Raw genomic sequence first — 288358 nt, 5'->3', positions numbered from 1 at the left:
CGTTGACCCACATACACGTTACGGCTCACCACAACAGGCCTGTGTGTTTTACTCCGGGCACACTCCTTGGTTTCCTCTCTCTGCTAACAGGCCTGGGGCACGGTGTAATATAGAAGCTGTTTAGCACCTTCCCCTGCTATTAAGCTAAGGGCATGTTTTGCTCCAGTACCTCTGTCTGTTGGTTTAGGCACACATGCTTTCGCGGCTACCGCCTTTTCCTTCCTAATGTACCGTTGGAAGGCGGACCACTGCCAAGAGCAACCTTAGCCATTACCGCCTCTCCAAGATGGATTATATACACAAAATATACATTTCCTCGCCAGAAAATGATTCATTAGTTACTCGGCTTAGAAGATAGACGACTGCGAAGTGTCTGAATGCACACAGGTGTTGATTTAATAATCCTCTCTGATCCACACTGCCTTTGTCCTACAGATTATTGATGTGAAACCCCCCTCCGTCAGATACCTTCCCCAGGGGACCCGGATCGCAGCCTACTGGAGCCAGCAGTACCGTTGCCTCTACCCTGGCACGGTCGTCAGAGGTACGGCTTTCCTGTTCCGCTTAATTGAGCGCCTTTCACTGGCTATTACGGACTATTAACCAATGCGTTTTACTGCGTCTACGTTTCTCAAATGGAAAAATATGCACAAATGTCCACTGTCCTCCGCTCAGAGACATAGTAAGAGAACCTTTCAGGGTTGTTTCATTTCCTTTAATCTAAATCTTTTAGCCAAACCCATAAGCGCTGCCAGATAAACCAAGCCGGGGAATGAAGGATGGTGTGGTTAGCTACATGCAGAGCTCTGCTCTATTATTATTTATTTTCCCTCCCGCCGAGGAAGGAGGGAGCTGGAGACTTGTCAAGAAACTCTTAAAGGGAGGTCGCTGCTACTGCTGCTGTCAGCCAATGAGAATGAAAAGGCCCTGTATGAATCCCTGCAGCCGCTGCCGCACCGCTGAGAAATATGCGGTCGCTCTTTTCGCGCAGCAGTGTTTGCTGTTTCACTCAGAGGAAACGTAAATTGAGGTGATGCGCGTTCTTTTGCGTCAGTCGTCAACCCTGTTACTTGTCCACAGGGAGCCCAGACATGGAAGACGTGGACGATTTGATTACAGTGGAGTTTGACGACGGAGACACCGGACGAATCCCGCTCTCTCACATTCGGCTGCTGCCGGCGGACTACAAGATTCAGTGTAAGTATTCAGAGAAGCAGGGAGTGAAAGCCAAGGCATGAAAGAGCGCATGAAACGGTACCTGAATGTCAAAGTTAGGTAAACATCCCATACGTGCCCTGTTTGATTTGGAGTCCATGCGCCCACTGATTTGTGTTTGGTTTTGCTCTTGAAGCTGATGATGGATTCAGTAAAAGATGTTTTTCCACTAGTTGCCAGGGGGTTGCACATGATTGAGAGCAGGACTGAGAGATTTGAAGGCTTGTGTGTAATATTTAAGAGCACTGAGTAAATATTCATGTGTTTGACTGTGAAAATGTTTGTGTATGATCATTTTGGAAATATATGAAGTTGAGAGGCACATGGAAATACGCCAGTATTTTTGTGTGTGTCAATCACAAATGTCCATATTGGGTCGATTCGTGTTTTCAAAACTGAATTTATCTGAACAGGTGCTGAACCGTCCCCTGCCCTCCTTGTGGCCAGCACCAAAAGGCGAGGAAGGAAGTGCAGTAAGGATGTACCTGATGGCAAAGAGACACCACCTAAAAACGCAGAAGAGTCTGCTCCGAAAAGCAGGGGCCGAGGAAGAAAGCCCAAACCCAAGCCCGGTAATTTCCACTCCTTCATTGACACTTTGGCTGGTGTAGAAGAGACGTGTTTTTTTAAAAGTGGTTATTGCTTTGGTTCAAATTAAACATTAAGAAGTCAGAGCTGGTGTTACTGAAATGAGAAATGCAGTGATCTTACTAAAGTTGACTGGATTGGTGGTTTCATAGATAGTAAATCACTTTCTTTTGCTTGGAAAGAGCTTACTGTCAGAACAGGAACTGCTTTTAGCCTCCCAGCATTTTTATAGAGGTAAGTGTGTTTTTGGTCTGGCATATTAAAACCTTCCCTCCTGTGCTGCTTTCCAGAGCCTGAAGTCGCTCCAAAGGAGCATGAAAAGCCCGACACACCAACCCCGACGCAGGTCCCCGAGAGGCCCCTGTCCAGCCAGAAAAGCGGCCCACGGCCAGGTAGAAAAATTAAGCAAGTCGGCACAGCCAGCCCCTCCATCCCCGTATCTAATGAAAGCCAGAAGAAAACCACAGGAATCAAGCCCCCAGCCAAAGTGCGTTCCCAGCCCCAGTCTGTCTACTCTCCGCCGCTCTATGGAAAAGTTCTGTCTGTGGATCTCTATAATGAGCCCTCCACTTCTCTGGCCTCCTTTATATCCAACAATGAGACTGCGAGTCCCGCGGGGAAAGGAAAGCCGGTCAAACGCTTGCGAAAGCCTGAGGAGGAGGCATCTGGGTTCAGTGTGAAAACACAGCGCAAGCAACCTCAGACTGAGATCCTCATCAAACTGGACCATGAGGGAGTCATGTCACCCAAAACCAAGAAGACCAAAGCCCTCATGATGATGGAGGGGCAAAACCTCTCCAAAAGAGAGAATAAGTCTGTCATGGGTGTCAGCTACACTACGATATCCGCTGCTGACAAAACACTCAAAGCTAAAAACAAGGCAGCTGAGGCAGACCCGCCTACTACCGAGAGCGTGTCCACATACAGCGTTCGCAAGCTCGGCAGCGGCAGCGAGGGTCTGATGAAGGTGAGCAACTCAGGGGAGAAAGACAAGAAAGAACTGGAGTGTCCCAACTGCAGTAGCAGCAGCAGCAGCAGCTCGGAGTCAGACGGAGAAGAGGAACAAGGAGCCTCGCAGGAAAAGAAGCCCAAACAAGACTCGACCAGCTCCAACAGCTCGCGGGCATCGAGTCCCACCTCTTCCAGCTCATCCACAAGCAGTTCCTCATCCTCAGCTGGTTCTCACTCCTCCTCCTCCTCCTCGTCATCCTCCACCACCAGTGATGAAGAATCCTCCTGTAGCTCAGATGAAGAACCAGTTGCCGTTTCTCAAGCATCCCCAGCTGCAGAGCATGCACCATCTCAAGAGGAGGAGGAGGAGGACGACGATGACGAGGACGAGAAGGCCAAGTCAAAAACGGGGCCTGCCGCCAACATCCATAAGCTCCAGAAGCAAGCATCTGCCACGCAGCAGCAACAGCGGCACCAGCAGCAGAAGCCCCAGAAACAACAAAAAGTGAAGCAGGGCGTCGGTCGCCCCAAAAGACGAGAGGGAATCCACCTCCCAACTACTAAGGAGCTGGCAAAAAGACAGAGGCTACCCTCCGTCGAGAACAGGCCCAAGATCTCAGCTTTTCTTCCTGCCAGACAGCTGTGGAAGTGGTTTGGAAAGCCTACTCAGGTAAGCCCAAGGATTTTAGGATTGCATCTTTCTTTAAGTCCCACCAATGCCATTTGTGCATCTCAAGTGATGTATTGCGTTGTGTAAAATCCAAAGTATAATTCAGTTTTGACTGAGGAAATTAGAGCTGCGACAGTAAATTGATGCATCGCAATTCAGAATGCATTGCGATTCTTTTTGGAATTAATTCTAAAGCATGCAGTGCCATCTGCTGTTCAAAACTAAGCTCAGAATCGATTAGAGAGAATGTATTCGGAAAATCTCAGAATCGATACAGAATCATTTCTTGATTCCTGATGCATTGATTTATTTTCTCAGCCCTAGTTTTGACACGAGGGAATACCACTTCAATCCATACTTAATTTGGTAGCGTACGCAAACGCAGGCACTCGACGTGCACTACAAAGATGTATCATTGTCCAGTGTCATTGCTGTTTCTCTTCAGAAGTTATAACCAATTAAAAAAAATGCCTTTGTACTTGTTTAAACTAGAGTTGCATGTATATTTTAAACCTCACAAGCACTTAACATAAGTGTCTGTTGTTGCCATCTCCAGTAGTTTCGTTGTTATTTTCTGTCTCCATGTTTTATGTTTTTACTGTCAAAACAGTGGCCTAGACTAGTGTTGCCACCTTATGGACAAACTAATTAATGCAAGAAATTCAAAATCTGGCTGCACGCAAACAGTATGCAAGCACTGTTGATGATGAAATTTACACTGAACGTGTACTTGAGTGTACACACAAAAAAAAGCATACTTTGGGCGTATTTGGAATGACGAAGATGGAACTTACATTTGTTTTTTTTTTTGGACAAAAAAACAAACGAAACTTGTGATTTTAATAATGCATTAGTAAATGCTAAAATTAACATTAAGATGTAAATGCTGTTGAAATATTGTTCATTGTTATTGTTAACCAGTGTAACTAATTTTAACTGATGAACTTTATTGTAAAGTATTACCGTTTCTTTCTTTCTTTCTTTCATTACATTACGTCATTTTATCTTCATCTTACTGGTAAACAAGTAGACTACTTTTTGACTTTTTATTTTTTTTTTAGTGGCATAAATGTTTGGCGTTATTAAAAAAAGGATGCCACGACTGTGAGAAAATACAAACACCAAACAGTTTTGTTCAAAATATTTTTAAAAATTGCCATAGTTATTTTGGAAAGTTGCCAATTTAAATGAAGACCTGGTTAAAAAGTTTCAAGTTAATTTTAATGTGACCTTCATATAACAAAAGGAAAAAGTTCTGTTAGTTTTAATAAAAATCAACCCCTGGGACATAAAAGTGCCTGAAGAAACATTCTTTTGCTTTTCCTTGAACTTCTGACAGAGGCGAGGAATGAAAGGGAAGGCGAAGAAGCTTTTCTACAAAGCCATAATGCGTGGGAAGGAAATGATCCGTATTGGAGACTGTGCCGTTTTCCTGTCTGCTGGACGACCCAACCTCCCCTTCATTGGACACATCCAGAGCATGTGGGAGTCCTGGGGAAACAACATGGTGGTCCGTGTCAAATGGTTCTATCATCCTGAGGAAACCAACCCTGGAAAGAAACTTCATGACAAAAAGGTTACTTTCATCTCCCGTTGGCTAAACAAGAATAATGGTTTGCGGGCACCGCGTTATGACGTTAGTCCTGGAATGGTACTTGATCTTGCCTTTATCTGGGTTTGTAACTAATCAAATTTTGTTTGGCAGAACTGGGATCAAATGTCTGGCCAAAGTCTTCCTGCTGTTCTGCAGGCTTCCAACCAGAGAAAAGACTTCATGGAGGTAAGAAAAAGCAATCCAGTAAGTGGTTTGATCATCTGCGGTTGGGTGAAAACAGACTTGATGGATGTCTCTGCTTTCTCTTTTCAGCGGGCCCTGTACCAGTCCTCGCACATCGACGAGAATGACGTCCAAACCATTTCTCACAAATGCCTGGTGGTCAGCCTTGAGCAATACGAGCAGATGATTAAAACCAAGAAGTACCAAGACAGCGAAGACCTCTACTACCTGGCCGGCACTTACGAACCCACCACTGGAATGATATTCAACACCGATGGGGTTCCCGTAATCTGCTGAGGATCAACAAATAAGACGCGTGGAACCAAACGAACGAGATACAAGGGCTAGACAGATGTGTTGGCTTTACCCAAAGCCCGACTAATCAGACGAGTACAGAAAACGTCCTGACAAAGACACAAGCATCCGTTGAGGTCAGAGACTACTTTGACAGATGCCAAGTGTGCACATCATTTCAAACACAAAACGGTTTGGTCTGTTAACGGAGCACCTTGCTTCACCATTGTGGATGTTCAGGAATCAGTCGTAGAGTAAAAACCGCATCTCGAAGGTCAACTGCATCTGCACCGCTGAGCCCCGTTTGCCTCAGCCATCACCGGCGCGCCTGGAATGGAGGTGACACCTCTTCTGCGGGTGAGAAGAACCAGCTTCTTTGGCCGTGGGACCAACAACGGAAAGAGTAATTAAAGCCGACAGGCCGTGTCACACTTCAGCCCCGAGAGTCGTCCCCGGCGCACGCGCCGCTGTCCAGTTACTACTGGTAGATCCCTGGCAGAACTTCAAGGGCTGGCTAATGAACTCAGACGGGTAAAACGATAGCAGACGTAAAGCTGCGGCCCATGTGAGAAGCACTTAAAAGAAAGGACAGGACTGTGGTCTGCGAGCCTGCAAGGACTGTTTATTAATAGGAAAGTGTGAGTCACTTTTCCACCGAGCGGCCCAGAAGATCTATCGGAATATTTGCGTACGGTCCTCGCCCCTCGAGAGCAGAAAGGTTTCTTTTTACGAGTCAAGGGCTCTACCGGGATGGAAACGGATGCAGATGACGCCCGTCATCTTGTAAATACATGCATACGAGCTATATGGACGAATATATTTTATTTTCGTGTACCATAGATTTATGTGACGGTAAATTTTTTTAAAGCAGCAAAAGATAAAAAAAAAAGCTTTAATAAACTGTGAATAATGTTAACAAATATCAGGAACTAGTTTTAGAGTACAGATCTTACTGGAATCTCAGACGCCCACTACATTGACGACGTAATGTAATGTAATCTTGATATCGAAACTACTATTACAGGACAAACGGTTTGTGGGATTCGACAGTGTTTTAAAGCCGGTTGTCCCATAATGCAGTTTTATAACAGAAAGCACTTAAATTCTGCCCTCGGTCTTACACGGGACAGACTTCCCTTGACAATCCCCCTGATCAGGTGGACGTGAAGCGCTTTTCGGGAAAACCATTTTAGTTCTCTCATTGCTTCTCAGGGTCAGTGAGAGATGGAGAATGAGAGTTTAAAAGCACCACATAATCAGGCTACGCTTGCTTATCATGTCTATTTTACTCGGCTTTCTCTTTTTTCCAGAATTATCCCCCACAGAAAGCAATTACATCTCATGCATGAAAGCACTTTCTTCGAATAAACAAATAGCAGCAGCGCAGGTGACGTTATCCGTTAGCGCTGAAAGTTGAAAGCTGAGTTGTTTTTTGCCTTTCTCATGTCTGCGTTTATTTTTTATTTGTATTTTTTCTCCATCTCCAAGCCGTTTTCTGGTTCGTTCTTAATAGCCTTAACCTTGGTCCCTAAAAGCTGCCGTGCACCGGCAGAATCAAAGTCTGAATGTTGTCTTTGAAAATAGGTCCTTCTGATTGATATTGCGCTTTGGAGAAAGTGCCATCAGTCATCGGAGGCTGTTTGGACCAGGCTATGTATTCGCTGCTTCTCTAATCAAGACCAGTCAAATGTATTTGATTTATGGCATCCTTGCATGGATGCAGAGACTAGCAAACACCTTATTTGCTTAATTGTAATTGTGGTTTGTATTTGTGCCTCATTTTTATGGTTCAAAGGAGGTATGAATGTCTTTTTGTTTCTTTTGAGGTCGGTCACGTGTTTGATGCTGGAAGGAAACCGTTTATGTGCATCTTTTCTTTTTTTTTTTTTTTTTTTAATAATGAAACGAAACAATTAGATGATCTGTACTGACCTTTTTTGTCTGTAGTTGCCCAGCCAAAATTTTTTTTTTAAACTTTGTAATTCTTTCTACCTCCCACCTTGGTTCAACGTTTCATGTTTTTGTTTGATATTTTCTTTTAGTGGTATTTTTACACTTGTGAAAGAAGTGTCACTGCAGTCCGTTGCCTGTTTTTAATTCTTTCGCCATGGATGATGTTTATCGGATACTACTTCTTGTTTCTTTGTGTTTCGTTTTATTTTTTCCCCCGTTTTTTGAGGGAGAATCGTGAGATCAAGAAGGGTATGGACACTAGAGTACTTCCGGTCTTTGAGATTGGAAAATATTTGGCCTGCTCAGTATTTGGAAAGTTTCTTTATATTATAGAAATGTTGACACTATTGCGTACAGTAGAACCGTCTGAAATGTCTATTTTTTTCGTGTACGTTTCATATTACATTGCCCAGTCTCTCTTAAAGAGATATTATCTTGTTGATATTCAATAGGTTGTATTTCTTAACATGTTTTATCATTGTATGTGTGGTGTGGAGGCTTAAAACGATATTCAGCCTATTCCGGTTTGGACTGTTTTTCTAAGTCACCTAATTTGGTTGAGGATTTTACACATACCCAAAGCTAATTCAAATGCCAAATGATCTTCAAATGCACAGTGAATCTGAAGCAACATTAAGCAAGCTCTTACAATACAGCTCTGTGTTGAGTATTTTTGCCTGTTGTACAATTTAAGTGCCCCTCGAAACAAAAAGTTTACTCGGAGCTTGAGTCAAGCTGTAAAGCACTTTTTAGAGTATTTTTGTCTGCATGTTTTAGAGATCGCATATATGCTTCTAGGAGTACTATTAGAGCAATCAACAAAAGTATATTTTGCTTATTGTGACGTAGTGTAACGTGAACGGAGGTCGGAGTCCATCCCTTCCCCTTGGGTCGCTGCATGAGACAGTGGCCTCTGCTGGTAGCAGTCATACGGGATGAACCGCCGACGTCCTCTGCTACTCGTCCAGGGTCCGTTTGAGTGTATCTTAAGATGTATAAGGTTTAACTGGCTTACTAGAAAACGACGTATAGCCGAGTAGAAGCGTTATAGAGTTCACTGTTTGCATGATTCTGTTCAACCTTTTTCTTTCGTTCTTTCTTTATGACATTCCCCCTCTCGGAACAATCGTCCTCCATGCTTAATGTGCAATACTGCTGAATTTGGATTCTGTGAGGTAGCTGCTAGTGAGGGAAGGAACGTGTTCATGAATGTGGGAGATGAGAGAGAGAAAGTTAGTGTGGACTGGAGGCTGGTCCTTCACTGGTCTTCATCTGCTGTTCCTTCAGCATCGATATGGTCCTGTTACAAAAAAAAATAATAATGAAAATTTAAGAAGCTATAGTTTTGAAATTATTGTTTGAAATTTTAAAGCATCAAGGTTTTGTAAATGATCCTTTATGAGAGGGGGAGATGAGTATGGATATACTTTGTACACACATTTAATCTTGTAAAAAACAAAATTACAAAATAAATTTTTTAAACATTGAAACCGATATTAAAGATTGCTGTTGACTTGTGTGTGAACTTATGGAATTTGATTTTTTTTTTTTTTTGTTTTTTTTTTAACAGACGCAACCAGCATTATCAGTGTTTTTCAATTCTTTTAGTATCTCAGTATTTTCTAGTTCATCAATAAACGTCATGAAATGGAACTGAGTTTGTCTCTTGATTTTCTTTCTTTCTTTCTTTTTTTTCTCAGTAATTAAGTATACAAAACCCTCTGGCTCTGAATTGCATCAATAATCCCAGCCTGGTCTCATTGTTTATACATAGGTATTAGAATGTAACATTTACAAGCAGAAAACATATATTTTTGTACACTTTTATTGATGCTGAAATGTACAGTTTGGACACGCTTCAACTAGCGCTGTCATTCGATTTAAAAAAAAACAAAAAAAAAAAAAAAAATGAATTAATCAGATTAATCCCACCTAACATTAAAATAGTGCTGTGAAACGATTAATCGCATCCAAAATAAAAGTTTTTGTTTACATAATATATGTGTGTATATATATTACGTATATATAAATACACACACATACACCCTGTATTTTGAAAATATTTACATGTATTTACATGCATATATTTATACTTGTATACTTGATATTATACATAAATATTTTTAATATATAAACTCATGCATGTGTGTGTATTTATATATACATAAAAAATACACACAGTACACATATATTATGTAAACAAACTTTTCTTTTGGAATGTGATTAATTGTTTGGCAGCACTACATTAAAGTTTTAAATATACTTTTATATTGCAATAATATTCCCTTCAATCTGCAAATGAATGTAGAAACAACATAAAAACAGTATATTTTTAATATCTGTTAAATGTTTTTTATGACTGAAGGTGGGTATCACTGATACCAATGTTACTAATGTCTCAAGTAAACTCTTTTTTTTCCCCTAATATTTAAGCAATGACTATAGCCATACTTTATACTTTACAGTATAATTGATAGCTATCCATTTTAACACTTATTATTAGACTTTAAGTAACTTTTAATTTAAGTGAATTTAACACAGCCTTTACATGAACACCTTATTTACATGTACTCTTCAGCAAGTAGGAAATGCACAGAACTAAATTAAATACAAAATTAAACGATTGCTTAAAGCTGCAAAAAAGTTGTGAATTTCCTTTTTTCTTAGAAAGTTTAAAAGCTTTCAACATCTGCCGTGAGCAGGGCCAGTGACGCGACGCAACGGATCTCCGCAATACTTGACGTCACTCCATTCAAAGGAAACGAGAGGCGGTTAACGCTGACGCCCCGCGTGAAAGCACCGTAACTGACGCGTGCGTGCGATGAGCACAGTAACGGCTGACAGGACAGGTAAGTTCGTTTTTACTGACATATGGCCTGACAACGTCTCATCCGACCTTAGTTCTGTACTGTTCTACTGAAGCTGTCTTGTTACCTGTAGCTTTTCCGCATCCATTTGACTAACGTTAGCGGCTGGCGCTGAAGTAAAGTTGGAGTGCGTGTCTGAAAAGTCTCCCGTTTGATGCTGTAGTAAAGACTAAGTAAATCTTGTCAAGAAAGCAGCAGTTGTTATTGGGTTGTCCAACTCTTGCCCCGCCCCTGAGCGTTAAATATATTTAAATTAATAGCCTGTTAACATGCTAATTTTGATTGCTAATTTCAATGTTTAAAGCGTAAAAATTGCGACGTATTTTTAGCTAAAAAAGTCAAATATAAGTAAAACGTTCTCATGCAGTGAAAAATACATTGTAGAACAAAGAGGAAAATGACAAAACAATGACAGACAAGACAGAACAGGTTACTTCTGGTGTAAAACAAGGTCTTAGCTTTAAAATGTTTTAGGAAATTGAAACAATAAATACCATTTTGAGACTCTTTAATGTGTCGTGACAAATTGCTGTATTGCCTCATTAGATTAATCGACACCTGAACATACTCAACCGTGGAAAGACATCAAAACACTTTTTTGAGTTCAGGTACACCAAAGTTAATCTACTCTCCTGCCTGATTTGTTTGTCGGACAAAATGGTGGATTCGACCTTTGATTGGTCAGATCTCCTGTCAATCAAGCTGTTGGCGAAGGATCAGTTGAAAACATAATTCCACTGATATGACACTGAATACAGTAATAATAAAATTTATGTTGCGATTTCAATATTCATAAGGATTCATTTGTAAGTCTGTGAAGTTGTTCATGTGTAAATAATTTACATTTTAGGTGTTATCAATACATCAGTATTGTATGTTTAAAGGAGAAGTCCACTTCCAGAACAACAGTTTACAGAAAATGTACTCACCCCCTTGTCATCCAAGATGTTCATGTCTTTCTTTCTTCAGTCGTAAAGAAATTATGGTTTTTGAGGGAAACATTTCAGCATTTTTCTCCATATAATGGACTGATATGGGGCCCTGATTTTGAACTTCTAAAATGCAGTTTAAATGCGGCTTCAAACGATCCCAAATGCGGTTGTAAACGATCCCAGCCGAGGAAGAAGGGTCTTATCTAGCGAAACGATTGGTTATTTTAATAAAAATAATACAATTTATATACTTTTTAATGCCAAACGCTTGTCTTGTCTTACTCTGCCTGAACTGTTTTTGTTCCGGTTCATGACAGTTAGTGTATGTCGAAAATCTCATATCGAATGTTCTCCCTCAACTTCAAAATTGTCCTATATCGCTGTTTTACCTTTTTTGTTAAGGGTGTTTGATCTTCTTTGCATGTTCACTTTGCAAAGACTGGGTCGGTACTTCTGCAGCGATGTAGGATGATTTTGAAATGATTTTGAAGTTGAGGGAGAAAATTCGATTGTAGTTTTTCGACACACCCTAACTGTCTTGAGTCAGAATACACAGAGCTCAGGGAGAGAAAGGCAAGACGAGTGTTTGAGATTACAAGTATTTAAATTATTTTTTTAAAAATGAAAATAACCGATCGTTTCGCTAGATAAGACACTTCTTCCTCAGCTGGGATCATTTACAACCGCATTTGGGATCGTTTGAAGCCACATTTAAACTGCATTTTGGCAGTTCAAACTCAGGGCCCCATATCAGTCCATTATATGGAGAAAAATGCTGAAATGTTTTCCTCAAAAAACAATTTCTTTGCGACTGAAGAAAGAAAGACATGAACATCTTGGATGACAAAGGGGTGAGTACATTATATGTGAATCTTTGTTTGGAAGTGGACTTCTCCTGTAAATGCTGTAAAAACTTAAGTAAATTTACGTATCGTAGAACCACATTTTACATAAAACACATACGAATTATCATGAGATCACGTTGATAATCCATATTACATTTGAAGCTGTAGATGAACAAATGAGTGGATCCAAAACCTTTTGGGAGAACTGTTATTATGACCCGATGAGCTTTTTACAACTCCTGTCATTTGCTGTATCAGTGCTTCTTTAAGATGCCTGTGAGAGCCGAGCAATAAGACTTGTAGTGCAACAATACGGTCTTCCATACGACCACCATCAAACTGAAATTCCATCATGTGACCGCAGGAATGCTGTAAAAAGGATTCACCTTACAACATGGCTGAATTGCATATTCATGTCCACACTGAGGAAAATTAATGTTGTCCTCTGTGAAAATATTGTGGTGCTCCATTGAATGAGTGTTATTTGTGTTATGGTAGTCCTTGAGCCATTTAACGGGCAATGGAATGCCCCCCCCTCCTTTAGAAATCCCATTTCTGAAAGAGTGTTTTTCAGCATGCGTGATGATTCATTGCGCACTTTGGGCTGTTCACAGTGGTGCAATAGATTCAAAAGGTCACCAGGGTGTTTTGTTAGGCAAGAGGTGGTTTCTGAGTCTCCCGCGTGAGCAATCGCATTCATCAGGATACCATTTTAGAGCTTCCTGGAACAATTTACAATTTATCGCAGCTGTTGCATTGAACTCAATCTGAGCTCATTTTGCTAATGCTAGTGCAATGTCTTTAGCGAATACACCACTCGCCAACACAACGAAGCTTGCTTTGAGGGAAAAGGGAAAAAAGTTTCCCAAGCAATTAAAGTTACCAAGGGAGTCAAGTTTGCTGTGTTGTCCATTCATAAATTATTTCTTGAAGTGGAAATGAGCCACCTCCCTGGCAAAAACATGTTTGCATATACTCTGATCTTTAGTCTACCATGGTGAAATGGAGCTAAAGTGCTCTCTTTGGAGGGAACTCCTATTATTAGTGGGCTGGTATGACTGTGACCTCACTGTTTGAAACCATTCGCTGTTCCAGCAGTCTAAATAAGGAAGAGATTGCATTTTAAGTGCTTGTGAAATCGGAAAGAATGCTGGCATTGTGCTGTCACAAATCATGTTGAATTTAAAGCCCTTGGCTTATTTTTTCTCCATCAAAAGCACAACTTCTCAATTTCCATTAACACTGCAGATGAGATTTGAAAATGCGTGTCTTTGATTTCGCTTGTAGTGGCATAAAATTAGCATAATGCAATCTAATGGAAGTGCGCCTTAAATTTTATTACTGACAAAATGCGTCTTGCATATAGAGGCACGCATCATGATTTCTCATACATTTTTTAATGCTCTAAATCAGCAAAAAGAATGTTTATGATTAAAACAAATGGCTGGGAAGTAGGTTTAACGGAAATATTTCACTCTTAAAGTCCTTATGAAATCAAAATTGAAGTTTTTTGGCTTTTATTATGAATATGTCAGCCTGAAGGTTATAAATAGGCCAGTGTGCTCCAATACAATGACAAAATTCGCATTTACAAGATACAAGCATTCAAAACGTATCCTCACCAATATGGATCAACGATTTTGATGACATCACCCTGCACTTCAGCTTCTCATCAAACTTTGTGTCCAATCAAATTCTCTCTAGAATCCGAACGAATCAGACACAATAGCACGGATCGCAAACCACAAACGTATTGCACTCATTTGAATTCTACACAGAATGCTATATTTTATAGCAATATAGAAGAGATTGTGGCTGTCATACGCTGTCAAATACAGCTTTACCAAGCTCAACATCTGTTGTTATATAAGGGTCATTGACATATAAGGATTTTCGACAGGCCAATTTTAAAATACAAAAAATAAATCTGTTGTAATTGTTCAAACATGAAGAATGTTGTGTACACATAAATTCATATTGCAATTTAAAATTAAGTGATTTTATCATTTTTTCATCTCAAAGTGGCCATATTCACAATGCCAAATACGCCATTTTGTCCGACAAACAAACCAGACGAGAGTAGATTAAAGTCAGTGGACTTGAACTTGAAAAATAGTGTGTATTGACATCTTTTCATGGGTGAAACAAGATACCTTCTGATGTTCATGCATGTTTATTTCTTGCTATAACTAGTAAAGATGAAGAGATGATCAGTTCATGTGCCGCTTGAACTGAGGTGCTACAGCGATCTTTCAGGGCACATTAAAGAGCCACAAAACAATATTTGTTGTTTGAATTTGTAAAAAAAAAAAAAAAAAAAGACAAAACTTGAACTCTGAGACTTTGTTTCATACCAAAAGTAACCAGCTCAGTATCCTTTGCTCCATGATGTGTTCACTGCATGAGAATGTGTGATGCATGATGTGTGACATAACTAATAATACTAATAATAACTAATCTTTTTTGAAAAGTTAAATTGGGTCCATACAGAGAGGTACTTCATATATACAGCGTCTTTTAATGCATTTAAACCAATTTTTAACAAAACATGCAATTGGACAGAAAATTTAAGCTTCACGTCACTTACCTATAGCCCATGGCTAGTGTTTGAAAAGGGGGCAGGGCTGCTTAATATGTCCCACACTTTCTTCCTGTTTCAGCTGAAATTACATCAACACAGAATAACACCACGTTTCAAAGCACCTCAGTGGACCTTCAAAGGGATGGATAAGGGAAAAAATGACAAGATTTGCAAAGCCAAAATTGGTAAAGATGATATTTCATTTCACACTGAACTATCCCTCTAACTCCCACTTTTGGGTTTGCTGTATTTCAGCAGGGTTTCGCGATCCTTTCATGGATCACTTTCATAAAGACAAAGGGGTAGCAAATCCCTCCGTATCTCCAGTGTAAAGACATTCACAACCACAGCGTTTGAGGTGCTGCGATCCGTTCAAGCTAAAGATATGTTTGAACCTGCTGCTTTGATGTCAAGTCAACACATCAGAATGCAGGCGGTTTTCATGTCAATCATTTAAGCAGAGGCTTAAATGATTGAGAAAAAAAGTTTTGTGGAGACCTCTGCGTCTCTTTGAGCACAGGGATAACTTGCAATAGCACCCTGTGTAACATTCTTTTGTGAGGGTGGTGAATCCATTCCTATGAGAAATTAGAGACTAATGACTCTCCCAATGCTCTTTCAGCACGAGAGAATACACATGTGACTAAAAAAATATTCAAAGGTGTATCACCTCGGAATTATCATGGAATTTCATTTAAATAAATGAGAGAACAGGAGCTCAGGGGCAAAGGCAGCTTCAACTCAATAATGCACCCTGAGTAATCGCCGGCTCCCGCTGTGTGTGAAAATGACAACAGTCAAAGAGATGCAGTTGCTCAAAGCGAGCATATATTTCTACTCTATGGCTACACGCATTATGACGGCCAAAAAAAACGTCGTGAGGAGTGTTTTTAAGAGCAGAGCTGCAGCCTTGCGGGAGTCAACCACCACTGTCAAAGCTCATAAAAGCAATTAAACCCTCCAATAAACCCACCAAAGGCCACCTTCCTCTCTGTCGACTAGCAATGATCCTCTGTCAGAAGGGGCCACGGCGCAACGCAAAGAATCATTATGCTAATAAGAGCAAAAAAAGCAGAAAGCAGCCATGCAATATTCATACCCTCCATCATGATAAACTATTCAGGAGTCATTTAGCCGGAATGCTCATTTAACGAACTGAGGCGTGGAACAATTAACGCGCGGCGAACGATGGAAGCGTACTGTGATGGAGAGGACGTCCGCAGCTCAATCTCTCACCAGGGATGCCATTTGAAGTTCTACACGCTAATGGTTGACTTTTCCTCTACAATATCCAGAGTCCATTTTGTGTCTTCCATCACCTAGGCCACCGTAAAATGGCCTCCGAATGCAAGCGTGGCTGGTTTTCACTGCTAGCTGCGTTTGAATGAAGATATGATTGAGTATTTGTTTTAGGACTGCATTAAACATTAAGGTCCTCGGAGCAAGGGTCGTCCATATTGCGGGACCATTCTACCATTTATGACCCATTAAAATGATTGCAGTATAAAAACAAACATTTACCGGCAGTCTCAGTCCATCAGTATAAAAGGGAAAGTGGAATAATTCAGAAGTGATTGCTGGGTAGAAAATGGCTTCATTTCAGTGGAGCGCTGCTTTGACCCTCTGGGGTCTGCGGATTGGAAGGAGTCTCAGTCCAGAGCCTCTGCCTTCCTTCATTATGCCGTCTGCTGACAGCAAACAAGCCGGCCGGCATTGCTCGGGGCCACGAGGCCTTCGTCATGGCTCTGAGGCCCAAGACCCGGTCCTGTCATGGCCCATATCATTCTGCCTACCAGATTGCTTCCCCCTCAACAGGAACAGGATTTATGGCAGTATGAAGCGCAGAGATGCATGTCTGACCGCGCTCTTGGCTGTACAAACTGCTTCAGGGAGGGCCCTGTTCATATTATAATCTCCGGGGCATAGCAATCACCGCCTCAGCATTAAGACAAAATGAGAGAACAACACACAGCGCCGAAGCGTGCATGTGTGTGTGTGTGTGTGTGCACCTGTTAGGAATAAAGCAAGAAAATGTGTGCAATGGACCTCGGCTCCTCACAGGAGAGCCATTTGCCTTGTTGTTCCAATATCCTGCTGTGTGGATACATTAGTGGCCGACTCCCCCATTCTGACTGTCACCGAATCTCCAGGCTCCCATTGTGGGGAGAGAGAGACACCCAGAGCCTTGGTAATATCACACTGTCATTTTGCTTGAAATGGTAATCTTTTACAAGAAAAAAGATGAGATTTTTTTTGTAACGGAAAGCAATAAATGACCAGTTGTATTGTGTTTTTCTACATCATAAGCTGTCTTGGAAGGAGCCGGCTGAGATTGCACATGGTTTTTATAGTAAAATTACACAGGGAAATTGCATGATGGAAGTGAATCATAGTATCTGTGGGTTATTCAGTCCTCAGAGTACTGAACTTATTACCAGACTTCATAATGAAATCTGCAGTCAAGCGCTTCCAATTTGTTTCGCAGTACTTCATCGGAGAGGGGCGTTTGTTTAGCTGCGCTGACGTGCGGTGATGTATTTACTCTGATAGCGCCTTTGAGCGCACGTTGGCTATCTAGTGGTGGCATATGCTCCTTGGCAATTTAAGGCCAAATGTAAAATGCAGTTCACAAGCATTCCCGCTTGGTTTTCTATTGGCCAATTTATTGCCGAGTCGTGTATTGTATGATGAAAGTTGCATGCGACTCACGTCGATGATTTCCCAGCATTCAACCGAGTCGCACAAGCTTTGCTATTGATTGCAACAGCATCATCATCAACAACAACATCAGCCATCCTGTTGGCAAAGTTGACTTATGGAGGTGAAAAGCCAAGCTCCAGCTCAGCGTTTTCTTTTTTGTGAGTGAGAACCAGACAACCGGAAATCAAAGTGAGCAAAAGGCGGTTTAGAGGAGAGGGGGGTGATTGCAGTGGTTGGATCAAGAGCCATTATGTTCGACAAAATGGGACCTTCAAACCCCACAGAGCACTTTTCCCAAAGATTGCCAAAGTATGCAGTCTGAGGGGAGGCTGGGTGGGGAAAAAACCCCCAGATCTATCACTGGGAGGATTGCTTTTCCTGCTGCCTTCCCATCAAGTCACCGTTAACAAATTACTGTCGATCTATTCGGGAATTAGCAGTTGGGTCCCTAGAAGTGAAAGGCTGATAGACGGAGGTGCTAATAAAGGCTGCTCACCTCCTCTAGCTGTGACGATTGCAAAAAGAGAGAGGCGAGCAATAATCAGCAAGAGGCCACCTACACCGTTCTTCTGCCTGCAATTCGGCGACCGCGGGATTCGCGTGCGTGCCGCACACACCTGGGATGCCTGTCTTTTGAGGAGGGCCATTTAACAGTAATTCTGGCTCTGTGTTGCAGAGAATGATTTGACATTGGCGGGGGTGAATCCTGCGACGCCCCTTCGCTTTGCTGTTGAGGAGGAGGAAATCGGCTGGAGGAGAATTGTCACCCTCAATAGAGTCTACAAAGCGTGCCGTCAAGGGCTGGTTTCATGGCCCTGGAATTAAGTGTTTTTACACGGAATCACTTCAAATGAAGTTATCTCCAATCAACCCAATGAACATTTTGGCGTTTTGACTATCACCGTTTTAAACAGTGGGACATAATGAAGCTTAGCTCAACTGCCAGTATAAATTGGCTATTGTCCTGAAGAATAACTCACAAAAGCTAGACTGGGATGTTATTACTTTCTGTCGTAAAGCAGTGCCAGGTTTCATTCCGCATCTATTAAATAGTTGGTTTCATCTGGTGATGATTAGTTGATAAACCTTATTTTGCAAAAATCACATTAAAATGACTCATGTAACTCCAAACCCGTAAATTCTTTGTTCATCTTCGGAACACAGATTAAGATATTTTTGATGAAATCCAAGAGCTTTCTGACCCCGCACAGACAGCAACGCAACTGCCACGTTCAAGACCCAGAAAAGGTAGTAGGGTTATTCTATGAAAATGTCCATATTTCTGTCCCTAGCCTTTATTATTGAGTATATATTATACTTTAGGGTTGCCATTTCTTTATATCTTAAAATGAAACAATATGTTATTTGAACAATTACACCTTTTTCAGCCATAAATGTGGCATTATTTGTTTTTTAATTAATTATATTGAATTCCAAGCACCACAAAAACTGCTTGTCCCCACAGCCACGTACAGAGGGAAAATGCTTAATTTTGAGGTCAAAAACAGTTTTTTATACCATTTAAAATACAATAATGTATTCATAACTATCAAATATATGATGTAAATGGCATAAATAAACAAAATGCTCAATAAATATTTTAAAATATATAATGAAAGTAGTGGTCCCCTGGAGTTGCTTCACTGATGTTACCGTTGAACAAAAATAGTTTGTTTTGAAATAAAAATCACACTGATGTCATCACTTTACTTCCTTCTTCCTATTTCCTGAAGATCTATGAAGAAAGGCACATTATAAGTCCACTGACTCTTTTCAGTTATTAGAAATTTTCTCATTTATCTCATGATTTCATTTGAAGCTTTTAGCTAAGTCATTGGTATGACCTGCTTTATTGTTAGGAAATTGTAAAAATGGATTGAACAAATGGATTGAACTACATAATTTAGTGAGTATACCATGACTGACAACACGTGGTTTGATACCTTGCAGCAGTCATTTTATAAAATGCATTTTTCATGAAAATTGTCACTGGCGTTACTGTCACTGGTGTCACCTTCCTTATGAATAAATAACAAAAAAATATATAATTAAGCGGTCATTTATGTGTATTCAAGTCAAAAGGTAATGTAATAATGTGGTCTAAGTTTAAATGTCAGAAAAAGACATTTTAAGACATCTTCCCATGCCAAAGGCGGACATTTCTGTAGAATGACTACATAGTCAAAATAGTTGACATCAGTGGTTTAACTGTAATTTTATGAAGCTACGAGAATACTTTTTGTGTGCAAAAACAAAAATAATGACTTCATTCAACAATTTTAACAATTTCCTTACTACTTTTCTAGGCCTTGAACATTTCAGTTGAATTGCTGTCTTGGAGGGTCAGAAAGCTCTCGGACTTCATCAAAAATATCTTCATTTGTGTTCCGAAGACGACGAAGATCTTATGGGTTTGGAACAACATGAGGGTGAGTAATTAATGGCAGAATTTTCATTTCTGGGTAAACTATCCCTTTAAGTCACATTTAGATTTACTGCAAACAAAATAGGATTGTGTGACCCACTCCATCACTGGAAATCATCTTGATCCAGGAACTCACTTGGTGTTTCATACATTGAATGAAAGTCATTTAAATAGTGAAAAAAATCTAAACAGAATTAGATTTATTCAAGCACACATTTAAATAATTAATATAATATAGTGCATGTATTTGTTATTTTAGTTTTAGCCAAAGCACTTGTAAATTTATTTCTTAAATTTCAGAATAAAAGTGACATAATTTTTTCTTTTTTATCAAAAACAACAAAATAATCAAAATTCAGTGTTTTTGCATAACTTTTTCTCCACAAATGGCCCAGTGACATCCAAATTATTCTGACAGAGCATGTCACGTACAGCATTTCCACCAAGAAACCAAGTATCTGGCTAATTTTCAGACTCTGATAAATGTCTTGTCACAGTAGCTTTATGCAAATTATTAATTAATTAATCTATTTATTTTGTTGCTTGCTGATTTATTGTGCCTGTTTTAGACCAAAAAGGTAGCATATTATTATGGTACCATTAGCCCCTGCTGGTCAATACTGTAACTACACACTCTCTGGGCTGGGTATTTTGACAAGCAACAATATCTCATATTATCCTTAGTATATGTTTCACTTTTTTAAAAAAACATATAATAGACTTTTTGAAATAGATTGTTGTTCCATTATAATTACATATTTTTCAGTGTCATCATTTTTTTTATTCCTGATGGATTTTTCTGCATTTAGCTTTACCATATGCATGTATGTTTAGTTCATGACAAAATTAAATCCTTTTCACTCCACAGCTTAACAGTCTGAATGGGAAATGATGAAAATTGTTTCCACCCTTTTCCATCTAAAGTCTTTTTTTTCTTTCGCTCATTTCCATTATGTGCCTTTTCAAATGTTTTGATTGTGTGAGACATTTTCTTTTTACTACTTCATAATAAAGAAGCGGATAGAAGACTGCTGTGTTCTCAAATGGCTCACTATCTGGTTATTAATCTGACAAAAGCATCTCCACCAAGATCAACTGAAAGTACTCGCAGTGCAGCTCCTTTGCCAGTAATAACAAAGCGTGCTTTTTTAATATGCAGACCGAGAGTGCGAGTGCATAAGCAGTTCGCACTCAGAAAAGTGCCAAGACGGTTTTGAATTTTAATCAAATCTCGACTAATGCTGCTTTGCGTAAAAGAGTGCATGTGAAGTGAATGCTCTGAAACGGCACACTGAGGTTCTGAGCGCTCTCGCTGCATGCTAACATACGATGCATTCATCTGCTCAAAGAGAAGCAGAGGAGGCCATTGATCCGTGTTGCCTGGAGGGGTAAAGGTCTCCTTTCCTGCGGGATCCGGTAGGCCTGCCTCGAATATTCTGACAGGAGTCCCAGATGGAGGCCCCACCACCGAGCTCTCCCATCCCACTGCCGCCGCGCCCCTCTGAAAGGAACAAACAGTGCAGAAAGGGCTGTCAACACCCAAACTGCCTGGAGGTTCTTCACCTTCTTGCATTAGATGGTCCAGTCCACTGTAAACACACCTGAAGCGCTGAGCTTTATCCTGTAAACTGCGTGTTGAAAGCAGAGTTCACTCACCGACGACTGACGCCAGGATGTGAAAAAGTAAACCTCGTTCCTCTTTTCCTTTCAGCTGCCCTGCGGTGCCAGGCCTGCCGAGAGAGTTGGGCGGAAACTGTCTTTCTGCTCCCTGCAGGCAGGTAGACGGCCACTGTGATGTTCAATCAAGCCTTGCACAGCTCTGCGCTTTCTAACTTGAAAAGAATCTAATCCATCATAGTCACCATAGCGTTTTTAGTTTCGCACAGCATTCACAGGCACTGCGCTGAATGTATAACACATCTACCTGTGGTACTAGCAAAGTGCCTTTTCCATACATGCGGAGAACTCCACAATACACAATAACTTCGTCCCTGATTCAACCCTGAGTGAATGAACATGGACTGGCAGAGAGGCTACGAGGTTCAGTGTTCCCTCTGAGCTCATTACTTTCATTCTACACCCAACGTCCTTACAGATTGATTGATGACCTTCATCTGTAGATCACAGCATCTGGAGAGCAGCAGGATAGCTGAGATTGTGCTGCAGCACAGGGTCCATTAAGTGTGGAGTCCAGCTGCTCTCTGTCCCGGGGTTTAGAGTGTGTGTGACTATGGGCGATTGGCGATTTCACCCAGTGTCTGAAACATTTCTGACAGCTTTCAACAGCTTGACAGGGTGAGTCACATAAACAAAGTGCCAGTCTATGTCGCGTCCATTAGCTCAAAAACACATTTAAAGAAAGAGCTCAAGCAAAAGTGAAAGTTCTGTCATCATTTACTTACCCTCACGTCGCTCTAAAATCTTATTCTGTGCAGCTGTTTTGAAGAATGCGTCAATCCAACGCTGCCGAATCTACCGCTGCAGCTGAATCTTTAGCACCACGGTATAAAGTTATAAAATTTTACCTCAGTTTTACAACGAGTACGCCGTCTAAATGGTAAACACTTTATTATGTCGCGGACTGTAGACAAAAACAACATACAAATGCTTCCAGTGAAACTCGATTCATGAATAAATGATAGAAATCAAAATGCTAATTCCCGATGTTAAATCTCTATAAGCCGGTTGTTTTAATGAATTGTTCAGAAAGGCTGGTTTGGATCAGTCTAGTGACTCCTTCACTGAACTAAATCGCTAAAAAAAAGCAGTTATAGAATCAAATAACCATTATTTTTAGTCATGTCCCCTGGTGAAAAAAACAGCATATGCTGGTATGTATGTTTTGATGCTGGGATGCTGGTTGGGTATGTTTTGATGCTGGTTTAAGGGGTCAAGGACCAGCATAAACCAGCAAAGGACCAGGTTAAAGGAGAAGTCCACTTTCAAAACAAAGATTCACATATAATGTACTTACCCCTTGTCATCCAAGATGTTCATGTCTTTCTTTTTTCTGTCGTAAGGAAATTATGTTTTTTGAGGAAAACATTTCTGCATTTTTCTCCATATAGTGGGGCCTAATGGTTGGAGAGTTGGGCTTGTAACCCAAAGGTCGCTGGTTCGATTTCCACACCAGCAGGAATTGAAGGATTGTGAATGAACAGCGCTCTTTCCACCTTCAATACCATGACTAAAGTGCCCTTGAGCAAGGCACTGAACCCCCAATTGCTCCCTGGGCGCTGGAGCAATGGCTGCCCACTGCTCTGGGTGTGTGTTCACAGTGTGTGTGTGTGTGTTCACTTCTCACTGCTGTGTGTGTGCACTCGTGATGGGTTAAATGCAGAGGACCAATTTCGAGTATGGGTCACCATACTTGACAATACGTCATCACTTTCACTTTCTAATGGACTGATATGGTGCCCTGATTTAGAACTTCCAAAATCCAGTTTAAATGTGGCTTCAAATGATCCCAAATGTGGTTGTAAATAATCCCAGCCGAGAAAGAAGGGTCTTATCTAGCGTAACGATCGGTTATTTTAATAAAAATAATACAATTTATATACTTTTTAATGCCAAACACTCGTCTTGTCTTACTCTGCCTGGACTGTTTTTGTTCCGGTTCAAGACAGTTAGGGTTTGTCTTCGCTGGAAGTCCTATATCGCTGATTTACCTTTTTTGTTAAGAGTGTTTGATCTTCTTTGCATGTTCACTTTGTAAAGACTAGGTTGGTACTTCTGCAGCGATGTAGGATGATTTTAAAATGATTTGTGAAGTTGAGGGAGAAAATACGGTCTGACTTTTTCAACATACCCTAACTGTCTTGAGACAGAATACACAGAGTTCAGGCAGAGCAAGACAAGATGAGCGTTTGAGATTAAAACAAATATTTTTTTAATGAAAATAACAGATCGTTTCACTAGATAAGACCCTTCTTCCTCAGCTGGGATCATTTACAACTGCATTTGGGATCGTTTGAAACCGCATTTAAACTAGCAGCATATGTTGTTTTTTTCAGTTTTTTGTCATTAAATGACTGACTGATTGATATATGCTGCTAAAACAAAATTCTATAGAAAACATCTTAGGGAATTCCCTTATGAAAATTAACCATGGTTTTATTATAGTAAAAGTGTAGTAACCATGTTTTTTTGGTTTCATTTGTAGTAAACCATGGTTAATTGGATTTAACCGATTAACTGTCACCCGTCCCCTCAGAAGGATGCCTAAGTTTACTTCACTATATTAGACTACAATTAAATCCTGAAAACTATATATTGTTGTAAAAGTCTAAGACTCCTAAACAGATATTTTACTACAGTTTTTTGTTACAATGTATATGTAACAAAACGTAGGAACAGTTAGAATAATAATTTAAGAGTGCACCTCAAAAATCTACATCATAACAGGAGTTCTGGTCTTTGTCACCAAGTCTTTTTTCGTTGCCTTTTTTACTATCATGTTTTGGAAATTAGCATTAATGATATATCAACTGAAAGTTTAAAACCTTAAAATTCATCCTTTCAAACTCATTTTAAAATCTGACATTGCATTGCCATGGAAATGGTGCTTCAAATTCATATTAGAAAATGCATTTGTTCACAAATTATATCAGTTTCAGTTTGGATAGTGTACTTTCACGTCTATGTACAAAAATGGGCATGACAGTTAAAGGGTTAAGAACTTGAATTTCAGGCTGTTTCTCACAAGTGCTATTTTAGTATTGTCATATATTTCTTATAGTTTTATTAATATTTTGAATGTTATATTTTGCAGTTTTCATTTTAATTTAAGTATTTTTTTAGAAATTGTGTGCTTCTGCCTTTTTCACTTTATACAATATTACTATTTAATTTATTTAGGTTTTATTTTTTTAGCAGGGTAAGATTTTGGTCCTTCAGTATAAATTAAACAAGAAAGATTGCCTTGACTAATTAAATGAAATAAGTTTTTCATCTTAATATTTATATTTTATTTGTGCTTTATTTCAATTAATAAAAGATGTTTTTGCATTATTCAGCAGATGCTTTTATCCAAAGTGACTTACAAATGAGAAATACTACAAGCAATTCATCATAAAGAAGCAAATAAACATGAGAAGTGTCCTTGCTGTACATTTATGTAGATTTTATTGTATATTGCTTCAGAATAATATAAAATATGGAAAAAAGTGCGCTTCCATAATGTACTTCCATAATGCATGGTGTACTTCTTAAGATAAACTTAAGATCCTCTAAGTGTATTAAAATTGGGACACCATGAATATGAACTAAAATGTGCTTTTAACATACTATCTTTTTATTTAAAAATCTATTTCGTTGCACTTCCAGTACACTTGAACCCATCTTTCATAAACTAGTACACTCAAGTGTAGTAACTAAATGCATTTTTTAAATAAGGAGATATTATGTTAAAAGTGCATTTTAGTTCATATTCATGGTCCCAAAATAGCACAATTGAGTACTTTTTTTCCACCTGGGATATGTGTCATTTTTCAAGTGCATTTACTTTAATGCAGTTGTGCCTTTGTAGAAGCCTGAAAGCTTGAGTCCTCATTTATTATAATGGAATGGAGAAGCGTGGAAGAATTGCAGCAGTGCAGTTCTACAGGTGCCACCACTCGAATGCTACGTTGTGACACGCATGCTGAGGTCCATCTTGTGTCCTGGCTGTGATGTGTTAGTTAGCCGTGATGCTGTCCTTGTCAAAAAAAGGACACCCTTATTTGTCTGATAGCTTCTGTTTTGTCATTTTGTCTGTAAATGTCACGCAGCAAGGGAGTGACGAAAAGGCTGACCGCTAAGAAAAAAATAATTCTGCTTTTTTGGGGGTCTGGCTGCCATTTCCTGAGATTTCATCCTCCCCATCTCGTGACTGCACTGTAAATGTCTCCGATGCTGCAGGGATGTCACCTCCAGCTGTGTGAGCTAAAACACAGGGGGGAGATGTATAGATTCGAGGATGAAGTGTGTTTTTTGACAGGTACATTCTAACCATGTGCCCAGAGCGGGACTCTGCACCTGCTGTGCCATCTGGACACCATCTCACGAACCCTTATAACACTGATGCTACTAGGGCTGTTCTATATGACTGACATATTCATACACCATGAATGTATATGTAAATGTCCAACATGGCACTTTTTAGTAAAGGCATCACTTAGCAGCCCTATGTTTAGTGGACGTATATCCATTCAGAGCCGGAGCATGAAGGAAAGCTCCCCTGACAGCACGTGCAAACAGCACAGGAGAGCTGCTGTTACTCACTTGTGTGCACATTACAACTAACACAACGCTGTGTTTAAATGAAGACAGCAGGGTCAATGGGCTGTGAAGAGATGAGTCAGAGGATTAGGGCCTGCAGAGAATCTTCCCACAAGAACATTTAGGTGTCATAATAGCACAAATGTTATAATAAGATAGTTATTAGTGGGAAATATTCATTTTGTCTCAGGACGTAATGATTACTGTTTTGTGTACTGCAAAAGCAATAAGCCACTTAAAGGTACAGTTGCCCTAAAAATGACAACTTGCCCATATATCATTCCAAACCTGTTTGACCTTCTTTCTTCTGTAGAACAAAAAAGGAGAAAGCTGCTGTTTTGTAACAGTGAAAGTAAATGGTGATCAAAAATGACCAAAATGCACCAAAAATGACAAAAATTACAGTGCCTTTCAAAAGTATTCATACCTCTTATTGTTTCATATTTTATGTTGCAGCTTTATGTTGAACTGCTCCATACACCATAATGACAAAGCAAAAAAACAGATTTGTGACAACTTTGCAAATTTATTAAAAATAAAACACTGAAATAAGTACATTGCATAAGTATTCATACCTTTAACTCAGTACTTAGTTGAAGCACCTTTACAGTCCCAAGTCTTTTCGGGCATGATGCGACAAGCTTTGCACATCTGCATTTGGCAATTATCCGCCATTCTTCGCCTCACCTCTTCACCTCTCAAAGTCTGTCAGCTTGGATGGGGGCTAGCAGACATTTTCAGGTTTCTCCAGAAATATCTGATTGTGTTCAAGTCCAGGCTGTGACTGGGCCACTCAAGGACATTCCCAGAGTTGTCTATAAGACACTCGTGCTGTGTGGTTAGGGTCATTGTCCTGTTGGAAGGTTAACCTTATACCCAGTCTGAGTTTTTGAATGCTCTGGACTGGGTTTTCATTAAGTCTATCTCAATATTTTGGTGCACTGAGCTTTCCTTCTTCTCTGACGAGTCCCTCAGTCCCTATCGCTGAAAAACAGCCCCACACTATGAGGCTGCTACCAGCACACTTTACTGTTGGGATGCTACTCTCCAGGTGATGAGCAGTGCCTGGTTTCCTTCAAACATGATGCTTGCAACTGAGGTTCATCAGACCAGAGAATCTTGTTTCTCACAGTCTGAGGGTCCTTTAGGTGCTTTTTTGCAAATTCCAAGTTGGTTTCCATGTGTCTTCGCTGAGGAGAGGATCGAGTTTGGCCACATCGCCATAAAGGCCAGATTGGTGGAGTGTTACAGTGGTGTTTCTCTATCTGTAAGTTTCCCCCATCTGCATATGGAGCTCAACTAGAGTGACCATCAGCTTCTTGGTCACCAGTATAACCGAGCCACTTCTCCATCAGTTGCTCAGTTTGGCCAGGAGGCCAGCTCTAGGAAGAGTCCTAGTTGTATCAAGCGTCTTCCATTATGGATAATGGAGGCTACATGTTTCTGTGAACCTTTAATGCAGCAGAATTTTTTTCTGAACTCTTCCCCAGATCTGTGCCTTGATGCAAGCTTGTTTCTGAGCTCTAAAGGCAGTTATTTTGACTTCAGGGCTTGGTTTTTGCCTTTTTCAGCTGTTAGACCTTTTCTGAGAGGTGTATGACTTTCCAAATCATGCTCATTCAAATGAATTTGCCACAGTTTAACTCCACTCGAAATGTAGTAACATCTACAAGCAATATTAATGCTCCTGAGCTGAATTTCAAATATCCCAGAAAAGGGTATGAATTTTTTTTTAAATTTTTTATTTCTCGGTAGTTGTTACAAACCTGTTTGTGCTTTGTCATTATGGTGTAGATTGATGTTGAAAAAAGTAATTTAAAGCAGCTTAACATAAGGCTGCAACATAAAGCATGAAAAAAATGAAGGGGTATGAATACTTTCACAAGGCACTGTACATTACAGAGTATGACTCGGGTGCATGACAAATGCCATATTATAGCTTAGTGATAGCTTAGTGTGATAAGCTACATTCGTGATATGCGTGATGGTATACATTCAGCAATGATAAAAAACAAACAAAAAAAACACAATTTGTTTATTTTTGAAATATTTAGTTTAATTCAATTCACATTTATTTGTTTAATGTTTTTCACAAAACTTTGTTTCAGATCAGCTTTACATAAAATGCAGGTTTCTATGTTACAATTAAGAGTAATCTGTTTTCAGAGGTCAGTGTGTCAAATTCAGAGTTGTAATAGGTTACAGATTACAAGTTACCCTGTTTAATATGTAATAAGCAGTATAACTATTTCAATTACTTTATTTAAAGTAATGTAACTGATTATGTTTGATTACTTTTCTATTTTTTCAAACATTTAAACCAGGCAGGGTTAACCTTACAGTATAATACTCATCATTGATTACTGTCATATTTTCAAAATCCTTCATCACTTCAATTAACATGATAAAAATGAAATTTTAAAGTACATGCACCACAAAATCTTAACTTTAGCACCTCTTTTTACTTTGAGATCGTTCTGAGGTTAAAATACAGATTTAAAATCACAAGATGTAGTTTAATAGCAATGATACTGTTTTTGAAATCAAATCTTTGCATACCTATGACAGAAAACACTGGCATCTAACAATGCCTTGAAGAAAAAAAAGAGTATATTAAAAAAAAATAAAGCATATACATAAACCCAAATAAGAAATAAAACAGTTATCAAATAAACGTCCTATTCTGTGTCCTAAACTCTTGAAAAATTGGTGTCTCATATTTTAGAGCAGTCAATGCAATTTTGGAAAGAAATCAATTAAATCTGTATTTGTTTGAACATATTCATACGTAACCCCCGTTTGTAATTGTTAACATATTTATAAGTAAGTATAAGTAAGTATGTAAGTAAGTTATAAGTAAGTATAATTTAATTACACATTTTTTTCTGAGTAACTGTAACAGATTAGAGTACATTTATTTTGTAATTTAATTACGTAATTCCTTTACATGTAACTAGCTAATGTCCATAGGGCAGAAATGTACAGTTCTAGGATAATAACATCATGCAGTTAGGTATTTAGGCAGAAATGATGAGCACAAATTAAAGCAATGACTGCATGCTGTGATAATGATAATTGCAATATAAGGAAAATGTAGCTATTTTAGCTGTTGATTTGATTAGCTGGTTTGTGTTAATCTGAAATGCTCACAAAATATATGACATTAATAATAATCAAAATAAACAGTTGTTTTCCGTAAAGCTATATAGTTCATATTTTATTGATTTGTAGCAATTTGGCTAAATTACAGTAGAATTCAGTTGCTGTGTGGTTGTTACAGATGTGATGTAATGTTACTGAAAATATTATGTTAATATTAAATTATTTGATTAATGTTGCTATTAGGGATGTTACAATGCTCAACATAATATCGAACCGTTTGGTACAGCATCCACAGCATCGGAGTGTTTGAAATAACTTCCTTTTGTGATCTGATGTGGATTCTTATCATACAATGAGGCAGACAATATATTCTACAGTGTATGTCGATTAGCAACGGCTTACAAATATACTTAATCATTATGAAAATACCAGAGATGGCTTGAAGAATACAGATAAATATTATTGCAGACAAGTGTTTATTGTCCTCACATTTCATCATTCAAAACGTTTAACATTATATCTTGTTTTTATTCAGTTACAGCAATAGTAATGCCTTTATCCATGTTAGGGATTTCCAGGCTGGAACGTGTGTTATCTCTTTGACATCCATGATGTATTTTGCATAAAAACTGAAAAATAATACCTCTCTCAAAAGAAATATTAAGCAGACATATAATAATCTACGCTTTTCTGGTGTACAGAGGTTTACAGGATTATTTCGTTGTTAATTAGATGCAAAAAGAAAAAAAAAAAAACACTGATGTGGCAAGCTAACTGAAAACCGTTGTTAAAAAACCGAGGTACGTATTGAACTGTGGACTGACTGTATGGTTGCATCCCTAGTTGCTATAGATTTTTTTAATTATTATTGTTATCAGTTATGGTTCTGGCACATTTTATGTTGTTCAGTCAATGCTTACAGCCTTGTCTTTTTAAGAGTGAAACTGCAACAAGCATTAGCATTTCTCAACTGAAAAGGATGTTATGATGATCTTTAATTCATTATGTGGCTTTTCTGTTTTACTCCATGTCATTTTGGTGGTTATTGGTATATTCATGGTACAAAGCAGATTTTAGTTGTGGCTATTGTATTAATATTATTGGTTAATGGAAAACAGGCCTGTGGTCATGAAATGTAGGACAGGCCCCAAAATACGGTGGATATTTTTTCTTTAACGCATGGATAAATAGAGAATCCTTGGTTTGATTCTTTCTAAAGTGGCATGATAGCGTTTGTTGTACAAGTCAAAGAAATGCAGCAGTGATCACAACACCTTGACTTTGTGGAATGACAGTGTAAAGCAACTTCCTGCACATCATTCAGTGGTATACTGAGCCTGTGCAGCGCTGTAATGAAAGCCATGATGAATGTGACATCCAGTGAATAGGGACCTTGTACAGAATCTCTCCGACAGCTCAGAAAGCCTCTAATCCACAAGCAAATTGAACTTGGAATTAAGCATCTATTTATTTGCATGATTTGATTTATTATTCCAAGACTAGAAGATGAAAGATGAGATATTATTTATTAGAATAGCTGAAGATTTGACATCCAGATGGCTTGTCTCACTTTCTTAATGTTTTTTTATTTGAGGCCAGAGTTAAACTGCTCAAAGGACAGTCTGTCTTGCGTTTGGTTCCCCTCGTGGATTATCCATTACTTCAGACAACATCTTTCTCAATTTCCTTGACTGCGGCACATTCCCCATGCTTTTAATGAAATGCTTTAAATTATATTGGAGTTTGGTGACATATCAGATTTGATTTGCAAAAATATTTTTACGTATTTAGAAAGAGAACAGAAAAAGAGTGGTTCACTGTGCATTCGGTGTGCACAAATTATTTTTGTGGCATGCAGTCGTTTCTAAGCTATATTTCATATGAACTGAAACAAAAATGTGGAGTGCAAGAGGAAACAGAAGCATCTAAGTGGCTTCTCATAAGTATTGTAACATATTGCAGAACTGTCTCCTAATGATGAGTTACCTGCCATTATAACTGTCCCTTGGGCTCTGCAGGAAATGGGACTTCTGTACTAAAAGTGGAAGACGCTCTTTTCAAATGAAACTTTACAAGGACACTGTAACCAATCAATTATACTTTACTGTATGATGAAAAGGTTTATTTCTTTAAGTTAGAAAAGGCCTAGATCATCACAGATACTGAACATCTGGAAGCCCAGATATTTATGTAGTCGAAAAGCAGATTATTTCTCCTCTCCCAAGGCTTTGGCTGCAGAATCAGGTTTATTAAAACTAACCATATAATAAACAACCTTTATCACTAAATATATATATATATATATATATATGTGTGTGTGTGTGTATATATATATATATATATATATATATTCATTATTATTCATACAAATGAAACTTTTTTTTTTGTTTCATATTTAAATTTTTATTTTTTATTAAGTTATTTTTTTTTTAATTAAATTTTATTTCAGCTAGTTGCCAACATCTGTCATTTTCATTTACACTCTAAAAAAGTCTGGGCTGTTTCCACCCAATTTACATTATTCAATTAAAATTTACCCAAAATTTGGGTTAAAACAACTCAGCATTTTTTAGAGTGTAGTTTTGTACTAAAGTAACAAAATAATTAATAACAACTATATAGGACAGACTGACTTAAATCAAATAGTTTTGTTTATATTAGGGTTAAGTGACAGCAGATTTCATTTGTTTAAAACAAATTAATTTTTTTAATTATTTTTGTTCCTGAAATAAAACATATTTTAACTCAAATAAACTAAAATATTAAAAAAAAAAAAAAATTATTTAGTTATTTAAATTAGTTGTGAAGACACCAGTTGTCATTTTAATTTAATATAAGATGTTAAACTAAAATAACTAAAACTAAAACTAAAATTATACTAAATGAAATGTGTATAGCACAGACTGGCTTTTAATGAAATATTTCAGTTTATGTTAGCTGACAGCAGATCTAATTTATTCATAAATTGTTCCAGAAAGAAAATACATTCTAAAAATGATAAAATAATTAATAATTCCTAAAAAAGTAAAACATATATATAAAACATATATATATATATACATATATGTATGTATGTATGTATATAAAGAAAATTTTAATAAAATAAATAATATAAATAATAATTTAAAAGCATTTAAAAAAACATATTTGCTTCTTCTTGAAATTAAAATTAGCTTCACCAGAAATTAAATAGAAATAATAATTTAAAAAAGGCTTAAACGTACATTGTTTTAGCTAGTTGCAAAGGCAACATTTCTTATTTTCATATAATAAAAATGATAAAATATGATTAGTCAGTAAGGCATAAAAATATAGAGAGTGAGAGAGAGAGTTTATTTGTAAAAGTTTTTTTTTCACAAATCATGTTTTTTATTATGTTACCATGTTATTATGTTTTTTAGCTGTTTTTTTTTTGTTGTTATTTTTACATAATCAAAATAACTCAACTTCAGATTGACTGAGAATAATTGGAATGCACAATGAAAAAAAAAATGATTTTGAAAATTGTTAAAGACCGAGTTATCAGTATCAGTAAATACAATTAAAAATAAGTATGACAAATTAAACGATAAAATGAATAAATGAAAACAGGAAAAATAAAAAGTTCAAAATATTAAGAAGTATAATAGTATCTTAGTAAGTGAAAAAACACTGGGTAGAAAGGGTCTGTTCTGGAGGTGACACTGCTGTGAGCAGAACCTCCTACACGCTCAGCCGAACCACTGTGAGGCACCGCAAAATTGTTCTGAGACTTCCAGTGCTCATTTGACCACAGCTCTACAGGGGCCCCTGAACACAATGGATCTAATGACACTGGAGCTCGTCCATATCACAGGCACAACACCTCCAGCAGCAGCACCCCTCGCTTCTGTTCATTATAAAATCACAACAAAATTAAAACATCCTTGAGTCTATTTTGCATTAAGCAATCAATCATAAATGCTCATGTCTGTGGGACAGGACTTAAATGAGTCTCTCGAATAATTGCGCAATCAATGACAAATAGCACCCTGAATGCTGATGTCTCCGTCGCCCACTTCTCACTTATTAGTGGCTTGTTCCTCTGTGTAGTAATTATTTCATCATGAATAGAGGGGAACGTTCGTGCGTGGCCTGCATCCCTGCGTGAACACACCGCACCACAGTCAATCGATGCATATGGGCGTTTGCTGAGGCGCAAGTCCCCGTGGGATGCATCAATGTACGTGGGATTCTAAGTTGAAGGGAAGAATGACATTGTGTGCTTGTGTTGGGGGTAGAGAGCGAATTCAGATTAACTTGGCTGATTATGAGATTCACGCGTTTCGTAAATCATTTATGTTTGCTGCTTAATGAATAGAGGGTTTGCACTTATGTCTCAATTTGGTCAGTTACCCAGATGCGCGGCCATATTGGCAACACTCGGATGTAAACAACAGCATGGATTGCATGGTTAATGTACTTGTTCTGCTAATTTTATGCTGTCTAAATCGCGGAAAATATGCGTGGAAGCTGCTAAATCATATAGAAAAGTAGTTAGTAAGTGACAAACTCAAGTTAATAGGTGGTAAAGATACGCACAAGCAGTATTAATTAAGATATTAGCCTAATATTTCACCTACCTGACCGGAAATTATAAGAACAAACACGAATGTTGTCAAGATCCTTGGTCTGGAAATCCTGGTTCGGTTTGGGCAGCCACAAATGACTTTTGTGTGACTTTTGACTGTTTTTTGCACTTTTCTCCTCGATTTGCCAAACTTGCCAATTGATGGCGCGTCGTGAAAACACTCTATATAAGATTAAAGGCCAGCTTTACTTATATAACAATTAAACGACCAGTGCAAATCTAAAGAGAGACTATGCTACTAAGTTAGAAAAATAACAAATATTGATTTTGAGTCAATATATCGAAAGTTACCTTAGCTATTAATAAAGCACAATCTGTATTATGCTGTACACCCGCACAGATGTACACAGCAGGAAAATCTCTTGATCATTTTTCATCAAGTGCTGTCAGACAAGGAGCAGCTTGCAGTAAATCATATGCAACTAGGCCACCCATATTTATAAGTATCTACTACATCAGTAACCAAAAGTTCAAGCACACCAGGATCAACCTAAAAACAGCAGCCACTTATTAGTGCATGTTGTTAGCGCAAATTGGATAGGTGCCACGTTTTGTTTTTCTATTTTGTCACTTTTACTAAAAAAGATTTTGTGGGATTCTTCCCTAGAGAAAACACTCCAGTCTCTTGCACCTTGATTGAGCTACCATTGGTCTCCTCTTGGTTTACTGTGAGTATAGCGCCATCTGCTGTACATTCATATGAAGCACAAAATACAGTGCCATCTGACCGTACACTCTTAAAAAAGGGTGGTGTTTTGCAGTGATGCCATAGTGATGTGTTTTTCACTGAACAGTTCTTAGAAGAACCATTTTGAAGGACATTTTAAAAATCTAAACGAAACCTTTTCTGCATCTGACAGATTCCATGGATGTTCAAGGTTCTTCATGGAACCATCGATGCTGATAAAGAACCTTTATTTCTTTTATAAATGTAGGTCTAAGGCGGCATATAATGCTCTCTCAGGAAGATATGTTCAGACTTCAATATAAAGGAACAATTATGCATTCACAATAGCACCTTTAAACTATAAGAAAGTGATTAATATTAAATAGTTCAGATAAGAATGGAGTCATTTGTTAGCCTTTTGGGTCAGCTACCTATAAAAACTCTTAATTAGAGCTTGGATTATTCTCTAAAGTACTTTATTGCCAGATATGATTTTGGGGCAATTAAATTTCTTGGTAATGTTTATGTCAGCCATGGTGGCAGACATTTCTGACCACTAAGATTTTTAAAATGGTGTCCTTATACAAAACTTTGGTTTGACTTTAATGGAAACTTAATGAAGACTATTCAAAGAGACAGTTCAAAACTTAATTTATGAGAATATTTTGTCTTGAAAACCATGCTGTTTAAGAAATGTGCATTTGGGCAAATGCCTTTTGTATGCTGCTAGTTTAGTCTGAAATTCTCAAAAGATCATTTTAGAGTCGTGTTGTTTTGCATTTATAGACCATTTTGAGGATAAGGCATCAATTTTATGTTTGTTTTATTAAAGTGCTCTGTAATTACGTAATCTAACTGATAAGTGTGAAGGCTCATACAACACAGATAGCAAGACTGCTTTTATTAGAGAGTCTACTAAAAGACCTAAGAGGTAGTTCATTTAGCACAAACACAGGAAGTCACACAGGAGTAGGATGTCTTACACATGTGCACTTTTTATTGGAATTGAATTAGTCAGTGTACAGGTTGGCCCCACCAAATGTCTGGCACCGCCACGTTCCACACAGCTTTTACAATATGCCCAGGGGGAATGGAAACCTTTACATCTTGAATGGTAAAGCTTCGTTTTTTGGAACAAAGGAAAAAAAAAAAAAAAAAAAACAAAAAAAAAAAAAGTAACCCAAGATTAAGGCTGAAAGTACAAAAACCCAGACATTGTTTTGTTACATAATTTACATACAATACTACAATGTTAAGTATGCTCCCAATTACTGGGCAGCCTTCATAGAGGCAAATAAGTTTCGGAACAATGCATTTAACAAACATTTGGAATGACTAAAGAAAAAAAAAAAAAAAAAAAAAAAAAAAAAAAAAAAAAAAAATAGAACATTGAGTCCTCAGATGCATTGTAGAACTTCGGGGATGCTTATTTGCCAAAAAACATTGCCGTCACCTTCACCGTTCCAGTTTTTAGATCCTGAGTCAAGCGCCAAAAATAACAAAAGCCATGCCAATGTTGTCATTTGAAGTTTTTCTCTGCGCAGTTTGAGTCGGCGTGAAGTGGTAACAGTCCGTTTAGAAGCATTTGCGGTGGACGATGGATGGTCCAGACTCATCGTACTCTTGCTTGCTAATCCACATCTGCTGGAAGGTGGACAGGGAGGCCAGGATGGAACCTCCGATCCAGACAGAGTATTTACGCTCAGGTGGGGCAATGATCTGTGGAGAGACGAACCATTAGCCACACTTGTTTAGCTACAGACTGATACGAAACAGAACAGGCAAAGCTCAGAGCACAGCTCACCTTGATTTTCATTGTGCTGGGGGCCAGGGATGTGATCTCCTTCTGCATCCTGTCAGCAATGCCAGGGTACATGGTGGTACCACCAGACAATACAGTGTTGGCATACAGGTCCTTACGGATATCGACGTCACACTTCATGATGGAGTTGAAGGTGGTCTCATGGATACCGCAAGACTCCATACCTGCGATAGGAAGATGAATGGTTAACCCAAGTTCTTTAAAATTGTTCTCAAAGTACATACACAGGCCAGATAATGTTTGTCAGGATACCTACCCAAGAAGGATGGCTGGAACAGGGACTCTGGGCACCTGAACCTCTCATTGCCAATGGTGATGACCTGTCCGTCAGGCAGCTCGTAGCTCTTCTCCAGGGAGGAGGAGGAAGCAGCAGTGCCCATCTCCTGCTCGAAGTCAAGAGCCACATAGCAGAGCTTCTCCTTGATGTCACGGACAATTTCCCTCTCGGCTGTGGTGGTGAAGCTGTAGCCTCTCTCGGTCAGGATCTTCATGAGGTAGTCAGTCAGGTCACGGCCAGCCAAGTCCAGACGGAGGATGGCGTGGGGCAGGGCGTAACCCTCGTAGATGGGCACAGTGTGGGTGACACCATCACCAGAGTCCATCACGATACCAGTGGTACGACCAGAGGCATACAGGGACAGCACAGCCTGGATGGCAACGTACATGGCGGGGGTGTTGAAGGTCTCGAACATGATCTGGAAAGAGAGGGGTTGAGAAGTTAACTCAATGCTCAAAACGGTTGCAGCACACCATCCACACAACCATGCAGAGAGGTTAGTTGGAAATAGAGGAGTGTGGGAGAAAACTGCAAAACAGGCAGGCAAAGTATAGATAACCTGCTGCTTCCAGCAAAAGATGAGAAACTCAGGAGCTCAGAGGACACAAAGCCTGGAGGAAGTGAATGAATGAACAGCAGAACTTAAAAATGAGATAACAGGACAGATGAGACATCCAAGCAGCATTGCTAGCCATAAACAAACCTGTGTCATCTTTTCCCTGTTGGCCTTGGGGTTCAGGGGGGCCTCTGTGAGAAGGACGGGGTGCTCCTCTGGGGCAACACGCAGCTCGTTGTAGAAGGTGTGATGCCAGATCTTCTCCATATCGTCCCAGTTGGTGACAATACCGTGCTCGATGGGGTACTTCAGGGTCAGGATACCTCTCTTGCTCTGAGCCTCATCACCAACGTAGCTGTCCTTCTGTCCCATACCAACCATGACACCCTGTAGAGAGAGAAAATGTGTTAAATTTAGATACAAGTTTAACAAGGAAACTAAAAAGCAAAAAGATAGTAATAATTCTCATTTATTATAAAGCCTCGGTTTCTCACCTGATGTCTGGGGCGACCCACGATGGATGGGAAGACAGCACGGGGAGCATCATCTCCAGCGAATCCGGCTTTGCACATACCGGATCCGTTGTCAACAACCAGTGCGGCAATTTCATCATCCATGGCTGAACTGTAAAAGAAAGAGAAAACGGTTTAGAAGTGCACCGCTGCCACGGAAGAACATGTGACCATGTGGAGTCAACTTCCTGTTTCGTGCTGCATTCTATAGTCTGACCGCTAGTGGGTGCTAGAGTGACAATGCGCGCCTCAGATATGCCAGACAAAGGAAGTCCCTCTGCATTCTCTCATTATTACCATAAAAGGCAATGGTTTGAGCCGCTTTGCGGCTGCCGGCGGTGTGGCACTCAGCCAGAGTCGTAGGGTTCAGTAAAAAGGAACAGATTTCGACATTCATCACGCCAGGGGCCACTCCCTAAATTCTACACAAATGAAGTTTTACATCCTTTTCGATCCTCGCCTGGTATCAATTACACAACCGAATTTCAACGGGTGTCTGCCCGAAATTACTGCGTCACAGATCTGCAGTCACTTCAGTGACTCCTTGTGAGCAGACTTCACACTAAAGCACTTGTGAACCATCTTACTCAGCCCATTCATTTTGCAACACAGCCTTTGAATCAATAAGCTTTAATTATTTATTTTAATTGTTTCATACTACACAATTACCACCATTTAAAATCTATCCAGAAACGTTTCAACAGCTATTAAAATTGACTACCTTAAATTATAACATTTTAATAGTGAATATAAAACACCTTAATAATCTCACTCAGCTTTTAAGACTGAAGGGCTGCACACTGACTTGCGATATAAATCGCAATTTTTCCACTAAAAGTGTCAGACGTGCTGAAAGTGAGCTAGCTAATAGACGTAATCATGTATAAGTCAAATGAAAGAATACTAAAGTTATTTTCATCAGGTTTACAGCAGATGAATGCTGGTTAGCCGGCTAGCTAAACTAGGTCACACCCTGCTGCAGCACTGCCTGCACAAAGAACTTCCCATGCCGGCTATCCATCAAGTGTGCAACATGGCTCACTAATCTTGAAAACTGTACAATCACGTTCATAGCTGTTAAATCACTGTTAACTAGAGAACATCTTGAGGTTAAAAGGACTGAACGCTTATTTCACACCGGCCCATTCAATGTCGTGCCTACAACGATAACCATCACTTCCAACGGTCTCTTCCAATTCATACATTTAGAGTTATGAAGACAAATCAGACATTTATTTAAAAAAAAAAAAACAACCACAATCGCATGTTAATGAAGAATAGCTAGAGTTTTTAAGCCAAGTTTATAACGTCAACTGCAAAAAGACCGGTAACTGAGCCTAATAACTTAATGTAGCTTTATTTGTACTTTTTAATTAAATATTTGAGTTAATATTAACCAATTAAACATGTAATAAAAGGCTTTAAAATCAACTCACCTTAGGTTTGGGGGTTTGTCGACTTAAGAGAATGGGTTACAAGCAGATGATATTCCGCACTAGCTGCGTGTGGAGGAGCTCAAAGTGAAGCTGAAAAGCTGGGCGCGCTCTTTTATACGACGGCATATGCCCGGCTCTAGCCATAAAAGGTAAACTTTCGGAGCTCTGCGTTCTGATTGGTCTAGCGTCACACACCCGGCTGTCGCGTTGCACATTGCTACACTTGCTTCTTGCAACTGGAGAGTGAAAGAAGGGGAAGCTAGATTATTTGAAGAACAAGGCCTAGGCGATTTTGATGAAAATTGCTCTTTTTATTAGCGAAGTTTAACGCACTGTTTTCCGTGTGTACGTATTTTGTTGTGAGAACGCTAACAAGGCACGTTTTAGCCGTTCAAAAAGTCTGTGCAAAGGTTACAAGTGCTAGTATTGGTCATAGTGGTGTTGGACACCTCCTTGATCCTGTGTTGTGTTTACAATCTGCTCTGCATTTACTTTTTATTGTATTCACAATAATACCATTATATTTATGTGTGGTTATTTACCAGGTACTTCTCTATGCAAAATAGGGGTGTTTTTCATTGAAATGAAACAGGAGCAACTAGCTGGTCTGAGTTCATTAGGTGATGTTGTCAAAGAAAGTGCAGTGAAACCTGGAATGAATCAGGCTTGCATTCCTGTAATTGTCAGTTGCCTACGCAAAATTCAGAGGAGTAAAATTTTTACGTGCTTCGGTGTATACGTTACCTGATGATGAGAAAGGGAGTGATAGTAACTTAGATGTTGATGGCTGTAAGTGGGCCTAACCCAGGTTTATATTTGGCATGATGTTAAATGTTAGCATTTAAGTCTAGATCTGATTATTGAAATGTCTTGTAGATATCTGAAGGCAAGTGATTTCTCATTCAAAAATATATTACACCTTATTGATTTATCATCCATACAGGCAAATTAACTTTGACTTATTCGTTGGAGATGTTTATAAAAAACAATAGATCTTGAGAACATGGTTTCTTAGGCGTTCATGGTCAACTGCGTTAAAAATATTTCTTGCATATTTTAGATGTTACCACAGTTTGACCGATAGATAAGGCTGTGCTTGAACAGCAGTGATGTTGCGAAGCTACATGTGACTTTTTAATGTGTAACTTGGGAGTAATGCACATGGCCTTCAATGGCAGTTATAAACAAAAACAGCTGATTATGTCAAAATCTCCTGCTGATATCAAGGATAGTGTGGTTATGAGGCTTATATTAATTTTTTTTTCATCTTCAGTACATTTACAACATATTTAACGGACAGGGAATGTTTACAGTTTTAAGCACTTTTCCTGAAATTTAACCCATAGATATCAAAAGTATAAGTTATGACTCAAACAATGCACAACAAATTTAACTATTTTGTTTTAAAATTTAGCATCAGCAATTAAACTATGCATGGCATTGAAAGATTTATTGAGAAACTAGTTATGTAAGCCCAAAAGTAAGGTTTATATCTACAAGCGTGACATATACTCATCAATAAGGTCTGTTCTTCCCATCCCCCAGCATTTTTTTCAAGGAATGCCAAACGTCTATCCCCCCCTCATAAACATACAAGTTGCTGTAAGATAAGAAAATAGTAACTAGGCACCAAACTGTGATTAATATGATGTGACATGCATCTTCCACTGCAGTCAGTTTTTTAACTTTGAACAACCATGCTTCTCTTTGTAACTTTTGTAGGTTGGACTGGGCTCTTGTTACAGCAGATGTGCTTTTGTGAGTCCAAAGTTCCCCTGAGGACCACCACCCTTCCCTGATAGCAGCTTGCCTCCCCCCACATCAGTGTTCCTATTCATCTCTAAATAAGGTACTATCCTAATGATTTTCAGCTTTGCCCTATGACATAAGATGTCCAGAGCAATAACAATTATGTTGTGGGCCGTCACCGCGATAATGCCATTGTACTTCGGAGTGCTGAAGTTCTTATCTCGTTTCTGATACCAATGCTCTCTTAACACTTGCAACCAGATAAGAAACATAATTATGAAGTTCTTCTCAAAGGACCACTTTCTGGGTGTGCGAAGTTTTTGTGAAATCTGTTGCATTTGGAAGTTTGTCATCTGGGAAGAAACTCACTTCGCTCAGTTCAACAACACACTATCCCAATCACTAAACTATAGTCTTTTCTTTTATTCTTCTGTGCAACAAGCATTGAAGCAGAGCTGAAGGCCTCCAATTGCCCCCAACAAATAGCAGAAGGGCCACCAATTGATTTTAGATTCACTTATACTTGGTGTGTAAAGCCAGATACTCAAGTTAGAACGGAAGTCACATTTATACTGCCAGCTGGCCTCTTAGTCTACAGATTGGATTATCCCCCCTCTTTATGACCCAAATGGCTTCATATGTACTCATCCATCTTCTTATATTCATGTAAACAAATTAGATACTTTTCTGACTCAAGTATTATGCAGTAATGGTTGATTTGAGATGCATCCGTGACCAAATAATATTCTGAAACGACAAACAACTGCAGACAAAGAAATCTTTTGTATCTTCGTTTATGCTCTCAAACCACTTGCAACAGGATTTGATACTGACCAAGAAAAAAAAACACTGTTCCTCATTTGTGTTCCTCTGCATAACAGTTGTGACTGTGTCCTTTCTTACCATACCATAGCTTCACTTCCTCTTTGCTGTGATAATTGGCAAAGTACCACATGTCCCATTTATGGTTGTCTGTATGTATACAGTTGTCAAACATATAGCTTTGCATACCCCTCGAGGCTGGATTTGGCGCCGTTCATTATTTAGAGCAGGAATAGGTCATGGGAAAAAAGAAAATTCTGTTATTATTTACTCTTTATTTCTTTTTTGGAAGATATTTTAAAGAACTGTTTTTGTCCATAAAATGAAAGTTATTAGGGCCATTCTGTGGTCAAAAACAGTTCTTTAAAACATTTAGACAAAAACATTCTTCAGAATGTCTTGTTTTGTTTTCCACAGAAGAAAGAAGGTCATACAGGTTTGGGATTTTTGGGGGATTTTAATGTTGCATATGTTTTGGCACCTTCTTGTAATATTTACATGATGTGCTCTACATAAGAAAGTTCTGCTTATTGCAGTGAAGTGAAAATCGTTCATTTTACTGTCTTGGATCTTTGAATCTTGTTCAGGAAAATAAACAAAACTTTATTTTATCATAGTTAATTTTTTTTCCAATGTCAACATTCCCTGAATATGTCTATCTGCGCAAACTTTAATCATATTCCTGAATAAGAAATCATGATAATGCAGCCATTGAAACAATTAATGACTACTTGACCACTCAACTGCGTCTTTTTTTTCTTTAATCACATGACAGCCACATACACTGTGTACAGTACACAAAATTGATTAGTTCACCTGAGGTGTTTTGTTCATGAATGAACGGATATTGCACATGGGTAGTCACTAAAGATATTAACAATTAAAAATTGTTCATGATTGACACATCACCCCATTTTGACTTCTGCTAACAGGGGCTATTAATGAGATGTGAAATGTTACTGTTTACATGTAGCTGATATATGCATAACTTACATTGATAGAAATTCTCCAGAAGTTTCATAAAATACACATTTTAACCATTTTAAGTCCAGGCATTATCAGTGTGCACTTTTGATCAGTTTGGTCATACTAGAATGTAGGATTAATGCATTTGGTTCTGCTACTGTGTGGCCTGCAATTGTTTTTTCTCCAAATGCATTGGGATTTACCAAAATCTGAGATGGTACTATCGTATCAGTCAGTTTATAGCAATATCTGCTTTTCTACCAGGACCCTAGGCCTGCTAATCTACCCCTCCACCATCTGTCTGCTCGTGAGAGGAGGGCTGAGCAGGGATTGGCCCTGGAATGAGTCAGACGTGCACGTCCACACTCCAGACTCAGTCAGCCTTTAAACCAGCATGGGAGAGATTACTGTGCCAAGCAGCATAGCTTAAGCCTGCTACAGGAAGTTGAGTAACGCTAGCAGGAAAGAGATCCTGCACCATAAGAGAATTTTACATATCAGAGAGCAGTTTCAACATTCATGACCTTTGGTCAAACATACACTTAAGGCAAGATTGAAATGATCCTTGAAGAATATTTGCATATGTCAGTTACAAATCATCATTTCGGACCCTAAATAGCACATACAAAATGTCACAATTAGTGCCACATGCGTACTATTACTCATGTCATTTTTAAAACCTACTAACCCTTCAGCCAATAACTTGTCCTCACAGCTAGTTTTATAGAAATTAAATAATAATGCAGATTGGTGGGGTTGTGTTCTGTTAAATCGGGCAAGTAAAAAGCGTTCTAGCAACCGCTGTTTCAACAAGTTCAGCTCACACTAAAGGTTCTTTATTGGCATAAATGGTTCTGTGAAGAACCTTGAACATCCATAGAATCTTTCAAATGCAGAAAGGTTCTAAAAAGTCGAAAAAGGTTCTTTAGATTTTTAAAATGTTCTTCAAAATGGTTCTTTTAGGAACTGTTCACTGAAAGGTTCTTTGGGGAACCAAAAATGGTTCTTCTATGGCATCACTGCAGAAACACCCGTTTGGAACCTTTATTTTTTAAGAGTGCGTGAAAGCTCTGCCAGGTTTGTGTCTGCAACCGGAACCTTCATCTAAACATTGCAATGAAAGCGTGCTGTCATTTTGTCATTCTATTCATCACACCTTTTATTCTCAAGAGTTTCGTAGTAATGTCTCTTGTGCATGAAATATCTGCCATTCCTGAGTGATGTCTGTGTGAAACTGTTGAGGTGTGGCACTCTCAGCATCACTGGTTAGACTGACTGAGTTGTACCAAGGCCCACCTCCAAAATTAATATTGGCAGAGACCTATGTTTGGGTCATCAGTGCACACAACGTAAACATACATACCATTGGCAGACTAACCAATAGCTGAGCACTTACCTAATAATTAAGTACGAAACAAGTACGTCATTCACCCAGAATTTTCTTAACTTTGAGCTTCAGCAGATCCAGATCCGACCCAGTCAAGTAAATATGTTCATTGAAATATAGCTCCTTCCTTAAAAGATTCAAATTCCACAGCGCGAAAACCAAAGGCCATTGTTAGTTGCCAAATAAGGGAATGACCTACGCATGTCTTACAGGAAGTGATTTTTTAAGGGATGTCATTTCTTCAGCAAGTTTGCACAGGAAATCACATTCAAATATTCTGCTGTGGGAGCAAGCTTTGCCAACTCAGGAATGTACAGCTGAGTAGTACATACTTACTCTTTATCATCGTGCCGTGCAATGCACGCCTTATTCTCACTGATGTGTAAAAGACAACATTACAGCGCTACAAACAGGTGTTTTTTATTACTTTGTAAACAGCTGCCCACCTCATCTGGATGGTTTGTTACTTTAAGCAGAATTGGTCAAGAGCTTATAAAGGTTGTATTTATTTTCAATTCTTTTTTTTTTTTTTTTTCAATTAATTCCCTTTGCCAGAAGGCTTTTTAATTTATATGTTCAGTTGTTTTACATGTACATCTCATTTCATCAGTCATTAATGTAAAGCCGAAAAAACAATCATTTTGTGACTTAACCTAACATAACATTGTGTTTACAATGAGCAATCAAAAGGAAATAACTACTAAGGTTTTCTGATGACTGTTTTGTTTGTAACCTTCTGCCACAAACCCTAAGTCTTTAGTGACTTGAGATGCACTGACTGTGCAGTGCGAAAGAAATAGACAAGTAATTTCTTGTAGAGCAATTTGTGAGCTCTTTTGGCTCAGGTGTGGCGCAAAGCTCAAAATAACACAGGAAAGGGTTTGTATGTTTGTAATGTACACTTATAGTGTTATGTATTATAATTTACATTTCCTTTTTTGTAAAAGTGAAATACTCTCATACACAAGCCTCTCAAAGTATGTATGACATTTGAGTATGATAAAAACCCTTGACATCACCAGATATGTGAAGAATTTACATGCAGAGAGATAAGAATCAATATAACTAGAAATTCAGCTTGGCCTGTGCTGCATTTTTCCTCAAAGTTTGTCCGCAAAAGGATTCTTCATATTTATTTCCTCAAGGGCTTTTACTGTAGACGGTTTGTGCACTTTGGCTGGGTTAGGCCTCGCCCTCTGGTCGATGTAACAGCAACCGCCATAAAAGGAAATCTTTAAGTGTGTCACATGGTAACAATGTCAAGAATTCAAGGCCCTTGTCACAAGGGACTTTCTCATGGAGATCAGATTGAAACTTCTAGGCCTTATGAATGAAGCAGCGCTTGGTCAGAGATGCTGAGTTTTAATTATAGAGAAAGTTTTACTTTTGATTTTCTGCAGTTTCATACAGCACAGTGTGAGTCTCTTTCCTTCACACGTGCTTGCATATTTGAGTATTTTATGTAAATGCAACCTTTACAATATACAGAAACCTTTCTGGTATTTGTTTATAGCATTTCCTTTAGGTTACAGTTGAATTTTTGGTTTGTTTATTTGAGTCAAAGCGACAGTGTTTTTCATTCATTTCTTTAGTGAAAAAAAAAATGAAGGTTTGCCTCCGGTCTGCCTCACTATGAGTAAGAAGGAAGTGGTTTTAAATAATGACAGCGAGGTCATATCCATATATAGTCAGCCTTGGCAGGGCAACGATGACTGATGATGTCTCAACTTTAGATAGCTGATTTCATCTCTCAGTGTTTTGCTATTTCCTATCAACATCATTCGCTCATATTGCACTTTTACACCCTAACGCTTGACACAATCAATTTAAGCCCAGATACACTATCAACAGCCTCTCATTCTTTTTCAAAATCTCTCTCACTTTTACTTTTAATCTACCGCTCCCAAACACGCACACGTTCTCATACTCGCGTTATGCGTGGCCCCTCCTTACACTGTTTAGACAGCAAACAATTACTAGTAGAGAGCCGGTGGGCGGGGCTTCACTTGATCTCCAACTTCTCAGCCTCCATATATGGAGAGGACTAGCAGGTAGTGATTGCCAAACTTAGTCATCAAAGCATGCATCTCATTCATTGCACACTCAGCTTGGGCTCTGAAGACGTGCGACTCTTGCCTTGTAAGCTCTGGCTTCTTTCTGATTTCCCTTTTCCTCCGCAAAATTCCATGACATAATATGCTAATGGATTTTCAGCGGCTGAGGTCTTTAAAGGAGTTTGGGGTCACTTCCTTCAGCTGGATTCACAAGGGGGAATAGCATTGTGCTGTAGCAGAACCATATATCTTCAGAATTGACTTGTGGATGTGGCCACAGCAGCTTTTCCTTTGCTTTACGAGGTGGTAAATTCCTCTCAGCAGATTGTTAGATGTTGATTATTGACTAAGCCAGCGTCACGTTTAAGATTGAGGGACACTAAAGGTTTCCCCTCTCCCTCGGGCTGAGAAAACAAAAGCCAGTGGCCACATTTGTCAATAAAGATTCAGTCTGAATTATGTTTAGGTCTTGGCGTGTTTATTGACCAGTGCCACAACTGTTCTTAAAAGAGGAAAATTACACACTGTGCCCATGACTCCTGACTCAAAAGTTTTGTTAGGGTGGATATGGTTGAGCCCATTTGCATGGTAATCATCAACTTGACATTGTGGGAAGAAACGGTGGTTTTTGTGTGAATGCTCGCGCATGTCAAAGTCTACTTTCACGGAGGCACAGCAAGACGTTCCCCGAGCGCCACTAGAATTACCTGCAGCTCTTATGTAACTAAATCTTATTGGCTCATGGAAAGCTGACCCTGATGACACTGTAATTAAGAGTTAAGCCCCTGTATCAGTCAGTAGCCACTCAAATGTGGATTAACCGTTTAATGCATGTGAGCAAAGTGCAAAAATGTTGAAACATCCTGGAAAATGTATATTTAAACCTTATTAGTATATATATATATAAAAGATGATCCAACAGTAAGATCTCTTTTTTTGAAGCCCCCCAAATGCTGATTAAGGTGACTAAACTGATTTAGAGACTGAAAGTGAGGACTATAGTTCATGACATCCCTTAGTGCGGGCGTTCCCAACATACAGAATGTAGGTCAGGAATAGCATCCCCCGTTCCTCATGTTACATAATGCACGTTTTGTACAGCTGGAAGACCCCGGCCTGTTAACCATGCAATGAGGCAGCAAAGTGAACATAAAGGCTGCTGATATTTAGAAAGCTTTAAAACGTGCAATTCAGGAAGCATGCGTTCATCTTCGCATTTTAAGCCTGCTAATTTGATTCACGTCATTCAGGATTTAATGCTATTAATTATTCGCATGCAGACTTTGTCAAAGCTGAATCTTGCATATTGTGACCTACTTTTTGACTGTAATGCAACCAGTTTTTCACACGCCCTCTCTGGTAAGCATGGGAGCTTTGCTCTTTCTAGTGCATGAACAATTTGAAAAGAGGATAGGCACGCCTGTTTTTTGGGGCTCTGCTGTTTTATGGGGTATTGAAATTGAGATGCTTAGTATTCTGGCTGGCCCTTTGCCTGGCCTCTCTCTCGTTTAGCTCCGCCTTTGCACTGGGAAGCCTCTCCACCCTGATCCCCTCTCTTTCAGCAGCGTTTCATTCTCTCACCCCCTCCCTAAAAACACAGCCCAGCCAACTGCCGCAGGCAATAGAGGGTCAGTCAGAGGCCTTTAAGGGTAGCGTGACTGCAGCAATAATCTTGCCAAGCCATGGAAAAACCCTCTTTTTTCCCTACAGGCCGAGTCTGGAAGGCTCTGTGTTCATACTCTGTGCCCATCCCACTACTACTCTTTATGTCTGACTGACTGGTTGATGCTCTGTTTACTGGATGAGGGCTGACGTCACTTCACCTGCTTTTGAGGCTAAATATTGCTGCCTGTTAGAAGGGAAAAAGGGCACTTCGGAAAACCCTTGTCATGTAGAGTCTGGATGGAGGTGATGAATTTTTAAATGGAATGTTCACTTGCTAGGTCACAACATAATTTGTTTACAAAGAGATGGTTCAATAACTTTGGTTTGATTACAAATCATGTAAACGCAGTGGCAGTCTAGGTCTAAAGGTCCTGGAACAGAAGTGGACAGAGCTATAGTGATATAATTTACAAATAGGCACTGATAGGGCTAAATTTGTCATCATATACACTACCAATCAAAAGGTTTTGAACGGTAAGATTTGTAATGTTTTTCAAAAAAGTCTCTTCTGCTCACCAAGCCTGCATTTATTTGATCCAAAGAACAGTAAAAACAGTAAAATTTTGAAACATTTTTAGTATTTGAAATAACTGTTTTCTATTTAAATATATATTTTAACATGTAATTTATTTCTGTGATCAAAGCTACATTTTCAGCATCATTACTCCAGTCTTTAGTGTCACATGATCCTTCAGAAATCACTTTAACATGCAGTTCAAAAAACATTTTTGATTATTATTGTTATCAGTATTTAAAACAGTTGAGTAAACTTTGGTGAACAGAAAGATCCAAAGATCAGCATTTATCTGAAATAAAAAGCTTTTGTTGCATACTATGCTATTGCTTTAAATTGATAAAAAGTGATGATAAAGACATTTATAATGTTACAAAAGATTTCTATTTTAGATAAATGCTGTTCTTCTGAACTTTCTATTAATCAAGAAACCTGAAAAAAATTATACTGAGCTGTTTTCAACATAATGATTTTTTTAGCAGCAACTCACAATATTAGAATGATTAGAAGGATCTGGTGACTGGAGTAACTATGCTAAGAAGTCAGCTTTAAAATCACCGGAATAAATGACATTTTAAAATGTATTAATATAGAAAACAGTTATATTAAATAGTCAAAATATTTTAAAATGTACTGTTTTTGCTGTACTTTGAATCAACGAATACACTCACTTACTATTCAAAAACTTTTGACTGGTAGTGTGCATAGTTTAAATATTTTTTTTTTGAATAACATTCATGCAAATTTTAAGTAACCACTAACGCAAATGGTGTACTAATTTTAATTTATTTTTTTTTATGTTGTTCTTCAGGAGTTTCTCTTACATTTTGAAGTACTTTGATTTTATATGTGTATTTCATGCATGAAGCCTATTCCTTCTTAGTTACAGAAAGCACATCTAACTGTGTTTCCTTTTAGCCCATTCAACAGTATGGCCATTTACCCCAAAAACTATCATTCCACTTATTTGAGAGTTAAAGGAAAACTGCTGATTTAATCACTTTGGGAAAATCATAATCAAATAATTTTTCTCTGAATGTCTGTGGTACTTTCAGGGACTCACATAATTAAAAAATGATTAAATGTTAGATTAAATGACTTCTAAACCACTTGTTATTGCGCACACTGGCCTCATGGGTCAGGACTATTGGTGCATTCAAGTCCTCCTGGGAACTTCATATTTTATAAGTTGGAATGTATGAATAAATTTGTGCGTCAGATATGTTTTAATTACGAAGATGCTGTAAACGGAATTGTTATACATGGTATTGTAATCGTACATTGTTCAGTGAATTTAGCACACGCAACTAATTAAAAAAATAGTAATTTCATATATTTCAACAAATTTTCCATTAACTACAAATGCTGTATCCTTTGTGTCCATCTTATCTCAGTGATCTCAGAAAGGTCTCGAAGAAAATCCTGAATTTCCTGATCATAATTGTGACATTGTGGTGGAGTTCATGTGTGTTCACCTCATAAATACAATCTTTCTAAAGTGACTTGAATGCACTGTTATTTTGCAGTTCATAGGTGTTTTTTTTTTATAGCTGAGGGGGGGTTTGTTGCTGCAGAAGTCTTCTGATTATGATTCAAGCAGTTTACTATGCCAGTATAGCTAGTTAAATTGAAATCTGTGAAATTGAATCAGAGAAAGCTTTCAGTCTAAATACAGTTCTAAAAATGGAATCAGATATCATGAATTGTAACTGTGTTTGCTAGCAGGCTTCTGACAGAAACAGAGATGACGAAGGAAACAGGGTGATCTGAATAAGAATGGAAGCAAGGGGAATCCAGAGCCTGCTCCAGGTCTGTGACAGCTATGCCCTAAAAAGGAAATCAAGTCTGTGGGCATGACGGGAGGGGCACCCAAGTAACTAGAGAGGAGGCAGAAGCTCAGGCCAGGTAAAGACAGACAGGTCTCCCTCTCAGAGCCGACAGTCCCAGCCAATTAGCTGCCACCTTGTTTTACTTTATGACTGTGTGAATAAATATAGGGGGGAGCCAAAGTCCACTAGACTAATTAGCTGTCCCATTGACCTGTGTGTTTTCTACAGGTAAGCACTACCCCTATCTCACCTTTAATGCATGTTGCAATGCCTAAAAAGGCAACTGAAGGTTGACAGCGGGGATTGGCAAAACACGTCTGGAAATTTTGATCCTGTCTTTCCCTCTGTCTCTCTCTCTCTGTTTTCTCTTTTCACTTTCTCTCTTTCTCTGCTCCTCGTTTCCTCTCGCTCATGCTGTATTTCTGGAGGCTAGAATAAGAAATCTGTCTTCAGATATGATGAAAAATGAGTTTGACCAGCTATAGCCACACATGGCTATGGGTTCCAACATGACATGATATTTCCATAACAGATGGAATATATGGGTCAGGTGGGCAGCTCAAGGGAAGAGCATGTTGAAATAACACATTTAACATATTCAAATATCCGTTCGTGCTTCCAGTGATTAATATCTGTGAGGAACACAGAAGCTATCTAAAATAAAATCTTTACAGGGGGAGCATTTCTTGTGAAGCTAACAAGCTGATTTGCAACAGTCTCAAATGGAGTCGGTGTAATTTCAGAAAACGTTGAACTAATCTCTCAACTCTGTGTAGAAGTTTTTATTTTAGTAGCAACAGATATTTTCTTTAATTTTGTGACGTACTTCGAGTGGTTTGTTGAATAACTAAAAAATGTACGACAAGACTTGGTTCTGTTCATCAGTTGTTGATTTTAACAAGGCAGTTATGAAAGTGAGCTCACGGTCAGTTTTTAGAAAGGACCTGGGTTTAAGCCGACTAAATGATTGGGAAAAAACTGGTATTCGTCACCAGACAAAAGTCTGATGTTTAACTGGAAAATTATGACATTCTGATTAAGGGCAAATCCACCGTTATGGATGTGACTTTTTGCATTATGTGACATATAAATGCTTAGAGAATGTGTGCATTACCAATATACCGAACCATCTTTTTATATTTTAATAAACCCTTGTTGATAGAGTCTAAACATCAGAAAAATATCAGTCTATGCACAAGTTTTCAGTGTTAAAAATGGGAAATAGTCATGCGTTATGGGTGTGACAAAAAAAGGACGTTTTTGAGAGTCTACATACTTTGCAGGACTTCTGCTATTTGAAATGCACAAAACAGACACAATAATACCCAACAAATAGAGAAGCAATAGCTCTTCACAAAACATATAATTGTTACTTTATTTTAATTTTGATCTATTTGTCTATTTATAAGGAATATGTGCTCTTATGGATGTGACCAGCCTTACCAGACTATGGAAAATTATGCACTAAAAATAAAAAATGCTTTAAAAACTTTAAGAGAGACCTCACATGGGTATTTGAACCACCAAATGTTGACATCTGTGCTATCAGTCTAGTAAAAAACCTTTGGTAAAAACTTAAGATTGACATTTGCATGAAATTACACTTAGAAGTTTTCATTAAAAAATAAATAAACGTGTATGAATAAATTGTTCACAATAAGCGCAGTTACATGCATTTAGAAAACAATGTGAATTTCATAGCAACTTTAAATACTTTGCCAAATAGCTCAGTTAATTTTAGTGTAGTAACTATATGAGTCACAACTATTTGTCTTTTACCTAAGCAAATAATACTTTTGCTTAAAACCATCTGTGATGATGGGCAAACCCGAACGGATTTTGGCAAGTTTAATATTAACTGAATTTGGAGCCTTATAAGACACTGAGAAATTAGGTAAATTTTGTGTGGCTTTAGAAAATCTCCCTAGCCTCGTGATATCAGCAATCTAATCTGAAACTAAGAAAAAGGTTTACTTCTTAATTTCAAATGCTTGTGATTTCCAGTTAAAATATGAAGTAGAAACCTTTTTTAGCAAGATGCTTTGTTTTGACACAGTATGCTTAGCATTTTTTATTATTATTATTATCCCTGACAAGATATTGTAACAGGTGAAACCCTATTAATAACACTCCATGTCCCTAGTAAAGCACCTCTGTTTCTCACTTTAGCAGAAAGCTGCAGTCAACTCTGGTAGTAGCGCTTCTCCACAGATAGGTGGCAGAATTTTGTACTTCAGAGCATTTATTCCATGATTCATCCCAAAATGCCTGTTGCTCCAATCACACACACTCACATTTGACCTATATTTCACAAACCATGGAAGGAGACCGGCTGTCCCTGCTCAGGTCTTCCCTTCGACCAAATATTGTTTCTCTGATGGGTTGTGATGAGAACACAAATGGATTGAAGCCAGGTAGATGTGTGCCATGGCAAACAGATTGCTGTTTGACTAATGAATGAGAGAATGTGTGTTGTTGGGAGCTGGACAGATGGGCAGTGGTGAGGCAGGATCTCAGATCACAAAGACTTGGCTCAGCATGAGATGAGAGGGTGGTGCCTGCAGGCCTCTTTCCTCCACCAGCTTCAACCTACAGGCCTACAGCTGGCCTCTGGACACCCCCACTGCTTTCTGATACACGTGGAAAGCATGGGTGGGCTGCACAAAGACACAGTGGGCTGGTTGATAGTTTTGGGCCATTGTGTTGGCTTAAATCATAAGTGTTTTTGACATTTTATTCATATTTTAATGCACATTTTACCTTAGAGTTTAAAAAAGTGCAGAGTTCTGTGTGGATACCAACCATGCACTTTTAAAAATAAAGGTTCTAAAAAAGATTGTTATATGGAACTTTGATGGCATTATTTTTGAAGAGTGTTTTACAGAGAAAGGGATTTTAGAACAGTTTCCACAGTAAACAATCAGCATTCAATAGAGTGTTTGCCAAATGAAACAATGGACATGAACCTTGCAGACTGCACTCTGATATCAATAGCGCATGTGTGTGTTGGGCCATCTGTGCCAGATGTTAACGAAACATCACTCTGAACAGATGCTATGTGTCCCCACATATAAAGGATATGACACTTGATAAGTCTCTGACTGGCATCAATGTCAATGATAATATGTTGTTAAAACATCACAAGTTTGGGGAGACACCTTCAATAATTGAGGCATGTTTTTTTAAAATACCATCTCCATGGAATCTCCTCTTAGGGTGCTATAAACTGGTTCTTAAATATTTAGCTTAATTTAATTTCTCACAACTGGCCCAATATGTGTGGAGAAAGAGAGCAAACAGCTGGTTGTGAATGGTGTAAAGAATTGGCCCCACATGAGAGGAGAAGCTCTTTGTTGGACCAGGGCATATCATTAGCATATAAAATACCTTATTTACCCTGTGGAGACAGAGAGCTGAGAGTGAGGACTGAGGGGGAGGGAAGCCAGCGGAAGTCTCCAGACGAGCGCATGATATGAAAGCTTTCAGTTACACCTCAGATAGCAGATGTGTCATTCACAGTCCTATTTCACAACATGGAGAACAGACACTGTTTTACAGCTTGATATTACGGAATTAACATGCAGTAATAACTTACTGTATGTATATTTTAATTACGGTATGCAAAACAATATATTAGTATGATTATTTAACAATAGTTTCAAAAAGTGTTACGCTGCCGTTCAAAAGTTTGGGATCAGTACGATTTTTAATGTTTCTTAAAGAAGTCTCTTATGCTCAACAAAGCTGCATTTATTTGATCATAAATACGAAGTGATATAAAATGTTATTGCAATTTAAAATAGCAGTTTTCTATTTTAATATATGTTAAAATATAATTTATTTCTGTTATGCAAAGCTGAATTTTCATCAGCCATTACTTCAGTCTTCAGTGTCACATGATTTTTCAGAAATCATTCTAATATGCTGAATTATTTTTAGTGTTGAAACTGTTGTGCTGCTTAATTTTTTTTTTGAAACTGGGAATTTTTTTAGGAATTGTTGATGAATGAAAAATGTGAATGAATGAATGCATTTATTCCAAATAAAAAATCTTTTCTAACAATGTAAGTCTTTACTATCACTTTTTATTAATGTAACACATTCTTGCCGAATAAAAGTATTAATTTCTTTCAAACAAAAAAAGAAAGAAACAATGTGCTGACCCCAGAGTTTGAACAGTAGTGTATATTGCTGCAAAAGATTTCAAATAAATGCTGTTCTTTTTAAAGTTTTATTCAGCATAGGACTGGTGTAATGATGTTGTAAACTCAGCTTTGCATCACTGGAATAAAATCTATTTTAAAATATATTTAAAATAGAAAACCATTATTTTAAATTGCAATAATATTTCACAATATTCCTGTTTTATTTTATTTTATTTATTTATTTATTTTTGTATTTTTAATCAAATAAACACTGCCTTGATGAGCAGAAAATACTTAAAAAAAAAAAAAAACATTTTTACTGTATGTATTTACAAATGTCATCTGAAATAAATGATTCTAAACATTTTCTCAGAACTAACTTCATTTTATTCACAAAATGACTTAATCAACTAGTGTCAATGACGTTTTAGTACAAGTATGAAGCCATTTCCCCTTAAGTTCACACAGATGCCCTATCAGAGTAACCATCGGTTCACATTAATCGTGAACATTCGAAAACCAGGGCGTTTTCAAATCCTTATGTCTTAATTTTGATGAACACAATTGTTTATTCATTTGATATCTAAAAATACATGAAGTTTTTATTATTTTTTATTTTTATTTATTTATATATTTATTTATTTATTTTTTTGCATGAAAGGTGTTTGCGCTTTCATACATTCACTTGTTTGGTATTTTGATGTAACATTTTTACATTTCTATGTGTGACTTAAGTGTCCAGGTTCTTGGGTCCCTTGTATTTAGTCCTGTGGCATTGCAGTAGTTATTTTAAGTGATGCAGTTGCACTAAAGGGTCAGTAGATGGCGCAGCAGAGCCCAAAACAGCCACAAAGTCCACGTAATGCTGCACCCAAAAAGAAACCATGTCAGTGTGACAACTGGTTCAGACATTGTGATTGCACTGTAATTTACCGTCTTAGCCTAATGTGTATATAATTTCTACTTGATGATGACACATCATGCATCAGCTAACTGTTAAAAGTTATTGTTTGTGTTTCACTGCTGGCCTGACCTTGAGCTCTGTCATCTCTATATCAGCAGCTGCAAGGACATGCATTCCAGCTCCTCAGATCCTGTTCCCCACCCATCCGACACACTTTGCACGTGAAGATCAATGGAGCTAAGGGCAGCGTGTAAGGGGATCCAGGGCCAAGGAGAAGAGCAGATTTGTTTTATTTGTTCTGTGGCGCAGCCCCGTTTGATGTGACCCTCTCCTGTTTCATTCATCCGGAAAATCTGCTGCGTGTGAGTGAAAACTGGGGGAGTGGGTCTCACTTGATACTCTGGTTTAATGAGGAAATGCCAGTCATGCTAAAGGGACAGTTCATCCAAAAAATGCAAATTCATCATTTACTCACCCTCATGTCATTGCCATTCGTTCTTTATCTGTGGAACATAAAAAAAGATACATGTATTTTTAGCACATGCAAAGGAAGTCAATGACAACCCGAACTGTTTTGTTACCAGCATTCTTCAGAATATCTAAATAGTTTGTGTTCTGCATAATAACCCTTACGAAAAAAGAAGTTAATTCAAGTGTGCTATTAGTATACTTCTTTTAAACTAAAAATAGAAAAGTATACTTTCAGTCTACTTTTTATGTACTTCTCAGAAATGTGCTTTATATACTTATCAGAAATATACTTAAAATGACATTTAAGTATACTTGACTTAGACTTAGAAAAAATCTAAATATATTTGAGCTGTACTTGTTCTCTGAGAATCTGTGTTTTCATTGTTATACACGAGAGATGCTATTACACATCTTCTGTACAGAATTTCCAAAACACAAGTGAAGAAGAAACCAAAACAGATGCTTTCACACTGTAAAAAATGCAAATACGTATTTTCCATTTTACAAATCATTTTGAGTCTCAAATACTAAAAAATGCTATTTTCTTGAAACTATATAAAACCCTTGTCAGACCAACAGTATTACCCCAAACGTTGACCCAACTAGTCAAACACAGTTGTCTGAGCAAAGAATTTCATATTGCTGAAATTTTAAGGCTTTGTAAGTTCCCAGCATGCATTGCAGCATAAATAAATGATCCAGTTACTGTTATAGGATTATTGTTTTGTTGTTTGCTGACTTCATTTAAACTTTTTTGTTGTTGTTTTGTCATTATTGTTAGTTATTTGTTGTACTGTGACGTAAAGAGCTCATCTTTTTAATATTTGCTATTGCCACCGTTCTTGAGGTTTGTGTGTCTAGTTTTGAGGCCTAGATTCTTTTCAATCACTTACATCCATTTACATCCACTTATTTGTTAGTGGGTAATCTTAATCTTGTAAAATGCTTTACAAACAAAGACAATGTTATTTACATATTAGACTAAGATATTCACAATGCTTTGTATGTTCAGATATTCATATAACAAGATATATACAAATTAATACCTGAATAGAGACATAGTAGTATACTTAAAGTATGATTTAAAGTTTACTTAAAAAAAAAACTTATGAGTGTACTTGCAGTATAAAACTGCTAAACTAGTAGTTTAAAGTATTTAATTAGTAAACTATCAGCATACCTATTAGTTCACTTTTAGTATACTTGCAGTACAACAGATGTAAACTAGCTGTGTGCTCAAAGTTTACTACTGTTATACTTAAAGTATACTTAAAAGTATACTTTTATATACTAGAAAGTGGCCCAATTTAGTCCCAATGAGTATTAAAATAGTACACTTAAAAATATACTACTAGTACACTGATATTTGTATACTTACTACATAAAGTATACTTTAAAAGTATACTTGAACTTTACTTAAGTATACTTAATAAAATAAACGTGAAGTGTACTTCTTTTTGATAAGGGAAAGAAATTCTAGGTTTGCAACGACATGAGGGTGAGTAAATGATGACAGAATTTTTTTGGGTGAACTGTGCCTTTAAGAAATAGCAGTTCACAGCAAATCGCAGTCATTGGAGAAGGAAAAGATAGGAAATGTTGGTATATGTGTGATCTTAATTTCATATATGCATAGACTTCAACTTTATTAGTAATTTTCCCTACTCCAACTCTATGACACTTTTGATTGTTTTTGCCCCTGACACAGCAACTTTGACTATGTGACCTTGGGGCACGACTACCTGTTTCTGCTTTGTGATGTTAATTTTGCATAAATAGCACTGAAATCTAACACTTTCAAAGTTTCTATAGAAATAAACAACTAAATAAAACAGAGGATGCAAAAAGAAAATTAGTTTGGAGGTCCCTGAAAGCATTGTAGTGCATTGCTTGTTTAGACGTGACAGAGATATGACTGTAATCCAGTCTTTTGTAATTAACCTCCGGGCTTTCCTGTGCGCTTCTAATTACTCCGCATAAACAATGTGGGATCAGTGCTAATATGAAAGAGCCCATTCAGAGGCTTTCATGTGGGGTTTCTAACGGCCTCTGCAGGCGGGGGAGTGCCGGCTGATCCGGAGGAGGTGGCGGGGGAGTTTATAGGAGGGAGCCGTTGACTGATCACCCACACCACTGGATTCAGATACCAGGGTTGAGGGCATAAACTCAGCATTACATTAAACAGCCTGGTTCCACTCTGAAGCAGTAACCACCAAACCCACATTATAAATATAGGTCTTGATACACATATGTTATATGTATATACCATCTTGATTAGATTGTATTAGATAACAAGTACAGCCAATTGCAGTTTGCATCCAACTAGAAGTACAAATGTGACCCTGGACCACAAAAGCAGTCATAAGAGTCAGTTTTTTGAAATTGAGATTTATACAAAGCTGAATGAGCTTCTATTGATGTATGGTTTGTTAGGATCGGACAATATTTGGCCAAGATACGACTATTTGAAAATCTGGAATCTGAGAGTGCAAAAAATCAAAATATTGAGAAATTCGTCTTTAAAGTTGTCCAAATGAAGTTCTTAACAATGCATATTACTAGTCAAAAATTATTTTTGATATATTTACAGTAGGAAATTTACAGAATATCTGATGATTTTTGGCATAATAGAAAAATGAATCATTTTGACCCATACAGTGTATTTTGTGCTATTGCTACAAATATACCCGTGCTACTTAAGACTGTATTTGTGGTCCAGGGTCACAAATAGTAGCATATAAAAGATGCAAATGCTGGACATTATAGTGCAAGTGGTCAGTGTAGTGCAGAAGATATGGTATTTAGTACAGAATGTGTAACTGATTGTCTGTGCATTTTGAAAACTTAGGTTTAGATTGGATACAAAGAAACATTATGATGCAAATCAATTAGACTCTAATAATTCGTGAAATTGAACATGCGTTTGTGAGGAAGGTCAGATGTTCTTCCATTAAAGCTCAAGATGAAAAATCATGCAGCACATGGTCATCAGGTATGAGACAAACTTTCATAGGTTCTGCTGTCATGAAAGAAAAAAGTGACAAATTAGAAAAATGCAAAATAGAAGAGGGCCCATATGTTTGAATCTCACTCTATCTTGTAAATGTGTGGTAAAACGACGTACTGCAGACATGGCATTGTTTTCCTCTTCTTCTTTTTATGGTAATGTTCTCGCTGCCAACAGTTGTCTCAGTATGTTTATTTGGACACAGGATGATTACCTTATCTCTCACACCATGAGATCTATTTTATCTTTCTATTATGAGTATGCAATCAGCAGCAAGCCTGAAAGACAGATGAGCTGATAGGACAGTCATTCATTAAATCGTAAGTGGATATATTTGTTTACTTTTTCACATAGTCACCTTTGCCTTTAGAATGTAATGTCAAACGATCTAATTCCTGATTTTATCTTCAGGCCATCTAAGATGTAGATGAGTTTATTTCTTCAGATTTGGGAAAATTTAGCATTACATCACTTTAATGGATCTACTGCAGTGAATGGGTGCCACCAGAATAAGAGTTCAAACGGCTGATAAAAGCATCACAATCTCCAATCTCTACATCTAGGATAGACTGAGGGTGAGTAAATTTTCAACAAATTTTAATTTTTGGGTGAAATGCCAAATTCTGTCATGAAACTCTAGATGGGGCAGGGGTTGTTAATGCAAACTGATGATATTTACAGTGTTAAACTAAGAGTTTACTGCTTTACATTTAAAAAGCTGGTTAGCATTCACTAGAGCATTTCACAGTGTACTTTTAGAGTTTCTTTGAAACCTTCCACCTCCACCTGTATAGATCTGCTACGGGTTGTTATATACAGTAGCATGCAAAAGTTTGGGAGCCCCTTGCAAAATAAGAGAGGTAAAACAAAATGCATGTTATTTTTTATTTAGTACTGTCCTGAGTAAGATCTTTTACATAAAAGATGTTTGCATATAGTCCACAAGACAAACAAATAGCTAAAATTAATAAAATAACCCCCCTTCAAAAGTTTGAGAACCCTTCGTTCTTAATACTGTGTGTGTGGTTGATCTAGATGATCTATGACCGTTTATTGTTTTGTGATGGTTGTTTATGAGACCCTTGTTTGTTCTGAACAGTTAAACTGAGCACTGTTCTTCAGAAAAATCCTCCAGGTCCTGCAGATTCTTCAGTTTTCCAGCATCTTTTGACTGTATGATTTTAAGATCCATTTTTTCACACTGAGGACAACTGAGGGACTCAAACACGACTATTAAAAAAGGTTCAAGCATTCATTGATACTTCAGAAGGAAAAACGATGCATTAAGAGCCAGGGGTGAAAACATTTTGAATTTGAAGATCAAGGTAAATTGTACTTAATTTGTCTTCCGGGAAACATGCAAGTATCTTCTGTTGCTTCTGAAGGAAATTTTAACAAAATAAGAAAAATTTGGACATCTTCATCCTGTTCAAAAGTTTTCACCCCCCGTCTCTTAATGCATCATTTTTCCTTCTAGAGCATCAATGAATGTTTAAATCTTTTTTTAATAGTTGTGTTTGAATCCCTCAGTTGCCCTCAGCATGAAAAGATGGATCTCAAAATCAGACAGTCACAAGAACAGTGCTCAGTTTAACTGTTCAGAACAAACAAGGGACTCATGAGCAATCATCACAAAACAAAAAGCAGTCATAGATTATCCAGGTAACCACACACAGTATTAAGAACCAAGGGTTCCTAAACTTTTGAAGGTGGTTATTTTAATCATTACAGCTATTTGTTTGTCGTGTGGACTATGTGTAAACATCTTTTATGTAAAATATCTTACTAAATAAAAAATAACATGTATTTTGTACAATCTCTCTTATTTTGTTAAAATTATTAACATTTTCACATATTCTGCAAGGGGTTCCCAAACTTTCACATGTCACTGTATGCTGTTTGTGCAACAGCAGTATGTCTTAAATACTCACAGTAGCATATCGGCATATATATTTGACTGGGAAGTAGGAAGTTTCTATACTTGCAATAATCTACAACAACAGCAGTAACCAACACCAGCAGCAATTCAGCAGCATAGCAGATCTATTCCTAAGACCAATTACATTAACACTGTCATATTCATTACCATGCTACAATCTTGTAAGAGTTGTCATGATAGAAATATTTTTTTATATAGTATAATAGTTATAGTATAATATGTGATAATGTGCTACAAATTAGTTTAAACTAACATGATTTTTTTACATTTTCATATCAGAGCGCAGAAAAATAATAAGTGCATTTCCCGTCTGCTGCATCACACACCACACTATCAGAATCCTTGTATAGCTTTATTTGATCAGAGGATGTCAGCACTGTAATCCAACTCTCTTTTTTGTGTGTCATGAAATTTAATTTACTGAACTGGAGCAAGGTCAGTAAAGGCGATTATGATGCTCGACATCATAATGAAATGCCTGTGTGCTGAGTCTTGACATTGAGGAAGATTTGCATCTGCAGGTACAGAAGCCACCTTCCGACTGACTCGTGCATTTACCGGTTCATGCGGTCAGTAGCACACACTGCAGTCTCCCCTCCCCACATGTCTCTGCAGCACGACTGCACCCGCCCCCCCCCTCCTGCCTCGCCACCCTGTCTCAGGGTCTGACTGACCTATATCTGCCTGCTCGGAGCGTAATCTCTCGCACTCTCATGGCGCTCTCTGCTGCCTGCTGTCTCAGCGCTGACGGGCTCAGACTCACTCACGCCACACTCTCAGCCCCTGCTGCAGATGTAGGGCAGCCCCGTCAGTTATTCAGCACTTCGACTGCTGCTGCAGTCCGGGTGGAGGGGCTAACCCGCCGCTGCTGGAGTGATGAATTAAACAGGACACTCACTCCCCGCCTCTCACTTTGGAGAAGCTCGCTTTTTTCCTGCCGGCTTTGCTGCTTTTGGCTCAGGCTGAGCAACCGTTTTCCTGTCGGCATGACAATGGCGGGAGGGAAGGAGGAGGCAAGCGCTCTAGCAGACTTGGGCCTCCACAAAAACAAGCCTGTGACCTTTCACCCCAGCTGCTGGAGGGGTGGAGAGCTCCCCAGTGGTTTCGGGCACGGGCTTTTGTTGAGCAGAGGAGGTTGTGATGAAAGAGCTACAGTTGGGAAGGAGTACATCCAGTTGTGCTGCTCTTCAGAAATAAACAAGCCATTCTTCACTTTTGAATTCTATTCAGATTAGGTGGCATTGTTTTTTGACTGATGTCACATTGTGGATTGTTTACGACTTGGTGTGTTTAAGTGAATGAAGCTAATGCATATAATCAGGGGCATCATGCAGCTGTTTCTGTTGGGAATCCCACAAGTGTGGCTCACTTAGACAAGATAGGCAAGGCATGATAAGACATGATCAAGCAATCATGAGTGTGAGATGTGTTAATTTAGCCAAACTGCTGACACTGAGCATGGAGACCCAGACGGTGACTCAGATCCCAACCCAAATATGTACACGACTGTTCAAAGGTTTCTCACAAAAGAAGTCTTTTATGCTTACAACAATGTTTATTTAAAAATGTGATTTATTCCTGTGATGGCATGAATTTTCAGCAGTCATTGCTTAAGTCTACAGTTTCACATGATCCTTCAGAAATCATTCTAACATGCTGATTTGCTGCTCATGAATCATCCCTTATTGTTAATGTTGAAAACAGTTGCTTCATATTTTTATGGAAAATGTGATGCAATTTTTTTTCAGGATTTTTTGATGAATAGAAATTTCAAAAGAGCAGCATTTATGTAAAATAGAAATCCTTTGTAACATTATATATGACTTTACTGTGACTTTTGGTCAGTTACATGTGTCTTTGCAGAATAAAAGTATTAATTTCCTTAAAAAAAATTACGACCCCAAAATGTTGAATGGTATTGTAATAATAATAAAAAAAAATACACCAAATAAAATTGCATCTGTACTTGTGTGTGTGTGTATGTATGTATAATATATATATATATATATATATATATATATATACAGGGGTTGGACAGTGAAACTGAAACACCTGGGTTTAGACCACAATTAGTATGGTGTTTGGCCTCCTTTTGCAGCCAATACAGCATTATTTCATCTTGGGAATGACAAATACAAGTCCTGCACAGTAGCCAGAAGGATTTTGAGCCATTCCTTTCGCAGAACAGTGGCCAGGTCACTATGTGATGTTGGTGTATGAAAACATTTCCTCGCTCCTCCAAAACACCCCAAAGTGGCTCAATAATATTCAGATCTGGTGACTGTGCAGGCCATGGGAGATGTTTAACTTTACTTTCATGTTCATCAGATCACTCTTATCACCAGTCTTGCTGTGTGTATTGGTGCATTATAATCCTAATACACGGCACCACCTTCAGGGTACAATGTTTGAGCTATTGGGTGCACAAAGTCAACCTTCACACTCTGCTCTTATTGGTGGAATGTGCGATCAGTAAAGACTGGCCACCAGGCTGCATAAATATAGCCATGAAACCTCCAACACTATATTGGCCAGTGTTTCAGTTTCATTGTCCAACCCCTGTATATATATATATATATATATATATATATATATATATATAATAAAGTAGATTTTGGAGGGGCCAGTGAAGGTTACCCTTGTTCTCTCTCTCTGCTCCCCTCACCCTTTCCCTGGACTCCTGCTTTTTCCTGTGCCCAAAACAATGTCATTCCACAGTCTCCAGCATGTGGAAAAGTCATTAGAAAATGGTACAGCAGATGAGATTTACTGCATAATTTAAAACTGCCACTTTTGACATAAATTGAATTCATATTAAACATTTCAGTTTAATTAGCACAGAAACATATTACTGGGGACATGTTCATTATATAGACTTTTTACATGTTTATCTGGAATGCTGGATTTTGATTAATCAATTGCTGCATTTTTTTGTATAATGGCCCATATAACTGCATAGCTGTTGTGTTTGCTGTTCAAAGCTAATGATTTCTTACATAGCTACTTTTATGTCTCTCATATCGCTTTGCTGTCTTCACACATAAAAAAATAATTCCAACTCAAATTAATATTTCACATCTGTTTATTTATTTATTTGGGAATAGCTGTAGAACAAGAAGGATAATACAGTTAAAGTCAAAAGTTTACATACACCTTGCAAAATCTGTAAAATGTTAGTTATTTGACCAAAATAAGAGGGATCATACAAAATGCGTGTTATTTTTTTTGTTTAGTACTGACCTGAATAGGATATTTCACATAAAACATGTTTACATATAGAAAAAAATAATAGTTTAATTAATAAAAATGACCTTAATTCTTAATACTGTCTTGTTACTGTGTGTGTTTCTTTTTGTTTTTTTTTAGTGATAGTTGTTCATGAGTCCCTTGTTTGTCCTGAAAAGTTAAACTGCCTGCTGTTCAGAAAAATACTTCAGGTCCCACAAATTCTTTGTTTTTGTTTTTGTGGGGTTTTTTTTTTTTTTTTTAGCATTTTTGTGTATTTGAACCCTTTCCAACAATGACTGTATGATTTTGAGATTTATCTTTTCACACTGAGGACAACTGAGGGACTCATATGCAACTATTACAGAAGGTTCAAACGCTCACTGATGCTCCAGAATGAAAAACAATGCATTAAGAGCAAGGGGTGTAAACTTTTGAACAGAATGTGCACATATTTTTTTTTTTTTTGCCTAAATATCATATTTGTTTTATTAAGTACAGCCCTTCAGAAACTACAGAAGATACTTACATTCCCGGATATTAAAATTCAAAAGGTTTTCGCCCCCTGGCTCTTAATGCGTTGTGTTTTCTTCTGGAGCATCAGTGAGCGTTTGAATCTTCTGTAATATTTGCATATGAGTCCCTCAGTTGTCCTCAGTGTGAAAAGATGGATCTTAAAATCATACAGTCATTGTTGGAAAGGGTTCAAATACACAAAAATGATGAAAAATCCACTATTATTGTGGACTGTATGTTAATATCTTTTATGTGAAATATCTTATTCAGGTCAGTACTAAATAAAAAATAACATTCTATTTGTATGAACCCTCTTATTTTGGTAAAATAATGAACATTTCGCAAATTCTGCTAGGTGTATGTAAACTTTTGACTTCAACTGTACATGGCCTGCTTTGATATAAATATGTCAGGTCTCTTAAGAATGGAGGAACAATATTAATTTAATTTCCTGTAGCAGTTCTGTAAGAGCATCATTACCCCGGGGGTGAAGTCTGCCTCATTATTAATTTGTTCATAGCACAAATCTGGCCCTCTACACTCTGAAAAAATGCCGGGTTTTGACCCAGCAGTTAGATTAAATGTTTAACCCAACCTTCTGGGTAGTTTTATTTAACTCAACTATTGTTTAAAAGTTACTATATTTCTTGCTTTAAAATAAACTCAAATAGGCTGAAAATGAACATTTATTAATGTTCAGTAAATGAACATTTATTAATAAGATGAATAAATAATAAACATTTTTGTGTGTATCCAAACTGTCTGTACACTGTAAAAAAAAATCTGTAAAATTTACAGTAAAAAAAGGCAACTGTGGTTGCCAGAATTTTACAGTAAAAATATGGTAGCAACATTTTAGGTTTTACAGTTTTAACTTAAATTTACATTTAAATACTGTAATTTCAACAACTGATATAATGTCAATATACCAGGCTGTTGAAGTACTGCAATCTGTTTTGTACTTTTGCAATACACTGACAACCACCAAAAGCAGGTGGTGATGAAAAGGCACATGATGAACCAAAACCCAAGCAGCTTTTAAATATTAACATATATAGAAGGTGCACAGTGTCATTCACACAAACACTAAACACCATCATGGTAACACACCTGAAACTGAAATAATGCAATAAACATTTATTTAACAACATTAGATGTAACATACAACCCTAATGTACACAATTGATAAGAAGAACAAAACTAAGAAGAAACATAGTTATTTCAACAAGAAAATCAAATTTGAAATGTAACACCGGGAAATCTGGGAATGTCAATTTACAGTTATTCACTGTAAATTTTACTTCCTTTTTCACTTCCGAAAATTATATTCTACTGTAAAAATGGCATGCAATGTCCAATACAGTTTTTCACCATGTATAGTAGGGGAATTTTCCATTAATCATTTAACAGGTTTTTACTGTAGCATTTTACAGTCATTTTTTTACAGTGTACCAGATCATCATGTTTTATAGGTGTGAGCCAACTGCATTCGATGCCTAACCCACAAAGAGCATCTCACTGTACTGTATGTAGGTCAGTGAATCAGTTCAAACTTTCCACAGAGAAATGGCTGCTATCAGTTCAGATCTGTGGGAAACAGGACAGTCATTGCTCAGTCAGCTGAGAGGAGGAGCCCAAGAGGTGTGAGAACAGAGAGGAAAAAGTGCTCTTAAGCCGCACATTTGGGTCACTGACCTTCTGATGTGTTTCTGTCTGATTTGCCTGGCTATGTCACCTCAACAGAGTTAAAAGGAAGTGTGGCAGAAACATACGCCCATGCAGGAAATATCCCTTAACATCCTTTTGGATTCTTCCACTGTGGTTTGGTGTCCAAAAATAAGAGCCATTGAGCTAGAGGCTGACGTACACAAAGATCCACAGCACACGTCATGTTTCAGGACAATGTTGCTTTTAACACATGTTAAACGCTTAAGTATTGGTTGACGTAAAAGAGATATACAGTGATCACAGACATATTTGGACATTTTTGGGCACAAATGATAATTTATGAAAGGATTCCAAAATATCAAACCAAGTGGCATTTATTTTATACTAAGCATAGTTCAAGTCTATTAACATATTTACTGACATATTGCTCAAGATTTGCTGATATAAACCTTATTTAGAGTACTACTTGTGCACAATGCACATTTCTAAATATTAAGTCTAAAATATGTTTTATTGTGACAAGTGATGAGGATTGTATGATCTTCAAATGCAAGATATTGAAAGTGTACCTAAAGTATACTTGCAATAGTTTCACTTTAGCAAGGTCAGATGTACTTAAGTATATCTGTAGTTGGACTTCAGCACTATTTCCACACAATTAAAGTGCTTTAAGTACAAAATTAGCTGTTCCAATTTAGGAGACTTTAAATATACCAGTTTAGTATACTAAAAGTACAATTGCTGGGTATTTTTTATTAAGTGCATAATGTGTAAATGTATTTGTAGTATACTTAGCATGAAAGAAATGTATTTAAAATACATTTTAGTATATTTATTTTTCACTAGGGTAAGTAAACCTTGTTAAAAAAAAAAAAAAAAGAAGAAAGTTCAAACAATATAAACAATAAATAATATATTTTAAAGGAATATACATAAACACAAATTAAGTGTAATGTTTTCAGATACTTAATTGTGTGTTAAGTGCAATTAAACTAAATGTATTATAGTTTAACTGTATATTAAATGCAAATAGCTTAAGTTCAGAGAGGTTTTTATCTGAATTAAGTAGGATTTAACAACATATTATCATTATATGTAATAATTTCATAATTACATAATTACTTTGAAATATGGTGTACTGCTGAATATACAAACATTTATGATAACTTAAACTATATTTGAATGTAATTTCTATTGAAACGTGTATGTCATATTTACATATATTTGTAGTATTTGTGCTTAAGTGTGTTAAGAAACATTTAAGTAACACTCAAGTTGCCTTTTGTTTTATTAATATTATATTAAATGCAAATAGAGCACAAGCACACTTTTCAAGCAAAATAAGTCTGTTAGTTTTCAAATGATAAAATACTTTAGATGCCTGTATTTTAGCTGCTGAAAATTAGGACCAACTTGTCTAATGGTTAATGTTGTTGAACTACACCTTAATGTTCAAATGTGTTCAAACTGTGAATCATCCAAACAGCAGATTTGACTAATGTTTCATGTTGTGTTATAAAGGAACATTTGTCCAACACAGAAGTCTTTCGAAGCCCTTGTATGGTGTGTTTACTGTAACATAATCACCACTGTTGTGGATGTATAGGAGCGCATGCAAAGCACAAAGCTGGCGACAGCATTTACACAGTAACAACTGTTTTGCTTATTTTGTCTGCTTGTGAAGTCTCTAGTGCCTGGGAGGTAAATGTGCCGCTGAAATTAGAAAATTACTCATCATGGTGAACACAAAGAAGCTCTGTAATGCAGACTCTGATGGTTTCGCTTCGAGGGAGGGGCTACACGAGGCTGTGTCTGTCAGCAGCTCTGTCCGATTGGCTGGGCTCCAAAGGGGTGTGCGTGTCAAGGATGTGGGCGCTGGAGGAGTCTGCATCTGCTCAGACCGCTGCCAGGTCGCATACTGACGCAGTACTGCAGCATTGCATTAAAAAGCCGGGCACTGCACCTTTTCCTCGTATACTTAAAATGAAAGACAGGCGATACTAAATGTTTCAAAAGTTTTCCACGTGCACATCTGCTGTTTGGAAAGAGAGTGTGGGTGAATGTGATGGAGCGTTCAGTCAGACAAGGGTTTGTGTGCTGTTGCCATGCTGCGTGGCTTCAGGCATTTGCAAAGTCAGCCTCACATCGCCAGCCGCCACCATCTCATGCCCACCCCACTATTTTTCACTCAGCAACACAATCTCAGCACACAAAAGACTCTGTTTGGATCAGACAGAACATTATGCACAGCAGGGCCATAGTAATTGCTTTGAGTTGCTGTGCTTACTTAATATATTTGTTTTTCTCAGTGTGCTTATTGAGGCCCTTAATAAAGGAGTAGTTCACTCAAAATGACAATTTGCTGAAAATGTACTCCCTATCAGGCCATCCAAGATGTATACATGAACAGATTTGGAGAAATTCAACATTACATCACTTGCTCACCAATGGACCTTCTGCAGTGAATGGGTGCCGTCAGAATGAGAGTCCAAACAACTGATAAAAACATCACAGTCCAACTCCAGTCCATCACTTAATGTCTTGTTCAGCAAAAAGCTGCATGTCTGTAAGGGTGCGTTCACACTTGTCATGTTTGGTTCGATTAAAAAGAACTCTGGTGCAATTGCTCTGTTAGTGCGGTTCATTTGAGATTGAACGCTGGTGTGCACCAAGCGGACTGGGCCGCTGAAAAGATGGGTCTCGGTCTCCTAAACGAACTCTGGTGCAGTTCTAATGAAATATGAACGCAACACATACCAAATACTTCTAAACTAACCAAAAACAGGAAGTAATGACAAGATGTGATGCTATGTGACACGATTTCATGAAGGGAACAAGTGGTGTATCCAAAACAAAATGAGCAGAGGGCAAACATGGAGCAATAAGGAGGTGGAGTGCCGTTTATGAGCTCTTTGCGAGTTTGCAGGTGGTGAAAATGAAATCACATGCATGCAACAATGAACACGTTTAGTCCAGCAGACGGCATTTATTCGACTTAAAGCAGCGATGAGCAGACCGATCAGTGAATGTGTACTCTGACTGATGTAATACACCCACAGAGCTGCTTTAATTCGAACACACCTTTTCCGTTTGTTTGGAGTGTTCGGTGAGTTCTGTCACAAAGTATACATTATTCAACCCGACCAATCAGGTTGTGAACATATCACTATGCCTTTAGGTTCGGTATCTTTAGGTTCGTTTTCAAAAGTGGCAGTGTGAAAATTAAGCAGACCAGGACAAAATGTATAATTTTTCTTTTTGGTCCGAACCAAATGAATCAAACGAACTGAACTGAGTCCATAATGCATAAAATGTTAATCTCCTGATGTCCTCTGACACCAAAACCCATCAACAGGATTGTTTTGGACTGTTTTTGCTTGTAAATTGTGTGTTATTTGTGCATATTTGTTTTGGGTTCTCATTCTGACGGCACCCATTCACTGCAATGATGCATTGGTGAGCAAGTGATGTAATGGTAAATTTATCCAAATCTGTTCTGATGAAAAAACAAACTCATTTACATCTTGGATAGTCTGAGGGTGAGTACATTTTGAGCAAATATTCACTTTGGGTGAACTGTTCCTTTAATAAAATCTTTAATAAGTACACTGAGACCATTTTATTTTCTGAGCTTATTGAGGCTTTTATCAAGGTTTAAAATTTCCTCCTTGCCTGTTGATTTCAGAACTTGATAATGTGAACTGCCATTTAAAACACCACATGTGACCCTGGACCACAAAACCAATCATAAGTAGCATGGGTATATTTGTAGTATTATCCAACAACATGTTGTATGAGTCAAAATTATCAATTTTTCTTTTATGCCAAAATCTTTATGATATTAAGTAAAGATCATGTTCCATGAAGATATTTTGTAAGTTTCCTACTGTGAATATATCAAAGCTTAATATTTGATTAGCAATATGCATTGCTAAGAACTTAATTTGGACAACTTTAAAGGTGATTTTTTTAATATTTTGATTTTTCTCTGACAAATATCATCCTATCCTAACAAACCATACATCAATGGAATCATCCAGGGTCACATATGTGCAAGAACCATTTCTGATAGGATGTTTTACCCAAGAAAGTCCTCTTGTGTCCGCTTTGCTGTGATCAGCTTTCATTGTGCTAACGCTGCAGACCTTGGTTTATTTTAGCACAGCAGATTGGATCATCGTCTCCATGGCAACTGCTCTGGCTTCACACTGTTAACAAAGATAGCTTTCACTTAGATATGCAGATAGATTCCCACCCATTCACAATCCAGCACTGTGGGTGTAGCTTTAACCTCTGTATTTTTTGAAGGATTAAGGTGAAATTCTGTGCGGTAGACATGCAGTGATTTACACCTAATCTCTTTAGGCAAACATCAGCCCTAGACAAATGCCACAACTGTCCGGCATTATGCATGAGGATCAAAACGGGAGATGGCTTTGCTAAATGGCCGTTTCCTTTTACATTTGTGTGAAGTAGACGGCCGTTCTTGGCTCGTTAATCACCCCAGATAAGTAATGGAGGCTGAATTGCAGTTGACTGGAAGCTGACGATTTCATCTCTCTAGTTGTGTCCCAAATGACTACACTATATACTGTGCACTTACACTATGCACTATGTACTCAACTGTCTAGTGTATGTTTTATAAGATTATTTTGTCATCCAGCATCAGAACCTGATAGCCTTCCAAAGCTGCACTAGTTGAGTGCGTGATTTTTTTTGGTTAATTATGTGCATTATCCACATTTTTGAATTGCACTAATTCTTTTTCATTTTCAATATGAACACAATCTTTTTTATAGAAATATTTGTTTTCACACAATATACCAAACCACTAGTATGTGTCAGTAATATTATTACAAATAATAACAAGCATTATGCAATAAAACATACACATTTAACACAATATTAATGATCTTTAATAATATTAAGATTTTATTCTGTGGATATATGTTTACAATGGTGAATATGGTAATTAAAGCAGTCATTGGTGTACAATTAATTACATAATAAAGCTGTACTGTACATACCACTCTGAATTCAACGAGGTCTTGTGGTAAAAATGCCACCAAATTCAAGACAAAGGGCACAATTAAACAACGTATTACGGCTGTCGAAATTGAAATGAAATCTGAAAATGAATGAAAAGTGTCAGTTCGCAGGAGACTGCTTTTACACGTTGTTTTGTGCAGTGTTGAGCCTTATAACCAATCAAATGCATTTCTGTTGAATTTAGGAATGCATTGGCCAATCAGAGGCGCTGAAAACAACAGAGCTGTTGCTGATTGCACATGCTAGCGAATTCCCTCATCTTAAACAACACATGCAGATAAGATGTAAATAAAAGAATAATTTCGTAGCTTCAGTGATTATTACAGGAGTTTTTGCATAACTTGCATTAGACTAGACTAATGTCATGGACCACATTGTCTGTGAAGCCAGAATGCGACGTGCTCAAAACGCAGACACAAAACTAAAAACGTTTTTATATTGTGTTTTCTATGTCGGTATTAATAATCATTATTAGACTATAAAGAGCAATAATGTACAATAATGCTTTTTGTCATAACATTGCAGCCCTATGAGCTCCTCCTTTTACATGTATAATTTAGATACAATTTTAAAGTCTGTTATTGACAACAGTTTTTGATTAAAATAATTTGGTAAATTTAAGTATTTGACATTAAAGACAACATAGTATGGTGATTATAAAATTTGCCTTCACGAATATATAAAATTCAAATGCAAATATTGCCCCTTAATAGAAAAATGTTCATTTTATTTTTCCAACTAATATTTTTTCTCACTGACACCATAATTATACTATTGCACTGTTCAGAGATGTCTGTCATATTTTTATACCTTTATTTATATATATATATATATATATATATATACACACATTTATACTTTAAACTTCTCCAGAGATACATAAGCATAAATAATCATGCATATTGTATGCTGTTTTGGAAATTCCCCTTCAAACACCCTTATATTTTTAACAGTGTGCCTGATAAATATCTAATCCAACATGCAAATAAAACCAGTGGCTCATGGACTGATCCAGTTACTCTACACAAATATGTGTTTGTTTCATAGATGATTTTTCAAACAAGCACTAATGTGCTTGTGTGTTTACGCTAAGCCGTTGTGCATAAAACATGCCAATAAAGACATTTCAAGCATGTTTAAGGAATATATGATTGATGAAAGTCATACAAAACAATCATAAGAACTACAAAGACAGACAAACTGTGGAATGTTTGTCCTGCATCATTTTCTCATGCCTGTGTGCTGCTGTTGAAACTGCGCCAGTGGTATTTGGATGAAGCTGCTGTTTATTTGACTAGACCTTCCTGAACCCACTGACCAACATGTGCAGCCTGTGAATATATCTTTGTGCAGAATAAACACTGCATTGTGTTTCCTCATCCTCTCACTGGCCGGCAAAGTGGCAATAGTCCTGAAGTAAAACAACTGCTGAGAGACTCATCATGCAGCATAAACATCATATGTAAATACGTGGTTTATGTAAACCATATACTAAGATCTGTTACTTGATTTGACATCTGGTTTTTTACCCCTTTTTTAACCATACTTACTGCTTTGTAATCATTTTCTCATCTTTATGTCTTTTGTCGCCTGTCTGAACACAAAGGAAGATATTTGAAAGATATTTTGATTTGGACAGGTTTGGAAAAGTTCGACATCTCTCAAACGCGTGAGGATGCTCACGTCTGTTTTACGCAATAGATTGAGCGTATTTGTAAAAGAAGCAATGTGTTAAATTCCTTCAGTAGTGAGAATATTAACCAATTCTGTGTTTCCCAACTCATTTTGGGATGTGTGAGTGCTGAAGGAAGGCGGGACGGCGTGCGTGACATCACTCATCTGTATAAAAGCCACAGCTGTGTCTGTGCACTCGCGCTGTGAGGCTGCAGAGAGAGAGAGAGGCGCGAGAACGCTTGTTCCTTCAAACAAAGAGACCCATCAACATCCTCCACAGTGCACCAGCAGAGCCCATCCCAGCAAGGCCGAGAGGAACCATGACTGCAAACGGAACCAGCGACATGCTCAAGATCCAGTTCGGATTGATCAACTGCGGGAACAAGTACCTCACGGCTGAAACGTTCGGCTTCAAGATCAATGCATCAGCCACCAGCATGAAGAAGAAGCAGATTTGGACCTTGGAGCAGAACGGCGACGACTCGAGCACGTTCTACCTGAAGAGCCATCTGGGGAGATACATCGCAGCTGACAAAGACGGAAACGTCACGGGTGACAGCGAGACCCCGGGCGAGGATTGTCGCTTCGTAATCACTGCACACGATGATGGGCGCTGGTCACTGCAGTCTGAGCCTCACAAGCGCTACCTGGGCGGCACCGAGGACAGAATTACCTGCTTCGCCCAGACCATCTCCATCGCGGAAAAATGGAGCGTGCACATTGCCATGCACCCCCAGGTCAACATCTTCAGCGTCACCAGGAAAAGATACGCGCACCTGAGCGCCGAGCAGAACGAGATCGCCATCGACCGAGACGTGCCCTGGGGCGTCGATTCACTCATCACCTTGGTCTTCCAGGACCAGAGGTACCACATACAGACCTCCGATAACCAGTTCCTGAAGAATGACGGAAGCCTGTCCCCGAACCCTGACAAGAGCACGGGGTACACGCTGGAGTTCAGGTCCGGGAAGGTTGCCTTCAGAGACTGCACTGGGAAGTACCTGGCTCCCTCTGGTCCCAGTGGAACCATGAAGGCCGGCAAGAGCTCGAAGGTTGGCAAAGACGAGCTTTTTGTTCTGGAGCAGAGCCACCCTCAAGTGGTCCTCACCGCTGGCAACGACAGGAATGTGTCCACCAGGCAAGGTAAATGATGCTGCTTTATTGTCAGTAACTAATGTGTACATCAGTCAGGGTTGGGTTCTTATAAATTCTCCATAATTATCCACAGCTCGTTCTTAATTACAGATATTCAGCTCTTTTACTTTTCTTGTGGTTGTGTGGATATGGGCAGAGCCTTGGGGTGGATCAGTGCAAATGTGGGAAAAGGAAAAAAAATCCATATGCTTTACTTTGATGATCCCACAGATGTTTCCTGGAAATGTTTTTTTTTTTTTTTTTTTTAAATATTTAATCTGGTTGTGCATCCAAGCGAGGCTCCATTTTTCTTCCATTTCTCTGTTTGATGACTCTGTGGGTTACAGGACTCTGGTTATTGTCACAATAGAAATCTGTTAGCTGAGAATGAAATCAATACCTCGTCTGCAGTTTTGCACTGTAAATTCCATAACGGCTGTAGTTTGGAGACGCCAGTGTGCTGTAATTAAGTTGAGAGTGAAGGTAATCATTACTGTAAACACCCAGAAGAATTGACCTTAGACTGCCAGATTGAAATAATATATCAAATTATACAACGCAACACGCTGGACTTGTGAAATATTGCGCTTTTCAGCGTAGCTATTACTACTGAAAATGAAATGAGATGTTCTGCTGTATTAATAACTGCAAAATTGAAGAAAAATTGAATTGAGAGATATAAATGGCATCATTAAGAGAGGATGTCTGGGGTTTGCTTTGCAATCCCAGCTCTGGTTTACCAGGACAGTGGCAGTGTGTTGGGCCTGTGCCAGAATGCACGTGGTCTCTGCAGGTCATGATTGGCTTCTCTGTATACCCCTTTGTTTCTTAGTCTTCACTGCTTTTATGTGTGATTCATTTAGCCTTGTGGTAGCGCGAGATTTCATCTATCCTCAAAAAGCAGTTCATGCCATTTGTTTACAGCAGTCTGGATTTAATTATGATTTAGATGCACAAACTCGCTTGTGATTTGTGATTGAGACCTCATGCTTGCCCCGATCAAATATTTGTCTTCATGGATGCAGTCCTTAGAGGAATAAGGCTGAATGTTTGTGTCATGTTCCTTTTGAGAGAATTTGTGAGGGGGCAGAGATTTCAGGCGTGTGCTGAGGGTAGAAGGAGAACAAAGACTGCATGCTCTGGGCCCCAGCTCACCATGCAGCCCAGCTGCTGAGAGTCTTTAGGCAGCCCAGCACGCAGAACAATGGAGCCTCGCTATGCACAACTCTCGTGTACTCTCGCCTAAATGCATCTGTCTTAAAAGATTAGGAGTCTCCCTGCTCGCTCTCCTGCTCTTCCTTCCTTTGTGGCAAGGACGTCGGATGTCTGTCATTCCATAAACGCAAAAATGGTTTCCCAACAGCGTCTGGCGTTAAATTTTGTATTCATTTGAGAATTGTCTGTCTATATGATTGCAGCTGCCTGACCCTGTTGACCAGTGAGCTCATTTGAGTGTTTGGCAATTGTGAAATTGACCAAAATGTATGTCCCTACATTATTCTGATGCCAAGGTTAAAGGCTTTTCATTGGGGAATAGAAGCCCTGCAGTTGTCGTGTGGATGGATCGACCATTCGCAGTCAGGCGTCGAGTGATGGGGGTTGGGGGTGTGTCTGCTGGTGGTTTAAAAGATCCTTTTAAATGCCGGGTGAGGATACATACCTCCCTATAATGATTGAGGGGATTTTTTTTTTCCCCCCTTGTCCTACCCGAGACTGATTTAGAGCAAGGCTCCGAGTGTCTTAGTCATTCTCCTTTGCAGCCATATGTTTCTCATCTTGGCCATTTATTTTCCTTGCTCATTCAGGCACGCATTTTTCTGGGGAAACTCAATCCGCCTTCCAGAGGCCAGGCCGCGGCGGTGCTAATACGCAATTTTGTGTAGATGTATTACGAGCTTGGTGAAACTGGAACATGAAAGCAATCATAGTGAATCCAGATTAAAAATATAGGTGACGTGTTTGACCATGCAGGATTCATTCCCAGAGTAGATGCTAATACAATTACAGCAGTAGCATCATGTCTTAATGCTTTAATATTTCTTATTGTCTTCTGTTTTCCTCCCCAAAGAGGTTTAGACCGTAAATGCAGGATTTATCTGATGACTGTGTGTCTAAATGCACACAATGGAGTTTAATTAGATTTCCTGCAGTAGAAGACTGGTGGTCTGGTCTTTCACAGAGCTCCAATCTAAACTACAATCCGGATGCATTGGCTATTGTTGTCCTGAAGCCTCCCACTAAGCATCCTGGCATATATGACCGTCCAAAATTCTTAAGGAGATTAACTCTGTGTGTGTGAGGAGGCCAAAGCAATTGCCAGAGTGATAGTCCATGGCATTCAACACTCTTTAGTCAAGTAATCTCAAAGATCTCTGCTCACTCAGCATGGCTGATCCAGATCTAAGATATGTTGTTTGGTGGGTTTTATAATGTGGTTTACAGTGTTCTCTGATTTTTGTGTTTGTCAGGCATGGACCTCTCTGCCAACCAGGATGAAGAAGGCGACCAGGAGACTTTCCAGATGGAAATCAGTAAGGACACGAAGAAGTGTGCCTTCAGGACCTGCACTGGCAAATACTGGACTCTCACAGCTAATGGTGGCCTTCAATGCACTGCCTCTACTAAGTAAGTGTGAATCACAGTAATATGCCATAATGAAGAGCACTTTGTGTTGTCAGTGTTTTTTATACGAGCATTTTTAAGATTAATAATTATGAAAGTATATGAATAACTCTGAGTGCTAGTGGGCCCACTTTTTAATATCTTGCGCTAACCATAAAATATTAGTTTTATTAAATTGTAAAAGCCGTCTTGCATGCTTCATGTTGGGATCGAATTTAGTAAATAGAAAAAAAAAGTAAAAAGAAAATCAGTTTAAATAAACCTAAAATCTATAAGCAGTATTCATGTCTCTTATTACTAGTCAGAATTAACAATACATTTACATTTCTAACAAATTATAATGAAAGGCCCTCTGAAAAAATTCAAGTCAGACCACATTCAGTTTTAAACTTCAGTCAACACATGTATACGCATGTTTTTGAAAAACAAATCTTTTCTGCTCTAGTTTTCAGTGTCACATGATCTTTCAGGAATAATTGTAATATGCTGATTTGCTGCTCAAGAAACCTTTATTATCAATGTTGAAATCAGCTTTTTGTGGAAACTGCAATTTCTTTTCTGGGTTGTTTGATGAATAGGACATTCAAAAGAATAGCATTTATTTGAGATCAAAATCTTTTGTAAAAGTATGAATGTCTTTACTGTCGCTTTTTAAGTCTCACTGACCCCAGACTTTTGAAAAGTAGTGCAAGTTTGAATTATTTTGTTATATTTTTCCTGGCATATTTTTACATGGCTTACATGGTGGAAGTTGGCATACTATATATAAATATATAAACCACAAACAAAGCATTAATAAATTACCCAAATCTGTAAATGTAACACAATATAAGCATGCTAGAATATTGTTCCTTCACAAACAGAGTCTGTGATGTGGTAAAACTTCAGTGACTTCATCTTTTGATTGTAGATTGTAGTAGAGCTGTCACAATTCCTTGATTCAATTTAAGTACTCGATTTATAAATAAATAAATAAATAAATAAATAAATAAAAATCCTCAACTGCAATTTGCCCATGTCGAGTAATCGGCTAAATACAGAAAGTGGTGCATTTTACAGAAAAGAATCCATGAAAAGCATTAGACAGTTTTCCACCGCTTCATGATTATAATGCTTTTGTGAATTCACTACGATTTAATTTAATAAATATTTGCAATGCAGATTATATGCCGATATACATGCCTGTAGGTTACACATGAATGGCTTCATTTACAGTAAATACTGCTCCACACAAACTGTTAGCATTTACATGTGTGGAGCGTCTTAAACTCCATCTCTGCATATTACTATGAGTTTGTATTTAGTGTAATGTTCATCTGGGAACTCAACGTGTGCAGTTTCATCACATTTTTAAGGTAAATCATTTATAGTCATAAGCAAACATGGAAGAATTCATCAATATCTTTCTCAATATGCTAACTGTTCATCACCATTTTCAAAGCCACGATTTCCTCAAGCCAGATCTATATATCCGATTAATTGCAAGGTTAATAGACCAATTACTTGATTGCCAAAATAATCGTTAGTGACAGCCCTGGACTTTAATGTATCACCCCCCTCCCTCAGTTTTAAGTTTTTGATAATCATTTTGGTGATGAGAGTATGTTTTGGCAATTTATATTTCATAGTTTTTTTGTATAATCTTTTCGACCAGGTCAGCTAACTGCTACTTTGACATTGAGTGGCGTGGGAAGAAGATAACCCTGCGTGCCAACAATGGAAAATATGTGGCTGCCAAAAAGAACGGACAGCTGGCTGCCACTATTGACTCAGCAGGTGGGGTGTGGTGTTGTACACAATTTCCGCTGTTTCAACTCTTTGTTTGGAAATGCTGCAATGATTTAGTAAACTTGTTGATAGATTGCTCCTCAATTGGTCATGTTAAGTGGAGCACTTCAATAGCACAATCACATTCCTGCTTGACTATTGTGAGTTCTAATTTTGAAAACTGCTTTTTTAGGTGAGACTGAAGAGTTCCTGATGAAGCTCATTAATAGGCCCCTCATCGTGCTGAGAGGAGAGCATGGCTTCATTGGCTGCAGAAAGGTGACCGGTACCTTGGACTCCAACCGCTCATCATATGACGTCTTCGGGTTGGAGTTTAGAGATGGAGCCTATAGCTTGCGAGGTTTGTTTGCACTTTAAAGGGCACCTGTTATGCAAAATCCACTTTTACATGGTGTTTGGACATAAATGTGTCTTGGCAGTGTTTGAACACAAACAGCCTACAATTATAAAAATCCACCCACTCCTTATTTTTTAATCCCCTTAAACCAAACCATTCTCATTAGGCATGCCGTTTTGATTCCCTGAGCAGTGTGACATCACATTGTTTAGGCTCCGCCCACATCCACTGAATGACAGTCCTGCATTGCTATAGTTTCCACCCTCAGCAAGTTGTTTAGTTGAACACTGTCCGTTTTCTCCACGCTTAAGCAGCTGTAACGTCAACAATGTCTCGTAAGCAGTCCCGGTGCTCTGTTTTTGGATGCAAGACTGAACATAAGAGTCTTCACTTTTTCCCAACGTCTGAGCCACTGAGGACACAGTGGATTTCTTTTATTTTTGAATGTAATGTGCCTCAAAATCTACTTAAATGCGTTTATGCGCAAATCATTTCACTCCAGACTGCTTGTGAATGTCATGTCGTTATAGTCCTTAGCTGACTTTTTCACCATATTTGTGTGTATACATTGTTTCGTCCCACTTTTGGCGTGTTTGGCTTCCCATATGTATGGCTGAACACCGGTTCTCTCGCTCTATCACGTTGCTTCTACCGACTGTTTATTGCTGTAGCAGAGATGTATACAGTACGTCCTCTTCTGAAAAAGGGGCGGGAATATGCAACTCATTTGCATTTAAAGTGATGCACACCAAAGCAGCTATTTTTTTAGACGCCTGAGAAAATGACATTTTCCAAATGTTATAATAAATGGTTTGTGGGGTATTTTGAGCTGAAACTTCACAGACACATTCTGAGGACACCCAAGACCAATATTACATCTTGTAAAAAGTAGCGTAAAGGTCCCCTTCAGTAATGTTTGACTTTATCAATATTCTTTTAAACAAGGTTTTAGGACTTTTCTTGATGCCTTGAATCTCTTCTCAGACTGCACAGGAAAATACTGGATGGTGGGCAGTGAGTCAAACGTGCTCAGCAGTAGCGACACCCCGGTGGACTTCTTCCTCGAGTTTTGCGACTACAACAAAGTGGCCATCAAGTCAACCGAGGGGAAATACCTGAAAGGCGATCACGCAGGTGTTCTGAAGGCCAACGCTGACGATCTGGACCCCTCCACTTTGTGGGAGTACTAAAAGCACTTAAGTAACCACTGTGGCTTTTTCTTTCCAGTTTTTCTCCTTTCTGTTACGCATTTTGAATATGGTTTATGAATACGAGTGAGCACACGGTCCAATAGCAGAGAGAAACCCAAAGGTGAAGGGTCTTACTTCTAGTCATGTATACTCGATTCTGTCTAAATACGTCAGCGTTCGTGTGCCACAGCGTTACCGCTGAGTTGTGCGGTTCTCGTTGACGAACTGGGACTTAACTGGCATCCAAATTTGTGTTGTGTGGTTAAGCACATCTAATGTCATCTCCTAATCTATAACAATTGACTCGCATTCAAGATTCAAGTCGGTGGAAGGTCGACTATGCGGGCGCCACAGGATTTTGATGTACCAGATTGTAGCGTGATCCCTCTTCCTAGTCTTTGCACAGTCCTGTATGAGCCTCACTCTCTTAATATTAACACATAGCGAAATATGTTAAAGAAAACCTTGTGACTGTGAGATATTGATGATGTAATGCCTCCCGCTGTATTGCCAGTCATAAGTATCTGCCCTCATGACCCGAGGACTAAGGCAATATTTACAGGTAAATGTATGAATGTTGAGTTTTTATTTTATTTTTCTTTCTATACACTTGACAGAGTTATGAAGGAAGCTCTCGGACCACTGAAACGGGCGATGGGCTAAATTTTGTTTTTGTACGGCAGTGCTTTGATTGTGTGCTGCTTCACTATCTGTGCCATTAGAATTAATTTTAATGTTTCAAGAGGACAAACCAAGAGAACTGGATTTGTACCGTACATCTCAAAATTAGGGTTACGCCTGGAATTGCGAATAAAAAAGGAAATATAGATATTAAAGTGGAAAATGTTTTCTGCAACTCAAAAGTGATCGTTACATTGTGTGAAGATACCGACATGAGGTATGTTGTTGCAGGTTCAACACAGTATTTATGCTAAATTAAACCACTTTTCCCCTCTTAAACCTGACGAATCTCTAAGGAATGGCGGGTCTGCTTTTACAGGACTCGTGCAGTGGTCAAATCTGGAAAAGTCACTGGAAATGTCACCTAACGCTTTTTGTTGTTGTTGTTGTTGTTTTGGAGAAGGCACAGACATTATCATAAACCCTGTACATTTATACACATTACAGAGCATTAACATCTCATTGAAAAAGCCGACACCACACGCAACATTGCTTAAAGATTTAAACCCGAGGTTAAACTGGTGCTTAATTAGATTTCAGGTGTGCATCAAAGCCACTCCGAGCATAACTGCTAATTATTTAAGAATAGAGCTACCATTTCACATGATGATGATGTCCCATTGCTAAGGGTATGATAATGACTGTGCCTTAAAAGGCCATTATGGGGGAGAAAAGACATTCCACATTATACTTTGTAAAGTCTTTACAAATGTCTTTTTATATTGTTTTGATATTATGGTTATGTTTCCTCATGTGCCATGGGTACAAATGAAATCTGGAAATAAATACGGTTTGAATATGAAACTCTGTCAGTGAAATTTGTTTTTGATTCTAAAAATAAAAATTCAAAAATATTACTTGCACAGCGATGATCAACACACTTGGCTTCTAAAGATGCAATACGGCTTAATCTAGTTAATTGTCACTAAGGTAAAGTATGACTGAAGCTCCCTGACTTTGTTTTGAACGCTTACTCTGCTGCAGCAGAATGAGAGAAATTAGTTTTCTCCTGAGACCTCAACTCCATCTTTTTTTTTTTTTTTTTTTTTAAAAAGCTGGCAGCCGCTCCATCAATGAGGCTTTTGTTCGGTGTTATTGCTGGAGCAGCAGTTTGCAAAATGATGTTGATCCCATCTGCTGAGTTATTGGAACAACAAAAAGGTCATTGACTGAAGTTCAAGGAGCCTAAAATTGTAACTGAAGGGACACTGTATACTGTACAATGAAGGAGATTCAGTATCTACAATGCAGATAGAAAAACCGATTGAAAGCATGTGATCTTTGCTGCAAGCTATAAAAAGATTTGAAAACCCCAATACTTCAGATCTTCAGAGAAGCCACTCAATATGAATAGAAAAAAAAAAGAACACAAACACATTTTTCCTTTATCTGGTTCGTTTTATAATTAGGGGGTACATGTAGAATTTGACAATGTGAAGAAAAAGTTCCTGTTTTCCAAAAACCCAAACATGACCTTACATAGCTGCTTTGAAACAACCTATATTGTATAAGTGCTATATAAATAAAGGTGATCTGTAGGAATATGTGCATAAAATACCATCTATGTTTGCTACTGTCCACCATGTTACCTTTACTGGGTAACACAGTTGACATTAGTTGACATTTTTAGTGTTTTGGGCCTATACTCAACATGGAAGCTTTGAACTACTGAGTGTATGATATGTTTAGAAATATATTTTCATAAACAAAACATAAGTTAAATTGTCTTGTTAAAATTTGCAGCAATAATACTAGTGTAACACCGCTGACGGTCAATTAATCCACTCTTGACACAGGTTTGCTAGTTTAACCAATATTAGGGAAAAGAGAGAACATAACTTGTAGTGTTTCATCCATGTGCTTCTAGAGGAAATATCATGTGCAAATTATGTGACAATTGGACAAACCATTCCTTTTTGAGTGGGTACCATTCCTGGTTTCTAGTGGGTAACTTAGTTGACAATGGTTTTTTGGACACAAATAAAAGTTATATCGCAATAAACATTATTTTTGAAGCACATACCCAGCTGTCTTAAACTAATCTAACTGAAGACAAAACTATGAAATTAATTTATATTTGAGGTAATTTTCATGCTTAAATGCAGAGTAGAATGAGCCGCTTTACAAAATGGGACAGCTGAATACCAGGGTTGTATGTGATATGAACATCATTTTTGAACAAATGATATGGCTTTTTTAACATATAGTAGTGTGATTGGGAAAAATATGATTGTGTACTAGAAGATTAAGCATCGGGGCTTGATACTGATGAAAAAATATTAAAAATATACTTCACGGACATGAGCTGTACCCACAATAATAGAATGACCCATATCACAGCTTGGGCCAGATCCGTTGAGCTCGGTAAATCCTCATTTGACAGCATATGACAGCCACAATTGCATCCATATCGCTATAAAATATGTGACCCTGGACCACAAAACCAATCATAAGTGTCAATTTTTCGAAATTGAGCTGAATAAATAAGCTTTCCATCGATGTATGGTTTGTTATGATAGAACAATATTTGGCTGAGATACAACTATTTGAAAATCTGGAATCTGAGGGTGCAAAAAAATCTAAATATTGAGAAAATCACCTTTAAAGTTTTCCAAATTAAGTTCTTTGCAAAGCATATTACTAATCAAAAATTAAGTTTTGATATATTTACAGCAGGAAATTTACAAAATATCTTCATGGAACATTATCTTTACTTAATTTCATAATGATTTTTGGCATAAAAAAAAAAAAATCTATAATTTTGACCCATACAATGTATTTTTGGCTATTGCTACAAATATACCGCAGTGACTTAAGACTAGTTTTGTGGTCCAGGGTCACATATAGTATTTAAGTGTAACATTCAAATGGGTCCGACACGTTTTGTAGTCTACGCTAATTCATGCATATGATCCGCTTCGTGCTATCGGGTCTCTGGACCGGAGCAGACTGAGGTTGGTGGAAGCCAGACTTCTTTCGCCCCAATGGAAAGCATATTTACACTGTCTCAATCGTTCCCTATATAGTGAAAATAGAAAAAACAAACTGTGTGAACACGTGATCAATTTCAGCTGCAGCTTCACTGTCCTTTTCTAGTGTAGGGGGCGGGACGCTTCAGATTCTAGAGAGCATTTGATTGGACAGAAAGTTTGATGAGAAGCTGAAGTGCAGGGTGATGTCATCAAAATCATTGATCCATATTAGCGGAAGTTAGAAACTGTAAGTTTTGAATGCTTATATCTTCTAAATTACAGTTTTATGAATGCATGCTATCTGTTTTATAGATGCATGCTATCTATAGGCTTTTAAATACATATTCATACTAAAAGCCATAAAACTTCAATTTAGATTTCATGGGGACACCAAGGACGATAACTATAAAGATAACAATAAAGATGTAGTTCTTAAAATTCTTCTCAATATCAAAGAGTAGCAGAGTCCACAGCACAGCTATGATAAAGTCACAGAAAAATGATATTGTTGGAATCGGTTACAGAGCAATTTATTTTTCCAGCTGATGAAAAAAAAATTGACAGCCAATCAGAATCAATCCTGCTATCACATGCTTGGCAGATGAGTGCGTTTAGGATAAACAGACGGTATCATTGGCTGGTGTGGACACAAATTATTTCTCCTAAGGCCATTTGTAAATTTTATGGGTCTGGCTTCTGTGTCCAGCAAATTTTAGCTGTACAAAATAGCTCATTTTTCTGCCTGATATTGCAAATTTGTGTGTCTTATATTATTTTGAATGTATAATCTTTATGAACACACTGGTTTGTAGTGCAAACAGTTTTACCGTTTACTGCATGTTGTTATTCTTGTTATTTCCCTATAGTGGATAATGAATGGGAAGTCTCATCCTATAGGCTTATATCCACGTTGAAGAAAAAGATAGTTGTCATTCTTGGTATTTTCTTGTAAAATGTACTCCAATAATCTGACAGCTTTGAAAAATCAGTCCACTGCAGACTGATCCTTTGCAGCATACACACCCATCCCAAAGACAGTGTGCGTCATATTTTTATAAGCTGGGAAATTAGGTTTATTGAACAGGAAGCAGCTCAGACGTTTGTGAGTTCAATAAATACACATGCACCAGATTGATTGCTAGACTAATTGGTCTTCATGAATGTTATATATAATTAGATTACAAATACGGCCTTAATGTGATTGTTGAAGACAACGCTTTGAGCATTTCCATTCAGAAACTAAGAAAAGAGACTGAAGGGGTTAAATAATCTAGTCTGGCTGACACAAGGACCAATGTTTCCATGGTAACTCTGAGCATGTAATTTGAAGGGGCTCTATTGTGGGGGTTGACGGTGGGGCTGGAGCTGCAGCTTTTCAGGTGGGCAGGCAGGGATTTTTTTCTTGTCATCATTTTCATGTGCAGCTCAGATCACAGAAGCTGAATTCAGATCGACGTGTGTACAGAATTTGAATGAACAACAACAGCTTTTACACAGATGTGAAGATAACGTTCGGTGGGAAAAGAACAATGTTTGCACTGTGACAAACGTCAGGACATTTCTATAATTATGCATGTGGTTTTTAAGTTTTCCATGAATTTGCATTTTTGTGATATATGTGGAATGGAACACGACCAACTCACAAGGTACACAGCCTAATATTAAAAAAAAAAAAGTAAAAACGGTAGGCTTCTATCCATGACTAACATTTCAAACAGTAGTAGTTACTTGACCTTATCTTACAAAATTTTACCTTGAAAAATGCGTATTTTGCATTTTGTTTTTATTTTCAATTTTTAACATTCAGTTTTGTGTAAAAATGTCGACATTTAGCATTCTTGTCGAATACAGAGTCAAGAAAGCAAGCAATTAAAATAGTTTCTGTAATTCTCACTCATTCATCACACCTGATATGGTGATAGCTCACCCAAAAATGACAATTCTGTCATCATTTACTCATTTGCTCCAAACCTGTATGAATTTCTTCCGTTGAACATAAAAGAAGATATTTTGAAGAATGTGGGAAATCAAACAGGTCCCCATGACTTCCATAGTATGGGGGTATTTTTTTTTTTTTTTTTTAACATAGTAACATAGTATAATATATATATATATATATATATATATATATATATATATATTTTTTTTTTTTTCATAAAAATTATTATGAAAATCATTAGTGACCAGAAACCTTATGTTCAACAGAGAAAAGCAAATCCATACAGGTTTTGAACAACTTGAGGATGAATGTAAAAAAGTGAAACTGTAAAATAATACCATTTTAAATAACTATTTTCTATTTTAACATGTAAAAATGTAATTTATTCAATATATGTCATTTATGCAAAGCTTTTTTCAGCATTAGGCCTACTCCAGTCTTCAATGTCACATGATCCTTCAGAAATTATTCTTATCTGCTGCTCAAGAAACTTTTTCTGGACAAAAGAAAAAACAAAAAATTCACGTACTTTTTAACCTCAAACGCTTGTCTTGTCTAGCTCTACCATGCGCATACGTCCTCTTTGTAATTCGTCCCTAACTGTAATTTGTAAACTCCCATCTCATTTTCTTCTCCAACTTTAAAATTGTCTTATATCGCTGCTGAAGTACCATCCCAGTGTTTACAAAGTGAACGTGCAAAGAAGGTCAAACGCCCTTTACAAAAAGGTAAAACAGCGCCATAGGACGATTTTGAAGTTGGAGGAGACAATGAGATGGGATTTTTCAACATACCCTAACTGTATTGACCCAGATTACACAGAGAACGCATGTGCATCGCAGAGCTAGACAAGATGAGAATTTGAGGTTAAAAAGTATAAAAGGTATATAAACACTGTCATTTTGTTTTTAGTAAGTAACTGATCGTTTCGCTAGATAAGACCCTTCTTCCTCGGCTGGGATCATTTAGAGTCCTGCAGAAAGAATAACATGAACATCTTGGATGACAACGGGGTGAGTACATACAGTAAATACTAATAGTATGTTTGTGTGCCAAAATTACATTTCCATTAAAGAAGCAAAAGACTGACATATGCAAATTATAGCCAAAATAAATTATACATGTACTATGTAAAAATAGGTTAAACTGATCAGTTAAATGCAAATGAAGCTCACACGCTCAGCAGATGAACAACGGGCACGGGCACGGGCACGGGCACGCTCCAGAACTGGTTTAACACTGAATTCCAAAGATGATTCAGTGGGAAGAACAGCTGAAAAAACACCAGAGACTGCTTCCCAAATGTCGTTCGTGTGTTATAGCTTAGTTATTTTATGTGAATATGAGAGCAACAAGGCCCATTCAAAAACGCCAGTTTTATTCAGAGCTGGTAATTTTGCTACAGTTTTTGCTTGGAAATATTACACTTATCTGATCAATTTTGATCATACATTTTCATGATAGTTTTGCAACTTATAAAGTTTACAAAAAATATAAAATATGATTTTAATTGACATTAAATGTAGTGTAGGAAATTCCAAGTGTAAATTATAATTGAATTTTCATTTTGCACTATAAAAAAAGTTTGGGATCAGTACAATTTTTAATGTTTTTTTATGCTTACATAGGCTGCATTTATTTGATCAAAATAGAGAAATAAACTGTAATATTGTGAAATATTATTACAAGTTAGAAAATAACGTTTTTCTATTTAAATGTACTGTAAAATATAATTTATGTGACGCAAAACTGAATTTTCAAGATCATTACTCTGGTCTTCAGTGTCACATGATCCTTCAGAAATCATTCTAATATGCTGATTTATTATCAATTTTGGAAACAGTTGTGCTGCTTAATATTTTATTTGGAACCTTTGATCAATTTTAAAGGATTTTTAATGAATAAAATGTTAAAAAGAACAGCATTTATTTAAAAGAGAAATCTTTTCTAACAATATCTAGTCTTTGCTATCATTTACCATCAACATTAACACGTCCTTGCTGAATAAAAGCATTAATTTCTTTCAGAAAAATAAAGAAATAAAAATTTACTGACCCCAAACTTTTGAACGCTAGTTGTTACAAAAGATTTATATTTCAAATGCTGCGCTTTTAAACTTTCTATTCACCAAAGAATACTGAAAAAAGTATCTCAGTTTCCAAATTAAAAATAAAAAATTAAAGCAGCACAACTGCTTCCAACATTAAAAATTAATTTAGCATATTAGAATGATTTCTGAAGGATCATGTGAGATTTTAGAGTATATAAAAAAAAAAAAATAGACGACTGTTATTTTAAATTGCAATAACATTTCAGACCATTACTGTATTGTACATTCATCATATTTTCCCCTGCATCTCCTTGTCTCTGTGAGTTTATGATATCATGGACAGCAGCTCCGGCAGTCACATGATCATCACTGACCCCAGGAAATCACTGCTATGTGTGACCACCGCCTAGGGCTTCACAACAGGGGATGATGACACTCTCATGACTGCAAGTCCAGCCCTTCACACCATTAACACCAGCAAACACAAAAGAAGGAAATCTTAATGACTTCCCTTCAAGCTGATTATTAGATACACTGACCATCCCTCTGGAAATCATCTGTACATTAACATTACAATGAGGTGTAATGTTAAAAAGGTGTAAAAATGGTTCTTCTATGGAATCACTGCAAAAACTCCCCTTTTGAAATCTTTATTTTAGTGTTCCAAAAGGGAAATTTTGCAGCAATGCCATAGAGAAACCATTTTTGGTTCGCCAAAAGAACCTTTGAGAAAACAGTTCTTAAAATAACCACTTTTTCTTAATGCAAAGAACATTTTTCACTATAAAGAACGTTTTGTTCAATGGAAAGGTTTCATGGATGTTAAAGGTTCTTCATGGAACCATCAATGCCTAAAAGAACTTTTATTTTTGACTTGAAACATGAGGCAGAAGATTTGAGGCATGGATCCAGTTTCAAGAAGCTCTTAAGCAGTGGGCGCATTGAGCGCAAGCTGCCAGGGTCAACCCTTCACACCTGTAGGCCTACAGGCCCAAAGACTGTCCATCTGCTGACCCATTAGAAGGTTACAATGTCAAACCGAGACACTTTATTTGCCTGCACCGCGTCAGGTGTGGTGCACCAGTGCTCAGATACTCCACCAACAACAGATGGGAGAAGATGAGCAGATTATCCTGATTGTGTTACACCTCAGCACTGATTTAAGGAGCTACTGGTCATGATTGACACGCAATAGCACCGATTTCACCAAAGAAAGGGCTTCTGTAAGAGCCTCGTGCTCTCTGTGAGAATGAGTAATGTGCTTTAAGAGGCACGAGGGCTCTGAATGAAGCCCGGGGCAGAGGGGCTGCTGCCAGCGGGGAGGAGAACTGGAGGTGAGGATCCTGTGGGCTCCATTAGTGAGCAAGAGCTGTGGCTCTTTGTTGGAGCTCTGGGCAAGAGGACGCGACTCTCTGCAGGAGACTCACTGCTCTGCAGTCACGCCAATGGACGAGTCACGCAATACAACACAATAAACAAACCATTTCAACAGGCATCATGGGCCTACGTGCTGAATGACAACAGATTAATATTTGAGAATGCATTGATCTTTGGCACTAACATCTTACATTTTTGAGCAGCTCCATTATGTAAATCAAAAGTAACAGTTCCTGAATGATTCTGTTAGATGTTCTGTGACAGATTAGCAGGTCCACATGGATTACGTGCCTGAGAGAAAACTCTGCAAAAGTGGAACATGCATCATTCGCAAGTTTTGCAGTCATCTTTGCATGTTAATCTATTAAAAAAATCAATTTGATAATGCTTTTACTTTCCAGTAAGACTGTAACACTTCCTGTGTAAAGGTGTGATCACATTTACCTTGCATTCACCTCATTAGGAATCTGCATAATTGGGGATGTTTAGTGAGGTCTGTGTAAAGGCAATTCAGAGAATTGTTCTAAACACATTATAAATGTTAGAAATGTATTGTTGAAAATATGTTACAAAGCATGTGAACTATGTAGTAGTGTAGTACTGTAGTAAACAGTTTTTACCATTTTTGTGATTTTTTTTTGGGCTGAAATCATGTCTCGATGACACACTGGAGCAGCTGAGCTTGGGCACTAACACTATAATAAATAGCACGCATTCCCAAAAAAACAGCTCGCATTAGCATCAGTGGTTCGTCCACTCAGTTACTGTCATTACAGTTAGTTACTAAACAGTAAAAAGAAATAAAATTGGTTCAACTTAAAATAATTTGTTACCCCGCTGCCTTAAATTTTTTAGTTTAGTCAACTAAAATATTCCAGTTGACACTTAAATTATCATCAAGTAACTTAAAATTTCAAGTTGACTAAACAAAAATTTTTAAGTCAGCGGGGTAACAAATTATTTTAAGCTGAAACAACTCTTTGGAATATTTTTTTTTTTTACAGCATACAGCTTACAAGCTAGCTATGGCTTCGTTATATAAATGCATATTACCTGGTTGCGATAATTTACAAAACAGCTCGGTCTCATTATTTGTATTTGACAGTTGAGAGAGGCGGCAGCTTTCCCGTAAGTGGGCGTGGTTTCAGCGCTTATAGTGGACACACCCCCACAGTTTGAGAGCAGAGAATACTGCGTATTTTTTTTACGTTTTTAATACCTTATTTTATTTACTTGGCTTTATTATTATTCAAATTTGGCTGGGTGGTTAATAACACCTTTTTCTGTGGTGCGGCAAACTTAGAACACCTATTAATATTGCTTTATGAAACAGACATATCCGGTCCTTTGGTTGAGCTGTGTTTGAAGCTGTTGCAAAGTACACTACAAACATACATCTTTGTTTACATCTGTGTGTTGCTCAGCAACCATGTTGTTGCAACCACAACTGTTTCTAAGGAACTACATTTTATGGCAGAATAACGTTTTTATTAATGTCATTACATTTTATTTGCTCTGTTTTATTTTGTGAAACCTTACTTACTATGTATATGGAATAACTGTTTTATGAAAGCAACCAGCCCCAAGCAGCTGTGGTTTATAGTGAATTTATAACAGTTAAGAGACGCTTCATGTTGTGCCTAAAAATGTCCCTTAGTTGTTATAAATTCACTGTAAACCACGGCTGCTTGGGGCTTATTGATTCATTATAAAGCAAATGGTTCTGTTCTTTGATTCTGATTGGTTGAGTCGCGTTCTATGCTGTTGTAAATTACACTACAAACACACACCTTTGTTTACGCTTCTGTGTGTTGCTCAGCAACCACTCTGTAGCGACCACAACTGTTTTTAAGGAACTACATTGTTTGGTGGAAGAATAATGTTTTTATTAATATCATTACACTTTATTTGCGCTGCTTTATTTTGTGAAACCTTACTACAAATATGGAATAACCGTTTTATAAAAGCAATAAGCCCCATGAAGCAGTGGTTTACAGTGAATTTATAACAGCTAAGGTACGCTTTGCGTCGTGCCTAACAACACCCCTTAGCGGTTTTAAGTTCACTGTAAACCACGGCTTCTTGGGGCTTATTGTTTTATGACACAACTTCAAACACACAAAATGACCAACATAAAACTGCTTACTTTGAAAATGACCTCTTGAGTAAGTGGTGCTTCATGTATCTTTGCCCATGATATTTTGATAAAGTTTTGCTAATGTGACCACACCATAACCCACTGGATAATGTTTAAATCAATTCAGAATATTAAGATTTCCCCCCATACACTGTAAAAAAAAAAAATAATAATAATAATTTGTTGAGTCAACTTAAAATAATTTGTTACCCTGCAGACTTAAAATTTTAAGTTCAGTCAACTCAAATAAATTAAGTCAACTTGAAATGTTAAGTTTTACTAAGTGAAAAAACTTAGATATTTGAATTGACTAAACAAACAATTTAGTTTGTTAAACTTAAAGGCTGGGCTTGTTACCATCTGCCTTAAAAATTAAGATGAATGAACTCAAATATCTAAGTTGTCACTTAGTACAACTTAGCATTTCAAGCTGACTAAACTATTTTTGAGTTGACTGAAATCAACAAATTGTTTTTGTTACAGTGCAGAAAATGCATTTGGAATATTTCATGTGGTCTTGCTGATGTTTGGTACAAGAATGTGTCTTTTTTTTTGATGTATGAACATGGAAAGCAAAGGACTGTAATTATAAGTTTATAAAAATAACTCAACAGATCTAAATTTAAAAACATCCATCAGAGAGACTGTTAAGCTCACAGTGAGGATGCACCAGAGCAAAGAAATGTCTATAATCTAATTAAATTTGAATATTTTCCACCATCACATTAACATCTGTTTACAGTTCCTCCTTCATTTCCTTTTGTGACGCAAACCAGATAAGATCTTACATGTTACAGCCCAGCTAGGATTGGGCAACAGAGTCAATATTCACAAATTGCGCCAATATAAATTTGTGAATATTGCAGTGATTTTAAGGACTATGACTCACAAACTAATAATGCCTGATCTACACTACCAGTCAAAAGTTTTGGGTCAGTAAAAACAGAAATATTTAGATTTTTTTTTACAATTCATAACTGTTTTCATATTGTAATGAAAATGTTAGCGATTACAAAGGGGGTTACATACGAATATTTTCACACACATACAGATTTGATTGATTTCTTTCCCAAATTGTATTGACTGCTTTAAAATTTGGGAAAATCAATGTTTCAGGAGTTTAAGACACAGAACAGGACACGTTTATTTGGCAACGGTTTTATTTCCTATTTGGGTTTATGTATATGCTTTATTTTATATTTAAAAAAAGCTATGCAAAGATTTGATTTCAAAACAGTATTATAGCTAACAAACTAAATTTTATTCATTTAAATCTGCATTTAACCTCAAAACGATCTCAAAGTAAAAAGAGGTGCTAAAGTCTGATTTTGTGGTGGCTGTGCTTTAAAATTAAATGAAAATAATCTTAATTTAAGTATTTTGAAGGTCCGACAGTGTTGTTGTTGAGTAAGTGTTGTTGAGTAAGACTGTAAGGTTAACCCTGCCTGTTTAAAATGTTTGAAAATGATTAACAGTGGAAATTTTGAAAAGTAATCAAACGTAATCGTTTACATTAATAAAGTAATTGAAACAGTTACACTACTGTAATCTGTAACCTATTACATTTCCAAAGTAACCTTCCCAACCCTGATTATTATCAATATAACAATACAACAATAGTGCTGCCTAATACTTTTGTGAGAACTCATACATTTTTTTAGGATTCTTTGACGAATAGAAAGTTCAAAAGACCAGCATTTATTTGAAATAAAAATCCTTTATAACATCATAAAAGTCTTTACTGTGACTTTCAATCAGTTTAATGCATTCCTGAATAAAAGCATTATTTTCTTAATACTCTTTATGTCTTTCTGATTCCAAACTTTTGAACAGTAGTGTAAACATCAGTAGCAAAACTAGTCCTACAGTTTGATTTACAGATCTGAAATGGCATCAATACCCATCTAAACTAATCTAGGCATTTCCATGAGGAAAGATGTTGAATAAAAAAAACCCTGGATAGAAAAAAAAAAACATTAAAGCAGTTTGCTGACTGCAGTGGATTCTTTTGATGACTTCATGAGGAACATCAGTGGAAATCCCAGCCAAACCAACGTAAATGTTGAATTTTAGAAAGCGGCCCACACTGACTGATTTCACAAACAGTCTGTACATTTCCATCAAGTTCTGGTTTATTGAACTGAAAACTAACAGGCGTTCATATATAATTCACTCTGTATGCTGTTCAAAAAACGCCTTTCAACAAAGAAGCAAATCCAACAGGATCTTAAAACTCTCCAGAAATTCAGTTTGGGTCCCCTTACAAAATACGTAGAAAAAAAAACAGCGAGGGCTAACAGTTAAGACACAGAAGCCTGGATTTTTTTTTTTTTTAGTAGTTCGAATGTGGCGCTTTGTACCATGGAGTCCTCAAAGAGGTCTGAAGAAGCGATGCGGTGGTCCGTAGTGCATAGGCATATTGAAGTCAAAGTTCAGGTTACGTGGGTTGTAATTTACTGGGGGCAAGTTGGGCAATGGGGGAACGTAGGGGGCTGGAATGGGCTGAAGGAAAACACGCTGCGCTGGCCCGGGCAGCATGACCTGGGGGATGAGCAGTGGGGCGCGTACGGCCTGAGGAGCTGCATTAGGGGCCTGCGGTGTAACCCGAGGGCGCTTCGCTGGGATGGGCTCGGGGGGGAGGTCCCACTCTCTTCCCTGTGGTTTCTGAGGAGGAAACATTGCAAAATATCATTAGAAACCACTCGGCTTTAGGCGGCCGACTAAAGTCATCAACTAAGAAATACTGACCTGACTGATTGATCTTCTTATTTAACTCCGCTTCACCTTCTTTCTGAATCTCCTGAATGATTCGCTCATCGTCTTGCTGTGGATTAAAAAAAAAGACAGAAAGTGAAAGGGGGAGAAGAAATGCAAAAGTAGAGGGAACAAAAAAGCCTTTCAAAAAGGCACGCAATTAGGCTCTCCAGTTACTGTTCAATCATGTGAAAAGGCCGACGAAGCCCGCCAGAAACGATCCGATGCCAATGTCCGCGTCAGACCACAGCCTGGATGAAAATGGGACATCAGATGAACTTGGGAGGAGTCCACTTCATCGGTCAAACACAAAACGGCTCAAGTTTACCAGTCAGCCTGGTGCACGGTGCCAGGTGATTAGGCACGGCTCTGAATGGAGGGGTAATTGCAGCCCCCCGGGCAGCCAGCGGGACGGCACCCTGACTGCGCTCTTCACACAGAAACACGATTCAAACGCCTTAATCGGATAATTAGTGGAACTCCTGAATCAACCGGAAAAGGATTTCTCAATCACGCTCACTGCTTAAGGATAGTTTCCCCAAAAAAATGATTTACTCATCCTCAAGTTGTGCCAAACCCAAAATGTATTGTTCCCACAAAACAACAAAGGAAGAGAGTGAGAATAATGTCTGTTCTTTTTGATGGTGACCACACATTCAGGACAAACACTAGCTCCTCATCCTCATTAACGCTGCAATCAAACTTTGCACGTTTCATATATGAAATTTGAACCAATTAAGTTTTTCTTCTCACCCTTTTTTTATGGTGTGGAGAAGGGCTGGGAAAAATGTTATTTTCAATTATGACTTTGGCTTCCAACAAGTATGAAAGCAAGGTAATTGAGCTAAAATTTGGCCGCATTCCATTTCACAAAGATGCTTTTGTTTTGTCTTGTGTTATAAGTCTAGTGTAGCACTTTCCTTTACAGTGGTCTGCTTTTACTCCTCCCTAAAAGCCCAAATATATTATGCACTACCAGTCAACAGTTTTTTTTACTATCATTTTTCATGTTTTTAAAGAAGTCTCTTCTGCTCACCAAGCCTGCTTTTATTTAATCCAAAGTACAGCAAAAACAGTAATATTGTGAAATATTTTTACTATTTAAAATAACTGCTTTCTATTTGAATATATTTAAAATGTAATTTATTCCTGTGAAATATATTTAAATAGAAAGCAGTTATATTAAATAGTAAAAATATTTTAAAAATGTACTGTTTTGGCTGTACTTTTGATCAAATAAATGCAGGCTCGGCGAGCAGAAGAGACTTCTTTTAAATGTGGAGTACTTATGTATACGTTAATTTATAATGCATAAATTAGAAACGTGAATTAGAGTTTAAATCTAGGGTGTAAAAATGGCAACATTCTGCTAGATAACTTCTAAAAATTCATAAAAATAAATCATTAAATTAGTTAAATGAGGATAAGCAGAGGATTCATTCCTCTTAAAGGGATAGTTAATTAGTCGTTCCAAATACGTAAGACCTTCATTCATCTTCAGAACACACGTTAAGATATTTTTGATGAAATCTGAGAGCTTTCTGACCCTGCATAGACAGCAACACAACCGACACATTCAAGTAGCAAAAAAAGTAGCAATGACATTGATAAAATAGTCCATGTGACATCAGTGGTTCAACTGTGATGTTATGAAGCTACAAGAATATTTTTTGTGTGCAAAGAAAACAAAAATAACTTTTTTCAACAATTTATCCTCTTCTCATGTCAGTCTTTGACATGCATTTACGACTGTACCATAACACACAAAGTATTCTCGTAGCTTGTTTCATGCTGTCTATGCAGGGTCAGAAAGCTGTCGGATTTCATCAAAAATATCTTAATTTGTGTTCTGAAGATGAACAAAGGTCTTACAGGTTTGGAACGACATGAGGGTGAGTAATTAATGACAGAATGTTCATTTTTGGGTGAACTATCCCTTTAAAAACAGAATATTTGCGTTATTCGTCCATTTACCAAGAAGCTATCTATAACAACCTTTTATGATTAATAAATGAAAAAATTAACAGCATGCTGTCAATAATGAATGAGCACTTTGCGCTTTAGTCATAGCAAACTGGTGCTAAAGATGTAGACCTCAGCAGTCTATTATATAATATGAGGCTAATGCATGACAGTTGGCTGTGGTAGCTGCTGTGGTAGAGACCTCTCAGCACTACTAATCCATCAACACGCATGAGAAAAAGCATGCTCCACTCAAGTACCTCTCATATGTTAGACTCTCAAATAGTCATGTATACAAAACAAGCACAAAGCCATTACACTATATATCATCTGGTGTTTATCCTAAGACTGACTGATTCTTATAACAAATAATCTATCAATGCATCATATTTAGGGCTGGCCACTTAATGTATTGCATGTTAAAATAATGCAATTAAAATATAAATGTTTTTAATGCATCTGCCTGTTAATTATAAAAAAATCAAAGTAAAAACAAACAGAAATTAATATCAAATAATAAAAATAATTTCAAATCAAAACAGCTCCAAACACACTACAAAAAGAGGGTCAAAAAAGAGCAGAAGCAAGTACCTCATGTAACAGGAGTGTTTAAATGAGCACAAACACCCTTTGGGTAGTGAACAAAAGGCTTACATGTCTTAACGCTAAAGCTGGAGCACTAAACCTGTTGTAATCTGAGTAGATGTATAGAAAGTAAAAGTTGATCACAAGCTAATGTTGAGCATGAAAGGCTGACGCTGAGCCTCTCTCAAAACAAAAGATGGGAAATGTGAAGCGTAGTGTGTCATCCTTTACCGTGGGGTCCGTCCACAGCGAGCACTTCTTGCAGTGTCGGCAGGGGGCACCAGGCGAGCGAGCGTGCTGGCAGAAGTGGTTGTAGCCGTTAATAGGCTCCCGGCAGAGGTAGCACATAAAGGCGCCGCAGCGACACGACATCCGGTTGCAGCCTTCCGACTTCACCAGGCCTGTGGCACACTTGTGGCACTTCCTGACCCGGGCAGCGGTCATCTTCTCCTCACTGGCAATGAAACAAATGACATCTGGGCTCAGTTTACATGTAAGCACTGCTCCAAAACCTACCTAGCCTGCCCACCTAGAGAGTATTTTAAATAGTGGTTAACAGATATAGGTTGTTTGATGGCTAACGCTGATGTCTTGGATAGTCAGGTGGACGATCGCTGGTATAATGTTAATATACACTACTGTTCAAAGGTTTGGGACCTGTAAGATTTTTAATGTTTTTAATGGAGTCTCTTATGCTTATCAAGGCTGCATTTATGATTAAAAATACAGAAAAAAGCTGTAATTTTGTGAAATATTATTGTAATTACATTTTTTTTTTTTAAGTTTTCTATTTGAATACTCTTAAAATATAATTTATTCCTGTGACGCAAAGCTGAATTTTCAGCATCATTACTCAAGTCTTCAGTGTCACACGACCCTTCAGAAAATATTCCAATATGCCAATTTATTATTATCATCAATGTTGGAAATGTTTTTTGGAACCTGTGGTTCTTTTTGCAGGATTCTTGATGAAGAAGTTAAAAAAAACAAAAAAAACAGCATTTATTCAAAATAGAAATTTTTACTATCACTTTTTATCAATTAAACACATCCATGCTGAATTAAAGTATCAATTTCTTAAAAATAAATGAATAAAATAAGGAAGAATAAAAATGTACTGACTCCAAACTTTTACACAGTAGTTTATATTGTTATAAAAGATTTCTATTTTAAATACTTGCTCTTCTTCTGAACTTTTTATTCAAAGAATCCTGAAAGAAGTATCACAGTTTCCAAAAAAGTTTAAGCACCACAACCGTTTCCAACACTGATAATAAATCAGCATATCAGAATGATTTCTGAAGGATCATGTGACACTAACTTCAGTAATGATGCTGAAATTTCATCTTTGAACACAAGGATAAATTCTATTTTAATGTATATTAAAAAATAGAAAACAATTATTTTACATTGCAATAATATTTTAAAATATTACTGCTTTTTCTGTATTTTTGATCAAATAAATACAGCCATGATGAGCATAAAAAACTTCTTTAAAGACTGTTATAAATCTTACTGATCCCAAACGTTTGAATGGCATTGTATATGATTTCACACTATTTAAATATAAATTTGATTTAAAATTGCTGCAATTAAATATTTCTTTGACATAATGTTTACTAAAATAATTTGAATTAAATAATTTTAGTAAGAATCATGTAGACAAAAAAATGTAACTTGATAAAAAAAAATCTGTAAAATAAACAGATTCATACAGATATCAATTTCTTGTTTATTAAAACCATAAATATAGACCACCATGCAGAAGATGTGCATTTTTATAATGCATACAGTACAAACTTCAGAAGATTAATAGCCCTATTAGCAGAAGTTTGTACTGTTTGTGGAATTAAGTGTTTAATGACAAATCACATAAGCCTAAATATTTTCTGAATGTTGACAGTACATTAAAAACAGCATTACAGCCCTTCTATTAATGCACATTTGCCTTAATAGAAAAAAACTGTTAAACAAAGACAGGAAACTAATGAAGACAGAGAATGCTGTCAAAAAAAAAGGCTTCCTTATGATTTTAAAGGGATTCATTTCAGTTTGGATGCTGCCTTGCAGTTCACTAGCTACTGGAACAAAGCCACTATGCTAATTTTAGCATCAGTTATTTAACATATAAAAAGCATACTGGTATTGAGACTGTAGCATATTATCTTGATGTATCATATCAATGTGAAAACACAACCTGCCTTTGTGACACCATTTTTAATTTAATCTCTCAGCCAGGGTCACTTTCCTGTCTCTATAAATGTAGGCAACAAAAAAAGGTTTGGGGTAAACAGGATACACAGTCTTTTGATTCGTGTGTGTATGACAGGAAGGAAGCCAGGCGATCACATCCTGTCCAGTCCAGAGACTGAGCAGCAATGATAGGCTGCTTGCACACTGCATCAGTTTACACAGACACGCACGCTCCAGTGCACTTCCTCATGAACGCCTGCTGCGCACTGCAGGGGCAGCTCTGGATGATGTGTATTTGCAAACATAACACTCAAGGGAATCCATCAAATTCAGCGAGTGTTTTAGCATGCCCTGAGAAAGGCCTGGGGAAACAGCTGACTCAGCATCAGGGATGCTAATGACCTCCCAGGTGGTTCGCTACACTATCGAGTACCCTCAAAAGTGCACGGATGAATTATTAACAAGCTAAGAGTTTAAAAAGTCGGGCACTTACAAGGCCACGCGCAGCCGGATCTCGTCTCTCTCCAGCACCTGCTCGCAGGTCTTTCCCGCGTGCTCCTTCCACACCACATGGCACTTCCTGCAGCTCTCCTAAGGAAGGGGACACAAATAAACAATGTGTTATTGATTACAACTGAAATGCACAGTGGAAAGAGAAACACCTGGACTGTATTTCATTCATCCAGTGGGAGAAAAGGTCAAGTCTCTGTTGCTCAGTCACCTCTGTTTGTGCAATCGGAAGGAGCCGGTGTTCCCGGCATTGTATCAGAGGTGCATATTGCTTCCTAAACCACATAACGCACTAGTATTGTTAGTATGACCCCTATGGAATTAATCACAATGTCAATACACCATATTGGTTACCAGTACTATTGTAAACAATATAACATGCAAATGCAGCATTGCTAGCATGTCAGCTGGTAGAATGTACACATGGCCAAATTTGGACAACTAAAGTATGATTCTCTCTTTATGATGCGATATTGCATGTGGTAGAGTGTTCTAGGTGGTTTTGCTAGGTTTTTGGCAAGGCCTCCGATACGGATACACACCACAAATGTTGCCATGATTTAAACTAGTTTAAAGCCAGATGAAACTGCAGTGGTGTTGCTATGTGTGGTTTTACCTGTGGTTTTTATGATCTAAATGTGTGATACCATGGAAGACCAAATGTGAATTTGGTAACACTTTCTATGAAACCCATATTTATAATACATAAGGGTATTCTTAAGGCATTATAATGAATGCATAACGCATTATAAAAAACCTTATATGTTGCATCATCTTATAAATAATCATAATTATGATTGTACAATTATAATGCTTAAGCATTTGTAGTTATAACTTTTAAGATTAGGATTATTTATAAAATCTGTTAAGTGGTTAAGTGTGGAGTGTTATTTGAGTGTTCCCTGTGATTAATTTTGATGTGAGCTAGACAATTTCAACTGAAAAAATGTTTATATGTTAGGTTACATTTTATTTTGACTGACTATAGTCGACGAAAAGCAACTCTGCAACTACATGTCAGCTAACTCTCAGAGTATTAGTAGGCTTATGTTAAAGGGGTCATCGGATGTTCATTTTCAAGTTGACATGATTCTTTAGGGTCTTAATGAAAAGTCTATAGTATACCTCGGTTAAAAATTCTCAGTGGTAGTGTAACACAACACCCTTTTTACCTTGCCAAAATCAGCTCTGCAAAAATAACCCTGTTCTGGTCGAGGTTGCTTTAAATGTTAATGAGCTCTGCTCGCCCCGCCCCTCTCTTCTCTCTGTGGAGTGACGAGCCTGTTTACTTTAGCCGCACTTAGCTGTGTTTAGCTGCTAAATTTGCTAACTAGCACGTTATTAGGAAAGGTGATCACAAATATTCATAAAAAAACCCCTTATACTCGCTTCTGCTGTAAATGAAGCTGGATCACGAATGATTTGCGCGAACACAGACGGATATATGTAGATCGGGAGGCGCATTCCCTTCACAAACAAACGTAATCTACTGCATCTTCAGCAGCTCAGATTTCAGGAGTAAATGACGACCACCATGTTCATTATTACATCCAGCAACACAACACCTCAATCGCTCAATTCGTGTCTGACTTGCATCCCTGCTCCGGCATCAAAACATGGAGGTTGGAGTGTTACAACTGATCTGAGGTAAGAGCTCATGTCAATCAACTATTGTGGGAGCGGCCTCTGTCAGTGATATTATTTTTACAGATGAATTAAAAACCACTGCATGGATTTTTATCATTATAGGGTAGATTTGTACATACACTGCCAACACACATTAATGTTCAAACAACATGTAAAAGTAAACTTTAAGGTTAGGGTAGGTAGAATGTTGACGTACTTACTGACGTACCATCAACATAAAGTGTTAGCATACATACTACTAATACTCCAATGACTGCTAGTTGGCATGTAGCTGCAGAGTTGGCTACAGGTGACTAAAGGGTACCATCAAAATCAAACTGATATTACAGTAAAAACAGTTAAAAGCAAATGTGTCATATTACACATTCATCTGATCTGATATCTGATCTTATGGCTGTTTGAGAAAAAATATTATTATTATTATTATTATTATTATTATTATATAACTATACTTATAAGTGGTCATTGATTGCTTTAAGTAAAGTAGCATATGAAAGATGGCAAGATATGAGACTTATAATACATTATAACTATGAGAAATATAATCCATTGTAATTTAAGTGGATGCAACATGTTCATTGTGTTATAAATCATCTAATTCTTAAACCATAACCACAAAAAAGTAAAATTATAATACATTGAAACTTTCCTTATGAATATTCATAAGATGATATAACATAAGGTTTTTTATAATGCATTATGCATTCATTATAATGCATTAAGAACACCCTTATAATGTATTACAAATATGGGCTTCATATAAAGTGTTACTGTGAATATGAACAAGATTAGAGATCTACCTCAGTAAGAACATTCAAAATTTTCCCTTTAAAAATGAGGTTATTAAAATTTTTTTACAGATGTTACTGCTCTTAAAAATTTACATATTCATCCCAACACATTACTGCTGGTACCATTGGTCTCATATGTTAGTCAAATGTTATATATATGGATGGATAGATAGGCAGAGAGATAGATACAGATATAGATATATCTGCCATTCAAAAGTTTGGGATCAGTGAGATTTTTAATGTTTTTTTTAAAGAAGTTTCTTATGCTCATCAAGGCTGAAAAAAACAGTAATATTGTGAAATATTATTTCAGTGTAAAATAACTGTTTTCTATGTAAATGTATTTTAAATGTAATTTATTCCTGTGATGCAAAGCTGAATTTTCAGCATCATTATTCCAGTCTTCAGTATCACATGATCCTTCAGAAATCAGTCTAATATACTGATTTACTATCAATGCTGAAAACAGTTATGTTGCTTAATATTTTGTTGGAACATGTGATACTTAGAATATTAGACATTTATTAGTACTAATTAGGCACATATTAATACCTTATTCTACATCCCTAAGCCTACCCAATACCTAAACTTGACAACTACCTTATTAACTATTAATAAGCAGCAAATGAGGAATTTATTGAGGAAAAAGTCATAGTCAATAGTGAATAAGTCTTCCCTATTCTAAAGTGTTACCATACTTTTATTCAGCAAGGATGTTAAACTGATAAAAAGTGATAGCAAAGACTTATATTGTTAGAAAAGATTTCTATTTGGAATAAATGCTGTTCTTTTTAACTTTTTATTTATCGAAGATTCCTGAAAAAAACATCACCGGTTCAAAAAATAAAATATAATAAAATAAATATAATAATAAAAAATAATAATAAATAAAAATAATAAAAGTAATAAATCAGCATATTAAAATTATTTCTGAAGGATCATGTGACACTAAATACTGGAGTAATGAATGATGAACAATTCAGCTTTGCATCACAGGAGTAAAATATTTTTTTAAAATATATTGAAATAGAAAACCATTATTTTAAACTGTAATAATATTTCACAATATTTTTGATCAAGTAAATGCAGCCTTAATGAGAATAAGAGAATTATTTGAAAAAAAAACAAACAAAAAAAAAACACCTTACTGATCTCAAACTTTAAACAGTAGTGTGTGTGTAGTACCCACAACAAAAAGTAAAAAAAAAAAAAAAAAAAAAAAAAAAAAAAAAAAAAAAAATAAATGAATGAACATTTAAATACTACAATACAGTACTATATTGATCAGGAAAAAAATGTAATAGAATAGTTGCTAGAAACTATTTTCCAAATAATATTTACACATTTACAATACTATTTTTTCACTGTATTAATGCTGCTGTTTATGCATGAAAATATATAGTTGCTTTTAAACTTTTTAATAGGAGATCCTCGCAATAGGATGATCATATTTTTGGGTCTGTGGCATCTAAAATATTTATTTTTGGCGTTTTTTTATGCCTTTATTTGGATAGGACAGTGTAAATGAACAAGAAGCAAAGTGAGAAAGAGATAAGGGGAAGGTCCACACAATGGCACTATATGTCGACGCGCTATCAGACGCACTTTCCTCTTTTAATGCTATGTGTTTTTATTTTTTATTTTTGGCCATTTAACTGTCCAAGAGGAGAAACAGTAAGTCTAAATAGTAATTCTGCTTCCTTATCAAACAACATGATTTGAGCAATTAATCACGAGCCTAGAATAAACAGTGCTACACACCTGCAAGTCTAATACTTAAGATTAAACGTTCATTCACATCCCTAAACACAAATATGAGACATAGCTTGCCTCTGCAAACTATACTAATAAAGGAATGACCACCAGGGCCAAAAATATGACCGTCTAGCAAAAGGCTATAGAATAGCTCTAAAAATGATAATAATAAAGTAATTTAAACTGTCAGTCAGAGCTGTTTTCTTTTATAAAACAGCAGAAAGCAGCTAGCGCAGACTGAGGGTGCACAGCTCCCTGCCCTCCACTCTGGATGTGATTCGTCGTCTGTCTGGTTGCCTAGGAACAACATTTTCATCTGTTCCATTTTAGCCATGCCTGCCCACAATGCTTTGCCTTTCAGTTGACTGGAAAGGACATCTGAGTGCAACATGCAGCGAAACCATGTAAACGCCTACGCTTTTCACAGCCAAAGTCCTGGCTATTAAATTAGCATGTGCTGGACACTTCTACATTTGCTGTGGTGCTTCATCACATTTGACAGTCTGTTGAAGACTGCAGCCAAGAAAAACATTTCCATATAGCAGAGTTGCATTTTTTTTTTTAAAGATAAATATTAGCCGTTTTAGAAGATTCAGCAATCTGCAAACCGGAGAAAGAGAGATCCAGTGATGGAGAGGCAGCACATGTGGCCACTATCCACTCTCTAATCCCATAACCCACTGTTGCCTGGTAACAATCCCCATGGTAAACACCATTAGCATAAATAATTAAAGATAAAGCTGAATATTAATGACAGTGACAGATGATAAATGACAACTTAGTGTGATGCAGATGCCCTCAGAACAATTGCTCCTGGCCCCGGGGTGTCATATTAAGTGGGAAACGTACCTACGTGATGAACTACACTAGCAAAGTGGCTTACTCAGAAATATATTTATGAAATCCAGCCTCAGGCTGCATGCTGTAACAACATAAATCATCATTCATCAGTATGCTTGCAAAAGCTGTACCAGAAACTATAGTGGAAATGGTGAATGATGCAAAGATCAGGCCAGACAATAGCCATGAGGCGTGAAGCATGGAGACATGAGGAGGTGTGACTGGCAGTACTACAGTAACGTACTGCCACCTAGTGGAGCACAGCAGCATAGCATGGGAGGGCCCACACCATTAACTGACAAGAGACTTCAAAAAATAATCTTACAGATATCATTCTCAGATTTAAAATAATACATGGTCAGACTTGAGCGATTTTGGGTTGAATACAACTTCGCACTGGGTGAAATAAGGACAAACTTAGCGGTTAAATGTTTAATCCAACCTTCTGGGTTGTTTTATTTTTAACGCAACTATTGTTTAAAAATTACTACATGACTCGGTTAAAATGAACCTGAAATAGGTTGTAAATTAAAAACCAGACACATAATTACTACAGCCGTCAGCAATAATCAAAAGCTAATTTTTTAAGCATTAGCTGTGTTAAATAAAACTACCCAGAAGGCTGGGTAAAATATTTACAAATTGCTTTTAACCCAGCAATTTTTAGAGTGAGACTGCAAAAATACCAATTTGTTATGATTGGCCATAAAATATTTCATTAAATTATTTTCTGAAAACTAGAACAAAAAATGAAGTATATTTAATAATCAATTATTTAAATTAATTATTTAAGCCATGTACCAAAAAACTAAAGTTTTCATTTACTGAAAACTAAAACTAAAAATAAAGTTTAATCAATTAGTTCATTCACTCCTATTTAATAATTAACACTCAAATAAAAACAAGTTGCATATAAATATTTAATTTAAACATGGTAGGTTATATCAACATTTTGATGATATAATTGTTTCTACTTAAAACATAAACATTTAAATGGCGGCTGTATTAAAAATTCTATTCAAATTCAATTCAAATTTATTTGTATAGCGCTTTTCACAATACATATCGTCGCAAAGCAACTTTAAGCAAATTAAAGAAAAAAACTTTAATGATTTATTCAATCATACATAAAAGAAATATATATATACACACAAGTAAATTTTTATTACTGTAGGGTATGAACATAAGAATATATATATATATATATTTATATTTCCCACACATCATTTTGCAGATTATGAATTACTTATGTCACTATTTCAGCTATTTTTAAATGTTAAAAATGGTAACACTTTACAATAAGGTTCATTAGTTAACTACATTAGTTACTGAACTAAGAATGAACAATACTTCTACAGCATTTATTCATCTTAATGTTAATTTCAACATTTACTAATGCATTATTAAAATCTCAAGTTGTCATTTAACATTAACATTAGGTAATGCACTGTGAACTGTGAACTAACATGAACTAACAATGAACGACTATTTTTATTACCTGATATACAAAGAACCAGTGTAATAAATTTGTTGCTCATTGTTCGTTCATATTAGTCAATGCATTAACTAATGTTAACAAATGACACCTTATTGTAGAGTATTACCAAAAAAATTAGAAAGTTTAAAACAAAAATGGCTAAATTCATCTCCTGAATGATCTTTTCTTGATCATTTACAACAGTTTGTGTCACTAAATGGTGTGTTTGCATGTACACATGCAAAAAAGTTAACAGGATTAACAGGAAGTGACTTTGGCTCTGTTTAAGGTGACTCTCACAGTCAGGAGTGTGAACACACACACTGGTACCTGTTTATATACACGACTAAAAATACAGCGGTGACATCACACTGACATCATCACCTTAACAGCGCTTCCTGGTACAAAGTATACCTTGCAAGGCCAGGCTGACACCTCCTGATCAGCAAAGTCTCAAAACGGGGCGGAGTCAGTCTCCGATTCACACAGGTCGTCCCTGTTATGTAACAGTTCTTATCTGTGTTTGCAAACACTGCAGATTCCTTCAAAGCAAGTGTATGATTTATGGAGCTTATGAGCAACCAAAAAATATTTATAGCCCCGTTATCATTACTCTTTCACGATTTCGAAGCTGTCATCTGAACCTTTTAGTAAAGTACTACGGAAATGAACACAAAAAAAGTTTTTTTTGTAGAGAAAGACATTAGACAGGCTGGAGTGCCATGAATCACAGTACTAAGCGTACAGTACGGGTAATCGCGTTTGTAGAAGAAATGTGACTTTTGCAGATGTCATTTATCACTAAAATACTGTTTTACAGGTTCCACAGAAACCTTCTAACCACACAGGATGTATGTAGCGCTAGTCTGCACCCGCGTAAGGGTCTATTTTGTGTAATAAAGACAGAAAATGGTTGACATCTAGCATAGAATCAAAGTACCACAACAAACTGGAAAAACAGCTTGTGTGACAAGAGGAAAACGGCTTTAACGGCAAGTCTTTATCTCGACAAAACAAGCCCAAGTTGATAAACGTGGTCATGCCACATATTCTTGTAACATAAATCTGATTCACCAAAACTAACAACCCCTGTTTCCTTTTAAACGCTGTGTAAATAACTTTCATTTAAGCAGAAACCTTATAACCCGAAACCACAGCTCTAGCTAGTCACGCTAGTTTTATCTTGACTGAACATATTTTTGTGTAAATTCAGTCTATTCATCTGTTGGACTCAGCTTTCACAACCACATCCCATCAGATGGAAAAGCCACCAGCATTTATTGTTTAAGTTTTTGCAGTAGAGAATTGTTGAGAATAGCTGTCCATATGAATGTAATGATAAATCTAAAACAAAATGCTCCCATTATAATCAATACGACGTGAACATGGTAAAAATAAGAGATTTATTCTCCAATCTGGACAGTTTTATTGCTTACAACAAGAGCATCTGTAAACAAATCCCTCACTTGCTCTCATCTACGAGACAAAAAAGATATTTTAAAGGGGACATATCTTGAAAATCTGATTTTTCTGTGTTTAAGTGCTATAATCAGGTCCGCAGTGCATCTATTAACCCAGAAAATGTGAAAAAGGTAACTTTTAACAAGTAACTTTGTTTTGGTAAGCCTTTTTCTGAAAGCACGTGAAAAAACGAGCACATATAACGCTGCTGCCACACGGATCTAATATAAACATGCGATTTCTTTCCCAGTTGTTTACCTTCACAGACATAACCGACATTTATTTTAATATAAACTTGTGTGTGTTCGACTGTTCAAGCGCAATAAGACATGAAAGAGAACTTAGTTTAGTACTCAAATGCCATGTGACAGCCGCTTATGTGCGTGTGCTTCAGATGTGTGCACAGAAAACAGTATACCAGAGGTTTAAACTGATATTGATTTTAGTAGACAGACAAGATAATCAAAACCAAACAGATGTTTTTAGCAGAGTATCTGAGGTACGAGCTGTAAAGGCACAGCACTAATCTGGAAAAGGTTGCGGGGAGCAGCAGCTCATTTGTTTTAAAGAGACATGCACGAAAACAGCGTGCTTCTGCTTCCATTCAAGGCATTTTCCAAATGATATAATAAATGATCTGTGGGGTGGGGGGGATACCTGAGACTTGTATTACATCTGGTAAAAAGGGGCATAATAGGTCTCCTTTAAAAAAAATGTTGGTAACCAAACACTTTTGGTGACTACTGACTTTCTAAAATAAAATAAAAAAGGCATTTCTAAAAAAAACTTTTTTAATGTTCCACACGTGTGAAATTACATGAGGGTAAGTAAATGACGACAAACTTACATTTTAGGGTGAACTATGCCTTTAAAGAAGTCGTCCACTTCCAAGATGTTCATGTCTTTCTTTCATCAGTTGATGAATTATTTTTCTTGAGGAAAACATTCCCAAATTTTTCTCCATATAGTGGACTCAAAAAGTCTGAACTTCCAAAACGCAGTTTAACTGCAGCTTTAAAGGGCACTAAATGATCCCAGCCACGGAAGAAGGGTCCCGTCTAGAAAAACCATCGGTCATTTTCTAAACAAATTGACAATTTATATAATTTTTAACCTAAAATGCTTGTCGAAAAAACTCCCATCTTGTTTTCTTTCCAAACTTCAAAATCATCCTGCATCGCTGCAGATGTACTGACCCAGTGTTTACAAAGTGAACGTGCAAAGAAGATTAAATGCCCTTTACCAAAAAAGGTAAAACAGCGATGTAGGACGATTTTGACGTTGGAGAAGAAAACAAGACGGGGCTTTTTCGACATACCCTAACTGTATTGACCATGATTACACAGACTACGCATGCACATTGCAGAGACGAGAGAAGACAAGCATTTGAGGTTAAAAAGGAAATAAACTGTCAATCTGTTTCAAAAATGACAGATCGTTTCGCTAGATAAGACCCTTTTTCTTTGGCCTGGGATCGTTTAGAGCTATTTGAAGCTGCATTTAAACTGCATTTTGGAAGCTCAAATTTGGGGGCACCACTGAAGTCCACTATTTGGAGAAACAATTTCTTATCGACTGAAGAAAGAAAGACATGAACATCTTGAATGACAAGGGGGGTGAGTAAATTTTCTGTACATTTTTGTTCTGGAAGTGAACTTCTCCTTTAAATGGCTTGCCTCAAATTGACAGTCTGTTAGTTAGTTAAATAAACAAGATTATGATTTCTGTCATAATCATGCAGCTACCATGACATATTCCACTGCATACATGTCTAGTTCTCCAAAATCAAGCAGCATATACCAGTACAAAGTGTCAACTGTTGCAACATCTGTTGAGGCACTCTGTGAAACAGCTTACTGCTTCTCTCCTGAACAGCCGTGCAACAGCATCTGGCCTTATAAGGCAGAAGAGGAGATTTGCTGAGCATCTGATTGGGAGGCTGCTTGTTCTGGAGAAGCACAGGCCTGAATGAGCCTCAGGGAGAGAGCGACACACCCACAGCGTGTGCTAACACACACACAAACATCCCTAAGCAACAGCTACATATCATAAAGCTAGAACACAAAAGTGTTTTTGAAGAAATGCTCAAGATTTTGGGTTTGGCTCATGATACATGCTGTGAGGCAAGGCCGAACAAACACAGTTCCCTATAAACTCATCGACGGTTGAGTATACAGCATGTCTGAACCAGATTGCTTCGATGGAATGCAATCTTAAGTGTAATATACACTACCGTACAGATGTTTGGGATCAGCAGGTTGCCAGCAAGGATGCATTGAATCAAAACTGACATTTATAATGCTGTTATGTTTAAAATGTATCATGGCTACCACAAAAAATATATATAAAGCAGCACAATTGTTTTCATTGATAATGATAAGCAAATCAACATATTAGAATGATTTTTGAATTTTTAGAATTGATCATGTGACACTGAAGACTAAAATAATGCTGCTGAAAATTCAGCTTTATCATCATAGGAATAAATCCTTTTCATTTAAAATAGAAAATGGTTGTTTAAAATTCTAAGCTTTTTTACATTCACGATTAACTGTATTTTTGACCAAAATATATGCAGACTTAGTGAGCTTAAGAAACTTTAAAAACAAATCTTACCTAGCTCAAACTTTTGAATGGCTGGATTTATCTGAAAGTTACAGTATAATATACTTAAACATGGCACTACTGAGAAATCTTGGACTCGCATACTGCAGCTGCTGCTGTCTATCAAGGCAAATCTAAGAAACATGGATACATGGAAAATAAACATTGCAAACAAAATCCACTTAGTTGAGTCAGAAAGTAGGGAACGTTGGCAGATCTGCATGTGAAAACCACAACTAACACATCCAATCGCTGTGAGAAAAACAGCATTTTTTGAAATGTGAAAACCTAAGAAAGAAAAAAAAAAATCTGGGTCAAATATGAATTGTACCACATTTCAAATTTGAAGGATCTGGGTCTGACCAATGAGGGTCCTTGATCCACTACGAGGGGTGGAGCCACAGAGGCAGTGGAGAGGGGAAAGTGTGTCAGTTATACAACTTTCATCTTCACAGAGGGAAAAGAGTGAAGAGAAGGGCAGAGGAGAGGACGTCTACTCATCACGAAAGACAGGAACTTGAGACTTGAGGGCACACATCAACACAGACAAATGGGAAATCAGACATGAAAGAGACAGGAGGGAAAAACTTGTGTGCTTAAACATGAGCACTGAAGTCCTTAATGGGGCACTGGGATTTCCAGAGTTTTCCACAGCTGACTGTTCCTACCATGGACAAATGTGGTTTAGACAGCTGCAAATATCTCCATACACAATGACCAGAAACAGGAAGACGTCACCCTTACTGTTTACAGTAGATGTCCACAATACGGCTTTTTAAAATGGTAGAATTTGTAACAAACATCCTTTAATTTGTCCAGTCATTTTAATAAGAATTCATGTGATGAGGAATTTTTCACAAAGGCAATAGGTTTTCCAAAAACAGGTTTCTTAACGGGTTTAAGTTGATGACACAAATTTGCTGTCTTTTTTAAAAGTACTTTTATAAAAAAACTATCTAAATATTGAGAAAATCGCTAAAAAAAAGTTGTCCAAAAGAAGTTCTTAGCAATGCATATTACCAATCAAAAATTACGTTTTGATATATTTATGGTAGGAAATTTACAAAATATCTTCATGGAACATGATCATTTTGACCCATACCATGTATTTTTGGCCATTACTACAAATATACCTGTGCTTAAGACAAAGGTGTACTTTTTAAGGAGGTACTATCCCAGTCACAGCTTTTGTACCTTTTTTCTGAGAATGAACCAACATACAGCTGTTTGGTTTAAACGTGATTTCGGTGTCTGTTGTGCAAACCCTACTGACAACTCATCTGTACATTTTTCACGGTAATTTCGCTAATAGCAATGACAATCTGCCTCACACAATGATGGAAGTGATGTGAAACTGTCAAAGAAAAACAACAATGACTTTTACTTTAGTGGAAAACAGAAGTGTCTATTTCTACAGAAATGTAATGTGCCGCCACAAGGAGTTCTTGAGAAAATGCAAAACAAAGAAAAATTATGACGGAAAACAAATGATATTTAAGATTATTCACGATTTCTAGGTCACAAATTTTGGACACTGATCATGTGTAAAATTTTGTAAACATATGTACATTTTACCTAGATGTCAAAGACATATCGAACTTATTAAAGCAATAGTTCACCTAAAAATAAAAAATTTACTTCATGATTTACTCACCCTCATACCATGAATACAATGGAAGCTATATTAAAAAAATGTCCTGGCTCTTCCAAGCTTTATAATGGCAGTGAATGGCTGTTAACATTTTAAAGCAAAAAAAGTCTGTCCATCATAAAACGTGCTCCACACAGCTCCAGGGGTTCATAAAGGCCCTTTGAAGCAAACTGATGCGTTTGTATAAGAACAATATCCATATTTAAAACCCTTAACTCCATATTTAAAAATTAGATGAGAAAAGGCTTGGTCGACCAAAATTTTATTAGTTGCTTAGTCGCTGAAGAAAGGAAGTGGTAAACTCACGCAGTCTGTGACAGACAGATTGCTAAATACTCATTTTTGATCATACAGATAAGAGTAATACATCTTTTAAATCTGTAAAGACTCTACGATTATTTGTGTGCACTCACAATAAAAACGTTGCGCTTTTGTAAGATAATTAAAGCAAACAGGGTGCGATTTCTGCCGTCTTGGTCCTTGTGAACTTGAGTGCAAAACCTCTAAACTCTGTGTATACTTCCCTTACAGACATGAAAAATATACAGTATATTACAGTATATAGTATTTATAAAGAGTGAAATGTCTTTTAAATGAACCCATTCAAATAGAAAACAAATATTCTCAGATTATGTAATCTGTATGAAACATGAATACAGGCGCATCACTACTGCGGAGGTGACGAGTCAGTGTTGCCGACTTCATCTTCTAAGATGAAAACGAAGAAAGCACTATTTTATCAATAAATTATTAAAACGTTAATGCAGTCTACTTGCTGTTTTTCCCTGACACATTCATAATTATTACATCTGCCGGTGAGCTGTTTTGCATGCGCTTGAGCACTTAGACAATGTAGGCAATTAAAGGCTCATTATAATGATTTATATGGTTTATTAATAAACATGCGACTAATAGTCAACTAACGCTTAAAAGGAACAACTACCAGTCGACCAGAAAAATCGAATTCCGGCGAACACATAGTTTAAGCTCTGGTGAGATTATGCTAGTCTTGCAAGATCCAAGTTTTGGTTACGGCAAAGAAAAAAACTGTCCTCTTGGCTTATATCAAAATCTTGCAACATTTTTCTTTACAAATCCTCTTTTTCTCCTTTACTTCTAATTCATAACTGGTGTTTTGTTTTGATCCCTCCTCTGCATTTTCACTTTCATCACTTTTCCCGCTACTCCTTCGTGAATGAGTGTACAACAGTTAGAGGAAGCTAGAGTTTACAGTTTATGAAGTTGTAAATGTGGATATTTTTCTTACGCTTCAAAATGCCTTTATTGATCCCCCCGGAGCCATGTGGAGTACTTTTTATGATGGATAGATGCACTTTTTTGGACTTCAAAATCACTGCCATTATAAAGCTTGGAAAAGCCAGGACATTTTTTTAACAACACCGATTGCATTTATCTGAAAGAAGAAAGTCATATACACCTTGGATGGCTTGAGGGCGAGTAAATCATTTTTGGGTGAACTATACCTTTAACTGAAGTGTCTTATTAACGTTTTGTGACAGATGTTTTACTAATCCTTCGAAACCTACATCCTTTCAGTTACCAGCCCAGATGTTTAACCACTAAGCCCCAGCATGCACACATTTTGCTTACTATTATAGACTCTTTAAAAAAAAAAGCTCCTCATTTTATACAGATTATCAATCAAACAAATTTGTTCCCTAGAAGCACAGCTTTGGAAAAGTCCTCACAATCCTGGCCAAGACAAGCACTGCTGTGCATGAGAGCCCAGTTCTCCATCTCGATAGGAATGCCATGCTGAGAGCCAGAAAGAGGAAATGAAAATGGGTCACATTATGAAATCATACCACACAACTGTTCTCAATTTCCCCCCCTTGTCCAGTCCTGTGACTCCACCAGGAGGAAGACGAAGAGGAGGAGAAAATGGAGGTCCTGCCTGATGGCACATTTAAATATATCGGCTGTGCTGAGAGGAAGGCCAAAGACGTGGCCGTTTGAGCGGCTTCCCCTGCCCCCCCTCTCCCGCCCTGCTGTGAGCTGCTGCAGAAGTGTGAGGCGGGGTTTAGCAGTGTAATCAGCAGCAGATGTGTGGCAGAATAAAACTGCACTAGCATCAAAGAACAAGAGCGCCACCCAGAGGACAACTGGTATATGATCGAAAACACAACAGTACTGTTATAGCAGAATATTTAACGGGAAACGCCTACCATCTTCTTCCCTTTCACATCAATAAGACTTGCTCAGACTATAATCAACAACGTTATTTAGAGAATAATTGTTAATAGACCACTGAATGCTTAAAAATTAATCTCCATTATGCACTAATTTTGCAATAATTCAATGGTCCGAGTTCCATTATTACGCTCACATAACATTTACTACATACATATACAAAAAATTACAAACACAATGTTTAACTTCACACTAAAGCAGCGTTTTCAACCAGGGAGCTCTACTTCTATCTTAATTGAAATGCTAAACACACACACAAGCAACTGTTTTCCCGCAGTAACTAAGAAAATGCAGAATATTATGAAATCAAAAAACTAATTGTGTTTATATAAATGTAATACATCAACACTCAACATACTAAATACTCCACTGATTGCAAATACCAAGCTAATTTATGAGAAACCTTTTCTCCTGACACTCAAAGTGATGTGGGAAATGGTCTGCTTCAAACTGACAGGAACTCCAAACATACTTCACATTAAATTACAATGTATGTGTACATACACCTACAGCTTTCATGATGTTTGAAAGGCACTCACGATCACAGCCCTCCCACATGCGTTCATGACTTTAAAAGTGATGGAGGGACAAACAGAGATAAATGGAGCTTGACGGATGAATGGAAAGATAGCCCTGACAAACTGCAGGCGGGCGGCTCTAGCATTCCTCTCAGGCCTGTTGAGAAAGTAGCTGTGAGTTCAGAGTCCTTGACATGTTCCGCCTGCCAGCTGAAATCCACTAACACACAGACCGACTGACAGATCTCTGTGTCCTGGCACTGCCTGATACATTCCTCACAGCCCAACACTGATAAGACTGAAGACAAAACATCAAATGTACTTGTAAGCAGCGTTGGAGAAAACTTGTCAAGCTATAAACTACTAGGGATGTAACAATATCAAAATTAGGGATGCACCAAAATGAAAATTCTGGGTTGAAAATTCTAGAAAAAAAATAATTCAAAAAAAACAAAACCGAAAGTGCTCTGTAATAATTATTTATTATATTATTAAATTATAAAGTAATTTACTAAGACTTTTGAATTTAAATTCATTTTAATAACATTGAATTTAAAACTCCAAGGAAATAAAATAACCACACTTTTATTGAAAATAACAATAAAATTGGACAGAAAATATATTGATATTAAATGTATTGTTTTTATTCAGTTCTGTGCAACAGAATCAGATATAACTGCTTTCTCTCTCTTTTTTTGACTAATTATCCAAATAATATATAGTCCTACAAAGCTATTATTATCAGAGCATGTGAGCAGATTACAGCCGGAGCAGATCAGTGGTTGAGAGGGTAGCACATCATTTTACCAGCGTTGCCCAGTACAGCTGTACTACAGCATGTTACAGCATACTTCATATTTTCATACTTAAGATTTTAGTAAGTTTAATACATTTTCCGCTAAAAAAACATCCCTAATATTCCCATGACAAAGGAAATGCTGGAACAACCCTGACCATTTCCAGGGTTTCTCTAGGCTGACACTTTTGGTAACACTTTAGTATAGGGAATAACTCTCACTATTAACTAGTTATTTATTAGCATGCCTATTATTAACATATTGGCTGATTATTAGTACTTATAAAGCACCTATTCTGCAAGACCATTTTCTATGTCCTTAATCCTACCCAAAACCTGAACTTAACTTCCTTACTAACTATTAATAAACTATTAATTAGTTTATTGAGGCAAGAGCCGTAGTTAATGGATTGTTAATAGCAAGAACTGGACTTTAAAATAAAGTGTGACCACTTTTTATGTTTCATGAAACTTAAACATAAATACAACTAGAAAAACTAGAACGCAAACTAATTTATAAAACAAAGTCAAAACCTTTTAATAAACAGCAATATTTAGTGTATACTATTATGGAGAAACACGGACCAATGAATCATCTAGAAGGTTATTACTGGAAAAGTTTATCATTTTAAAAACAGCTACTATCACACTACTGAAAAATGTCGTTAAGTTATTATCTCCTTTCAGCTGCCACTTGTAACAAACACTTGATACAGTTCAGTCTGTTTTACGAAACCTTGCTTCTTAAAGCACAACAGGTTGAGATTTGTGATTCATATCCTGAAGGTATAAGCGACATTTTCCCTGTTTTCATTTCCAAAACATCATGAGACCGTGATATCCCGGAATACTGATTCATCTAGTTCTGCTGAACTTCTCTGACCCTGGTTAAGCCCTGTTTAGGGTTCGGAGTGCTGAATATTTATAGCAGACATGATGAATGGCTGTCTCTGTTCTTGCCCTGACCTGACTAATTCTAGCAGAGTAAACCCAGCCAATGAAAAAATACCATTAGTTTCACATACTCTATCTAGCAAAGCTCATTATGGGGCGTCAAACTGCAAACCACAGACTCTGTGACCTTTTCCACAGGCCTATGGCGCCACCAAGTGACCACTGTGGGGCTCAGAAGTAGAAGTGGACAGAAGAAGAGAGAACTGATCCAGATCATGATAGTACTTTCATAAAGAGGTCACTGCAATGAGATATGCAACACATACACACTAGTGTATTCAGGTACACAGACTAACCTTTCTGCAGCGTGGGTTTGGGCAACTGAACAGAGAAATGTCTTTATCCAACAGTGCTGGGAAGTTACAAAATGGACACCTTGAAAAGAAAGTGAAGAATAGCATTGTTAGGACTTCATACAATCATTTAAATCTCAAGTTTGTACAATTTTCTATCTGTTTCTCACTCAGTGCTATTGCATGGCTTTCGAAAAGTTGAAATATAAAGCACTATATGCACTACTTATGTGAATTACTTATCAGTTCTAGTTACTACTATCCTTGTATTGAAATGAACAGTCTGGACATTCTACAAATATCGCCTATTGTGTTCCACAGATAAAGAAATGTCATATAGCTGTCTATCAACATGTTTAACTCACCTGACCAGTTCATCAGCACAGGTGGCGGCTACGGCCTCCTCTGCCTGTCGCTCGTAATATTTGCACAGAATGTTTTCAGGTAAAACTTTCTCCAGCTCACTGGTAGGGAAGGAACAGGTGCAGCTCCCATCCATACAACTCAACTCCGACTGGAAACGAACACAATGAATCATTTTTACTTAATCTGAAGCCAAAATACCAAAATACACTGCAACGGTAAAATTCAGTGAGTGCTCGCATTTGGGGGACAGTAAGATGTTTTTTGTTTTAAATGATGCTTAGTTTAAACTGATCAAAAGTCACAATAAAGACAATTAGAATGCTACTAAATATTATTTTAATAAAAATGCTGCTTCTTTCTATTATAAAATTGCATGTTTTTTACAAAATATTAAGCAGCTCAACTGTTTTAAACATTTTGTATCAAAAAATATGATTTCCACAAAAATATCAAGCAACTCAACTATTTTCAACATTTTGTATATAAAAAAAATCATGATTTTCAAAAAAGTATCAAGCAGCTCAACAGTTTTCAACATTTTGAATAAAAAAATGTTTTCCACTAAAATATCAAGCAGCTTAACTATTTTCAACATTTTGCATCCACAAAAAAAAAAAAAAAAAAAAACACCTTTTTTTTTTTTACATTTTGTTTAAAAAAATAAATAAATAAACCATGGTTTTTACAAACATATAAAGTAGCACAACCGTTTTGCACAACATTTTGTATCAAAAAATGTTTTTCCAAAAAATATCAAGCTGCTCAACTGTTTTCAACATTTTGCATAAAAAAATAACAGGATTTACCAAAAATTATAAAGCAATGCAACTGTTTTCAACAATTTGTATCAAAAAAATAAATAAAAATCTCAGGACTTCTAAAGAAATATCAAGCAGCGCAACTTCAACATTTTGTATTATAAATCTGTTTTCCACAAAAATTATCAAGCAGCTCAACTGTTTTAAACATTTTATATCAAAGAATATCATGATTTCCACAAAAATATCAAGCAGTGCAACAGTTTTCAACATTTTGTAATTTTGTATTAAAAACATATTGCTTTCCACAAAACCATCAAGCAGCTCAACTGTTTTTAACACTGATAAAGTGAAAAAAAAAATGATTCTTGAGCTCAGATCAGCATATTATAATGATTTTTAAAGGATCATGTGACACTGAAGACTGGAGTAATGGCTGAAAATTCAGCTTTGCTATTATTGGAATAAATTACATTTTAAATTACATTAAAATAGAAAGCAGTTATTTTCAAACGTAATAGTCTTCTTTTTTTTTTTTTTGTGTATTTTTGTATTTAAAAAAAGCAACCTTGGTGAGCATTTCTTTCAAAAACACTAACCAACATGCTTTTGAATAGTAGTGAATCTGTCTAAACAATGAATGAATTTCACTCCATTAGACATAAAATATTAAACATCTGCAAAGCAATGATGCCAGAGCTTTTCTAAGAACTTATGTGCCATTGTTTATGCAATAATCCAGGTGAAGTTAAACAGTATATCCTTTGTTAATGATTATTAGAATGAAAATGAAACTAAGTTAGGAGATGAACTGGGAAGCACCTATAAAGCACTGAACAAATACGAAACCAAAATACAGGAATTTTAAAAATAAGAGCACAATGCCTGAAAACACTGTGACATAATGCCAGTTGTGACCACTCATAGCGTTTCCAGTAATACATATGATTCAAAAGACAAAAAGGTAACCTTAGAGACTAAACAATCTGAACAGACGACTTACCCGTCCTGAGCCAAACACTGCCTCCTGGGCGTATTTCACCAGACATTCCTTGCAGAATAAATGGCCATCTGTACACTGGGTCATCTCCTCAAAGGCAAACTCCCCACAGCAGCAGCCACACTCAATCAACTGCCCGTCCTGAGTGCACAGGTCAAAAATGTCACATGCTCTCAACACAAAGTGTAGTATTATAATCTACAAAACATTACAAGGCCACACGAGGTCCTTCTAATCTGATTTTAGAGCTGGAACTATCTGTGTTATATAATAATTTACAACTGTGAAAAGGGACAAAATAACTCTCACACTCTAAACTGTTAAGTTTTTTGTTATGATGTGGATTGACGTCATTACAAGAGCATTAAAAGTACATAAACTGGCTTTTCACACCCACCTTTTGATACTGCTCCTCATTCACTTGCAAAGCCAGGAGAAAATCTTCATGCTGAAAGCGGGGGGAAAAAACCCTCGTAATTATTTCAACAATTAACAGCCTGTCAGCTCAGTTCACCACAACCCTATTTCTCTGGGTTATTTCAGGAGGAACCATTAGAAATAAAATGAAGAAGTGAGCCATGTCAAGTACCTCAGCCATTTCCTTGGCTTTCTGCTCGTAGAACTGCAGCTCTTTTACAAGCGACGGATCCAGCGTAGCCTCGTTACCACGACTCCATCTGCGATTCTTCTCCAAAAAGTACATCTTTCTCTCCAGTTTAAAAGAACCTGAGATGAACAAGATGCAATGAGTATTTTACTGTTTATCTGTTTTTTTGAGTTTGAAAGGCAAAAACAAAAACATATGTAATACCCTGCTCAAACTTGAAGTCTATGAAGGCGCGCTCATTTGGCTCTCTCCTTCTCTTCTTCTTCCCTGAGGGGTCAGTGGAGTTCTCTTGCCACTTCTTGAGGGCTTCGAATAAGGCCTTCGAGAGTTACCAGAAAGATTAATGCCACAAAAATGACTAGTGGTCAAACAATATGGGATTTTCAGCAGCTGATGCCAACATCTGGAGAATGACATTTGCAGTTGCTTTGTGAAATTTTTCAGGTGAATGCTACTACACATAAATGATATTAAAGTAATGAAGTAATGACACTGAAATACACGTCCAAAGCTTTTCTGACAAACTAGCAAACTAACCAACCCTAAACGATTCCTTTTAAACAGCCTACATTATGGTGATACATACATGCACAGTGGCATGATGCTTTCCTAGTAGTAGCAGTCTGTCTATGGTTTCTTTTTTAATATTTACTATGTCTACTCATGTTGCCGTATTTGTGTGGAATCCTATTGTCATTTTAATTTTTTTCATGGAAAATGTGTTATTTTTTATTGTTGTAACTGCTGTTTTTATATGTTGCAAACTGAACTGTGTCATAGGCCATGTACACACTGCAGCTAAATTCAGTTGTCAGTTCACCTTTTATTTCTTAACTGCATTCTGTACACATTTCCCCAAAAAGTACGGGAGTGACAACAGCATTCGACAACTGGATTAACTCCCGAAAAATACAGGTAGTGACAATCGCATTGACAGAAATTCTACGCAGTGTACAGAACTGAACTGAACAACTAGTTGTTAATGACGTATTTAAACATGCAACACAAATGTGTCTTCATCTGTATGCGAGACGCAAGATAATAACAGTGAAAGAAGTCTTAACCTTAGCACATTTTGACACGGGGCTACTTACGCTCACGAGCCCTGCAGTAAAGTGTCAGTGTTGCCAGATCTTCATAGAAAAAAAACAACAACAACAAACAAGGACAAGCACAAAAAAACACTAAAACTCCCAAATGCTTTGTTTTATAACACTAAAAAAAACATATTCGCAGCAGACCAATTTATTAACTCCATATAGTGCCTAGCTTTATAAGATAAGATCAAACAATATGCCTAAAAGCTCTTGTAAACATGAGGACATGGCAACACTGCAAGACAGCGCTCTCTCTAAAGCAGCTTCCCAAGCGAAAACAAAATATGGCACGTCAGTGGCAGTTTAGTTGAAATCAACTGACAAAGTGTTTTTAGCCAAAAGGCAGATACCAAACGGTTAAATTCTTATTCACTCCCGCAAGACGCCAAAATGTTGCTAAGGTTACAAATGCTGGAGTGACTGCTGTTCTGTTCACACATGGAACGATAATTTATGGGACTCGCTCCCACATTTAAATGCGGCTGTCAATCCTGAAACTTGCAGTGTATACGTGGCCATGGAGAATTTTGTTGTAACTGTCCACAGGAAGTGGCGAAGTCACACAATCTGTGACAGACAGATCGTTAACGGCTGGTCTATGCGGTAATACATTGGACAGGACATTCAACCACCTCAAATATGGCTTATCATCTGAAATGTGTAAGTAGCAGCAGCTTTTTATATGGCCGCTTAATCTAATATAAACCTAGAAAAATGTGCGCTATTCAAGTGTCTGTGCGGAGTGTGGAAGCTGAATAGTACCGCGCTCACTGCATGTCAGATGGAGGCGCCGGTGCGCTCACTTGCTCTTAAAATATTCTGTCACTTTTGGTCATACATATAAGAGTAATACATCTTTTAAATCTGTAAAAACTCTGCGTTCATTTGTGTGCACTCAGAACAACAATAAAACACTGTTTTGTAAAATAATGAAAGCAAGCAGGATGCGCTTTCTGCCATCTCGGTCTCTGTGCACTTAAGCACATCATTTCGAAACTCTGTGTGTACTTGCCTTACAGACATGACAAATCTATCTATAGAGAGTGAACTACTTTTAAAATAAACCAATTCAAATAGAAAACAAATAGGCCTATTCTCAGACTATGTAATCCGTGTGAAGCATGCATACAGGTGCATCACTACTGCGGAGATGACATGTCAGTGTCGCTGACTTCATCTCTTAAGCCGAAAACAAAGAAAGGGCTAGTTTATCAATAAATTGTTAAAACGTTACTTGCCGTTTTTCCCTGACACATTCATAATTATTATATCTGCCGGCACGCTGTGGCAAGCTTTTTTTGTGCGCTTGAGCACTTATAATGCTATGCAGCCAATTAAAGGCTCATTATTATGATTTGTCTGGTTAAATTTAACATCTGACTAATAATCAACTTATGCTTACAGTGAACGACTACTAGGTGACCAGAAAAAAATCTTTAGTCAAGGTCAGCCCTAGTCATAATACTGCAGTCCCTTGAACTCCTGTTTTTTTTTTTACATGTATAATTTAGATACAATTATAAGCAGTCTATTGTTATTGACAACGGTTTAAAGTATTAACTAAAGTAATTGGGTAAATTTAAGTATTTTATAATAAATAGCTCTGTATGTCTATATATAGGTTTATTTGGGAATAACATTTACGGACAGTTTATTGTGTTTCTGTTATTTAGAATTTTTTTTATATTTATATATTATAATAAGGTTTTAGTGCATTAATCTTGTACTGCAGATGAAAACCACAGTATTTTGTTAATCACAGTCATTTGTAATATTTAAATGTAGCACAAAAACAAAAAAAGTATGTATTATTCATCATTATCACCGAAGCCCTAAAACAGGCAATTAATCTTCATAACTGCAGTTACGTCTTCAACATTTAAACATCAGCCAAAATTTCTATAGCACTTGTGACAGTCCTAGTTGAAAGGAAAGAAATTTTCCATAAAATACACACAACGAAAACATAAAATATTTCTCACCTTTCGGGTGATTGCATAGTGTCCTTTGAGGCAATTCAGGGCCCATTTGATATCCTGACAGCTCAACATTCTGAAGTCACCCATCAGCATGTCTGCAGCTTGAATAACAACCTCTGGGCCAACAGTCTTTAGTTTGAAATAATCAAAATAATTTTCACTTTCCTGCATGACAGAGAGAAAGTAAATGACACCACATTAGTTACCTTTTTATGTGTAACGTACCAAATATAAACTACAGATCTGACAAAAATATTGTGCAAACCTGCGTCTCAGAATCATTCGTCTCGAGGAGAACACTGCTTTGTGTCAAAACCGAGTTTGCTTTCTTCGGATAATCCGGGTTCTCCAACAATATATTGCATATTCTATGACAAAGTACCCAAACAACGTCTCACAACAAAAAAAACAAACATATGTGAACAAAATAGAAAAGAAATGAGCAGAAAAAGGTTTGTGCTTACACATTTAAATCTTTCAGGTCTCCTCTCTCTATCAGTTCTGCTACATATGCATCCTGCACATCGGGGAAAAGGTCCATCTGAAAATGTCAAAACAAATCAAAATAAACCCTAGCTTTAAAGTACAGCCAGATACTGTAACAGAAAGTGCTAATTAGAAGACTCACCACCCCCTTCACCAGCACATCAAGGGCCGTCCGGTCAGGGGCCTGCTGTATTACGGGTTCTCTAGGCGCTGACGGTCCAGGCCTCTCGTTGTCAGCCGGCGCAGGTAATCGCGGAGGAGAGAGAGGCGCCGCCGGCTGCTCGTCTTGTCTGACCTCTACTAGCACAGTCTCCTGTGGCGTCCGAGGCCTTTTTACGGTCCTTTCAGTTCTCGGCCAGACGACCACTTCAATTTTGTTGCCCACGCCTGACTGACCTGATTCAGTGGTGGGTGGAGCTGAAAAAACAGAATTGGCCTGATTCACTGAGTGTGCACTGGTTGAAGGGTCTTTAGGAAGGGGCAGTGAGTCCTTAACAGGCATTGGAGGTCTGTGCAAGGCATTTTCTCTAGACGTCGAGGGTACAGCATTCTGGTCCGTGGTTAAGACACCTATGGCTTGGTTTCCTAATGTAGGATGTGCGGTGACTACAGAAGGATGAGGAGCGTGTGCGCTGGTAGGATGTCTTTTGGATCCAGATGCCTGGCTCGGGAAGGTGCTCGCACCCCACTTGGCAGCAGGTCGGATCAGCTCACGATGAGGTGAGGGCTGTGGCTGTCAGATGGAAAAAGAACGTATGATTAATATTCGAATAGGAACTGCTCATCATGTTTTAGGGCAAATCAATTTTCTGGAAATCTGTCATTTTTAGACATCAATTTTCTGGAAAGAAAGATTATTCTCTCAACCCTTTCTCTGTAGTTGTCACTTTCCTGAGAGAAAAAAAAAAAAAAAAAAAAAAAAAACACAGCTATAACAAATCAGTGCTAATAAGTATTTAGACTTAGGCCCATTCAGTCGAAAACAAATGAAGGTTTTTGAAGTAAACATTCCAGGATTTTTCTTCATATAGTGGACTTCAATGGGGACCTGTCAGGATTCGTCCAATGAAGGCAGGAAGCATGATTTGCATAAACTCAGTTCTTTATAATTATCACATTTTATTTTTAAAACACATGGCCAAACACAAAAAAACAAAACAAAAGAAAAACTGCACAAATGAAGAAAAACTATGGAATTCTGGGGGCACAGATGTGTCGGTCGGGATCCCCTTCCCCAAAACACACCTTGAATAAATACACCCAGCCCTTATATTACCAGGACCATACCATTAATGACAGAGGGGTCATCCACACATAATACATTTACATTACTTAATTACCTAAATTTAGGGTTCCCACACCTTGGCAAACTTCAAATTCAAGGACTTTCGAGGACTTTCCAGGTCCAATACCCTCAAATTCAAGGACTTAATGTGGGGACACATTTCAAGTGAAAGCAAGGTAAGATACATTGTTACAGTTTTTATGTGTCAAATACAAAAAAGGAAAAAACAAAACAAAAAATATTCTACTTGCTGTATTTCTGTTTTGCATAAAACTGAATAATATTCGGCTCTGTACCTGGCCATGTGATGGTCCTTTGGACCTCTGGCAAGCCATTCTTTGTAATCTTAATTATTATAATAAAAAAAAAACACACAAAGTAGCGCAATGACCATATTCCACATCAAAACTCAAAATATTTCATTTCCATACCTAAAACGTATATTTTACAGTTACCCTTGTGCAGATTGATCATAAACACAGCTAAAATGCTTCCTACCAGTGGCCATCACAAAACTTAATATCATGCACAGTTTTATCATACAAGCATTTCAGTCAAAGGTAATTTATGTAATATTTCAAGCATTTAACCTATGAGAGAAAAATCAACCCTTCACAATAGTTTAAAATCAGCCTAATTCAGTGCAAAAAAAAGTGGATTTGGCAACCCTGCATCCAACACAAGATGCAGGAATCAGATTTAACTAACTGTGGGTCAAGACAAGAGTAAGAAGAGATGACTGACAAGTCATGCTGGAGGATTTAATGTGCTCATATCTGATCTTGTAAGATGTGTGCCCTTTATACAGAGTACAGTGATTGTGAAATTGAAAGTGAAAGTGAATAGCTGCTCATACTCCGCATATGATAGCAGCTCCCTAATGTGCACAAATTATATTCAGCATTAGAATGACTGTGTATGCAGGCGAGCATGAGCTTTCCAACATGGTTACGCAATGTGAAGATGAGCACTCCCACCCTCGGCTGGGATTGTGTAGAGCTCTTTGAAGCTGCGTTGAAACTGCTGATCCCCATTGAAGTCCACTATATGGAGAAAATTTCTTGAATGTTTTCCTCAAAAAACTTAATATCTTTACGACAGAACTTCAATGACATGGGGTGAGTAAATAACAAAGAGGTTTTCATTCTGGAAGTGAACTTCTCCTTTGAGGAACACTTAAAAATGATGAATCATGCAATGGAAATTTCTTCATCTCAAACAATGAATAATTTGTCACGCATCCTTGAGCATCAATTACAGCTTGACAACGACGTCTCATGCTGTTCACAAGTCGACTTATTGTCTGCTGAGGCATTGCATTCCCTCCTTTTTAAGGGGCGTCCTCAGGTCATTGAGGTTCTGGGGTGCAGGGTTACGACCCTCTACATGACGACTCAGCTGATCCCACAGGTTTTCTATGGTCTGGAGGAAGTGCAAGCCACTCCATTTGAGGTAATTCAGCCTCCAACAGCCATTCCCTGATGATGGGACATTCATGAGTTGGGGCACTGTCGTCCGTGAAGACGAAATCAGGCTTATGTTGCTCATGCAGAGGCACAATGACTGGATTAATGATGTTGTTCAGGTAGTATTGACTTGTCACAGTACCATTCACAAGGTGTAGGACAGTATTGATTAAACACATGCCCAGACTGTAATGGCCAGGGAGACCTGCATGGGCCAGGAAGCATTTGTGCTGGACGAGGAACCAGTACTGTTCTCTGATGAAAGTCGATTCACATTGAGCAGAAATGATGGCCACCAATGCTGTTGGAGACATCAAGGAGAAAGCTATGTTGCCACCAGATGAGCCTTTGGAGGTGGTGGTGTTACAGTCTAGGCTGGTGTGTTTGGTCAATACAGAACTGCCCTACACCTTAAGAATGGCACTGTGACAAGCCAATACTACCTGAATAACATCACTGATCCAGTCATTGTGCCTCTGCATGAGCAACACAGGCCTGATTTCATCTTCATGGACGACAATGCCCCAGCTCATCGAGGTCGCATAAACAGGGACTCGTTCTGTAGAGGGTCATAACCCTGCACCCCAGAACCTTAATAACCTGAGGGCAGCCCTTCAAGAAGAGAATGCCATGCTTCAGGAGACAATAAGTCAACTTGTGAACAGCATGAGACGTCGGTGTCAAACTGTAATTGATGCTCAAGGACGCATGACAAGTTATTGAGACACTGACAATTTTTGTTGTGGTACAGCCACCACTGTTGTCAGCTTTTGTTTCAATAAATTGTTTAAGATGAAAAAATTACCATTACATGCTTCTACTTAATGATATAATATCACTGTAGCACAAACTTTTTACATTTTCCTTAAATTTGACCCAAAAGTCGAACATCCCTAACTTTTTGTGAGTAGTGTATATTGTTTGTTACCACAGCAGTTGAAAAAAGGCTTAGAGTGAATCAAGAATGATTTTCTCTAGGCAGCTAAATTGAACCCATATTTAATGCTATTCCATTTGTTGACAGTTACTGTTCAGCAAGTTTCATTCAAATAATTTAAATTTAAATTTATCAAAAGTGACTTACAAATGAAGAAAAAATATGCAATTTGTTTAATTATTTATTGATTAAGTAACCATGTAACCACACACATACTGCAGAAAAGAAAACCCCTTTAAGACAATGGGATCGAATAGGCTTCAGGGTTGTGATCACCTTAATATTTTGCTACGATATCATACAGCCATTAGAATACTAAAAAAAAAAAGTATTGTCAGTACTTTTAGGAAAAGGGAGACTGACCACAATTTAGAACAAATGAAGAGTTCATTTGTAAAAACAGACAACTTTTTTTGTTTGTTTGTTTGTTTTAAATCATGTTTTTTCATTGTGCATTACAATTAATCTCAGTCAAAATGCAGTTGGGTTATTTTGATTTGATGTAAAAATAACTAAAAAAAAATACAGCTAACCAACACAAGAAAAACATGATAACATAAAAAAACACGATTTTTGTTATTATGATTTTTGCAGTTATTTCTATTTTACAATATTGTTTCAATTTAGCAGATACTTTTATCCAAAGCAACCAAAAGAGGAGAAAAAGCAATGTCAAATAGCCAACAATATAAATATATATATACATACATACATATATATATATATATATAAATATATTTATATATATATATATATATATATATATATATATATATATATATATGAGTGAGTGAGTGTGTGTGCATCAGTTTATGGGTGGTTAAGTGCTTGTGGAAGAGGTGTGTCTTCAGCTGCTCCTTTTAAAGATGTGATGTCTCACAAAATTCAAATAAAATTCAAACAAAATAGGAATAACATCTGTGCAAACTACCAAAGCCAAATGCAAATACAACCTTTAAACATCTTTTTCAATTTATTCAAGCTTTGAACAACTGTAATGCAAAAATTATTATACCGCTACCTCAATATAGATCTAAAACCATATCATCAGGTCCCTGCTGACTCCCGCCACTAGTATGCTGTATTATCATACTCATGAATTCTACAGATATGCATTGCTAAGTGTGCAGGCAGCAGTGAATACTACACAGGCACCCTGTGAATTGAAACGCATCTCTAGTTACCTCTAAGATGCGCACGTCCTCCTCTTCATCATCCTTGACCACGACAGGAACATTTGGTACAAATCTGACAGGTTCATCATCAGAATCCGACGATGAGGATATTGTTATGTAGGACGTCCTTGTCCTAATTCTTTTAGCTAACAAGAAAAACCCATGAAGCAAAACAAGGGTCAGAACGCCCAGAATACCACTATTACTTCTAATAAGGTTGAAAGTATGCGCCAAAATAACGGCTCAATGTTAGTACCTCGACCACGATGGGTGTTGAAACTAGCCAGGTGGATGACATCATCATCACTGGACCCGTCAGCCATGATAAGACACACAGACTCCCTGAGTCTTCCACCTTCTCCCTCTCACACAAACACCCATGCACACACACAGGAACCTGAAATGAGACAAGCAAACTGTACATTCATGACTCCACATTGTGTTTTCATCATGCTTATGGTATAAATACAGTAAGAGTTTTGTAATGATGCATTTGGATTGCATACATCTGTGCGTGTGCTTATAAGATCTCATTTCCCATTTCCCACGAAATTATGTAGTTTCCAAACATGACTGACATTTTTAAACAGGCTAGTGAGACAGATACATAAGAACATTATATTCATGACAATTACTCAGCTTGAGCTCATGTAACGTTATAACACACACAGAAATTGAAAGAAAAGGTGTCAGAAGAGTTACCGATCTTAAGGAATGAGTGCATTTATATTTAAAATAAGTGCTGTCAATGAGTATCTCATTAAGTGTGCAGACACTTAGTGTGTTTTCTGTTTTGTTTACCTATAATGATTCAAATCAGACGCACCTATGACACCCAAACACGCTGTCTAAGTAGTCTGCTGACTAGGTTTTGAAACACAGCCTGTTAATTCCAGCAGATTGGCAGAACAGACTAGCTGATCTCGAATAGCAGTGCTGAGAAACCCTGTTGATGTTATGATCATTCGCTTTCCCTTCTTTTTTAAAGCATGTGGACTTTGTCAGAGAAGTAAAATACATAGTAGGATAAAAGTAGGATGAAAGAAACAAACAAATCTGTACTCGCTAAAGTCCCTAGCGAGGCTCAGCTAGCTGTTTGGCGTTAACCCTCCGCGCCAGCTGACATCACTTAAAACAAGAGAGATTTTCATTCTCAGCAGGGTATTTTATCCCAAATTAAGGCTGAGAACAAACGAACTCGAGTAAGACTACAACACACGAAGACTGCTTGATAAATTGCACCTACCTCTCAGTCACAATATCCAGCACATCGAAAGCGTTTGATCGCCGGATATCGAAACAAACGGCCAAAACAAGCCAGAGTGTAACGTCAGACGCACCAGCGTCAAGCTGTAGGCGGAACCGCGGAGGGTCATGGGAGTTGTAGTTCTTCTCTGTTGCCTGTTGTTAATTTCTGAATGTCCTCAAGGTGTCTCTGTTTTCCGTCTTAAAGTTTTACAATCACTTTGAGCAAACCTCGATGAACTCGATGAAAATTTACAAACGATTGTCAAAGTGCATATTTTTAACACTTTTTCCCCCCAAAATACAATACACACAAACCTAAGAAAATCTGTTCATTGAAAGTCATCACAACTTTATATCAAATTATTAACATTTTTAAATGCAATTCGCGAATTACATCTGAGATGACTATCTATTCATTTCATTACCCTGGTGAAAAGACCAGCATATGCTGGTAGGTATGTTTTGATGCTGGAATCCTTTGCTGGTTTTTGCTGGTCATGTTGCTGGTCAAGGACCAGCATAAACCAGCAAAAGACCAGCTTAAACCAGCATCAAAACCTACCTAACCAGCATCCCAGCATCAAAACATACCTACCAGCATATGCTGGTTTTTTCACCAGGGTACAATGAACTAACTATCAGTTGAAGTAACTGTTCAAAACGGAAAGTAGCCTGACTGTTGAATTATTTTTAATTCATTGTTTTATGGAAACTGACAGACAATATTATATGTTTAGGCCTAATGAAAGTTTAAGGATAATATTTATGTTTTCAGTTTGAAATAGCTGTATGTATGTCTTTGTAATGTGAACCGTATCCAGATCTACAGGGTTGGTGAAAATATAGAACTGTTATCAGTCCTTCGTCGTGTTTTTTTTTTCTTCTATCATTTTATCCACTTTATTTTTCCCATAAGAGTGGACGAGGCAATTTGTAAATTTAATGTGTTTGGCATCTGGTGTCATGCTTCCAGATATTTTTAAACAGCTGGTTTTGCTGCTTGATATTGCAAACTGTTGTTGCTTTTTTACCATATTATTTAATGTATTTTAATTATGAACACACTGGTTTGTAGTGCAAACAGTTTTACAGTTTACTGCACTTTTTTTCTCGTTATTTTCCTAATCCCTACAGCGGCTAATGAACCGGAAGTCTTGCACATTTACTGAAAACAGCTTATTTCCACGTTGAAAAATTGGGGAACTTGTCTTCCTTTTAATGTTTATGGCGATTTATAGACAGATAGATAGATAGATAGATAGATGTGTTTGGCTTACAGTGTCATTTGGTTCCAGCTATTTTTAGCTGTATAAAACAGCTGATTTTGCCACTTCATATTGCAATCTGGTGTTTTTACCAAATTATTTTAATGTATCTTAATTATGAACAAACTGGTTTGTAATGCTAATAGACCGAAAATCTTGTGCATTTACAGAACATGGCTTATTTAAGCGTTGAAAAAAATTTGGGGACATGTCTTCCTTTTAATGTTTACGGCGATTTATAGACACACAGACAGATAGATAGACAGATAGATAGATAGATAGACAGACAGACAGACAGATAATGTGTTTGGCTTACGGTGTCATTCACGTCCAGCTATTTTTAGCTGTATAAAACAGCTGATTTTGCAGCTTGATATTGCAAACTGGTGTTTTTTTTCCATATTATTTTAATGTATCTTAATTATGAACACACTGGTTTGTATTGCAAAAAGTTTTACCGTTTACTGCACTTTGTTATTCTTCTCGTTACTTTCTTAATCCCAGTGGCTAATGAACCAGAAGTCTCGCACATTCACATTTCAGGCATTTACCCAAAAACCCATTCAAAAACACATTGATTTCAGGCCGATGGAACTGGAAGTGCTAAAATGCTAACTTGTTTCCAGGTTTTGGCATACAAAAATAGGCTATGTCATCCCTGCGGCACTATATATATATATAATTTTTTTTTTTTTAAAGGAGAAGAATTGTCCAGTTTAAATTGAAGGTGACTTTAAAGAGGCACAATTATGCACTTGGTCTTATCCCTTAATGTACTGACCACAAGTTTTGGATCAGCCTCTCTGACAAAGTAGTCTTTATTCTGAGTGGCACAGATCCAAGTCAAACAAAGTGACCGTCCTTAACTTAATTTCATGAAAATGGAAAATATGCCAGCTGTGAGAGAGATGAACAGCAGGCAATTATGCTCAGACTCCCTTAGGATGCAACAGGCTCTCCTACAAGAGGTGATGACAAAAATGATGAAGACATTTCAAAGTAGGTCAGTGTAAGTTGAAAAGCATGCATCGGATGGCAACGACTGGCGCCGTATGGAAGAATAAACTTGAAATCTAAACATGGGATCTTACCAACGTAAACTGCTACCACAGTCGTTACTTCTCCTGTGGGCTTCAACTCATGTGCCATATGCTAAACGGTGTTGTATCATTAAAAAAACATTTTCAGTTCCAGAATGAACGCTTCATCTGTAAATGACTACACAAACATATTAGCTATTCATTAAAATTCTTATAAATGCTGGTTTCACCCAGTAAGTCGTCAGTCAAGTTCAGACATTACAGGCATCGTAGCAGGAGAATCTATTGAAATGTCAATCATTAAAATCACAGCCCTGCAATTATAACTGCCAAGCCACAAAAATGGAAATCAACAGATGTATTAGCTAACGACTGGAATCTTCTAAATCAGGCTTTCTTTAAAATAGGAAATAATGTAGATTTCCAAAATATTGGACATTGTAGATGTCCAAAATATAGAAATAGTTTTAATAATTATATGAGAACACCTCAGATAAATACAACAGTCAATAAATCAGATTGCTACAGAAAACTGCTGTTGTGCAATGATTCAAAAGTGTTAAAAATGTCTTTAGTAAATCTGTTGGTTTGTTAAGAGAATATTTTAGGTCTCATCATAATGATAGTTAAATATGGGATTGCAAAACCTGATTTGAAATCCAAAAGAAAGAAGAAAGAAATTACTATTTTATGCTTTTGTTTGTTAACATGTATATGTTTTTAACTATAACTCCAACAGGATTAAAACAAACGTTATTAAATTTACAGATGTCCTTCTTGCGTTCTATGAAATTGTCATACTTTCATAAAAGGTTTATTATCTTGTTCCCAAAAATGTTTTATACAATGCATAAAAAACTTGCTGTCAGTTTTACCTTTTCCTTCCGCTCCAAATATTACTAAAGTATTTCAGTGGGAAATATATTGCTTGGTATAAAATATAAATTGTTTACAAGAAAGAATAGCTTCCTTGAACAGGACACATGACATTTATTACTCCATTGCACAACTGATGGAGAATCCAAAATAAGTCCAAAAAGCATTGACCAGGATAACAGTAGCCAGATAGATGTTTTCAATTCTGCAACATAAAATAGAGCAGCCGGTACAGCGTGTGCGTGTGAACTAGACAGAATAAGTGCTTGGCTTCAATACCACTGAACCATTTAGATGATTCAAAAAATGATTTGGAAGACCAGCTTAGTAAAGTCCAGTGAGTGTCCAAGAGACTATTGGATGCTTAACAATGTAGCGATGTGTGTTTATGGAAAACAGCCTGAAGTGACACTGTGCATTTGTTTGGTGTTGGTGTGAATGTGTATTAGCCGCTGAAAGTGATTTCACAGCTCACTGCTCAGCACCTAAGCAAAGTTAAATCTGCAGTCAGGCCATGAACACCTCATCCACTCCTATGGAAATTCTTGACCGTGTCGGCAAATTTATTTTCACAAACAAGGAGAAGAATAAACATAAGAGGAACCAATTTTTTAAATAAAATCAGGCTAAAACAAATGTCTGTTGACAGTTTATTAAAGCAGAACATAAAGTATATAAGGATGTTATGCAATGATAATATTCCAGGGATCAGTGCTTTTAAAAAGAAAATTGAGACAATGCCACAATGTGGATATTTTTCCATGCTTTCTCTTGTCCAATAGCATGCAAATGAAAAATCACAACTGGCAATAGCTTTTAAATTGCTATTTTTTACATATTTAATGTGTAAACTATACTTTATATATAACAAAGCACGTATAAATATAATAAAAAACATTGAAGGTCATGTGTGATTTTAAATAAACAGATATTGAAGATAAACCCAAAAACATTATTTATATTGCACATTAATATCTTTATTTATGATTGCACACGTTTCACATAATAATCTAACACCCTGCATGTATTTAATATGGTTCGTAGATTCAGAACCACGTCACCATTGTATTAATATGTACATATTTGGTCAGTGATGTACAACATCTCTCTAAATGCACAAGGTGAAGAAGCACGTGCAAAATATTAACATTCATATTTCTGCTAAAGTGATTAATCTCTACAGAATTATCTATTGCTTGTATAATCTGTCTAGGAAAACTTTAATTGATTTGATTTTATGAAACACCCCAACAAACACATAGCATTTGTGTAATATTAGTATTTGGTTCCTATTTAGCTATTTTGGAGGGGTTATTTTTACAACCATTAAGTAATATTCCCAGAATATTGCAGTTTTTACATGCCCTGATAGTTCTTTTAAAAGTTTTATTTATACAACCACTAAATAACTTATTTTGAGACTATCTAAAAGTAACCTAAAATGTTCCCAAATAATTATTTTAGGGATGATAGATGATAATATTTCTGTTAGGAAAGCTTTCCTGGCCAACCACAATATAAAAATTTTAAAATGTGTGTTTTGGAATGTTCGGAGATCGATTAGGAACTTATTTTTTAGATTCAGATTGTGACCCTGGACCAGTCATAACTTGCACGGGCATATTTGTAGCAATAGCCAAAAATACATTGTATGGATCAAAATGATCAATTTTTCTTTTATGAACAAAAATCATTAGGTTATTAAGTAAAGATCATGTTCCATGAAGATATTTTGTAAATTTCCTACCATAAATATATCAAAACTTAATTTATGATTAGTAATATGCATTGCTAAGAACCTCATTTGGACAACTTTAAAGGCATTTTTCTCAGTATTTTGTTTTTTTTTTTGTACCGTCAGATTCCAGATTTTCAAATAGTTGTATCTCAGCCAAATATTATCCTATCCTAACAAACCATACATCAATGTATAACTCAGTTTCAAAAAAAGACAATTATGACTGGTTTTGAGGTCCATGGTCACATACACGATATTGTTTCACGCTGTAAATCTGTAAACGTTTTTGGGTGCATAAATAAAAGAAGGAAAGACGAGTGGCTCCCTAGCGTCTTTTCTTATACAAATGTGTTAAATGTACGTTAATTATTAATTACACAACTGCCTTGTTTAAGCAACGAAATCAAAGTTTGCTGTAGGTATCCAAAATGCCGTTGCGGTGCGTATTAGTCAAAGTATTACAGAACTGTTGACTAGTCCCCAACGATACAGACCTTTGAGATGACAGTCTTAACCTCCTCTTAAACTCTATGCTTTTTTGTCTGTCCCTCACATATTCCTGATAATTCCTCGTTAATAAAGTGTACAAGAACGGGTTGATACAACTGTTACTGTACGCCAAACAAGTCACAACGAAGTTAATGTACACCACCGTGCTGCTCGACAGCCGTCCGTGCGCGTAATAATAGATACTGAGCAACTGCCACAACCAGAAGGGTAAGAAACACGCCCAATAGGTCAGAACTATACTGAAGATCATATATAACACCTTTTGTTTAGGACACTTCTTCATTTCTCTGGATGGGAATACTGAAGTTTGCGATAGCCAGTAGGTCCGGGCTAATTTCAGGTAGAGATATCCAATGATTAATCCAGGAGCCAAGATGCAGGTGTTGAACAGGATGGTCAGATACACTCTGTACGCGGTCATCTGCCAGGTCGGGTGGCACATGCGCTTCTCTACTCCATTGTGCACGTCTCTCTTCAAGTCAATCATGATCATGGTCGGCAGAGCCAGGATGAAGGAAAAGAGCCACACGAGGCAGGTGACTGCGCGCCTGTAGCGTCGGGACCGACCGAAGGTGTCCAGCGGGTTCACCACAGCCAGATAGCGCTCCGTGCTCATGATGGTCAGGATGAAGATGCTCGCATGCATGGTCACGAAATCCAGGCTGAACAGAACGCGGCATCCGATGTCGCCAAAGTACCAGTCCTTTGCAGAATACGTCCAAACCACGAAAGGGATGGTGGAGAGGTACAGCAGGTCCGCCAGAGCCAAGTTCACAATGTAGACATACATCGATCCACTTACGCGCACAGAGGTGTTCATGATGATCAGCGTGTAAACGTTTCCGATTACTCCTACCAAACACATGATGGTCAAAATTGTGCCGAGTATGGATGTTACTACTAAATCGTATGAAGACGCGGAAGCAAGCTCGTCAGGTCCTGTTATTGTTGGTGAGATGTTGGCAAAAGCAGTCGAGATATTCACCTGACTCCTCACACCAAGTGGATCATCTGATTCCATTTTTACAAAAGCGTCACTTCATTACTTGGTGACTTAAGTAATTCTGTTAGAGGAGCAAAATGTGCGCCAAATTTACCTGAAATGTCCATTATTTAAAATATAGCTATTAACTTAACAACATATACATCACTTCTAATGTATTTCCAGATGACGCTCTAAAAACGTACGTACATTGTAAATAAATGTCCCGCGCAAAAATGTCCCGCGTTCTCACCATCCGCGCGTAAAACTTCCCAGAATGCAGGTCTAGTTGATGTAATAGCTATTGTCGTAGCCCCACGGTCGTGGGTGGGATTTATGAGAATCACTCTGGTCTGGTACGTACTGCATCATGCACATACAGAGCAATAAATGATTTTTGACTCGGTGCGCAACAGCTTCTTGGATGCGCAGTGCGCGCGTTTCACCGAATGCTTCAGTTCCTTCTGTGTTTGTTGTGTCAGCAAGGAATCTTGCACTTATGAATAAAGAAACAAATCAAGTTATGACAGAGTTTCTAAATAAAGTGACAAAAAATACGAATCAGTATTTAAGTTAGTTTTTTTTTAACAATACACTTCATGTTAAAGGTAATTTTAAATTCACAATATAAATTTTAAAACGTTATTAATTTGCACTATAGAAATCGTTTTATTAGCCTATTATAACAATACATTTGTTCAGTCAGTTTAGTAATTGATTTTAAAGTTATTGAAAGTGTGTTATGAACGTTTGGTACCTCTTTGATTTTGCTTAAAAATTTAAGGCAGCCATTAAACTTAAGTTTTCAATCATATTTGTTATTCATTCATTTGTCTGAAATATGTGAATGCAGGAGTCCACTGTAACCTTTAAATGATTTTAAAAGTAAAACTGTAAATATTGACGTCAAAGGTAGAATAATATTTTTAGTAACATTGTGCAGACTGTCTTTATTTGATTTTACAGCTCAGTCCATATTTCAAAGTTTCTCCGTGTGTATATTTGACTGTTGAAGTTTGACAGTACAGAGATCTGGGTTTATCAACAGAACATTTTTGTATATTTTCAGATTTTTAAAAGAGTTTAAATTGGCTTTGCATATGGGAAATGTTAAAGTCCGTATAAAGCAATATTAAATATGGTCTGAGTTTGTCACCACAGAAAAATGTGTAATTAACCACTCAGCCAAACTTGAATGATAAAACCTGTCAAGTAAATAAAAATAAAGTAAAAAAAAGCAGTATTCTCTGCTCTCAAACACTGGAGGCGTGTCCGCTGAAACCACGCCCACTCGCGGGAAAGCTGCCGCGTATCTCAACTGTGGAATACAGTTAAATAGAAATAAGGCAACCGAGCTGTTTTGTAAATTATATCGCAACCAGGTAATATGCATTTACGACGAATGCATAGCTAACTAGCAAACTGTAGGCTGTAGTAACTAACTAGCGATTAAGCGGGTGAACCACTGATGCGGGGTTGCCAGGTTTTCACAACAAAACTCGCCCAATAGCTACTTAAAACTAGCTGGTAAAAATGGCATTCTGGGGGTAAAATATGCTTTTTGGCGGGGTTCCCCTGGCAAAATTTGCATCCCAGTGGCTAATTATCACTTCAACCTGGGGACATGAAAAACAACCTGCGGCACCAGTGTTAAAGTATCCCAATCCCGCAAAGCAAAAAAAAAAAAAAAAAAAAAAAACGCATACTTGGCAACACTGCACTGACTCTAATGCATTCTAGTTATTATAGTGTTAGGGGAGGACCCATGCTCAGCGGTCATCCAGACATGATTTCAAAAATCCTGAACACAAAAACGGTAAAAAAAACAACCAAAAAAACTGTTTGACGGTGCAAATCCATAATTCATAGTTCACAGTCTTTGTAACGTGTTTTCAGTAATACATTTCTAACATTTATAATGTGTTTACAAACAATTCTGAATTGCCTTTTACCAGGACTTTAATAAAAATGTTGATGGATCTCTCAGATAATTATATTTTCATTATAATAAATAGGTTAGTACATATCTGGCTGTGAATATGGTTTGTGCTGGTCTAAATTAGACTCTAGGAACAGCAGATTGAAATGAGCCAGTGTCAGCAGACGGTGAAAAACTCATTGGCCTTGATTCTCACTCCAGTGTCTGTCAATAAGTGTACAGAAATAGCCTGGCGCCATCAGCGTTGAGTGATTACTGGATGAAGACCTGTAATTTCTGCACAATTATCAACTTTTCTGGAGCGCTGACCATCTGAATTCATGTGCATGGATACAAAATTATATCAGCAGGGAGCCGAAGGCTCATTTGTCCATTACGCCAAAAATAAGCACCCGGTGTCCTTTATACCCTTCAGATATCATCTTTCCGCAAAATGCATCCCATCAAGACTCAGAAATAACTTTCTTCAAGATTCATTTTTGTTTTCGATTACATGTGTTGTTTATACATTTTCATTTAATGCTGTTTGGATGCTGAAATAAGAAACGACAGACATTTCATTTACTAACACTCATTGAAATGCAGCTGTGAGGGGTTCAAAGACGCTTCAACACATCATGAAAGCTTTGGATCTTTTCAAATGCAGAAATACACTGCAAGCATTTCATAAGGAGACAAATATGTGCTCTTTGAGTCTATTTGTCAAAGCATTTTTTTTTCTGCACTGAAAGTATTTCAAAGAGACTGCTCTGAGCATTAGGCTACACTTATACAGGAAGCATACTATATCAAATATAAACTATATAGCTGGATTCAAATAAAAGCATTTTCCTGCACTCAGGGTTGTGGAATTATTAGTAACAATAAAGGCAACCAATGTTAAACAGACTCACTACTTTTATCTGGATGAATACATTTTGTTACATTGCGAAAGCTGCATTTTTGTCATAGACTGTATTGATTACTCTGCAGTAGTTATACAGTATCTCTATAATTCACCTTCTGTGTCCTTCGTAGTTCTGGCACAGTGACAGCAACAGAAAGAGACATTTATACTGCTATCCAGACAGGTCTTTACTAAACATTATACTTCTTTGAGACGATATTAAGCACAACAACCAAATCAGTGCCGAATGCCAGTGTTATTAACAAAATTAGAGACATATTGTAAGATAAATCTTAGATGAATTACCCCAGTTTATTTAAGATAAAGATGTACTATTCTTCCTGTAACAGTAGCATTTGTAAAATTTATGGGTCTGGCTTCCAGTCCAGTCTTTACAAAACAGCTCATTTTGCTGCTTGACATTGCAAACTGGTGTGTCTTATCATATTATTTTAACGTATTATCTTAACTATGAGCACACTGACTTGTAGTACAGTTTTACTGTTTACTGCACGTTGTTATTCTTCTTGTTATTTCCCTATACACTCTTAAAAATAAAGATGCTTCAAAAGGTTCTTCACAGCAGTGCCATAGAAGAACCATTTTCGGTTTCACAAAGAACCATTCAGTCAAAGGTTCTTTAAAGAACCATCCCTTTCTTACCTTTTTATAATCTGAGGAACCTTCTTTCGCCTCAAAGAACCTTTTGTGAAACAGAAAGGTTCTTCAGATGTTAAAGGTTCTTTATGGAACCATTTAGACAAAAGAGGTTCTCCTATGGCATCGTGAAGCACCTTTATTTTTAAGACTGTAGCAGCTAATGAACCAGAAGACTTATGTCCACATTGAAGAATTAGCTTAAAGCTAGAGGTTATACAAAATCCATTGCTGATAAATGATTTAAAACATGAGATATAATAGATTTTAAAAAATGCTGACATATAACAGTTCACAAATGATTTCCCTCCCTGCTATTTTAGATCTATTCAAAAAACTTCAACCAAAATGGCCATAATGGTCTTAAATCTATATGAAAATCATATAAAAGTTATCAATTTACAAATAATGCAGAGGATCTTAAAGAGGAATCTTAATATAGTATAATATAACATAATATAATAATAAACCAAAAGTTTGCTTTATTGCTTTTGATTGCTTATTGCTTATTGATTTCTGTTGTTGCACAAGCAATTTATTAAAGAGCATACCAAAATAATATAAATTATGAGATAAAAACATTTATATGGATCTAGACCAAGTACATAAATAAATTATTTATGTAGAAAGTTCTCCAAGAGGTGGGGCTGAGGTTTGACAACAAAAGCCAAGAGAATTTCTTCTGTCTATTATCTATTACTGTGGCGGCTTTTGATCTGTTTGTGCTGAAATGAATCTGAGACTGTATGCCATGCACAAACACCCTATGATGCCAAAACACTGAGGCAAATTTACTGCAACCTTTTCACTGAGAGAAACTGTTTAAAAGAGCGGCAGTATATAACAGATCAAGAACGTAACAACCCAAAGCCCTGGTCTTTGACATTATCCAGACCTGCAGCAGCAGCTCGAAGCTTATCTACCATAAATATGACAGCAGTTAAAGCGACTGACTCCAGGTGCACAAAGCAGAGAAATATGCAGACGTACATCGGTGACAGTTCAGTGTCTGAGCAAGAACGAATCCCTGCCAGGTTACAGACAAATGTCGCATTTACTTCCCTTACAGTCTGAGAACTCTGAATCCTTCATTTGCGCTGTGAAAGGTAACTATCATTGTACGGTTACTGATCAGTATTGGGAAGGTTACTTCGGAAATGTTATAGGTTTCAGATTACATTTAAAATGTAAACAGTGTAACTATTTTTATTACTTTATTTGTTTACTTTTCTAAATTTCTAACATTTTTTTTTCAACTGTTAATTATTTTGAAGTTTTCAAAGTAGGCAGGCTTCTCAAAATCCCTCATCACTTAAATTAATACTATAATAATTTAATTTTAAAGCACAGCCACAACTTTAGCACCTTATTTTGAGATCAGTCTGAGGTTAAATACAGATTTAAAATCACAAGACTTGACAGGAAACACTGGCATCTAACAATGCCTTGAAAAAAAAAACAGCCATTCTTAAAAAATAAAGCATATACATAAATCCAAATAGGAAATAAAGCAGTTATTAAATAAACATGTGTCCTATTCTGTGTCCTAAATTCCTGAAACATTGGTGTCTCATATTTTAGAGCAATGCAGTTTGGGAAAGAACTCAATCAAATCTGTATGTGCATAAAAATATTCAGATGGCCCTTTGTAATTTGTAAATAACTGTAATATAATATAATATACATAAAAGAAAGCCTTGTTACTATTTATTTCAATATTCGCATAAGCAATTTTATTTAAAGATTGTTTATGAGAAAAAATCTTACAAGGGTATAAATCAAAGAGAATTTCTGCAAGCAAGTTCTGCAAATTGTTGATTTTGGGTGAAAGTGACTTAGGTTTTTTTTTTGTTTGTTTGTTTGTTTTTTGCATGTTTTTGCACATATTTTTACAATATTTAAAGTAAATTTAAGTATAAAATTAAGGCAAAACTACTTAACTAGTTAATGTAAAATTAACAAAGAGAATAAGTAAATTTAACTTCAGCAGTTAAGAGTTTGTTGAGTAATTTCTATTTCATCATTTGAGGTTTACTCTGCAACTACTACATTTTACTCAGTCATTGTTTGTAAGCTTTACCCCAACAGTATTTCACTAAAAAAAACATATTATTAAAGTAAACAAGGCAGATAGCTTGTTACACTTTCTAAGATAATATGTCTACACAATAGTTAACAGTTAACCCAAATTAACACAGAGACCAATGCACAATACATTATGAAAATAACAATGAGCAAATAGTGTATGAATGGATCATTCTGAGTAGAAAATGAATCCCATATGTCACAAAACAGCAAGGTAATAAACCTAACAACAAAAGCAAACATTAAACAGTGTAAATACAACTTAAGAACAGTGAAAAATTCAACCTTATTAATTATTCAATGGGAACACAAGTATTGTAAACAAGGCAGATACAGGAATCTACAGTGCAAGCATTTCAGTCGCATTTGTGCGACTATGAAAAAATATTTATGACCCAATTTACTGACCCAATCAGCATACTGTATTTGTGTTTGCGCTGAGGGGAGCTTCAAAGGTTTCTACGTATTTTTGCAACATTGAGTAATGTTTCAGACATATCTCACAAATCCTTTCATAAACAAAATGTAGAGAGAGTGTAAATAACAGATTGATTGTGCAGTGTAGAGAGCTTCGTTGATTATAATGCAACTTTTTTGAGATCGAGATGAACTGACAGCTGACTGACAGCTTTTAATGATTTAAGGGAGTTCGTCAATGAGACATTGATTTAATACAACAGTTAAATAAACAAGAAATGAATATAAAGTGACTTACATTGTCTGACTATAACACTATTGCCTGATTTTGCTCTATTTCTTTGTCAAAAATAGTTTGAAACAAGTCAGAACTGAGCCACTGCACATCTCGTTTATATAAGAATGTGCATTTTAAACGAATCTAGTGAGTCAATGATTCAATTCCCCATTCATAAAGACAGTCACCTGCTTTTTTCCTGAATGAATCAGCCGTTCGAATGAATCAAATGAATGAATGATTGAGTAATTAAATCAGCAACTTGCTGCTACATTCTGGCAGTTTTAATTTCATTTTTAAAGTATCGTTTCAGTTATTTAAAGCATTCAGTATTTCTATATTCAAAATTTTATATTTAAAACATTAATTTCAACATGAATTTATGAATTTGATTGCACTCATGTCACCTCCGAGCCTCATTAAACATATGAAAATACTCCTAAAACCCACTTTCATGTTCTTCTGTGCCACCTCTGTAGTACAAATACATTTTGTTATTCGGTAACTTATTCTACTTGCTGCTATTCTGCTGTTTTAATTAGAAATTTTTTAAAAGCTTATAAAGTATATATATATATATTTTTTTTTTTTTTGACATAAAAGAAGACATGCTTTTAATAAAGTTATACAAATGTCATTACAAAGACAAAAACAAAATTCCCCTGTAACTTTAAAGAGTCAAATTTCACCTTGTAATTCAACCTTATCCAGTGCATGATGGGAACATCAGTATTATACCTTTGATATTTACTCAACAAATCCTTGTAAACATAACAAACAATTCCAACGAGTAAAACATAAGTTAAAACTTTAAATTTCTACAAGCTTGAATTGATATGAAATTTAGTTTTTTAATTCTTGGCTGAACTATATTATTTAATGTAGAAACTACATTTGTTTCTCTATAGTATTTACTTCACCACAAAATCATTATTATCAGCATGGGCCGGTTGCACAAACAGCTTACACTAGTCTTAAAAAGTTAGCCATCTATTCTTTTTTTTTCCCTTCAAGACTGGTCATAACTTTTTTTTTAAAGTCAGCTATAAGGCAGGTCTAATTTGAATTATAAGTGAAATTGAATTTATACATTCTACAAGGTTCAGCTAATTTTTTAAAGCTAGTTTAATGTAATTAAAATCAAAATGACTTAAACAGTTAATTGTACTTAAATTAAGGCAGCAATTTATTTTTTACAGTGTAAGACACATAGTGGCTGTGTTTATGCATCTGGCCACTGGTTAAGAGAACAGAAGCACATTTTGAAACAGATTAAATATGAGACAATGTAAAATGAAACCCAAAGAATCAGTCACAAGGACAGGAAATCTGTGGAAAATGTTTAATGTTTCTTGATCATGATGATTTTTTTCCATTTAACACTCTAATAAAAGGTAACGCTACTGACTCTGAAATGTCAGCAAAAAACAAATATGTGGAAAAAGATTGAATGTATAATTAGATTTGTGGATCATCAGGTTTCAAAGAACATTTCTAACAAAAAAATGAAAAATCACTGCCGTTAGGATCCACATATTTGAACATTTTTCATTGAGCAATACAAAGATCAGTAATTAAAGATGATAAACCTAAGAAATAAATATACCTTGAGAATTCATAGAAAACAAATGAGAGCATTTGTTAAAACAACACTTTTAAGGGTTGAGTTAAAAGTCAATGAGGCATTTTATATTTATTTATATTTGTTGACCGTTACTGCATTTTCCAGTATTCTTGGTTCATTAACAGATATTTCCCCCATAAACCGAGTGAGGCAGAGAAACAGGTGTAGTGCGCAGTAAATATACAGTGTATATTTTCTTACAAAATGTTTTAAGATTAATTGTTGCTGTTAGTCTCAAGAGGGTGTTCTTAACATTACCAAATAATTCTATTATTTCTTCCCCCAAATAAAAAGCAGACAAGGTATCTTCAACGTCCCGTAACAAACCTTTCTCAACAGGAACATCTGGCTTTCTTTAATGTACTTTTTTCATTGCAGATGCATGTTGTGGTTGGCAACTCGAAAATACTTGGCTGATTGTTTGTTGTAATTTTAGCTTACACAACACATGTTTATTGAGCAGTAGATACGATCCTGTAGACGTCTACCGCTCTCTCTCCCTCTCTCTGGGAGTATAAGTATCAGACGCTCTTGGTTAAATATCACATTCCACGAAAGGCAAATAAATGCACTTCTATGGCTCTGTGATGTACGAACGAATATGAAAATATGTCTCTAAAAGTCTTTAAAAGTATGCTGGCGGTTGTCAAAGTCCCACTCCTGCTGTGAACACATCCTATACGAGCAGTAAAAACAGAGCGATAAAATTTCTCTTAAAAAATCAACCCTAAATGAAAACAAGGCTACATTTCATCTCTTTAGGTTTGACATTTTTCAAAACAAACAAGACAGATGAAATAGAAGCGTTAGGTTCGTTGCAAAATACTTGACAATATTTTCCCCCTCGAAATTTACTCAGAGGAACCATCTCATTAAACAGCACACCATAAAGTATTTTTTAATGAAATCCAGCCTGTGTTTCCAGAAATGTGTCCACATACAGTGCTAATTTAATAGCCAGAACATCTCAGCATGAATAAGAAAATATTGAAGATTATTAAAATTAAAACATGTAACAGGATATTGTGCAGTCAGTGCAAAACAGTTACAACAAAACAAAGATATCACCTATTCCAACAGATGTTCTCATTTTATTCGTAATTTATATATTACTGTGGTTCATGAGCTTTACAGCATTTAATCACATATGTAAGATGACCTGTATTGACCTAAATCAATGATTATAAAAAGCATTTTTGGCAAATCCAGGTAATTTACCATAGAAATATGATGTTTTTCAACTTTTATGACTGTTATAGTGCCAGCTGTGGTCCGATCTCCCTAAAACTTTGCATGCTTGTTTAGAATCGCCTGTTGCATGTGCCCTCCAGGTTTTGTGAAGTTTTGAGTTTTCCTTTAGGCTTTATAGGCTTTTGGGTATATTTGGACAGGCCTCTTTTCTAAACGACCACATTACAGCTTCCCAAAGGGTATATTTCAAAATTTTTGAAAAAAAAAAAAAAAAAAAGAGAGTCCAGAGGATTGTACTGCAGTGGTTCGCAAAAGTTTTGAATCTTCGCAATCAATTAACAAACATTTTGATTGACAGCATTGGTTCCAGAGGCAAAATTGTTCGGAATGAGGAGGTCTATTGTATGACGCGAATATCACGCGTATGTGTGGAAAAACTGTGCAATGTGCAATCGTTTCTGCCCTTAAAAAAATGCAATATCGCCCCATAGTGGTTGATTTCTTTCAGATTTCTTACAGACCTAGTCAAACAGGCCCACAGAGTTTTGTTCAGATCTACCTCCATTAACCTTGCTCAAATTCTTGAATTAAGTCATTATTTTATATTTGTTGCACACAAAAAGTATTCTCGTAGCTCCATAAAATCAAGGTTGAAGCACTGATGTCACATGGACTATTTTAATAATGTCCTTACTACCTTTCTGGGCCTTGAACGTATCAGTTGTTGTCTATGCAGGGTCAGAAAACTCGGATTTCATCAGAAATACCTTAATTTGTGTTCTTAATTTGATGGTCTTACGGGGAAATGACACGATGGTGAGTAATTAATGACAGAATTTTCATTCATGGGTGAACTATGCCTTTAAAGCCATAATTCACTAATAATCATGCTTGACAGCTCTGGTCACCATTCACATTCATTGAATGGAGAACAGCTGCATGGATTTCCTGTTATCTTCTTTTGTATTGCAAAAAAGAAAGAATCATAATGGGTTGGAATGACATGATGGTGAGTAAATGATTATATGATTTTCAAAAATTCCTCCCTAAATCCCCCAAGATGTCTGCTAGTAGTGTTTAGCAGGCTCTTTTGTAACCCACAAAGAATGATTTATAGGAAAGTATGACACGCTGCACTAAATTCGATCTTATCTTAACCATCACAACTCATTTCGAAAAAGTGAAAAGGTTAGACTGCATTGAAGATCTCTCATTTTTTTAATGTTGTCTAGACCTCTGACGAAAGACTTCACGGTTCCTACGCCAAACCAAAGATCTGGTCTTCATCATCCTGACAGCTCCAGCACCAATCTTCATTGATCACATTAGAGATGGAGAAGCAACTCATTTTCGTAAAACTGCAGGAGATAATCTGGATGAACACTTACTTCTAGAAGCATCACAATTTTCTGGCTTGAAAATCCTAACTCCCAGGGTAAGGTCACGAGACTTTATGATGTCTCTTTATAAAGTCTTATTACTGTTGCTGGATTGTGGCACCACTGTCGGCTTGGCACTGATCTCCAGTCTGGTAACTTCTCTCCATGGGTATCATTTTCAAAACGGTCTCAGGAAACCGGGCAGGGAAGACCTCCAAGGACATTGCAGTTTTTTTTTGTTTTTTTTTTGGTTGGATTCACAGCTTAAGTCATCAGCTCGCTTCAATTTTCCAGACATTTTAATGGCAGAAACGACACAGCTAACTTCAGCTGAGACAGTGTTGCTTTCCTAATTAAATTTTACTACAGTGTTTGCTCATTTGCACATTTTTTTTCAGCGTTGGGCAATTAATAAAACATACCTGAAGGTAATTATAACCAGTTATTATTATGATTATTACAAGGCAATTATATTTTCCTTGACCGTAAGAGTTTTCCAGTATAAATTTCCTGACAAAATATTGCTCCATCTTTTTTTTATGTAACGTCCACACATTTTGTATTTTGACACTGCTGGACACAGTAAATCTATATAAAAGGCCATAAACTAAAAAAGCCCACATGGGGCCAACTGCTTCGATTCTGTTTATAAAGACAACACTCTGAATGTAATTATAAGCCAGTCCTGCAAACGGCTTGGACACAAGGTACTGCTTGTGCCTGTGCTCACAGCTGCCAAAGGACATTATGTCCTGAGTCACCTGTTCCTTCATTATTTTTCTAGGCAAATAAAACAAAACCATGCATAATTATGAGGGGCAGCTGGCTTATTTTGCTTAAGGGAGTAGTCTACCTGAAAACAAAAATTTACTCACCCTCAGGCCATCCAAGATGCAAAACAGATTTGGAGAAATTTAGCATAAAATCACTTGCTCACCAGTTGCTCCTCTGCAGTGAATGGGTGCCGTCAGTAGAGAGTCCAAACAGCTGATAAAAACATCACAATAATCCATAGGTAATCCACATGAGTCCAGTCCATCAATTGTGAAGTGAAAAGCTTTGTTTGTAAGAAACAAATCCATCAAGACATTTTAACTTCATTGCTGTTGGCTAAATAACAAGTCTTCTATCTATAATATTGCTTTCTCCAGTGCTGAAAAAACAGCTAAAACAAGCCTAAGCTGGTTGGCTGGTCTTAGCTGGTTTAAGAAGGAAGTAGCTGGTTTAAGCTGATCTCCCAGCCTGGTTAGGCTGGTCAAGCTGGTTTTAGCTGGTTGTTCCAGCTGGTCTCCCAGCCTGAGCAGCTAAAGAAGGGGCCAAAATCCCTCTAAAACCAGCCTACTGACCAGCTATCACCAGCAAAGACCAGACTGGATGTTTTTTCACCAGGGGTGAGAGGACAACAGGTGTTAGGGGTTAAAAAAAAACTAATAATTATAATGCCAATTATATTACTAATTATAATGCTTACATTTCTTCAGTTATTTAAACAGCAGCTAACGTTACACAAAACTAGCAAAGAACATTTACGTTAACAAACAACATTATCACTGACTTAAGTCTAGCGCAAGTTTACGCACTTTAAAAACACTCCCGTTATAACCAGTGAAGCTTTATACACTTTATGATAAATAAAGCTCTTATACTTACATCGCATGTACATCTACACTTTGTTGTTTATGAGAGAATTTGCGAGAGAGAGCATAGTTCAGTCACGAGTGCACGTACTGAACATCAAAACTCCAGTGTTTCAGCGATGACTCATCTGAACGCCTCTGATTGGCCATTGGATTCATAAACTCAACGGAATCGTGTGTGATTGGTTATAACGCGCTCCACTGTAAAAACACGGAAAAAGAAATATAATGTAACAAATAAGCAATAATATTAATTATATAAGAATCCTAGCCTCAAAATAATAGTAAAATAACAATAATAACAGAGTGTCTATTTATATTAAGTAAAAATCGTGTGGTTGGGCTCATCAACATTATAAAAAGAAAATTGACCCTTACTAAACAACTTGATTGACAGGCGATCTGACCAATCACAACGCCGATCCGCCAATCTGTCCTACAAACAAATCAAACAGGCAGTGTTGCCAAGTCTGCGGTTTTCATGTGGAATTGGGCTACTTCAACACTGTTGCCACTGGTTGTTTTTTATGTCTGCGGGTTGAAGAGACCTCAATAACGTCATATTTAGCCCCTGAAATACGAATTTACCAGGGGAACCCCGACAAAAAACGTGTATTTTATCCCCCTGAATGCGATTTTTAACGGGGACTAGTTTTGGGCTAGTTTTAAGTAGCAATTGGCGGGGTTTTGTTGTGAAAACCTGGCAACCATGCAGACGGAGAGTACATTAACTTCGGCGGATTTAAACTTTTTAAAAATGTGTATTGACGTCTTTCCGCGGTTGAAATAAATTCCTATGTTCATTCATGTTTTTTACGTACTTTAAGTAAAGAAGGTCGGTCAACGTGTTGATTGATTTAGTGATCTGTCACTACACATTAAAGAGCCACAAAACAGTTTTTATTGTCTGAATTTCTTTTAAAAAAAGACAAAAATTTAAAGACCTTGTTTTATTCCAGAACTAACCTGCTCTGCCTTGTCTGTCAGCGTGTTGTCAAGTTTCCTCTTTGCTCCACTACGTATTTTTTCTTGCGTAAGAACATGATGTGTACTGAGAAAGTGGCGCTGTTTGTCAGAAACAGTATTAAGCAGGGCGCGATGGACTCGAGTTCGAATCCACATTTTGACGAACTTTTTTTTCTCCCTTTTAAACTCTCGTATCACATCAGAATGGCATTTACTTTCAATAAAATTAAGGAAATATTAAGAGAAGCTAAAAATAAAGTATCTGGTAGGGTAGGTGTAGGAAGGGCTTCAAGAAAATGGCATCCATTTAATATTTTGAATTAAAATTATAATTTGCACTCAATACCTTATTGCATACTGTTTTATAATGTACTACAATACTGAGGTGCAGGTGATTGCCACTATTATATGCAATAAGTAGTATGAATAGCAAATAAATTATTTAGCTATTTGCACTTAGTGTAAACAGCATCTATCACTAAGAAAATATGCTATTTTCACTTAGTGCAAATAGCTGCTGCCTAATAATAATTGTCTTGATATTGTCAAAGGCATCAGCCACAGGCAATGTCTCTGATTATTGTCAAAGCACAACCCTACCTGTGAATAATTGTGATGTTTTTAACAGTTGCTAGGACTCTCATTCTGACGGCACCCATTCACTGCAGAGGATTCATTTGTGAAGTGAAGTAATGCTAAACTTCTCCAAATCTGTTCTGATGAACAAACTCATCTACATCTTGGATGGCCTGAGGGTGAGTATTCCTTCAAACATTAATTAGTGAATAAAATGTACAATATAGATGCAAACAAAGATGAAAAAAAAAAAAAAGAGCAAGGAGAAATGGATTGCAATTTAGTTTCTTTAATATAATCTTATTTACACTGAATTTTTTTCAGAAATGTTTAGTACATAGTAAGTTACATTACTCTTGCATCGAATAAACAATGACACTCAGGACCTAATAATTGTACAATGTGATGATACTGGTCACATTACTTGGAAAAAGGTTTTTCTTTAGAGAAATATGAAAACAACTGTAACTTCAGGCAAAGTCCATACTCATCTTCAAGCTCACTAACCATTCCCACAATTACACAACATTAAACGTCACCTCTTTTGTCTTTTATGCAAGTTTAAAAACGGTTCATCACTCTAGGCATTCACGGTCTTTTGGAAAAACAGAGAACTTCATTTTTGCACACTTGTCAAAGACACAAATATCTGACCGATCCGATACACATTAAGTGAGGAAAGAGACATTTTAAGACAGAACCAAGAATATAAAGGTGATGGATTTTATTGCATATATCACAAATATGAACATGACCACCGGGGCCCAGCCTACATCAATTGCCAACTCCATCCAGGTCGAAGGTGGGGCAAACCAGTCCTCTTAACGTCCTGAAGAATCAGCAGCAGGTTTAAATACTTTGATTCATACATAAAATAAAAGAGATTAGTGTACAGCTTTCACAAGAACTCAATCTTCTCTGAAAACTATGGAATAATGGTAATAGCAGCAATACTTAAAAGGACATTACATGGTAATAAATAATTGGTTTAAAAAAAAAAAAAAAAAAAAAAAAAAGAAAGAGAGAGAGAAAAAAGACAAAAGTGGCTGAAGAAACACTATGAGGTTTGCTCATCCTTTACATTTACAAAGAATAATCTGGTGCCATGCACGTCAAGCACTACATAATGAAATTCAAGACACTCCCCTGCTCTTTCACCACACCAAAACCTGGACCAAATCCCACTCCATCAGAGTCTACAGATGTACCGCCACAGCTAAAACCAGCCAAAGGGCATCAGCGTTCATCTACAGGGGAATAAACGCTCCATGACGGGTGATTGTACACGTGCCAGCCAAAGTGCTGAATGTTACTTGAAGCAGTGGTTTCGAGGAAAGAGACGCAAATAACAGTCTAGAATTGATTTCCATGGTACGTTAAGTTATAATGCTAAGTTAATGACTGGATTCATTAAAGAGATTAATGGGGTCCATCAAAATGAAAGACAAAAAGAGCTTCTCCCAAAAATTCGACATCCGTTTTCTTCGCAAAACTACGTTTAGAATCGGTTTAGGTGTGTTGATGGACACAACGGATCAAAATCTGCATATTAAAACACCGTTCATTAAAAATATAGATATTTAGTTGACAACGGAGGAATGCTCACTGGATAAAAAAAAAAAAAAAAAAAAAAAAAAAAAAAGATTTTGTGTGATGAAAATACTGGCTCGTGCAGGAAACCGCGGACTTTGCAAGGGCTTTGGGTCCTTCTCTAGACTGCACATGATTGTTGTGCTTCAGCTGAACAACATTAACACACGCACGGGCACTGTGAGATTCAAAGTTCCCACAAGAGGACTAAGACTCGCCATTCTCAAACTTATACAAAAAAAAAAAAGAACATTTCAATAAAACATTTCAAGCAATCGAGTTATTTCTACAATGAGAACGCTGATGAGGACAGGAAATGGATACCACTGAAATGCCATCCTATAACACAGGACGCGAGGAAATAAACCGAGCATGACGACGCAAACCACCCCTTGTCCTTCAAGATGCTTCAAGATTTGCTGTAGGTAAACTGGTTTAATGGTCGCAGGCTCTGTGCATGTTAAAACACTCCACCTAGACTAAAAACGTGAGCTCTACTTCATGTAGACCACAGGCTCATTGAGGCTCTACGTACTGCCGCACAAACATACTCGCGTTACAGTCAGACGCCATCAACCCACTCTTCAGTGACAAAGACGATACAAACTGGATTTTTGAGAAACTAAAGAAATGTTGATCAGATTTCTCCATAACTTATTGTGGTAATGCGCAGAACAATTCCCGAATCACGCTGTGAGGAATCATTAGTCTGTGTGAGTTTTGCCCTTGGGTGGTCGCTCCCCTCCGCTGCAGTTTCAGGCTGGCGGGTGATGCTAAAGTCTGTCAGGAGACATCAGTCTGTCTGTCCTGGAAAAGGGGAGGGGGGTGAAAAGGATGGCTGGGGCTGTTTGGTGGGTTTGCTGCCATTGCTGGCTGGCTGGACAGGGCGCTCGCTCACTCCACTGCAAAGCCACACGTCTCCTCCACGGCCGTCAGGAGCTTCTCATAGAGCTTCTCATATGACTCGTAAGGCGGGATGTCGATCCGGTTGAAGCTGGAGGAATATGAGAGACGTCAGATGAGTATTTCAGACTATTTCCATACTACTTACAACTGGTTTTGTGGTCCAGGATCACAAATCTGTTTGAAAAGGAGTCTATGCTTATCAAGGCTCCATTTATTTTATCAGAAATATTGTGAAATAATATAATTTTAAAATAACATTTTTTTCAGATTCAATGAATTATTAAAATGTTAATGCGGCCACATTACTGTTTTTTTCCTGACACATTCATAATCATTACTTCTGCCGGTGTGCTGTGACAAGCTTTATGTATGCGCTTGAACGCTTATTGGGCTATTTAGGCAATTATAGGCTCATTATTATGATTTAAATGGTTTATTAATAAACGTGCGATTAGTCGACTAATCGCTTAAAGTGAACTACTACTAGTCGACCAGAAAAACTTCAGTTGAGGGAAGCCCTAGAAATTTGACACCTCATGACATGACCCCTTTTAGATATTTATTTTTAGGATTGACCCCTTTAAAAGACAACTTTAGTGTGTATCTAGATTACTTGAAAATACAGTGGGCCTTCAGAATTTTAGATTAAGCCTAAATCTTACCATGTGTGGGCTTTGGGCAGGTTGTCTGTGTTGGCATCAATTAAATGAATAGTGAAGAGTCTTGGTCCTGCAGAACCTGTAGAACCTTACAAAGATACATTCTAGTTATCACTGTTCTCCAAATCATCACACTCAACAGAAGCAAGCATGAACACAGACTACTTTATAAAGACAACATGAAAGCACATTTACAACTCATTTAGCTCGCATACTGTTAATAGTAAATCATATTATTCAGCAAGATGTAATTGTACAAGGAATGTGTGAAACATGTTAGACCAGTGGTTCTCAACTGCTCTGCACATTTTGTATGTCTCCCTTATTTAACACACCTGATTCAGCTCATCAGCTTGTTAGGAGAAAGATCCATGAACTGAACCGAGTGTGTCAGATTCAGAAACATGCAAAATGTGCCGAGCAGTGGGCCCCGAGAACTGGAGTTGAGAACCACTACAGCTTTATCTGTCTAAAGAAAAATCATTTGGATGATGAAAAAATTAGTTCATAAATCGCATGTTTCAAAACAACATGCACTGATGAATTGCGCAACTGACAAATTGTGGTTTCATGTTGCCTTTAGTCAGGGAGTTTCTCACTAGGATTAAGGCCAATACAAACTAAAAAGTATCAGACCAGGAAGCTTAACATTGACAAACACAATCTGTCGTCTATCAGGTGTATTAAAAGTGCACATGGCTTATCCATTAGCCACCTTGCAGTGCTTTGAAGCCTTGTAGAGGGACGCGTGTGGAGCCTGTGACGAACTGTAGCAGTCTGCCTCTCCTCTCTTCATCAAACGATTCAACCGCTTGCCAGAACCATTTCACTATGTTACTGTCAGCCACACAGTGCTTCAGCCGTGTGTTGGCCTTCCAGTCGTTCAGATCGATCTTGCCCAAACCACCGATGATCAGCTACAATGCAGAGAGAAACACAAATCATTTCTGACCTTTTTGGGTCATGTATCGACAATCAGGAGAGTAGAAAATGATAAAGAGAGGCAGAGAACAGCTTTTGATGGAGTTTGATGGAGACACTACTCCTCCAGTGTGGGGGCAGTAAGATTTTTTTTTATTTTTTAATAAAAATACTACTATAATTTAATACATTTTTGCTAAATAAATAAAAAAAATGACAGTAAATACATTTATAATGTTATGAAAGTTTTCTATTTCAAATAAATCCTGTTCTTTTAAACTTTAAAAACAAGTAATTTTTAATCCGAACAATCACAGGGATAAATTATATTTTAGAATATATTCAAAAAAAAAAAAAAAAAAAAAAAAAAAAAAAAACTTATAAGCTTTAAAAATATTTCACAATATTACCGTTTTTTTTTTTTTTTACCATGTTCTTAATAAAACAAAGGCCTTAGCATAGGAATTTTCAAAAACAGTGAAAAAAAAACCATGACCCCAAATTTTTGAAAGGAGGTGTATGAAATTAAAAACGCAATAAGCATCATAATACTTTAAACAGAGCAATAAATAAATAAAAAATAGCAGCAATAAAAGTATGTTTTAACAAAAAGTCTGAATAATAATAAAATATAGATATAAATAATTAATTAAAAAAATTATATATATACATATATATACACACACACACGCACGTCTGGTTTATTATCTTTGTGGGGACTCTCCATAGGCGCAATGGTTTGTATACTGTCCACACTGTATTTTCTATCCCCTTACCCTAACCCTACCCCTAAACCTAACCCTTACAGAAAACTTTCTGCATTTTTACTTTCTCAAAAAATCTCATTCTGTATGATTTATAAGCTTTTGTACCCATGGGGACCACAAGTCGGTCCCCACAATGTCAAAAATTTCAGGTTTTACTATCCTTGTGGGGACATTTGGTCCCCACAATGTAGCAAAAACAAGTACACACACACACACACATACATACATACTATAAAATTTATTTATTATGTGACCCTGGATCACAAAACCAGGGTCACATAATAAACCAGTCATAACGGTCAATTGAGATTTATACAGCATCTGAAAGAAATAAGCTTTCCATTGATGTATGGTTTGTTAGGATAGGACAGTATTTGGCCGAGATGCAACTATGTGAAAATCAGGAATCTGAGGGTGCAAAAAAAAAAAAAAAAAAAAAACAAAAGTTGTCCACATGAAGTTATTAACAATGTATATCACTAATCAGAAATTAAGTTTTCATATATTTACAGTAGGAATTTTACAAAATATCTTCATGAAACATGATCTTTGCTTAATTTCCTAATGATTTTTGCCATAAAAGAAAAGTCTATAATTTTGACCCATACAATGTATTTTTGTCTATTGCCACAAATATACCCCAGCGACTTAAGACTGGTTTTGTGGTCCAGGGTCACATATAATAAAAAAGGTCCGTCTCTAACACAAATCAGAGCGTTTTCTTTATCAGCCTATCCATTAAGTGTGTCTGCAATGTCTGAATTACCTCAAGTTCCTTGTTGTCAAAAGGCTTGAGCAGATGCTGTGGTATGAGTTCATTGAAGCCCTTCTGCAGGGCGAGGAACTGGGCCTCAATGCCTCGCATGAATCTCCAGTTGACATACAGCCTAAAAGAGGCACAATCAATCATCAGAGAGTTGCACTGGAACATGGAGAACACTAACAGGCATCTGCACCCACAGTCCTTTATTAACAACGTCTGATTCATTTCTATTTGGCAATGACTTGCACACAATAAAGACTCCCATAAAAATTGACATTCCACTAACATTCTTGAGCGGTAGCTTATATATCCAGGGTTCACTCAATCAAACTGACAGTGGAAAAAGCAGTGAGGCTCCTTAAACCTCTGCCAAGCTAAACTAGCCATGTGACTGCTGCCCTCTGCTGGCTGACTTTTTCCATCTCAGAGGGTGATCATGAATTTGACCCACGTGCACGAACGTCTTCATACCTCACATATTCTTTCTTGTTCTCCTCTGTGACCGGGATGTTCTTGCCGTTTGGTTTCAGCTCATGTTGGAGGAATTTGCCAAAAGCATTATGTTCTACGCAGAAGGTGTGGTCCAAAACAGATGTGATGTCATTCTCTCTGAAAAACAAAAGACGAATATAGCAAAGTTATTTATATTGTTGCTTACATTAAACAGGCTACCCATAATCAACACATAAATATCAAGCTGTTTGTTTGCCCTCACTGACCCCACTCCTTGGGTTGTAATTCCTAATATTTGTGACTGTGATTCTCAATATATTCTTATTAAAAAAAAAAATTCAAAAAGAATTTTTACCTTTAAATTAGCATACATTAAAATCAGTACAACAAATACTACCACTGTACTCAAGTATGAATTTCTCTACAAAACAAAATGATACTATACTTTCTATTAGCGCTGGGCAAATAAACAATAACAATAGTTATTGCAATTGAATTTTCCTCAATAAAACGATAACAAACAGCAGTGCTCATTTGAACTATGCCACACATGAACCATTTATCCGCTCAAAGTTCAAATGGCAGCACATCGCAAGATTCTACAGCACGTGTACTTGCTGATAAGACGCGGCCATGTGATTTAAGTGATTTAAATTAGTTTAAAGCCAGATGAAACAGTGCTGACAAACAGCAGAAACTGATAGAGTCAGAAGGCTTTTTAATCTACAAATCAACAACATTTATCATGGATTTCCTGTAGTAAATCTATGCAGAAATGTGGAATATACAGAAATGTGGAATATACTCACATCAAATTTTATTACATTGTTAATGTAGATAAGTATGAAATATATTTACCGTATTTTTGTGATTAAGCTTTAGCGTTTGTGCATTTATACTAAATATATTTGGACTACTGTTTTTCATACTAAAAAACCACAGCTTCACGGGCTTATTGGTTTTATAAAACGGATATTCCATTCACGTAGCAAGGTTTTGCAAAATATGACAGAGCAAATGAAGTGTATTGATATTATTAAAAACATTATTCTTCCACTAAATAATGTAGTTCCTCAGAAACTGTTGCAACAAAGTGGCTGCCGAGCAACACACAAACATAAACAAAGGTGTATGTTTGTAGACTAATTTTCAACAGCTTCGAATGTGGCTCAACCAATCAGAATCAAGGACCAGAACTATCCGTTTTATAATTACATTTTTACCATGGTATTGAGGTGCTATAAGTATAATTTTAACTGTGGTTATCTATCTATCTCATTTATGATCTAAATGTATGCTACTATGGAAGACCAATGGTTAATTTTAATAAAACTCAGACAGTTAGCATAAATAAACTTCACAATATAAATATTTTTTTTTTGTTAAATAAATTTACATCGGCATCCGAACTCAAGCTACTACTACTGTCAACTCAATCTATTGTCAAATGTGCATCTATAAAAGACAAAAAAAAAAAAAAAGTAATTTTAATATTGCAGCTTGAACCGCAAACTATGTTTAACATAGAAGTCAAAGTCAAGAAAACCTGTTTCATGATTTAAAACAATATCACTAATTAAAACATGCAGAAACTAAGAAATGAATTTTTCTATAAAGATATTTTTTGTTAAGGAAATATGACTGGAAAAGTCTAAAGAACTCAAAAAGTTAAGTTATCATGTTATCATAAAGACTAGTTTAAAACAATTAATTGTCTGGTTTCTCTAACTTTCACTGAGGAGCAAACATTTGCCTTTAAACTTGAAAGAAAAAGGATCTGATTAAAGAAATAATAACAAGCTGGTGTGTCCTTTAACTGGTGCTGCATATATTTTAATTATTTTATTATTTTAATGCTTAAAAAAATAAAAATTGGTAAGGATGCATAGAAATGAAAATTCTGGGCCGAAACCACAACTTCTGGATGCACTTGGCCAAAAATGCTTTACAATAATTATTCATTATTTTAGTAGGTAATAAAGTAATTTTAAAAACACAAGCCATGCATGCTGAACACTGCCGGGCAGTGTGACGCACCATATACATATAATATATACATATTTTCGGCCGTTTTTTTCCTTCTGTCGAAAACCAATATTGTCATTTTTGGCTGATAATTTTCAGCAGACGAAAATTTGGCGCATCCCTCAAAATTGGAAAGGTGTTGCTTATCTTTTTAGTCCAATTTTAGCCAGATGATAGATTTGTCACATTCTGGCTTGTGTAATTTCAAAGTCTTTACTTTGAGAGTTGGACAAGAACAGTGGTATAGAAAAGTCTCTCTTGGTCAAAGAGACACAATTTTCTTTAAGCAAAACATACTTCATTTCATTCCACACAAAACTTTAATTCTAATAAAATTCACTCACAGTATCCAGACGAGGCTCTTGTGCAGCTCTGGGTCCACAGTCTCAAGGTCACATAGCTGGATGGGCTTCCCCAGAAGCTGCTTGTAGAAGGGCAAAGTGAAGCCTCCATTAATGTAGTGCCCGTGGAAAACAGCCAGACCCATAATCCGCCCAACAAAGTGGAAGTAAGACAAGTGGTCCTGTGAAAACAGCAGAGGGCGTGAGAGGAAATTTAATGAGACCCTGCAGCAGCAGAGTAACGCTTGGTGAACCTTTTAAAGCACACATGACGACCATATGTAGTGAGGTCCAAGAAGCAGAGCCTTTGCGAAATTTCTTCATAACAGTGATTTACTGAGTCTTGTTTAGGAGAGAGACTTACAGGGTTGATGGATGAGTCTGGGTTGATCTGTAGTGTGTAGATGTTATCAGTTGAGTACTGAAACAGGCCGTAGTATGGATTCAGCATCTCATGGCAAAGGAGATATAACCATTCCCTGGAAAAGGACAGGAATTTGATAGAGGTCAGATTCTTTTTTCTTTTTTCTTTTTTTTTTTTAAGATGCCCACATCTTAGTCTTGCTGGCTGCAGTTCAGTCTAAACTCTGCGCTCAACAGGGAAACACCTGCAATATCGTGAACATGATACCCCGCATGCTGATAAGCTTGGCTGAGATTCAGCTAAACTGTTGAAATTATAAAGCCAAGTCTGGCGTATGAAAAGAGATGGGGGAATAATGAGGCACAGGGGAAATTAATTAATGAGAACCTTTCGCATGGAACAGATTCATATGCTACCTAGCAACTCCACCGTAATCCAGCCCCTCCTCTCCTCTGAACTTCACCATCAGCCGCTTCTTCAGGTCTTTGGGTCTCATCTTCATGATCTGTCTGTAAGACTCCTGTTGCACAGAAAGAACAGAAATGTGATATATTTCTGATTGAAACATTAATTTATATAAATTATAAGTTATAAATAAAACAAATTTTAAACTAGTTTAAAATAATATGTACATTTTGGCTATTATCTTAAAAAAAAAAAAAAAAAAAAAAAAAAAAAAAGTTTCAGAAGATTGTTTCAAATAGCAAATTAATGCACTACCATTCAAAAGTTTGGGGTCAATATGATATTAAGGACATTTATACTTGTATTCAGCAAGGGTACATAAAAATTGATCAAAAGTGACAGTACAGACATTTATAATGTTATTAAAAAAAATGTATACACTGCCGTTCAAAAGTTTGGGATCAGTAAGATTTTTTTGTTATGCTCATCAAAGGTGTATTTATTTGATTAAAAATATAGAAAAAACAGTAACATTGTGAAATATTATTGCAATTTCTAATATTGATTTCTATTAATATACTTATAAATATTTATTTCTGTGATACAAAGCTGCATTTTCATCAGCCATTACTCCAGTCTTCAGTGTCACATAATTTTAGAAATAATTCTAACATGCTGATTTATTATCAGTGTTGGAAACAGTTGTGCTGCTTAATATTTCTTTGGAACCTGTGATACTTTTTTCTTTGATTCTTTAATGAATAAAAAGTTAAAAAGAACAGCATTTATTCAAAATAGAAATCTTCTCCAATAATATAAGTCTTTGTTATCATGTTTTATCCATTTAACACATCCTTGCTGAACAGAAGTATTAATTTCTTTAAAAAAATAAAAAATAATAACTGACCCCAAACTTTCGAATAGTAGCGTATAATAACACAATTTTTATTTTGAATAAATGTTGTTCTTTTTAACATTTTATTTATCAAAGAATCCTGAAAAAAGCATCACATGTTCCAAAAAATATTAAGCTGCACAGCTGTTTCCAACATTGATAATATCAGCATATCAGAATGATTTCTGAAGGATCATGTGACACTAAAGACTGGAGTAATGATGCTAAAAAAAAAAAAACGTAGCTATGCTTCACCAAAATAAATTATATTTTAAAGTATATTAAAAAAGAAAACTTATTTTAAATTGCAATATTTCACAAATGTACAGTTTTTCTGTTTTTTTTTAATCAAGTAGATTTAGCCTTGATGAGCATAGGAACCTTACTGATCCCAGACTTTTGAACAGTGGTGTACATTTCAAATTAATGTTGTTCTTTTAATCTTTCTATTCATTAAAGAAACTCAAAATTTACCAAAGTTTCCACAAAAAAAACATTAGGAAGCACAACTGTTTTCACCATTAATAAGAAATCGATTAATAAATCAGTATATCAGAATAATGTAAATAATAACTAAGTGCCACTGAAGCACAAAAAAATTCAGCTTTGCCACCACAGGAATAAACTTCATTTTTAAATATACTTATTTGTATATAAATCTACTAATTCAATATTTTTTATTTATTTATTTATATTTATTTATATATTTTTTAATTATACTGTATAAAAGTTATTTTACTGCATCAATTAAATGTAGTCTTGGTGAACATAAGAAACATAAATCTTACTAACCCCAAACATTTGAACTCTACACTGGGATGAAAGTTTAAAACATTTTTTTCTTTGGAATAATGTGTACTAGTGAGTCATGCACAGGTACACCAATGGTGTGTATTAAAGTAAATAAAGCAGAAAATTAAAAAATAATAGACATATGTCTTATATTGCTGTGACCAAAAACTACAGCATTACTTAAAGGGATAGTTCACCCAAAAATGTACTCTTGTGAACGCGTGTCAAAGACTGACAGGGAAGAGAAGACATTGTTGAATTAAGTTGTTAATTTTGTTGCACAAAAAGTATTTTGTAGCTTCATAAAATTAAATTTGAACCACTGATGTCACATAGACTACTTTATCAGTGTCCTTACTACCTTTCTTGAATGTGTCAGCGTGCTGTCTATGCAGGGTTAGAGAGCTCTCGGGTTTCATCAAAATTGTTTTAATTTGTGTTCTGAAGATGAACGTTGGTCTTACGGGTTTGTAACGACATGAGGGTGAGTAATTAACGACAAATTATCATTTTTGGATGAACTATCCCTTCAAGATACTGATAACGGTGTCCTAATGTTAGAAACCAAAAAGCAAGCATCAGCATGCAAACCTAATCATGATGCATCCCTAGTCACTTCCAATGACAAAAACAGTTCCACAGTGCTGTTAGAACTAAATTATGCATGCACTACATGACTGGCATTATTCAGCTGTGTGGCTGCGAGTACCTCAAAGATCTCCTCACGGGACACTTCTATGCGGCAGTGGCCGGCTTGAGGCTGCTGCAGGGAGAGCTCATGGCGGAGAACCTTGAGTTTCTGGACCAGATCTCTCTCGTAGCGCACCGGTAGCTCCCCGTCACCCTCCTCCATACCGACCTCCATCTGTACGGGCAGAGCCTGGCTCGACTCCTTCACCTGAGAGTGTTGGCTGCTCATCACATGCAAAACGAACACAAATGTCACACGTGTCCCAATACATCCACACACTGATAGCAGTTTATCAAAGCACTGGACAATGAAATTTTCATGCATCATTTGGGTTACACTCCCACCAGGGACGATTAGAAATTAAATAAATGTTGAGAATTAATTTAATAAACCCTTATATGAGCAAGCAATTATCATTACTAGCAACTTTAATTACACAAAGATGATTTATTCATTGTGGTGAATAATTAACAGGATAATTTAAGAGCTGGGATGAGTAATCAGATGTTACGAGCAGAGCAGATGTGAAAGATGTTTTACCTCATGATGTGGTGTAACCTGGGGTCGGTGAATTGCGTGGTTCTATTATTATGGTCGACAAAATAAATTCGTCCTGACACAGTGCTCCTGATCTCCCAGCCGGGCGGCAGAGGGCCCAGCTCCTCACAACTCACGCTGTTCAAATCCCTGAAGGAGCAAGCGCACCCATCACACCCGGTGCTCAACACATTTAATGGTGCCCAAAATCTCTCTCTTTGCCCTCTTGCAGGGTGGGAAATTAACTTCTTTTTGTCCACCAGCCACATTGGCAGGTTAATGACTTTTTTTACCAAACACTTAGATTTGACCAACCAATCATGTTTTAATTCAAAAGTGTGAGCTTTTAATGTTTGAAAAGAACTCTGAATGATTTCTATAGTTATATATTTTCAAATGCAATTTAATTTGGTGACAGCATTATCAGCCAGTCTTTAGTATCACATAATCCTTCAGAAATCAAAATCAAATCCATAATTTCTTTCTTCTTTTTTTTCTATTCCTATCTAACTCTTCGATAGAAATCTTCTCTAGCACATTTGTCTTTACTGTCACCTTTGATCAATGTAAAGGAATAGTTCACCCAAAAATGAAAAATTAGCCCACGGATTTACTCACCCTCAAGACATCCTAGGGTGTATATGACATTCTTGGCTCTTCCAAGCTTTATAATAGCAGCGAATGGGTGTTAATATTCAACAGTTGATTGCATTTGTCTGAAGAAATAAAGTCATATACACCTAGGATGGAGTAAATCATGGGGTAATTTTCATTTTTGGGTAACTAACTCTTTAATGCATCCTGGCTGAATAAAGAGTCCATTTTCTCCATGCAAGTACACTAACAGCCAAAAGGTTTTGAACAGCAAGATTTTTAATGTTTTTTTAAAGAAGTCTCTTCTGCTCACCAAGCCAGCAATTATTTGATCCAAAGTACAGCAAAACAATCAAATAAAAAAATAAAATGTTGAAATATAATTTATATAATTTAATGTGATTTCAAAGCTAAATTTTTAACATTACTCCAGTCACATGATCCTTCAGAAATCATTCTAATGTTCTGATTTGCTGCTCAAAAAACATTTATGATGTTGAAAACAGCTGAGTAGACTTTTTCAGGTCTCTTTGGTGAATAGAAGTTCATAAGTACAGCAATTTATCTGTAATAGAAATAATTTGTAACACGTCACCTTTGATCAATTTAAAGCAAAAAAAAAAAAAAAAAAAAAAAAAAAAGACTAAGCTTTTGAATAGTATAGTGTATAATGTTACAAAAGATTTTATTTCAGATAAATGCTGCTCTTTGGATCTTTCTATACAAAAAAGAATCCTGAAAAAAAAAAAAAAAAAAAGTACTCACCTGCTTTAAATACTGATAATAACAACAACAACAACAACAACAACAACTTTGTTAAACAGCAAATCAGCATATTAGAAAGATTTCTAAAAAATCATGCGACACTGAAGACTGGAGTAATGATACTGAAAATTTTGCTTTGATCACAGGAATAAATTACATCTTAAAATATATTCAAATAGAAAACAGTTATAAAATAAATAAATAAAAAACAAATAAAAATCTTACCATTCAAAAACTTCTGACTGGTAGTGTAGATCTAATAATTATTACCAATTTAGAAAACAAGCTGCTTAGGAGCATTACAAAGACATTTCTTAATTGACATGTCTTAAAAAGATGTTGGCGAAACTGAAGATAAAAACAAACAGTCGACAGTACATAAGAACTTTTTCAAAACATACTCACATGTGTGTGTTATATATACAAGCATGTTATTTGACCAATGTAAGAGGTCACACGCAACAGTGACTGTTAAGCCAGAATAACCTGGCTCGTGTTGATTTCCCACCCTGCTCTCCTCACTAACAGGCTTCTTCTCAAGTCCCTTTCCTCATGCTTCTGAGATCATTATTATGATGATTAGCAAATTATTAAGCTTTACAATGTCAACAGTAGCAGCTATTAAGTGAGATTGCTGATTATCAAGTTAGCTGATTGTGTACATTAAAGAGCTGCGATTAGAGCGATATCACAATAGCAGCGAGGAGCAATCAAACAGGGCCAATCGTTATTTCAGCAAAGGCGGGTGGTGATTAAACCTACCGGGGTATTCTGGGGTCATGCCAGGTGCTCACGCCAGTCTGTGTGTGCAGAAAATAGACTTGGCCCTGCACGGTGGTCCTTTGCTCTGCATCGGAAAAGAGAAAAGACACGTCAAGAGCGAATGAGCCACTGCTAACTCAGTTAACACCTGAACGAGTGCCAAGGCTATTGCAACAGGACGCTGAGCTTCCAGTTCTCAGACGGCACACAGCTAGTGTGGCATGTCTAGTCTGAGATTTAATTACACTGGCGCCGTCCACTGGTCACGGCAGAGGACTCGACCACAACACCAACAGGGTCAGGCACGGTTACACACCAATGAGGGGCTTTACCACAGCCAATCCATCGGTGTAATGCGGGCCGTAGTGACCACACAGCTCAGCTAAAGCACAGTGAATAGACTCCTTTCAGAGCTCAGTGTCTGCAGATCAATGCACTTCAGTAGCCTCTACCCTGAGCTCTAAGCTGTATTAGTCTCAGTGGACTCCAAAAGTACTCTGGGTAAGTGATCAGGTATACGCACTAGGGATGTGCACTACATATTTTTATAGTTAAATATTTAGATAAAACTCTTATTGCACAAAACTGACAGCATTCGAAAAAGAACAGTGACCTGTAGATTATACATCATGACAGGAAAATTGCTCACAGCAGGCAATTTGAAATGTACTGAAAAAAGTGAATTTGTTACAAAGCAGTGCTCTGATGGCAGTACCAGCGGTGTTTATAAGACGAAACAATTTAGATCGACCATTCTGACCCGTTCCTAATGTGCTCACACTTACCGTAGCCCTCAGGGAGGTCGGGGGACTGGTGTCCGTGTGGTCTGTTTTGGGGGGTGTGTGCGTGCCCTCGGGAATCTTGGTTTCTGATGCGTTGTGCTTGGAGCCGTTGCTCCTGATTGGGTGACTCAAGTGCACGGCAGTTGCCCCCGCCAGCGGCTCCGGTGGGATCTGTGTATGGCATGGGCTCCTCCATGAAGCAGCTGAGAGGCCTCCCGGGCCCCGAGTCTTCAAAGACTGGCCTGAAACACACACACACACACACACACACACACACACACACACACACACACACACACACACACACACACACACACACACACACACACATATACAGAGCAGGTGTTAAAACACATCCAGCCACACAAACACTTCACTGGGTCTTGGTATTGATGATCAAAACAGTGATGAACTGTGAAACTAACAGATCTTTAGGGAGGTCAAATAAAGTGCTTTATCTGGGCAGGTAGCCAGTAAGTGCAAAAAAGTACATCCTTAAGGCATAAGTTGACTCACCCTTCATTCTCTACCAGTCCTCTACAGTCAACCACAGGCCCTCCACTGCCAATTCTGTCTCTAGTCTGCAGACTCACTACATAAATAAAGAAAATGGTTAAAGTCTTCACATTGAGGCACTTAGTTCAAAGACTCTTCATTTAGTCAAACACTGATTTAGCAATGTTAAAGCGAAAGTTCACCCAAAAACGAAAATTCTGTCAGTAATTACTCACCCTCATGACCATTATTCATCTTTGGAACATAAAATAATATATTTTTGATGAAATCTGAGAACTTTCTGACCCTGCATAGACAACAACGCAACTGACACGTTCAAGGCCCAGAAAGGTAGTAAGGACATCAATAAAATAGTCCATGTGACATGACATGTTATGAAGCTACAAGAATGCTTTTTGAGTGCCAAGAAAACAAAAATAATGACTTCATTAAATTTTTGTGAATAGGGATGTAACAATATTATTTATATTGTGATATTGTGATAGCAAAACTGTCTTAATATCACCATGGTCATATGATGATATGTAATGATCTTCCGGGCAAAAAGTGTAGTTTTTAAAATACATTTAAACTTCTTATTCTAAGATAAAAGGTCTTTGTGTTTTGGTTCATTATGCTTTGACACAGTATTTGTCAAACAAACTGAAACCGAAAGCGCAACATGGCTTAATCCCTTCATCAAGTCTGTTTTTGCTGCATTTCAAAGTGAAGCGCACACATTGTTAAGGCAATCAGCTTGTGGTCCGGTGTTTTCCACACCTCAGAACGTTTCTGTTCACAGTGAATAAATGCAGTGAACCCATTTATTGCATGTACTGTGCGTTTAGGAAAGCAACGGCCAACAAGCTATGGTTTATTTTCATGGCAGATGATTAAAGCATTTCATTAGATTTGTAGTTAGACATGTTTTTGTAAGCCTGTCTTCACTGAAGGTGGAGCTTTCCTTCAAAATAAAAGTTTTACTTCCGTTTCCATCAAAATAAAAGCTTAAAAGTGTATTATGAATTGCTGACAGCAAGCACTGTAAATGAGTAATGTTACTGCAGTCCAAATTCAAAACATCTTTCAAGTGTAGAAATGAGGAAATACGTATTGTAATTTCCCTAAGCAAAAATTCTAATTTGTTTGGCTTCCTGAAACACCAGTGTCAATGTAATTTAGACAGGCAGTATATCACAAATAAAGAGAGGGTTGAGTCCCCTACAAGTAAATTCACTAAGTTTTTTTCTGACACAAGTTTTCTCAGTTAAGAACATGGGTTGGAACTCCTAATTTTGAACGCTTAAAGTGCATTAGATAGAAGATTTTAGCTTTTAAATGTATAAAATTATTTATTTTTTGTGTCTTTATTTTTAAAATATCACAATATTGTATCATGGACTTCATATCGCAAAATTATCGCATCGTGAGATTTTGATATTGTTACATCCCTACTCGTCAATGCACATCTGAGACTAACACAGAAGAACAGAAATTGTTGAATAAAGTCACTATTTTTGTTTTCTTCCTGCACAAAAAGTATTCTCGTAGCTTCATAAAATGGGTTCAACCCCTGATATCAAATGGACTACTGAACGATGTCCTTACTACCTTTCTAGGCCTTGAGCATAGTTGTTGCGTCGCTGTCTATGCAGGGTCAGAAAGCTCTCGGATTTCATAAAAAACATCTTAACTTGTGTTCTGAAGATGAACGAAGGTCTTACAGTTTAGAATGACTTGAGGGTGAGTAATTAAGACAGAATTTTCATATTCAGGTGATCTATCCCTTTAAAATAAACTTACTTATTTTAAAAGTGTTGCTGAAGTCGCTAAATACACTGTATCTGACAAATTCTGTACAAGTTCTACCGGCACCGTTTTAATACATACCAACGATTTGTCCACGGACAGCATCACTGTCAGATGGGTTCAACTTGCATAAGTCTAAACGCTGGTCTGATGGTGAGACAGATAATGACAAGATGTAAACAAACTATTTTATCAAACTAGGTCATCAAACTTTTACAGACTACAGAAACAGTTCAAAACAAATTTAATGAAGGCATATAATGACTAGGATATGGCACAATAAAAAGATTACAGCACACTATGAAAATATCATACTCACAGCCTGTGTCTTTTAGTCTGCTGATGGCATTGGACAGGAGCCGCACACAGCCTAAGAAACCCGCACCCTGCTTCTTATGGATCTTCTTATGGTTCCATACGCTAATGGTGATGGAATCTGTCTTCCCAATATACCTGTGGAAAAACTCTCTCTAGTTAAATGTGTTTTTAAATCAGTAGCTAATATTGTTTCCATAGTTTTAAAGATTAACTAAATGACCGAAACTGCACATCATCATGAATACCACTGAGAATATATATAAAACTTTATAGAGGAGTTTGCTCACAGGTCGTAATGCTGATTCCACTTGGGGTCCAATGTGCTTTTGACCGTGTCTGTAGAGTGGCATTGACCCGAGCCATCCACCACCACTTTGGCGAAAGGATCAGGCAACCCTGCAGCAAAACGATAGTGTGGCAGGAAGACAAATAAACAACAGAGGACAAACTCGGCCGTCACACACTGTCCTCACATTGCCCTCTGAAAGAACGGGTACGATCTGGACAGCTAAGCAGCTTCCACATTAACAACTCCAAAAATATAGATAGACTGCAAATATTTGGATGGCTTTACAGATCCCCAGACCAAAAAGAACCATGGAGCTGCTGACTTTCAGTTGCCAAATTACAGAATCGCTTGCACAGAAAGTCTCTGAAAGTCATTTTACATGCAATTAAATATGAGAAGTGACACGAAAAAAATTCAGTTAAAGTATTAGTTCACTTCTGAAATAGAAATTTCCTGATAATTTACCCACCCCCATGTCATCCGAGACGTTCTTTTTTTTTTTTTTTTCCAATCGAAAAGAAATGGTTTTTGAGGAAAATATTCAATGGGGATCAGCAGGTTGAAGGTCCAAACTGCACTTTCAATGCAGCTTTAAAGGGCTCTACATGATCCCAGCCGAGGAATAACAGTCTTAGCTAGTGAAACGATCTGCCATTTTCTATGGTTCACAAACCAAATCTGTGAAGATTTGGATTTGGAAGTCAAACGACCTTTACAAAAAAAGGTAAAACAACAATATTGGACGATTTTCAAGTTGAGGAGAAAATGAGATGGAGTTTTTCAACCTACCCCACCTCTTTGAACCTTAGTACACAGATGAAGAACCAACCATGCATGGCCTTTCCAACGTGATTATGCAATGCATGAAGACGCGCTTTGCAGAGCTAGTGCAAGATGAGCATTTGTGCAGGGTTGCCAGGTTTTCACAAAACCCGGCCAATTGCTACTCAAAACTAGCCCAAAAGTAGCCCAATCGTGTTTTGAGGGGGGTCCACCCGTAAAAATCACATTCCGGGGGGTAAAATACACGTTTTTGGCAGGGTTCCCCTGGTAAAACTGGCTTTCCAGGGCCTAAACATTACGTTACTGGGTCACTTCAACCAGTGGACATGTAAAAAAAAAAAAAAAAAAAAAAAAACCCAAGGCAACAGTGTTTTAAAGCAGCCCAGTTCCACGGGAAAACCACAGACTCGGCAACACTGCATTTGCGAGTAAAAAGTATATACATTTTTTTTTTTTTTTTTTTTTTTTTTTTTTTTTAGAAAATGACTGATCTTTTCACTAGATTCTTGTTTATTCTGCACTGTCCCTGCTAAATAAACTAAATAAATAAATAACCCCTATTCCTCGGCTGGGATCGTCTAGAGCCCTTTGAAGCTGCACTGAAACTGCAATTTGGACCTTCAACCTGTTGGGCACCATTGAAGTCCACTATATGGAGAAAAATCCTGGAACGTTTTCCTCAAAAACCTTAATTTCTTTTCGACTGAAGAAACACACAAACATCTTGGATGACATCGGGTGAGTAAATTATCAGGAAATATTTATTCTGGAAGTGAACTAATCCTTTAAGCTATATAAGATAGAATGAATTCCTACTTTTTAGTATAAACTTGTTTCACCTTGACCCTGTCAATCTAGTGATTCTGACTGTATTTGCATAAATATGTACAGTGTATGTATTTAGGTACAGTGTACATATTTATGTAGCACAATAACAGTTCTGTAAAGGCTGGAATGCACTACATAAAATCTAAACAGATCTTAAAACAGTGGACATCATACTCGTGTTGACTTTGTAAACCGTTACAGAGAAAACTGGGCATCGTACACTAAATGACTGAGTTTCTGACGCACTACATACTTGCATATAAAACATACTTGCATAGAAACGTGAATCATTACAAACGAAAATCATGTGTGCTAAAATTGCTTCAAATACAAAACATGACATCATCTGACTAGATGACCCTTATACATTATGTGGCCATGATAAATTACATGATTTATCTGTAAAATCAAGAACTATGTGTAGTGGCTCTGACTTTGGCAACTAGTATCAAATCCTCCAGACTGCAAATCAGGGCAAAAGGTGTGTAGTATATTATAATTTTATAGGTTAAACATGTCACTTAATGGATATTAACGGACTTAGTGGATATGCTATTTTAAAAAAAAAGAAAAAAAGTCAGCTGTTAGATTATTCAAACTGATAACTCATAAGGACAAGACTGCTCTGCTAAGATTTTTGATTGATTCATAAAAAGAACTAATAAATGTTTGATAATCAGACATCATGGGTTATACGACATCTGATAAAAGCACATATCAAAGTTTTCCAGTCTGTCATAAATCTTTATTTTCGTAATCATTTTGGGTGCAGTCTGGAGTCTTGGATTATTTTGTTTACTTATAGACTTGGGAATGCTTTTTGCTCAGTGTTATTGAGAGGACAGTCTCATGCTCTATGGACCGTTCACTCGGTGGGATGAAGCTATGAAGAGCATTTCCACTGAAAGCATTTCCGTGAGTGGGGGGGAAAAAAGACTACTGAAAGATGCATGCTGCATCTGTTGTGGAACATTACTACTAATAATTTAATGTATAATTATCAGAGACAACTCGTCTTGTTTTGCCTGTCTTCGTCATACAGTCTCATGTGGCCTTTTGTTATATGAGAAGCATAATGGACTTGGCACAGTAACAGGATCTATGAATGACGCACACCAGGCATTTGAATAATATGTGGGACACACACTGACGAGGCCAGTGGGGCAAACACGCTTGTCAGTCAGAACAGCTGGGATGGAGAGCTCAGACTGCACAACAGTGAAGTGTGCTCATGCTGTAGTGGGTGGAATTTGATGAGGAGCCACTGAATGAGGATGTGAATTCCCCCAGTGATAAAAGCAGCCAGTGGGCGGCTCTGAACAACTCAGAGGAGAGAGGCACTAACGTTCCAGAATCACAAATGGTTCATATACAGCCATTTCTGAGGGGGATTTGAGTAATAGTTCACCCAAAAGTGATATTTAGTCATACACGACATACCAAACTCGCTTAAATTTATGTGCAACACAAAAGAAAATCCTTGCCACTATTTTCTACATAAATGTGCATTTACATTGAAATTAAAAGTGAATGAGGACTGTTGTTGGCAAACTTGGCCCTATGATTTCAGCAATGCAAACAACGCAGGCGAAATTGCATAATCCAGTCATAAAAATGGAGTTTATTGTATAACTGTGCACGCATAAATCAAAATACACATCAAAACGCAATATGGACTACTGTCTGTAAATATTAAGCTGAAAAAAAAAAAACTATTTGAATATGAATCCTGCATTTTCTGCACGTCTCTGTGTGAATGAATGGTTGTCCATGCTGTTTTCGCATGAGGTTTGCATTGTTTTCAGCCTCTGCTGCCTCAATATGACTACATGAACAGATAAACAGCACTTCATCTATTTTGAGAAAAACTATCGTCATATCATACACACAAAAACAGGAGCAACCCGTCAAAATAAAAGTTCGGTTAACTTAAAGAAACTGTGACAGAAATATATTATTTAATGTAATGTTAGTACTGCTACAAATAATAAAAATAATTTAGGGGTGGTATTGGAATCAGCTGTTAATGGCATTAATGGCATTACACGGAAATATCGACATCGGCCCGATATGAAAAATTATGCCGATACGTCTGGACGCTAAGAGGAATAGCCAGAACCACTGCATTTTTGAGAATAAAAAATAAAAACTATATATATTTTTTTTTTATTAAAAAGCAGCAATTGATATCTAATTTATTTAGTTATTTTCAAAGCTTCAATGTATTGTCATTACAAAAGAATTTCATTATTGTTTATTTAATTCTAGCGAATAAGTTCTTAGTAAAAACTAACCAAAATAATTAGCTTATAATTTCTGCACAGGAGAGACTTGATATTGTTTCCAAAAAAAAGGAAATATATCGGTATCACTATCGGCTATCAGTCAAAATGAGTTGAAAAATATCACCATATTGGACAATGGCAAAAATCCAATATCCTGCATTCCTAAAATATTGATAAAACATTCATTTTTAAGGGGCGTTTATCAGAAAAATGATTTACCACAATTTATTAACCAGAAAAATTTAAATACACAACACATTTATACATATATGATCAAATTAATTAACTAGAAATGTTTTTGATTATTACATTTAATGAAAGCATTTTAAAAAAGTACCCAGAAATGAATGAAAAACAGAATTTGGAACAAACAAAACTGAACTTGAGAAAAAAAAAAAGTAGTAGAAAATGTAATTTTTGTTAAACTTGTAATAAATTGCTGGTAAGTTGTGTACAATTCATGATTGCAATTAATTAGATGTATAAAATTGTAGATTAACCATTAAAAGTTTAAAAAAAAAAAAAAAAAAAAAAAAAGAAAAAGAAACTGAAAAAAGAAAAAAGAAACAAATAAACCAAAAAATTTAAAAGAGAAAAAAATGAATTTGGAAGAAAATGAACCAGATTTTGTGAAAAAAAAATAAATAAAACTGATTTCATAGAGCCCTACAAACTCCAAAATAAAAGAAATCCAAAGTGTCACCAAAATTTTCATAGAACACATGCTATAAATTTCATAGTTTCTGAAATCATTTGAGCTTTGTCATTACTCACTGATGTTCTACCCAAACTCTCCTTTACGAGGGCATTTATGAAAGTTGAAGAATGAAGTAGTGATGTCCAAATTATGAAACGAATTGTTCTTTTTAAATAAATGGTTGATCCAATTTGCAAAATTGATCTAATAGTTTAAAAGCAGTCAATGCACTGCTGTATCAAAAAAATAATGACTTCAATTTTAGTTTTTTCCTTTGACAAAGTTATCAGACTGACTTTAGAAGACATTATTGCACAATTATCATGGACTACTGCCGACATACTTTTATGGTGCTTACGTCCATTTTTGAAGCCTGAATGCTCAATTGATGATAATTACATGGAAAAGAACAACCAGCACACTATTCAAAATTTTTCCTTTTTAGTTTCAAACCAGTAAATAGCAACATCTTAATTTTGGGGTGAACTTTTTTTAAGGTACACAAAGGATTATGAAAAAGGTGAAATGAGGTATACTTACGGAAGAAGTCTTTCTTTGCCAGATTCTTGGCACATAATACTGCAAAAGAAAGGGAAAAAAAATCATTATCATCCCAAATCATTTAATATATCAACAGACGCGCCACTTACTTGGGAATTTATGAACATGGAAAATAAATAATAGAAAGTCTGATGCATTTAAAAGCTTTCCTGCTGATGCGAGTTAGACTGAAAACAGCATTTATCTGCATAGACGGCTGTAAAGAGAGAGCTGGGCCTCATTCCACTAACTAACTGACATGATCAGGATCCCTTTCCTCTTGTCCCCCAAGAGGGGCCGCTGGGGCCGTCCAAGCACAGCCTGCACAGAATAAATCAGGCAGACTTCCTCTCAACGCTGTTAGTCAGCACCCCAAATCCACAGCTTTTCCCTGGATATGTAAAGCTTAAGCCATCTGCCTGAAAGGTTTTTTTTCCTTGGCTAGCCTTCACCTAATGTGAAAATATCAAAGGTCATTCTGTGTTAGGCTGCAATGTGATTTCATGCTTTTCAATGGGATTTGGCGCATTTAAGAGAAGCAGCATTTGTGAATAAGTTTGGTGTCAGCTCATGTTTGACACGCTCTGCTGTGAGATGGAGCAGGTGTGGTCAGCAATATTCTTCTTATCAAGAATGCACCGTGTACACGAAGGACAAGGTAATAGCAACCCAATGACCTGCGTCGAAAAATGTACATAACAGTGCAAAAGTGGTTGTAGCAAAGTGCAAAAGCCTATTCTGCACTGCAGTCAAAGCACAACAGGAAACAGTGGGGCATCATATGCAGTGCAGCTTGACAATGGTTGATTCTGAATTGTCTGGGCTGTGTGTCTGTTGCTGGACAAACAGAGGAAGGCTGTGTTCTACCTCTAAAGAGGTTTTCATTTCTCCCATGAGGTCACAGGACTAATTCATGCGTGCTGTCAGAACAACACATGACATTGTAAAACAACTTTGTCTGGCAACCATCCAATTTATGAACATACTAATAAACTTTGCAATCTGTCCCTTTCACCACTTCACATGGTTACCCAAAACATTTATCTGATAGCTGTGTAATGGTGCAGAAAAATCTTTTATGTCCAATTGCTTATATGGCCTTGTTCAATAGGGCTGTGGTAATTATTACACTGGAGAACCGTTAAAAGGTCAGTACAGCCAAAAATTTGAATTTTGTTATGCTTTCATGATACATATTTCAAAAACATATTTAGAAAAATTCCCATGGCAACAAACGAAAGTCAGTGGAGTTCAATGTTGTTTTGGACCCCAGTGACACTTATTATATCAGTGAAGCCGCTGAAATATTCTTAAAGGGATAGTTCACCCAACAATGAAAATTACTCCACGATTTACTGAGCCTCAAGCCATCCTAGGTGTATATGACTTTCTTCTTTCAGACGAAAACAATTGAAGTTTAATTAAAAATGTACTGATTCTTTCAAGCTTTATAATGGCAGTGAATGGCTGTTGAGATTTTGAAGTCCAATAAAGTGCATAAATCCATCATAAAGCGCTCCACAAGTCTCCAGGGAATTAATAAAGGCCTTCTGAAGCAAACTGACGCATTTGTGCAAGAAAATTCCATATTGAAAACTTTATAAAGTGCATTCTCTAGCTTCCGCTAATGTGCATTCATGAGATAGTGGCGTTGCAGCGGATGACGTAGGTGTAGTGTAAGTTCCGGTGAGAATATGCTAGTCTCTCAAAAACCAAGTTTTGTAGGGCCCTATAAAATCAGGTTTATTTTTTAACAAATTCAGTTTTTTTTTTTTTTCCCAAAATTCAGTTTTTAACATTTTTCTGGATTCTATTTTTTTTTCCTCATTTAAATTTTTCATGGTTAAATTACACTGTATTAATCAAAAAGCAAGTCTAATTAATTAAACTTATGAAACGCATACAATTTAAAAATCAATTCAGTAAAATTAACAAAAATGATATGTCTAGGCACCTAGGATTTTTCTTTTTCTTACTTTGTTTTATTGTTATGAAATTCTGTTTAAGCATGAAAAATTAAGAAATCATTAAAAACAAACAAAGTTACTATTAAAATGAAAAAATATATTGTGATTATTCCTTAATAAAATACAGTTTTCATTTTAGTAATAACAGTAGTAGTATTACATACATTCTACTAAACAATAGCAATATATGTCCATTTCTGTGTGTATATGACGATAGTTTCTCTCAAAAGAAACAATAAAATGCTCATTAAAAAACCTCAGAGCAGTTCTGGAAATGTTGTTCATGTATTTATGTCCTCATTTTGCAAAACGGCAGACACTGAAATCACCGCGAGTGTCACGCGCACTTCAGTCTGCGTGTAGTAAACGAAACCACACATCTGTGCCATTCGCACACACAGAGACATGCATAACATGAACAATTCATATTTAAAGTCTTTTTGCTTAATATTTAGAGATACTAGTCCATAATTGCTTTAAGTTGCTTTAAGCTTTAACTTAAATTGATTTAAGTGTAATGACCTACTTTTGATTAATTCATCCAAACTTTGACAAATTCCGTGACATTCCACGTTCCGTTTTTATGACTGGACTCCATCCGGCCCTAGTTTTGTTTACAGCAAAAAATTAATCTCCTCTTTATATCAAAATCCTTTTTCTTATGCAAATGCATCGATTCACTTAAAAAGGCCTTTCTTAACCCCCAGAGCTGTGTGGAGCACTTTTTTGATGGATTTATGCACTTTATTGGACTTAAAAATCTCAACAGCCATTCACTGCCATTATAAAGCTTGGAAAAGCAAGGACATTTTTTTATATAACTCCGACTGTATTTGTCTGAAAGATGAGTCATATACACCTAGGATGGCTTGAGAGTAAATTCACAGAGAAATTTTTATTTTTGGGTGAACTATCGCTTTAAAAATATCTCCTTTCGAGTTCTGAAGGAGGCGGCATGTCAGACGGTTTTGAAACGACATAAGGGTGAGTAAATAATGGCAGAAATGTTCGATTTTGATTGAACTATTCTTTTAAGTACTATAAAGGTACAATAAAAGATCTTTTTGACTGGTTGCTGTTGATGACAACAGAAGCACCTTCCCTCGATCCCAGCGTGCACATCAAAGAAAAAACACTAGTGTTTCTGCTGTAGAAAAAAAGGAGCAAAGACAGCAAAAAGCACTTGTACCCTTTTCTTTTATGTATTCTCTGTGTCCCTGCAGAAGGCTATTTATTTATTGAAATCCATCTGACAATACAGTAAAGAATAAACTGGCTGAAACTGAGAAAAGGCAGCTGGTTTCTATAGAAAACAAATCACGCAAGCTCAGCCACTAATTGGTCCATGCTGCGGTTTCATGCTGCCCTAATGCATGGTATAGTTTATGCCCTAATAATGAGCCGAGAGGACAGGACCTTCAAAAGGTCAGAGAGCTGGAAATTCATCGCTGTGGACAGAAGAGCCAAACGGCATACCTCTGTTAGCACCCACACACAGCTCCATGACTTGGGGAGGGCACTGCCTCATTAGCTGTGAAATTCATCTCAGCATTCACAGGGAGAGACGAGAGCGGGGGTGGGTGGTTCCGTAGTCCATCATGTCTTTCAGCCTCCAGGCTGTCCATCACCTCCCAATAACTGGTTACTGTGGCAACCAATAACCCAAGCGGAGGTGCCGCGATGCATAAGAGGCTCGGATCAAAGTCCGCAGGTATGACGGAGCCCAGGCAGATCCCTCAGGAGAGACAGAGGCGTAGCTACAGCAGTCACAGAGTAATCAAATATACATGCGCCAGATATTTCAAAGCTTACCACCCTAGCTTCCCTTTAGGAGCTTTCCACATCTGTAGCCATGGAAACAAAGGAGGAATGGAGGCAGAAACTTTGCTGTCAGACACAACTTTCATCACAGGCAGTCAGGGCTGTAACATCCCCTCCATTTAAACCAATTAGTTCACATGAGAGGGTTTTATTGGCTCAGACCAGCAGATGGATATTTTGTTGTTAATTACTGAGTGCAAAAATGTCAAAATGTAACCAATGGATTTTTGCCAGGTTTTCTTGCAAAAAAAAGCTAGACAAGAAAGTCCAAATCAACTGGTTTCTTATTTACATGACCGTTTAAATTTTGGGCGTGGTAAGATCTTTTTTTTGTGTTTTTAAAAAAAAGGTCTCTTATCCTTACCAAGACTGCATTTATTTGATCAAAAATTTTCAGCATCATTGCTTTAGTCTTATCAATGTTAAAAACTATTGTCCTGCCTAATATTTTTGTGGAAATCATGATACATTTTTTCTGTCAAGGGAACAGCTTTTATTTGAAATAGAAATCTTTTGTAACATTACAAAGGTTTTTACTTCACTTTTGAACAATTTAATGCCATTTATTATTAATTTTTTGTTCACTTCTAAACAAAACTTTTTATTTTTCATATTAAATAAATCATACAGATCCTAAATTCTTGAAAAAGTGCAACCAGCTAGTTGCTTTAAAAATACATAGTTTTATACATTTCTTGCTGATTCAGGTTGATAAATATTCTAGGTCCCCATTAATTTTTTTTTTTTTTTTTTCAGAATTCTGTTTTTCTCTATTTTAATTTTTCTAGATTCAGTTTTTTCCATTTTAATTTTCCTAGACTCTGTTTTAATGTTTAAATTCAAATTTAATACCCAAAACAATGTCTAATGAAATAATTCAAATCATGAAACTACATTTCCAGCATATGAAATATAAGTATTTTCTTTTCAAATTACCAAATTCTGTGATTTCCATTAATTTCCTGGACTGCATTTTAATGTTTTTATTAAATAATAAATCAAAAGCATCTCTAAATATTTTTATATAAAAATGCATATATTATTTTTATTTACATTTTTCTGCTAAATAAATTCTGGTAATTCCTTTTTTTTTTTTTTTTTTTTTTGCAAATATTCTTTAAAAAATAGTGTTTTAATCATTTTATTAGTAGTAGTACTATGATTACATCAAGTAATATATTTCAGTCACAGTTTCTTCAAGTTAAAACAAACTTTTATTTTGACAGATTGCTGTGAAGACTTGAGATTTTTGTTTGTATATGATGATAGTTTTTCTCAAAACAGTAGGATTCATATTTAAATAGTATTTTTTGAGCTTAATATTCACAGACACTGGTCCTTATAGTGTTTTGATTTAAGTGTACTGACCTACTTTTGATTCATCTAAAATTTGGCAAATTCCGTGACATTCCGGATTATACAGTAAATTCTGTTTTTATGACTGGATTCCGCCCGCGTTTTCTAAATTGCAGAAATCATAGGGCTCTATTATTCCTGTACAAGACGGATCTATAAGCTCAGTTAGCACAGCAATGATTTTAAAATCCAGAAAACAGGAAGAAAACCAGACAATACTTCATGCCAAAAACCTCGAAATGAAGCTGTGTGACAGACCACATGACAATTACAAACAGGAAAAGACATGTGTCATTCTCAAACACTGGCTGAGCTCTTCTCAATGAAGCTCGAGAGCGGATACACACCGGTAGGGCTTTAAAGAGGGTTTTTCCTGTTGCTTTAACCGCTGCCTAATCATAGTGGGTGACGGGCAGAACAAACACGCAGAACACTTCAGAGTTCCTGCCGCCCAGCTGCACAAACTGACAAACAACCCCTCGCGTACACGTAAAAAAAAAAAACTGAGTTCGGCGGGTTTTATTTGCCCAGCGCTGTGCGTGGAGAACTGCCCAGGGCTGTACAAACAGCATTGCCCATGCACTTTCATTAAGCCCTTTGATAGGAGGCCAAACAGTCTGGTATGGTGTTATCAGACATTGGAGATCATCCATCATCTTAACCATTTCATTACAGAGGATTAGCAGCTCAAAAACATCAACTCCACAAGCTGGGAGGAAAAAAACTATTAGTGGTGGCGGTGGTAAACTCCTATAGGCCAATATGATATTGATAAGTGCAACTGATTTTCCTTTAGTTTTATTCAGTTGTACATCTGCAGAAGGGTATCCAAGGGTATACAGGCTTACTAACTTATCATAATTGGATAGTGACTGAAACTGTGCCAATACTATGTCACAGACCCAGCATGTCTGTGAAAAAGAGTGAATCAGCAGGTTTGATTTCAGTCTTACTCTTGCATGCTTTATTTTTTCCCAATTCAAAGCGTCATAGAAGCCAATCTCACTATGAGATAATTAGATGACCTTCAAGAGTTATTAGAAAAATGTATGAAATTTTATAAATGCACACAAATAAATATTATCAGGCCTTCAATTTAAGTGCAGGATTGTGCATTATTTTATTGATTTTTGCAAGTTGTGCAATTATAATGTGGTAAACTCAAATATTTATTGACTATAGCGTGAAGGATTAGTAAGAAAATTAATTTAATAGAAAAGGAGAATCCTAACCCAATCAAACTCCAAAATTTTACAAATGTGTAAGATGGTAGAAATAAACCAGGTATACAAATTTGGCAGCGGACAGGCTGTGTCATGAGTCCTCAAAAACTATAAACACATGGCAATAAAAAATATTTGCTTGCAACACGAACGTGGTTTGAGCCGTCCGGCAAGTTTTTGAAATAAATTATTGCCTAGCAAAAGCATGACACCATTGAAATTCAACTGTGCATGATTAATAAATCTGTTACTCGTTGCCAATTTAAAACCCTGAAGCAAAGCAAGTTGAGAATCACGACTCAAAACCAGCCAGTAGATCATCTCTGCTAGTCAGTGCAGAGTGTCTTCAATACCTTGTATTAGGACAGCTGGTGTAGTGACTGATGAGGGTGGGTGCAAGGGAGACAGAAGAGGCTCTATTCTTAGTTTCCCACCCCCTTATTCCCTGACTTTAATAAAAAAGCACTGCTTTACCTGACGTAACGGCGGAGAGCTGGTTCACAAGCTACAAGACCGTTCACATAGTTAATTAGTAAAAGAACACATGTGTAACCAAAAGAACATTACTCAGTAGATGGGAATGAGTCTCTGGCGGCTCTGCAGCTGTTTGCAAGGCAAGTAGTTTGCTGATATACGAGGTTAAAGCTTGGAGGGGGGGCATAAGGCTGACACGCAACGGTGTAACTCACTAGAATATGAGCCAATGCTCATTTATCTCTGCACTTCTTCAATAAGAGCAGAGCATCCAATGAGCAGGGGTGGAGGATGTAAGGCAGGGGCACAGCAAGAAGAGCAGGAGTGTTATCTCTTTCTACTTAACGTGGGTTCTGTGCAAAAGCTCACTCGCTACTGACGCATCCAAGCCTGGTGACGAATTTGCAGCATTCTCTGAAAATGGTTAGGATAGGTGACGGTTCAGCTCAGTCTCTGAACAAAAAATAAAATACAAATAAGGCTGTAAATAAAACAAATGACAGATTATTGATTACGGATGAGCATGATACTATGGAGTATTTAAAGGATTATTTCACTTCCAGAATAAAAATTTCCTGATAATTTGCAAAAGTACACCCCCATGTTACCCAGGATTCTCAAAACACCCACATTATAGCGGCGTTTATCGGTGAACCTGATATTACAAAACCGATAACCGATTATGGTAAAATGCTTACATTCCGGGAAAAATATCAGTAAATCGACACATCGATCTCTACATATGACCCTTATTTATCGGCTGAAGCTGCAACGAAACTGCAATTTAGACCTTCAACCCACTGATCCCCATTGAAGTCCACTATATGGAGAAAAATCCTGGAATGTTTTTCTCAAAAACCTTAATTACTTTTCCACTGAAGAACGAAAGACATCAGTGCTTTCCACACATAGACTTTACCTGGGCGGGCCGTCCATCTTTAACCGAGTCTGCTCACTCTTGCGGCCGGTAAACTACTTTGATGGCAGTGGCTAGTTACACTGCTTCAAGTCAGACGCTGATCTGCTCAAATCAAACAAACTTTGCCTTGCTCTGCGTCTATTCTGTGCAGTGAGTGGCAGAGTAATATACAGTAATAGAGCCAAAACCACCACATATAGTCGCTTTTTAGTGTAAGTTAGTTAGATGTATATTGATTTTATCAGACGATGTCACGATTATGAATCAGGATTTAACAAGTAGTCTATATTGAGAGCAATTCCTGGTTAACGTAGTATTAATGGGTCTTGTGTACTATTTATACTTGTTTTATGTATGACAACAGAAAATATATGTGAACAGCTTTATTGGGCATTCAATTGTATTACAGTATGTGACAGTTCATAGAGTAGAACAGATCTGAAATGCCAAAACTCGTCTGAACGTGACACAATGACGTCATAAATATGCAAATTAATATGTGACGTCACCCGCCACCACAAGTCTCACAAAATCCTGTGGGAAACACTGGACATGAACATCTTGGATGACATGGTGGTGAGTAAATTATCAGGAAATTTTTATTCTGTAAAGGAAATAACCCCTTAATGAAATAGTAATGATAATTTTATTTAACTGTAATATTAGAATACAAATATTTATGTCTTAATTTCTTTAAAGATTAAACCATCTAACTTTCATTTTGGTGGAAAACCAAAGGAAACCAAGTTGGAAACAGGCTACAACTTTATTGGGTATATAAATTACAATTACAATTAAAAGTTTAAAGTGAACTGAGTCACCAAAAACATTGTTACGAAGACAGTGCCAGGCTTCATTTTGCAATGCACAATAGATGTATGTAAATGTTGCAATTTTTTTGCAAATTTCAATTTTTTATTTTGTTTAATTTCTCAGCCCTAGTACAGTCAATTCAGACTTTGCATACACAAGCCATTATTCTAATTGAATGATGAACTAGACTGATTAGGGGTTGAAGAATGTGCCCTACTCGACTCATTTCCTGCCAGATTCAGAGATGACACACAGCACTCCTCCCATTCACAGCTTAGGTTTGAGTTACAGCAGCGTGAGGGCTGGAGGGATATGAGAAACACCGTACTGCACACACTCGCGAAAAGCCCCGCCATACGCAGGGCTGAAACACAAGACGTCGGGCCCCCAGCGCGAATGAAATATCCATGAGCTTTTCCGGAGTTATCCTCCACCCTCCTTCCTGGCTCTTTGTTTCTCTTTCTCCCACTTTCCACAGCCAAATCCTCACTCTGCGCTTAAGATTAAACTGTGGGAAGCCATTTTGTAAGGTTGATCAGAACGCCAGAGGCCTTAAAAATACATCCCCATCCAACATCGAAAAAAAAGAAATGAGTTGTCAGCCAAGAGGGTAAACTGGAATGCTAAACCTCCTCATGTGCATGAATAGACAAGACATTTCCTCAGGCAAAGATACAGTAGGTCAATCGCTCAAACTTCCACGGCAGATCCGCCAAGCTCCCCTAGGAAGAAGCACGATGATGGGGACAGGCGGGCAGACTTCCCCATCACTGAGTCACCAGGCGTGAAAAGGAAGGGAAACCTGAGCCATACCTTGGGGGAACCAGTGGTTAAAAGCACAATACAAGGAATGAGAGAAATGCACTCAGTCTCCAATGACTGGCAGAGGAGGACATCCTGAATCTGATGTGTGGTGCATTAATCACAGCTCTGAGCCGACACCAAAGAGACTGCAACCTTATGGCGACAATGCCGACAGATGTCCCCCTGTCTGCGCTCTTGACAGCTTGTCTGACACCATCAGAAGTACTCAGATACAACACGCAATGACGATTATAGTGCTGTCAAACTTAAAATTGGGTCTGGTGTGCATTGAGAGAAAGCTAATTGGTTCCAGAGTGCACATAGAGAGGGCCGGCAGGAATTGCCCAGAAAAAAGCTTGAAAAGAAACAGGCTATTTATGTTGGTCAGTTTAGAGAATGGCCCACGGTCAATTGTCATCTCTGTAGAGACATGAGCGATGCTTACAGCGACACTGTTGAGCATCTGCCTCTCACAGTGACAAGAGCTGAGAGGATTTCTCCCAACGAAGAAAAAAAGCCTAATATCGCAACGGCCTACTTATGCGGCATGTCACAGAGCGAGAAACATTATCCTGAAAAGCACCGTCTTAAAGTCTGATGGGCTGAAAAAAATCCCTGCGTTTAGCGTTTCTTGTTTACAATCGCGGAAAGAATGCCTCCCGCAGCAGTATGTGTGTCCAGTAGTGACCTGGGGGAGGTGGCTGTGTGACCCCTGGGTGCTGTGCAGTAACCTAAATCCAGACGAGGCGCGTGGGAGCCGGCCAGGCTGCTGAGGGAGGCTAAAATCACCATATGAGCTCTTCATCCTGTCTGGAGGCCCCACAGACTTACGCTACAGTACAACGTAGCACTGTCTGCAGCTGACCACAATGCAGCTTCACACACATGGATACAAAGGCCTACCACGTCACACATTTTTATCAGGGCAACAGGCCGCACGAATTCGCATTTACAAAACAGAAGGAAACAAAAGAATCTGCAAGATTAGGTGCTTGAATCTGCCACAAACTGCTTTCGGTTGCTATCAGCTGTGAAAACAAAAACGCGCTATTAAAAAAAAAGTGATTTAATGGGATGAATTTAAAATTAAAGGTCTCTAAGAAAATAAACCAATTAGTCTTTTAGGCAACCCACTGACTAGTCCATTATAAAAATGTAGTTTTCCACATCTCTAGAACTCCCACTTGCCTTCAAAGTGGTGAGCCACACTTAAACTTAATGTCCTACATTCTGAAATACTTAAGTCACTGTTTCAGTTAGCGATTAACCCAGCAATAAAAATACATATATATCACATAATAGAGGTCAAACAATTTGGTTGTCATTGACCACAAAACAGTCTTATACAAACTCACCGATGACTATTGAGTTCAGGGTGTAGTGTCTTATATAAGGGATGAGTCTACCACAACAAACAAAGTTAAATGTGACTTCAAGTGCAGAAACGCCATAACTGCACAACAAAATCCTTCTCAAAAAAGCGATGCAAAATAAGAACAAGGTTTAACACAAAACAATGCTATAGTGGCCTGAGTCATATGTGTTGAGGACAGAATGTCCATGAAACTGCACTTTAACACTGCAACGTGCCTTAAACTTGAGGAAATAGACATTTAAGGTAGAAGTTACACTACCAGTGAAAATTAGGCAGTCAGTATAATTATTCTAAAGAAAATTAATATTTTTATTCAGCACAAATACATTAAATTGACCAAAACTGACAGTAAAGACTTAATTGAACTATTATAATAGTAAATTTACAATTACATTATTATATTTCTACACCAATTCGTTTTTTGAAATATAAACATTTAAATGGTTGCTGTCATAAAAACTTGACAGAATAGTAAAAACTACAATATGTTATACAGTGCATATATTTACCAAAATCCTCTTCTTTAGAGCCAACTAATGAGTTTATGATCACCGAATATGTTTTTTGAGGTGGTGACATTATAAGACATTGTTTACAAGCTGTTATATTGAAGTCTTTGTGTGAAACACTGATTGACTGATTACATGAGACAGATTTCAGTACGTTGTACTCTCTTTTGGAAGTTCATTCATGTTTATTTAGTGCTGTAACTGGTTTCAGTGGAGATGATTAGTTCATGTGAACCTCTTGAACTGAGGCGCTACAGCAATCTGTGCCAAAACGGCAGTTATTGTTTGAATACTGTAATAAAAAAAGAATTTGAAATCTGGGACTGTGTTTCATATTAAAAGTAACAAAGCACAAAGGTTATTGCGATTTATTGGATGGAAGGCACGCTATAATGTTTAGTTCATTAACTGAAAACAGGCTAGACTAATCGATTTGTGGGATTTAAGAATCAATATTGTTTTGTAAAAAAAGGGAGAATTTTTTACCCAGCCCTGCTAAAAACTGTACTGTATTTGAACACATAAATGCAGCCTTACAAAACAAACAAACAAACAAAAAACTCTGACCCTAAACTTTTGAAGGGTAGTGTATGTCACAATGGTAAGCCTGAGCACCTAGAAATTAAATGTGACTTATATTTGGGTGTCTGAACAAACAGTAAAGTATTATCTTTTTTTAACATTAAGATTTCAGCTTGAAATTTATATGAAAGTGTATCTTTAATGCAGTTTGGTTAATATTTCTTGTTTTGCACCATTTTTAAATCACCATCAGCTTTTTTTAGCTAATTATTTAAATAGTTTAAATTGTATAACTATACAAGAACTTGACTTTTTTTTTTTTTTTAAATCATTTTATGTCAGTTCTTTTCTCGCAAGGATGAGGAATACTAGCATTTAAGCTCCAAAAGCAAACAAATACAAACTCAAGCACATTTCCTCTGCGTAACTATCTGTTGCTTTCATTCCCAGTGATTTCCATCGAGGCATTTATTTACACAGGATGGGTGACGGCCTGGCTCTGATCAATAGTGTCAGTTTACAGTGCTGCAGACGGTCCGAACAAACAGTATCCCCTACAAACCCGCAGCTGGACTTTACATCAATATCATGCACAGGAATGTCTGAGAGGCCACATGCTCCACATACCTACACAACCATGAACATGAAATGATAATGCGCAAGAGGACAGGGAGGGAAAAAAGATAAGGAACTGGGGAGAGGAAACAGACAAGCAGGCAACACGTGACAAAGAAATGATAACAGCAGACGGCTGCAGCTAGTACTCCTTAATGAATAAGCAGGAATCCCCAGCGTCCAGCCCTCTGCTTTCAACACAGGCTCACAGTCACAGGGCAGTAAGCCTCTTTTCATGCAGCTTTTTGCGCCTGATGCCTGCCACAGTAGCTGGCCATGCCATGCAACAGCTTTGTACAGACAGCATAATCCAGGCTGCAGCAAATACGCTACTGGGCAAACGATTATGGAGAGGCTGGTACATTCAGAAGTTGAGTTTGCAAGGGGACATGGGATGTTCAATAAATCATTCATAGCATCTACTCTAAAGCCAGCACATCAAGCCAACATAAAAGGCAAACATGGCCGAACGTGCACTGCAGGGCTTAATGCACGGGTCCCACTTTTGTGCCAACTGTTTACATTCACTTAAGACTGTGTTTACATGAGAGATCGCCAAGAAGCATTGTTAGAACAACATGTCCTTGTTAGAAATATGTTAAGGAATTGACAAAACATCACAATAACGCAATTAGACAATGGCCATATGGCTATTTCCAATAAACTAAGAGAGACTTGTTTTTTTCTCACGATTCATACTGGAGATGCTCACTCATACCAGTTATTACGCTGCAATTTATGGAAGCCCGTTACCACCACTGAATAAAAAACAAAACAAAACAAAAAAAATAATAATTGCGGTAATTGCGACTTTTTAATCTCACAATTTAGACTTTTCTTCTTGCAATTACAAGTTTACATCTAGCAGTTCTGACTTTTTTTTCTCAGAATTGTGAGTTTATCTCTTGCAATTGTAACTTTATAACATGCTATTGAGTTTAGTAATTGTGAAAAATTTTTTAGTTTATATCTCACAATTCTGAGAAAAAAAGTCAAAACTGCAAGATGTTTCGCAATTGCAAGATAAAGTCTAAACTGTGAATTTTCCCCCTCAAAATTGGACTTTATGAGTTTCTCACAATTCTGAGAAAAGTCAAAATTGCGAGAAAAAAAAGTCAGAATTGTGAGAAAAAATTTCTCACAATTGGGAGTTTACATCACGCAATTCTAAGTAAAAGTCAGAATTAAAAGAAAAAGTCAGAATTGTGAGACAAACTTGAAATTGCGATTTTCTCTCTCACAATTCTGACTTTATTTCTCTCAATTGGGAGTTTAGCCTATAACATGCAATTCTGAGGGGAAAAAAATTAATTGTGAGATAAAAAGTCACAATTACCTTTTCTAATTCTTTACTCAGTGGCAGAAATGGGCTTCTATAGCAATTTGGTAATTTAGCATAGTCAAAAATAAATAAATAAATAAAAACCTCATTCATGTCATTTACATTATGCTAAATTTTGTGTGCAAAAACTTAAACAACTTGAGTCTGTGAAAGTACTTGTAATGTTTCTGTTTGTATTTACATTCTTTTCTTTATGCAAACAAAGTTCTGGAGCTACATGTACAAATGTAAAAAGAAACCTGTTACAGTGGATATTAATGATGAAATACTGTGATATAAGAATATCATCAACCTGTTTTCAGATTTGTATCAGATTGAGAACCACATAAAAACAGCCCAAACTACACACACACACATACAAATATTCTGAGCTGCCGCAAACAATGGTGGTTTCAGTAAAGCGCACGGTTTGCCACCCACTGATGCACAATTGCACTGCAGTGCATAATAGCATTTCAGAAAATACAGATTGTTCTCGCAAATGTTTAATTATTATTGGATTTTCCTTATTAAGCCTAAACAAAATGCTCAAGAGGGTATACACGTTTTTGAGGAGGCCTCAAATTTACAAATTGCTGCAATGCTATTTGTGAAGTGGCAAGTAGTACAAATACAAAAACAATGAGCATCAAAATCTGAACAGTTAGACCACTAATATTTTGAGAACAAAGCAAATACACTACCAAAACAATTACAGAGTGTAACTAGACATCCTGGGCTACCGTTCTATAACAACATCAGAAAATGCAATCTATATCTTAGAACTACAATTTCATCCTGATCAAGTTAAATGCATTGCGTAATCTGTTTAAAACAGGCCTTACAATGATCTAGCATTTGATAACGAGTAATTATTCAACCCTATGTATTTTGATTGGATTGAATAGCACACCTGGAGTCTAGTTAAAGAAATGCTAATTGTGAAAGCATCAACACATCATTTAGTCTATAGAGGCTTTAAGAAACAGCTTTGCCAAATCACCTGGTAGCTTTACAGGTTGACGGTATACAACAGAGTCTCGCTAATACCACAAGTTAAACACAGCTGTTTTGCAATAACAAGCAAATGTTTTAAAGCCTGAATGCTCATGGCCTTAAAGTTTATTATCCCCATGTGTGCAAGCATGTTTGTAACAGCAACAGTGAAGGAGGTGAACTTATAATAGAAGCAGAATACAAATCAAGGACTCTGTAATGTTTTGCATTCTTATACGGTTGCATCCAGGCTGCCTTATTCATTAACACAACAATAAAAACCAAACAGCCCAACTAATCCACAAAAAATACCTTCAGGGCGAAACAGTCGAAAACATGTGAAGTCAAGTGCTTTCTCAGGGCATTATCAGCAAAGACCTTTCCAAGTAATGAGGAAACAACAATGAGAAAATAAGAAACTTGCATTTCCCCCTGATTACTCTGTAACCATGATGAGGGCAATAAGTTCTGAGCAAGCTAAAAGAAAAAACAGCCAGGAGGTGCATGCTTCAACGATGACACAAATATTTACAGAATTCTGCCTCTCTTTTTAACCCACAAATGAAATTACCGAAGGATATAATCAAGTCACAAATATCATTCATCTCAATAACCTGTCATCAGGTTCTACACATCAGATACAAAGAAATTAGAAATATTCAGACGGTTTAAAATCATTTGGGTGGCAAAAAAAAAAAAAAAACATGTTAATAGGTATGTTTTTATTGTTGCAGTCTAATAATTATCATGTCAAAAGCAGAAATAGACAATAATTAAATTTAGCTCTACATATCAATTACTGAGCACAACATAAACTGAACAAAAAGCCCACAATATCGCTCAATCATTAAAAAGAAATGATCACAGAAGCCACATCCTACTTCCTGTTATGTGAAACGTGAACCCAAAGAAAGACGGACATACTAAAAGACTAAAAGCAGCAACAAAACAGGGAAAAGCACTGCAAATGACACCATTAACAGATACTAATTCACAATTAATAAACAATTACACATCAAGAACTTCAACATCAAGTCAAATTCATTTGGAAAATATTTTAGGCCATCAAACATAATTACGTTAAGTACTCAAAAAGTACTTGTTTCAGTGAGGAGGAATTTAGAAAACATGATAATTCAACATTCAATCTCGTCTTTTTGGGAGGAACTTAATCTGGTCACTTTATTGTCCTCCTCAGGCACAATAACGTATTGTCTACGACCCCTTGCTGATAAGGTCACAAAAAGCATACTGCCATTAAAGCCTCCTAGACACTATAGTGTGAAGGTGTTGATTGTCAACACTTGTCAAAGGGCATAAAGCCATAACGCAGCGAAACTACCAGGAATCTGAGAGTAAAAAAAAAAAAAGTGACGCAAATTGACTATAAACTATTTTTTATCATTATTGTTAAAAGATCACGTTTTTAGGCTAACACGTGGGGTTAGGTACAAGAACCGGTTTTTACGCCAATACTGAACTGTTGTACTAAATGTACTGAACCTCATGAACCAATAACAGTTAGTGTTATGTTGCACTAAGGGCACGTGAGACTTAACTCAGTGCAGTTATTGACTGGTTGTGCATATGCTGTTATGAAGTTAAACATACACAAATTTGTGTTAATGTGTTACCACATTATTGTTTGTTTTGTTTTTTGTATTTAAACATAGAATAAAGCCAATTTTGAAGGACTGCTCCTATGCCAGTAAAGAGGACTTGAAAATGTGTGTAAACACATCCTTTGCGAGAACAGCATAAAATGTGTTTATCAACATATATGCAATCTAAATAATCTAAAAAAAAATGTAATCTGTTCTACTTAAAATTGAAATTATCTCATATGGCAACACTATTGAAGGCAGTAAGTACAATAAGAACTGCACTTCATGTTTCCAAATGTCTCTATCTAAAAAACACTAAAACAGTCATTAAAAAGATAGTTTGTCCAAAAACGAGTAAATTATGACAATTTATGTTGTTTTACACCTGTATGACGACAGAAATACACAAGATAAAGATATTTTAAAGAACTTTGGGAACCAAGCAACTTTCAACGGCATTGATTTTAGGGCTGTCTCTAATGATCATTAATTACACTAATGGTAATCGAGTAATCGGTTGATTACTCCAACGATTAAATGAGTAATCTGACAATTATAATTCATTTTTATAGTAATAAAAATACACCTAAGTTAACAATAGCCTTTACAATTACTGAAAATACATATATAATGGCAATAAGGCGTTATTAATTAGTTCGAATAAAGTATCAAAAGCAAGTAATCATATGTTGTTTTTTTTTTACAAAACTGTTAAAATACATAACGCATTATAAACAACAGAGCTAAAGTATATTACGCATTATAACAAATAGCTACAGATTGCAATCTAATCCTTGTTTAATATTGACCAAACAACATTTAATTCAAATATCCACTTAATCTTTAATATTTGACCATTTATTTACGACAGAAGTGCTACGGCCATTGTAATTTCTTGAATATGACATCAAAGCATGTACCTTAGAGCGAGAGTTTGAGCTTTTATTTTGATGTACGTGATGTACAATTAACACATTGAGAAAGATACTGATGTATTCTCCTCTGTTTGTGTCATTTTGTATTGACTCTACAAATCTGATGAAATGACGCACGTTGCATTCCCAGATGAATGTTATAATAAACCCAAACTCAAAGCAATATGCAGAGATAGAGTTTGAGATGTTCCACACATGTAAATGCTAACAGTTCGTGAGCAGCATTTACTGTGAACGGAGCCGTTCTAAGAACCACGTAAGTAAACTACACACATGAAAATAAAGTGCATATATTAAACCTACAACACATATGTATTTAATTGAGTCGCAGCATTTGTGAATTCACAATAGCATTATGCTTTATGATTTTAAAATGGATTTAATATTTCATGCAGCCTTGGAAAACAGTGTAATGCATTTATTGGATTCTCCCCCGTGGAATGTGTCGCTTCCGGTATTTTGCTGATTACTCGACAAGAGTACATGAGTAGACCTACTGAAATTGATTTTGTGGAATTGTGACATCCCTAATTGACTTCTCAGTATTTTTTTTTTTATGTTCTATAGAAGAAATAGAGGGTTAGAACAAAACTATTTGGAGGAATTGTTGAAGTACCAGAATCATTGAGAGGAATCAGAAGGAGTTATGATTCACACACCCACTGACAGGTTTATTTAACTGTCTAAGTAAAAATGATATTAATTGGAAAGCCTTATGATAAACAACTCAAAGACGCTTGAGAACAACACTGAAAATGAATATTCTCTCACCCAAACCCCTAAAGGGTGCACCGCTGCATCTACTGATGACTATCAGACAGATAAAAATCTTGCAAGCTTTGGTAACCCAAATCCTCTGGACTTAAATGCCCTGCGAGACTAAACAGTGAAGCAGCCATTGACGAGATTCAACACTCATTGTTTCATGAGACAGACATTCCTTGTCCAATTAGAATTCCTTTCATGGGCCCAGGGGGGAAAGCAGCACAGCTGGAGGCGCTGGGTTTGTCTGCGGCCCGACAGCTCTCCAACCTCTGCTGTGGACATCTCTTCCACAAACAAACTCAAGTGGCCACAGAGGAGATGTTGTGAGACACAAACACATCTGTGTAAAATAAAGACCGGCTCATTCAGAGCTCTCTTGTTTGTGTGGGAACAAAATGTCTTTATATGGTGTCGTCACTGCCTTCATCAAAGCAGTGTTGAGTTTGACATCAAAATACTTCTGCCAGATAAAAACGGGGCCATGGGAGACATAACAAACCCATTGCATCCAAGTAAAAGTCAAACTTCTTAACATTAAAATGACAAAATGCCCATGTAATCCACTTGTTCTAGTCACATACAGCAGTTAACAGGAAAGGGAGGAAAAGCAGTATCACTACAATAAGGTTAACATTAACTAACCAAGTAAAATACCTCTGATGCTTTTGTTAATCTTAGTTATTATTAATTATTTCCTGAGCTAACATGAACATTGAAAAATTTTTCTATTACCGACAAAGGTTAACAAAGATTAATAAATGCTGTAACAAATACACTACTCAGCGTTAGATAATGTCAATTAATGCATTAACTAATGGGACCTTTGTTGTAAAACACAAAAATGCTTTTAACCTCATCTCCGCTGAGTCTATAATACCATAAAGAGCATATAACCTTGCACTTCTGCATTTACTAATCTTTCTATTCCATAAACACTGATATGTCAACAGCAGATTTGGTTTAAAGAGACCGATCCTCCAGGGCACTATCACTATCTCCGTGATGATATCAATGAGATCAGTATGCATCATACATATCCTGTTCATTTCCAAGTAAGAAGCGATTTCAAAAGAGTAGGGAAAAATATCCTCCCCAAGAAAACCCCAACAGTGGATTGTGAAAGAGTATATTAGCATATAAAGACCAAGCACTGTAACCCTTTGTTAACTTGCTTCACTGAGCAAATATAATAAGTAAGACACAAAACAAAACATTAATGAACAGTCTGCCACACATGGCAGTCTTAATATCTTAATATATAACGGAGACACCGCCATCCAGATGAGGGGAACCGAGAAAACAGCTGCCTGTGCTTCATCCGGTTAATACTCAGCTGATTTATGACTAATCCAACCTAACAAACCATGCATGGGAAGCTGCTTTCGGCTGATAACGTTCACCTAAGTGAAAAATAAACCAGGTCCACTGACTACCGTGCTGTTTATAAAGATGTTGACGAAATGAAAGACTGGTTGTCGTGTTAGCATGCGTTTAGCATTGAGAGCCAGGCTGCTGCAACTCGCCCCAGCAGAAGCTAGCAGGATAGTCGCTTAGCCTTCCATACACACATTAGCGACAAACACACAGCGATGATAACCTAGCTAAAAGTATAAAATGATATCTAACCCAGTAATTATACAATTAAAACGATAAGGAAGCGTGTACGTTGGTGTTTTACCTGTCAGTCGGATTTTGATGCTTGACCCGTTCCTTCGAGTCCCAGGATTCGACATCACTCCCACAAAATAGCCAACGAACTTTCTCTCAGGATAAACCCAAGACGCTCGCTTCAAGCGGATAGAAAAACGTATAAAAACGCGCTACGCTAATATGTGGGCTGTGCATGTGTTTCTAGACGATAAAACGGTATTATTTCCGTCTGGCAAATCCCCTATAGCTTTCAGACTTAACAACACAGGCTAACATTTTTTTGAGCTCAACGGCGTTCTGACATCACGTTAGTACAGCTGTACGTGCACGTACTCGCGGCTAGGCGTGCGCGCTCTCTTCCGCCTGGCGCTGCCAGTGTATTTGTGGTATGTAATGATGTAGAAGGGTATTAGTCATCTGCATTGAGATGTTGTCCAAAGCGTAATTACTTAATAAAATATTGTATTATGTTGGCTGTTTTTCAACGATGTCATCGAGAGTACTTTAATTAATATTTTACATTTTAAATCATTTGAATTCATATATTCTGTAGATAGACAGATCGATTTTTAATGCTTTTTAAAGAAGTCTCCTCTGCTCACCAAGCCTGCATTCATTTGATCCAAAGTACAGCAAAAACTGTAAAATGTAGAAATATTTTTACAATTTAAAATAACTGTTTTCTATTTGAATATATTTTAACAGTTAATTTATTCCTGTGATATCAAAGCTGAATTATTAGCAGCATTACTTTAGTGACATGATCCTTCAGAAATCATTTTAATATTCTGATTTGCTGCTCAAAAAAAAAAAAAAAGTATATATATATATATTAAAAGGTTGGAAACAGCTGAGTAAATTTTTTCAGGTTTCTTTGATAAATAGAAAGTTCAGAAGAACAGCATTTATCTGAAACAGAAAACTTTTGTAACATTATAAATGTTTTATCATCACTTTGGAACAATTTAAAGCATCCTTGCTAAATAAAAGTATTCATTTCTATCATTTCTTTCCCATAAAAATAAAATAAACTTACTGACTCTTAGAATGATTTCTGAAGGATCATGTGACACTGAAGACTGGAGGAATGATGCTGAAAATTTAGCTTTGATCACAAGAATAAATTACATTTTAAAATATATATTTAAATAGACAGCAGTTATTTTAATTTGTATTAATATTTCAGAATTGTACTATTTTTGCTGTACGTTGGATCAAATAAATGCAGGCTCTCCTTTAAAAATCTTACTGTTCAAAAACTTTTGACTGGTAGTGTAGATAGACGGACAGACAGATAGATTATAGATAGATTTACACATTTTAAACAAATTGAATAGAATATAAGATTAAGGACATTATGCATAATTTAAAACACATCTGAATTAAAGTGATGTCTAGGAAATCTAAAATTAAAAAAAAGTCATTTTGTCATTTTACAGCATCCTGTAATATTTTACATGAATAGATTAGCATTTGAGGTTGTTGTTTTGGGTTGTAATAAATCACCAGATGATAAACACAGATGATTTACATTACATTTGCATTATTCTGCTTGCATTAATTGTGGCTTGATAATTGCAGTGTGGTAGAAGCAAATAAGGTTAGTCTGAGAAATAGGGGAAGGGATTGGATTTGAGGGCTTTAGCAACTGGAAACAATAGAACCATTTAATAGTGTTGTGCAGAAGAAAAGCCAATCCACATAAACAGCAGGCTAATGAGGGAGGTAGGCCACACACTGGCCTTTTTCAGTCCGTCACCACTTTAATGAGCAGAGAGGCTTTGTGCTTTTGGCATTCTAATGAAATGTATTTGATCTGAAGACTCATTAAAATGGAAACAAATACATATTAATGCTTTTAATTAAATCAGTTCTTTGTGTGGGATGCAATGTGGTTTAATGATGTACGACTCAAAAATTAAAATGTTGAATAAATGGTAACATTCTAATATTCTGATTGATTATTGAGGACATCATGCAATTATGCCATGTCTTGACATGCACATATTGATCATAAGATACTGCTAATTTTACTGCAGGCCAATTAAAACTAACATATTGAAACAAAGAGTTAATAATATATTGCATTAATAGGCTTCTCAATAATAATGTTGTGAAGTAATAAAAAATATTTTAGTTAAATTACAAGCTTTATGCATTAGCTGTGGTAGTATTTTTGTGCTTTGGATTTTAGAAAGTGCAACATTAGGGCTTATTATGAAATGCCAGACATGAGCTGAGAACAGAATCAGTCATTGAGGATATTTAACTACATTCACAACAAATGATATATGTAAGAATGTTTTAGAATGTGATACATGATGTTAACTACCCCAAATATGAAACCTAATATAGATAGCCAACTTATTGATATAATTTACTCAATAAATGGAGATGTTGATGTAGCTCACTTCTGCCACCTCTTGGTCATAATATGTTTATAGTAAGCGCAGGATTTAATTGTTCCAGTTGCCAAATGAGGTAAGATCTTTTAACTCGCTGAACTGATGAAGTAGAAAAGGAATTGAAAGAAAGTGTGTGAATTATTTAAATGTATGAATTTAATTAGTTTTAAAGATCCATTAGTAGTGAGTAATTTTATTCAATTAAAATATATATATGTGACCCTAGACCACAAAATTAGTCTTAAGTAGCACAGGTGTATTTGTAGCAATAGCCAAAAATACATTGTATGGGTCAAAATTATCATAAAAATCATTAGGATGTTAAGTAAAGATTATGTTCCATGAACATATTTTGTAAATGTCCTACTGTAAATATATCAAAACTTAATTTTTGATTAGCAATATGCATTGCTAAGAACTTCATTTGGACAACTTTAAAGGTGATTTTCTCAGTACTTTGATTTTTTTTGCACCCTCAGATTCCAGATTTTCAAATAGTTGTATTTCCGCCAAATATTGTCCTATCGTAAAAAAAACATTCATCAATGGAAAGCTTATTTATTCATGATTTTAAAAAATTGACCCTTATGACTGGTTTTGTGGTCCAGGGTCACATATATATTTAAAGTATTAAAGTATTTTAAACATTCTATAAAAGAAACAAAGAATTGTATTAAAATATACTGATAAAAATTAATATCTTGGAATATAATATATAATATACATAAACATGAGTCAAGGGAAAATGTGACAGGGTTAAACATTATAAAAGTTAGTTAGCTCTTTCTTTTCTTGTTCTCAAGGTTGTGATCTATAAGGTAGTAGCAAATAGTAGAAAACAAGAAATAGTATTTTCTGTCAGTTTTATGCGAGAGTGAATATGCTATGCAAATGAAAACTCACAGAGTTTTATCCAAGTTATAAGCTAATGTGTCTACAGATGGGAAAACCACTATCCACCTTATTCTTTAATGCTGAAGTAAGCCTATGGGTGAGACTTCCGGTTCATTAGCCGCTATAGGGAAATAACAAGATGAATAACAACGTGCAGTAAACAGTAAAACTGTTTGCACTACAAACCAGAGTGTAATGTGGTAAGACACACCGATTTGCAATGTCAAGCAACAAAACAAGCTGTTTTGTACAGCTAAAAATAGCTGGAAGTGAGTGAGAACAGAAGCCACACCCTTAAATTTACAAATGGCCACGCCCACTCGTATGGGAAGAAAAAGGTGGATAATGGGGAAAGTTTTGGTGTTTGTTATTTATTTTTAAATAACTAAAAATGGACTGTGTATGACTAATCCGGCCATTGTTAGATGAAACTGGCATTCCTTTTTTCAAATTACAGCAATACAGTTTTGGCTACAGTCCTCCAAAATAGTTACATTTTATAATTGATTGTGAATTTGTATTTATCCCTATATTAAGAAGGTAAATTTAGCCATCTCAGAATATACCACCTATCGTTTGGGTATCTCATTAATGTATGCACTTGTCAGGAATACCCTCTGAGTATCCGGGGAGCAGCATGTGTGTTCACAGCTTTGAGTTAGCAGCCTTAATGATCCCCTAATGTGTCAACACATGCTTGAAGTGGAATATTCCACCACCGCTTGATAATATCGCAACATAGCCTCATTACAATCAGTAGATCACAGACAAATGTTTTTTTACTTGTTTATTCTTCCTACACAAAAGCTGCTAGAGTGTCACTAGCTGATGATGAGAACAATAAGGATTCCTGGTTCGTAAAGATGATTTTACATTTTACCCTTCACCCACACACACATGTTGTTTGCTATCCTTGTGGGGATTCGCCATAGTCGTAATGGTTTTTCTACTGTAAAAATGGTATATTCTATCATCCCTCACAGAAAACTTTCTGCATTATTATATTATACTCAAAACACACATTCTGTATGATTCAGAAGCTTGTTTACCCATGGGAACCTGAATTTAGGTCCCCACTGTGACACGAGTCCCCATGAGTCTGTGTGTATTCAGGTTTAAGTCCCCACCAGGATATAAAAGCAAGGTCACACAAAACATTTAAACAATATTTAATCACTATAATCAATATAACATGTTTTTTGTTTTAATCATAAATATCACCTAATATTGTTCCATTTACACTCAAAACAAGTAATCACAGTTTGCAAATGGGGTAAGAAAAATAAACATAATATGTGTTTTGATTTAAGGATGGTAGGATATTTTCGTAATCTTCCGCATGAGATTTTCTAGGTGGGGGGGTCATGCTGTGTTTTTCTCATTCAGCTGTGATTGCAGTAAGTGATTTTCACAAATTAATTAACTCACATTAATTAATTGTGAAACCAGCTTTAAAGCATCCTTCCATTTATCCATTGTGTGTTATAAATAATGCCACTGCTCTGTGCAGAGAACAGCGAGGAGCTTTAAAATATCACGTATTCCTAGTGGAGAAACTGGTGCCAGCAAGACTAAGAACACCAAAAAGGTCATCCAGTATTTTGCCAATGTGGGAGCCACTGGAGGGAAGCCAGCTTGAGATTTCAAGGCAAGCAAATGGTTTTGATGTCCTCTCTGTGGAACATCATGCCCTGTTCTATTAGCCAAGGGTTTAAACTGAATCATTTACTTTATTTTTTCCTGTCCTAAAGGCCAAGGCAATGCTAAAACCACCAGAAACAACAAGTCTTTTCCATCGCATATATTCTCTTACCACAAAGGAAACAATAATCCATACATGTATTAGCACCATACTCACTTCTTCTAAATCACCTTGTCATTTTTATTTTAGAGGAAATTCATCTGAATTCACTTTTAAGCTGGTTGGTGAAGACAGTCGACTGACTATTTTAGCACCTTCAAATCAGCACTCATCTTAACTTCAGAGCTTCTTCTTGGTGCTGCTATAGTCTCAGCCAAAGAACGTCCCATGGTGATTATATCAACACAACCCAGGTGGGATACAAAAAGCAGGATGGCTATATACGAAAACAAAGATCCACTGAGTAAAACAGTGGTGAGTCTGTTGCAGTCCTCCATGGCTCTTTTGGCTCAGCTCTTCAAAGCAGAGGAAGCTTGACCAGGTGCAAAAAAAAGTCTCTTCCAAACCATCTCAGCTTTCTATAGGGTACTAGTCACCTACGAATATAACAAAATGCATGAAGTTCCTCATGAGCAAAACATGCCCTTGTTTAAGTTGATACTTCCTTTGGCCCCAACATGAGCAGCTGTATAAACCGATGACCATTCTGTGCACTGCATTGTGTCAAATGAGTTTAAACAATCAGGGAATTTACATCTATATTTTGCATTTTATTCTTTTTATTAAAGGAGTTGTTCACCCAAAAATGAAAATTTGCGTAAAATGTACTCAACTTCAGGTCATCTGAGACGTAGATGAGTTTTGGAACAGATTTGGAGAAATGTAACATTACATCTGCAGTGAATGGGTGCCGTCAGAATGATACTTCAAATAGCATGAGACAACTTTACTGGAGAAATCAATAGGATAGAGGAATCAGTGGCTGAAAAGCAATGGTTTGAATTTAAAAACATCTTATTGATGGATTAATTCATGGACTGGAGTCTACTGGATTACTTGTGAATTATTGTGATGTTTTTATAAACAGTTTGGAATTTCATTCTGACGGCAAGGATCCATTGGTGAGCAAATTATGTAATGCTTGATTTTTCCAAATCTGTTCTGGTGAATAAACTCATGTATATATTGGATGGCCTGAGGTTGAGTGCATTTTCAGCACATTTTTATTTTTGGGTGAACTATTCCTTTGATATCTGTCATTATTGCATTTTATTTTTATTGTTCTTTATTTATCGTACTACCCTATTTTTGTTTGTTTGTTTTTGTGTATATGAAGAGTTTATTTAAAAAAATCATGTTTTTTATTATGTCATCATGTTTTTATTGTCTTGTGTTAGTTAGCTGTATTTTTTTAGTTATTTTTTATCTAATCAAAATAACCCAACTACAATTTGGCTGAGATTAATTGGAATGCACAATGAAAAAACATGTGCACAATGAAAAAACATATGTCCTATGTAAAGCCTTTTGTAAACAAAAGGTTTTGAAATGTGCTATATAATTCAGGTTTTAATAACAATATTAACACATATTTGAGTTATAATATTCAAATTACCTGAATATAAAACATATATATTGATGTAAGTATGTTAACCAAGGCACATCCGTCAAGCATCAAAGCTTGTTATTATTTCAATATACACTCTTGTGTTTACCAGGTGTTTATGACGCATTTTTAATCCTGCACCTGGCAACTGGCATGTAAGAGCATCCAAGAGGGAATTTGCATTTGCCAAAAGGCTTTCCTAACAGATTAAGTAGTTTAAGCCGAAGTTGTCTCTGTAAAACAGCAGCTCTTTTTCATATAAGACATGCAAAAATAACAAGGCAAGACATACACAGTACATAAAATTCTGTCATTAATCACCCACCCTCATGTCGTTCCAAACCCATAAGACCGTTCATCTTCAGAACACAAATTAAGATATTTTTGATGAAATCCAAAAGCTTTCTGACCCTGCATAGACAGTAATGCAACTGACATGTTCAAGGGTCAGAAAAGTAGTAAGGACATTGTTAAAATGTGACATCAGTGCTTCAACCGTAATGTTATGAAGTTACTTTTTGTGTGCAAAGAAAACAAAAATAATGATTTCATTTTATTCAACCATTTCTTCTCTTCCATATCAGTCTTTGAAGCATGTTCATGAGAGTATCACAATGAAAAAAATATTAAAATATCTTAATTTGAGTTCTGAAGATGAACAAAGGTCTTACAGGTTTGGAACAACATGAGGGTGAGTAATTAATGACAAAATTTTCGTTTTTTGGAGAACTATCCCTTTAAACTAAACCCTTAAGTCTCTCACTATTTCAGAAATGGCTTCATTACCATTCATCGAAATGTGAGAAAATTCCTTCAGCTCAAATAATGTGGAAAAATATACTTGTTGAAGTCATTTATTTCTATTCTTTTTTTATTTGTTAATATCTCTTCTATTCCTTTCTATCCTGCAGTGTTTTATTATCAGGTTTAACTTTTACTCTACATGGCTCGCCAACAGAGCAAGATGAAGCCCAAAAAAGAGGAGCCGTGAGCTGCTATGGAGAAAAATGGTAGGGAAGATCAAAGAGCCTGATGAAAAATTGATTACTTTTTTCAAAGAAAAGCGTGATTCAGCCCTGACCTCAGAAGCTGTAAGTACATGACTGAATGTGGTTTTGATTTTAAATGAAAATGAACTGCATTTTTACATTCTCAGGAACAAAATACAGTTGCAGATGCTGAGAAGTACTATAACCAGCTGATCAAGCAGAAAATCAGCATGAAAGAACGGATTTCCAGGATATGAAAGAGACGTTAGAGAAGGAGAAGAATGTTGCCAATGCTTGAAGTGCTCAAAAGTAATGGACCTGAGAAGAATCTTGGAAGGATGGGAGCCGATTCTGGCGAAGTCAGAGAAGGAAAAACAGGTGAAAGCAATCAAGGATTTCACTAAAATATGGTTGTAAATTCCCCACACATCTGCTATCATGTGTGAAATCAAGCAAGCACGTGTTATTGATTGACAGATTAAAATAAAGTAACATAATGATCCGAAATGATTCAGTTTATTGGCTCTAAACTACCTGCTGTGGCTCTTTAGGGCCTGGACAGCAAAGTACACAGGACAACTAAGCCAACAGGATGAAAGCATTGCTAAAGCACAGAAGAAAAGCTCTAGAGAAACCTCAGCAGGTAAAGAAGCCATTACTTGTTTAGAATTGAAGCTATTATTACAATTTTTTGTAACCTTTGGAGAAGGTCAAGCAGCACAGACTTGGAAGATCTCACCATTGCACTGAAGAAGAAAATGGCTGCTCATTTTGGGGGGTACCAGTAGAATATATACTTTATAAAAGTGATTAAAATGATTGCTTATATTTCAGTCCCATGCAGCTGCGCCAGTTCTGGAAAAGACGCGGTGTGACTATTAAAAAATGTCCAAAATGTGAGGATCTGCAGACAGACTTCAAAGCTGTCAGAATGAATGCAGTTTTGTAGATGGCACAAATATACAAGTTTTGGATTGCTTATGAGGAGTTCCTTTGATCATCTGGAATCTGCTAGAAAAGATAAAAAAATATTTCTGTTATTGCAGGCTCTCAGAGAATTTTTAAAAGCCTGTATATAAACATTAATTATCCGTCACAATTGAAGTTAAAATACTTGGAATATGAGTTTCTTATTTCATTTTATCTTCAACAAAAATGTTTTTTCAACATCAGTGTAAGCTTTTTTCAAAACTGAGAAGGGGAAAACATCCGAGTACAATAGAATTCCTCTAAGCTAGCCTGGGGGAAAAGGTCAGAGGTCAAGCTGAAGCTTTGAGGACGAAGAAGAAAATGGAGTCAGACTTCAATAAAATGGAGATCCAGCAGGACAATGGCACCAAGAACAATAGTGACCTTTAGGAGACTGTAACAACAGATCTACCCTGTTGAAAAAAACAGCATATGCCGGTTAGGTATGTTTTGAAGCATGGCAGTTGGTTTGAGCTGGTTTAAGCTGGTCCTTAGTTGGTGATGAGCTGGTTTAAGCTGGTTATAAGCTGGTCCTGAGCAGGAGCTACTGACATAGGTCCAGCACATGACCAGCTTAAACAAGCTCAAACCAGCTGCCATGCTTCAAAACATACCTAACCAGCATATGCTGTTTTTTTTCAACCGGGTAATTACATCAGAATTATTATCATTATTTTTTTAATTAACTCTGGCCCCGCTTGGGTATAAAATTGTGTTATGAACAAGGAGCTATTTAACCTGCACAAATGACATTGCAAACCAGACAGTGACTAAAACTAAGGATGTGTGCAGTGGGATGGAGGACTCCAAACCTGCCAGGAAACCTGCTGAACAAGAGCTGGTGGATAACAATGAGTATCTTAATAAGCTCAATGTGTATAAAGTTGTGGATAAGTGTTTAATAAGGTGAAAGGTACAACCTCTGTTTGTTTGTTTTTTTTCAAACTGTGGGAAAGGAGGAAATGGGAAATGGACAGGTAGCAAACATGCTACAGAATCGTAATTTGAATTAATGCAATTTAAAAAAAATCATTACCTAATATTATAAGCATATGAAATGCTAGCTGTAGAAATGTGTATTTAACTTACAGAGATTTTTCGAAGTATGGGGTCGGTAAGGTTTTTTTCAAAATGCATTTTTTTCTCTTATGCTCATCAAAGCTGCACATATTTGATCAAAAATTTGATGCAAAGCTGAATCTTCAGCATCATTACTCCAGTCTTCAGTGTCACATGATCCTTCAGAAATCATTTTAATATGCTGATGTGCTGCTCAGGAAGTGTTTCTTATTATAAATGTTGAATTTTGTTTTATATGCTTCATATTTTTGTGGAAGCAATTATATGTTTTTTTCAGGATTCTTTAATGAATAGAAAGTTCAAAAGAACAGCATTAATTTAAAATAGAAATCTTTTGTAACAATGTCAACATATTTACTTTATCTTTTATCAAATTGATGCAGAATAAAAGTATTAATTTATTTTAAGAAATGCTGTTAACAAGCTTTTGAATGGTAATGTAGCCTATATGCATACATGTAATCCTTATAATTTTGCCCAGCATCTGCTGACAACTAAATTTTGACACCGGACCACCAAACCAATCATAACCCACCCCATTTTTAAATATGCCTTCCAATGATGTATGGTTTGTTAGGATAGGATGATATTTAGCCATTTGAAAATCTGGAATCTGAGGGTACAAAAAAATCTAAATATTGAAAAAGAATCACCTTTAAAGTTGTCCAAATGAAATTCTTAGCAATGCATATTACTAATCAAAAATTAAGTTTTGATATATTTACGGTAGAAAAATATCTTCAAAATATCTTCATGGAACATTATCCTAATATCCTAATGATTTGTGGCATAAAAGAAAAATCGACAATTTTGACCCATATAATGTATTTTTGCCTACTGCTACCAGTGTTGCCAAGTCTGTGGTTTTTCCATGGAAGTGAGCTATATTTACACTGTTGCCGCAGGTAGATTTTAATGTCTGCGGGATGAAGCAACCCCAATAACGTCATATTTAGCCCCTGAAATGTGAATTTACCTTCGAAACGCAATTGGGCTAGTTTTGAGTAGCAATTGGGCAGGGTATGTTGTGAAAACCTGGCAACCCTGACTGCTACATATATACCAGTGCTACTTAAGACCGGTTTTGTGGTCCAGGGTCACATTCGGCCTTGATTAAACTTTATAATTGTGAAAGTGGCAGAATCTAGCCCACATATCAGGGAAAGCAATGTACAAAGAAAGGACTATTATGAGGGAGTAGTCTTTAGAACAAATAATGTCAAGAAAACCACACTATAATATTGCACAGATACAATAAGGACAAGTCATTATCAGAGACATAATAATAAGATTAATCTTATCCAGGCTTAGTTCAAAAGTATCAAAAGTTACACACTCCTTTGAACACCGGCCTCCTCCTCTTACAGTGCCAGCCAGCCCTCACCATTGTCTCCTGAATGACTTGCGCTGTGAGCGGACACGCCCACCGTTTGCCGTGCGTACGCATGCGCGCTAAGCCGTGTGCCATTTCCTGGATTCCTTGACAGGCCAAAATCAGGGAGCGAGAAGAGCAGTCGGAGTGAATTCGTGTCGACTGTCCAGAGTCCGCGAATTCAAGTCCGTCCACCAGGTGAACACCCGAGAGCGAACATCCTTACGAACATTTCCACAAGAAGCGGAGCATCGCTTGAGGTAAATGAGGCCCGTGTCATCCCTATTCCCGACAGTAGGGAGCGGGACTGAACCGGCATCTTGAGCAAGGCCTTCCTGATCCTCAAATCTAACAGACCACGGACATTTCTGTAACTTCACTCGCGCTGTAATAGTTTTGACGGTTATATGAGATACTACAGACCTTTATCTTTAAACCCGGGATCCCTTTTCCAGCTTTCTGCGTATTTTTTGCCTGAATTTAATCCGTTTTTCGCGTTAGCTCGCGGCTAATGTAGCAGGGAGCCAGCTCGCGAACAGAAGCCTATGGCATCAGATATTGATCTTCTGCCTCATCCACGCCCTAAAATCGGGAACTGACAGCCGTCATCTAGTTTTACCGGTTGAACTGGCAGTTTTTGCTTTAGTATGTGATTACAGACGAAAAACAGTGCAGATTTAGTTGGGAACATTGACTGATGGATGTGATTTATCCCCGGCTTGCCAGTTCGCCAGGGCTGGTTTTCATCGTTTTTGACACTCAAGAAACCGTTTATAACTAAATCCAGAGTACATGATTATCCACGATTGCGAGTGTGATACTTTTTTATAAAACTCAAAATAAAGAGTTTACTAAACATGTAATTAATGTCAATTAATTTGGGTTTCAAACTAAATTTGGTCACTATATGTGTTCTCTGCAAATAAAATGTAACCCTGGACCACAAAACCAATCATAAATAGCCAAAAATACACAAAGGTCAAAATTATTGATTTCTCTTTTATGCCAAAAATCATTAGGATATAAATTAAGATCATGTTCCATTTATATATTTTGTAAATTTAACACTGTAAATGTATAAAAACGTAATTTTTGATTAGTAATTTGCATTGCTAAGAACTTCATTTGGACAACTTTAAAGAGGATTTTATCAATATTTAGATTTTGTTGTCCTATCCTAACAAACCATACATCAATGGAAAGCTTATTTATTTGGCTTTCAATTTAAAAAATGACAATTATAACTGGTTTTGTGGTCCAGGGTCACAAATAGATAAATAAAAAAAGCAAAACATCAAGCTTTACTTGTCACCAATCAAAACTGGACTGGATCAGTCTGTTTAAGTGGAGCAGACCTCCTAGTGTTTGTACTCCTGCACAATCACACTAGTGAGAGAAACCACACATGTATTTGTCTTGGCAGCTGGAAAAATTTCCAGTGTTATACTAAATTCCTCATTAGTAAGCCAAATAAAAAAATATATAAAAAATGCTTTAACACATCATCAGTATAATCAAAGTTATATTATTGGCATATCAATCAAACATGATTGTATGTGTGTGTGTTTGTTTTTTCTCAGGCAGAGGTGCAAATTGAGACAATGTCACTCCACCAGTTTTTGTTGGAACCCATCACATGCCATGCATGGAACCGGGACAGGACCCGTAAGAAAAATTTTCATTGTCATTGTCTGTATCCATCCTTTTATCATTTCTGCCTCATCTCATACATTGTTTTTCAATTACAGAAATTGCTATCAGTCCAAACAATCACGAAGTCCATATATACAAGAAAAGCGGAAATCAGTGGGTGAAAGCTCACGAATTAAAAGAACACAATGGACACATCACAGGTAAAAAGTACCTGTAAACTGAAAAATTCCTCACAAACATTATTGAAATGGCCAGTTCACCATTGTGTGTTGTTGTTGTTGTTTTCTAGGCATTGATTGGGCTCCTAAAAGTGATCGTATTGTGACCTGTGGAGCTGACCGTAATGCTTATGTGTGGAGTCAAAAGGACGGCGTCTGGAAACCCACCCTTGTTATTCTCAGGATCAACCGTGCTGCCACGTTTGTGAAATGGTCTCCGCTGGAGAACAAGTTTGCAGTGGGGAGTGGAGCGCGACTCATATCTGTTTGCTACTTTGAGTCTGAAAATGATTGGTAGGTCACAGCTCATACGTTGGCCTAGATTGATTAACTGATTTATCTTTCAGATCTTGTGACTGTATATATAATTTGTTTTTTATTTAGGTGGGTTAGTAAACACATCAAGAAGCCCATCCGTTCGACTGTCCTCAGTTTAGACTGGCATCCAAATAATGTGCTTCTGGCAGCTGGGTCATGTGACTTCAAATGCAGGTGATTATTAAAGCTTGTTAGCCCTTAATGTAAATATCTCTAGCACTAAAAATGTACTTTTTGTTTGTGCTCTGAATCATATTTGCATGTTTGTTTCTTAGGGTATTCTCTGCGTACATCAAGGAGGTGGATGAGAAACCAGCTCCAACCCCATGGGGGTCCAAGATGCCCTTTGGGCAGGTGATGGCAGAGTTTGGAGGGGCAGGAAGTGGAGGATGGGTTCACAGTGTCTGTTTCTCAGCCAGTGGCAACCGACTGGCTTGGGTCAGCCACGACAGCACTGTCACTGTAGTGGACCCCACAAAAAGCTCAACGTGAGTAATGGAAATGGTTGGCATGTTTAGTAAAAAAACAAAATCATGCTTGTTAATGACTAATAGCACATTTCTTGCAGGCCAAGTCAGTTGAAGACAGAATTCCTTGCCCTTCTGAGTGTGACTTTTGTTTCTGAGAACAACATTGTGGCAGCAGTAAGAACCTTTTTTTTTTTTTTTTTTTTTAGTTGAAATGTGTTTGTTGTGCTGTACTTTAGAGGCATTTGCCTGTTTTCAGGATCTAATCTAGAGGTTTTTTTCGTCAGGGTCACGATTGCTGCCCTATGCTGTTCAGTTTTGATGATGGTGGAACCTTGACCTTCATATCCAAGTTGGACATTCCAAAGCAGAGCATCCAGCGCAACATTTCCGCAATGGAGCGCTTCCGCAACATGGACAAGAGGGCCACCACTGAGGACCGCAATAGCACCCTAGAAACCCTGCATCAGAACAGCATCACGTAGGCCGAAAATGATTTGAAAATTACATTTACACTACAAAGTTGTGCATCTTGTGGTCAGTAAGACTTTTTTTCTGAAAGAAAACAACTCTATTAATCAAAAGTGACAGTTAAGACATTTGTGACCCTGGACCACAAAACCATTTGTAAGTAGCACGGGTATATTTGTAGCAATAGCAAACAATACATTGTATGGGTCAGAATTATCGATTTTTATTTTATGCCAAACATCATTAGGATATTAAGCAAAGATTATATTCCATGAAGATATTTTGTAAATTTTCTAGCATAAATGTATCAAAATTTACATTTTGATTAGTAATGTGAATTGCTAAGAACTTCATTTAGACAATTTTAAAGGTGATTTTCTCAATATTCAGATTTTTTTGCACCCTCAGATTTCTGATATTCAAATAGATATTCAAATATCTCAACCAAATATTGTCATATCCTAACAAACCATACATGAACGGAAAGCATATTTATTCAGCTTTTAGATGATGTAGAAATCTCAGTTTCACAAAATAGACTTTATTACTGGTTTTGCGGTCCAGGGTCACATTTACAACTTAACAAATGTTGACAAAATCTCAAATAAATGCTGTTCTTTTGAACTTTCTACTCAGAGAATAATAGAATAACAGTTTCCACAAAAATATTAAGCAGCACTGTTTTCAACGTTGATTTCTTTAGCAAATCATTATTTAGAATGATTACTGATGGATCATGTGACCATGAAGACTTGAGTAATTCAGCTTAGCCATCACAGGAATAAATTACATTTAAAAACGCAGTATAGTTTCACAGTATTACTGTTTTTACTGTATTGCTCAAATAAATGCAGCCTTTGTGAGCATAAGAGACTTTCACAAGTATTTCAAGTCTTACTGACCCCTAACTTTGTATATGCTATTTTTTTTAAATCATTATTATTAATGTAATTGTGCACAATTTTTTATAATGTTTAATTTTAACTTTGCAGCCAAGTGTCTATATATGAAGGAGACAAAAGAGATTGTCGCAAATTCTGCACTACAGGAATTGACGGAGCAATGACCATATGGGATTTCAAGGTTTGTATTACGTTTTTTCAAAACTATGCCAAATATCAACTTTTCATGCCATTAACATCTCTTGAGTCACAGTTAACCAGAATAATGACCATGTTTACTTAATTCTTTCCACAGACCTTAGAGTCTTCAATCCAAGGCCTGCGGATCATGTAAAACTCACACGAACTAGCATGACACAGCACAAGCAATGCAGCTTGAAGACTAACAAGGATAACACTTCTGAAAGTTTTTAAATAAAAAAAAAAAAAAAAAAAAAAGCACTGAGCAGTGGTGTGAACTGATGTGTGACACTCTTAAAAATGGAAAAACACTAATGGAAAAAGGGGTTAGGATCTTTGTTTTCTTTTTGTTTGTTTTTTTAAGAAAAAAAAAGTAAAAATCTACGCCAAAGCTGGCACCCCAGCAGTGTGTGATGGTTGATCAAAATGTTTTGGGTCTCCAGGGGAACCGGAGAGGTGTTAAATTAAAAGGAGAATTTTATGTAAATGGTCTGCTAGAAATAAATGACGTATACTACACACCATTTGCGCATGTCGTCTCTTTCTGTTTGATTCAATGCCTTGGTCACTGAGCTTTCAAATGCTACTAGGTATACGCAGCTCTCATTGCAACCCAAGGTTGGGTTATACAATTTCTTTTCAAGTAATGGTTTTTCTAAATTATTACAGTGCACATAAAGATTCATTCGAAAAAGTTACTGACCATAAATCAGCTCTGCAGACGGAGGTTTTAAAAACATGCAGCCGAAGAGAATGTGAAGGAGAGTTTAGAAGCCCTCCTCAGCAGCAGACAACCGCCCACACAAGGAAGTGGTTATATATTTCTAACAGGGAAGGGGAAGTAGTGCATATTTGGAGAGAAAAACGACTAAGGAAATACTTTAGTTCATTCAGAGCAAAGCCAGCGTTTGTGTTGACTGCTCAGAGTCCACGAACTCAGGCTTCTGTTGCAGAATTTGTCAATCCCCCCACACACATCTCTAGTTTTTTACGGTTTCCTGGGTAAGTAGAAAAACATGGTTTTGTTTATCTGAATTTGGAAGATTCTTTCTCAGATGTGAAGCAATCTGTAGTTACGGAATGCTGGTGTACTAACATGCACTAACATGCAGAATGACAACTAGAAAGTGTCAGTATTTCTCTGACTTTTTAGCTGTAGCGAGACTTTTCATGGTCTACCTGACATTTGAAACTCACTTCTGCAAACTCACTCAGCAGAGAGAACCGTTATGTTTTAAACGGAAACTGTGATAGATAGTAGAGGTGTTTTATGTGTTTTTCTTGTAAGGGGAGCATCTGGCTTTGTCGCATTCCTTTCTGGTCTGGTTTTAATTTAGTACAAGCATTGAGGGAAAAAAAAACTGCTGTTACAAATGCAAAACCATTTTTGTTTCAAGTGTCAAGTCAACCCGGAAAGAAAATGAACAAGAATTGTAATAGGAAGTTCTAAACTTCTCCATTTTAGTGACATGTCTCTACGGAAGTGAACGGGCAGTCTTGTTGCAATAGTTTGATTAATATATCACTTAAATCTTTTCATTTTAAAATTGCTTCTAACTTAATTTGCAGGTAAAAGCAGCCATGTCTTATCACAGTTTTCTCCTTGAACCTATCAGCTGCCATGCCTGGAACAAGGACCGAACTCGTAAGTTCTCATGCTCGCAGCATCTTTGGAGCGTCTCCCAGTGTCTAGGGCTAAAGATATCCTTCATCTGAACTGTGTAATCATGTGGGAGCATCACTACTAAATACACAAATGATTCTGTCTCTAAAGCTCATCTGATCATGAATCAAACACGTCTTTTGAGGATTTTTCTGAAGAGAGTCTGATGGGATTTGAACTGTGCGCTGGTTTTCATGAACTAATGTTTAACATTTCCTCACAGAGATGGTCGTCACACTAAAAAGTTTTCACCAGTTTCACCTTAAAAACTTACATTCAGCAACTGCCTTAAAATTTTAAGTTAAATCAACTTAAAACTACAAGTCACTTTAACTCACTACAATAAAGTGAATTGAAATGACTTGTACTTTTAAGTTGATACAACTTAAAATTTTAAGGCTGAACTTAAGTTTTTAAGTTGAAACTGGTGAAAATGTTTTACAGTGTACGCATTTTACTTGAATTTTAATGATTGCCAATATTTTAAATCATCCTGTGAACCACCATTTGCTCTTGAGAGCCCATCGGGCTCCTTACTGAATGTCTACAATGTTCTGCTGAAGCCTACATTTTGGATGAAAATCTGCATATCCTTCTGGAAACGTATAAATACATAGATAAACTTGTACGCAGCATGCATACTTGTTTTTCTGTGGTTTATGATAGCAGAATCTTTCAGCATCAGTTAAGTGCTTTTAAAAAACAAAATTAGGACTATGTTTTTATTAAGAGTTTAAAAAGTGTCTTAAAAGAGCAAAAATATAATCAAAGTTGTGTCTTTGCACTGCTGCCGCCCTGCTTTTCTTTCCATGCTGATGAGAGAAGCAGTAATGACTAATTCTCCCCAGACTTCCTGTTTTACCATGAATGGTGCTTTGTTGCTGATGTCGTACATCTTCTGCAGACCGCAGAGCAACAGCAGGGAAATGAGACGGCTGAGAATGACTTTTAGGTTTGACTGCTGCTGTTAAAAACACGAAAGTTTTCTAGCTCGCCTATGAAAAATGTGGGCGCACATCTGCCGTATAGCGGGAAATAGACGCTGTGTCAGAATCCAGCACTGGGCCTGTTTCCAATACTTGGCAGCCTTTGCATTTGACCACTTGTCTATTTATGTGACATGCTTTCAGTATTAGGCCCAAATGTTCATGTTGGTGCATAGACAGCAAATATATGCAGAACCTTTGATTAAATGATTGGACACACTTATGACACAGTGATGTAGAAAGGCAGCTGAACTTTTAACACAGCTTAATTTACACTTTTAGATTTTCAAATAATTTGTACTTTAAAATAAACTTGTGTACAGTACCAGTCAAAAGTTCTCTGCTCACCAAGCCTGCATTTACTTGATCCAAAATACAGCAAAAGCTGTATTATTGTGAAATATTTTTACTATTTTAAATTACTGCTTTCTGTTTGAATATATTTTAAAAAGTAATTTATTCCTGTGATCAAAGCTAAATTTTCTGTATAATTTCTCCAGTCTTCAGTGTCACATGATCCTTCAAAAATCATTTGTAATAAAATTTTAAGTATAAATAAATATTTAGAAATATTTAAGAAACATTATTTATTATTAGCAATATTTAAAACAGTACATTTAAAAAAAAAAAAAAAAAATTAATGAATAAAAATATCCAAAGATCAGCATTTATCTAAAATAAAAAGATTTTATATCATTATACACTATACCATTCAAAAGCTTGGAGTCAGTATAATTTTTTATTTATTTATTCATTTATTTATTTTTTGGTGGGAAAGAAATGATAAAAATTAATACACTGATTTAGCAAGGATGCTTTGAATTGATCAAAAGTGATGATAAAAACATTTATAATGTCATTTATAATGATTTCTATTTCAGAGTAACGCTGTTCTTCTGACCTCACCAAAGAAACCTGAAAAAATTCTACTTTGCTGTTTTCAACATAATAAATGTTTTTGAGCAGCAAATCAGAATACTGGAATTTCTGAAGATGTGACTGGGTAATGATGCTAAAAATTCAGCTTTGAAATCACAGGAATAAATTACATTTTAAAATATATTCAAATAGAAAACAGTTATTTTAAATAGTGAAAATATTTCAAAATTTTAATGTTTTGCTCTGCAAAAAAATGCAGGCTTGGTGAGCAGAAGAGACTTCTTTAAAAAAAAACATTAAAAATCTTACATTAAAAATTAAAAACTTTTGACTGGTAGTGTATGTTCAGTGGTCCTTGTAACAATTTTAATTCTGGTGCTTTTTATTAAATTACAAAAAGCAGTTGAAAATGTTTTACAAAATACATATTCATTAAACACTTTACGTCCGATTACCAAACTATATGCATCATCTAATTAATTTAACTTACAATTGAAAATCAAAAATGATGCGATACACTTAGCTTCAAATACCACTCCAAAGCAAAGCAAAGTGTGGGTATTGGGACAGGCCCATTTTCTTTTTTTAAACACTATTCTGCAGAAACATATTGTGTTTCCAGACTTAAGCTCAGTTTATTGGAATTTTTTTTACTTTAACATTTTCTTAAGAAAACTTTAAGTGATGCGTGCCATAAAATTGGAGAGTTGCAGGTAGTTGCTAGGGTGTTTTGGGTGGTTTTTCATTTCTCCAAAAGAGTAAAGTGGGTTTCATTTTAAAGAGATTTATTTTTTTGCACCAATTTTTTTGTATACCAGGCGAACAACATACATCACCAACATAAATCCAAACTCTCCTTAAAAAGACAGCTCAACCAAAAATTAAAATCACCCCATGATTGACTCACCCTCAAGACATCTTAGGTGTATATGACTTTCTTCTTTCAGACTAATACAATCAGAGTTATATTAAAAAAAAAAAAAACACCCTGGCTCTTCCAAGCTTTATAATGGCAGTGAATGGGTGTTAAGATTTTGAAGTCCAATAAAGTGTATCCATCCATCCAGAGGTGGAAATTGCCAAATATTTACTGGGGGGCACCAGTTCAGAACATATTTTATATTTTTAAACCGTAGATGCAGAAAATCCCATTATTTTATGTATAAAATTTGTACGCCGTTTGGAGGTTATGAGGATAAAAGATGAAAGTCCTCTACATTTTGAACTAGCATTCCATCCCCGCTTGAAATTCACTCACTGGATTCAGTCCCCACTCGAGTCCCCCCCATTTCTAGCCTTGTATCTATCATAAAAAGTACTCCACACAGCTCCAGGGGTTAATTTCGAAGGGTTTGTGTAAGAAAAAATATCCATATTTAACACTGTAATTTCTAGCTTCCACTATCTGTCGCACATGCATTTACAAGAGAGTGCCGTTCAAGAGGATGACGTAGCATGTAGACGTAGCGTAAGCTCTGGTGAAAATGTGCTATTCTCACAAGAACAAAGATACAACAGTTAGCAGAAACGAGATTACGGTTCATAAAATTTTAATTATGGATATTTTTCTTACACAAAAGCATAGATTCAGAAGGCTTTTATTAACACCTGGTGCCATCTTGAGCACTTTAACTGGTGAATGGACGCACTTGACTGGACTTTAAAATCTCAACAGCCATTCACTGCCATTATAAAGCCTGGAAGAGCCAGGACATTTTTAATATAACTCCAATTGTATTCGCCTGAAGATAGAAAATCATATACACCTAGAATGGCTTGAGGTCGAGTAAATCATGGGGTCGTGTTAATTTTTGGCTGAACTATCTCTTTAACAATCCACATGTTAGCCACAGAAAGTGGTACTAATAAACCTTGAATAAACAAGTACTCACTAATAAAATATTTAGGCTGTTATCCAATCCATCAAGCCAAAGTATTTTTGTCCTTCGTGTTGAATATTTTATACCTGTTTTCTGTTTCTTATTTGTTCAGAAATTGCACTGTGTCCTAATAACCATGAAGTCCATATCTACAAGAAGGAGGGAAACAACTGGAACAAAATCCATGTGCTGAAGGAGCACAATGGCCAGGTTACTGGTAAGTCTATAGGTTCATCTGACCTACACAGCCACAGAGCTTTAATGTGACCAACAGCATCTCATCCAGGTTGTTTCCTCATCAACCAGGCATTGACTGGGCTCCAGAGAGCAATCGCATTGTGACCTGTGGCACTGACCGCAACGCATACGTCTGGACCCTAAAGGGAGACGCATGGAAGCCCACCCTGGTCATTCTGAGGATCAACCGTGCCGCCCGCTGTGTGAAATGGTCTCCTAAAGAAAACAAGTTTGCTGTGGGCAGTGGCTCACGTCTGATCTCAGTCTGCTATTTTGAGCAGGATAATGACTGGTGAGTATCGGACAGCAGAAATGGATAGTGAGCCTTTTCTGGCAGAATTGTTAATCTACTTATGACATGAGGCAGATGGGCTCTCTCTTATTTTTATATGACTCGGTTTAAAGCAGTGTTTGGATGACAGGACTAGAAATGCACAGCAGAGGATGCTGGTACTCACCAACCGCGTTGAAACTTGATTCATCTGCTGATTCGTCAAATTCAGACACTTGTGCGACAATGCTGGAATACAGGTTACACGTGATGTGATATCATTGAGCCATTTAATACTACATATTCATGCTATCGCGCTGTTAATGTGAATTTCAGAAGCTGTTTTGGCATCTTGCTCACAGACAAACAGCGCGAATCTTATATTGCTTTACAAGAAAGTTGTAGTCCAATAAACAACAAATAAATAGCTTACTGAACAACTTCTTAGACAAAAGTTGCTTTGGAAATATTTCATTGGCGGAAGGGGAATAGACAAATATAGGCACAGCGGAATTTACCGGCGTTGCTAAATGAACTTGCGTTTTTGAAGGAATCGGTTCAATGAATGATTCCATGACTCACTCACTTGATTCATTCCTGAATCAGCGTTTTTGAATGAATCAGTTTCAATTAATGATTTAATGACTTGCTAATACATACAGCTACTTGTTTAGTTGTTTAATTAATCCATCTTTTCACACTGAGGACAACTGAGGGACTCATATGCAACTATTACAGAAGCTTTAAACGCTCACTGTGATGCTCCAGAAGGAAACACAATGCATTAAGAGCCAGGGGTGTAAAATTTTGAACATAACGAAGATGTGTACATTTTTTTTATTTGCCTACATAGCATTTTATTAGTATTATCATTTAGTATTGCAGAAGCTACAGAAAATACGTACATGTTTCCCAGAAGGCAATGTAATTTAAATTCCAAAAGTTTTCACCCCTGGCTCTTAATGCTTTGTGTTTCCTTCTGGAGCATCAGTGAACGTGAGTCCCCTCAGTTGTCCTCAGTGTGAAAAGATGGATTTCAAATGATTAATTAATGATTTAAAGATTCCCAATACATACAGCTACTTGATTAATCTTATATATATATATATATATATATATATATATATATATCATCACTAAAGTCAGAACCCCATACCAGCATAGTACTCGTATTATTTCTACCATGCCAAGAAACTCGAAAAATATTAAGATGGCTATATGTGGTTCTGAATTTAGCAGCAGTTGCTTGTTTAGTTCCTGAATGATTTTTTTTTTAAGTAATTGAGTGAATGGTTTAATGACTCATACATGCTGAATGCGGAACCACATACTAGTATTACTCTCATTTCTGCCATGGAAAGTTATGGTAAAAGTAGTAATATGGTAGTATGCTGTTCTGAATTCAGCAACAGTTACTTGTTTAGTTCCTGAATTAATCACCTCTCTAAGATGCACCCTTCTAATTGACAAGCATTCAGTGGCCCTGTCCAAAATCACGCCCTAAACCCTTGTGGTTTTCCTCTAAGTTTGCATTTTTGTGATATAATGCAGCTTTGACTGTCCGATGAAAGTCTGCCATGGAGATTGCTTCAGTGCGGGTTCGGCAGAAGTGCGCATCAAAGGTGCAAGCATCCTTCTGAAAGCTAAAATGACGAATGGGACATTCTCGTGCACTTAACGGACACGCACACACGGTGGCCATTGTAAGTCCGCAAGAGCAAAAGTGCACATGAAGTGTGCCATCTGGGACAGGGACAGTGTTTCTGAGGGAATTAGATGAATAAATGATTCAGTGACTCACTTATAAAGATGATACACGTGTCACCACCTACTGGCGAAACAATGCAAACGTAAAGGAGCTACAGTCAAACCAAATTTTATTCAGACACCTTCAAAAATTCTCACATTATCACAGTTTATTCGCTACAGTTTAGAAAATGGTAATAAAATATGACAAGAACTCAAAAGTTAAACTGTGTCAGAGCAAATTCATCTTGATATTGCCAGATAACTTTGATAGAAAGGTATGAAACAAAACATCGTCAGGTCAAAGTGTCAAATCAATTTTTTGGTCCCAAATTTGTATCAGTTTTAATATCAAAAATTATATCTGGTGTTTGAATAAGTTTTGGTTTGACTCTACATTTTATGATTTCAGCAGGCATCCCTGTCAAATAAAACAAAACTAAGAACGAATCAACTGTTTTTATTGGGTGTATCTAAGATGCCTAAAGTTATTTCTTATTATGCTAGGTGGGTGTGCAAGCACATTAAGAAGCCCATCCGCTCCACCATCCTTTGTTTGGACTGGCACCCCAACAACGTCCTTTTGGCAGCTGGATCATGTGACTTCAAATGCAGGTTAGGTTTAATCTTTTCTGCATTATTATGTCTGTTTTATGAGTATGGCTGTTATATGAACTTCCCATTTGTTAAATCCCCATCCAGGATCTTTTCTGCTTACATAAAAGAAGTAGAAGAGAAGCCTGCTCCAACACCATGGGGCTCTAAAATGCCCTTTGGAGAGGTCATGTTTGAATCTACTGGAACCTCAGGTTGGGTGCACGGCGTCTGCTTCTCGGACAGCGGGAATCGGGTGGCCTGGGCCAGCCATGACAGCACTGTGGCAGTAGCTGAGGGAGGAAAGACTGCTGTGTGAGTATCGCCTTTCAAATCTGGCCCTGTACCTTGCCTTTAAAAAGCATTAAAAATCATATTTACCACATCATTTTCTTTCATCCTGCCAGCTTAGCCAGTCTGACTTCAGAAACCTTGCCTCTTCTGTGCGTGACTTTCATTACTGAGAACAGCCTAGTGGCAGCTGTAAGTATCAACAGATGTCAGGCCTTGATGCCAGGGTGATCTGTTTAGACTGTCCGCTCATTTTCATATCTTTTTCAGGGCCATGACTGCTACCCTGTGTTGTTTGTCTACGATTCAAACAAAGCAGCCTTGTCTTTTGGAGGGAAACTTGACGTGCCCAAACAGAGTGCTCAGAAGGGCATGACAGCCAGAGAACGCTTCCAGAACCTGGATAAGAAAGCCACCGCTGACAGCAAAGAAGCCGTCCTGGAGTCTGTGCACAAAAACAGCATCAGGTACAGCCTATTGTATATTATACAGTTGAAGTCAAAAGTTTACATACACCTTGCAGAATCTGCAAAATGTTAATTATTTTACCACAATAAGAGGGATCATACAAAATGTGTTATTTTTTATAGTCCTCAAATCATACAGTCATTTTTGGAAAGGGTTCAAATATACAAAAATGCTGGAAAACCAAAGAATTTGTGGGACCTAAAGGATTTTTCTGTAGAACAGCAGGTAGTTTAACTGTTCAGGACAAACAAAGGAACTCATGAACAACTTTCACTAAACAAAATGAAACAAAATAACAGCTCTGAATCATTCAAGTAATAACAGTATTAAGAATCAAGTGTATGTAAACTTTTGAACGGGGTCATTTTTTAAATTCAACTATTATTTTCTCATGTGGTTTGTATGTAAATATATTATATGTGAAATATCTTATTCAGGTAAGTACTAAATAAAAAATAATATGCATTTTGTATAATTCCTCATATTTGGGTGAAATAATTAACATATTGCAGATTCCGCAAGGTGTATGTGAACTTTTGACTTCGACTGTATGTCTTTCAGACTAATTCCTTTAAGTTTAAAGTTTGTAATTTCTAATCCACTGTGGCATTAAAAACAAGTTTCAAACACTCCCTGCCTTTTATTGGTGAAACAAATAGCTCCACACCTAAAATTTCTGTATGGAAAAGCCAATGTTGAAATGCCCCGCCCATCAGGCTGCGCAAATAAACAGATTGCAGTTCTGTTTGCTGCCACTAGTGATGCTAAAAATACTTCAATTTGAAACACTTTTTGTTCTTTTTTCACTTCTAAGCCAAATCTCAGTTCTTAATGGAGGAAAAGCACAATGTGCCAAATTCTGCACCACTGGTATGGATGGAGGCATGGCTATTTGGGATGTAAAGGTAAAACTTGTTGAATTAATTTGCAGCAGTCAAAAATGCAAAAGTGCATAAAGATGATTAATTATTTTGTTAATTCTGTTTCAGACCCTTGAATCTGCAATGAAGGATCTCAAGATTGTCTAGACACAGCAGACATTATGTCTGCCATTCATGTTGCTTGCTTTTTGCAATCTTTTTTTAATGCAGTTGTCTATACTTTCTTCCCAAGATTGTTTGGATTAACAGTTCTAGTGATTAAAGGATTTTATACTGATGAAATTTAGAAAACTAGAAAACTGAATTTCATCTGACTTTATATGCTGGTCATAGATTGCTTTTCTTTAATTTGTGCAAGTACCTTGGATTGAATTTTTAATATACTGCAATTGAAACTAATAAAATAAAAATGATTACTTGCTGAGATTTAAAATGCTGAACGTCTCCTGTGTTAACTTAATAATTTCAGTGCAATTCTATGTAGTATTTATGAGATGTACGCTACCAGTCAAAAGTTTTTGAACAGTAAGATTTTTTATGTTTTCTGCTCTTCTGCTCACCAAGCCTGCATTTATTTCATCCAAAGTACAGCAAAAACAGCACAATTCAGAAATATTTCTATTTAAAATAACAGTTTTCTATTTGAATATACTTTAAAATGTAATTTATTCCTGTGATCAAAGCTACATTTTTAGTATTACTCCAGTCTTCAGTGTCACATGATCCTTCAGAAATCATTCTAATATGCTGGTTAAAAAAAATATTATTATTATGTTTAAAACAGCTGAGTATAATTTTTTCAGGCTTCTTTGATAAATAGAAAGTTCAGAACAGCATTTATCTGAAATAGAAAATATTTTTTTTTAACGTTATATCTTTATCATCACTTTCGATCAATTTAAAGCAGAATAAAAGTATTAATTTCTGTAATTTATTTTAAAAAGTACTCAACTGTTGTAAATATTGACAAAAATAATAATTAAAAATTTTCTTGAGCAAATCAGCATATTAGAATGATTTCTGAAGGATCATGTGACCCTGAAGACTGAAGTACTGATGCTGAAAATATAGCAATAAATTACATATTAAACAGTTATTTCACATTTTAAACAGTTATTTTAAACAGTAAAAATAATTCAAAATTTGACTTTTTCTGTACTTTGGATCAAATAAATGCAGGCTTGGTGAGCAGAACAGACTTCTTTAAAAAAAAAAAAATCTTACTGTTCAAAAACTTTTGACTGGTAGTGTATAATGAACATAAAAGATCAGTACACCACATTTAAACAATTTAAAAAGAATGGAGTGGGGGGGGTAAAATCTAATAAAACTCTAAAACATTTTCAACAGAGGATTTATTTAATCTTTATATGGAACAATTTACATTTTATACAAAAATCATTAGAAAACAGATTAAGGTGGCCTTGGGGGATTAGAGCTCATTGGCTGATGAGGACGCAAGTCAATTTATTACTGACGTTGACATTTGTTGATATGCAACATCAAAACATGCTCAAGAGACAATCATGCATAAAAATGATCTCAAGATTCTTTAGAGCGCGTAGAATTCAGGCAGTATCTCCAAATGCCTACATTGTTTGTTTGCTCTGTGTCCTTATTTGGACACACTGGCTAACATTGTTTAGTGAATATTTGATAAATCACATTCATAAACCCTGGTCCTCACATTTTTTTAAAAAGAACCCTGGATATCACATTAAACATTTGACCTGTTCTGGATTCAACTGCCAGACCGTGTGACCTGTTTGTTCAGACTGCAGTCCTCAGGGATGTCTGAGAGAACAAACCCCATTTGTAAGCTAAACGCCACAACCTTTTACTAAAGATTTATGTTTTTAGTGAAATATATTCAAGGCCTTCAAAATAGGAACCTACCTAAAATGAGGCTCGTGAGCAATCGTCAGCTGCTGGTATTGAGAATAAACCAAAGAGACAGGGCTTGACTTCAACTTCCTTCCTTCCTTCATTCATTAAGAATAAAACAATGTCCTAGAAACAAGTTGATTACAGACTGCCTTTTGAAATCATACTCATCGTCAATGCCTTCAGTCATCAGTTCTACTATTGAGGTTACTGAAGTGTTTGTAACTTAAAATAATGAAAATTCTCCAAAGAAATCGGGCCGTATGAAGACACTAGGGGTAATTGAAAGCCAGAAAGGACGTTTTGATCTCCACATTACCCATAATGTGGCATGGGATTAATTAAAAGAGAGTATTGTAAAGCATGTGCACATACACATACAGATGCAGTAATAAAACGCAAAACAACCCTCTCAGCCTGATAAAAACACTGTTTAAACAGTAACTGTAACCAGGCTGTCTTGTTAACACGTCATATACATTGTTATTACAGGACAATATTCACATCTTGGTGCCATTGCACAGCCACAGATGTTTGATGATTGGGAAGAGACTCCACAACGCGGACACTGCACAGTTGTGTGGTGAAGTAGCAGGCGGCGCAAGCCAGTTCGCTTTCGATCACAATTAAAAAAAGACACAGATGCACAAACACAGCAGTGTTTGTCAAAGTTCAAGAGGAGAAATGGCCAGCAAACACATCAGAACCATCCACATGAAAGCAAAGGTTTTCTAGGATTTCTATTCTTGGCACATGTACATGCAAAGCTAAGAAACGTGACACCTGCAGCTTGGATTTCATATTTTGGTCTGATTAAGGACATAACTGGGCATTAAAAAAAGGAAAGCAAAGAAAATTCACCAGGGTTTTTATAAAGCCACAAAGGGTAGGGGAAGGGAGACATCTATACGCGACAACAGACAGAATAAGGCTACAGCTAGGCTTGCTTTAAAATGATCTTTCTTTTAATCCCTTTCTCTATCAGGTCACACATGTCCATAGCAGCACCAGAGGAGGAAACTCTCCTCTGCAATGTCACTCAGTCGGTTCCATCTTCCGCCCAGGGTGCGACTGGCGGCGGCTCAGTCTGTTTCCAGGATTAACGGAGGCTGCTCGTTCTCTTCGTCCAGGTGCAGGGTGTTCATGTCGTCCTCCACTCCAGCACCCCCTACAGCCCCCTGATCCTCAGTGTAACCTGAACCAATGAAAGCCACACAAGGCCATTTTAACATTCAGTTTCTTTGATTCTTTGAGTGAAAACGGCAGCTTTTTACCTTTGGCAACAGCAGCACTGTAGGTCTGTGCCACAAGTGGCCGGTCGTGAGCTGTTTGTTCAAGAATTTCATTCGCCGGCTCTGCACTTCCATCTAACCTAAAGGACGAAACAGATTTAAATGTGTAATTTACACATTTTTAGAAACTGTTTAATACAGTTCTTAAAGGAGAAGTCAACTTCCAGAACAACAATTCACATATAATGTACCTCCCCTTGTCATCCACGATGTTCATGTCTTTCTTTCCTCAGTCGTAAAGAAATTATTTTTTGAGGAAAACATTTCAGCATTTTTCTCCACATAATGGACTGAAAGGGGTGTCCTGAGTTTGAACTTCCAAAAGGCAGTTTAAATGTGGCTTCAAATGATCCCAAATGCAGTTGTAAACAATTCCAGCTGAGGAAGAAGGGTCTTTTCTAGCGAAACGATTGGTTATTTACATTAAAAAAAAATACAATTTAAATACTTCTTATTCTCAAACGCTCGTCTTGTCTTGCTCTCGTTGAACTCTGTGTATTCTGGCTCAAGTTAGGGTATGTCGAAAAACTCTTACTGTATTTTCTCCCTCACCTCCAAATTATTTCAAAATCATCCTACATCGCTGCAGAAGTGAACATGCAAAAAAGATCAAACACCCTTAACAAAAAAGGTAACACAGCGATGTAGGAAGATTTTGAAATTGAGGGGGAACATGAGATGGGAGTTTTTCGACATACTCTAACTGTCATGAACAGGAACAAAAACAGCCCAGGCAGAGTAAGACAAGACGAGCGTTTGGCATTAACAAGTATATAAATTGTATTCTTTTTATTAAAATAACTGATCTTTTCGCTAGATAAGACCCTTCTTTCTCGGCTGGGATCAATTACAGCTGCATTTGGGATCGTTTGAAGCCACATTTAAACTGCATTTTGAAAGTTCAAAATTACCATATCAGTCCATTATATGAAGAAAAATGCTGACATATTTTCCTCAAAAAAAAACAATTTCTTTACGACTGAAGAAAGAAAGACATGAACATCTTGGATGACAAGGGGATGAGTACATTATTTGTAAATTGTTGTTCTGGAAGTGGACTTCTCCTTTAAAGGATTAGCTCACCATCAGAATAAAAATTCTCTAGTAATTTACTCACCCCGTGTTATCCAAGATGTTCATGTCTTTCTTTCTTCAGTCAAAAGGAAATTAAGGTTTTTGAGGAACACATTCCACGATTTTTCTCCATGTAGTGAATTCAATGGGGATCAGTTTAAATGCAGTTTAAATGCAGCTTCAGAGGGCTCTATGCGACCCCAGGCGAGGAAAAGGGGTCTTATCTAGCGAAACGATTGGGCATTTTCTTAAAAAAAAAAAAAAGAAAAAAGAAAAATACTTCTTAACCACAAATGCTCATCTTGCACTAGTCTAGTGGTTAGTTCTTCGTGTACTTCGGTTCAAAAAGGTAGGGTAGGGCAATTCCATCTCATTTTCTCCTCCAACTTCAAAATCATCCAACATTGTTGTTTTACATTTTTTTGTAAAGGACATTTGACTTTCTTTGTACATTTGCTTTGTAAACACTGGGTTGGTACTTCCGTCTACGTCATACATTACCTTTCCAATGTGACTACGTGATGCGCAAGTCGAGCTAGTGCAAGACAAGCATTTGTGGTTAAAAAGTATGTAAATGTATTTTTTTTTTTTAGAAAATGACCAATCGTTTCGCTAGATAAGACACTTCTTCCTCGGCTGGGGTTGTGTAGAGCCATTTGAAGCTGCATTGAAACTGCAATTTGTACCTTCATCACATTGGCTCCTATTAAAGTCCACTATATGGAAAAAAAATTCTGGAATGTTTTCCTCAAAAACCTTGATTTCTTTTACACTGAAGAAAGAAAGACATGAACATCTTGGATGACATGGGGGTGAGTAAATTATTGAGAAATGTAACTTCTGGAGTGAACTAATCCTTTGATCATTCACAGGAATAAAATAAAATGTAAAATATATTCAAATAGAAAAGTGTTTTTTAAAATTGCAATTATGTTTCACAATAATTTTGTGTCATGTATACCTAAGCAAATATATGCAGCCTAAATGAGCATAAGAGACTTCTTTCAGAAACATTTTAAAATCTTGCCAACCCCAAACCTTTACATAAATGTATATATAGACTAGTAGTCGGATAGATTGGTTTCAGCTTGGTAACTTTAATTCTCACTTATGCTGTTTCATTAGTGTGCACTCTCCCCCCTCCTGTGGGTCCAGATTGTACAGGTAAAGATAGCCATCGGCTGCAGCCACCAGCAGGCGTGGGATCTTCTGGATTCTAGAAACCAAACACAAGCAGGATAATCAGAGACGCATCTTTCCTGATAGCAGCTACAATCTGAAAGCATATCTTGATTGAACGTTTTTCTCACATGGCCAGTGCGCAGATGTTCTTGTGACCTGAAAAGGGCAGTCTGACTGTGGCAAACGCCCTTCCTTGAGTGAACATCTCAGTTACGTGTGCAGGCAGATATGTTGTGGAGGCCATCAGTACCTTCCCAAAGTATCCTGTCCAAGTAGTGGGCTCCTCTTGAGGCCTAAGATGAAAAAACATGAGATAGCTTTTAGTGCAGCTTGCAGACCTGTTATCAGAAGGAGGCTTGCTCTAGCTCAAACAAGATTTTAATCAATAAAAAGGAAAATGTACAAATGTACAGAATTTTGTGTTTGAGATGTGTGAAGAAGATCTGAAAAGCCACTTATTTCAGTGGGCATCATTACACTGACTTCTCTCTCTGGGTCTCCAGCTTAAAAATATGAACCGTCTCCGTGTTGCTCGAGGCAGACAGATAGAGTCCCTCCATGCTGAAGGCGAGGGAACAGATGCTCACACATCTGTCAAGGGATAGTTAAAGAAAGTGCATTGTTTTTACTCTGTGTTCTTATTAATATTTCTATACTCAAGTATCAGTATCAATACAAAACAGACAGAATTTACTACCTCTTTACTCCCCTCCGGAACTCAAAGAGCTTCTGGCCCTCTGGAATGGAGAACACTCGGATTACAGTGCCCTAAACAATACCAAGAAAAGAGGGTTTGAAAATTTTAACTTTGAGAAAGGTTACAAGAAACTAAAACTCTTGATCCATTATTCAGCACCTTAAACCTTGAAGATCAATATGCAAGCACCATTCAAAAGTTTGAAAGAAACTTAAAATAAGGACTTTATGATATCAACATTTTTGATACCACAGAAATTTCATAATTCTTGTGTCTAAATAAAAAATAAAAATAAAAAAACTCAAGGTCACTGAAGACAAACTTACAATCAGTGATTAAAAAAAAAAAGAATAAAAAACTAATTTTAAGCAATAGGACAAAAAAATAAGAATTGCTACATACAACGTATAACAATCAAATGTATAAAACCACTGCATATTTCTCACATTTCTCACTGTGTAAATTAAATATTAGAATATTTCTTCTTATTAAAGATATGAAAGTGCAAAAGTTAGTCAAGAGCAGTGAGATTTTTTCTCTGTTGTTTGTTTAACATGAATGACAGACAGCAGGAATATAAGACTGCTGTCACTTTAAGAGCCGCCTGGATCCAATATATTGTTACACGTTTTCTTTGTCAGCTGTTTGATTTCACTTAAGATGTAACTTACTGTGTTTACAAAGATACTTGAAAAAACAGGCATACAGACACATGCACGTGTGTGTATTCAACCGTTCAAGGCCTATAAAGTGGCAAAAACAACTCAACACTTTTAGACAGCACACACATATACCGGAATGAGTTCTCTTTCGCTGCTGATTGCATTTCAACGGCTTAAAATCACTCGTTCTTAAACCCCAATGCTTAAAAAAAAGTGCAAAAATAAGTTAATTACTATAAAGACAATAGTCTTTAAAATCTCTACCGTTTGACAATTTTCTACCAGTTAATCATGTCTACCAGTATATCGCCCACCCCAGTTGTTGGGGGATATCACTAAAAATGGAAAAACTGGAGCTACAATTCATTTTCATTATCAACCAAACAAATGTAAACATTGTAGCCAAGCAGATTCAAAAATCCAAACTCTTAATGCAAATAAAAAAGAATTACAAATCTAGTAAAAAACAATCAAGTTGTTCTGGAATAATGACATTTAATCATTTACCAACACAACACCTTATTATAGTCTGAATGAGCATCTCACTATATCACAGACAGACAGACAGACAGACCTTCTCAGATGCCGTGGCCAATTTAGTGCCGCTTGCATCAAACGCCAGTGCTGCTAGTGGACTATCATGGGCAGGTATCATGTTAGCTGCCCTCTGGGGAAGAATATCACACACACACTGACCAATACTGTTTACCACAATCACTTAAAATCATAATTACAGCAAACATTGAAACTACACAGTACTTACCAGATTGACCGTGTCAAAAACTTGTACCTCTCCAATTGTTGCACTTCCCGGATAGGCCAAGTAGCAGTTGTCATTACTGATTGACAGGGCACATAGTCCTAAAAATGTTTAGTGACATATTAATCACAAATAAAACATTTGTCTGGCTACTACTAATAACAATGAGGCCACTAGTAATGGGCTGCCACATCATTTACAAACCTATGCTTTCAGTTCCCCAAACATAAATAGAGCACTAGGTCTTTCTGAAAGAAGAAGCTGTTACATGTACTTCCCCACAAAAAGTCTGGAAACAACAACACACTAACAGTGATGCACTGACGGCAAGCAATGGTACCCACCGGAAGGGTTCGGCGGGGTCTCTCGAATGGTATGTAGTACTTTCATATCCCTAATGTTGTGGATATAGAGTGACTCCTCTAAACACACTATCAATCTCTGTGGAAATAAAGCAGGTTTGCAACAATCTCATACGGTCTAATCACTTGTAATAAAACACAATGCTGTAAAAATGCGTCACAGGCCATGGATGTTTGCTGACTCACCTGTCTGTTTAGTTTTACAGCCAGTATAGTGTTTGAGTAGCTGTAGTTGCATATCTCAGTCCCTTTCTTGAAATGACAGACTTTCAGCTTCCTAGGTGCCTTAAGGCTGACAATAGCGACAAGGCTGCTGGAGAACAACCTCTCCACGATGCACACATCTTCTGTGTCAGCTGAGCACAAATACATAAGTATATAAAACATGTCTACACTCATGGAAACATTTCGAATGGACTACAGCAGTGCTTCTCAACTTTTTCAACTCAAAGGCTCCCCATTTATTATTCAAAGTCTTCATTAAAGAAGCTTATATAGTTTTGCAATTTCTGTTTTTTCTTCACCGTGGAAGTAAACGTATAGGTGAGACTTCCGGTTCATTAGCCGCTATAGGGAAATAACGAGAATAACAACAACGTGTAGTAAACTGTAAAACTGTTTGCACTACAAACCAGTGTGTTCATAATTAAGATAATACTTTAAAATAATATGGTGAGACACACAAATTTGTAATGTCAAGCAGCAAAACCAGCTGTTTTGTACAGCTAAAAATAGCTGGACATGGATGAGACCGGAAGTCAGACCCATAGGACCCACAGGAAGAAAAAGGTGGATTCATATATTAAATTAAATTAACCACGATTCATTTTGTGGTGAAATAACATTCAAGAACTGTAAGTTCTTCAATAACAACAACAGTTGCAAGGAGGTATTGTATTGTTTTCCTTTTTTTTTTTTTTTTTAAAGAATTTTAATTTATATTATAGTTAGATTATTTTAAAATATATATATAATAATTTATTAATTTAGGTAATTGTAAGCCGCCCTGCCTCCTCCTTGGAAATCTGCAGAGGCTCTCGTCTGAGAACCAGCAGACTACAGGGACAGCAAAAATAACTAACAAATCCCTGGATATTTTTAAAATGTCTACATCCGGCCTTCTTACTTTTTAAAGATTAAACAATAACAGATAGGAAAACGGGCTTTATTTTGAATTTAGTCACAGTTTAAGACCACTGAGAGGCACAAAACGTGCATGCAAGCTGACTTACAGCATGTTCTTGAGTGCTGACTCCCTTTATAAACTTGTTATTAAATTAATGGAAATATAATAAGGATAAATGTCTTATTTAAAATGTTACTTCATTAAGTACATTAAAATGCCACACTACAGCCAAAAATAGTTAAATTTTGAAATGTTTTATATTTAAAATAACTGTTTGAATATATTTTAAAATGTAATTTATTCCTGTGAGCAAAGCTACATTTTCAGCATCATTACTCCAGTCTTTAGTGTCACATGATCCTTCAGAAATCATTCTAATATGCTGATTTGCTGTTTAAGAAACATTTATTATTAGTAGTACTATTATCAATATTTAATAACAGTTTTTTTTTCAGGATTCTTTGATGAATAGAAAGATCAGCATTTATCTGAAATAAAAAACTTTTGTAACATTACATTTATAATGCTACAAAAGATTTCTATTTTAGATAAATGCTGTTATTCTGAACTTTCTATTAAAAGAAACCTGAACAACAAAAAACAAATCCCGCATAGTGCCAAAATGCAAAAAGTATCAAAAAAGGTTTAACAACGTTTCATACCTTCATCAGGTATCTTTGAACATGTTTTGAAGATACCTGATGAAGGTCATGTGACTGAAACATTGTTAATAAACTTTTTTGATACTTTTTGCATTTTGGTAGTGTGCAGGATTTGTTTTTTGTTGCACAGTTTTGACCTTGGTCTTGAGCCTTACGCACCTATCAATTGCCGACAGGCGTGCGGAGTTTAATTGTTAATTGACTTAAAGGAACCTGAAAAAAAAAAAATTACTCAGCTGTGTTCAACAAAATAAGTGTTTCTTTTTTTTTTTTTGAGTAGCAATTCAGAATATTACAATGATTTTTGAAAGATCATGCGAATGGAATAATGATGCAAAAAAATCAGCTTTGAAATCACAGGAATAAATTACATTTTTAAAATATTCAAGTAGAAAACAGTTATTTTAAATAGCAAAAATATTTTAGAATTCTACTATTTTTGCTGTACTTTGGATCAAATAAATGCAAGCTTGATGAGCAGAAGAGACTTCTTTAAAAAAAAAAAAAAACTAAGGTGGCCTCTACACATACTTTTTTTCAGTACAGCTGGAATGTCGCTGATCAGCATCCAGGAGCAGAACTATTCATTTAAGAATTTTCAATGACTCTCACTTTTCAAACCGCTTGTGCACCCCTGATTATCTCTGACTTCCAGAGAGAGCCGAAAGACATTATCAACCCCTTCAATCTACTCATATCATGCCAGTATAAGCAGTCATACTAGATATGATTTGCATAACTACACAAGCTTAATAAAGTCTGACGTTAATTAAACCAGAAATTACTTACTACATTCATAGATTTGCTCCAATTTGTCCACTGATGACAAGGAGAAAAACTTGTACCCGGACTTGGTACCAACAGCAAGGGAACTGGAAAGCAAAGAGGTAACAATAATGAAAGGCTACAGTAAGTGATTAAAACACAAATCCACTTCTTTATGGTCGACTGGTTTGCTTAATGACTAAAACAGGTTGTTGACCTGATGGCGAAATGTGTTAAAGGGCTATTTTGCAATCGTCGTGGTGTTATGTGACATGCTTAAACTTCAAGATACAAAAGCCAGGAGACAGCAAACTATTTTAAAGTAGTTTACTTTCTATAGTGGTGAAATGTAGCAGCTGTTATTACTTATAAAAACACTGGCAGTATTGTCAGTGAGGTGAGCCAGCGGTTACACCGACACAAACACCAGTCTAAATAATAAGCTTTGGCTAACTTGACAGCTGGTTCGTTGGTTACTGAATTTGGAAAGATAAACAAACTGCTTAAAAAAATATTTAATTATATAGAAACGTAAACAGAATCTTTCAGGCAGTTAACTTTAAATCAGACAGCCTCAGTTTTAAGTTACAGGTTACTCTGGTGATGCTAACATTTAAAGCTAACGTTACTTTTGCTGTGTCGCCCTACTTCGTAAAGCACACATTTAACGACCCTATTTAACACTGGCAAGATTATAAAAGGAATCAAACGTTCATTGACATCCCGTATTTAATATTTCACACAGTTATGCTGACAGAAATCTTTGCAGAAGAACAAATTTGTAATTTTCTCGTTAGCATGGCCGCTAGTGCTACAAGTCCCGTGAGTGAATTCGCCTGACGTTGCTTTACATGGCAAAACTGGGTTTTGATTTAAATTAAACAAAACTGCATTAACACATCGTGGGTAATTGTTTCAAGAGGGACCAGCTTAAAAGCCAGAAAGCATACATTAACAACAAGTGAGTGTTTTAGCAGGCTAGCACGCTTTATCAGCCTATTTGCACTGCAGTCGAGCGATGAGACACGACACAGCGAAATCGCTCCCATTTTAACGAACGATGCTACGCACGACTGCAGTGCAAATATTTCGCTGAATAACGTTATACTGGCAGCACTGTGCTGCTGTCGTGTAGATGGGCTGTTAGGCCAGCAGTAGCGTGATTCTTTTCTTACGTGTTATCCTGATTAAAGTTGGCGAAGAGCAGCTGGCTGCAGCCGGCCTCTCCGCTCTGACTGGCCAGGTTCATGGGCTCGACACCATTTACAGATTAAACCGAAGTGAAAAGGGCTCAGATGTGGGTTAGATCAGTGAAATCTGGTGTCGTCTCGCACTGCCATAAGTTCCACCCTTGTTCCAATGAATGTTGTTGTTTTTCTCCAGCCACTGTTGCACCTTTTCGTGCGCAGGCGCAGTGGCTGCTGCACGCACAGGCGCCAGTAGAATTAAAGGGAAAGGTGCTCTATTTCTCACTAAATTGGGATTTTTTTTCAAATGCTTTGCTTAATTTTTACACAATTATCACACAGTCGACAGTCATCAAAACGTTGCTGAAACCCAATCTTCTACTGTATACTGCCGTTCAAAAATTTGTAATCAGTAAGATTTTTCATGTTTTTTAAAGAGGTCTCTTATGCTCATCGAAGTTCCATTTATTCCATTTTTTCATCAAAAATACAGAAAATAAGTAATATTATAAAATATTATTGCGATTTAAAATAACAGTTATCAATTATCAGTATTAATGTAATAGGTATAATATAATAAGCATAAATATTCAATTTATAATTTAAAATATCATTTATTTCTGTGATTCTAAATTTTCCTCAGGCATTACTCCAGTCTTCAGTGTCACATGATACTTCAGAAATCATTCTAATATGCTAATATTTTCAGCATTCTTAAATGAATATAAAGTTAAAACAGCATTTATTCAAAACAGAAATCTTCTCTAAGAATATAAGTCTTTACTATCACTTTTTGTCAGTTTAACACGTCCTTGCTGAATTAAAGTATTAATTTCTTTCAGAGAAAAAAGAAAGATAAAAATTACTGACCCCAAACTTTGAACAGTAGTCCGTGTTGGGGAAAGTTACTTTTAAAAGTAATGCATTACAATATTGAGTTACTCCCTAAAAAAGTAACTAATTACATTACTTAGTTACTTTTTATGGAAAGTAATGCATTACGTTACTTTTGCGTTACTTTTTAAATCTGGGCAGGGCTTGCTTCTTTGTTTTTAATATAAAAAGTTCTACTTTTGGCAAATGTAAAAGCCTTTTCACACAAAAAGCCTCAGGCTTTGAAAAAGTAAATTTACATCTGTACAATAGACTCCAGAAGAAAAAAATGTTAACTCTTTAGCAATAAAAAAAATGAAAACAAATGTTAGATTATTATGAGTAATTTTTGCTTATTAGTATGGTTGAATTGGATCATCGAAGGTCGGCAGCAAAGACATTGGTTAATAAAATGGGAATAAATGCATAAAGGGTATTTGTATTATTTAACATATTTAATTATTGCAGGTTTGTGTCATATTCTGAGTTGAATTTCAGTGTTTTTATTCATTTTGAGGAATACTGAATCTGTTTTTTGTGAGCGAGATGAATTAATGCATGTTAACATTTATTCTAGAACATCTTACTTCCGATTTCTCTCAACATGGGGTCAGAAAAGCTTTTAATCAATAAATAGGGGAAAAGTAACTGGCGTTACTTATTTGAAAAAGTAACTCAGTATTTTCTTGTCAATTAAAAAGTAACATGTTACTTTACTAGTTACTTGGAAAAAGTAATATTACGTAACTTGTGTTACTTGTAACATGTTAGCCCCAACACTGACAGTAGTGTATATTGTTACAAAAGATTTCTATTTTAAATGAATGCTTTTCTTTTGAAGTTTTAGTCATCAAAGAATCCTGAAAAAAGTATCACAACAAAAAACATTGAAAATAAATCAGCATATTAGAATGATTTCTGTATGATCACGTGACACTGAAGACTGGAGTAATGATGCTGAAAATTCATGTTTGCATTACACTATGCTAAATTGCAATAATATTTAATACAGCCTTGATGAGCAGAAATGTCTTTACAGAAATAACCTTTCAGTATAATTTTAAAAAAGCCAACTTTAATGTTGTGTTACATGTGTCTTTTTGCTGTGAAATCTTTAATGATTAAGTAAATGTTAGAATAAGTTAAAAATTGTTGTTAATATTTCAAGATGAACATTCATCTGAAGCAACTTAGGTTTAGCCTACTTGATTATACATACATCATTTTTTTGATAAAATGTGAGTATCGAATATGATACAACTTCTGAGGACCATAATATCACTCAGTCATTGCACTGTATTATGTTTTGTCCCATTATAATAAAACTAGGCATTGATAATAAAACTAACCATTAACCATATTATCCTACTAAGACATATTTTTGGGTGGTAACTGACATTTATATGCATTTTACATAGTCTGCTTTCTGCTACTGTTAGGCAAATTGTGTTGTTTTACATTATTATAACCTATTACAATTTCACTTTACATTTGGCTATTTAAATAACAACGTCTGCACCAAAGTGCGTATTTCTTCCTCTGTCTGGGCCTCTAAATTAAATTAATGTTGTAATACTTTACAATAAGGTTCATTAGTTAACATTAGTTAACTACTTTAGATAACACGAACTAAGAATGAACAATACTTCTTCAGCATTTATTAGTTAGTTAATATCTTAGTTAATGTTAGTCCATCTGCTAATGCATTATTAAAATCAAAAGTTGTGTTCGTTAACATTAGATAATGCACTTTGAACTAATATGAACTAATAATGAGCTACTGTATTTTCATTAACATTAACAAAGATTAATAAATTGCATAAAAAATTATTGTTCATTATTTGTTCATGTTAGCTGATACATTAACTAATGTTAACATTTTTTTTTTCCCACCTCAGGTATGAGCTCCATAGTTTCACAGTGTCATACAATGTAAGCCATAAAATCCTGATATCAAATATTATTATTTAAAAAGCATAAACACACAAGACATGCAATAACCACAATATGCTGTCTGAAGGTTCAAAACTGTTCCACTCCTTGATTTTTAGTTGTTTTAGCTTATTTTAAAGATGCTTTGTCTTTGAAATATTATTATATTATATATTTCAAATATTTTAAGTGATCTTGAGGCCCTCTGGTTGAGAACCACTATAACAATCTCTCCAGTTACGATGGATGAGACGGATGGATGAAATGTTGTAAACTTATTTAACCAGCAGAGGGCTTCATGCTCTTTGTCTCTGCGATGTCACATTTCTAGTGTTGACTAGTTCACAGAGTGCAAACCTCTCAGAGAAAATGTGCTGCGAGTCAGGTCAGAAATGCTTAGATGTGATACCTGGCCATTGTATTTCTGGCTTTCAGAGTCAATAATAACTAGTTTTATAACAGAGCAAAATTTGAGTTTATATGTTAAAAAAAGGATCTAATCTAATTTAACGCATCCTTAGAGGTTTATAGCCTATAGGCCTGTATATATATATTGCCGTGTGTGTATTTTTTTTCTCTCTATTTTTTTTTAATAGGGAAGAAAAAGAGGGCTTCACTAAAAAGCGTGCATGTAACTGATTTTAGTGAGGTTTGTTTGTTTACGTCTTTCTAAACAAACATTGTCAAAGCAAATATTCGCTACATGACAAGCAGTGGACAAACAAGATGCAGTTGCCGCGAGCTTTTTCCAAGTTTACTTGGAAGGAAAGGGGCGGGGAAGGGATTGAGCACACGTACAGCGGCATTCCTGACAGAGAGAGGGGTCGCGGGACGCTTTATGATTTTTCCAAAAATCCGCTGTCACCGTCTCGCGGCCGCTTCTCGCCGTTCGCCTCACGTGCTTGTATAGAGGCAGTGCTGCTTCCTTCCAAGTTTCGGACACACATTGAAACATCCGGAGTTTGCTCGTCGCTGGTAGTGGGAGTAGTCAGTCTGTCTACCCAGGAGCAAGATCCACAGCGAACATGTACAAATATGTACAGTATGGATTTTAGGAGGACGAAGCTCGGCAGGTAAATCATCTAAATATAACGTTTCCAACATTGTTTGCTATTATTGAAAGAAAAAAACGAAAAAAAAAACAACTTAAACTTATTTATTTTAATAATATGAAATCGTTATTGAAAGGAGAATGAGGGTTGTTAATAAGAATGCAACGCTATTAAACAAAATAAAAAGCGCAAACGTGTTTGGAGAAACCATTGTGTTTACTCGAGGGAAATAATCTTGAGGTTCTCTCAACTTCTACTTTCATTTTATTTCTGCGCTGTTTCAACTTGCCTTTGGTGAGAATTTCCTGCAAACCATCACACATACACAGTAAACTAGAAAGTGAATGCAATATCTGTTTTAACCAACAGGTCTGACATTAAACATGTTACTTGTATTTGTTCTAAAGCATCTCTTCAAATTTGGATAGTTATTACTATAGGTTATATGTGACCCTGGACCACAAAACCAGTCATAAGTGTCAATTCAAAATTGCTGAATAAATAAGCTTTCCATTGATGTATGGTTTGTTAGGATAGAACAATATTTGGCTGAGATACAACTATTTCAGTATATGGAATCTGAGGGTGCAAAAAATTAAAAATATTGAGAAAATCGCTTTTAAAGTTTACCAAATTAAGTTCTTTGCAGTGCATATTACTAATCAAACATTAAGTTTTGATATATTTACAGTAGGAAATTTACAAAATATCTTCATGGAACATGATCTTTACTTTAATTTCCTAATGATTTTTGGCATAAAAGTAAAATTAATAATTTTGACCCATACAATGTATTTTTGGCTATTGCTACAAATAAACCCCAGCGACTTAAGACTGGTTTTGTAGTCCAGGGTCACATATGTGAGTCAGTTTTTAAATCAAATAAATACGCTTTTCATTGATGCATGGTTTGTTAAGATAGGACAATATTTGGCTGAGATACAACTATTTGAAAATCTGGGGTCTGAGGTTGCAAAAAAATTCTAAATATTGAGAAAATCACCTTTAAAGTTCTCCAGAGTTCTTAGCAATGCATATAACCAGTCAAAAATGTAGTTTTGCATTAAAAAAGCGTTAGGGTATTAAGTAAAGATCAAGATATTTTGTAAATTACCTGCTGTAAATACAGTAGTCAGCATTTGAAGTGGATCAAAACCTTTCATTAAATTTGTCCTAAAACCAAAAAGAATACCTGTTCTTGTCTTAGAACGACTTTGATGAACTTTTTTTGATCTACTTCAGATGTTAACTACTGTATTTACAGTAGGTAATTTACAAAATATCTTGATCTTTAATTAATACCCTAATGCTTTTTGGCATAAAAGAAAAATTGATCATTTTGACCCATACAATGTATTGTTGGCTATTGCTACAAATATACCTGTGCTGCCTTTGTGGTACAGGGTCACATGTAGATGTACTGTATATTTTTTTTACACAAATGTAAACTGATCATATAAATTTATTTCCAAAAGAAAGTGAAGTGAAATGTGAAATAACTGCACTTCTTAGCATTAAATTCTCATAATTTCCATAAATTGTTTTCTAAGAATGATGTTTAGGATAACATTAACTTTATTAATATAAAAAAAAAACTGGCACATACTGTTTTCCAAAGGACAGATATTGTAAACTTTTGCGTCATGACTTTCTCAATGTCACATACCTGGCAAACATAAGCAGGCTTTGTGTTTGCCTTGTGAGATCTTTGCCCCAGAGGATGTTGACTAGGTGGGATTATGTACAAATGCTGTTTTTGTTCCCTCTTATCTGATGTGAGCATTTTATAGAGCATCTCAATGCTTAATATATACATGTAAAAACACATGAACTAACACGTTTATTTTATTAATGCTAATTTCTGAAAATGTACTCCCCGTCAGGCTTTTCAAGATGTAGGTGAGTTTGTTTCTTCACAGAACAGATTTGGAGACATTTTGCATTACGTAATCCTGTGAGTGGGTGCCGTCAGAATGAGAGACCAAACAGCTGATAAAAACACCACAGTAATCTGCACCTTGTGAAGTAAAAATCTGTTTGTAGGAAACAAGTTCATAAAGTTTTAACTTTATTCTGTTGCTTGCTACTAAAATACTCATCTGTCTTCTGTCCATAACTTCGCTTTCTCCAGTAAAAAAAAAGCCGTCTGAATCAGGGTTGAAATATGCACAAATCAAACACAGTCCAAAACTGTTCTAAACAAATGCGTTGATGGATTTTGATGTGACAGGACAACACCGGATAGACTTTTTCGCTGAAGGAAGAGTTGTTATGGAATATGGAGACTTTATTTTTTTTGGCCAGAAGCAGTGGTTTAAAGATACATTTCATTTTTATTTTTGGGTGACTAATCTGATGAATTTAGTTAAACCGTGTTATCACACCTCGATGCAGTGTTTTCTTTTAAGCATGGATAACTCTCAGGTGAGTCATAAACTCATAAACCTGTCAGCACCTGATAACTTTTATTTGATCTCCAGAATCTTTCCAGAAAGGTCAGACACAAGTGTGCCCTTCAGTCTTCTCTCATAAAGTATAGTACAATGAGTCGTACTGTGAGTATTTTTGTCTTTGGTTTGGATCCTCCGTGTTTCAGAGACAAGAGACTTGCACCGTAACCATCTGAGTGCATACTTGGTTTTTGGATGGGATATTTTCGCATCTGTCATATGTGATTACCACACTCAACAATAAATCAGTCAGTTAATTGTCTGTGCTCAGACAAACTGGCCTTCATGAAGCTGGAGCATATGAAATGATAATGAACAAAACCTCATAGCCTAAACAACTTTATCATGTTTGCCATATTTGATTACTCGGATGTGTTGTTAACATCTATTTTTTTGAAATTGTAGAGTGGTTTTTAATGATTTGATTGTGATATAGAAGAGGATTATGCAACAAAATGCACTTGCTGTGTGGTTTGGAAAAAGCAAAACTTGAGGTTGGCCTTAAAATGCAGGAATTTAATGTTTGATGTCACAACTAGTATGTAGGGCCACATTATGCTTGAGTAGACATCTTGGCTCAATCATTTTTGGCTGAAACCCAAGACCAGCACTGTGTATCATGTTGCTGTAGAGGCTCTGTGAAGTGTAAACATCAAATCTCTGGAAGTTTTCTCTAGCGAAGGGCGACTGATGAGTCTCACAGTCCCTTATCCTCACAGTGTGACATTATCATATTCTCAAATAGACAGATCAGCCTGGCAACTGATGTACTCCTGGGTTGGATTTTTATTTTCTTTTTATTTCTAGGCTTGAATCTCAAGTTGTGTCTGATCGTGCATCATTTATTTAGACTTTCATAAGGAGCAGAAATCACATCGTGGTGAATCAATGAATTGAACTACATTCTTAAAAATAAAGGTTCCAAAAGGGTGTTTTTGCAGTGATGCCATAGAAGAACCATTTTTGGTTCCCCAAAGAACCTTTCAGTGAACAGTTCTTAAAAGAATCATTTTGAAGAACATTTAAAAAATCTAAAGAACCTTTTTCGGGTATAAAGAACCTTTTCTGCATTTGAAAGGTTCTATTAATGTTCAAGGTTCTTCTTAGAACCACTGATGCCAATAAAGAAACGTTATTTTTAAGAATGTAGATTGATTGGTGTTGGAGCATGAAGACAGTATTTTGCATATTTTTTAAGTATTGCCGAAACATTTTCCTGTTATAAAAAAGTTAGCATATCTAATAGTGCCAAACTGACACTGATCTTCCCAGTTTAACCCCAGATGCCATCATATAAAAGCAATTCTTTTTATAAAGGCCAAGCAGAGACACACCAGGTGCTGAACCCTGTAGCGATGCCAAACATTCATTTAATGAACTCATCCATAATAATGAACAGGATGGCCTGCAGTGCCCTTGAGTAAATATTTTCTGTGAGTATTGTAAAAAATATTGTGACTCTAAATATACCCAATAACTATGTTGCTTAAGGGCACATTCTGCATGAACTAGCAGCTTTGGTGCATTCGGGCATTATAATTCAACTGTGAACGCAGTTCCTACATCACACCTGGATCACACGTTTTTATCATATTAAAGCATATTAATAACACACAACAGCAAAAAAAGATATGAAAAAAAGAGGCATGTTTTATAACAGAAAGGACATGGCAGTCCTTTAATTCAGTTAATGTATTTCAGTGGAAGAATTATCATTGACAAGACTGCAACTGAAGACAATCAATCTGTTTACTGCTAGAAATATGCCATAATCAAGATATATAGTCGAGAAGCAAAGTAAGATGGTTTCTAGAGCTCGCTGAGCTTGGCTCATTTATTCTGGTTAGCAGTCGAGCCTACTTTCCTGTGTCCTCATGCACATTAATTAAATCACACAGATAAAGAGTGTTTGGGGGGGAAATAAAAAAGAAAATCCCAAGCCTCAGGTTGGCATGGAGACTATGACATCATCACTCAATACATCAGCAGCTCAATGTAAGTGGCATAAAAGACCTCATTCCGAACAGGATTAGCTCCGTCGTTAGGTAGTTACAGATGCTAGGCAACCATGCAATACAAGAAAATTCTAAAAATGTGATCCGAATGCATATTAAATCCTTGAGGAGCCGCAAAGAGGGTTACCTAATGCTCTTGAACCTGAACATTATGTGCTCTTTATCCATATAATCTGAATTAACCTCTGAAATGAAAAGGACTTTAACCTTTGACACTGTCCTACTGTTTCTATGAGATCAATTCTGTTATTTAAATGAAGTGTGTGAGAAATGCAGTTTGGGGTCAGTAAGGTTTTTTTTTTTTTTTTTTTGAAGGAAACTAGTTCTGTTCGCCAAGGTTGCAGTAAATTGATGCTTTGAAGTGACATTAAAGACATTTATAATGTTACATAAGATTTCTATTTAAGATAAATGAACTTTTGAACTTTCAGTTCATCAGAGAATCGCTGATTTCACAAAAATATGAAGCAGCTCAAATGATTTCAATAATAAGAAATGTTTCTTGAGCAACAAATCCTAGTATATTAGAATGATTTCTGAAGATCATGTGATACTGAAGACTGGAGTAATGAGTGAGTAATAATACTTTATAACAAGCCCGGCGGAATACGATTTTATATGTGAAAAGCTAAACCGAATGCGATTTCAACCAAGGGGTAGCTCTCCGATCTGATTTGTCCCACCTCAGATTCAATTTGACCCACTCTAGCGCCCCAAAACTGGTCGATTTTAACCATTCGATGCGATGATCACTGGTGTATTTAAACTGTCACTGCTAAATTCAAAGTAACGTGCTTTCGCGCCTTGTCTGGCACTGAGCCAGACAGACGCGCTCAGTAACCACATAAAAATAATGTTTCAGACATTTAAATTAATTCCTCCTTGGTCTGGATAAGAGACTTCTTTCAGAAACATTTAAAAAATAATATGAATAAATAATATTAAACTTTTAATGGCTGTGTACATGAGCATAGATCTTTTTTTCATAGAACTCTGTCTGGATGTATAAATCCAGTCTACATATTCTTGAAAAAGTTAATCCAATTTAACTAGGATGACAGTCCATTTACATTAATTCTAATCAATGTATTGACCTATTATGCCCCTTTTTACAATATTTAATATAAGTCAGATGTCCCCAGACATGTGAGCATGTATCTGTGAAGTTTCAGCTCAAAATACCTGAAAGATCATTTATTATATCATTTTAAAAATGCCTGTTTTTAGTGGAACCAGAAACATGTGCATGTTGTGCATGTCTCTTTAAATGCAAATGAGCTGCTGCTCCCCGCCCCCTTTTCCAGAATAAAGCTGTGCCTTTACAGCTCCTAGCTCAGATACTCTGCCAATAAAAAACATCTGTTTGGTTTTGATTATCACGTCTATCGTGCTGAAATCATGCGGTTTACACCATATTAGTTTAAACTTCTGATATAGGGTTTTCTGAGCGCACACATCGGAAGCATGCAAACAGAAAGCGTCTGTCACAGGGCATGTGAGCAATAAACTAAGTTCTCTTTCAACTCTTACAGTGCTTAAACTGTTAAATAGACACAAGTTTATGTTAAAAACACACAGGAGTTAGAAAAACAGTCAGTTATGTCTGTGAAGGTAAACAGCTGGGAAAGAAATTGCATGTTTATGTTAGATCCGTGTGGCAGCAGCGTAATATACAGTAAATAAACCAGTAAATCCACTGCTGACTTGTCTCCTCTGAGGCTGGGACTCTAAATAGTGTTCTGTGCTCTTCAGTGCAGCCAAAGACAGAACAGTTAGCATTCTTTGCTTGAACTTTTGCCATGGCATTAAAACTGGTACACCGCTGTCACTTTTGAAAACAGAATGGCACCGCTGTGGCTGGAAACATCTAGATTAAGGGGCGGTAATATTATGATAAGATCCCCTTTCTATGTGACGGAGGTAGCAAAATCTGAGTTGCTCGTTTTTTCACAAGCTTGCAGAGAAAGGCATATCAAAAAATTACTGAGATGTTCTTTTTCATGTTTTCTGGGATGGTAGATGCACCAGAGATAGTACTTGAACATGGAAAAAGTCAGATTTTCATGATATGTCACCTTTAAATGGAGAGAAAAAAATGACCTTCAGTCACAAAATTTAAGCACTTCAAATTCACCAATATATATATATTTATTTTCTTAGGTTTATGAACAACCGAGTCCCATCTAGCAAGAGATACCAGCCAACTGAGTATGAGCATGCAGCCAACTGTGCCACCCATGGAGTAAGTGGAAAACTACTTTTTATCTCACACACAGCTCAGAGCAGGTCAAAACAATATGTTGGAGAAACTATTTGAAAATAAAAAGCTTCATAACAATGGTCAACATTTAGCATACAGACCTCTGGTTTTGTGAAGGACAGGGTGTTGTCAAGAGTTGTCAATGGCTTTGATGCCATTGTCCTGTGACACAGTAAGATCACTAACGTCACAATAAGACCACAGAGATTGTGTGATGTAATACTGCTCAACAAACAAAAATACTTTATGGATATACATGGAAAAAATGATTCAACAATACCATTAGGTCACAGTCATCAATTCTTTTTCATACTGCCCTTTGCTTGACTCAGTTCTCTTTTCACCCTCGCTTCTGATCTTCGTTTTATGTTCATGTGTTTTTTATGGGCATGTTGGGTATGGCCTTGCTCCGTGATGTTGTTTGGATAACATCCTGCTCTCTAATCCCCGCCTCTCAGAGCTGCACATCTGGCACGGCCTGTTCACGAGCTTCAGCATGAGACATTGACCACACACCAAATCCGCTTTACACCAATGCATTGTCGTTTGGCTGTGGAGTGAATGCTCAAGAATACTGCACATCTACTTTTCTGATGTCTACGAATTAAAGTCAAGCCATGAAATGTACTATGTATGTTTGTTGATAATATGTTTATGTCAGAATGCTGTAAATTTTGGTTATTACCTTCTTAAAACAAACAAAAAAAGGCATCTGCAGAAAATCAGTAGGGCTTGTGGGATATGTTAAGAAGATTTGATCAGACACACATAGTGACAGATGGAAGAAGAGTTGGCCAGGCTACAAATATTAGAATTTGTAATTTCTCCAATGTAATTACAGTAATCCAAATAGCAAACTCTACATACATCATGTAGAATTTGGGCTGGCCGTTTCAGTTAATTTTGTATTTAAGTACTATAATGTAGTGTTGCAGTTGAGACTAGCTTGTTCAAGTTAAGACCAAGACCAGCTGAGAGTTGAGTCCGAGTTAAGACTGAGTCAACATGCTTCACATGAAAATATGGCCTTGGTCTTGGTTCTCAAGTTTGATTTTCAAGTCCAAGACAATATTTTCATATTCCTGAGTCCACAACTAGACCAATATTGACTTAATGACAAAAAAAAAGCTTATATTTTAATAGTCTTCGTCCTTAATGATCTTGTGCTGCGTCCGAAATTGCATACTGCTTAAGTAGGCACTACATTTAAATATGAACGTACTACCCGACCGTTAAAAAGTACGTTCTATATAGTATGAATGTGGGTAGTATGAATGGAATTCGGACGTACTACATCCGCCATATTGATGTTGTCACGTGTCATGCGTCGTCACAACAGCGCGAAAATTTAAAGAGACTCCACTGCACGAACATCGGCACCGGCAGTGTTCGGCGTTTTAACGTTGATTGGACAGACAGCTCAGAGAAGGCGTCGGTCAGCTGCTCGCAGATCACGCCTTCGTACACAGCTTCTAGATTATTTATCAAATAACGTTTCGATTTACAATATCATCCGTTTATTTAGATTGTGTTAAACAAGTGTAATTTAATCACAATAAACAACGTTTTTTACACTTGAAATGAGCCACGTCTCTCACGTTCCGCCATTTTTCGAATATGACGCCTCCTCTCCCGGAGCCTCATGGGATATGAAAGTGTCCATGATATGCGTACTACAGAATTCGGGCGGAAGCAGTAGGTCATCCGGGTACTTCTCGCCTACTGAATTTCGAATACTATGAATTCGGACATACTACTCGCCTCGCATACTGTTTTTCGCGTACTATATAGTAGGGAAGTATGCGATTTCGGACGCAGCTTTGGTCTTATTCCACATGCTCCATAGTCCACGGCAAGACCATGAAAATAGGGTCCTGTCCAATATCGTATTTTTATGGTCTTGGTTCTCAAGTCCGAGTCTAAGCCTGTTTTCATGGTTTTGGTCTTGGTCTTAGTCCACATGCTCCAGAGTCTACAACAAGACCAAGACCATGAAAAATTGGTCTAACTCGCGCTTGAGTTGAAGACCTTATTTTCACAGTCCTGGTCTTGATCTTTAGGCTAAGACAATATTTTATGGTCTTGGTCCTTAGGTTTAAGTATAAGACCATATTGTCATGATCTTGTTCTTAGTCCACATGCTACTGAGTTCACAACAAGAAAAGACCCTAAAAATATTGACTTACTGCTAAAAATTATTGAGTGTAAGACCGTATTGTAAAGGTCTTGGTCCTCAAGTCTGAGCCCAAGCCCATTTTTCATGGTCTTGGTTTTGGTCTTAGTCCACATGCTCTTGAGTCCACTGCAAGACCAAAACCATGAAAATAGGGTCCTGTCCAATGTCATATTTTTATGGTCTTGATCCTCAAGTCCGAGTCTGAAACTGTATTCTCATGGTCTTGGTCTTAGTCCACACACTCCATAGTCCACAACAAGACCAAGACCATGAAAACTTGGTCCTGACTTGGCCTTGAGTCAAAGATCTAACTTTGACAGTCTTGGTATTTGAGTCCAAGACCATATTGTCATGATCTTGGTCTTAGTCCACATCAAGACCCTGAAAATATTGACTTACTGATTTAAAAAACTGAATGTAAGACCATATTTTAAAGTTCTTGTTCCTTGAGTTCAAGCCCAAGCCTACAGTTTCATGGTCTTGGTTTTGGTCTTAGTCCACATGCTCCAGAGTCCATGGCAAGACCAAAACCATGAAATATGGAGCCCTGTCCAATATCATATTTTTATGGTCTTTGTCCTCAAGTCAGAGTCTAAGACTATATTTTTAGGTCTTAGTCTACATGCTCCAGATTCCACAATAAGACCATGAAAAATTGGTCTTGAATCTTGGTCTTAAAACCAGTGAAAATAGGGACCTGTCCAATACCATATTTGTATGGTCTAAGACTTTTTTTTTATGGTGTTGGTCTTAGTTCACATGCTACATTATCCACAAAAAGACCAAGGCCACAAAAAAATGGTCTTGACTTTTCCTTGAGTCCAAGACCTTATTTTCAAAGTCTTGGTCTTAGTCTTTGAGTCTAAGACAATGTTTTATGGTCTTGGTCCTTAGGTCTGAGTCCTTTGTCTTAGTCCACATGCTCCGGGGTCCACAACAAGGCCAAGACCATAAAGAATTGTTCTTGACTCATTTTTGAATTCAAGACCTTATTTTCACAGTTTGAGTCTAAGACATTATTTTATGGTCTTGGTCCACAACAAGACCAAGACTGCATGAAAAAAATTGACTTGCTCATAAAATAGTGAGTCTAAGACCACATGTTCACGTCCTGGTCATGATATGGACTCAGGAACATGTGGACTTGTTCTTGATTCGCACTACACCCTCTTCTCGTCTCACTCTTGACTCAAACCCAAATGAGATGGTCTCCAACACTGCTTTAGCACATACATACACACAAATAATAACTTGAGAAGATACAAAAAAGATACATATTGATTTTGTCTTCTGTTCAGTTTTGGATCATCCCCAGTATCCTGGGCAGCTCAGTGTTGTACTTCCTCTCTGATGACCAGTGGGAGACCATCTCTGCATGGATGTATGGGACAGGTCTGTCTGGGCTGTTCATCATGTCAACCATGTTTCATACAGTGTCTTGGAAGAAAAGTCATCTCAGGTGAGTCATAGCACTACCTAAGACACGCTTTCCCATATACATTCACATACATTTTAACCTAAAACTTTGATATTGAACAAAAACAGCATGTTATTTGTCAACTAAAGAGGAAGCATGTGCAGTATGTTCAACACATTTCTGCCTTAGGGAATTCAAGAATGACTAAACGCACTCATTATGTAGTGCTTTAAGATATGAAACAAACAGATTTTCTCAGTTAATTAGGCATGTTTCCTGTCTTCCATAATATTTAAAAATAATTCAGCTGCAAAAAGAAGAACATTGCATTTATGCAAATGCTCTGCATTTCTTCTCATCTTAAAACCAAAGCATGACATCAAACGCCATCCGAAATGAAATAATTCCACCCGACATGTTGACAGTCAAGCATTGAATTTACAATAAACAAAGAGTAATCATATGTCATCTGCAGGCGTACAGAGGTCTGATTATTTAATGTCATCATTTATGATCACTCTTCCCAGATAAAGAGCAGCTTCAAGCTACACTAACAGCACTGTTGTAGATTTACTGGAGTATTATACAAACTTCTCATATGTCTATGATGCAGTATAATATAAAATGTTGTTTTAGGCTTTAGTTTAGTATATTTGCATATTGTGTGCTAGGAGGAAGTGTCAGCTGCAAATGCAGATTTAGTGGAAACATTATGAATGAACTTTGGATCTTCATCAGAGCAGGACACCCAAGCAGTTACACATGGATTCACACTGACAGTGCAGATGCTATCACATGGGCCTGTCAGTTCATGCTCACAGATGTCAGCTTCATCAGTCTGTGATTAAATCATGACCCTGCCCATTCCAAATTACACATACAAGAAAAAGAACAAAAAGAGTCTTGTTAAACAAAAACAGAACTCAAGTCTGTAAAAATGCGTCGCAACATGCTTCACTGCAGTCGCCTACATAACATAAGTTTTACGTTTATTCATTTAGAAGATCAAATCGGCATATTAGAATGAATTCTGAAGGATCGTGTGACACTGAAGACTGACGTAATGATGCTGAAAATTCAGCGTTGCACCACAGGAATAAATTACATTTTAAAATATGTTCAAAAAGAAAACAGATATTTTAAATTACACACAGTATTACTGTCTACACTGTATTTTTGATCAACTAAATGTAGCCTGGTGAGAATAAGAGATTTCTTTTAAAAAAAACAAACAACATTTTTTGCTTTAACAGAAAGGTGGAGCAGCGATTCCACATGTGTGACAGAATGGTGATATATTTCTTCATAGCTGCATCTTATGCACCCTGGTGAGTACGTGATGTGCGTATCCGCCAGTAACATCACCAGCAGTGTTTTACAGCTTCACAAGGTCGAGTGTGTTAGTGACGCAGGTGTGTCTGTGTTTGTGTTGTGTGCAGGCTGAACCTGAGGGAACTAGGACCCTGGGCTGTGCACATGCGCTGGTTGGTGTGGATAATGGCCTGTGCTGGCTCTGCCTATGTGTTCTTCTTTCATGAGAAGTAGGCGCCCACTTTTTTTTTGAAGACGTAGAGGATAATAATCACTCTCAGATGCTGATGTGGTAGTTAACGTCCAATTGTATAAAAATGCTATCTTGTGCTTGTTCTCTTGCCAAGCAATTGCATGATGAATGCATCAAATAATGCAAGTGAATATTACCAAACCAGCATCAGAATTGTGTAAAATGGCTGTTTCAGGAACAAGATACTAGACTTACTGTGCTACACTGCCATGGGAGCTGTTCCTGCAGTTGTTCTTCTGTCAATGGTATGTGTGACTGACACCTATACATGTGTTCATAAATACAGTAATGAAGGCTTTTCAGATGCCTTAAGCAGCTTATTTATATTTTACAACATTTCCGTTAGGTAGTGTTAACATAAAGTATACTTTCCAATTGAGGTAGGTCTTTATTTCATTAATGTCTTTGTGAGACTAAGGATTTTAGGAAGATTTAAAACGTTCTATCACAGTTCACATGACTATGTCATCTTAAGCTAAATAAATGCATTTCAATATATCCACCTTGAACGCGGAAGCAAGCTTATGGGTGAGACTTACAGTTCATTAGCCACTATAGGGAAATAGCAGTAGGGCAATAAATGGTAAAACTGTTTGCACTACAAATCAGTGTGTTTATAATTCAGATAATACATCGAAATAACATGGTAAGACACACCTATTTGCAATATCAAGCAGCAAAATGAGCTGTTTTGTAGAGCTAAAAATAGCTGGATGCGGATGAGACTGGAAACCAGACCCATAAAATTTACAAATGGCCGTGCCCGGTCTTACGGGAATAATAAGGTGGATAGGTTGGGATATATTTGTACTCTTGGTGACAGAGTGACAGGGTTGACACTGTTTTTTTTAAAGCCTTCTACAGAGTGCTTTTTAGAAAGAGAATTTTATGCTTTTTAATTATCGCTTGTTTACTACTGTATATGAAATCATGGTAACAATGTTGACATTTTGAATATCATCTTTTGTAAAAAAAAAACAAAAAAAAAAAAACATAAAAAATGATAAAGTGATTGATGAAATATTCATATTTATTTACATTATATATAAATATAACTTTATATTACATATATTTCTTAAATATATACATTTTTGTGTGTGTCTTTATATATACACACTGTACACACAAATACAGTTGAGGTCAGAATTTTACATACACCTTGCAGAATCTGCAAAATGTTAATTATTTTACCAAAATAAGAGGGGTCATGCAAAATGCATGTTATTTTTTATTTAGTACTGACCTGCATAGGATATTTCACATAAAAGACGTTTACATATATAGTCCACAAGAGAAATAATAGTTGAATTTATAAAAATGACCCTGTTCACAGTAGTGTTTTTTTTGTTTAGTGATAGTTGTTCATTTGTCCTGAACAGTTAAACTGCCTGCTGTTCTTCAGAAAAATCCTTCAGGTGCCACAAATTCTTTTTTTTTTTTTTTTTGGTTAGCATTTTTTTGAATTTGAACGCTTTCTAACAATGACTGTATGATTTTGAGATCCATCTTTTCACACTGAGGACAACTGAGGGACTCATATGCAACTATTACAGAAGGTTCAAAAGCTTACTGATGCTCCAGAAGGGAAAACGATGCATTAAGAGCCGGGGGGTGAAAACTTTTTGAATTTGAAGATCAGGGTAAATGTAACTTACTTTGTCTTCTGGGAAACATGTAAGTATCTTCTGTAGCTTCTGAAAGGCAGTAGTAAATAAAAATTATATTTAGGCAAAAAAAGTTCAGAAGTTTACACCCCTGGCTTGTAATGCATCGTTTTTCCTTTTGAAGCATCAGTGAGTGTTTGAACCTTCTGTAGTAGTTGCATATGAGTCCCTCAGTTGTCCTCAGTGTGAAAAGATGGATCTCAAAACCAGACAGTCATTGTTGGAAAGGGTTCAAATACACAAAAATGCTAAAAAATTGAATAATTTGGGGGACAGTGGGCAGTTTAATTGTTCAGGACAAACAAGGGACTCATGAACAATTATCACTAAATAAAAAAAAAAAAATTTCTCTTGTGGACTATATGTAAACATCTTTTATGTGAAATATTTTACTCAGGTCAGTACTAAATAAAAAAAATAATAACATGCATTTTGTACGATCCCTCTTATTTTGGTAAAATAATGAACATTTTGCATTCTGTACGGTGTATGTAAACTTTTGTCCTCAACTGTATATAATGTAAACACAACTTTAAATTTGGAGGCGATTCAGTCAAAAGTACAAAGACATCAGAACCACTGCCAAATACCAGAAAGAACTGTTGTATCTATATATAAATTACTTATTTATTCATGATTATTTTATCATCCTCCCTCCCCAATTTTCCCCCCCATTTTAAAATATCTTTATCACTTTATCATGTTCTGTTTTGTTTTTATATTGATATTAAATGTTATGATATTAAAACGTCAACTCTGTTACCATGATTATATATACAGTAGTAAACAAATTATTACTGAAAACTATTAAGTTGTGTATGAAGAACACTGTAGAGCCACAAGACTTAAAAAAAAAAAACATAAAAATAACATACTTTCAACCCTGTTATATACCTGTGTATATATGTATGTGTGTATAATATATATATATATATATATATAGACATCTTTAATGTCTCTCTCTCTCTATATATATATTTAGAGAGACACAAAATATTATATATATATATATATATAATATTTTGTGTCTCTCTAAATATATATATAGAGAGAGAGAGACATTAAAGATGTATCGTATACATTTGAACCAGAATATGTGCATATTTGTAAAATGAAACAGTTGGTAATGGATGGAGAGAGATCAAAAAGGCCTCCTCATGATGAACAAAAGAAACTAAAACAGTTACTGGATTTTCATCTTTAAAAGAATTGGGCATTAGCATCAGCTGTTCATTGTTCAAGTTACTTTTTTACACATGCATACAAGAGAAACAAATGTCATGCTTTTTGTACAATGTCCCTTGTGTATTTTATCTGTGGGAGAGCGACCTGTTTAAACTGAACGTATTATTTCAGCCTAACAGAGAGGGCATATTAGAGCTGTCAGTGGGAGGAGTCTTCTACTGCCTGGGAATTGTCTTCTTCAAGAGTGATGGCCTCATCCCATTCGCTCATGCCATCTGGCACGTCTTTGTGGCAGTGGGCGCAGGCATACACTATTACGCCATCTGGAGGTACTTGTATGCACCCGGGACCGGCCAAATCAAAATATCCAGGTGACAGATGCAGAAGATCTAGAGTGTGTTCACACATACAGGGTTTGTTGAGCTATAAAAGACAATGTATTTGATCATGAGCTGCCTTCGCATCCCTCTATATTAATCATAGATGGGTATGTTTTAGTACTGTTGATCTAAAATGTATTTTTATATAGGATTTCTGTCCTGATAACTCAGCACCTTCTGGCCAGTCTATTTTTGCAGATGTAGTCTTAACCTGTTGACATAATGTACTGTTTCAACCGTCAATGTTTACAGGAAAAATGCGTATAATGCAGAAGACACAAATAACATTCCTCATCCTTTAACTGAGCTATCTGCTGCCTTGATATGAACTCCCATAATCATGTGCTTATGATAGTAATTTATTGACACTGAGGAGAATGCTGAAGTATTTCTACTACTGTGATCTTGTAGTAACATTTATGTGGAAAAATGTTAGAAATGACTTTCTAATTTGCACAATGGATCATGACGGATCATTTCTATGGTGTTTAGGTGGAAAGCAAGCAGGGATGAGATGAAATGTTTGGAATTACTTTGTGTTTTCAAAAAGAAGTGTCTTATGCAGTAAAACTGTATTATTATTAAGTATTATTACAAGTTTGAAAAACTATTTTCTAATTGAATATATTTTAAAATGTAATTTATTCCTGTGATGCAAAGCTGAATATTCAGCATCATTACTCCAGTCTTCAGTGGCATATGATCCTTCAAAAATCATTGTAATATGCTGATTTACTGCTCAATTATTACTGGTGCTCAATTAACAATATTGGTTATTATTATATAAATGTTTTAGACATTGTTTTTCTTTCCCTCCTCAAATATGAAAACAGCACAGCTGTCAATATTGGTCATAATAAGAATATGTCATAATAATGTTTCTTGAGCACCAAATCAGCACAAAATTATCCAGATGAAATTAAAAATTAGCCATTTTATTCATTATTGGGAACAAGCAATGCACAGAAGCTCACATGGAAAATACACGATGAATTATGTGCATCTTTTAAGTAAAACTCAATAAAACTTACCTCAAGGTCTAATAAAAATATAAACCATGATGAAATTCTTGCAAGTAAAATGTCTGTTTTACCTATTGACACATTTAGCTGGAAAGCTCAGATATGAAAAAGTATGTTTTTTAAGCACTGTGACTTTGAATGTAAAACAGGTTTTTACTCATTTTGTCATAATGTTGCATTAATATGTCAGTAAGCACCTGAGGCATTTGTATTGTGTCAATTTTGAGTTACTTTGTACTATTAGTTTCATAGACTTTTAATCAAAAGTACACAAACTCAATCTAAACTGTATTTTAACAGTTTTGACACTAATCATCAAACCTAGACACATAGAATGTTTAATTTCAAGAAATGTGTCTTTAACAAACATTTCAATAAATCAAGGAATATGAACCATAATTTCCTTGTGTCCTTATATAAATTTGTGAAGTGATTAGCAGAAGTGAAAGTCCTGATGAAGTGCAGTGCTTGCCTGTTTTGTTCCAGTGTCTCTCCTCATTCGCTTTCACTCCCTCTTTGTGTCCTTCAGAAACTCTCTCTTGGTATTCTGCACAGATATTTCGAAAACCGTTTCCTAGAATCGGCTTACGTGGGCAGGAAGCTGGAATGTCTATGGAGGAGCCCGCTGACTGCTCTCATGCCCTGAGGAAGTGAGGCGTTGGTGTCTCGGTGCCAGCGGGGGCCGTCGCCTCCGGCTGAAGGGGCTAGAACAAACTGAGCCACATTTGGTAACTTGAGCAAGTTAATAAGTTCATGGGCTCGTGTGATGATCTCCTCAGTGTCCTCCTCGCTGTAGCACGCCATTACGGGACCGCTTCGGGCAAACGTCCGCATCTTAGACAGGCAAAGCGACACTCTGAGAGAAACAGAATGAAATGGAAAGAGTGAGATAAAGAACGGTTGATACAGCAAGGTTGTTAATTCTACTATATATTATGGTTGCTAACCACTTAGAGAAAAAAATATACTGTTTTAACTGAAAAATCTTGATTTTACTTGCTTACAATATTCAACTAATGCAGACACAATTACGAATACAGTAGATCACTGTATTTTTACTGAAATGTATTTTGTGTATCGTTACAACCCTAACACCAGTTTAACTGCTCAAGACAAATAGTGTGTTTTCACAACGCATCATCAATTGGCCACATTGTTGGTACTGAATGTAAACAATGCCAACGAACCAAACAAAACTTGCATATTTTGCTGATTATTGCTACATTAATGGTCAATTGTTGTCATGTTATGGGCTGTACTAATCGGTTGGAACGGGAAAGACATTTGGAGTACTATAGACGGTCAAAAGTTATAACAAATCAAGGAGAAGAGTGCAAAAAACGGCAAAAAACATCATTAGAACTGCTCTGAGGGTCTCTTCATGAGCATTCGATTGTTTTTTTTTTTCAGCAAAACTGTCGTTATATCACGTACAAACAGAAACTAAAAGATTTTCAGAGCAACCCATCAAAATAAAAGTTGGTTTAATTTGAAGAAACTGTGAAAAATATATTACTTAATGTAATGATAGTACTACTACTACTACTAAAATTATTATTAAAACATTATTTTATTTTTTTTGTTAATTTTTTTTTATTATTATTTTGCTGAAATTTATTTACCAGAATTTTACCAAAAAAGGTTAATACACAACACAGTATTTTTGAAAAAAAGAAAAGAAAAAATACACACACACACACACACACACACACACACACACACACACATACATACATACATATATATATATATATATATATATAAACTGAATTTGAGAAAAAATAAAACATTTCATAGGGCATAAAATTGTAATTTTCATTAAACTTTTAAGAAATTGCTGTTATATTGTGTAAGTTTCATGATTTTACTGAAACAGAGTTTTAAAAATTAAAACGAAGAAAAAAAAAAAAAAAAAAAGAACCCAGAAAAAATGAATTGGAAAAAACAGAATTTGGGAAAAAATAAAACTGATTTCAAAGGGCCCCAATTCATAATGGACCCATTAACTATCCAAAAAAAAAAAAAACCCATCATCATCAAAGTCATCATCCAGGTAACAACACACAAGGGTATGTAAACTTTTGAACTGGTTTGTGTAAATTTTGTCATTATTAAAAATTGTTTTACTATTTTGTTCTGTGGGCTCCATGTAAACATCTGTTAAGTGAAACAGCTTATTTAGGACAGTGCTAAATACAAAATAACATGCCATTTTTTATCTGCAAGGTTTTGTCAATGTTGTTCACCCAAAAATGAAAATTCTGTCATTAATTACTCACACTCGTGTCGTTCCAAACCCGTAAGACCACAAATTAAATTTTTTTTTATGAAATCCGACAGCTTTCTGACCCTCCATAGCATCGTGATACTCTCCATAATGGTGCTAGGGTGATGCGGAGGACAAGAATTTTTGAATAAAGTTGTCATTTTTTTTCTTTGTGCATAAAAAGTATTCTCGTAGCTTTGTAAAATTATGGTTGAACCACTGATATCACATGGACCATTTTAACGATGTCCTTGCTGCGTTTCTGTGCCTTGACCATGGTAGGACCCTTGCTGTCTAGGCAGGGTCAGAAAGCTCTCGGATTTGATCAAAAATATCTTAATCTGTGTTCTGAACATGAACATAGGTCTTACAGGTTTGGAACGACATCAGGGTGTGTAATTAATGACAGAATTTTTATTTTTGCATGAACTATCCCTTTAAAAGCAAAACAATATATATCTATATATTGATACAATATATAATAGAATCTGTAAGAAACTACAGTGTTGAAGCATACCTTGGAATAAGATCCTGACTGCGTGTGGCCAGTTTAGCCAGGGTGGTCATAAGCACCGTAACAAGGCGGGGGGAGAAGCTCGGAGGACTGGCTGATTGTCGCACCTGTGTGATCTCAAACAGCACCGCCTCCAAACTTTCAAAATTAGATGTGATCAGTTCCACCGTGCAGCGAGGATCGTAAGACACTGAGAGATACTCGCCAATGACCCACACCTACATATAAACGTTAAATACAGTCACCTCAAGTACAGCATGAAGATGCTTACAATCACAGTTCACCACTGCTGCTCACCATATGCGTGTAGAAGTCTTCTTTACTGTAAATGTTGGCAGGGGAGCTCGTGAATTCCAGGATCTCCCTGTACTGATCCACAATCAATGGTGGGTGGAGTTTGCACAGGGCCTGCAGGTGGGTGCTGAACACCCTGCGATCATAAATAATCACAATAATGCATCATTTACACATACAAAATTCAAATGATATTAGAACATGTATGAAATACACATCTAATTCATGGAATTTCTAAATAAGACCCCTATTAATTACAATAAGAATTCAATTAAAAGATAAAAACCTCATTGCATGTATTTGATTCAAAGTACAGCAAAACAGTAACATTTTGATTATTTTTACTGTTTGAAATAACTGCTTTCTATTTGAATATATTTTAAAATGTCATTTTTTTCCTGGGATTTCCTGCCATTCATTCCTGTGATCAAAGCTAGGTTTTCAGCATCATTTCTCCAATCTTCAGTGTCACATGATCCTTCAGAAATCTTTCTAACATGCTGATATGCTGTTCAAGAAACATTTATTTTTTATTATTATCATCTTTAACAATAATTAAAACAGTTGAGTACATTTTTTCAGGATTCTTTGATTAACAGAAAGATCAGAATTATCTGATTTAACAGTAAAAATAGCATTTAATAGTAAAAAAGATTTCAAAATTGTACTGTTTTTGCTGTACTTTAGATTGAATAAATGCAGGCTTTGTGAGCAGAAGAGATTTCTTTAAAAACAGTACAAATCTTGCAGTCCAAATACTTCTGACTGGTAGTGTACTAACAACATGGCACTTGCAGCTTTCTGCGTGAAATCTTTGGCACAAATGAGTGTGTTTTTGCCAGTAAAGAGTATTTAATAAGCGCCTTACTTTTGGACCTCAGCATTAAATGTCTTGATGTTGTAGAGTAGACTACTTCTCTCCAGCAGCACTAGCAACAGCTGGTTCATCATTTTCTCATCAGCTTTCTATAAAACACAATAAAAACATTGGAACAGATGACACAACTGAGACCTCCACAAAATGATTTAAGGTGAAAGAGAGTGTACATTCATTTTTCCTACTAGTGTGGGCTATTAAATGACCTGCCGTTTCATTCGTGACTCTCACCTGAGTTACTGTATTAAAGTACACATGCAGAAGCACAGGAACGACCTGAGCGCACCGAACGACCCGTGGACTCTCTGCCATGTCAGCCAGAATCTCATGAAGCATTTTTAGCCTATGAGGCAATCACACTCAGAGGTTTACAGTAAGCAGGCATTTAACAAACACACACGCATTTTATTTTTATCCAAGTGTAACATTTAGTGGTTTGAATAAGTGGAAAACCATTTTTGTGCTGTAGGTAGGGGTGTTAATTATAAAATTATAAGGTTGCTGGTCCATAAATTACTGTGTTACTTGTAGCTTCATAACATTACGGTTGAACCTCTGATGTCACATGGACTATTTTAATGATGTCCTTACTACCTTTCTGGGCCTTGAACATGGTAGTTGTGTTACTGTCTATGCAGGGTCAGAAAGCTCTTGGATTTCATCAAAAATATCTTAATTTGTGTTCTGAACAAATCACCCTGACAAGGGTGAATAATTAATGACAACATTTCTGGAGAACGATCCCTTAATTTCTGCATCCTGTTATCTAAATTTAGGAATTTATTTTCTAAATTCTTTCTGGATTAAATAATGCCAGGTATTACCTGTCTATTGTGTCTCCTGTTCCAGCCTCAGGTCTGAGGATGTAGAGGAAGAGCCCCCTATAGGACGGCTGGCGGAAAGCATCCAGACAAACAGCCACCTTCGCCCCCTGCTGGTCCCACGTGGTACGGTCCGAAGCCTGATAGCATGCTGATCTGCAACAGCATTGGATTGCTAATTCACATCATAATGAACTCTAGTTAAAGCGCTGATTTGTAGTCGGTAAAGTCATGTACCTCTGTTGGAGGTCCAGGGCTGCTGCTAAGCAGGGCAGATCAAGGATTGTGTGCAGTAACTCAATGGCTGTATCTGGAGCTATCAGTGATGGGAGCAGCTCCACATACTCTGCAATCAATCCTGAGCTGTTCCACGCCAAGAACTGACAGAAAAATTGCATAAACATTTAGAAAATTGCATCACTTACTTGTATTCATTTTAAAGGAAGAGTTCAGCCAAAATGAAAATGTATTTTCCCTCAAAGTATGCAAGACGTAGATGAGTTTGTTTCTTCATGGAAACAGATTTGGAGAAATTTGGCATCACTTGTTCACAAATGGATCCACTGCAGTGAATGGGTGCCGTCAGAATGAGAGTCCAAACAGATGATAAAAACTTCACAAGTAATCCACATGACTCCAGTCCATCAATTAACATTTGGATTAATGGAACGGTGCATTTTTGTAAGAAACTAATCCATAATTAAGACAACTTCAAACCATTGCTCCTGGCTAAAATATGGGTCCTCTATATATTATATATTTGTTTCTCTAATGAAAAAGTCATCCTGTCTGAATCAGGAAAGAAATATGCACAGATCGAGCATCGTTTACAAGTTAAAACAGTCCAAAACAAATATTTCTGTGTATTTTAATGTGAGAGGACAACAGCGGATGGACTTCTTCATCGGAAGAGGCATATGAATTATGTACTTGTATATTGGCCAGAAGTGATGATTAAAAGTTAAAACAGTCTTAATGATTGGTTTGTTTCTTAGAAATACACAGCTTTTCACTTCACAAGATGTTAATTGATGGACTAGAGTCTTGCAAATTACTTGTGGATTATTGTGATGTTTTTATCAGCTCTTTGGACTCTCATTCTGACGGTACCCATTCACTGCAGAGGATCTACTGGTGAGCAAGTGATGTAAAGCTAAATTACATTAAAAAAAACATTAACAAACAAACTCATCTATTTCTTGAATAGAAGATGAGCCATTTTTGTGCAAAATGTTTATAAAACTATGAGTCAGACAGCCCACCTTCAGGATGTTTGGGAAGCTCTGTCTGTAGTTGGTCACTCTGTCCTGTAGCACGCTAGCATTGAGAAGACAGAACTGGACAAACTCGAAGGCGAGCATGGGTTCGTTGAACTGCTCGGCGGGACAGTGGCTGAAGAGTTGGCAGAACACAGCCTCTGAGTCTACCGCAGCTGTCTCGCCTGATATTAGAGCATGTAGACACTGAGATGCATTCATACATCACACTATCACAGCTATGCACTGCTGTAAGTGCCAGGGACACTGAATGGCCATGTCACTCACTGTGGTTGAGGTAGAACTGAGCGATAGGCAGCAGGGCTCGAGCATAGGCGAGGTCTCCAGTCAGTCTGCCATACAGGGCTTTGATGCAGGGGAAGGCACGGTACACGTAAGAGGGGTCCTCACCACAGATGATGTCCATTATTGACACAGACTCAACAATACACTGTACAACAGATAAACAGTGTCACCATCCATGTCATTAACTTACTGTAAGTCTAAATACTGACATAATTCTATTCTATTCTAATTTAATACTGAATTTGTCATTACAAATTATATTAGCTTAATTTAAGTGAAGCGCTGAAAAATAAACATGAATTTTAAAATTTGTTTACATGATCTGAAACCTTTTTAAGAAGTTCTAATAATTTTTGGGATAAAACTTTTTTTTAATTATGCACAAAATTACTGTGTGTTCCATTAAATGTAAATAAATACATATTTTTAAAATGTATTTTATTTTTATTTTCAAATTATCTAAAGGTTAAAATGAAAAATGCCAACAACCATTCAAATGTTTAGGGTCAGTACTTTTTTGTTATTTTAATAAATACTTAATAAATAAATAAATTAATAAATAAATACTTTTGTCAGGTTGCACTGAATGAATCAAATCGATCGTAAAGACATTTATAATGTTATAAAAGATTTCTATTTCAGTTAAATGCTATTTCTTTTCAATGCTCTATTCATCAAAGGATACTGTAAAAAAAAAAAAAAAAAAAAAAAGTTTCCGCAAAAAACATTATGAAGCACAGTTTTTAACATTGATAATAATAAGAAATGTTTTCAGCATATTAAAATGATGGATCTTCTGAAGGATCATGCAACACTGAAGACTGGAATAATGATGCTGAAAATTCAGCTTTGCATCACAGGAATAAATTGCATTTTAAAATATTCTCAAATACAAGTTTTAATAATATTTCACAATATCACTGTTTTTACTGCATTTTTGATCAAATAAATGCGGCCTTGGTGAGCATTTGGAGGAACTTGGAGAGACTTCTTTCAAAAACACAATAATTTTTTACAGAAATGAAACTTTTGATTGGTAATATTTGTGGTGCTTACTGCTTTCTGTAGCTCTGTATCTGTCTTCTTTACGGCTTCTACATTGTGAAAAAAATAAGAGTCATAAATAAATCAATACATTCACCAGCAGAGTGTAATAAACATTCTCTAATAGTTGACCTATGATCTACTCACTCCGGTCACTTTGTTCAATGAGACGCTGGCAGTACTCAAAAGCCTTCTCTCTGAGTCTCTCTTTGGGAGGAAGGAGTCTGCTGGAAGAGGATGTGGCCGACACCATAGACATCACTGAACTGTCCACCTCTGAGCGATCATCTGCACCAATAACACAGCATATTACAGTACAGTACACTACACCAACACCCAGAGCATGAATCCGTATCAAGTAGGATCTAAACAGCAGAATTTAAAATCTGGCAGGATGCAATGGCATTGCAAGGCTCAGCATATGACGGGACACGTAGGCTATGTTTGGAGCGGAACACTACAATAGTACTATTTTTACAGTATGCAGTATGTATAGTGTGCACACAATGCACATTTTCTAAAAACCAACATGATTTATTGCATTTGCCAACATTTGCAGTATACAAACAAAAGCACACAGCATGAAAAGTTGTAAGACACAAAATCCTTATTGCCAAACATTAAAATATTCCTACTCAAAATTGGATTAAATACTACAGTTGAGGTCAAAAGTTTACATACACCTTGCAGAATCTGCAAAACGTTAATTATTTTACCAAAATAAGAGGAATCATGCAAAATGCATGTTATTTTTTATTACTGACCTGAATAAGATATTTTACATAAAAGATATTTACATATAGTCCACAAGAGAAAATAACTGAATTCATAAAAATGACCCTGTTCAAAAGTTTTCATACACTTGATTCTTAATACTGTGTTGTTATCTGAATCATCCACAGCTGTGTTTTTTTGTTTAGTGATAGTTGTTCATGAGCCCCTTGTACAGCACAGTATTAGGAATCAAGTAAACATTTGAACAGAGTAATTTTTTATAAATTCAACTATTATTTTCTCTTGTTGACTATATGTAAATGTCTTTTATGTGAAATATCTTATACAGGTGCTTATGCTGTGTGTCCTGCACTATTTTATAAAAAATATAATCTACAGTATAACGTAAGTAGCATGCTAGTATTTCATTCCAAACATAGCCATGGACTCAAAATCAATTAAAATCAAATCAGCAATTAATTATGAATCACGGGTCGGTGTCATTCAGTAAAGAGAATTTCTGATTGCGCAGAAAGGAAAAGCGCACTGGCTTTAGATTGATCATATCAGACTTTTCGCTTGCATCTTACCTTGGTGCTGTGACTGAATGATCTGTACTTTTTTTAGTAGAGCTAGCAAAGATGAAAATGTTACTATGTTAAACTAAATGAAGTATATATCTTACATGGGACAGTTTGAAAACAGTGTTGACATTTTTACAATTGTTTTCTGGTAATTAAAATAAAGCTTAAATAAAATGCAAACTAAATTATTTAAGTTAAATGAAAATGCTAATGACAAAAGCACATAACAAAATAAATGAAACTTGAATTTAAAAACTGGAAATACAAAAACAATACTAAAAAAAAGTAATACTAAAATAAAGCAAACCAACTGCAACAACGTCTCTGTTTGGACTACCTGATTCTGTGTTTGTAGTCCCGTCTGTGTCATAAGTGAGCAGCCAATTTTTGATCATAGAGAAAGTGTACATATTCATCCACTGGTCCTCAGTGTAGCTCTGACCCACACACAGCACAGTGAAGAAGTCGCCCGTTACCACCCCATCCACCTCCGTCAGTGGAGCAGGCTGATGAAGAAATGTTGACAAGTGATGATCAGTTCACTGAAATCACTCAACAGTATCATTATAAACTTGCAGGTATAGCAACATGCCCTACCTGACGTGTTCTCGGTCCACTAAAAAATCCCCCAGAAGACATGGAGGCCCCCTGCTGCATACTGGCATAACGCAACCAATCCACCAACTTACGACTGACCAGATTCACCTGATCTGGGTTTAGTGAGCAGATAATTCATGTTAACATCTTTGCATTTTCCAGATTTTAGCGTTTCAATTATGCTTTTTCAACGTACATGAAGTGAACTAGAGTGGGATTTAAAAGTCCATTTTGAAAATCTGTGACTCCGTGAGTTTGAACAGATTTGGAGAAATCCTTTGCCCACCAACGGATCATTTGCATTGAATGGGTGCCGTCAGAATGAGAGTCCCAACAGCTGATAAAACATCACAGTCATCTAACAAAACTCCAGTCTATTAACTAACATCTTGTGAAACAATAAGCTGCAGGTTTGCAATAAAAATACAACTAAAATACAGCTCCTCTATCCATAATATCACTTCCTCCAGTAAAAAAGTAATTTCATCTGAATTAGGAGAGAAATGTGCACAGTAAAGCACTGTTTACAATTAAAAACAGTCCTAGAAAGTTCTAAACAAATATCTTGTTGAATTGTCCTGTGAGAGAACAACAGTGGACGGATTTTTTCACTCAAGGAAGCGTTATTATGGATTGTGGACTATTTTGGCCACGGATTTAAAATTAAAACACCTTAAAGGAGAAGTCCACTTCCAGAACAAAAATTTACAGATAATTTACTCACCCCCTTATCATCCCATCCCATATGTTCATGTCTTTTTTCTTCAGTCGATAAGAAATTATGTTATTTAAGGAAAACATTTCAGGGTTTTTCTCCATATAGTGGACTTCAAAGGTGCCCCCAAGTTTGAACTTCCAAAATGCAGCCTCAAAGGGCTCTAAATGATCCCAGCCGAGGAAGAAGGGTTTTATCTAGTGAAACGATCGGTTATTTTCTAAACAAATTGACAATTTATATACTTTTTAACCTCAAATGCTCATCTTGTCCAGCTCTGTGCAAACTCTGTGTATTCCAGTTCATGACAGTTAGGGTATGTCGAAAAACTCCCAACTCATTTTCTCCTCCAACTTTAAAATCGTCCTATATATCTGCAGAAGTACCGACCCAGTGTTTACAAAGTGAACATGCAAAGACCATCAAACGCCCTTTACAAAAAAGGGTAAAACAGCGATGTAGAATGATTTTGAAGTTGTTTTTGAAGAAAAAAGATGGGAGTTTTTCAACATACCCTAACTGTCTTGAACAGGAATACACAGAGTTCACGCAGAGCTAGACAAGATGAGCATCTGAGGTTAAAAAGTATATAACCGGTCATTTTTTTAGAAAATGACCAAATGTTTTGCTAGATAAGACACTTCTTTGCCCTTCAGCCCTTTGAAGCTGGATTTAAACTGCATTTTGGAAGTTCAAACTCGTGGGCACCATTGAACTCCATTATATGGAGAGAAATCCTGAAATGTTTTGAAAGACATGAAGAAAGAAAGACATGAACATCTTGAAAGACAAGGGGGGGTGAGTAAATTATCCGTACATTTTTGTTCTGGAACAGAACTTCTTTAACAACGGATTGGTTTCTTACAAACACACAGCTTTTGTCTTCACAAGATGTTAACTGATGGACTGCAGTTTTGCGGATTACTGTGATGTTTTTAATCACCTGTTTGGATTTACATCCTTTTTTTAATTAATTCTAACAATTGGACCCCACTGTAATGACACTTCCAATGTAGTACTGTGTTACACAAACGTGATCAACTTTACCATCTGTGAGAATCTCTGGATAAACAGTAATCATTTTTGATAGAATGGGAAGTGCATGTCTGGATATCTGCCCGTCTGACAGCCGAGACTCGAGAGTTTTCAGCAAATGGTGGCAAAGGGGCATCACATCTTCTTTATTCCCAGCCTGAGAACAAGTAGATGATTCATTAATAGTGTTCATGAACACAACACAAGCTGAACATGAACAGCATGTGACTCACCTGAGCCAGAACAACACTGGCCACATAGCTGAGGGTCCTGCTGTCCTGACTGAGATCAGAGCAGAGGCTGTGCACGCTGGGAGGAAAGCTCTCCCGTATGATGGAGGAGGACAGAACCTGAAGCTGCTCGGGACATGATGAAGAACGAAGAACCGTCTGCAGCTTCATCACCAGATCTGACGGGAGCCTGATAGGAACGGAGGTGCTCAATTACACACTTGAAATGCTCCTAAATATACTTCTGACGAAAAGCTTCATGCCTATGTGCTGCTCAAAATGTATTTTACATGAATATGACTCACTCTCTTGCATATTTAGTGGCAGAAACGATCAGGTTGAGTCTCTGGAGGGAGTCCACCGTGTCTCCACTAACGTCTTTGGCGTGGAGGAGCTTAAATATGCGTCCGCAAAACCTCTGCAGCTCTTCCTCCTTTATTTCTCTGAAAGACATATTTAACTGATTTGTCATTGTGAAGAACTTGTTTAACTCACAGGCTATAACTGACCAGTCATGTGACTGATAACTTCCAGCTTTTGACAGTAAACATTTGAGGTAAAGATATAATGTTTTACCTTGCCTGCTTTATTAAACTTTCCGTCGCGGCAGCATACATTCTGAAAATAATATAATATCATGTCAAAACATACAAGAAGAAGAATCAAAACATTAGCTCCGTCAGCTATGATGTCCTGACAACAAATCACATGACAACAATTGGTTCCGCTTTGCCGCGTCACTCGGCCACTAAATAGCGTAACATACAGGAGGGCACAGAATTTACATACAATACTCATATTGTGATTGAATATTATATTTTAAGTAGAATATTCTATGTGTACAAAATCATATTCGTATGTCACGTACAGTCTGTCGACGACTGTCAACCAGATAAATCATATAAATAGAGATACGAATATTCTACGCATATAATTTTGTACAAACGGAATTTAGGGGATTTTTAACGTACAATTTATTTATTATTAAACCTCTTTAAGCAACTGACAGGCATATGGAAAGTAAACATAGTAAAACAATACGAGTAGAATGCCAGTTTAGAAAGCCATTTGTTTAGTAAAATCCATATTTATTCCAAGTTTATCCACATATTTATAACATGACAAGCAATAAACAACCTGTAAATTAAGTAAACTTTGAAGCAAATAAATTGTACACTGTACTAATATATGAAGAAACTTTAAAAGAAAAAAATAGTTTTAATAGTTAGCCTACCTACCTACCACCCTCTCTACAATGAAATACACTAAATGTATACCTTAAACGTCTAACTAAATTACTGAAGGACTAACTACAAAACTGTCTTAACAGTAAAACAGATATTAATTAAATGTAGAGAAATTAAGCAAGTTTTACACTACCAGTAAAAAGTTACTGAACAGTAAGATTTTTCATGTTTTTAAAGAATTTTCTTCTGCTCACCAACCCTGCATTTATTTTATCCAAAGTAGAACAAAAACAGTAATATTGTGAAATATTTTTACTATTTAAAATAACTGCTTAAAATGTATTTTATTCCTGTGATCAAAGCTAAATTTTCAGCATCATTACTCCAGTCTTTAGTGTCACACGATCCTTCAGAAATCATTCTAATATGCTGATTTGCAGTTCAAGAAACAGTTGTTGTTATTATTATTATTATTATTATTATTATTACTATCAATATTTAAAACAGTTTTTATTTAAAAAAAAAAAAAAAAGATTTTGTAACATTATACACTACACCATTCAAAAGCTTGGAGTCAGTATACATATATATATATATATATATATATATATTTTTTTAAAAAAAAAAAAAAAATATATATATATATATATATTTATAAAAAAATAATACTTTTATTTAGCAAGGATGCTTTAAATTAATCAAAAGTGGTGATAAAGACATTTATAATGTTACAAAAAAAAAAAAAAAATTTCAGGTAAATGCTGTTCTTCTGAACTTTCATTCATCAAAGAAACCTAAATAATAATAATAAATGTTTTTTTGAGCAGTGATTTCTGAAAGATCATGTGACTGGAGTTATGATGTTAAAAATTCAGCTTTGAAATCACAGGAATAAATTACATTTTAAAATATACTATTTTAAAGTTTTAAAATAATATTTTAAAGTTTTAATAATATTTTAAAAAGTAAAAAATATTTTTAAGTTTACTATTTTTGCTGTGCTTCAGATCAAATAAATACAGGCTTGGTGAGCAGAAGAGATTTCTTTAAAAAACATTAAAAATCTAACTGTTCAAAAACTTTTTTGGTAGTGTATGTAAAAAAAAAAATATATATATATATATATATATATATATATATATATATATTTTTTTTTTTAAAGAAGGATTCTGACTAAATTAATAAAGCTAGTCTCCAGTTACCAATTACAAGATGTATTTCGTTCATTCAGTAAAATCCTTGTTATTCATTTTAAATATTTTAACAAGCTTTATAATACTTACACCAGCAACAACGCAATTTATTTTATACATGGATGCTGTAAAAATCAAAGGTGTATTTGGCAAATAGCAGGCTATACATTCATACCTACTGTAGTGTCAGAGATCATCATTACATGTTCAAGCAGGCTGCAGCTGAAACTTTGTAGTTTAAACTTTTTTAATAGTTTGCTGTTAACATTTCAGCATATTCAAGAGTTCTGCTCAGGTAAAGACAGGACAGAGTTGCACAGTTTTGGTGCACAGGGTTATAAAGAGTGTTAATGCAATACAACTTGTGATAAATTGAGAAACAGAATCAAGCTAAGTACCCTGCATACAATAAAGACAGATTTAAACGTTTGAAAATAAATTACATGAATGATATAAGAAACAAAATGGAGGTGGAGGGGCAGACATACAAAGCAATGCTTAAACAATGCTTCATCCATGTGGAATCAAAACAGAAAATGCCATTATCACCAATTCATTTAAAAGATTAGCCAGTGAAGTATTTTTATTCATTCCAGATACACCATTGCATAAAATGCATGGACATAAGAATAGCCCTCATACACTGTGTACTTGAATACACATTAAAAACAGAAAAAAAACGGCAGACATTCACAGATGCACAGCATGTATCTCACAAAGCATTTGAGTGGGTGTTGTGTGCACAATGCAAACAGATTATATCTTTCAAATAGATCCGGAAGAGACAGAAAAACCTACATCAGTTTAAATTAGAAATGTTTAGTGTATAAACACTTGCATATGCTAATATGCACAACACAAAAAGCACAAAAAGAAATTATAAAAAGAAATCTTTGAATCCGTGTGATAAAAATACTCCATGGTTATATACGCATACAGACACTGTGACAGATTGTGAAAAAAAATTATGAAAAACAAAACACATTTAGGCAGTGATAGCTTGTTCTGTACGATAAGTGTGTTAACAATGACAGACAATGTTTGTTTCACCATTATACTGGTTCTAAAAGAAGAAGAAAAAAAAAAAAACATATATGGATCTCTTTTATTTGTCAGGCAAATCAAAATTTTGTTCTTGATTTTTAAAGAAAATTATACTTCAAATGCAGTAGTGGTTCTCTCATTTATCGTGTTTATTGAAGCCCATGTGAATACATGAAACAAAAAGCCACATCTAATCAAACTAATTATAAACAATCTCTGTTTTTTTTAATGATATCTGGATCGTTTGAATCCAAAAGTCCTTTAAAAGCTGAATCGTAAATGGAAATTTGCTTCAAATGTACTCGCCCTCAAGCCATCTAAGATTTCTTCTTGGTTTGTTCATTCATCAGAACATATTTAGAGAAATTTAGCATTACATCACTTGCTGACTTTCTCTGGAGAAAGCAATATAATAGAATATATAACAGATAGCCAGAAGAAACCATCTGAAGTTAATAAATGTCTTAAAATAGATTATTTCTTACAACCGCACACATTTTCAGTTCACAAGCTGGACTGGAGTCATATGGATTACTGGTGAATTATTGTGATGTTTTAATCAGCTGTTTGGACTGTCATTCTGATGGCACCCATTCACTGCAGTGGATCCATTGGTGAGCAAGTTCTGTAATACTCAATCTCTCAAAATCGGTTCAGACGAAGAAAAACTCATCTACATCTTGGATGGCCTGAGAGAGTGAATTTCAGCAAAGTGTAATTTTTTAAATCCACCAAAAGACTTATTTTCTGTTTACTGGCAGATTTCTCTTGATCTAAGCATTAGTCCACTGAGCTATAAGAAGTTTTAAAGAAAAAGAACCAGCAGGATTTCATTTCCTGTCTACTTTTTTTGTATCACGCAGTAGGGCGGTCAAACGATTAATCACGATTAATCGCATACAAAATAAGTTTGTGTTCATATATGTGTGTTTACTGTGTATATTAATGATGTATATATAAACACAGACACATGCACATATATATTTAAATATATATATATTTTTTTAAAAATACACACTTGTATGTGTGTATTTATATATACGTAATTAATAACTACACAGTACACGTACTGTATTATTATGTAAACACAAACTTTTATTTTGCATGCGATTAATGGTTTGACAGCTCTATTGCTGAGTCAATTCCAGTCACAACATGATTCATCATCTCTAGACATTTTTAAACAGGCAGAATGCTGTAGTTCATCTTTTTTTCCTTACAAGATGTGTTCATTCAAGAATTATTTAACCTCAAAATGAAAATTTTGTCATTAATCACTTACCCCAATGTTGTCCCAAACCCGTAAAAGCTTTGTTCGTCTTCGGAACACCAAATAAAATATTTTTGATGTTCTCTGACCCTACCATAGACAGCAATGTAATTAACGAAGCTACGAGAATACTTTTTGTACGCAAAGAAAACAAAAATAATGACTTTATTCAACAATTCGTCTCCACCGCATTTTGGAGCCCCTGAACACAAATGGATCATGCTGATCTGTCAGCCGCAAAAAAAACGTTGTTTCCGTTCGAATGAAAGCATAAATACATGTAGAAAACGTATAGCTCCAAAATAGCGCTACGGTAATGCAGTGGAGACTAATTGTTGAATAAAGTCGTTATTTTTGCTTTATTTGCGTACAAGAGTATTCTCGCGGCTTCGTAAAATTACCGTTGAACCCCTGATGTCACATGGACTATTTTACCGATATCCTTGCTACGTTTCTGGACGTTGATCGTCTTAATTACGTCGCTGTCTATGGAGGGTCAGAGAGCTGTCAGATACTTTAATTTGTGTTCCGAGGTCGAACGAAGCTTTTACGGGTTTGGAACAACATGGGGGTAAGTGATTATTGACAATATTTTCATTCTGGGGTAGAATAACCCTTTGAAACCTGCAAGTTAACTCCTCAGTAGGTAAGTTTGATGTTGTTGTCATCTTAAGTAGTACATCACAATGTTTTTTCGTTTCATTTAGTCCTGAAAGAAGTGAAGCACTAAGGCACTAATGATGAGGATATGTATTTGGTCTGTTAAAGTTTGCATTTCGACTACAAAAGGAACACTGTACGGCTGTCACTGTACGACTACACTAGCATACAAAGAAGCTATCGGCAGCTCGCGTAAAGCTACTTTATAATTTGCGACATACAAAGCAGTTTCCGAACTGAATCCTGTTAGTGATTGTCTCGAGAAAACATTTGAATAATTCTAACAATATATATTTACTCTTCTCTTAGTAAAACTAGAAAGTCTCATTAAAGGCTGACTGTGTATATTACTAAAAAATAAGCTTTTTGAACTCTCAGACAAAAATACTGAACATTCATTTAGTGGCTTCTGTGATTATTAAGCGATCACAGAAAGTCAGCGAAGAAACAGCCTCTGCAACAATCAATATGAACAGTTACATTCCTACGTCTGGAAAAGCATTTGGTTGACATCAGATACATCAGCGACGTATTGTGTGCTTGCATTCATCCACTGATGCAATCGGGATCATGTTGCTAATGGAACAGAAGGTTTGGCCAAGTGCTAACGGGGATGGACTGAGCTACTTTAAATATCTTTTTTTAAACACAAAACACCGAAAATCTATCTACAAACACATTCTAATGGCTTAATATGTTGTTTAGGTCAAAGGTGGGTGCCATAACAAATAAACAAACGCTACTTACATTCATCCAGCTCTTTTTAATTTTGCGCTAAACATAGACCAATTACGAAATTAGAATTTTTCTAGACATTTCTCTTTGTGGTAAGCAAGCAAGGTGAGAATCCTCCACAGAAAAAATACATTGTACACTATAATGTAAGTTAAAGAACTCCAGCTAGAAAAGGCCTCTATTCTATCTATTTCTGCTTTGAGTTGTAACAATCTTGTTTCAATAAAGATGGCCTTTTTTCTTTTAAACAGAGAGATAAATAAATCCTCACGAAGGCCGCACAGGTAACTGCGGTGGCGCACAGCTCCTGTGACCCTTTTTTAATACACTGCTTCAATTCAGAGACGCCCATGGTCTCAAACTGTAATAGCTGCATAGGTATTGGTCCCACCCCAACCCGAAAATAACTTTCTCTCAGCTGTACCTTGTGAGGAACTACCTGGGCGCACATGCCTAGCTGGTGTGTCTTTAAGCACATGTACCTCTCTTCATACGTCTTTCATTCTTCCAAGATTAAAAACCCCCTACAAAATTAAAACTTTGTGAGCATTGAATTTTTAATGCTGCCAGATGTAGCTCATTGAATTTTCCCCCATGAAACAACCTCTTCTTACAAAGACATTCGGTCGGTTATCCGCGTTGGGCGTTTACAAAACTTTTTGAGTTCTCGTTTTAAAGAAAACCAAACACGTTTCGCTCAATGTGTTTAACGATATCGCGAGATGTGCTTTAAAAGATCCGTCGTCGGCTCTCTCGCTCACTCACTCGTTCATTCGCTGGCCTCTTGGTTCATTGCAACAATTACAGGCTGAGGGACCGGAGCCACACTGTCCTCCTCCATTTTGGACCGTTTGGGCTCGGGCTCGTCGATGCTCGATTCGTCGGTTTCCATGCTGGAGGGCCTGTTGACCAGCACGGGTGGGGATGTCGAAGCCTGGGCTGCCAAGATCTGAAGAGGATTGGTGAGGGCTGAGGGGAAAGAGATGACAATGCAAAGAAGTTGGTTACAGTTCAATGACAAGTAATTGAAAAATTTTGTTTCGTTTAAAGCACATACTTTTTGTTTTGTATTTATGATTTGAATCACTCTAATATCATTTCCAAAAAAAAAAGCTAAAAAAAATAATTGTTCATCACTATCAGTGTTATTTATTATTTTTCTAATGTCAAAGAATCAGAACAAAATATATAACCAAAATCATACAATAAAAAAAAAAAACTATACAAAACTTTTAAAATTAGTATTAGCATCACTGATTTAGTATCACTGATAAACTGTTTTCTCCTCGTATTTTGAATTTTATGTTTTTATTTTTAATTGTATGTAAAATTTATAGTAATTTAGTTGTATTTTATTAAGTTTTAATTTATTTAGTGTGGTTTCAGTATCACTGATAAACTATTTTTCATATTTTGAATTTGATTTGACTTTTATTTGAATTTAACTGTTTTTAAAATTACTTTTAGTTTATTTAGTGTTATTTTAGTATCACAGATAAACTTATGCCTTTTTCATATTATGAATTGTATTTTATTTTCATATTTTCTGTTTTCATTTTAGGTTTATTTAAATTTATAGTAATTTATTTGTGTGCTTTATTTAGTTTTGCTTTATTTAGTGTTATTTTAGTATCACTGATAAAATGTTATAGTTTTTTTAATATTTTGATTTTGGTTTTATTTTTATATTTTCTGTTTTCAATCTAGGTTTATTTAAATTTATAGTAATTTAGTTGTGTTTTATTTAGTTTTAGTTTATTTAGTGTTATTTTAGTTTCACTGATAAACAGTTTTGTTTTTTCATATATTCATATTAGATTTTATTTTTACATTTTCATTTTAGGTTTATTTAAATGTATAGTAATTTTTGTCATTTTAAATTATATTATATTATATTATATGTTCTATTTTCATTTTCATGTTATTTAAATTCATAGTAATTTAGTTGTGTTTTATGTAGTTTTAGTTTAGTGTTATTTTACTATCACTGATAAACTTATATATATTTTTCATATTTTGAATTTGATTTTATTTTTACATTTTTCATTTAAATTTATAGTAATTTAATTTAGTCTTTAATGTGTTTTATTTATTTTTAGTTTATTTAGTATTACTTTAGTATCACAGATAAACTGTTAATGTTTTTTCATATTCTGAATTGGATTTTATTTATTTTTTTTTTTTTTCATTTTAATTTTATTTAAATTTATAGTAATTTAGATGTGTGTTATTAATTTTAGTTTATTTCATGTTATTTTAGTATCACTGATAAACTGTTACAGTACTTTTCATATTTTGAATTTGATTCTCTTTTTATATTTTCTGCTTTCACTTTAATTTTAATTAAATGTATAGTTGTCTGTTTTATTCAGTTTTGGTTTATTTAGTATTATTTTAGTATCACTGAAGACTTTTGTAGTTTTTCAGATTTTAAAATTTGCTTTTATTTTTATATTTTCATTTTATTTAATCATAAAATTATTTAATTTAATTATAGTAATTTAGTTGTGTGTTTTTAGTTTTAGTTTATTTCATTTTAATTATCTTTGTACTTTAAAGCTAAATGAAAATGAGAAATGCTGCCTATGCAACTAGCTGAAAATAAGTTAAAGTTTTTATTTTATATTTTATTTCAAATAATGTTTATTTTGTTTTAATAAAACATTCATGGTTTTGGGTTTAGTTTTAGTGGCAGAATTTTAATATAACCAGTTTTGTCTTTAACTACTTTTAAAAACAAACTTTTTGACTTTTTGACAATGCACACATACCGTAAGCACTGGTTGGTACGCTGGCGACAGGAAGAGCATGTTTGCCGTTCTGGGCAATGGTCTGCACAGGAAGGTGGTGCATGGCACTCTGCTGGACAACAGTGTAGCTCTGCTGCCCCCTATTAGCTGAACTTATGTGACTCCCTACAGCCTGAATAACTCTACTGCCAACCACAGGCATCTCCTCCACTGCACACACACACACACACACACACACACACACACATATAGACAGAGAGACTGTTAAGACCTATTCACACAGAGTGCAAATTTTAAAGACTGGGTATTCATGTAGATTTTGCAAAACAAAAAGAAATGGGCTGTTGTACCTCTTTGATCTCCATGTCCCTCTCCAGAGCCTGATGAGGTGGTGTTAGCCAGAATGTAGCCATTGGGGGAGCTGGTCGAGGTGGTCACTACTCGGACCATGGTGACAGCTGGCGCCTGCTGCACCACATGGATGGCCTGACCAGAGGCCTGGGAGGAGCTAATGATGGAGGCCGGCATGTAAGCCACAGGCTTGGGTATCGCGGCTGAGGACTGAGGTGGTACGGCCATGATTACAGGCTGAGCGCTCACTGGAGAGCCTAAGAGACAAGAGGAATCATAGAGTCTGAGAAAATATATATAGGGCTTGAGAAGTGACTTTGAATTAGTAGCCTGCCAAGATTGCATGGATATAAAAAGTAGTTAGTTAAACAAAACAAAACGCAGAATGTCATGGAAATTGCTAAATTTGGACAAATACATCAAAAGTAGGTCAGTACACTTAAATCAAAATGCGATATGAACTAGTGTCTGTGAATATTAAGCCACAAAAAAACTACTCAAATGCGAATCCTGCATGTTCTGCATGTCTGTGTGAATGAATGGCGCAGACGTGTGGTTTCATTTACTTCACACGTAGTGAGGCGCGTGTGACGCTCAGTGTTTTTAGCCTCTGCCACCTCAATATATGAGCACATGAACACATAATCTCTGAACTGCTCTGAGAGTCACTTCTTGTGTATTTTACAGTTTCATTTGAGAAAAACTATTGTCATATCATATACAAACTTAAAGGTCTTCACAGCAACCTGTCAGAATAATAGTTTGATGTAACTTGAAGATATATTACTTAATGTAATGATGGTACTACTACTAAAACAAATTAATTACAACATTATTTGTAACATTTTTTATGCCAAAAATCATTAGGATATTAAATAAAGATCATGTTCCTATCGTAAATATATTAAAACTTATTTTTTGATTAGTAATATGCATTGCTAAGAACTTAATTTGGAAAAAAGGCAATTTTCTAAATATTATGATTTTTTTGCACCCTCAGATTCCAGATTTTCAAATAGTTGTATCTCGGCCAAATATTGTCCTTTTCTAACAAACCATACATCAATGGATGATATGAATGATTTGGAAGATGGACCCTTATGACACATATTTTCAGAAAATGTAAATACATATCACTGCCTAGTTCTAATCTGCTAAATGTGGTTATAAGACATGAAGCCAAGATTTTCTAAACATTAACATCATATTTTTGTTTCTTTTAAACAATATGTTTTGTGAAAAAGTGCTATGCAAACCGTCAAACTACAAAAATACTTCCTGAAAAAAAAAAAAAAAATGCTATTCTGACAACAGCTGAGCTACTGTCATAATACTGAAAAAAGTAGGTAAGTTAGTATTGTTTCTATTCAGAGACTCCATATCCAAACACTGCTGGTCACGCACACTGCTGTGCAGTCAGTCTGTCAGTACTGCTGTGCTATTAAAGGAAAACATGCTCACCTGGTGCACTCTGGGAGTATCGGTACTCAGGCACAGAGGCAAGCTTGGAACCAAAGTCATGTTCATGAGACACTGGCGATCCTTCCCGTGACAGACACTCGGGGGTCTGGAGGCCGCTCGAATGCGGAGAGAGGAGGCCGGAGTGGGTGGGAGAGGCTGGAGCACTCCTGAAACAAACACAATGATCTGTCAGTCACACACACTGACATCCTGACACATAGAAACTCTCATACGCACTATGAATGCTACATATACATGTTCGGATGTTACTTGCCAAGCAGGGTCCAAAAATAACTTTTTGCCTCGCCTGCCTAAGTTGGACAATTTAAACACAAAACATTTTGCAATGTTGTGATTTTAACAACTTTAAGCAATAAGTGCTTTTAAAACACTGCTCGTTTTGTTTGAGCAGAGTGAGTTTGGGGTCACACTAGCAGGTTAAATATGCACACTTTTACATATCAAAATGCCAGTTTTTGCAAGTCTGCTCGTAAACACAGTAATTCAAGTCTTAAGTGACAGCAAACAGCTCAGAAAGGACACACATGTGTAACAGTATATTGAATTTGGGCAGCTCTTAAAGTGACAGCAGTCTAATGTTCCTGCTGTCTGTCATTCATGTTAATCAAACAACAAAAGAGAGAAAACCCCATTCAAATAGCACCCATCTGTTTTTAATGTAGATAATGTCGGCAGCTTCGTGTCATCTACACGCTCATTAAACTTTGAGGAGTGAGGCACTGACAAATTATGGCCATTTTTAAAAACATTTTAACAGATTTAACATTAGATTACCAACTCGGAATATACGCTAATTTGACTAGAAACACTAGACAATGGAAATGCAAAGCATTCTTCAGGTTAAAAGTCAGGCTGACTTTGAGGAGTGAGGCAATGACAAATTATGGCCATTTTTAAAAACATTTTAATAGATTTAACATTAGATTATCAACTCGGAATATACGCTAATTTGACTAGAAACACTAGACAATGGAAATGCAAAGCATTCTTCAGGTTAAAAGTCAGGCTGACTTCTGCGTTCAGGAAAAACATATATTAGAAGAAATATTTATTTTATATACACAGTGAAGAATGCAGTGTTTTTACATTTGATTACTTCATGCAATGTATGTAGCATTTCTTATTTATTTGTTCTGCTGTAGTTTTTTTGTCTTTTTCCTTGTAATTAGTTTCTTTTTTTATTTCTGATTGTTCATTTGTCTTCAGTGAGCTTGATTTTTTTTTTTTTAATTTAGGCTAGTATTAGTTTTTTGTGATATTGACACTGGTATTGTATCAAAATACCGTTTTAATGTCAAAATATATTTTTTGATATCATAAAGACCTTATATATTGTGATATATAAGATTATCGTGAAATAAAATTACTTACTTAAGATTTTGGCCATATTGCCCACTTCTACATCACATAATTAATAATAATTATGCACACACAGCTGTCCCGCTTAATGTTTTTGTGTTATTTTATATTATTATTAGGATTCTCAGATGAATACAAGTTCAAAAGAAGAGCATTAATTCAAAACAGAAATCTTTTCGAACATTAAAAATGTCTTTACTGTCACTTTTGACTAATTTAATGCGTCTTTGTTAAAAACTATTAATTGTTTGAGACTGATATAGCTTTCTTGACACTGATAGAGTCAGTTTATCCTAAGATAAATTAATTATTAATCTGTAAATGTCTTGCAGGATCCCAGTAGGCAATCTCAATTTTTAATGTTTAAAATCATGCATTACAGTTAATTTTGGACCCAAGTTTAACTCAAGATTATACAGCGTGTTAAAAGCAGAGAGCAGAAGAATGGGTGTGACTGACGTTGCTTTATCAAATGACTCGGATCAAATACAAAAAGCCGACAGACTTACTTTGTTCTGCCCAGTGAAGAAACAGACAGAGGGGGAATAAAAAGGGAAACAGAAGAGGCTAAGCAGGCTTCTATTACATCAGAAAAGTGTCAGTGTTATAAGGGGACAGCAGGCCATGCAGGGTTAGCGGGGGTTTAAACCATCTCACCTTGAGGACAGCGGGCCGAAGGGTGTGCGGAAGCAGGACACTCCTCTCTGTCTGCGCTTTCTGAAGGCCTGCTCCACCAACTTAGACTCTGATGAGGGGTCGACGCGCCAGAACGAACCTTTGCCTGGCTCTTCCTGTGAGCGTGGCACTTTAATAAAGTAGCGGTTCAGAGACAGGTTGTGTCTAATGGAGTTCTGAAATGAGATAGAGAACCAAATTAGCACACAAACATGACAAACCAACCAACAACAATTTTCGCAAATAAACTGACCTGCCAGCCTTTGTCGGCCGTCCTGTAGTAAGGATAATGCTTGGTGATGTGAGCGTAGATGCCACTTAGTGTTAGCTGTCTGTCCGGCGCAGACGAGATGGCCTGGACTATCAGCTGAGCGTACGAGTATGGAGGTTTGGACTCATCCTAAAGGAAGAGCAGACGGTGAATCTTGGGAACAAACACACTGATATTAACACTGACATGAATTAGGATGCTGAAGGCTCTAACCTTGGGACTGTCTCCTCCTGTGGCTTCAGTGCGCTGTTCTGACACAGCTTTGGCTGCGTATTCTGCTGCCAGCTGGAGATCTGAGGTGATGTTGCGCCCGTAACGGTATCCCGAGGAACCTGCGCCCCGAGGGCTTGCTGGGCAGGAATTGGGAACACTGGGTAGAGAAAAAATGGGTAGAAAGGTGTGAGGACATAGTTTATAACAATCCAAGAAGATCTGAGGGTAAAGGAATTTGCTTGATTATTATTATATTCCTGGTATAAAACAAGACCTCAGCTTTAAAATGCCATTTTTTAAGAAATTCAAACATTAAATAGCATTTTGTGGCTCTTTAACGTGTCGTTACAGATCACTGAATTGACATGTGAACCGATTGTCTTTTCTTCTTTACTTAAAGCACAAAAAAACGAATGAACATCAGAACAGATTTGATTTTAAACGGAAAGACATCAATACACAATTTTTCATGTTTAAGTCGACCAAAGGTCATCACTCTCCTGTTTGATTTGTCTGTCAGACAGAATGGCAGATTCAGCATTATGATTGGTCAGATCACCTGTCAATCAAGCTGTTTGCAAAGTTTCAATTAAATGTTAAGGTTTAAAAGCAATTTTTAGTGCTCAGCAAGGCTGCAAAAATAACTGTAAATCAGTAATATTATTGCAATTTAAATAACTTTTATATTTTTTATTTTGTGTAATTATTCTTGTGACGCAAGGCTGATTTTTTAGCATCATTACTCCCGTCTTCAGTGTCACATGATCCTTTAGAAATCATTCTAATATGATGATTTACTGATAGGGATGTAACGGTATTAAAATCTCATGATGCGTTAATACTACGATATGAAGTCCACGATACAATATTTAACTACTGCGACATTTAAAAAAAAGAGACAACCCATGTTAACTAAGAAAACTTAAATCAGAAAAAAGTCAGTGAATTGACTTCTACCCGAACTTCAAAGGGGACTCAACCTTCTTTTTATTTGAGGTATATTGTCTCAGTCTAAATTACATTGACACTGGTGAGCACTTCACTTTGAATTAAGCGACTTGATGAAGGGATTAAGCAATATTGCGCTTTCAGTTTTAGTTCTTTTGACAGATACTGTGTCAAAGCGTAATGACCTTTAATGTTAGAAAGAGAACGAAAGAGAACGAAACTTTTTGTCCGGAAGATCTATTGTTTCATATCGTCAAGCAAGCATGATGATATCATTACATCCCTATTTTCTCCTCAAGAAAAAAATGATTATTGTTATCATTACTGGATCACAATTGTGCTGCTTACTATTTTTTTTTTTTCGAACACCCTGATACGTTTTTTTTTTCTTTGATGAATAGAAGGAAATTGCATTTTGAACCGAGTCTGAGTTTGAACAATAGTATACAACCAGAATAATAATAAAAATAAAAGCAAACAATGTACTATGTAAACATGTAATGACCATCTGTGAAAGTAAACCTGGTTACTTTCACTATATCAAGCCGATAAAGCAGAAAGAAAAAACAACAACAACAACTAAACATCCAATATCGACCAATAAAAAGTTAATATCAACCAGAAAAAAACGTACCGGTCCCAGTTTACTGTCAGCCTCTAGATGATCACAAATAAAGCACTGTTTTCTTCAAATAGTACCACACAGCTAAAATAACAACATCCATCTAAAACAGCAGTCCAAATTAAGACTTTACAGCTATGAAAATCCTTTTTGTGCACATAGAAAACAAACAAAACAAAAAAAACAACTTTATGAAACAATTTCTTCTCTTCCGTGTCAGTCTTCGATGCATGTTATTTAGAGTCGTACACAAAAAGTATTCTTGTAGCTTCATAACATTATGGTTTGAACCAGTCATGTCACATGGACTAATTTAACAATGTCTTTGCTACCTTTCTGGGCCTTGAACGTGTCAGTTGCGTTGCTGTCTATGCAGGGTCAAAAAGCTCTCAGATTTCAAAAATATCTTAATTCGTATTCTGAAGACGAACGAAGGTCTTACGAGTTTGGAACGACATAAGGGTGAGTAATTACTGACAAAATTAAAAGAGTCCAAATTAAAAGTCCACTTCCAGAACAAAAACTCACAGGTAATGTACTCACCCCCTTGTCATCCAAGATGTTCATGTCTTTTTTCAGTCGTGAAGAAATTATGGTTTTTGAGGAAAACATTTCAGGACTGTTCTCCATATAATGGACTTCTATGGTGTCCCAAGTTTGAACTTCCAAAATGCAAACAATCCCAAATGCGGTTGTAAACGATTCCAGCCGAGGAAGAAGGGTCTTATCTAGCGAAACAATTGGTTATTTTCATAAAAGTAATACAATTTATATACTTTTTAATGTCAAACGCTCATCTTGTCTTGCTCTCCCTGACCTGTTTTTGTTCCTGTTCATGACAGTTAGTGTATGTCGAAAAACTTGCATCTCATGTTCTCCCTCAACTACGAAATCGTCCTATATCGCTGTTTTACCTTTTTATGTTAAACGTGTGTTATCTTCTTTGCATGTTCACTTTGCAAAGACTGGGTCAGTACTTCTGCAGCGATGTAGGATGATTTTGAAATGATTTTTGAAGTTGAGGGAGAAAATTCGATTGGAGTTTTCGACATACCCTAACTGTCTTGAGACAGAATACACAGAGTTCAGGCAGAGCAAGATGGAACAGAGCAAGACCAATGGTTTCGCTAGATAAGACCCTTCTTCCTTGGCTGGGATCGTTCACAACCGCATTTGGGATCGTTTGAAATTTAAACTGCATTTTAGAAGTTCAAACTCGGGGCCCCATATCAGTCCATTATATGGAGAAAAATGCTGAAATGTTTTCCTCAAAAAACATAATTTCTTTACAACTGAAGAAAGAAAGATATGAACATCTTGGATGACAAGGGGGTGAGTACATTATTTGTAAATTGTTGTTCTGGAAGTTCTTCTTTAACTGACAGTAATGGCAATTTTTGGGTGAACTATCTCTTTAAGTCACTTTTTGTGCAAAAATCGAGCTCCGACTTGCCCCCATGTTAAGTGTATTAAGTGTGTCAGCGTAAACATGTTTCCTGTTTGTTTTTACAAAGTGAGGGACATGTTGAATTGACTGCCTGTGGTAACTCACAGCAGATTACAGGCTGAAAATAACCCACAACATTATAACCCATATTATAACCCTTGTTATGCACCTGACATGAAGAACAATGTGCCAGTAGGTGGCCTTGTGTCCTATAAACCTAACCATTCAGAAAGACAAACAAAATAATTACTCAGCCATTAGCCACAGGCTTTTCCGAAATGTAATGCAAGATAATAACTCTATTATTTAGACCGATAGTGACAGAAAGACATCCTGAGAAATGCTATTTTAAGGCTGTCGTTTATTGTCAACAGCTCAGCAAGTCTCCCATAACACAGACACACCCCACCATTCCTTCACTCGCTGTGTTATTTTTTACCGCTGGCTCTCTGACAGCAGGGCACAACAGAGCGCTCAGATAAGGCTGTTGTGCTGCAGGCTCCATTGTGTTGTACAGGCAGAGACAAACAGGCCTCTCTGAGTGGCCGGGGGAAGGCAATTGTGTGCATGAGGGCACAGCGGGCGGGGTGCTTTGGGTTGAAGTCCAGTCCTGAGGCAGCATTTTCACAACAGCTGGACCGTATTACAAAAACAACTTAAAGACAAGCAAAAAATACAGCCTGAAATGTCTGTGCTAAAACTGAAACATCTATAATAAAAGATGATCAATTATATGGACAAATGAATAAATCAAATTATTCAAAAGCACAATGTACGTCCTAGGTAAAATAAAAACAGAAAAGAATTCCTGCTGGAATTTATACCATAAAATGGAATTTCGAATGATTCTAATGGAATCAAAATCAAATCAAAGGAGCCAGATTTTACATTAGACACAGTAACAACATTGTTTAAGGCACAGAAGTGAACAAAAATAATCACAGAATTTTATAAAATATTATATCATTAAATAAAATTCTTTCAAAAATAATATAATATATAAAACAATAATATCTCAGTGCTAATAATTCATTCAAATCTAAATATTTTCCATAATAAGTCAAAACATATTTCATGCATTCCAGGTTATATTTATATTTACTGTTCAAGAGGGTTTCAGAACTGACAAGTTCACTAGGTTTGATGCGATGAACTCATTAAAACATGTTTCGGGTCATTAAATATGCATTACGCAATGAATTTGTATTAAAAGCAATAAGCCGCTGGTGTTACTCAAGTTCAAAACATTCTGTAGTATAAACAGTGAAGGCTGCTGAAGCACAGCCACGTGATTCCAAAGGGTCATGTGCTGCAATGATTTACAGAGAACTATTTAACCAATTGATCATTAACCCACTTAACTAACAGAAATCTTTTCTAAATCAAAAACTAATTTAACCCAACATTTAGTTTTATTGGTAACACTTTACAATAAGGTTAACACAGCTGACATTATCTAATACATGATGTAATTATGATCTAAGAATGAATGGCAAATACTTTTTCAACATTCAATAATGTAAAATTCTACGGTATAAAGTTAGATTTTTTTTTTACTTAAATTTTTTAATACTTAATACAATAAGTATTACAGGAATAAATTACAGTATTACAGGAATAAATTACATTTTAAAATATATTTAACAAATATACAGTTCTTAAATTGTAATAATATTTTACAATATTACTGTTCAATATTACAAAAATAAGATCAACAAATCATAATTATGACTATATCAACATGCAATTTTGTTGATGAAAAAGAAAAGACGAAATAGTACTATAAAAAATAAAAACGGGACAAAATATTACTGCAAACTGCTGTACACACCTCTACTATGCGAGCTTTCATCTGAGTGGTTGCCAGATATCAAAAGTTCAAATCCCCAAATCAGAGCTTCTCTTTTACAAGCATATATTTTCTGCCCGGTGCGTTGCTTATTTTTTGCAATCTGGCAACCATGCACAAAAGCTCGCTCCTCATTGTGGAAGCGTCACCAACGATGATCTGAAAACACCAACAAACAAGCTGGAGTTTAGCGATCTAAATGGAAGTGTCACTGAACCAGTCTGTCTTCTGTCATGAGATCTCGACTATATTGCTTGCGACTGTCATCACTGAATAAATGCACTTACTCAACCGCAGATGTTTTAACAGAGAAACATAGGCTATTGTAAGTTGGAGTTACTGGAATTACTATTGGGAATTACTATTGGGAATTTTACCAAATATTATGTAGACGGAGAACGTGCATAAGTCTTTGATATAAATTTATATAATAAATAGCTTATGATAAATCAGTACATTCTATTGCTCTGCACTTACTGGTGAAAGTGCAATACCTGAAATGTAAAAGCAAATTCCTCAAATAACAGCAATTATTACGATTATAATTTTGAGCAAAAAAAAAATTATATATATATTTATACATCAACTGAAAGCTGAATAAATAAGCTTTCCATTGATGTATGGCATGTTAGGACATGACTACTAAGAATATTTGGCCAAGATACAATTATTTGACAATTTGGAATCTGAGGGTGCAAAAAAAAAAAAAAAAAAAAAAAAAAATCTAAATACTGAGAAAATCGCCATTAAAGTTGTCCAAATGAAGTTCATAGCAATGCATATTACCAATCAAAAATTTAGAAATTTACAAAATACCTTCATGGAACATGATCTTTACTAAGTGATGACATAATGATTTTTGGCATAAAAGAAAAAAACTATAATTTTGACCCATGCAATATATTTTTGGATATTGCTACAAATGTACCCGTGCCACTTAAAACTGGTTTTGTGGTCCAGGGTTACATATTAGGGCTGTCAAACGATTAATCGCATACAAAATAAAAGTTTGAATTTGCCTAATATGTGTAATTATTATGTATTATGTAATATATATATGTATATAAATATATATATATATATATGAGACTTTTACTTTAGTAAAACTTGACTAAAATAAAATAGGATATGGTTGAGTAAATATGATAAAAACTAACAAGGACATTCAAAATGGAACTATGACTAATACAAATATTGAAAAGAGCTGACAAAGTTAACACTAATGTAAATGAATTTATATAAATTACCAAACAAGATTTTATCAACATCAGTTAACAATGAGCAGCACTATATTTATAAATGTAGACTAATAAATGCTAATATAAAAGCATTTAAAAAAAGTTGTACCAAAAAAAAAAAAAAAAAAAAAAAAAAAGTTGCTCAATATAAGTTTATAATACTTCTGCATAACTGATGTTAACCTTATTGTAAAGTGTTTATTATATTATCAAAATTATTCCAAAGCATTAAAAAAAAGTTGTAGCAGGGGGAAAAAAATGTGCAAAGGAGAGGCTGATACTGCTGGTTGTACTGTACATGGCAGTTGTTCAAGCAGCTCCATGTGTGTGGAATTCAAAGCTTTACGCACATCTGCTGTTTATGCAGCAGGCTGACGATCTGGGAAATGTCCCTAATCTATCACTTCACATAGACTCGATCCTACAAGACAAAAATATTACAGTAGAAACTGCAGCTCAGCCATAGATTACCAGTTCCAATGCTTGCAGAGCTGAATAGAAGGAAATATTGCCCCCAGTAAGGGAAGAGGAATCAGGAAGGACAGAAAGCATGTGTCTGTTTGTGTTGGGTATAGGAGCAGTCCAAGGAGTGGGATGAGGGGGGTGTTTGGAGGCCTCGGAAAAAGGAAACTATCTGTGGCTCAAAACACCAAACCACAACACTTTCCGACCGACCAATCAGAGCGCTCCAAGCTCAGCACATGCCATATATGGTATGTGCACACAGCATGCTCTCTTTGAGAGCAACACGTGGTGCAGAAGAGCCGAGAGGCCGCCAGGGGCAGGCTTTTCCCACCACTATTGCATCTGACTACACTACAATACTTGACACCTTCAAACACCCATCAAAATCAAGCATCTCCTTCTGCATGCAAATTCTGATGCTTCAGTGTAAATGTAGAAACATATTCAAATTGACTTTTGACTAAATGGACTGACATAGTAACAGGAATATGCAATGTTCTTTTGCCCAATTGTTGATAATCTTTTAAATACTGCATCCAATTCTGCAGGCATACAATGCAGTTAGTTAGTTTTTTGTGCTTTTGTTTAGTTTGAATTTCTATACCATAGACCTGGGTTTACATTTCAGTAGCAATATGAGGACAAAATCTACTTTCAAACAGATCTGGAAAAGAACTGGTTCTCTAATGAAACAGGACGAAGTCGTACCTAATAGTTCCTGTCGGCGAAGGCAGGGGACTCATCATGCTTCTGAAGTCATTTTCAGGAATGCTGATTTTCAGCGGCGAGATTTGCGGATAAAGGGGTCTCACAGGGGATACAGGAGCTTCCTCTTTCTGTGTCTCCTTGTGGTATAGCGCCGTAAACTGAATCTTTATCACTGTGCTGGGAAATCGAAATGTGCACCTGTAGAACGGGATACAGAAACATAAGGCATAAAAGTTAATTTTATGATATTAGTGCAACTACGTGGAAAATGCTTTTTGTCTATTCAACCTTGCAATTAACACAAATAAAAAAAAAACTTTTGACATGCCGTTTAAAAGTTTGGTGTTGGTAAGACTTTTCAGGTCTCTTATTCTTAGCAATACACTGATTAAAAATACAGTAAAAACTGTAATAATGTGAAATATTATTAAAATTTTACAGTAACTGTTTTTTATTTTATTGTATTTTCAAAATGTAATTTCTTGAATGGCAAAGCTGAATTTTTAGCATCATTACTCCAGTCTTCAGTGTCACATAATATAATTTAGAAATAATTCAAATATCATGATTAGGGAATCAAGAAATATTTGTTATTATCATCAAAGTTGAAAACAGTTGTGCTGCTTAATATTTTCGTAATTATTTTTAATTAACTAAAAGTTTAAAAAAAAATGTATTTGAAAGAGAAATCTTTTGTAACATTATGTCTTATACATATACATACACATATGGGTCTAAATTTTCTGTGTGAATGCATTTTTTCAGTTAAAAATGCACTTAAAAGATGCCATATATTTGAAGTACCTCTCCCCAATTTTTAAAAACGATTAATTATTTGTAATTCAAAATGTCAAAATATCATGTGGTGCGACTGTCCGGCCATAACTGTTGTTTTGGAAACGTCTTTGAAATTACCCTAAATTTATACTGATTAATGTTCTGCACTATTTGGCATGATTTCCAAAATGTTTTGTAATCCTGTATAAAACTGCAAAGCATATCTATTTATTTTCCATCATAATACACAAACAAACTTTGTCCAATGTTTTCTGTTTTATAAAATATCATGTGGGGTGACCATCAAGAAACTACCATTTTGGGACTTTTATGTTGAAATCCATTTAAAGATAGGACTTTGCATTGTATAGCAATTTGCCAATGACCCATGGAAGCATCAAGCAGGTTTGTAACTCTCTTTCAAATTTGCAATATAAAAATAACCTTTTTAACAGCTGGTATATATTTACCACATTTGGATATCATGTGGTAAGAAAAAAAACAAAATGAATATTAAGGTATTTCTGCAAGTATTTATTTTTATTATAAATTATAAAAATAAATACTTTTTACATACATACTGAACCCTAAACCTTTGAATGGTAGTGTATATTTGATTTCTGACCATAGAATAATGACAATCCTGGTAGAAAATGACAGAGGCTTTTCTTTGCATTTTCCCACACAGACACAGAATGCATAGATGATTTCTATACTGCTATACTGAATATATGTCCTTGAGCCTGTAGAAAGGTTTGTACGGCATTTTAAATTGAAATTAAACCATTATTTTGCCATTAAAGATGACACGTGGATCGTGCACACAAAAATAAATCAAATAGTCCGACTCTAATTATGTAATTGTTAGGCTTCAGTTTGGGACAGACAAAATGTGACTTTTCGAGTAAAAACGAACCCTCCCTTTCACTCTTGTTCTGAGTTTTTGAACCGTCGGCGGTGCAGCCAGAGAGAATGATGAATTGGTGCACCGCCTCCACTGGACGCATTTACACAAGTGCTGCACCAGGAAGCCACTTTTAATGCTACAGCATACACACTGCAGTTGTTTTGAATGGCTGGCTTGGCATGCGCCCATTACGGGTTCAGTCTGTTCGTGTTTTCACAGCAGTCTGCAGGAATAGTTGCTCTGACCTCCATGACAACAAGCTTCACGGATCTATTCTGCATTGATAAGACAGATGGAGCACACCGAGACACAGTATAAGCAATGTCGATAAGAAAGAGGAAGCCAAATAGTGATTTTAATAAAATCTAAGAGTCACAAAGTGCCTGCACAACTATGCAGGGACCTTCAGTCTGAACTAGTTAACAAGTTTATCCACTTCTCAATCATTAGTGTTTACATTTGAGGCTAAAACTGTCAATGGCATGAGGACTGCTTTCATACTAATTAACTCTACAGATTACTGATACTGAAACTGGTTTACTTGTGGTGCACACTATCAAAAACATTATGAATAGGAACTCACAGATTGTTTTCTTGTAGAGATGACTAATAATGACATAAACATAAGTATTTATACCGCTAAACATATAACTTAGTGTTAGCAGAACTAAAACATGGGAAAAGTAACATTACAAAAAAAGAACACTGTCTTTAAATACAAAATTCTGTTTTGAATGCAAGATTAAAAAATGTGACTATTTTTTTTACAGTTTTATTACATATTCAAATTTGAAATTAAATTCCAAACACGTTTTAAATACAATAAGATGCTTTGAAAACTTAAATAATTTGAAAAAAAAAAATTTAATTCAAAGACTGATGACACTTTAAACTATCAACTTCAAGAACTGTTTACAGTTCAAAACGATCAAAACAAATAAGGCCGCACAGGGATTGTGTACAAACAATGCTATGTTCCTACTTAAACACAGTTGTTCGAAGTGCTTCATCATAGTATCACTAGGTTTTCCCCTCTGTTCTTTGTCTGCAGAAGATCATAAAGCGGTTACTACTGATATGTGTCATAAATGAGGCCTGTATCTCAGATCTGCCCACAAAATCATGTGGTGGATCCAGTCTCTGTCATGCACACAGTTCCTGTGGTCGTAATGTGAAACGGTTAACTTTTCATGTTTGTATTTTAACCCGTCTTGAGTGCCAACCTCAACAAAACAAACACTCAGGGGTCAGTAAACTCACAATATTCAGATTCACACTGTTTGAACTTAGAAAATCCAGTTCCACTAACATATCCACATCCGGGGCCTAAAGAAATACGTAAGCCGAAAATGAGAATTGTGTTATTGTTTACACACCCTCATGTTCTTACAAACTTGCATTTCTGAAATGGAACACACCAGGATTTAAAAAGAAATGACAACCTTGCTCAACGTTTACTAGGAAATAAAGTTGTAGAAATAAGCTTGGAGCCTAAGGGTGAGGACATAATGCCAGAAAAGTAACTGATTGATTTGCTACAATACACTGTCAAATTATCCCAGGCCAAAACAAGTTTATCCATTAAAAATTGCATTTCTGCTCTAAATAAGTTATGCACAAAATAATTTGTGCATCAACTGCAACTATATTGACAGTTCTCGTATTTTCTTGCAAGCAGTTTAGTCGGATTATGGAGGAGCTGCATTAAGCACGTTAATTTAAGCTCTTGTATGTGTAGTGCATTAGCTCTCTAAGTGAATAGGTGCTTGCCATCTGGCTACAGAAGCTAATGTATGGTAACAGATCTCGTTTTAGTAACTTACTCCCTCGGTAAGAGAAGTGGAGGTGCGCCTCTCCTCTGGAAAACGCCATCGACAAACACACCGTTCTTGCCGAGACAACGCAGGTAGAAATGCGGCTCCTCGAAGGAGATCTGCAGATGTCTCCTGGAAATGAAGCTCGAGTGGCCCATGTTGACATCCACGGAGCCGTGCGACGAATTCCGCCCTACGGTCACCGTCCTCTGGCGCATGACGAACTCGAAGTCCCTGCCTTCCAGGCGAGCGAGGGCCTGCGACGGAGGGGAGAGGGGCATGGATGATGTGATCCCGGGCGAAGTCGAGGAGGAGAGAGTGTACACGGGCGCGATAGAAACGGCCACCGGGCTACAAGGCGCAGATTTGAGGGCCAGCAGGGCTCTCGCTCCGGTATCATCCCCTAAATCAGCCATTTTGTTGAAAAACACAGAGGGGATTGCAAGCGCAACGGCTATGTGTTGGCAGGGTTCACTGTGTTGCTGTTGGTGGTGGTAGTCAAAACATGGAGATGGCGCGTGGAAAACACGTCACGGATTAACGGACTGGAGCGGGGCGCGGGTTAATCCCTCATTTATCTTTCGCTCCTATTGAAATAGTGCGCGGGGAATAGTGCGATATCGTGAATAATCTTAGTGGAGCTATCTAAGATGTTTCTTTTTTTCCTCGACCACGTTCACGAGTCTTCCTCTAAGCTCTCTGGCAAATTAAAGGTTAATTCTGTTGCAGTTCCTGGAACCGGACGACACGTGCGTTACATGTGGCAATAAAAAAGAAGTATATTTGATGTCGAACGCACACGCGGTTGCTCGGATTGTAATTAAATACAGGTGAATTTCGATGGGTAGTATTTCTCGCTCGGTATGAAAAACATTTTGAAAGGTCAAAATAATATGACGTGGTTTGGAGGAGTGACGTCACGGCGCATCGACCATTCTGCGCTCTTTCTGTTTATAAACAGAGAAAGAACAAGGCAGAGGCAAACCCCGGATGCTGGAATCCCCGGATGCTGGAGTTGCACAAGGACACGTTCAGTTGAAGTTGAAACTATGCGCAGTTTCAATTACCAACACAAGGTGTCTGTCTTCACTAGAGCATTGACGTGTGAGCTTTATACAACATCCGAAAGCTGAATAAATAAGCTTTCAATTGATGTATGGTTTGTTATGATAGAACAATATTTGGCCGAGATACAGCTATTTCAGTATATGGAACCTAAGGATGCAAAAAAATCTAAATATTGAGAAAGTCGCCTTTAAAGTTGTCCAAATTAAGTTCTTTGCAATGCATTTTACTAATCAAAAATTAAGTTTTGATATATTTACAGTAGGACATTTACAAAATATCTTCATGGAACATGATCTTTACTTAATTTCCTAATGATTTTTTGGATTTAAAAAAAAAAAATCTAGAGTTTTGACCCATACAATGTATTTTTGGCTATTGCTACAAATATAGCCCAGCGACTTAAGACTGGTTTTGTGGTCCAGGGTCCATAAAGTAAAAGTAGCATGGGTATATTTCAAGCAATAGCCAACAATACATTGTATGGGTCAAATCAATTTTGATCATGTTCCATAAAAATCCATGTTCCATTAAGATATTTAGTAAATTTTATACTGTAAATATAACAAAACTTATTTTTTCTATTAGTAATATGCATTGCTAAGAACTTCATTTTGACAGCTTTAAAACTGATTTTCTCAATATTTAGTTTTTTTTTGCACCCTCAGATTCCAGATTTTCAAATAGTTATATCTCTAACGAATACAGTCGTATCCTAACAAACCATACATCAATGAAAAGCTTATTTATTTCAAATGTTTCAAATGTTTAAAAAATCCACCCTTATGACTCGTTTTGTGGTTCAGGGTCACATATTTCTTCACTTTTTCTGCATTTAATTCTTTTCCGACATTTTAATTCGCATTTGTTCTCTTGATAATTTCATCCTTTTATAAACTGCATAAAATCACTTAATTACTGCATAAGGTTAAATGTACAGCTGGTAAAATAAGTACTGAACACATCACCTTTTTTCTCAGTCAGTGTAATTCTAAAGGTGCTGTTGACTTGAAATTTTCACCAGATGTCGGTAACAACATTCTATAAATACAAAGAAAACAAAACAAATAAGTTCAGAAATTAAGTTATGTGTAATAAAATGGAATTACATGGGGAAAAAGTATTGAACATAAAGAAAAGTAGGTGCAAAAAGGCGTGGAAAGCCAAGACACCAGCTGAAATCTATCAGTAATTAGAAAGCAATCCTGCCCCTTGTCAGTGGAAATTAATATTAGCCGGTTCAGTCCCAACATCGACAGTACCAGGATGATGAAGATGAAACGAGTGGACATTTCAGACAGACAACGATCCCAAACACAGCCAAGAAAACTGTCAACTGACTTCATTAGTCTCAACTAGTTTCTCCATACAGGAGGCTTCTTAAAACTGTCATTACCAACAAAGGCTTTTGTACAAAGCGTTTAATAAATTTCAGTAGCTCAATACTTTTTCCCTGTGTCATTCAATTTTCTTACACGTAACTTAATTTTTGAAATGATTTGTTTTGTTTTATTTGTGTGTATGAATTGCTTGGGCACCTTAAAAAAACATTTACCAGGAAAAATGGTGACGTGTTCAATACGTATTTTACCCGCTGTATAAACTGACGTGTAAGAATCAAGCATTCCAGAGAGCCATGTAATAAACTAATGTAATGTTTCTAAAATCTTACTGTCAGTAATGACTTTAAATACTTGGCCTGTCTGGCCTTACCAAAACCTTTCACAATACTCTTTTGCTGTCTTTTTAATGGATTTCCTTTATGTTTTGGTTCAAATCAGGCAATGATTTGTCTTGTTCAATTCAAATTTAAATATATTTGTATAGCGCTTTTCACGATATATATCGTTGCAAAGCAACTTTACAGCAAATTAAAGTTTTTACAATATATTTAGTAGTAGCTTACCAGTGGTGACTATGTCAAGTTAATGTACATATGGCAGAGATGTATGGTAAAGATCAATTAATGAGGTAATCAAACAGACAAAACTATAGATTAGTAACAAAATTCTGTAGTGCTGTATGTTGTTTCAGGGTTGGCATCATCTGAAGTCCTCTGAGGGGCTGACATCATCTCTTCTTATTTGTTCTGGACTCAGACTGAAGCTTGTGAATTCCTAGTTACCACAGGATGTCAATCCCATGGCAGAGATTTAAACAGAGAGAGTGTGTCTGATCTCCGAATGTTGAAAGCTATTCCAGAGTTCTACAAAGCTCTACCTCCTTTAGCGGACTTTGCTATCCTAGGAACTACCAAAAGTCCAGAGTTTTCCACCTTAGGGAGCGTGATGGATTGTAGCGTGGTAGAAGACTAGTTAGGTACACGGGAGCTAAACCATTAAGGGCCATACAGGTAAGAAGTAATATTTTGTAGCTTATACGGAACCTAATAGGTAGCCATTGCAGAGACTTTAAAATTGGGGTAATATGATCATATTTTTTTTTGACATGGTAAGGACTCTAGCAGCATCTGTAGCTTGTTTATTGAAGATGCAGGACAACCACCTAGTAGTGCATTACAATAGTCCAGTCTGGAGGTTATGAATACATGAACTAGCTTTTCTGTGTCAGAAACAGGTAACATGTTTTGTAGCTTGGCAGTGTTTCTAAGATGAAAGAATGCTGTTTTTGTAACATGGGAAATATGATTTTCAAAAGACAAGTTGCAGTCTAATGTACTGTAACACCTAGACTTTTGACTGTAGTGGAAGTAACAGTACATCTGTCTAGTTGTAGATTGTAAGCCAAGAGATTTGTGGATGTAATGAAGACTTTCTAGGTCAAAATCAAAAATTCAGCCCGTTGGAAGTTGAGTCAGCAGGAAGTGGGAAGGAAAAATGCTGCCTGATTTCCCAAAAACGGTCTTGCACCAAAGGTCTCGACCCTAAAAGATTTCAAACTCACTAGGTTTGGTTTTCCCCCAGTTTCACATAAGCAAATTCACAGATGTCACAAGAATATTTTTGAAGATAAAATAAGGGAAGAGGCCTTAATCTAGGATAGAGTTACAGATGGTTACATCACTTTCAGTGCTGAGGTCAACTGAAAGTATTCAATGATGCAACAGCAGCTATAGTAACACAGTTCCTAACTATACTTAATCATCTAACTACTCATATAATGAAATATATATGAATTCATTCATTTGATAAAGTGGTAATTTAATTTATTTTAACACAATAAATATAAAGTGTGTTAACGTAAATGTTAAAAGAACCTAAAACATACTATGAATCAATTATACATGGGCTTATGATTAATGTGATTATACCCCATTTTGACAAAATAACAGTAAATGCTGGAAAAGCATTTTCTTTTTTAATTCCTGTTTTATACTGGTGGTTTTCCAGGGCATGGAAGCGCAATTAAGACAGTAAGTGGCGTGAAAACAAACAATCTCTTCCTGTTTAGTCTTCATTGCCAACTGAAATGCAAGACACTGGATTCAGTTTTATGGGCTTTCTGGGTGCAATGAATAACCAAAATGACCAAACATAAAGTGTTTCTCACATTGGCACATTTTATGTGGTAAAATAATTCTGATGATATGCTAATAGATCTTTTACAATAGAAAAGAACTTCACATCTGCTTTATTGCTACATGAATATACATTGCATTGATTATATACTGTACAATGTACATATGAATTATTTAGTTGTTTTTATCTTATAAAACATATAACTATATAATTAAATGTGCACAATGTTGCGTCTTTTAAAATACATTTATTAAATGTCAATAAGCATTAAAATGACAAACTGAATGAACCAGGAAGAGCTCAAGGTTCATCAGTCTTAAGGATTATAAATCACACAATGACTCACTTCAGTCAAGTGTAAAACAAGGTGAACATAACACGATTAACATTATATTTAATTGTTAAAAGAGAATTATAATTGTGTAAACATTATAATGTGTTTCAGTCTTCATGATTAAAATGATTGCAACATTTCTTATTATTCATTATTATATAACGTAACTGTTTGGAATTGCATTATTGTTTTTCCTTGTGAGATCTAGGTATAAACTTCAGTGTGATGGGAACCTTAGGCTGAAAAGCGACATTCATCTCTAGAGGGACCTGAGAAAAAAAACAGAAAATAAACAATAATTAATTAATTCAAGATGCAAAGCACAGTCTGTCTCACATAAGTCATGTATATCAATTCTATTTGATGATGTCATTGTACCAACCTGTGTCTCTTTACATGTTTCCACACTGAAGTTCTGAAGCAGCTTCACAACAAGAATCTTCATGATCATTACAGCATATCTCATTCCAATGCAATTTCGAGGCCCGAGTCCAAAAGGCAGGAAAGCGTACTGGTTCATCTCTGATTTACAT

The 288358-nt window shown here is 36.4% G+C and overlaps 13 protein-coding genes and 1 long non-coding RNA gene across 21 annotated transcripts in view; 6 read left to right on the top strand and 8 right to left on the bottom strand.

Annotated features, from left to right (window-relative positions):
- Positions 1 to 7392, top strand: part of tnrc18 (trinucleotide repeat containing 18) — a 78947-nt gene extending 71555 nt beyond the window's left edge. Inside the window, 7 exon segments of the mRNA XM_051106912.1 lie at positions 436 to 544; positions 1081 to 1197; positions 1629 to 1787; positions 2094 to 3424; positions 4764 to 5000; positions 5130 to 5204; positions 5292 to 7392. Coding sequence (XP_050962869.1) covers positions 436 to 544; positions 1081 to 1197; positions 1629 to 1787; positions 2094 to 3424; positions 4764 to 5000; positions 5130 to 5204; positions 5292 to 5498 — 2235 coding nt within the window. The 3' untranslated portion in view covers positions 5499 to 7392.
- Positions 7393 to 35404: 28012 nt separating this feature from the next.
- actb2 (actin, beta 2) lies at positions 35405 to 39163 on the bottom strand. The gene is made up of 6 exons (XM_051101519.1): positions 39038 to 39163; positions 37584 to 37713; positions 37237 to 37476; positions 36513 to 36951; positions 36239 to 36420; positions 35405 to 36153 (listed from the first exon to the last, which is right to left on the bottom strand). Exons 2-6 carry the CDS (start codon positions 37704 to 37706, stop codon positions 36010 to 36012), a joined length of 1128 nt encoding a protein of 375 aa, XP_050957476.1. The 5' UTR covers positions 37707 to 37713; positions 39038 to 39163; the 3' UTR covers positions 35405 to 36009.
- A 135-nt stretch (positions 39164 to 39298) lies between these two features.
- Positions 39299 to 57645, top strand: LOC127158364 (uncharacterized). Its single transcript, XR_007826145.1, has 3 exons — positions 39299 to 39382; positions 40760 to 40886; positions 55228 to 57645. It is a non-coding gene; the product is annotated as an uncharacterized LOC127158364 (long non-coding RNA).
- A 15147-nt stretch (positions 57646 to 72792) lies between these two features.
- fscn1a (fascin actin-bundling protein 1a) lies at positions 72793 to 81177 on the top strand. Its single transcript, XM_051106059.1, has 5 exons — positions 72793 to 73764; positions 76224 to 76380; positions 78032 to 78153; positions 78338 to 78505; positions 79487 to 81177. The coding sequence occupies exons 1-5, from the start codon at positions 72942 to 72944 to the stop codon at positions 79690 to 79692; spliced, it is 1476 nt and encodes a 491-aa protein (XP_050962016.1). The 5' UTR covers positions 72793 to 72941; the 3' UTR covers positions 79693 to 81177.
- Positions 81178 to 92803: 11626 nt separating this feature from the next.
- rnf216 (ring finger protein 216) lies at positions 92804 to 128375 on the bottom strand. Its single transcript, XM_051106123.1, is given in 18 exon segments — positions 92804 to 93485; positions 93487 to 93512; positions 93597 to 93672; positions 96381 to 96603; positions 98836 to 98933; positions 115854 to 115932; positions 116216 to 116364; positions 117978 to 118115; positions 118372 to 118422; positions 118564 to 118700; positions 118786 to 118900; positions 121661 to 121822; positions 121923 to 122025; positions 122122 to 122198; positions 122286 to 122876; positions 127016 to 127152; positions 127263 to 127403; positions 128253 to 128375. Coding segments are annotated over 17 exon segments (2496 nt in total). The 5' UTR covers positions 127330 to 127403; positions 128253 to 128375; the 3' UTR covers positions 92804 to 93218.
- A 4655-nt stretch (positions 128376 to 133030) lies between these two features.
- uts2r5 (urotensin-2 receptor 5) lies at positions 133031 to 136013 on the bottom strand. Its single transcript, XM_051100157.1, has one exon. It carries the CDS (start codon positions 134702 to 134704, stop codon positions 133577 to 133579), a length of 1128 nt encoding a protein of 375 aa, XP_050956114.1. The 5' UTR covers positions 134705 to 136013; the 3' UTR covers positions 133031 to 133576.
- Positions 136014 to 149292: 13279 nt separating this feature from the next.
- On the bottom strand, positions 149293 to 191333 carry smurf1 (SMAD specific E3 ubiquitin protein ligase 1). Of its 3 annotated transcripts, none has more exons than XM_051105834.1 (18): positions 191053 to 191333; positions 171356 to 171394; positions 166221 to 166329; positions 165935 to 166068; positions 165697 to 165762; positions 163828 to 163903; positions 163315 to 163553; positions 162530 to 162614; positions 160412 to 160558; positions 159890 to 160091; positions 157505 to 157608; positions 157089 to 157203; positions 156728 to 156906; positions 154377 to 154514; positions 153909 to 154029; positions 152170 to 152371; positions 151458 to 151542; positions 149293 to 150883 (listed from the first exon to the last, which is right to left on the bottom strand). In XM_051105834.1, the coding sequence occupies exons 1-18, from the start codon at positions 191105 to 191107 to the stop codon at positions 150784 to 150786; spliced, it is 2196 nt and encodes a 731-aa protein (XP_050961791.1). In that variant the 5' UTR covers positions 191108 to 191333; the 3' UTR covers positions 149293 to 150783. The 3 variants fall into 3 exon arrangements, with proteins under 3 accessions (XP_050961791.1, XP_050961792.1, XP_050961793.1); XM_051105835.1 differs by having other exon boundaries at positions 151458 to 151533; XM_051105836.1 differs by lacking the exon at positions 160412 to 160558.
- A 10740-nt stretch (positions 191334 to 202073) lies between these two features.
- arpc1a (actin related protein 2/3 complex, subunit 1A) lies at positions 202074 to 206448 on the top strand. Its single transcript, XM_051105527.1, has 10 exons — positions 202074 to 202241; positions 203562 to 203646; positions 203730 to 203834; positions 203924 to 204146; positions 204237 to 204344; positions 204446 to 204658; positions 204739 to 204814; positions 204925 to 205118; positions 206101 to 206191; positions 206306 to 206448. The coding sequence occupies exons 2-10, from the start codon at positions 203583 to 203585 to the stop codon at positions 206342 to 206344; spliced, it is 1113 nt and encodes a 370-aa protein (XP_050961484.1). The 5' UTR covers positions 202074 to 202241; positions 203562 to 203582; the 3' UTR covers positions 206345 to 206448.
- A 580-nt stretch (positions 206449 to 207028) lies between these two features.
- Positions 207029 to 216526, top strand: arpc1b (actin related protein 2/3 complex, subunit 1B). The gene is made up of 10 exons (XM_051105528.1): positions 207029 to 207192; positions 207760 to 207835; positions 211711 to 211815; positions 211905 to 212127; positions 214360 to 214467; positions 214555 to 214761; positions 214854 to 214929; positions 215008 to 215204; positions 216020 to 216110; positions 216195 to 216526. The coding sequence occupies exons 2-10, from the start codon at positions 207772 to 207774 to the stop codon at positions 216231 to 216233; spliced, it is 1110 nt and encodes a 369-aa protein (XP_050961485.1). The 5' UTR covers positions 207029 to 207192; positions 207760 to 207771; the 3' UTR covers positions 216234 to 216526.
- An 898-nt stretch (positions 216527 to 217424) lies between these two features.
- Positions 217425 to 227972, bottom strand: wipi2 (WD repeat domain, phosphoinositide interacting 2). Of its 2 annotated transcripts, none has more exons than XM_051103106.1 (12): positions 227728 to 227972; positions 226577 to 226659; positions 224186 to 224355; positions 223982 to 224078; positions 223641 to 223738; positions 223452 to 223544; positions 222216 to 222286; positions 221996 to 222109; positions 221647 to 221811; positions 221445 to 221552; positions 219245 to 219342; positions 217425 to 219165 (listed from the first exon to the last, which is right to left on the bottom strand). In XM_051103106.1, exons 1-12 carry the CDS (start codon positions 227799 to 227801, stop codon positions 219053 to 219055), a joined length of 1284 nt encoding a protein of 427 aa, XP_050959063.1. In that variant the 5' UTR covers positions 227802 to 227972; the 3' UTR covers positions 217425 to 219052. The 2 variants fall into 2 exon arrangements, with proteins under 2 accessions (XP_050959063.1, XP_050959069.1); XM_051103112.1 differs by having other exon boundaries at positions 222002 to 222109; positions 227728 to 227970.
- On the top strand, positions 226530 to 248127 carry mmd2a (monocyte to macrophage differentiation-associated 2a). 2 transcript variants are annotated; one of them, XM_051103130.1, is made up of 7 exons: positions 226530 to 226674; positions 238222 to 238303; positions 241796 to 241956; positions 243168 to 243242; positions 243354 to 243455; positions 243654 to 243723; positions 246499 to 248127. In XM_051103130.1, the coding sequence occupies exons 1-7, from the start codon at positions 226610 to 226612 to the stop codon at positions 246700 to 246702; spliced, it is 759 nt and encodes a 252-aa protein (XP_050959087.1). In that variant the 5' UTR covers positions 226530 to 226609; the 3' UTR covers positions 246703 to 248127. The 2 variants fall into 2 exon arrangements, with proteins under 2 accessions (XP_050959087.1, XP_050959082.1); XM_051103125.1 differs by lacking the exon at positions 226530 to 226674 and adding an exon at positions 230936 to 231617.
- Positions 248019 to 259695, bottom strand: ap5z1 (adaptor related protein complex 5 subunit zeta 1). Of its 2 annotated transcripts, XM_051103046.1 has the most exons (18): positions 259559 to 259695; positions 259288 to 259425; positions 258986 to 259172; positions 258765 to 258909; positions 257003 to 257115; positions 256743 to 256911; positions 256412 to 256453; positions 255255 to 255395; positions 255120 to 255157; positions 254046 to 254208; positions 253764 to 253942; positions 252739 to 252881; positions 252505 to 252657; positions 251912 to 252023; positions 251672 to 251769; positions 250807 to 250939; positions 250513 to 250727; positions 248019 to 248585 (listed from the first exon to the last, which is right to left on the bottom strand). In XM_051103046.1, exons 1-18 carry the CDS (start codon positions 259597 to 259599, stop codon positions 248315 to 248317), a joined length of 2481 nt encoding a protein of 826 aa, XP_050959003.1. In that variant the 5' UTR covers positions 259600 to 259695; the 3' UTR covers positions 248019 to 248314. The 2 variants fall into 2 exon arrangements, with proteins under 2 accessions (XP_050959003.1, XP_050959010.1); XM_051103053.1 differs by lacking the exon at positions 256412 to 256453.
- Positions 259696 to 261918: 2223 nt separating this feature from the next.
- foxk1 (forkhead box K1) lies at positions 261919 to 283786 on the bottom strand. Its single transcript, XM_051103060.1, has 9 exons — positions 282957 to 283786; positions 279450 to 279647; positions 272173 to 272329; positions 271942 to 272088; positions 271671 to 271864; positions 269634 to 269800; positions 268172 to 268429; positions 267843 to 268031; positions 261919 to 266040 (listed from the first exon to the last, which is right to left on the bottom strand). Exons 1-9 carry the CDS (start codon positions 283361 to 283363, stop codon positions 265841 to 265843), a joined length of 1917 nt encoding a protein of 638 aa, XP_050959017.1. The 5' UTR covers positions 283364 to 283786; the 3' UTR covers positions 261919 to 265840.
- Positions 283787 to 287587: 3801 nt separating this feature from the next.
- Positions 287588 to 288358, bottom strand: part of LOC127160427 (cytochrome P450 3A40-like) — a 7696-nt gene continuing 6925 nt past the window's right edge. For all 3 annotated transcript variants that reach the window (XM_051103081.1, XM_051103075.1, XM_051103069.1), the window contains 2 exons: positions 288208 to 288358; positions 287588 to 288094 (listed from right to left, as the gene is read on the bottom strand). The exon at positions 288208 to 288358 is cut by the window's right edge and continues 12 nt beyond it. In XM_051103081.1, coding sequence (XP_050959038.1) covers positions 288008 to 288094; positions 288208 to 288358 — 238 coding nt within the window. In that variant the 3' untranslated portion in view covers positions 287588 to 288007. The remainder of the gene's footprint in view (positions 288095 to 288207) is intronic.

The sequence above is a fragment of the Labeo rohita genome, chromosome 3 (assembly GCF_022985175.1).
Source record: "Labeo rohita strain BAU-BD-2019 chromosome 3, IGBB_LRoh.1.0, whole genome shotgun sequence".
Lineage (NCBI taxonomy): Eukaryota > Metazoa > Chordata > Actinopteri > Cypriniformes > Cyprinidae > Labeo > Labeo rohita.
This window is presented reverse-complemented; position numbering and strand designations above follow the sequence as displayed.

What these genes read in the sequence shown, in the direction of transcription:
- mmd2a (XM_051103125.1), top strand. Translation starts at nt 231,271, where the DNA reads ATGCAGTTGCCGCGAGCTTTTTCCAAGTTTACTTGGAAGGAAAGGGGC. An exon ending in TGGAAGAAAAGTCATCTCAG is followed by an intron (nt 241,957 to 243,167) that starts GTGAGTCATAGC and finishes TTGCTTTAACAG; the next exon opens with AAAGGTGGAGCAGCGATTCC. An exon ending in GCTGCATCTTATGCACCCTG is followed by an intron (nt 243,243 to 243,353) that starts GTGAGTACGTGA and finishes TGTTGTGTGCAG; the next exon opens with GCTGAACCTGAGGGAACTAG.
- arpc1a (XM_051105527.1), top strand. Translation starts at nt 203,583, where the DNA reads ATGTCACTCCACCAGTTTTTGTTGGAACCCATCACATGCCATGCATGG. An exon ending in TTTGAGTCTGAAAATGATTG is followed by an intron (nt 204,147 to 204,236) that starts GTAGGTCACAGC and finishes TTTTTTATTTAG; the next exon opens with GTGGGTTAGTAAACACATCA. An exon ending in AGAACAACATTGTGGCAGCA is followed by an intron (nt 204,815 to 204,924) that starts GTAAGAACCTTT and finishes TTTTTTCGTCAG; the next exon opens with GGTCACGATTGCTGCCCTAT.
- arpc1b (XM_051105528.1), top strand. Translation starts at nt 207,772, where the DNA reads ATGTCTTATCACAGTTTTCTCCTTGAACCTATCAGCTGCCATGCCTGG. An exon ending in TTTGAGCAGGATAATGACTG is followed by an intron (nt 212,128 to 214,359) that starts GTGAGTATCGGA and finishes TTATTATGCTAG; the next exon opens with GTGGGTGTGCAAGCACATTA. An exon ending in TGGCTATTTGGGATGTAAAG is followed by an intron (nt 216,111 to 216,194) that starts GTAAAACTTGTT and finishes ATTCTGTTTCAG; the next exon opens with ACCCTTGAATCTGCAATGAA.
- ap5z1 (XM_051103046.1), bottom strand. Translation starts at nt 259,599, where the DNA reads ATGTATGCTGCCGCGACGGAAAGTTTAATAAAGCAGGCAAG. An exon ending in CATTCAGTCACAGCACCAAG is followed by an intron (nt 255,396 to 256,411) that starts GTAAGATGCAAG and finishes TTATTGGTGCAG; the next exon opens with ATGATCGCTCAGAGGTGGAC. An exon ending in TCAGTTCTACCTCAACCACA is followed by an intron (nt 253,943 to 254,045) that starts GTGAGTGACATG and finishes CTCTAATATCAG; the next exon opens with GCGAGACAGCTGCGGTAGAC.
- smurf1 (XM_051105834.1), bottom strand. Translation starts at nt 191,107, where the DNA reads ATGTCGAATCCTGGGACTCGAAGGAACGGGTCAAGCATCAAAATCCGA. An exon ending in CGACCTCCCTGAGGGCTACG is followed by an intron (nt 162,615 to 163,314) that starts GTAAGTGTGAGC and finishes TTTCCGATGCAG; the next exon opens with AGCAAAGGACCACCGTGCAG. An exon ending in CCCGTGAGGAGATCTTTGAG is followed by an intron (nt 157,609 to 159,889) that starts GTACTCGCAGCC and finishes TCTGTGCAACAG; the next exon opens with GAGTCTTACAGACAGATCAT.
- uts2r5 (XM_051100157.1), bottom strand. Translation starts at nt 134,704, where the DNA reads ATGGAATCAGATGATCCACTTGGTGTGAGGAGTCAGGTGAATATCTCG.
- fscn1a (XM_051106059.1), top strand. Translation starts at nt 72,942, where the DNA reads ATGACTGCAAACGGAACCAGCGACATGCTCAAGATCCAGTTCGGATTG. An exon ending in TGCCACTATTGACTCAGCAG is followed by an intron (nt 78,154 to 78,337) that starts GTGGGGTGTGGT and finishes CTGCTTTTTTAG; the next exon opens with GTGAGACTGAAGAGTTCCTG. An exon ending in TGGAGCCTATAGCTTGCGAG is followed by an intron (nt 78,506 to 79,486) that starts GTTTGTTTGCAC and finishes ATCTCTTCTCAG; the next exon opens with ACTGCACAGGAAAATACTGG.
- wipi2 (XM_051103106.1), bottom strand. Translation starts at nt 227,801, where the DNA reads ATGAACCTGGCCAGTCAGAGCGGAGAGGCCGGCTGCAGCCAGCTGCTC. An exon ending in AACTTTAATCAGGATAACAC is followed by an intron (nt 226,660 to 227,727) that starts GTAAGAAAAGAA and finishes TTTGCTTTCCAG; the next exon opens with TTCCCTTGCTGTTGGTACCA. An exon ending in ACACTAATGAAACAGCATAA is followed by an intron (nt 219,343 to 221,444) that starts GTGAGAATTAAA and finishes TTCGTCCTTTAG; the next exon opens with GTTAGATGGAAGTGCAGAGC.
- actb2 (XM_051101519.1), bottom strand. Translation starts at nt 37,706, where the DNA reads ATGGATGATGAAATTGCCGCACTGGTTGTTGACAACGGATCCGGTATG. An exon ending in GTTCCAGCCATCCTTCTTGG is followed by an intron (nt 36,421 to 36,512) that starts GTAGGTATCCTG and finishes TTCCTATCGCAG; the next exon opens with GTATGGAGTCTTGCGGTATC. An exon ending in CCAGCACAATGAAAATCAAG is followed by an intron (nt 36,154 to 36,238) that starts GTGAGCTGTGCT and finishes GTCTCTCCACAG; the next exon opens with ATCATTGCCCCACCTGAGCG.
- foxk1 (XM_051103060.1), bottom strand. Translation starts at nt 283,363, where the DNA reads ATGGCTGATTTAGGGGATGATACCGGAGCGAGAGCCCTGCTGGCCCTC. An exon ending in CCACTTCTCTTACCGAGGGA is followed by an intron (nt 279,648 to 282,956) that starts GTAAGTTACTAA and finishes CCCGTTCTACAG; the next exon opens with GTGCACATTTCGATTTCCCA. An exon ending in CAGGAGGAGACAGTCCCAAG is followed by an intron (nt 272,089 to 272,172) that starts GTTAGAGCCTTC and finishes CTCTTCCTTTAG; the next exon opens with GATGAGTCCAAACCTCCATA.